This window comes from Rhinatrema bivittatum, chromosome 6 (genome assembly GCF_901001135.1).
Source record: "Rhinatrema bivittatum chromosome 6, aRhiBiv1.1, whole genome shotgun sequence".
Lineage (NCBI taxonomy): Eukaryota > Metazoa > Chordata > Amphibia > Gymnophiona > Rhinatrematidae > Rhinatrema > Rhinatrema bivittatum.
In genome coordinates, this window is record NC_042620.1 from 327,423,418 (window position 1) to 327,680,917 (window position 257,500).

The 257,500-nt window shown below is 45.7% G+C and overlaps 3 protein-coding genes across 6 annotated transcripts in view; all 3 read right to left on the reverse strand.

Moving 5' to 3' along the window:
* Window positions 1-30,013: 30,013 nt before the first annotated feature.
* AMOT (angiomotin) lies at window positions 30,014-148,894 on the reverse strand. Of its 3 annotated transcripts, XM_029607640.1 has the most exons (13): window positions 148,604-148,893; window positions 127,529-127,631; window positions 119,307-120,211; window positions 101,029-101,479; window positions 98,464-98,608; window positions 85,454-85,546; window positions 70,328-70,473; window positions 56,998-57,147; window positions 45,677-45,867; window positions 41,255-41,377; window positions 40,488-40,720; window positions 37,627-37,854; window positions 30,014-31,348 (listed from the first exon to the last, which is right to left on the reverse strand). In XM_029607640.1, exons 3-13 carry the CDS (start codon window positions 120,155-120,157, stop codon window positions 31,248-31,250), a joined length of 2,712 nt encoding a protein of 903 aa, XP_029463500.1. In that variant the 5' UTR covers window positions 120,158-120,211; window positions 127,529-127,631; window positions 148,604-148,893; the 3' UTR covers window positions 30,014-31,247. The 3 variants fall into 3 exon arrangements, with proteins under 3 accessions (XP_029463500.1, XP_029463501.1, XP_029463499.1); XM_029607641.1 differs by lacking the exon at window positions 127,529-127,631 and having other exon boundaries at window positions 148,600-148,894; XM_029607639.1 differs by lacking the exon at window positions 127,529-127,631.
* A 21,878-nt stretch (window positions 148,895-170,772) lies between these two features.
* PGK1 (phosphoglycerate kinase 1) lies at window positions 170,773-214,486 on the reverse strand. The gene is made up of 11 exons (XM_029607642.1): window positions 214,334-214,486; window positions 196,133-196,183; window positions 194,344-194,499; window positions 194,103-194,247; window positions 191,070-191,173; window positions 189,095-189,214; window positions 186,206-186,320; window positions 183,278-183,457; window positions 182,538-182,715; window positions 173,191-173,289; window positions 170,773-171,247 (listed from the first exon to the last, which is right to left on the reverse strand). Exons 1-11 carry the CDS (start codon window positions 214,396-214,398, stop codon window positions 171,207-171,209), a joined length of 1,254 nt encoding a protein of 417 aa, XP_029463502.1. The 5' UTR covers window positions 214,399-214,486; the 3' UTR covers window positions 170,773-171,206.
* A 16,988-nt stretch (window positions 214,487-231,474) lies between these two features.
* ATP7A (ATPase copper transporting alpha) overlaps window positions 231,475-257,500 on the reverse strand; it is an 88,577-nt gene continuing 62,551 nt past the window's right edge. Inside the window, exons 15-24 of one of the 2 annotated variants that reach the window (XM_029607643.1) lie at window positions 257,180-257,314; window positions 256,223-256,417; window positions 252,957-253,139; window positions 248,755-248,968; window positions 246,952-247,098; window positions 240,728-240,870; window positions 239,675-239,878; window positions 237,480-237,597; window positions 237,063-237,165; window positions 231,475-231,905 (exon numbers count right to left, since the gene is read on the reverse strand). In XM_029607643.1, coding sequence (XP_029463503.1) covers window positions 231,629-231,905; window positions 237,063-237,165; window positions 237,480-237,597; window positions 239,675-239,878; window positions 240,728-240,870; window positions 246,952-247,098; window positions 248,755-248,968; window positions 252,957-253,139; window positions 256,223-256,417; window positions 257,180-257,314 — 1,719 coding nt within the window. In that variant the 3' untranslated portion in view covers window positions 231,475-231,628. The remainder of the gene's footprint in view (window positions 231,906-237,062; window positions 237,166-237,479; window positions 237,598-239,674; window positions 239,879-240,727; window positions 240,871-246,951; window positions 247,099-248,754; window positions 248,969-252,956; window positions 253,140-256,222; window positions 256,418-257,179; window positions 257,315-257,500) is intronic. The other variant, XM_029607644.1, reaches the window with a different exon arrangement.

A 257,500-nucleotide genomic window follows, 5' to 3' on the forward strand; every position in this document is an offset into this window, starting at 1 on the left:
AGCGCCCTGCCCCCGCCCCGAATTAAATGAGCCCCTCTTATAACGCTCCCTTCTCTCTCTCTCCCCCTCTAGCGAGCGCCACTTCTGTCAGCCCTCCTTTCACATTCTGCCCTCTCCCGCCTAGCGATCGTGCCGGCCCTGGGTAAGGGGGGTGCCACAGAAGGTGATTTACCCTCCCCAATCAGTGCACCCACCCCTCACTTTCACTCCAAGTCACGGCAGCAGCTCCAGATAAGGAATATTCCATGGGGGGGCCTCCTGCGGTGCATGCGTGCTGACGGGCCCCACGGGGTCCCACCCCCTGCACACACTGTGCTGAAAGAGGGGGCAAGGGCGCCGCAGGGCCCGTCAGCACGCAAGGGCTGCAGGAAGCTTTGTGCCGAATTGTTTGATTCTGGAGCTGCTGCTGCTGCCTGGAGCCAGTGCCACCCTCCTAGGTGCAGGCGTGGGAACGGTGACGGCAATGCTCCGGCACCAGTGGCAGCTGCCTAAATCCAGGCCTGGTTATGCACAGTGTGTGTGGCGCCAGCCCCGAGTCAGAGAAGTACTCAGAAAGCACAGGCCCCTCCATGGGACCAATTAGAGAGGTACTCTGGAAGCCCGAGCCCCGAGATCAAATCCAGCCCCAGGAAATATTACCACCATGAAGGAAAAACAGCATTTCTGAACAGACCACTCTTAGAAGTAGGAACAAGTGGAAACTTTACAAAAATGTATTTTAAAAAATTTCACAAGATGTATTTTTATTTCACCTTTACAGTGATTCCTCTCTCTCCTCCTGAGGCCTAGGGGAGGTGATTTCTCTGACCCACAATCACTCTCTTTCTGCTCCTGGGGAAGGGGGTCTTGGCGGTCTCATCTGCCTGCACTCTCTCTCTCTGCTCTTCTAGGAGTGCAACAGAGATACCTAAAACACTTATCTCTCCAGTCAACCCCGCTGGAAACCTAGGAATAGCCATAGACAAAGAACTATCATACAAAATCCACGTAACAAACAAAATCAAAGAAGGATACTACAAACTACTCACACTCAGACAGCTCAAACCTTTCCTTACAAAGGAAGATTTCAGAACAGTCCTACAACTACTCATTTTTTCCAACCTAGACTACTGCAACGCCTTACTCCTCGGCCTACCTATTTCTACCATCCGTCCGCTCCAAATACTACAGAACACAGCCGCAAGAATTCTTACAGGAACAAAGAAACACGAGCACATCACACCAACCCTCACCTCTCTACACTGGCTCCCAATAAAATACGAATAGAATATAAAGCCCTAACAATCCTCTACAAAATAATCACAGGACAGCAAAGACTACTGGTTGAGCAAATACATGGAACCCCATGCTCCAAAAAAAGAACCTACAATCAACGAACAAAGTCCTCCTCAAAATCCCTCAAGTAAGATCCACTCATCTGAACACAACTCGTGAAAGAGCTATATCCATCGCCAGCCCCCGCCCTATGGAACTCATACCAATCGAAATAACGCAACCTGACATCAAAACCTCTAAAAAAAGATTTGAAAACCTGGCTTTTCACCAAAGCATATGCAAATGACATCATCCATCAACACAACCAGACTCCACGCAACCAACCTCCACGAAAATCTGCAACACAATAACCTCTAAGACAACACTAGAACACCTATGACTTCGTTCAACGCCACTTATAAGCATTGACACATAAATTTATTCTTAAACTAAGATACAAACTATAGTCTCCATGAAGTCATCTCTGTTCAACTATTATGACGCAAAGATGTTTAGCTAATATAAACCAATCATTGTTTAACTAATATGATGTGAACCGTTCTGATGGTGAAACCGAAGGACGGTATACAAAACATGTTAAATAAATAAAAATAAATAAAAAGATCCCTATCTCTGGAAAAAAAAAAAGATTTAAGAACATAAGAAATTGCCATGCTGGGTCAGACCAAGGGTCCATCAAGCCCAGCTTCCTGTTTCCAACAGAGGCCAAACCAGGCCACAAGAACCTGGCAATTACCCAAACACTAAGAAAGATCCCATGCTACTGATGCCAGGTAATAGCAGTGGCTATTCCCTAAATAAACTTGATTAATAGCAGTTAATGGACTTCTCCTCCAATAACTTATCCAAACCTTTTTAAACCCAGGCTACACTAACTGCACTAACCACATCCTCTGGCAACAAATTCCAGAGCTTAATTGTGCGTTGAATGAAAAAGAATTTTCTCTGATTAGTCTTAAATGTGGCTACTTGCTAACTTCATAGAATGCCCCCTAGTCCTTCTATTATCCGAAAGTGTAAATAACCAATTCACATCTACTCGTCAAGACCTCTCATGATCTTAAAGACCTTCTATCATATCCATCCTCAGCCGTCTCTTCTCCAAGCTGAACAACCCTAACCTCTCATCCTTTCCTCATAGGGGAGCTGTTCCATCCCCTTTATCAATTTTGGTTGCCCTTCTCTGTACCTTCTCCATCGCAACTATATCTTTTTGAGATGTGGTGACCAGAATTGTACACAGTATTCAAGGTGCGGTCCACCATGGAGCGATATAGAGGCATTATGACATTTTCTGTTTATTAACCATTCCCTTCCTAATAATTCCTAACATTCTGTTTGCTTTTTGACTGCTGCAGCACACTGAGCCGACGATTTTAAAGTATTATCCACTATGATATCTAGATCTTTTTCCTGGGATGTAGCTCCTAATATGGAACCTAACATCATGTAACTACAGCAAGGTTTATTTTTCCCTATATGCAAACACCTTGCACTTGTCCACATTAAATTTAATCTGCCATTTGGATGCCCAGTCTTCCAGTCTTGCAAGGTCCTCCTGTAATATATCACAATCTGCTTGTGTTTTAACTATTCTGAATAATTTTGTATCGCCGCAATTTTGATAACCTCACTCGTCGTATTCCTTTCCAGATCATTTATAAATATATTGAAAAGCACTGGTCCAAGTACAGATCCCTGAGGCACTCCACTGTTTACCCTTTTCCACTGAGAAAATTGTCCATTTAGTCCTCTCTCTGTTTCCTGTCTTTTAGCCAGTTTGTAATCCACGAAAGGACATCGCCTCCTATCCCATGACTTTTTAGTTTTCTTAGAAGCCTCTCATGAGGAACTTTGTCAAAGCGCCTTCTGAAAATCCAAACACACTACATCTACCAGTTCACCTTTATCCACATGTTTATTAACCCCTTCAAAAAAAGTGAAGCAGATTTGTAAGGCCAAGACTTCCCTTGGGTAAATCCATGCTGACTGTGTCCCATTAAATCGTGTCTTCTATATGCTCTTACAATTTTGATCTTGAGAATAGTTTTCCACTAGTTTTTCCCGGCACTGAAGTCAGGCTCACTGGTCTATAGTTACTGCCTCAAAGAATGACATTTTTTCAGGTGGTGGATCTGAGAGTATACACTTGCTTTGGCAAATGAAAGGAGCAATACAAAATTATATTTAGCTTTCCTTACTTTTATTTAAATTTAGCATTCTTATTGCTATATAAATAAAAAAAGATGGGAAGGGTGAACTCCACAGACACTGCCATCATTGGTATGCAGATCTATCTCATGCCTATTCATTGTGATATCCTAAAAACCCATCTGGCTAAGGGGTACTGGAGGACCAGTGTGAGAAATAATTGATTGATCGCAGCGGTAGCAATGGCTTTAGCCAGAACTGAATTTTTTTGGGCATGGGCACCAAGTTACCATGGGTGGGCAGTAGAGATGCAGACCTTGGTCCTACTAGTTGTAGCTCTTAATGATAAATAATGCCTTAGCATGCACCCTACAATGGATTTCTGAGCAGTCTGCAACAGCAATCATGCATGTGTGACATTTTAAAGTAATTTTAATTCTAATTACTTCAAGCACTTCCAGCATAAAAAATGTCTTATTAATCTGATTCATTTGATATTATTGCAGTTTATAAAATACACCATATCGTGTAAATAGTAAACAAAGAACAGAAACATCAGATCCAATCATGTGATAAAGATATCAGTATATTCTTTTATGAATCCTCGTTCCAAAAATGCATAAACCACAACAAAACAGCAATAATCATAATAATCATCATAAAGAGATTTTGCAATAGGTGCAGAACAGAACTAGACATGGAAAAAAAATTGTTCAGTTTTCCGGAGCCACATCAGTTGACAGCAAAACAAATTCCCTTCGCTGCCAAACATTTTTGTGAAATAATCCAAACCCCTGCAAAAAAAAATTAAAAAAAATACCTAGAACCTTACATACCATAACAACATTAATTCTCAGGACTCAAACAGCATCAGCCTTATCTATGAAAAGGCAAGAAGGCAAACATTACACAGGCCTCTAGAACACTAATACACCACCTAGTGGGCAAACAGAACCAGACTGCTTAAATTCCTACAGAGAAACAAAATGCTAGTCAAAATACCACATCTCTGTCACACATGCACAACACAGACATATATAGAAACATAGAAGTGACAGCAGAAGAAGACCAAACGGCCCATCCATCTGCTCAGCAAGCTTTCACACTTATTTTTTTCATACTCTTGGCCCTTATAAATAACTTTTTGGTTCTATTTCCCTTCCACCCCCTCCATCGATGCAGATAGCAGTTGCTGGAGCTGCATCTAAGTGAAGTATCTAGCTAATTGTTTGGGGTAGTAACCACCGTAATAATCAGCTACTCCCACTCTTGTTTACCCTGGCCTGTGCAATTCAGTCCTTGTTGGTTGTCCTGAATATAAATCCTCTTTGCTTCATTCCCCCTGCTGTTGAAGCAGTGAGCTGCGCTGGATATGTATTCCAAGTGAAGTATCAGGCTTAATTGATTCGGGGTAGTAACCTCCGTAACAAGCAAGCTACTTCCATGTTTGTTTACCCAGACTATGTAATTCAGTCCTTGTTGGTTGTCTGAATATAAATCATCTTTTCTTCATTCCCCCTGCCATTGAAGCAGAGAGCTATGCTGGATATGCATTGAAAGTGAAGTATCAGGCTTATTTGGTTGGAGTAGTAACCGCCGCAACAAGCAAGCTACTCCCCTGCTTTTTGTGGATGCAAATCTTTTTTTCCACATTTCCTCTTGCTGTTGAAGCATAGAGCAATCTTGGAGTCTCATTAATCGTGTGTATGTTTATTTTTTTTTTTTTTTTTTTAGAATTTGTATTTATTCATTTTTTCAACCAAGAAATAATAACAAACACGAATAACATTCCCTATGTTAACTCCCCCTCCCCCCCCCCCCACCAATCCCGCCCCGCTCATGCAATCCATAAGGGGGTGTCCAGAATGTAGGAGGGAGAGCGAGCCACACTCCCCTCCAAAGTGGTCGACTATGAATCCTGACAAGCAGTCTCAGTGTCCGTGGGTTCTGCAGCATCCAGGTCTGGGGTCCGGTCCGGACTCCAAGGATCATAATAGGGTCCAATGTGTGGAGCGAGAGAAAGACGTGAACCCCGCCACACCTGGGGCGTTGTAATAGATTTCCGTAGTACAGTGTCCTTAGCAACAGCATATTCCATAGAGCAGAGCCACATCATTTTGTGAAACCAGTGATCATGACTGGGAGGATGAGGATTGAGCCAATGTGCCAGTATCACTTGTTTCCCCACAAGCCCCGCTTTCTTAAGAAAAAGTTCAGTCGCCGGTGTGAGGGATAGGTAAGGAGGCGTGTCCCCGGCCAAAAGCCATAGATTAGGGTAAGCGGCAGCTTGGTATGAAGAAAGGTCGAGCAGGCCTCTACACACCTGTCCTCCAAAAATTGGTAATAGGCAGACAGTCCCAGAAACAGTGGAAATAATCACTATCCTCCTCTCCACATTTAGGGCAGCACGAGGACTGGCTTTATATTCATGTGCTTGGCTCGGAGTGGAGTGATGTGGCTTCTGCCAAGAAATTTATAATAGTCTCACGAAGCGTACATTTTCCAAGAACATTAGGTATTTCATCGAAACATTTTTTGAAATTCCGCCAGGGTTAAGGAAAATAACGGCCATGTCACCATCTGGCTATAAAAGATCCAAATTCTGTAGGGTTGCTAAACCCACCATCTCTTTGTAGTAGTATGATATGGAAGCTTTAGTATTTTTCCTCCCATAAACCAGGTCTCTGAGGGTTGTAAACCGCAGGGTGATTGGTGATGTGCGGTCGCATAGTCTGTAAAAAATGTACAATCTGTATGTAAGCATACTGATCCGAATCTTGGAGTGCGACAGTTCTGTTTAAGGGCGGCAAAAGAAAGCAGAGTCCCAGTCCCCCTATCATACAGATCAGAAAGAAAACAAAGCCCCGTTCGTGTGTATGTTTATTGTATAAGGATATTAATCTCCACGTAGTAGCTGTCATTCCCACAAGCCACCCCCCATGCCTCTTCTCTTCATTCACATCCTCTAGACTTTATGGATTCAGTGTTTTTCCCACGCCCCTTTGAAATCCTTCACAGTTTGGTCTTCACCACTTCCTCTGGAAGGGTGTTACAGGCATCCACCACCATCTCCGTGAAGAATTCCTGACATTGGTTCTGAAGTCTTCCTTCCTGGAGTTTTAAATCGTGACCTCTGGTTCTGTTGATATTTTTGCAAAGGAAAAGGTTTGTCATTGTCTTTGGATCATTAAAACCTTTCAAGTATCTGAAAGTCTGTATCATATCACCCCTGCTCCTCCTTTCCTCCAGGGTGTACATATTTAGATTCTTCAATCTCTCCTCATAAGTCATTCGATGAAGACCATCCACCTTTTTGGTCGCCCTTCTCTGGACCGCCTCCATCCTGTCTCTGTCCCTTTTGAGATACGATCTCCAGAACTGAGCGTAGTACTCCAGGTGAGGCCTAACCAAGGACCTGTACAAGAGGATCATCACTTCCCTTTTCTTACTCGATATTCTCTCTCTATGCAGCCCAGCATTCTTCTGGCTTTAAGCTATCGCCTTGTCACATTGTTTCGCCGACTTCAGATCAGTAGACACTATCACCCCCAGGTTTCTCTCCTATTCCGTGCACATCAGCCCTTCTCCCCCCACTGAATACAGTTCTTTCGGATTTCCACACCCCAGATGAAGGACTCTGCACTTCTTGGCATTGAATCCCAGCTGCCATATCTTCGACCACTCTTCCAGCTTCCTTAAATCCCATCTCATTCTCTCCACTCCTTCCAGCGTGTCACCTTACCTAAAACAGAATAAGGGACTACAAATCAGAAACATGCAGACAAAACTGAAATGGAAAGCCTGAGACACAAGACTCAGTAAACACTGTACAAATATATAAGAAATGCACATTCCAAAAATGGCATATTCCAGTCACTGAAAGGCAAATAATTGTGTTTACCTTTGTTGTCTGATGTTATTTTTCTTATCGGTTGGTCCCAGTCTCTTTTTTCCCCTTGTCTGTCTTTCCTTATACCTTTTTTCAGGATCTCTTTTATCTGTTACTTCTCTCTCTTCCTGTCTTCTTTCCTTCCTCCTTCATACACACACACACAGACTCTCACATGTTCTCTCACACACACTCACTTTCTCTCACACAGGATCCTACTCTTCCATTCTCTCTCTCACATACACACAGGCTCTCATTCTCACATGCTCTTACACATATGCTCCCATTCCCACAAACAGAACACACAGGTTCTCACTCTCACATGCTGTCTCTCACACACAGGCTCCCATTCCCCACTACAGAGATACACAGGCTCTCATTCTTACATGCTCTCTCACACACAAACACAAAGGTTCTCACATGCTCTCTCACATATGCAGGCTTCCACTCCTATACATATGTACACACAGGCTATCACTCTCACATGCTTACACACAAACAGGCTCTCACATGATGCCTCCCATTCTTCCCCTCACAGACACACACACAGCCTCTTGCTCTCACATGAAGGTTCCCACTCACACAGACTCTCACTCTCACATGCAGGTTCCTACTCCCACATGCTCTCTCTCACACACAAAACACACTCCAGATAGGCTCCCATTCACACTTCCCCCCCTCCCCCCGCCTAAGTAGTCTTCCAGTCACACACACACATGCACAGGCAGGCTCCCATTCAATACCCCTGCAGCTCCTCAGGCAAAGCTCCCAATTCACACCCCTCCCACCCCTCCTAGACAGGCTACCATTCAGGACACCCATCCCCAGGCAGGCTTCCATTCACACACACACACAGCCAGGCAGGCTTACCATTCACATACACCCTCACCCCCAACCCGGCTTCCATTCATACACACACACACACACACACAAACCAAATCACAGACAAAAGGGGGAGCCTGTTCTGCTGCTGTTCCTCATGTGCCCTTGCTGTGGCATTCAAAACTCGCGGGGCTAGCACTTTCCTCTATGCTGATCTCTCAATACATGAAATCAGCATAAAGCACTTACCTGTCGCACGTGTTTTGTATTCCGCAGGGCCGGCACACGTGAAGGAGCAGGAGAATGGACACCTTCCGCTGAGGGTTTTTTTTTTTGTTCGTCTGCAGCCTCCCGGTCCTACTTCTCTCCTCTTCTCGCCACTGATGGGATGGTATAACAGGTGGCCTCACGGGCCTGCTCTACTTCTCAACCGCTGGGCCCCTCCTCTTCTTGACCATTGATAAGACAGGGTCCATCGGCAGCCTCGCAGGCCTGCTCCACTCCTCGGCTGCCCGGCCTCTTCCTCCTCTCAGCAGGCATGGCCGCTGCTGTCCTGTGACAGGGCTTCTTCTTGGGCCACCAGGCAACGCTGATTGGGTTGGTCTGAGCCCAAAGTGGGTGGATCACGGCCCACCCAGGCCCACCTGAGGCTACACCACTGAGTGGTAGGTTCTGTATAAATGTGATCCTTTACTGGAATGGGATTGGAACCTGTTCTGAGCCTCTGGAGGTGGAATGTGTAATAAAATCCAGTGATCCTACTAAATAAATCAGAGATCCACAAACAGATCTTGTTTTCACGTAATCCAGAATGAGGAGGCATTAAAGAGAGTTTCATAACAGGGAGGTAGGGCACCCAAACATCTCATGGTCTGCTCTCATTGTGGAAATCCTGAAGGAGCAGCCTGAGAAGCAGTGCTGTAGGTGAGAGTCCTGTCAAGGAGGAAAGGGTGATCGGAAATGAAAAGCCGAGGCAACTAGAAATGCTCCAGAGGGTTTCCCCATCATTGGGTTCATTACCAGTAGTGTCCTTATAACTCCATTTAGCTGAGGATAGAGAAGGACAGGTTGGTAATTAGAGGGGGGAGAAACCATTCATATACAGTCCCTCCCTTTGAGGGTGCTGGGAATGGCCGTTCCCTGGCGAGGAAATACAGGCAGCTCTCTCCTGAGACAGCTCGGGGGGCAGTGTAGTTTGGTTTTGGAAGTTAGAGGAGGTTGGGCCTTCATTTATTTTGGGCCTACCCTGGCCTCAGGTACCACTGTGCCTGTAGTTCCTGGGGCATGGTCAAGGGATCTGTCCTTCCAGTCCACTAACGGGCTGGCTGGGTCTGTATCCTGGGTTATTTCGGGATTTTTGAAGATTTTTCTTTGTAAGAAGCCTGCGACTCTGCTGGGTGCTGCTTGGGAGGAGGTCGCGGGGAGCCCTCTCTCATAGGGAAGACCCAGGATAGGGAAGACCTGCCCCGCTGTAAAACTCCCAAGAAAGCAGAGGAGCCGCTGCAGCATCTTCTGGTCTTTTGAACTAAGTTCTTGGGACAGAGACTAATTTTGATGCGAGGAAGAGTTTACCTGTCCCTTCTTCCTGCCCTGAGAAGGGACATCGAGAGCTGCGTGGTCCGGGGGACCCCTTTCCAACTTGGGATTCAAGAGATATCCGTGAGATTGAGGAGACCTGCGAGTAGCTCCAAATCGAGTTACATCTGAGGACCCCCCCCCCCCCCCTTGGGGTCTCCACGCCTGGGAGAGAGACAGCTGGGATTTTTTTGGCCAACTGGAGGGGGTTTATCTGTCCCAGCAAGGTGGCCCTTCTCCCCTTGGGAACGTCATTCATTCAAGCCCTGGAGAGTGAGGGTCTCCCTTGCTGCCCCTGGATCAAGATAAAGAGACCCTTGCTCAGATAAAGAGAAAGCAAGAACCATAACAGCCACCCATGGAGAAAGGGTTTCATTGCCTTTGTGCTATAATTTTGGAAGTCTTCCTATCCACAGCGTTGGGGAAGGAGCTCAGTAAAGTCACCTCTGTCACACCCGGGCTATAAAAAGGTTTCTTCTTACAAAGAATCCAAACCCTGGGGCAAAGGGCAATAACAGAGCCAGCCAGGGGGGCGGGGGGGGGGGGGCTCAGCCTCAGAGACTTTAAATCTTTTATGGCCCGGGGATGTAAAATTCCATCTTCCAGGAGCTCCGCCCCGTGGCTCCCCCCCCCCAGCGAGCGTGCACATGGCTGGGGGGGGAGGGGGCGTTTGTGAGCTCCACGCCGCGGAGGCAAACCACTGGAATCAGGGCTAAAGCCAAACACCAGGCCCCTCGTGTGTTGTGTTTGTTGTTTTTAATGTGAGCTTTAGCTGAAATGCCAATGCCTTGTGGTTTGCTCCGTCCCCTCCTTCAGGAAACTTAACAGGAAAAGGGAGACTGAGGAGGAGGGGGAAGTTAAACCTGGTGTGGGGTAGACCGGATACTGCCCCTGCTTGAAAGCCGTGCCAGGCCTGGACCCAGACACAGCGAATCCTGGGCCCTCCACCCCTCTCTCTGCCCAAGCGAGGGATGAAAGGTGCCCATAAAATGTTCCTCCTTAGCTCAAGGCGAAGGCTCCTGCACCCTCCTTCCTCAGCAGATGGTTTCACTTTTCCCTGAAAAGATAAAAAACAAAAACCACAGAGAGTTATGCATGTGGTTTCAATAGAAACCGTTTATATTCTGCAGGAATGTCAATGAGGCCTAGAACTGGGCTGAAGGCTTGGAAGCAGCACATGAAACGGATGGATGGATGCCAGTGATTAATCGTTCTCCGCTCTCTTCAGGTACCCAGGCTGTAAATTAAGCTGGTTCTGAAATCAGAGGGGCACAGCCGGGTCCCGTGCGCACTCGTCGTGGCGAGCCAGGAGGACGAGAGCAGCCGAAAATGGCACCGGCGGCAGGGTCGGCCGAACGTCCGGGGGCTTCCCCATCAGGGCACATGGGAGCTAGAGATGAGCTTCCCTTTTCCCGGTCAGCGGGAGCTGCTGGAACTGATTGATCACGCAGAGACTTGCTCTGGTTATTCCCCATAGAGCGGTGATTCTCAAACCCAGTCCTCGGGAGGTTTCCAGACTAAGCTAAGCATGCACGGTTCCTGGGCAACGTATGCAAATACAGCTCAGGAATATTCATAGCGGACGTCCTCAGAACTGGACAAGGGGGGCCCTGGGACTGAGCTTGGGAGAGACGTCCAGAAGTCACTTGCCAGCGCCCACTCTTTATGGAGTGGTCTGTGTGTGTCCCCGTCGTCTCACATTTGACCTCATCGTGCAGACTGAACAAACGCATGCAGCGGATTCAGCCCCGGAGTGTATGGATGCAGCAGACACTCATTCAGCGTTTATCCGTTCCCACTGCGGCTGCTAAACGTACCTGGGGGCCTTCTCTTTACAAGAAGAATCTTTCATAATCATTCTTCTTCTTTTTTATAGGAGTAAATAAACATGAGCCAGCCTGATGACTCAGTGGCCATAGCCAGCACCACCATGCCCAAGACCGCCGTCTGCGTCTCAGTTGTCCGAGAATATCACGAGGAAGGAATCGCAGCCCGTTACACAATGGTGACACCTAGTGTCCAGGCTCAGATGCTCGGGCTTTAGAAGGAGCTGCGGCCCGTGCTCCAAGAATTGTGGCTGGGATGGTTGGGCCTAGACGAGAGGAGGGAGAGGATAACAAATTCAGAAAACTCTCAGGTACATGCGAATGAATGCTCATGGTGCTGTAGCCCCAGAAGGGGCTGGTTCCTACTGAGCCTGAAGCCCTCAGCAGCAGGAGGAAAGCGCTGGCCGTAAAATAACTCCCCCACCCCCAAACATCAACCTCATAGATGACAATTATCTTAAAGGGGATACAAAGCTTAACATTTGAATAAAATCTTCAAAGTAAGAAATGTACATACAATAAACCCATCTTGTAAAATGTATATACTATAAATGTTACAAACGTAATTTTTAATGTCTTAAAACTGCTTTTTACTTATTTAAAGAGTGCACAGAGAAAAACGTTAACAAATAAAAGTGATTCCTCTCTACTGGACTAACTTAATGCATTTCTTGACCAGCAGAATTCTGACCCGAGGAAGGACTCGTTAGGCCCTTTCAGCTCATCAAGGAATGTATTACGTTACTCCAATAAAAAGGGATTACCTTATCTGTATTTTTGTGCATTCAATGTGGAGGAGCCAGGCATCAGCGTTTACATCATGGAAGGACCTGGCCTGTACTCAGAGGGAGGACTACAGGAATACCAGCTGGGGAAGCCGGCCAGATTCATAGATGTGAGTCCTGGTCAATTGTATATGTAAAAAAAACAAAAATTTAAAAAGATTTAGACTGCAAGTGATTTATCCCAAGTTTGATTTTGCTTTTCATCTGACCTTGGCAGCCTGACAGAGTTCTATACATTATTTGAAATTCGTTACTAACCCAAAGTGCTTAAAGATAAATAAAATAAAACGGAGGAACTTCAAAAGCTCCTTACCCTGACGTGCCGACGCTGTCTTCTGTTAGCCATCTCACATTGTCACTTTCTGTAGCTCCAGGGCTGTGCTCTGCAGTTGAAGGTTCGGCCCATGTCCCATCACATCCGCCAAGCATTTTTCCCAGGTAAGTCCCCGGGGGGGGGCTAAACCTTGCCCTCCCCCTCAGCGCCGAAACAGGGGAGTTTGTGGGGGCAAGGGAGCGACAGTAAGTGTGGGGGGGCTTGATTTTCAAATCCTCACACATGAAGGGGCCACAGTACCGGGGGCCTTGCCAAAGCTTGAGATGGAAAGGGAAACATTGGAGTAAACTTCCCTTTCAGAAACCTGCTTGAGGATCCGTGGGTATCTCTGTGGGACCTTCAGACTGCACGGGCTTCTGAAATTTGCCCCCGGACTGAGCAAAGTTCATGCATCCAGCCCTTGGTGTGTGCTTGGAGAACAGCGAGCCCTCATTCTCACGTGCGGCTGCGGCTTTCCTTCCAGCAGTCTGCACTCTGCGAGCTCCCTCGGTGCATTTATTTACTGAGGCGTTTTATAGACCCTCGTTCCAAAAGGAGATGGAAGAGTCCTTAAAATACCCACCTCAGGAGCCTGCGCCACACCACTGCAGCTTAAATACCACTTCCTCGCACGCCTGAATTACTCCAGCAGGAGGATGCGTTTGCAGAAATTGGTTTATGAGAGAAATAAAAAATTGTTCAGCGGGTCCAGTCCTTCTGGCAGCTGGAACATCTATGAAAGGAGAATTTCTATTCCCAGAGCTCCCCCCCAGTCAGATCCGAGGCCTGCACATCTCTCGCCAGACACTCGGCATCTATTTCACTTTCATATGAGCCATGGCTTGGAAGGTTTTAGGGAGAACTCCAGCACATCTGGAATTTTTTTTCTCTTTGAGCCTCGGCTAGCTGCCATTAATTATTCCTCCCCCTCGCAGACCGGTTCGAGGGTCAACCGAACTGTGCCAAGCAGAAAGTATGTTTTTCTTATCTATATATTTTTTTTTAAAAGCCCCAGATTTACCAAATAGTTGTCCGTGACAGTAGCAGGAATGCCTCGTGTGTTTCTGCTGCTCGTTTCCCCCTCCTTACCTTGCCAGGAAGATAAGCTGGAGCCATGGCACAACCTTACAGATCGCCCTGCAGTGGGGCTGGCAAGTTTTCCTATGGAGTTTAGGCCTCTGCTACTGCATCGTGTCGTGACCCTTTTTTTTACTGTAATGCACAGAATCTAGCTTTTGCCTCTGGATATAAGGCAGCAGAGGAGCAGCATTCACAGCTCCCAGGGGAGAAACAGAACCAGAGGCCTATCTGGCATGACACCTTCTAGCCAGCCTCAAGGGGTATTAACTGATTTGAAGAAGGTAAGACATGAGAATGGGTAATGGGGGTAAAATGCTCATCTATAAGCCCTGCCTCACTGATGCTCATCAATAGCAGTACTCCAGCAAACGCCTTGATTCCCCAGAAGTACCAGTCACAAGGGTGCCCTGTGCACATATCTTGGAAAGGTTGAGATGTTGTTGCGTGATCTGATATTTCTCCGAAAAAAAAAAAAAAGAGCTTTAAAAACACTATTTTTACAATATAATTAAAATATACTTATCTGTGATGCAGAAGTCTAATATTATATTGACCATTAGACCTTGTAAAAGTAATGGTCGTTTTCTATACCTGAACTGGAGAAGGTAACAGAGAAAGGCAACCAAAATGATAAAGTGGATGGAACAGCTCCCCTATGAGGAAAGGCTGAAGAGGTTAGGGCTGTTCAGCCTGGAGAAGAGACGGCTGAGAGGTCCGGGGCGGATTCGCCTATCAGGGGATTCAGCTTCCCCCAGCGGGCCCATAAAGTTGTTCACGTGATGCTAGGCACCAGCATTTCCTCTGCTGTATTATGTCCCCCGTGCATTTGTGTGCAGAGAGAATTGCCCGGAGGAGCTGTTGGCACCTGGAGAAGATGCTGTGGGCCGGCAGTGGAGTCCAGGCCACCGGCAGCTGTAGAGAGGCTGTGGATCACAACCGGAGGCCAGGCCAGCGGTGGCTGAAGACTAGAGAGGCTGTGGGCCTCCACTCCCATAGTTTTCAAGCCCTCCCTTTACCCACCGTCACCGTGGCTATGGCTCTCTGGGCTGCTCTCTGGGGCCCTTCCTCCACCCACCATTGCCCCCAGTGGTGGGAAGTTCTCCTGCTGCCTCTGCTTATATCCTGCGGGGTGAGGCAGCCAGCAGACCTCCCTCCGCTGCCTCTCATTGCAGCTTGCCGCTCTTGCATCAGATCTGCCTCTCCCTGCGGCAGGAGGCAGCCAGCAGAACACCCATGTCTGCTTCACTGCTGGCTCAAGCCTCCCATTGCGCTCTGCTGATTGCTCTCTGCTGCTGGCTCCACTCGTGCTCCAGCCAGCAAACAATAGTAAGAAAAAAAAGAAAAAAAAAAGAAGCAGCATCCTGGACTGAGCTGGAGCATCTTCCCTCACCAAAAGACCTCCAAAAGAATCAAAAGGCAGCCCTGCTGGATTCCTCCTGAGCACTAATGTAAGAAAAAATACCTTATTTACAGGCAAGCATGAGAGAAAGTGCAAGTGAGTCAGTGAACCTGTATGACAGAATGTGAGAGTTGGCATGTCAGCCATGAACATGTGTGGGAGTGTAAGAAACCAAGTGCGCCACTGAGCATGTGTGTGTGAGTATAAGCCACTGAGCATGTGTGTGAGCAACAGCAAGAGATATCATGTGAGCCAGTTGAGCATGTGAGTGAGAGCGTGAGAGAGCATGTGAACCTGTGAACAAGAGCATAAGAGAAAATGAGTGAGCCAGTAAGAGAGAGCATGAGAGAATGCGAGTGAGCTAGTGAGCATGGGTGTGAGTGAATGCGTGAAAGAGCAAGTGAAATGAGCATGTGTGAGAGAGCATGTGAGCCAGTGAGCATGTGTATGTATATGAGAGTGAGAGTGAGCATGTGTGAGTGTGATACTGCTGCTATTAACTCGTATTATATTATATAGGTATAGAGGATGACCATCATAAATGTCTTGTCACTGGCTATATTAATAAAGCCTCTAATGACACCAAGACCTGGTATTTATGGTGCAGCAGGGTAGAATGGTATAGCCTTAATGCACCCAATCCAGATTAATCATCGGTCATTCCTCACCTTTTTGTACAGGTATTGAAATTGTTTATGCTATGATGAACGTAAGAAAGTGCACAAATCAGCATTTAGTGTGCACTTATCTGAGCCCTGAAGTTGGTCCTCCAACTAGAACTAATATGGGAGTTTCATTTAGCAGGCAATAGAAGGCAATGAGAATCTGAACATGGCATAGATCCTTATTCTTGCTGGGGTTGGGCAAGGTGAACTGATTACCTGTAATTAGAGCGATGGCTTTGCATAATGCGAGGTGCAGAACAGGAGAGTTTCCGCAGACTTCAAACAGTTGCAGACTAGGTGACAACATAAATTGAATGTTGTGTTCCGCGGCCGTGGCAGGCCACGACCTTGGTCCCCTACCTTGCCCGTGGTGGTTCCCCGCTGCGGGAGCCCCGGGGGAGGGCACAGACTTCAGGCCATCGCTTCGCCACTGCCCTCGGAGCTGCTCGCTGCTCCCCCCTCGCAGCGTCCAGCAGCGTCTTTCCTCTGCGGGGGAAATCAAAGATGGCCACCGCCATCCTTAGGCACGAGGCCACACCTTCTTCACAGATTTAAAGGGATCTGATCCCTTTAACCAACTTCACCTGTTCCTGATCAGTCTAAGCAGGGGAAGTATAAAGGGAGACTTCCTCTGCTCATTCAGTGACTTGGCAACCTTCTCCAGCACTGTCTAGTCTGCTTGCTTCCGTGAGTTCCTTGTGCTTCGGACCCTTGTTCCTGTTTCGTCTTGGTGTCCTGGTTCCTGACTTCGGATTGGCTTACGGTGATTCTCTGGTGTGTGACTTCGGACTGGCAAGTGGTGATCACTCAGTGCTTGAATTCGGACTGGTGAGCGACGACCCTCTGGCACTGCCCTTGGACTTCTTCCGGACTACCATCTCCAAGGGCCCGCCTAAGTCCCAGCGGTCCGGGTCCCTATGGGCTCCTCCTGGGGGGACCGCGGGCTTCCAGGGCGAAGCTCCAGTCAGCCTTTGCATTGATTCCTTGACCTCTCAAAGGTCCACCTAAGTCCCAGCAGTCTGGGTCCCTATGGGCTCCTCTTGGGGGGATCGCAGACTTCCAGTGGCAAAGACACACTTCCTTTCTTCAACTCACCACTCTTTGTCTGCCTTCACAGTCGCCTCTGTCTCCTGTGCCGAGGGTCAGCTGGTCACATCTTCTGTTCCTGCCTCACCACCTGACGGGAGAACCTAATGCCCATCATCCCAAGGTATTCCATCCTCCCATCGGCCCAAGGGTCAACAAACCTGAGCATAACATTGAAAGCTTGGAAAAAGACAAATGGCTTGGCATACAGCAGACTTGGACCTAAGCTGAAGGCTCAGGCCTAGATGGAGCGAGATGAAGGCTGAAGCTGGAACAGCTGAAGAAGTTGAACAAAATCTGAGTGCAGGCGCCTCCTGCAGGTCATGAGAGCAAAAAATAAAATTCCAGAAAGACTGCAGATGCCTCCTGTGGATCATAAAAGGAACAGCAAAGGTGACAAGAGAACCAGAAGATTTGGATGCTTAAAAATGTGAGTAAACCTGAGTGCAGGTGCCTCCTGAAGGTTGTAAGGAATCCCAGGAACAAACTTGGATGAGGTGAAGCCTTGAACAAAGAACCGACGAGAGACCAGGAACAGGGAACAGGAACAAGAAGGCCAAGAAGAAAGGACTTGGAGACAAGGGCCGGAACATCAGGAACTCAATTGAAGACTTGACATCAGGAAGAACAAGGAGAAGACATCAGGAACCGAAGACAAAGAACGTCAAGAGACCAGGAACATGGAACGTAGAACATGGAGGAGCTCCCACGAAGAACGAAGAAACAGAAGACCTTGACGAAGCATGGATGATGAGCAGGAACTCCAGGAGTGAAGACCAAGAACCCCAGGAGCAAACAACTCTTTGTGAAGGCAAGGAACAACAGACTGAAGAGCCCTTTTAAAGGGAAAGCAGGCTAACGTCATCAGAAAGGGTCGCGGGGCTTTTCCCACTGCAAACCCTTTAAATTAGAACAGAGACACACCTGCACACCTAAGGAAGTCGGCAGCAGCGGTAGCGGCACGCCAGCCGCAAAGGAGAAGTGGCGGCATCGACAGACGGCGGCGTTCAAAGCCACAGGGTGACAGGCAGTCGCTTGGCAGTTGGAAGAACGCAGCCTCTTGGGTCGTGCCGGCAAGCAGAGGCATCAGGGCAAGTGAACCACTCGTGGGCCGCATCAGGCACTCTCACTCTGTGATACATACGCAGTCTGTCACACATACACAGGCTCTGTTGTACTTTCATACACATGCAGGCTCTCTTGCACACACACACACACATATATATGCAGGCTGTCTCATACATACATGCAGGCTCTCTCTCATAAGCACATGCATATAAAACATATAGCTTTCAGGCCTCCCCTTTGCCCATTGTGGGATGGCAGCAGTGTTCCTCAATACTATATTTTTTTTTTTAATATATGTTCACATTCAATTTTAGTTATGTGAGTGTTGTTCTTATGGACAGTGCAATTCATTAGTTGCCTCAGCTGGTTTTCAGAAAACGGCGCGAAAAGGAAGCTTTAAGATGCTTGTCTAGTGCGTTTCCCGGCATTTCCGGTTGAAACGCTGAGCGTTTGTAAGGTTTGTTTTTTTTACATTCGTGAGTACTTCTAGATAGACTTTTATCCGGCTGAAATCGCCTTGAGAGTCTAGTGGAGTGCAGCTTTTGGTATCAACTTCGATGGTGAGTGCTTTGCAAATAATATGATTTTTAAAGAATCGGGCGTATGGTTTAAATACAATCATGAATTACACTCCTTCAGATAAAAAGTGCAGTCACAGTTTCCCCCCTTTTTTTAAAATGGCTGTTAGCTTTTTATAGTGTTTACAGTAGTGAGCGCTGTTTTTAAAAACAATATATTTTTTAAGAATTGAATTATAGAATTTGTCATTTAGTTTTATAACTGACTGCATTAGTTTGATTTTTTATACAGGGCAGACAGAGTTGACAACCAGTGGAAATTATGACAAATGTCACTTTAGTTAAGTAATTATATTGTTTTACGTTAATCTACATTTGGAATTTGGTTGTCAAATAGCAAAGTTGTAATGTTTTTTTCAAACTGTAGATGGATTATAGAGACGATAGTTTTTTTGCAATCTAATAGCTGTACAGTGCTGCCAATAATTTAAATTTAATTTTCTGCTGTGTCAATTTTTGTGCTCTTAGGAGTTTCTTTCAGTCAGACTGCTAAAAACCTTTCAACGCACAGCTGTGCTGTGGTTACTTTCTTGTGTTTAAATGTTTGTCTTGAGTCAGACTTTGTATGGATACTTTGTTTCAATGATGTGATACTTTGTTGCACATAGAGGCTCTGATACTTAGTTATGTTTGGCTTTTCAGCTCATTGGAAAAGCTCACCTGCTTATGAAGATTAATCATCTGCAAGAACTGAAATAGGTATCCAAAATGATTTCATTCAAAGTTCTTTAAAGTTTTTTAATAACAGACTGCACCAATTAATTCATCTTTTATTAAAAAATTTTAGTATCTAATAGTATAGCACTGATTAATAATTTTAAGAACATAAGAACATAAGAAATTGCCATGCTGGGTCAGACCAAGGGTCCATCAAGCCCAGCATCCTGTTTCCAACAGTGGCCAAAACCAGGCCACAAGAACCTGACAATTACCCAAACACTAAGAAGATCCCATGCTACTGATGCAATTAATAGCAGTGGCTGTTCCCTAAGTCAACTTAATTAATAGCAGGTAATGGACTTCTCCTCCAAGAACTTATCCAAACCTTTTTTAAACCCAGCTACACTAACTGCACTAACCACATCCTCTGGCAATAAATTCCAGAGCTTTATTGTGCGTTGAGTGAAAAATAATTTTCTTCGATTAGTCTTAAAATGTGCTACTTGCTAACTTCATGGAGTGCCCCCTAGTCCTTCTATTATTCGAAAGTGTAAATAACAGAGTCACATCTACTCGTTCAAGACCTCTCATGATCTTAAAGACCTCTATCATATCCCCCCTCAGCCGTCTCTTCTCCAAGCTGAACAGACCTAACCTCTTCAGCCTTTCCTCATAGGGGAGCTGTTCCATCCCCTTTATCATTTTGGTTGCTCTTCTCTGTACCTTCTCCATCACAATTATATCTTTTTTGAGATACGGCGACCAGAATTGTACACAGTATTCAAGGTGCGGTCTCACCATGGAGCGATACAGAGGCATTATGACATTTTCCGTTCTATTAACCATTCCCTTCCTAATAATTCCTAACATTCTATTTGCTTTTTTGACTGCTGCAGGACACTGAGCCGACGATTTTAAAGTATAATCCACTATGATGCCTAGATCTTTTTCCTGGGTGGTAGCTCCTAATATGGAAACTAACATCGTGTAACTACAGCAAGGGTTATTTTTCCCTATATGCAGCACCTTGCACTTGTCCACATTAAATTTCATCTGCCATTTGGATGCCCAATCTTCCAGTCTCACAAGATCCTCCTGTAATGTATCACAATCCGCTTGTGATTTAACTACTCTGAATAATTTTGTATCATCCGCAAATTTGATAACCTCACTCATTGTATTCCTTTCCAGATCATTTCTATATATATTGAAAAGCACCAGTCCAAGAACAGATCCCTGAGGCACTCCACTGTTTACCCTTTTCCACTGAGAAAATTGACCATTTAATCCTACTGTTTCCTGTCTTTTAACCAATTTGTAATCCACGAAAGGACATCGCCTCCTATCCCATGACTTTTTAGTTTTCATAGAAGCCTCTCATGAGGGACTTTGTCAAACACCTTCGGAAAATCCAAATACACTACATCTACCGGTTCACCTTTATCCACATGTTTATTAACCCCTTCAAAAAAGTGAAGCAGATTTATTAGGACATATATGAACTCTATAGGATATGCTTGAATAACATTTTGTATGTTGTGATTAAGTGTGTCATGGATCAGTTTTAATTTATTTTTTATATGATTTTATTATTTGTGTATGGTGTAAATGTTTTTATTCGTATTTATATGTTTCTATATATGTTTTATTTTATTGGCCCCTGAAGCAGCTCAACGAGCGAAACTCGGCCTGAGACGGGCTTTTATCACACTCTGTGCTAAATAAAGAGCTCAATAAAGAATTCCTGGTGTTTATTGATCCTTTTTCCTTCTGGTTGCTACTGCAATATTGGATCAATTTCCGGTTTGTTTTTTTGGACTCTCTCACACACACACACACATGCAGTCTCTCTCTCATAAGCACAAGCATACAAAACATAAAGCTTTCAGGCCTCCCCTTTGCCCATTGTGGGATGGCAGCAGTGCTCCTCAATACTAGAAGGGAGGAAGAAGGCCACTGCTACCCACAGCTCCTGCAAGGTGGGGGGGGGGGGGGGGGGGAGGACCTCGGCTGCGGCCACGCAGGCCTCTCTTCGGGCCGCAGAATGATGGGCACGCAGGCCTCTCTTCGGGCCGCAGAATGATGGGCACGCAGGCCTCTCTTCGGGCCGCAGAATGATGGGCACGCAGGCCTCTCTTCGGGTCGTGGCCATATGGGTTCTGCCACGGCTGTGCAGGCCTCTTTTCAGGGCAGGAAGCTGGAAGAACCACGTGATCGGAGTGACCGGCTCACTGGGGGATCCTCAGTCCCCCGGTGAGCCAATCTGCCCCTGGAGGCGTGGCTGACTATGCAACCAATGAGTGTCCTGGGAAAGAGAGGGGGTTGCTGAGGATGGGAAAGGGTTGGGAGCAAGCAAGACCTTTACACGGTGATGTGGTAGTGCTGGGGTGGGGACGGGGACTCATTGTGTGAGTACATAAACAGCAGCACAACAGTAGTGTGTCTGAGACAGAGAAAAACGCCCGTACACACACTTTGCCTGTCTGAGAGTATGTGTGTGTGTGGATGGCTGTCTCTCTCTGACACAAACACACTTTCTCTCTCTTTGATGTCGGAGAGAGAGAGAATATGCAAGTGTGTGTGTGTGTCTGACATTTGCAACTGGTTCTAGAGCTGATTGGTTGGCCAAATCAGGAATCCAATAGATAGATAGAAAGATAGAAATAAAGAGATATTAGTAGACATGTGGGAGGCCCAACCAATTTGCATGGATAGAACGGGGGCGGCAGCTCTGTTTACTCATCATCCTTGGGCTATAGTGCTCTCTACTTCTTAGTTATTTAGGGAAAATGTGAAGTTTATTTTGGAGATATTTTGTCTTAATTCTACTAGGTTCCAGAGTCAACTTGGTAGGCCTTTTAGGAGCTGTTGACACTTGTGCTGCAGTGCAGATTATCCTGAGGTCCAGTTTTGAAAAATTTCCCTGAAATCCATCCCTGTAGAGGTTTCTAAAATAATGAGTGGAATAGAATAGGTAATTCTTTCAAATAATGCAAAAAGATAGGGGACACTCCATGAAGTTCAGAAGTAGCACATTTAAAACAAATTGGAGAAAATTCTTTTTCACTCAACATACAAATAAGCTCTGGCATTCATTGCCAGAGGATGTGGTAAAGGCAGTTAGTGAGCTAGATTTTAAAAAGTTTGGAAAAGTTCTTGGAAGAGAAGTCCATAAACTATTAACAACCAGATAGTTTTGGGAAAAGCCACTATTTATCCCTGAGTGTTAGCAGCATGGGATGTCTACTGTTTAGGATCCTGCCAAGTACTTTTGACCTGGATTGGCCACTGTTGGAAACAGGATGCTGGGCTTGATGGACCCTCGGTCTGACCCAGTATGGCAAATCTTATGTTCTTAAATGTTGTACGTCCCCCATTCTCAATGTGTTCACTTTAACTTGGGGTGCTACAAGTCTGCGCTCAGTCAGGATGGGGAGGAACAATAATCTTCTTGGGCCCTTGGTGTTTCTATCCACCCTTCACTCTTAATACTCACGCTGGAGGCAGAGGACCTCCAATAGGTGCCAAACAGTTCATAGAGAAGTAAGGAAGCCAATAAATCAGCAAGGATATATAAATGGATTCACATCAAGGTCCAGCCATACAATTCAGCCAATGACTAGGGTAGGAAAGTCCAGAAAAATTACTCACTGGAGTCTAAGGGTGGTGTTCAAATAAAATAGACTTTACTGTAATTTAAAAATAATAATCCAGGCTACAATGCCAAAAATCAAAAACAGCATCAGAAATATAATAGCAATGAATATTATGGTCAGTTTATCCATCTTAGGTGTCACTCCCTTCTCACTTCCCTTGCACCATGATCCATGGAGAAGAAATTCTCCCCTTGTAATGCCGGATAACTGGAATGGGATTCCAGCATAAACGTAAATCAACAGGTAGAAAAATATCCCCAAAACAAGAAAATTGTAGGGGGAACTGTTCCAAAAACACACAATATCCAAAAACTCCACCTTGCTCAGCTCTTCAGCTCACATTGCCAACATCTTATTTTCTTCTTACCCCTTGCTTCTTCAGATCACTCAGGCAACAAAGATCCTGGCCCCAATCCTCAGGGATGCCAGGGGGGGGAACACCCCTCCCCCTAGACTGGTCCAGATCAAAAATAGTAAACTGCAAAAAGTGCTGCGCAAAGGCCCATCCAGAAAGCACGAATCAACTCATCTCCTGAGACCCTGAGTGACAAGACTTCTCAAGAACAGCTGAAAGCCTCGGGAACATAAGAGCATGTCATACTGGGTCAGACCAAGGGTCCATCAAGCCCAGCATCCTGTTTCCAACAGAGGCCAATCCAGGCCATAAGAACCTGGTAAGTACCCAAAATTAAGTCTATTCCATGTAACCATTGCTAATGGCAGTGGCTATTCTCTAAGTGAACTTAATAGCAGGTAATGGACTTCTCCTCCAAGAACTTATCCAGTCCTTTTTTAAACCCAGCTACACTAACTGCACTAACCACATCCTCTGGCAACAAATTCCAGAGTTTAATTGTGCGTTGAGTAAAAAAGAACTTTCTCCGATTAGTTTTAAATGTGCCCCATGCTAACTTCATGGAGTGCCCCCTAGTCTTTCTACTATCCGAAAGAGTAAATAACCGATTCACATCTACCCGTTCTAGACCTCTCATGATTTTAAACACCTCTATCATATCACCCCTCAGCCGTCTCTTCTCCAAGCTGAACAGCCCTAACCTCTTTAGTCTTTCCTCATAGGGGAGTTGTTCCATTCCCCTTATTTTGGTTGCCCTTCTCTGTACCTTCTCCATCGCAATTATATCTTTTTTGAGATGCGGCGACCAGAATTGTACACAGTATTCAAGGTGCGGTCTCACCATGGAGCAATACAGAGGCATTATGACATTTTCCATTTTATTCACCATTCCCTTTCTAATAATTCGTAATATTCTGTTTGCTTTTTTGACTGCCGCAGCACACTGAACCGACGATTTCAATGTGTTATCCACTATGAATCCTAGATCTTTTTCCTGGGTGGTAGCTCCTAATATGGAACCCAACATTGTGTAATTATAGCATGGGTTATTTTTCCCTATATGCAACACCTTGCACTTGTCCACATTAATTTTCATCTGCCATTTGGATGCCCAATTTTCCAGTCTCACAAGGTCTTCCTGCAATTTATCACAAATTGTTAGCTTGGTATGTTTAGGGAGATCTATTCCACCTGCAGTTTCTTTGAAACTCCAGCTCCTTCATCCTTATCCATGCTTCTCTCCTACTCACTGCCCCACATGCTCTGAAGCACAGAACATGCTCCTGCATGTGATCTACCCCCAAACAGGTGGGCTCAAAAACCACCAAACCCATCCTTTTTCAAATCTCATTTAAGGGTAACTTAGTGACTGGCACAGCCCTGTCACATAAGAAAATAAAAAAAAAAGATATCAGGTCAGGTGCAGTGGTAGCTTCCACCTTCCAATTTTCCTGAGTGAGGAGAAGGAAGCAAGCTCAAAACGATTCCAGGCTGCTGACCTGGCATTAAATCACCACGGCTTATTAGAGGGTCTAAGTCCCAAAAGTACCAGCCCACCTTCCTTAGGACAGGACTCCTGGAAATAGAAATTTGCTGACTCAGGCTAAACAGGAAGGGAGAATGGTGCCTTCCCTGCACAGCAGACTGGGAGGGCAGTAAGCAAGCAAAGGGACCAGGGTCCAGCCTACCAGTGTTGGACTGGACACATCCTCCCAGGGTCAAAAAGGTTCATAGAGGGTGTGGGGAGCCCAGCACCTAGCAGCCTTCTGAAAAAGGGGAGGGCGGAATTTCACAGAGAGAGAGAGATTGAACGTATTCTGAAGTGATCTGGGAATATGTATAATTTTAAGGCACCCCTGTGAAGGAAACAAGGAATTAAAGAGCTGGAACATCAAACTGAGTGTGGTTCTTTGTATCCCGATGATGCCTGAAGAAGTTTATCATCATTAAATTGTTAGCTTGGTATGTTTAGGCAGAAGCACTTTGTTTATGTATCCCATTTATTGTCTAATGTCTTTAGTATTAAGTCTGTATTTAGGGTATTATTAGTTCTGTTTTAAATTCTTTTTATGTTTTTACATATTTTATAATTTTATGGATTTTTTTATTTTTACTTTTATCTCTGTATGTAACCTTTGTAAGCTGCCAAAAACTTGGAATGGTGCATCCTAAAAATATTTAAAATAAATTAAATAGTAGAATAGCATCAGAAAACAGTGGACTCCTCAGAGGGGGAGACCATTACAGGCCTGAATGTAATCTACCACCTTCATTTAGTATTTTTTGATCCTAAACAAAACATGAATGGATTTGATTAACATTTGCAGTGTTCCTCCTGGCTTTCGGATTAATTTCAAATGTAAAAGCCAGGAAAATTGCCACCTTGGTGCCTGGGCAGCCGCACTCTATGGTGTGCGGAGCCCAAATCCAGGTTTCTCTTCCAACTGAAATGAGGAAGCCCTGAGACACTCGAAGAGACTGGCACAAATAGGATGCTGGCAGACCCTAAGGAATCTAATGCAAAGAAGTGAGGACAATAATATTATTAAACTGAAGTATTCTCTCTTGTCTTTCATAACATGATGTCATTGTTGTGTCCGGTCACCGATGGCTGCGACCGCTCTGCCTTACCTATTTTCTTCTTAATGGACCAAGGGTCCATTAAGCCAGGCATCCTGGTTTCAACAGTGGCCCAACCAGGCCACAAGAACCTGGCAATTACTCAAACACCAAGAAGATCCCATGCTACTGATGCAATTAATAGCAGTGGCTATTCCCTAAGTCAACTTAATTAATAGCCGTTAATGGACTTCTCCTCCAAGAACTTATCCAAACCTTTTTAAAACCCAGCTACACTAACTGCACTAACCACATCCTCTGGCAAAAAAATTCCAGAGCTTAATTGTGCGTTGTGTGAAAAAGAAATTTCTCTGATTAGTCTTAAATGTGCTACTTGCTAACTTCATGGAGTGCCCCCTAGTCCTTCTATTATCCGAAAGTGTAAATAACCGATTCACATCTACTTGTTCAAGACCTCTCATGATCTTAAAGACCTCTATCATATCCCCCCTCAGCCATCTCTTCTCCAAGCTGAACAGCCCTAACCTCTTCAGCCTTTCCTCTTAGGGGAGCTGTTCCATCCCCTTTATCAAATTGTTCGCTCTTCTCTGTATCCATCGCAACTATATCTTTTTTGAGATGCGGCGACCAGAATTTTACACAGTATTCAAGGTGCAGTCTCACCATGGAGCGATACAGAGGCATTATGACATTTTCCGTTTTATTAACCATTCCCTGCCTAATAATTCCTAACATTCTGTTTGCTTTTTTGACTGCTGCAGCACACTGAGCCGACGATTTTAAAGTATTATCCTCTATGATGCCTAGATCTGTTTCCACATAGCATTCAGTATTAACTCACTTTAAACCAGCCGTAACACCACTTTTTTCAGCGTTGCCTCTTTCACGCTTATTTTTTTCTTTTTTTGTGTGTGTTTTTGCCATCAAGCAATGGGTTAAGCAACATGGCCTAACCCTTAATCTTGCCAAAACCTAGGCCCTATGACTGAGTAGACATCCACTGCCAGCTAATTTGCTAGATATTGTGGAATAGACACCACTCACATTCTCTCCTATAATTCGAGATTTGGGCTTCCTAATAGGTTCCCACTCCCCCCAAAATCTATAGGCATTTGTAATATAGTTATTGTTCACTCTCTTATTAATGCCTTTCCAAGGTCATCCATTCCTGACCCTTTTATTTTTTTACTTGAGCAGATCTTAAGCTTTTTCGGTGAATTCAAGTCTCCTGTTTATTTTGCCATCTTGTTTTTGAATTGTTGATGCGACTGCGTTACTCGTCTACGATGGTTACTTGCTCTGCCTTGGGAAGTGAGTTTTAACGCTTGCATGGAGTGAGCTCAGTATTCTTGCAGAGGGACAATGCCCTCACTACCTGCGTGGGAAAGGCAGATTTCAGTACAACTTGTACAATGTAATATATGGATAATTATAATGTAAGAACTTGCTGCATCACTAACGAGTTTATGTATATTTTTTTTAAATGCAATCAGAATGCAACAGCATTTCCCCTCCAGCATTTCCAGAGTGGATTGATTACTGCTCATTTCAGGAAAATATTCAAAGGTGAAATCATTAGCCAGCCTTTGGAAAAGACACAGAAAAAGCAAACATCATTACAGATCAGATCAGATTTTTTATTTTCCAGTTCTAGAGCACAGCAACAGAAAAAAAAATAGAACAGTGCAAAAATAATTTTTCTGTTACAAAACAACTTGGTGTAAAAATTTACCATGAACCCCCATCCCCCTCAAATGGAACCACGTTTGCCCAGCAAATGCTTAGGGTATAGTTAGAGTTAGATACTACACATATATCTTCCCTGGACCAGCTAATAGGGACCCAAATGGGGGTGGCTTTAAATCTTCTGAAAATGAGAATTTGCAGAAAATGAAGGCAGCTCCTTGGATTTTGCTGGGTTTCATTGGCCTTCCTGGATAATTTGGTGCACACATCTAGTGCCTCCCTGTTGAATCTGTAGCTGAAGAGTCTTCTGCCCACACTAAATGCCCCAAAAGGACCTTCAAGAGTCCAATAGGGCAGTGGCATAGCCTGGAGACTCACTAAAGGTTAATTTACAGAAACACCAGCAAATGCATCATTTGTAAACAAAGGCGGCCAGTCCTGGATTGCTACTGTAGATACATTTCTTGGTGAATGCTGCATGCGCTGAGAGACCCCTCCAATGCATTCTGAAATCTTGCATCAAGTAATGCAGTCTATCATGGCCGGTCACATTTGTCCCTTCTGTACACATCACAAAAAGCTCTCGTGTACCAGACGGGGACATTCGCATGAGGGAAAATCCCAACTAGAAGAGAGTCAACTTTTCCTCTTACCCTCCCCTTCCTCAAAACAAAACAAAAATGGCTAAGCAAGGACTACATCATAATTCAATTATGCAGAGCTGGAAAAAAAAGATCAGCCCAGAGCTTTCCCGTACAGAAGCAGGTGCATGCTACATGTATGAAATGAGCATAGCGTGTGCTCCTGCTGCAGCATACATATTCTGTTAGGGAACTTGCACAAAGGTTCAGCAGAGATGATATATCTTCACAGGTACTGTAACAAACAATAGTAATATAAATGTATAAAGTCTCATTCCTTCGTAATATGGATCCACTTTCTTCATTTAAAATTAAAAAAAAAGTTACAATACACAGCTTAACTTTTTTATGTAAGAATTTAAACTCCCAAGGTTACTCCTGCTAGAAAACTCAGGAAGAACACTCCAGTATGCCCAAATATTACAGCACAGCCACAGACGCCTACATCTCTTTATCTGGTCCCAACTGGATAGTTGTCTATATACGTGTATATGTAATAGTAATTTTGGATTTATATAGTGCTTTGTATCAGAGGACTTTACAATTTTATCAGTCACAATATTACTACTACTGACTGGAGCAGGATGAACTGATACATAGAGGGGACCCATGACTTGTCTGGGATAAAATTGAGAGCGAACAACCTGGTAAAGATTCTGACCAAAAGGTTCCCGACTCCTCAGTACTAGATGACCTCTCCTTGTCCCTTTCATCACTACACAACATTAAATTTGGCAAAAATGATCATGTCTGCCCAGGAACAGTGCTGTCAGGCTGTTGTGGTCTGGTCTGAGGAATGCTGGCATTACAGGTAACCGCATCATGCCTGCCTGCATTATGGCCAGCTCCACTCAGAGGCTCTCGGGTCTTCCAGCTTCAGGAGCTCTCAAAATAAAAGAAGTTAAAAAAAATAAAATAAAAGCACACGGGACAGGAGAATGAATGAACCCCCTGCTCACACAAAGAAAACCAAAATATTCCAGAGCCCGGCAGATAATATTTCACAGGGCAGAGATGGTGGGAGGGGAGGGTCTGCTTAGGGAACCACCATTACGGATGCAGTTTCCCTGAACTGTAACTTCTAACCAGTTTACAGTCCTCTTTTACAAAGCTATCAGAAAGAACAGGAAGGAAAGCAGGGACAAGTGCATTTAACATGTGGATCTGGAAAGGAATCTTCCTCTGACAGTTAAAAACTTACAAAGAGTCGGAGGCCCCTGGCTATCTGAAAGAATTGTTGGCCTCCCATCCCAACAATATGCAAAACCATCACTCTACAAATTAATATTTTAAGAACACACAAAAGGAAAATAATAATTACAAAAATAACAAACATAAGAAACTCAGCTGCATCCAACTACTGTTCAAATGTCACAAACACGAACAAAACAAAAACCAGTATCTCAATACTGACAAAAATCTGTGTTCCTTCTTTTCACGCAAACAAAAACGAAGTTTGCATTTAAATTAAACCAAATACTGTACATTCACGGGATTAATTCCAGCATTCCTGGCCCCAGCACTCTCAAATCCACACATTCATTCCCAGCTCAGGATGATCACCTCCATGCAAGCGACTTAAATAGGACCCACCCTCCCCTCACCACAGGGACATTTACCACCAAAGAGTATGTCCCCCTCCCCTCTTAATTAAAAAACACCCCCCCCCCCCCCCCCCATCATCCATTCTAGAAAATGAAGGAGTAAACACAGGAAAGACAAATATCCATCATTACTCCCTGTAAACTAGCAGCATGAGGGAAAAATGCTGCGGACTGAATTTCTGTAAGTGTTCATAGCAAGGTGGCATAAGGATTTTGCAGGGGAGAGGCCTTAGACAGCCCCATGACACAGTTTGAAACCCTAGCTGCACTGTAATACCACTTTTTTTTTTTAAATGGCGAGAAAACGTTAGCAGTAATATGTATTTAAAAATAAATGTATTTCAACAAAAAATCCACAATTGGGAAAAAAAATTATGGAAGACAATTTATGACCAACTGTAGATATGACAATACAATTTACAATAAGTTTAGTGCATATTTACAGACATTAAGTATGAAAGCTGCCATGTCCATTAGATATTAGTTATTTCAACAATTTGTTTAGTAAACAACTCAAATGTTACTGAAGTCTATTAAAATAGATATATTCTTCTAGAAAAGATATGTTTTTACTAATTTTCATGAGTTATTTATTCTTAAATGCCGTCTGAAACCGTATCTGGGATTGGACACCAGGAATGACTTTATTAAAGTGTTACCATCTCATCTCACATTCACCACAAATGCATCTGAAACCAGTTTCAAACTGGACTGCAAAGCATCCTGAAGATAACTGACATCTTTCACACTTCTAACACCACCTGTACCTGCATCAAACTGCTCAATGGGCTGATACACCCCCTCACCACACTGTTCTAAAATAATCTTCCCCACCCACCCACCCCCCCTGAACACGCTAGGAAGTGCCCATCAATGCAAAATGCACAGGAGTTTTATAATAGGCTTCAGTGTGCTAGGGCAACTGCATCTTACCATACACGAGTGCTACTGCTTGCACACTTGTCTTCCACTCAGCAAACCTGTGCATAGCTTCCTCCTTATATTAGCGAGGGACAACAGCCATAACCCAGATTAACAATATTAGCAGCATTTGGTCACACTGGTAGCGGGAGGTTACAAACATGTTTTTCATTCAGCAGGGAATGGATACCTCACAGAGGGTACATGCCCCTGTGGGGCAGGGGATGGAGAAGGACGACTGCTCCTGCAGTCCACCACACAGAAGCGTTCCCTTCTAGCCCTTGACCAGCAGAGGGGGGGAGAAGGCTGAGCAAATCACTCTGTCCAGATAGGCTAATTTTAAATATTCAGCTGGCCTCCTTTCTTCTAAACTATTAATTAATAATTTCCTCCAGGTAAGTACTGTGCTGTAAGCACAGCAAGGCTGACTCCTTCTCAGTTCCAGTATTAAACCTTCAAAACTAAGACAGAAAATATGTTATTGGTGACATCATTTACCAGTATAAAATTGTTTTTTTTCATGCATATCTAAGAGGCAGTCTCTGTCTTTTTCTTACTACTTTCTGTTTCTGTAACAGAAAACATTCTCACAAAAAAATAGAACATGTAATAACCAATGCAACAGGATGTTTTCAGATGAGATATTCCACCATTTCTGCATCAGTGAGGTCCTGCCCCAGAGCAGGGAGCGGAAGTTTTCTGTCCAGAGTACTGCACTGAAATCCAGTGCTGTCTGTTGAAGAAGAGAGAGACAAGCAAGAAAACAATCAAACTTCGGTCTAAGCCAAGTGAGGACACTTTGTATGTAGAGACTCCCTTAAGATCAACACTAGAGTGAGCAGCAGCCTGGTGATTACAGCAGTGGGCAGCAAACTAGGGGGAGCCAAGGATGGTAGTTCAAATTCCACTCTGTGACCTTGCGCAAGTCACTTCACCCTCAATTGCCTCAGGTGAAAACTTAGGGGCCGATGCAAAAAGCTGAGCGTTAAAACTCTAGATGCAGTAAGCTAATGGTACGCTAATGCATCAGGAGCTAAAAAATGCACACAAACCAAAAAATGCGCGCACAAAAAAAAGGTTTACGCGCAGAAAATGTTTTTGTGCACAAATCACGTTTTCCACACACAAAACATTTATGCACACGAGAATGTTCTTTGAAGTAATTTTGTGTGTGCATAAATCACATTTTGTGCACAAATCACGTTTTCCACACGAGAATGTTCTTTGTGCAGAAAGTAATTTTTGTGTGCATAAATCACATTTTGTGCACAAAGCACGTTCTCTTATGTATAAAACCCCAGCTACAGGTCCCAGCATCGGAAGTCTGGCTTCTACCCTAGGGGGTCATTTATCAAAGTGCTAAATGGCTCTTTCGCATGCAAAAAACACCTTTAACGCATGAGAAAGAGCCATTACGTTTGGTGCGATGCAAATGAGAAAAAGGGGAGGACATTAGGGCTGGGCTCACAGTTTTGCGAAGCCGTATCGCACGGCTTTAATGTGAATTTTAACTACACCTTTTTCATTTGCATAAAGCCATGCGATAGGGCTTTATCGCGGTTGCAATGTTTTTCGCACATGGTGTTTTAACGGGGCCCGGGGGAGGGGGGGGAGAAGAGAGAGAGAGAGTGCAAGACTAGTCATAACGCCCTCACACTAGACAGGTATTTATACCTGTATGGTAGGCCCACCTAGTCACTCGAGGTGAGGGTTAGGTATTAGAGTAGGGGTTAGGGGCCACTTTTGACATTCAGAGTGAGACGTATGAACAGAACAGTGCTCTCTTGTGAAGATTTGATGACCTTTGGAGTGAGAAACTCACCCAAAGATGAGATTTGTGCAATGTTCTCTCAACCTAGCTTGATGTTACCCAGGTAGAGAGTCCATCAAGCTAGGTTGAGAGAACACTGCACAAATCTCATCTTTGGGTGAGTTTCCTCACTCCAAAGGTCATCAAATCTTCACAAGAGAGCACTGTTCTGTTCATACGTCGCACTCTGAATGTCAAAGTGGCCCCTAACCCCTACACTAATACCCTAAACCTCACCTCGAGTTATTAGGTGGGCCTCCCATACAGGTATAAATACCTATCTAGTGTGAGGGCATTATGGCTAGGCGCTCTCTCTCTCTCCCCCCAGGGCCCCGATAGCTTGGCTGGCTCTCCAGGAGCTTAAAACTACTAAACATGGTCCCCCCCCCACTGGTTGTACGTACAGTGCTTCGCATAGGTATTAGTGCAAATTGCAATAAACTGCCTATTACCATAAAACACACCCCTTTTCCTATCGCATGCGATATTTAGTGCATTTTGATAAATCCAGACCCTAGATTGATACTAGTGCTGGAAACTTTATTCCACTTCAGAGTAGGAGTTTCCAGTGCTAAGAAAACTGGAGGTAAGCCAGTGCACCCTTCTGCATTGGGCAGTAATACCTAAAACCATCATTAGCATGGAATTTCCAAGCAAGGGCACATTTGTGTACAAAACTCCTTGCTATATAGGTAGTAGAGTTCATGCATAAAAAAATGATGCAACTATGCGTGATGCTGAATGCACTTTTTTTTTTTTTTTTTGATGGGCCCTTAGATTGTAAGCCCTCTGACGATAAGGAAATATCTATTGTACCTGAATGCAATCTGCTTTGAAGTGTCACAAAAGGTGGAACAGAAATAACAAAAAAATAAAACAGAAATTGGCTGTGAGAGAAGTAAAAGATAGAGCATACCGCTCTGCCATAGAACCCCTTGTGAGGCTGCTTCAGTGGTGGGCTCCTGCCTAGAACATAAGAAATGCCATACTGGGTCAGACCAAGGGTCCATCAAACCCAGCATCCTGTTTCCAACAGTGGCCAATCCAGGCCACAAGAACCTGGCAAGTACCCAAATATTAAATAAATCTCAAGCTACTATTGATCTTAATTAATAGCAGTTTATTTTCCTCTAGGAACTTATCCAAACCCAGTTACACTAACTGCTATAACCACATCCTCTGGCAGTGAATTCCAGAGTTTAACTATGTGCTGAGTGAAAAAGAATTCTTAGATTTGTTTTAAATGAGCTACTTGCTAACTTCATGGCAAGTCCCCTAGTCCTACTATCATCTGAGAGAGTAAATAATCAATTTACTTAACTTTTTCAAGTCCTTTCATGATTTTATAGACCTCTTTCATATCTCCTCCCTCAGTTGTCTTTTCTCCAAACTGAACAGCCCTAACTTCCTTAGCCTTTCCTCATAGGGGAGCTGTTCCATGCCCTTTATCATTTTGGTAGCCCTTCTCTGTACCTTCTCCATCGCAACTATATCTTTTTTGAGATGCAGCGACCAGAATTGCACACAGTATTCAAGGTGCGGTCTCACCATGGAGCGATACAGAAGCATGACGACAGCCATCATTTTATTTGCCATTCCCTTCTTAATTCCTAACATTGTTTGTTTTTGATCACCAAAGCACACTGAGCCAACGATTTCAATGTATTATCCACTATGACACCGAGATCTTTTCTGGGTGGTAACTCCTAAGAAAGAATCTAACATTGAGTAACTACAGCAAAGGTTATTTTTCTCTATAAGCATCACTTAGCACTTGTCCACGTTAAATTTCATCAGTTATAAAGTACTTTATAGGTGGTACATTACTCCATAGAAGTTGTTCAAGATGGGTAAGGTAACGAGTGATAAGTGCTGGCGGAAATGTGGACTGGAGGGGGATTGTTTTCATATGTGGTGGTGGTGCCCTGATTTTCCTAATCTGTGGTCCCAGGTGTGCAACTGGTTGACTGAGCTGCTCAATGAGACTATATTCTTGGACCCTACGGTTTTCTTATTGAATTTCCCAATGGCTAATTTATCAGTCGGGGGAAATTATTACGGGCTGTTGCTCATGCCACCAGAGGCGAAATAGCGAAGAGTTGGAAAAACAACAGGGCACCTCGACTTCCTGCTGTAATTCAAAGATTGAAGTGGATTCACTATATGGAAAAAACTTACTGCACTACGGCGGGACTCTATGAAGACTTTAAGAAACTTGGCAGCCTTTTCAACAATGGTTAGTAATCTGGGGTAGTTATTTCTGTGCTGGGGAGCATGTCAAGGGATGTGATCTTAAGATGATTAGGAATATTTGACCTATTACTTGTGTGTTAATTTCTAAAAGTCTTTACTTCTCTCTCTGCTTATTTAACAGAGGGTCGTGGTCTTTTTGTCCTCATATGTGGGTGGTGGTATTTGCAGGGGGGAACATAAGAACATAGTGCTTATATATTATACAATATATTATATTATATATAATAATTAAAATATTGCTGGGTGGAAGGATGATTTAAAAATGTTGAAATGCTGGAGGCAATGTGGTTGTACTTGTAATTAGCTACCTGGCTCTTTGGTAAATTTGTCTTGTGTAAGTTGCATATACTAGCATTTCTGAATGTTGTTTTTTTCTTGAATACAATGTTAATTTAAAAAAATAAATACATTTCATCTGCCATTTGGACACCCAATCTTCCAGTCTTGCAAGGTCCTCCTGCAATTTATAACAATCCAGTTGATATTTAACTACTCTGAACAATTTTGTGTCATCTGCAAATCTGATTATCTCACTCGTCATATTTCTTTCCAGATCATTTATAAATATATTGAAAAGTAAGGGTCCCAATACAGATCCCTGAGGCACTCCACTGTTTACCCTTTTCCACTGAGAAAATTGACCATTTAATCCTACTCTCTGTTTCCTGACTTTTAGCCAGTTTGCAATCCACGAAAGGACATCGCCTCCTATCCCATGACTTTTTATTTTTCTTAGAAGCCTCTCATGAGGGACTTTATTGAACGCCTTCTGCTCATGAACAGGTGGCACTTGCAATTAGTATGGGTTTTCTGTTGTAGTTTTTTGTTCCCCTATTCATATATCAGCATGGCCTCTCATCCTTGGCTGCACAGCATAGGACAGCAAGCACTTTGCTCATCCATATCCTAGTTAGTGAGAACTCACAAAGTGTTTGAATGGGTTTAAGGATTTCTGTACTTTTATTCTAATCTTTCCTAGCTCCCCTAGTCCTAATTCAGGGAGGGAAATATCCTCCCTGCTCTAGAAAGGTTGGGAAGATGCAAGTTTACTTAGGGAATAGTCGCTGCTATTAATTGCAACAGTAGCATGGGATCTTCTTAGTGTTTGGGTAATTGCCAGGTTCTTGTGGCCTGGTTTGGCCTCTGTTGGAAACAGGATGCTGGGCTTGATGGACCCTTGTTCTGACCCAGTATGGCATGTTCTTATGTTCTTATGCAGAAACTGCCTTTTTGGGAAGCTTCTGGAGATTTGAGGATTCTGTCTTTTGGTTGAGGGAGGAAGTTTTGTCCATGCTTCCTAACCAGGAGTAAAGAGAAGTTTTTCCCTAGCTGTGCTGATTTTTGAGGAGAGAGTTGGGGAAGTGCAAAGGATTTCATTTGATGACCCCCCCCCCCCCCCAATAGAAGTCTTTACCACTCAAAGAATAAAGAGCTAGGAGAATTGGAGTCTTTGGAGAATCATTTTGGACCTCAGATTTTTTTTTTTTTGAAAGGGAAAACCAATTTCAGGTACGGGACCCTTACCTACATACCCTGGAAGGGAGGATATCTCTAAGCCTGCAACACGTGGGTAAAATTACACAGATTGAATTAAATTTGAATTTTGTAGTGGAACCTGAAAGTAACAGGCAACGTGTCTTGTGCTAGCTTATAACAATTGATAAAGTCACATAGTAAACTCTTATTTGGAATTCTGAGTGTCCCATATGATTTTTGGCACTCACAACCATCAAATACCCATTGAGAATATCCACAGAAGACTTTCACCCTCCGCTTTGCGTCCTGGAGGATTACCCTCCTCGCTCCCACATCAAAGAATGCACACCAGCATTTTTGTAGGAATTTGTCTGAACTTAACCCTAGGAGCAAGACTTCACTTTCATAGTACAGCTTAGAAGAGGGGCTATATTTATTTTTATATTTTACACTTCTATTTTGCTTTTCCAAAAAAAAAAAAAAAAAAAAGCTTAAAGTGGCTCACCAATTTACTAGATATGGGAAAACAATGTGCCACAGTCTCTAATTTACATCTACAAATGTGCAGGTCATAGAGCGAGAGAGGCAAGAAAGGAAGTGAGGAGGATATGTAAAACAGAGGGGAATTTCCATTCTTCCAGTTGTTTCCTTCAAATATCACAATTTATGAAGAACTAAATGTCTTGCTGAAGTAAGCACAAAATGCTAAATCTCCCCAGTTATAGTGGCACACCCCTGAGCTGCAGATACAGCGTCTCTCTCAGACTGAGGAAGCAGAAGGCATACCTGTTCTGTCAGTGCAGCAGACAGTGGGGTTTGTAGTGGTTAGTAAGCACAACATGCTAAATCTCCCCAGTTATAGTGGCACACCCCTGAGCTGCAGATACAGCGTCTCTCTCAGACTGAGGAAGCAGAAGGCATACCTGTTCTGTCAGTGCAGCACACAGTGGGGTTTGTAGTGGTTAGTAAGCACAACATGCTAAATCTCCCCCAGTTATAGTGGCACACCCCTGAGCTGCAGATACAGCGTCTCTCTCAGACTGAGGAAGCAGAAGGCATACCTGTTCTGTCAGTGCAGCACACAGTGGGGTTTGTAGTGGTTAGTAAGCACAACATGCTAAATCTCCCCAGTTATAGTGGCACACCCCTGAGCTGCAGATACAGCGTCTCTCTCAGACTGAGGAAGCAGAAGGCATACCTGTTCTGTCAGTGCAGCACACAGTGGGGTTTGTAGTGGTTAGTAAGCACAACATGCTAAATCTCCCCAGTTATAGTGGCACACCCCTGAGCTGCAGATACAGCGTCTCTCTCAGACTGAGGAAGCAGAAGGCATACCTGTTCTGTCAGTGCAGCACACAGTGGGGTTTGTAGTGGTTAGTAAGCACAACATGCTAAATCTCCCCAGTTATAGTGGCACACCCCTGAGCTGCAGATACAGCGTCTCTCTCAGACTGAGGAAGCAGAAGGCATACCTGTTCTGTCAGTGCAGCACACAGTGGGGTTTGTAGTGGTTAGCCGCACAGGTGCTGGAGACACGCTAGAGGGAGGAGCTTTATTCTGCTCTGTCCCTCGGTCCGTCTGAGTGCTGCAGTCTCGGCTGCCAGTTTTTGAGTGTGCGGACAGCAGTGGCGTGGAAGGAAGCACTGGAGAGGGTGTGGAAGGAATGGACTCTGATCGATATTCTGTACCCAGGAGAACACCTTCAGTGACACAGAAAATGTTCCAAATTAGGCACAGCCTGAAAAGTGCATCACTAGGCAGGTACCATACTAGCACTAGCTCAAAGGAATCAATACAAATGTAAAGAATCTGTTTAGTAATATAAGCAGGACATGTTATATTTGGACACACTGATTTAAATTGTGAAGAACTACTATTAAGCAAGGTTTTTCCATTTCAAAAAAACTCTTTGGGGACCTCAAAAGAATGTGCATACATCCAGAAAATGTTTAATAAAAAAAACAAACATTTCTACTTAATACACCATCAATTTGTAATTAAGACTCATCTATTTCTGTTTTGAAAAAGGGACACACAGTAAGGAAATATTAGAATCGTGGAAAGATAGCACTGAAAGGGACTGCAAACAAATGTAATCCTCGAAAGGGACTGCAAACAAATGTAATCCTCGAAAAAACTTAGACTGTAAGCCCTCTGGGAATAGAGAAATACCTACAGTACCTGCATGTAAACCGGTGTGATATCTCGATTGAGATTGAATGTCGGTATATAAAAATATAATAAAAAAAAATAAAATATCCCATACAGGTCTTGTTTTCAATGAATATTCATGAGGTATCTTTACATATATTTGATCTAAGAACCATTAACTTTGCACAAAAAAAAAAAAAAATCATCCCATGCAATTAACCCAGCAAACCATTCCAGAGAGGCTCATCTCACCTGCTTGTAGAAAACCTCACATGAAAGAGATCCCAGTGTTAGACATTTTGAAGACTTTCTAACTGAGGAAGTCCAACCCAAACCTCCCCTGCTGCAGTTTAAACCGATTGCTTCTTACCCTGCACTTAGTGGACATGAAGAGCCCATCACCATCTGTTGCAAATAAACCCAACTCCTCAGGTCCTCAAGTCCTCCAATCACTTTTATTGCTTTCCTCTGAACTTTCTCCACATCGGTCTTGGCTGGACAACATGGCACACCAACAAAGGCTCTACCCATACTGAGCAGAGTGGGAGAAGGCCACATTACTAGTCTACAGTGGACTTGAAGGACCCAAGATGTGCATCATTGTCCGATCCCGTTGTGCAGAGAAATGTTGACATTTAAAGTCCAAACTCCTCTCCTTGAAAACAAGCTGCAGTATTGTCAAGTGCTGCAACCACTGTGGTACTCTTATAACTCCTCTCTCTCTCTTGTGGTCACACCTACCCAAAATACCATTAGAAACCCCCCCCCCCCACCCCTCTAAAAACCTCCTTGCAATAAAGCTCCAGGTCAGCTTTTTAGCTGCCCCTCTTCCTCCTTCCATGTAACCCCATCTCAAAATCCTTCTATCTTCCACTGCTTTCTCCAACTCAACACCAATCTCTTTTTTCACCGTCTCCTTTACACCAATGGTTTTCAACCCAGTCCTTGGGACACACCCAGCCAGTTTGGTTTGAGAACCCTGACTCATGCTTCTGCCCTGCTTGCATGTCTATTCATCCTCTTGAAAGCTGCTTTAAAGCTATTGGGATAAAAGATATTACATACATCCTGCACATAATCACAGAGCAGAAGAAACCTGTTAAAATTTAACTTATCTGTGTAGAAGAAACCAATTATTTCATGTCAAGTTTGTTATAAAATCCAAGCCAACATGTCCAACTTGGTAGCAGCTCCTGCTAACAGACTGTCCCCAAAGCTGCCATCTGGAGCTGGCAGCAGCACAAAATAGATAAAGCAATGAACACTGCAAACATTAAACATACCCGTTGTCTCTCTCTTCCCCTTATACTAAGGTGGCCTGGATTTGTCAATAGGCGCACCTCTGCTGTCTTATCCAGGCAGCATGCAGAGAACAGGTGAGGCGGGGGAATGGAGCCTGAGGCAAAGGGGGATCAGTTTGGGAGATTAGGACAGGCTGAGTAGAGATCATTGGAGGGCGGGAAGAGAAGATATGCTTTGTGTGAAAGCAAGAGGAACAAGGGTAGGGGAGTGTGAGAGTGTGTGCGTGTTTATTGGGTGAGATGTTAGACAAGGAATGAAAGGAGCATGGTAGGGACCCCTCCCTCATCTCCTCCCCACCAATTGCAATTCAAATCCTTCCTCCCTCCCTTGATCTTGTATACCCAAGATGCTAGACTCTCCCCCCCCCTTCATCTCCCAGGATCCTGGAATCCACTAGCCAACCCTTTTCTATTCCCTCCTCTTCTTCCTCAGTCCATGAACCTCCCCCCATCTCTCTCCCTTTGTTTTCCCATCCCAGATCCCTAATCTTACCCATTTCCCATCCTCCCATCTCTAGTTCTCTTTCCTTCCCACACTCTCAACTCATTCCTGATCTCCCCTCCCTTCCTCTTCCCATCCCTGAGGTCTCCTCTGCCTGTTCTACTTGAGATCACTTTTCTTCACCCAATAAAAGAATATGGTAATTACACAAATAATTATACTGTGAAACTACTTTATTTGTATGTTGCCAATTGTTTCAGAATTTTGCCACAGAATCTACCCCTGAGCTGCTCCGGAAACTAGGGGACTGTGCCTTACAGTTTCTGCTCCCTGCTGTACTACCTCAGGGGGAGGGGGGTAACAACAATGCCTAGGGATGCCAAAATCTGAAATCTAATCACCAATACTAAGGAGTGATAAGGCGCAAGCTGCTTAATACCTAAGCTGCCTTTCCAGCTCTTGTCCTCCCTTTTATCCTCCACGATGGGGGTGCTGCTCAAGGTGGATGAATGGGACAGCAATCCAGAGCCAGCATTGGATATGGACATTAAAGACTTGCACGGTCTCATGGTTGAGGGCTGGTCGGTCTTGTTGGTTTCTTTCCGGGATCGCTGTTGGAGGACCTTAATCATGGCGTCTTTTTCGATGATCTGGGCATGAAGCGTCTTTATCCTGGGAAGCAGGTTAGAGGGAGACAGATTAGGCATATTTGACCTTTGCGAACATGAAAAATCTGACACTAGGCAGATACAGATATACACGTGCAAGCAGAGAAATGAGATTGTTTCACCAACATTTCCTCCCCTTCATTTTATATAATACTTTGCCATGATGGAATAGTTAGTGGCTTGGCCTGTCCTGCTTTCCCTGACAGTGCTAGGATAAAGTAGTAGGATTTGTGTGACAGCATCCCCCCTCCTGTCTTCTCTGATCAATGGAATTCTCTCTCTTATCTTCACTTCTATGCTGGTGATCTGTTCCATGCACACTGTTACAATTATTGTGATGACTTGGGACTAAAACTGAAGCTTCAGAACTGCTGAAATACTAATTCTGAAGAGCCGTGCCTGACTGCACCCTGTAACACTTTTTTTTACTAGAATAACCTAACACACAGAACTCTTAGGTTGGTCTAAATAAGCCAGCTTTCTCCAGGAGGTAATGCAGCTACTAATATGTGCTGCCAAGTGCGAATGAATACATTACCTGCCCTCCATATCCATGCATCTTCTATTGGCCACGAGAATCTCCTCCTCTTCCTTCTGGATGCGGGCTTCCAGGGAGGCATCATAGCTATTATTGGGAGAGTGGCTTATGACAGTGGTATCCCTAACAAGCAAAAACACCAAGGGCAGGTTAATGGCCATCCTGTCAGGCAGAGGAAGTTACTGAGCTTTGCTTGCTGTTCACATTTATTACATTTAAAGGAACAGCCAATGTAAACATTCTATTGATGTGTCTTTTTCTTAGGATATTCATTCATACACAAGTAAATGGCACTTGTTTCCTCCTGGGGGAGGGAAGGCATTGAAAAAAAAAATTTTCTTCCAACATTATAGGTAGGGACCTTCATTTTCAGCTTTTATTTTACTTTGCCTGGGATTTTCAATGTGAAAAAAAGTCAGTGGAAAGTCATTGATTTTTTTGAAATCCCCAGGAAAAATAAAAAGAAAACTGGAAAAAAAAAAATCCTTACAGGACCTAACACCACCCCTACTTTGAAAGTTGTATCTAAAAATATAGCTGCTAAATATAGAGGCGATTTCCCCAGAGGCTGGTGAACCCTAACAAGGAACAATGCAGAACTGTTCATCCAGTTTCAGAAATCACTCCATAGTCCGGTTCCAGAGCAAATGCTGCTGCAAAGTTATCCATGAAAACCGTCCTTTATTCTGAATGGGGAAAAAAAATGTCCCTGCCAAAAGTTACAGCAAGGTTTGTACTGGGAATAAACTAAATCTCCCAAGATTTCTGGAACAATGTAAAGCTCAAAGGAAACTTTACCAAGATTTGTTTTCCATTTTACAACAAAAATCTGGTCCTGCATCTACTGTTTTTGGAGAAGCCAAAAATCCCGCTGTATGGACCTCAGTTTCAAGATTCACTGGCAACTCAGCTTTTGACCCTCAGCGATGTCACTTCCTATCAGGGAAATGCTTCACAAAATTGGGGGCATGCAGTGTTTTCAAGACAGCAGAAATATAAGAAAACATTGTTTTAAAAAGACAGACATGCGAATGAACTGTTTAAGTCAATGAAATAATTAGAGCATAATTACTTATGTTCATGAGTCTATTCTTCCTAAAGCTCAAATACAGTCAACGCCCCATTCAAATCCCTCCCTTATATCAGTCCAAGCTCTTTTGCTGGTTTTTAACCCCGCAGTTTCCTCCTGCTCCTTTGGCCCTCCCATTTAATCGGAACCAGCATGAGTCTTTCTTCACAGTTACCCAGGGATTTTTTTCTCCTATTCTATATCCACTCTTGACGAGGGGCCATGCACCAGGGTTCCCTTCCAGAAGCCTGCAATCATGGGCCCTATATATGGCCATTAGGTGTTGCTATTATGCACGGACTTTTTTCTCCCAGCTGACCCAGGAATCAAACCCAGGTCCCTCCAGGCTGGCTTGCAGAGCCACACAGTGCCTTATTTCCTAAAGACCTACTGAGCCAGCTCTGCTTGTCACGTGTGCAACCCAATGCATTGCAGTATCTGTAATCCTGTTTCTTCCCTCTGAAATCAGCACTACAGCTCCCAAAATGCAACAGAAGCACAGTGTCAAAGCCAGGACTTGCCTAAAGTCTCATTCCAAGAACTAGGTCACTTTTAATCCTTTGAGAGTCCCTGTGTCTCCTCATGTAGATAATAGTAAATGTATTCCTGCCAGCAGCAAAATTCCTGCCTGCTCAAAATTTAGATGTGAATGACCATATGGTCAGTGACATGGACTGAAAGCCACAAGAGCTCCTATAACTCTGGGTTCAAGTCCCGGTTCTGTCCTTAGTGCTTCGTGTGCCTCTGGGCATCTCTCCCACTTTCCTGTCTGTGCCTTAGCTCACCCAGAATGATGGTAATTTTGCTTATCAGCTCGGTAGGCAGAGAGCTAATTGGATAATCTCCATGCAGAACGGAGTGCGCCATCAATGCTGTTAATCACATTATTACTGGATTTCCAAAGGTTTCGTCATAGGGGCTCTTGGGTACATCCAGTGCATATTTTGGAATGTTAAACCTGCAAAAGCAGTCCAGAGCCCTCACTCTTCCCAACTCATCCGTCCGATGCACTGCAGGAGACTAGAAGCAGCAAGGAACCCTAATGTTAGCTTGTTTACTTCATTTACACTCAGCACTTAGGATACCTACAAGCAAAGTTATCTGAACAGGGCGATAATCATGAAAGATCTGAGCAAGCTGCACAAAAGCATCCTTTCCTTAGGGCAGCGTACCAGAAAAACAAAATGTATAAAGGTTAAAGGAGGGAAATGCTGGAATGAACACCACACTTTCTGATACAGAGAAAGAACAGAGGAATTTGCAAGAGAAAATGCCTCATTTTCAGCTGGGTCCTCTGAGGGGGGATATGATAGAGGTGTTTAAAATCATGAGAGGTCTAGAACGGGTAGATGTGAATCGGTTATTTACGCTTTCGGATAATAGAAGGACTAGGGGGCACACCATGAAGTTAGCATGGGGCACATTTAAAACTAATCGGAGAAAGTTCTTTTTCACTCAACGCACAATTAAACTCTGGAATTTGTTGCCAGAGGATGTGGTTAGTGCAGTTAGTATAGCTGTGTTTAAAAAAGGATTGGATAAGTTCTTGGAGGAGAAGTCCATTACCTGCTATTAATTAAGTTGACTTTGAAAATAGTCACTGCTATTACTAGCATCAGTAGCATGGGATAGACTTGTTGATGAGGCTATTAGCTAGTCTCCCCAGATCTCCCCCCAAAAATGTGCTCCCGACCCACACATTTTTACACTCAAATGAAAGCCTGCCCAGAACAGGTGTTAATTTCTCAGCAGCCCAAAAAAGTGTACAGAAAAGCAGAAAATGTTCTTATTTCATGTCACCAGCATCAGAGAAGCTCAACAAGTTAACGCAACACCACCACTGGCTAATAAGGATACTGTCTGTGATCGCAAAGAAGCTTATAAAAATCAAGTGAAAAGATTAGATTATACCTCGCTCATAAGGCTTGCTATATTATATGAATCTCCAGACCTGTCCATATCAATCACTTGTGCTAGTTCACAAATCATGTCTACAAGTTATTTCTAAAATAGAGTTCCTCAAACAAGATTTGTTAGCAGGGAGGGCTACAGGATGTATAATCCAGTGCCAACAGTTACCTTGCAGAGGTGCTGTTACTTTCCACAAGGCTGCCCCCGTGTCTCCTACCACTGCAGATTAGCGACTGGCACTAACCACAGAATGCATTAAGCTAGCAACAAAATTACCCTGCAAAAGCAAGTCAGTGGTACATGAACTGGTGCACCTCTACCTCTAATTATGTTAGAGGCTCTCCCATCTTTTTAAAACAAGTTATATTTCCAAGCAGAAGGTTTGTGAAAGTCAGCAAGTACGGTTCAAGGGGACCCCCACAGTACTCTAGAGAATGAAATGTCTGGGCCTGTTTTGCTTTTATTTCCTATCTCAAAGCATGTTGTGATGCCTAATCCAGTAAAGAGAGAGGTATCAAAGTAAACACTAAACGCTTTGGGATGAGAATTGTTTCTTGTCTTAATGTAACCAATTACAGCAGGCTTCCAGTTTATAGGGTAAATCTTTCACACAATTGTACTGCTATTTTTATTTTACTTCATTTAGATTTAGCTCATGCCTTTTCATTGGTAGCTGAAAGAGTTAAAGTCAAGAACAGTAAGTATTTCCCTGTCCCCAGAGGCTGATGTAGAAAGGGGGCATTCAGCCAAATGCATCTTTCTGCCTGCACTTGAATGCGCATCTTCTGTGCACAAAACATAGCAGTAAGGAGTTCTGCCTGCAGAAAACATGCATTTCTAAACAGGAGCGCTGCTTAGTGCCCTCCTACGGAAATCCCTTGCAAATGAGGGCACTAAGCAGTGCTCCCTGAGGCAGAGACCCTGCATCTGGGCACCTTTCTTTGTGCTGAAAACTTAACCCCCGGGAGTTAGGTTTTCAGTGCTACTGCTTTGATACAAAGAAAAGAGGTGGGAGGGGAAGTAAAAAATAAATAAATAAATAAAAAGTTCAGCACATTATCTGGGTAAGCAGCGGGGCCAGCCACCTCTTATTCAGATAAGTCTACATTTATCCAGGTACATAGTGGCAGCTGACATGGAAGCCTCCACCACCTTCCCAAGTTAAAATGTGCACACGGACTGAACGCACATTTTACCACAGGACACACTTTAACTCCCAATACATTAGCACAGCATTAGCTTGCTGTATCACGAGTTAAAAAAAAAAATCTGAGCATTAAAAACGTGTGCTGAAAACCAGTACATAGTTTCTTAATGCCCAGATTGCTGCACTGGCCTGTTCCTTTGTACCCAAGGCAACGAAATACGAAATGACTTGCCCAAGGTCACAAGGAGTGTCAGAGGGATTTGAACTCTGGTTTCCAATAGGCCACTGCACTGACCTCTGGGTGGCTACAGTGGCTGCAGCATCCAAAGCGAACTGCCTCATCACACTCTCCTCCAGGTACTTCTGTTCCCACTTGGTCATGTCAGCTTCCAGAGCCAGGATCCGCTCTTCCTTCTCCCGCAGGAGCTCCATCAGCGCTGTGGCATTGTACTCAGGTGCACTGGATGTCTGAGAGGTGCCCTGACGCTGTTTCATGGGGAAAGAAAGAAAATACATTGCATGCCTCAGCTGTTTTCCAGCTTGCCAGCCTCTCTCAGACACAAAGATGAAAGATACAGGGGAAGTCATTATACTAACAGTAATGTCACTGAAGTCCAGGAACAATAGGACATTGAGATCAAGCAACATTTCAGTTCCACTGTGGAATCCTTCAGCTCTGAAAAGGACCACTTGAACTGAGAATGATGTCTAGACAGCCTCATAGTATTGCTTTACACTTTCTGACCTTAATACTCTACAGGGTAACAGTAAATAGACTGGCTTCAAGCTGGGACTGTTTTATCCACAGTGGAACTTTATTTTTTTTTTTTAATTTATTTAAAATTTATTTATTTATTTAAAATTTTTATATACCGACATTCATCCAGGATATCATATCGGTTCACATTGTAACGCAAAAACAAACGCACGGCATGGCGCTTTACATTGAACAGTAAAAACATGATAACAAGGCATTAACGAAAGTATCACTAAAAAGGACTTCCTCTTCTAGGCCTCTGTTCTTCCTCATTTCCATATGGCTTTCAGAATCTAGCTACAGAAAAACTAACCAATCAACCTAGCTGCCGAAAACTGCTGTGCTCCTCTCCATATACATCACCACTAAACAGACCTTGAGCAATCTGAATAGTGATTTCCATTTACTTGATGATGCAGAGAGAAACTGGTCATGCAGAGTTCAACAAGAACAGGCTTGATAAAGGGGCAGTGTCAATCCAATTTTGCATCTCCCCAAAATTCTCTCCTTTTGTATGTCTTGCACCAGCAGACTTAAAATGTAAGAGCCAGCCCTGCAGGTTTGCATTGACATCACATACTGCCGCATAGAAAGACCTGGCTCTTGTTTCCTGTCGGGGAACAGAAGGGTTTGGTTGTGTGCAAGCAAGGTAGGGCTCAGGCCTAGCAGAGAGGATATCGTCCCTGGAGTGATGCTTTTCCTCTGCAAAAAAGCTTCCTTTCCAGAGCCAGGAGGAGATATCAAATGCAACTAATGTGAAAGGCCATGTCCTATACATTTTAAGATATATTTCTTCTGCTTTTCTATTTCCACTGTTAAAGCCCTACACATATATCCCACGTGATTTATTTCTCCAGCAGTTCCCCAGGAATCTCAATGTTGGAGCCGAATCTAACACACATGAAAATGCTGTCATCGTTATTCTGCATGTACAAACAGGGAATAGTTTGAATTGTCCCCCAAGGAAAAAAAAAAAAAAGGCCCACCAAATTGGGGAATCCATGATCATTTTTTGCATTATGTTAAAATAAAAAAAAAAAAAAATTAAGTCTGCTTCCTTGTTAACTGACAAAGAAAAAATGGTATTAAAACCATCCCTTTAATAGACTGAGCATGTAAGCCCAAGGCAGCTTATTTTAGGACATGTCATTGCATACCATCACCACTACCAGTTTCCAGAGCAAGCAATATCATGTTACTCTGAGGAGCAGCTGTTTATCGCAGCAAAGAATTCAACAGACTTGATTGCTTTTGCTAATCTGCACATTGTGCTATACATTAGAAGAATGTTGCCAAGTTAACTTGTTTCTCATGTTCGTGTTCTCAAAGATGCCTGTAATGTTTTGCTTTTAATAGAAAATACTGCAGTATTGTTAAAAGATACGTTTTAAAATCCCACCGGTGACTATCATGTTTAGTGCACAAACGTTCTCTAAATGTTCAGGTCTTTCAAGGAAAATCATATCTACACAGATTACCGCGTTACTCCATAAAGAAGAAGGGGGGAGAAATCATGCAATGTCTCCAGTATTTGCCTTGTTTAATGTACATTTCTAGTATACATATTGGTCCAGGACAGAACTGAATTCTTTGCAGGGTGTGACACTTGTCTTTGGATAATTTTTCAGCCTAACAACGCTGTATATGAGCTTTCAAATCACAGAGGTCCCTTCAAGTGACAACGTGAATCCCATAACCACCTGATACCTCCTGAAGACCCTTAGAATGGGAATTTCCACCACATACACTTTCTTCCTTCTGTCTTGCAGCCACATGGGAAGAAGAAACCTGAACATTCTCAACCATTCCTGTAAATATCCATGGAAACTTATGTTTGGCCGGTAACAGGTTTCTCAGCAGTTTTCCTCCATATCAAAGTCCAGCATGGCAACTTCAGAGGGGATGTTGGTACCTTCAGAGTGGTTTCTGTAGCCACCACTGTAAGAGCAGTGCTTGACTATTTTCCCTTTAGGGGTGTGACTGGCTTCCTTAGTGCTTCTATTATTGGCTGCATTTCTCCAAAAGAAAAGCTGATTCATTGCACATAGTTATATTTCTTATTTGATCAATATAAGATTTATACAAAGAGCTCTTATAAGAACTTCCTAGTAATTCCAAACGATGATGTATGATCTCAAAATTTCATATACTGAATGGTTGTCCACCTTGTAACACTCATTATAATTATGAATGTTTTACCTGTAAACCGTTATGAGCTAGCGATTCTCACGTGGAATGACGGTATATAAAACATTTAAACAAATAGATTATTTGATTTGATTTATATTCCGCTTGGTGGCACTTTAAAGCAGATTACATTCAGATACTGGGGCCGATGCAATAAGATGCGCCTTGAAAATGGGTGCTCGAATTGAGGGCCCTTCTTCCTAATGCACATGCAGCCACATTCCCTCGGCACCCAATGCAGTATTTAGATGAGGTGCTAAGTGAAAAAAAGGACGCGCTAGGGGAGAATTGTGCACCCCGAGTGCTCAAATGCATTGGGTGCCCACAATTGTAATGGGTGCTCAATAGGACCATCCGTTTTTATCCCGCTTCTTCTGACCGATTTTGCTGAGGTTGCTGAAGATGCCCATAGCTAAGTGGGAGAACGGGTTCCTTCCTTTTCTCGGCCTCTGGCGGCCTTCCGGACTGATGGGGAGCCTGCCTGTCTTTTGTCTGTGTGTGCGTGTGAATGGGAGCCTGCCTGGGAGTGTGTGTATATGAGAGCATGTAATAGCGAGAGCTTGCATGTATGTGAGGGAATGGGAGCTTGCATGTGAGACCATGTGAGATCAAGAGCCTTCATAGAAACATAGAAATGATGGCAGAAGATGGCCAATAGGCCCATCCAGTCTGCCCAGCAAGCTTTTACATTTATTTTCTCATACTTATCTGTTACTCCGACCGCTGAGTTCAGGGCCCTTATTGGTAGCTTTTTGATTCTAATTTCCTTCCACCCCCACCACTGATGCAGAAAGCAGTGTTGGAGCTGTATCAAAAGTGAAATATAAGGCTTAATATGTTTGTGGGTAATAGCCATCGTATCGAGCAAGTTACCTGATGTTTGTATACTCATACTGCTCAGATCAATGCCTTGTTAGATGTTATCTGAATATAAATCCTCTTTTCTTCATTCCCCTGCCGTTGAAGCAGTGAGCTGCGCTGGATATGCTTTCCAAGTGAAGTAACAGGCTTAAATTGGTTCGGGGTAGTAACTGCCGCAATAAGCAAGCTACTCCCACGCTTATTTGCTTACCCAGACTGTGCTACCTTGTTGGTTGTTGCCTGAATGAAATCCTCTATTCCACATTTCCTCTTGCCGTCGAAGCATAGAGCAATGTTAGTTGTTGACGCAGAGAGCAATTTTGGTTGCTGCCTGAATGCAAATCCTCTTTTCCACATTTCCTCTTGCCCTTGAAGCATAGAGCAATGTTGGAGTCTCATTAACCATATGAATGTTTATTGAATAAGGGTATTAATCACTAGGTAGTAGCAGTCATTCCCGCAAGCCACCCCCATACCTCTTCTCTTCATTCCCATCCTCCAGGCTTTATGGAGCCACAGTGTTTATCCCACGCCCCTTTGAAATCCTTCACAGTTTTGGTCTTCACCACTTCCTCCAGAAGGGTGTTCCAGGCATCCACCACCCTCTCTGTGAAGAAATACTTCCTGACATTGGTTCTGAGTCTTCCTCCCTGGAGTTTTAAATCGTGACCCCTGGTTCTGCTGATTTTTTTCTAATGGAAAAGGTTTGTCGTTGACTTTGGATCATTAAAACCTTTCAAGTATCTGAATGTCTGTATCATATCACCTCTGCTCCTCATTTCCTCCAGGGTATATATATTTAGATTCTTCAGTCTCTCCTCATAAGTCATTCGATGCAGATCATCCACCTTTTTGGTCACCCTTCTCTGGACCGCCTCCATCCTGTCTCTGTCTCTTCGGATTTATGGTCTCCAGAACTGAGCACAGTACTCCAGGTGAGGCCTCACCAAGGACCTGTACAAGGGGATAATTTCTTCCCTTTTTTTTTTTTTTTTACTTGCAATTCCTTTCTCTATGCAGTCCAGCATTCTTCTGGCTTTAGCTATCGTCTTGTGACACTGTTTCGCTGACTTCAGATGGTTAAGACACTATCACCCCCAGGTCTCTCCTGCTCCGTGCACATCAGCCTTTCACCTCCCATTGAATACAATTCTTTCGGATTTCCTCAGCCCATATGCATGACTGCACTTCTTGGCATTGAATCTCAGCTGCCATAACTTTGACCAGTCTTCGAGCTTTCTTAAATCCAGTCTTATTCTCTCCACTCCTTCCAGCGTGTCCACTCTGTTGCAGATCTTAGTATCATCTGCAAATAGACAAACCTTACCTTCTACCCGCGATGTCGCTCACGAAGATATTAAACAGGACCGGTCCCAACACCGACCCCTGCGGCACTCCGCTCATCACCGCTCTCTCTTTAGAGTAAGTTCCATTTACCATAACACATTGTCTTCTGTCCTTCAACCAGTTTGCTATCCAGGCCACCACCGTGGCGCACACACCCAAGCTTCTCGTTTTATTCACAAGCTTCCTCTGTGGGACAGTATCAAAAGCTTTGCTGAAATCCAAGTAGATGACATTGAGCGCTCTTCCTCGATCCAATTCCTTAGTCACCTGTCAGATTTGTCTGACAGGACCTTCCCTTGTTGAAATCATGCTGCCTCTGGTCCATCAATTCTGCTGCGTGTAGATAGTTCACTATTCTTTCCTTCAGCAGCGATTCCAATACTTTTCCCACCACCAAAGTGAGGCCAACCGCTCTTCTCCAATCCCTCGGCACCACTCCCGTTTCCAGGGAGCTATTGAACAGATCACACAGAGGAGCCGCCAGCACATCTCTGAACTCCCTCAGTATCCTGGGATGAACCTCATCAGGCCCCATTGTCTTTGTCCATCTTCAGGTTTTCCTAGCTCTTCCCCATACATTCTCTTCTGTAAACTGAGTTTCATCCATTCTGCTTCCCTCCAGTTTCTTGTTAACTAGTGTCTGTCCTTCCCTGGGGTCTTTAGTGAATACCGAACTGAAGTATTCGTTTAATATTTCTTCCATTTCTTCATCTGTCTCTACCCATTGATCATTTTCACCTTTCAATTTCAGTATACCACTTTGGACTTTTCTCCTTTCACTGATGTATCTGAAAAATGTTTTGTCATCTTGCTTTACCCTCTTTGGCAATCCTTTCTTCCGCTTGAATTTTCGCTTTCTTGATTGCTTTCTTCGTCTCCCTCGGTTCCACCAGATATTCTTCCTTGTGCCCCTCTCTTTGGGATTCTTTATATTTCTTGAACGCTGTTCTTTTAAGCTTTTATTTTGTCTGCCACCTCCTTTGAGAACCAGATAGAAAAGTAAAGAAAAGCAAGAGAAAAATGAAACCTAACATATAGATTAGTTGCCTTGGTAATTGCTCCTTTTAGTTTGGTCCACTGTTCCACATCTCTCTCATTCTCCCAGTCTTCTAGTTCTTCCTCCAGGTACTTACCCATTTCATCAAAGTCCGTGTTTTTGAACTGCAAAACTCGGGTCTTCGAGCTACTTCTCCGTATCCTATTTGTGATATGAAACCGTACCGTATGATCACTGGTGCTGAGATGGGCACCTTCCTGGACATTAGAAACTATCTCCATTAGTGAGTATAGCTCCCTCCCTTGTGGGTTCCATTACCATTTGTTTGAACAGAGCTCCTTGCAGGGCATCCACTATCTCTCTACTACTGTTAGATTCTGCAGAAGGGATTCTCCAGTCTACATCTGGCAGATTAAAATCTCCAACAATCACCACTTCTCCCTTCTTTCGGATGTCTTCAACCAGATCTTTATCAAACTTTTCCATTTGATTTGGAGGCCTGTAAACCACTCCAATAAAAACAGAAGCCCCATCACCTTTTCTTAGGTCGGCCCATAGTGCTTCTTCTTTGCCCCATCTTCCTTGCAGCTCAGATGGTTGGATATTGTTTCTGACAAAGAGCCACTCCTCCCCCTTTCCTGTCCTCTCTGTCCTTCCTTAATAAGTAATAGCCTGATATTGCCGTATCCCAATCATGAGATTCCGTGAACCACGTCTCCATGACAGCAACAACTTCCAAGTCTGCCTCCACCATTAGGGCTTGCAGATCTGGGATTTTATTGCCCAAACTACGAGCATTTGTGCTCATAGTTTTCCAGCTTTTCTCGTTCAGGTTACTGCTTTTCTTGGACTCCTTTCCTGACTTATTTAGTTGAGTTTTGTTATCCACTTCACCCTTTTCCATTGCGTTTGTATTTGTATTTGGGGGGTGACATTCTAATTTCTTTCTGCCACTCCCAGCTTCTAGTTTAAATGCCTTATGACATAAGATTTGAATTTATCTCTTAGGATCCTTTTTCCTGCTACAGAGAGATGTAAGCCATCTTTGAACAAGTAGATGTGACTCGGTTATTTACACTTTCGAATAATAGAAGGACTAGGGGGCATTCCATGAAGTTAGCAAGTAGCACATTTAAGACTAATCGGAGAAAATTCTTTCACTCAACGCAGTTAGGCTCTGGAATTTGTTGCCAGAGGATGTGGTTAGTGCAGTTGGTATGGCTGGGTTTGAAAGGGTTTAGATGAGTTCTTGGAGAAGTCCATTAACGGCTATTAATCAAGTTTACTTAGAGAATAGCCATTGCTATTAATTGCATCAGTAGCATGGGATCTTCTTAGTGTTTGGGTAATTGCCAGGTTTGGCCTCTGTTGGAAACAGGATGTTAGGCTTGTTGGTCTGACCCAGCATGGCAATTTCTTATGTTTTTATTTGACATATAGCTTTTTGTTGTTCGATACAAGACCCCAGCCCCCAATAAATCCAAAACCTTGTTCCTTACACCAGGATTTGAGCCATACATCGAAGTTATCAATATGGCTTAGTCTCTCCTTCCCCTTTCCCTGAACAGGTAACACTTCTGAAAAGGCGATGGTTGTGGCCATGTGATTAATCTGCTTCGCTAGAGACTGGAAATCTCTCGTACCACTTGGATGCTGTTACTTGCAAGGTCGTTGGTTCCCAGATGGATGATAAAATCAACTTTAGAGTCTTTACTTTCTTCTTGGATCGTTTTGACTATCTGAAAGGCATTTCTGCCGGCCGATGATTCTGGGAGGCATTTAACTGTAGTGTTACCCTCTAGAAGAAAGTTCCCAAATTAGTGCCTCTGATGACAGAGTCACCCAGCACAATGAGCTTTCTTCTTTGGTTATTGATTGTATTTTGGAATTTCTGTATGCATTGGATTTCTTCTTTCTTTTCAGATACCACGTCAATCTCTTTCACCAAAGCTTTATACTTATGTGATACAGATAAGGCGTTTTGTACTTGTATCACTTGAGAGAGTGTGTGTTTCTGCATCACCAGTTTTACTCTACTAGAGCCCACCGTAATCATGTTGATTTTTGGGTTCCTTGTCACCCTGTGTAAGTGTGTGTGGGGGGTGGGAGGAGACATGTGGGCTGCACAATTGTGTAGAATGGGTGTATGTGGGTCACAGGTCTTATTCTACCTGAGAGTTTTGTTTTTTTTTGTGGTAATGAGGAATTTATTTTGGAATACTGTGAAGTGGGTGAAACTTTCTTTATTGCAGCTAATTCTGCTTTAGCCAGCTCCTTTTTGAGGGAAGAGAGTTCTAAACAAATGGGGCAAGCCCTAAGCTTCCATATGATTTCCCTCAAAATAAAGGCTCCACAATAGTTACACTGGATAGACCTCATTTTGGTAGATTTATTTGATGGATAACACCTGAGGAATGACCACATTTTCAAATTATCTAATTCCCAATTATGTATTCAGGCAGCCTATATCAGAAAGACAACCCCAGGGGTCGGTGGGTGGGAGGGAGTTAAACAGTTAACACTTGGCCAGGGCTGTTCATGTGAGAGCATATGAAAGCAGTAGCATGTGCGCACATATGAGAGCGCATGCAAGAGTGGGATCCTGTGTGAGAGAAAGCTTGTGTGAAAGAGCATGCATGTGAGAGCCTGTGTGTGTATGGAAGAAGGAAAGAAGACACGAGGAGAGAGAAGAAAAAAAAAAAGAGACCCTGAAAAAGGAATAAGAAAAAGACAGAAGGGAAAAAGACTGGGACCAAATGATTAGAAAAATAAGATCAAACAAAAAAGGTTAAAAAAAAGTTATTTTGCATTTCAGCAATTGGAATATGCCATCTTTGGGAATGTGCATTTCGCTTTTTCTTCAGTATTCCAGAGTGCACAGAGTCTGGTTTTGCCTACAAATTTTCTGTTTCTAATTTACAGTCCCTTATTCTGTGTTAGGAAAGTGTCTGTGATGTTAATATGTGAGAGGTGCAGTATTTTGTCTAGCATATAGTTTCTCTGTAGTGATTTGTAGCAGTCTGACTTGTTCTGTTTGCCTAGTAGGTGATGTGTTAGTATTCTAGGGCCTGATGCATCACAGGCTCTAACACAGGCCAATATAGAACGGTGTGCTTGGCCGCACTATTATTACCCGTGGAAAACGCGCGGCCAACCACCCCAAAACTAATAGCGATCGTCACATGCAAATGCATGTTGATGAGCCTATTAGTTATTACCCCGGAATACTGAAAGTAATGCCTGCCCAACCTTAGAAAACACCAGGAAAGTGTACAGAAAAGCAGAAAAAAAAACTGCGTTTCTGTACACCCTCCAACTTAATATCATAGCAATATTAAATCGGAGTCACCAAAAATAAAAAAATTAAAAAAAAAGATCTGCCCACTGGTTGGCGGGTTCGAAAACGGACGCTCAATTTTGCCGGCATCCATTTTCCGAACCCATGGCTGTCAGCGGGTTTGAAAACAGACGCTGGTAAAATTAAGCGTCGGTTGTCAAACCTGCTGACAGCCGCCACTTCCACTAATAAGGAGGCGCTAGGGACGCACTATTGTCCTTAGCACCTCCTTATTAGCATGACACCTAATTTAAACAGAGAATCACGTGCCCAGGAGAAGTACCTGTGCGTGTATTGGGAGAGCGGGCATTCAACTTGGAGCACCAGCTCCCCCGCATGTTTTACTGAATCGGTCTGATAGGCAGGCGCAAAGGAGACAGAGCCTGTGTGAGAGAGGGAATGTGTGTGAGAACATTGGCATGTATATGAGAGAGAGAGAGTGTGTGTGTGTGTGTGTGTGTGTGTGTGTGTGTGTGTGTGTGTGTGTGTGTGTGTGTGAAAGAATGAATGTGTTAGTATTAGTGTATGAAAGAGAGCAGAGAGAGTGTGTGTGACCCTACCTCCCCCAATCTGTGATAATCTCAGGGCGAGTGGAAATCAAAAGGTCCCAGGTATGGAGATCAGGAAATTTTTTAATCCTTATTTTTAATTATTGGGTGTAATTTGATGTTTCTTTTGTTTTGAAACATTCAATAGTTTTTTGGGGGAAATATGAGAACATTTTTTAATTATTGGATGTTTTATTCATCAGATGTTTTGAAAATCTGTATTGATGTTTCGCAAATAGAACAAGTATATGCAACTTTTTTTAAATTATTGGATGTTCACTGCCTGTGTTGACATTTATTCTTTTGTATCATCTGGGTTTTAATATTATGAATGATGTTTATATCTCGATTTTATTGCTTGATGTTTTGCGAGGAATACTGTCGGGCTTCTGTTTTCCAATACAGTTTTTTAAGGCACTTTTCTATTTTGTACTTGGTGAGGGTTCTTGCATAACTTGAATTTTTGCTGTGAAAATTATGGTACTTATCACTGGCTTTTATGGCATTATGGTCCTCTCTTTCTCATTTCTATTTTAAAAATAAGTTTGCTCTTAATTTCATTTGCATGCAGAAAATTGGTTTTAAATGTTCTTGCAGAAAATATTGTTTTCATTCCCATATTTTATTTTAACTGATGTCAGTAGATTAGGTGGAATCTGGAATTAAACTCTGGAATTTGTTGCCAGAGGATGTGGTTAGTGCAGTTAGTATAGCTGTGTTTAAAAAAGGATTGGATAAGTTCTTGGAGGAGAAGTCCATTACCTGCTATTAAGTTCACTTAGAGAATAGCCACTGCCATTAGCAATGGTTACATGGAATAGACTTAGTTTTTGGGTACTTGCCAGGTTCTTATGGCCTGGATTGGCCTCTGTTGGAAACAGGATGCTGGGCTTGATGGACCCTTGGTCTGACCCAGTATGGCATGTTCTTATGACTATTTTAAGGATGGCTTTAGCTAATTTTCCCCTATAAGGACTGGGTTGCTGTGAGAATAAAATTGATAGGCTTTTTGTATCAAAGAAAGTAGTGGTCACAAGGTAATGTAGGAGGGTGGACTGTGTTCCAGGGCAACTGAAAGCAGCAAATTTTCTGGTGTACCACCAACTTCAGCAGTCACCCTACGTCCCTGGCGCACTTTACTGCATTGGTCCCATTGTAGGTACCAAAATGGAGCAAGGAGCAGGAAGCTAAATAACGAGGGCCATGACAAATGAGATCTGATGCACTATTTGTCCTATGCAGTTTTGCCAACTGCTGCTAGATTTCTCTTTTTGTGGCTTGTTGTCCACAGTTTGGTGGGGTGGGAGGTATCAATTCCTCTTGTACTTCTTTTTGGGTTAATCCACTGAATACAGAAGTAAATGAATTCCTAGAATCATTTGCTTACATTCACACTGTGCTGAACAGATGGGGGCTCCACAGGGAACATGGTGGCAGTTATCCCAAATACTAGGAGGTGCAGAGGTTCTATGTAAAGTCCAAGCTTTTCTACTGATACATTGGAGGAAATTTAAAAAAACAAAAAATCCCCTCAAGCTATCACTCTGAAGAGGGAGCAAAGCTACCATCTCACCACTCCTACCTGCTGCATGCGAAGAGACTCCAGCTCTCGCTCCAGGCGGGTTCGGAGCCGGTGTTCCAGCTGCTCGCGCTTCTCACATGCAGCCTGGAGCTGGGCCAGTGACTGCTGCATCTTCTCCACTTTGTCCACATAAACTTGCTTCTTCTTCAGCTAGAAGACAAGAGAAAGAATTGGCAAGGTTGCAGGTATTCTTGCTGCAAGGAGAGTCGTGCAGCCCCACTGACCCAGTGCCATACAAACCTCAATGATCCCATCCTGCCTTGCAACCCACTACAATTAAAAAGCAAAGGTGGCCAAAGGTCCAGTGCATCTGGAAACAGGGCACAGGAAATTATAGAGCCCTATACTGCAGACAAATTATTATATTAGGAAAGCCCAACTCGTCTACAGTGACTGCAAACAGAGCCGGGTTTTCCAGGCAACCAAAATAAATAAAGCAGAGTGAACAATAAAGTGAAATGACAGTAGAACTAGTATTCGTATTTACTGTAGTGTTGACCTAGAAAATGTATGAATATGAATTTGTTGCAGTGCTGAATGAATGTCGAACCAGAATGCAAATGTTGGTCATGAATACGAATGCTGATTTTGTAAACCGTTTGTGATCGTCTGTTGGAACGACAGCATATAACACACCTAAATAAATTAAATAAAACAGACCATTTGCAAATAAGAGTCAGAGATGGCATCTCCGGTCCACACGACACTAAGCATCAGCTGAGAACACACAATGCAAAGATATAAAACTTAAGAAACTGAGGCACCTAACAAAAGTGGGAACGAAGCCATGAATAAGAATAGAAGTATTAACAATTCCCTGTTCTAAAGAGTTTATAATGCAAGGGAAGAAATAGGAGTTAGCAGGTAGAAGGGGTGTGCAGATCATAGAAAGGAGGCCAAGGGGAGGGATTTGTCAGTAGAGAAGAGGATTCATGGTGCATGGCAAAGTGATAGCAGAAGCTCCAGACCCCCACTTTAAAACAGCTCCTCCTTACACTGTGCTGCCTCTCTCTACCTTACATCAATCCCCCTCCCACCCCCCCAGCAAAGAAAGTGCAAAGGGCTACCATCAAGGGGGCATCCCAAAAAGCTGCACATCCAACAGTTCTTTCAAAAAAAGGCACGAGGCCAAGCATGGAAGCTGAAGCGAACCACTGTAAAACAAACAATCCCGAAACTTAAAAAATACAATCGTAACAAAAAGTCACATGATCCCCTGGCAAAACAAAGAAATGAGCCAGACGACAACCGACACTGTGGTGAAAATAAAAAAAAAAAAAGCCCAGCGAACCATACAGCAAATACCAGCCCAGAGTCGAATACGGCATTGCCCAGCCACAAAACACAAGCTAAAGCTGGGAAGCGGTCCAAGAAGTGCTTCGGGACCTTCCATTTGCACCCCACCCTGATGAGCGCACACGACAGGCCGAGCCTGTTTGGTAGCATTTCAGACTACAGGATTTCTTTGTTCCTCCCCCCCCCCCCATGGCCTACATACTGTACAATCTTTACATCTTTGCTTTCTTGTCAAAAATGATTAAAGTTCTGGTTTAAAAAAAGAAGTGAAGTCAGAAATGCCTGCGTGGATTCTGAACTTTTGCATTGGCAGATCTCCACTGATGTAGCTTTATTTATTTTTTTTAAATCCGACCGCAATAACTTATGCTCGGTAATTAAAAGCATTTGCTTTTTGGTTTTGGTAGTGTTACAAAAACTCATGGAAAATAGAAAGTATGAGTAACACTGTACTGGATTTGGCACTTAAAGGACTTTTTTTTCTTAATTAAACTTGAGTTATGAGGCTGTAACCAGAGCCCCGCACACTCGTGCCAGCACAGTTTTAACGCCAGGCTGGGGTGTGTTGTTTCTAGGCTCTCTGGAGAAAAATCAAGAAGTTCAGAAAAGCAGGGAGCATCTTTTTTTTCCTGTAAATCGGTCACAGTATCTATTTCTACACTGCCAGTATCCCATAGATGTAAAAATTAAAAAAAAACAAAACACAAAATCTTGTGTCATAGCCCTAGATAGGGCTAAACAAGTCCATGGGGGACATTTGCTAGCTAAGCTCCCTTGTCGCTGAAGACTCTGCTCAGCCCTGCCTTTCCAGCTACTGACACTATGGACCAATGCTATATGAAGGAGGAGGACTGTCATGAGTGGCAAAAGGGTGACCCTTTGGGAAACCCTTACATAGTAACATCATAATGATGGCAGAAAGAGATCAAAATGGTCCATCTAGTCTGTCCAGCAAGCTTCCCAAGGGAGTAACTGCCACTCCCTGCAGGTTACCCCCCCATATTTCTCTTAAGGGTAGTAACTGCCGCTCTGTGCACATTACCCCCAATTGGCAGCACTGGGGTGTAGGATGATTTTGTTGGGGTTAATCTGAGGGAAGAGGATTAAATATAAATCATTTTATTGTATTTTTAAATGTTAATGTATTTTGCTATTATGCATTGGTGTATTATGATGCTTATTGTATATTGATTGATTGCTATTTGTTTTAGCACTCTGACAGGCCAATGCAATAATCTGGACAGTAAGTAAATATGCACTGGCTTTCAGCGCACATTTTTAACATCCACATTATTATTTTTTGTTTAACGCCCGATGCAGTAAGCTAAACTTTAAAAATGTGCATTCGGCACTGGCTGAACACACATCTGAATTCAGGAAGGGAAGAGGCATCCCTGACAGTCTACCGCCACTGCTTACCTGGATGAATACTGATTAGCAGCCAGATCGCTGCATAAGTCAGTACTTATCTGGCCAAATGGTACAGGTCACCACTACTTAACTGGAGAAGTACTTTCTCTGGCTAAGTAGCAGCAAACTTTGCCAGATAGCCAGTAAGTACTGACTTATGTGGCTACCTGGCAGCTGCCTCCTGATGCCAGACAGTCAGGTTTAAAATATTTATCCAGCTGTTACCATTTATCCAGATAAGTCAGTAAATATCGGGTAAATATCCGGTTAAGTGACGGTGGCTGCTGGCACTTACCCAGAGTTCCTTTTTTTTTTTCACAGCGCTGGAAACTTAAATTCCAGCCCTGACCCAAGAATTAAGTTTTCCACGCTAAAAAAGGTGCACTTCCCAGATGCAGTCTCTCTGCATTGGGAAGTGCTGTTTAATGCTCTCATTTGCATAGGATTTTCTACACACAACTCCTTCCTACATCAACAGGAAGGTTTGCACCCAGAAAATGCACATTCAAAATGCAGGCAGAAAGTGCGTTCGACTGAACACACTTTTCTACATCGGCCTATGAGATTTTTGTTTAAAAAAGAAACTAAATCAAAGAATAGAATCCTAAACCAGCAGCTGAAGGGCCCTGTGTGATCTCAAACACTGGCGGCATCTTTCTATTGGGCTAATGAAAAGCATTAGAACCTACAAAGAAAAATCAACAGCTAGAGACTAACAACCAAAATTGTATTTTTATTTATTTAAAAGTTTTTCTATACCGTCATTAAGTTATTTACCATCATAACGGTTTACAATAGGGCACGTATAGCAAAGAATAGATCGTACTTTACAGAAAGCGTGCCAATAGTATCCGGGAACAAATAAACATTAAGTACTATGTGGTTTATGACATGGAATTTTCAGTGATGAAATTCTCATGGGAGAGTATATGCGTTGATTTTCAACATTTCGGATTATTGATTATAATTATCTATGGGTAAAAAATAATTTCCAGGTAGTATCTGGGTGCTCTATGCCTGCTCTTCCTTATTTATTTGCTTGCGCCGTTCTCTTTGTAAAAGGCTTGTTTGAAGAGCCAGGTTTTGAGGTTTGTTTTGAAAAGTTTATAATTTCTCTGGATCGAGGGGCAGGGTGTTCCATAATATGGGACCGGCCAGGGACAGTGCACGTTCCCTCACCTGGGTTAGTCTTGCTGTTTTCACAGATGGGACGGTTAAGAGAGCTTTGTTTGCTGATCTTAAATTTCTATGTGGGACGTGTACTCAAAGCGCTGTGTTCAGCCATTCCGCTTTTTCATCGTGGATTAGTTTGTGTATTGTGCAAAGTGCTTTGAAATGAACTCTTTGTTCGATGAGTAGCCAATGCAGTTCGGCTAGTGCATCTGTTATATGATCTTTTTGGCTTTTTCCAGTGAGAATTCTAGCTGCGGAGCTTTGTAATATTTGCAGTGGTCTTATCGTAGTGTAAGGTAAACCGAGCAGTAGTCAGTGCTTGCAAATATTAGTGATTGAAGCACGGTGCGAAAGTTTGGCAGAGACAGTAATGGTTTTAGTTTTCTAAGTACCACAAGTTTAGCATACCCTTCTTTAACCTTTAGTGATATGTGCTGTTTGAGGTTTAGCTCTCTATCAATTATGACGCTGAGGTTGCGTGCCTTCTCGGCTAAATCCATTTTTTGGTTGCTGTTGAGTATTACTGGAGTTTGCGTAATGTACACAGGACTGCTACTCAACCCTAAGGGGAAGGGGTGCCCTTCCACTGCCATTTTGCAGCCACAAAAACCCCTCTGGAAGCACATCTCTTATCACTTCAGACTGAGCGCCAGAGTCTCTGGGTTTACATTTGCTTGGCACTGCCTAAGTTCACAAATCCATGCCCAGGAGCCCTCTTTAATGAAGGATCTGGGAAATGCAGAATGCAGAGCAAAGCTGCAGATGACCAATTTCTTCCTGTGCCATCCACGGAGTTGAGGACGGTGCCATCCTTCTGTATTGCTAGGCTGCACTATTTCCCCAAGTTAGAAGGCGAAAAAGGGATGGATACATTATACTTCTTTTCCAGAACATGCTGCATCCACCTTCTCCTTACTTACTCAGTTTTCCAAACCATATTTCCAGTATCCTGTTACAGCAAATCACTAGCCCATCTTTATTTTTGACTGTTTTCATTTGACATTTTTCTTGTTAATATTTCTTTAAAATATTCATTACCAACAGTAACAAAAACAGGATCACCAGTTATTTTTTTCCCTCAATTTCATGAAATGTGTGTCTCACAGACACTGCGCAATCTTAGAAAGCAGGCCTTTCACTCTGCCTGGGAATTTCTACTACTGTTGCTCATCTGGGATTAGTGACCAGACCCCCATGCTTAGGTTTGGTGCTGCTTAGGACTCCTGTGACCACCAGCTTCATTTAAATTTGGCTCTAAACAAAAAAGGGTCCCTGACCGCTGTCCCCCGCCGAAGCTGCCGGGTAACACTAGGCTCGCAGCGAGGTGAGCGGGGTGCATGGAGATGGAAAAATGCAGTCTTGCACTTCGTTTATGGTAAAAGAAAAAAACTGGCACTCTCTAAGCCAGCTTTGGAAAATTACGACCGGCTTCAAACTCTACTTGGAAAGCCGGCAATAAAGAGAGGTCAGTTTTGTTTCAAGCACACTAGGGAAGTCGGGAGAAAACAAGTGCTTTGCTCAGAGAGACGTATTTCCAGAGAAACCTTGAAAGATCTTTAAAGCAGTCCTAAAGTGGCCAATTTTTTTTTTAGGCCAAGTGAAGCTCTGCCAGGGTCTGTGTGTATATTACTAAGTGCTGTGAGACTATTCAGCCTTATTTCTTAGAAGCTAAACAGAATATTCAGTTTGATTCCAAACAACCTGTGGGACTAAGGCCCAGGAGCGTTCATTCCCCTGGCTGCCTCCTCCTCTGAACACACTGTCCTGCTGCTTCCTGTAATAAAACTAATCACTGGAAAATAAATCCCTAAAACAAAGTTTAATTTGGAATAGTGATAGTTCCACACTAGGATAGAACCTTACAGTGCACCAAGGAAAGAGATGGGAGACAGCGGGAAAACTTAACAGAAACATTGGAACACAATCTACTTTGAAATCTGACATCCAACCTGCAATTACTATACCTATATGTACATCATCACAATTTTGTGACAACTTAAAGTAGCATGGCCTGTCTGAGTGGGTTACAGTTGCTCTAGGGATGGAGAAGCACACACCTGAAAATTAAATGGAAGCACAAGAACATTTTCCATCATTAAAAAGGGTAAGGAAGATTTAGATTGGGGTATGATGCAGATTTACCCCCGCCATGTCTTAAGCTGCAGGGGTTACGCCACTGTCCTTGCGATCTAGAGCTCTCCTCATATGGCCAGCCAGTGCTGCTCAGCTCAGGCCCTAGCCCACAGGAAACTTTGGGAGGCTTACATACGAGCAGAGGATTTGGGGCCAGGATTGGGCTACATAGATTACCCTACGAGCATGCTCACAAGTTTACATTGTGAGCTCATCATCAGGTGACAGAGCCCGGGGAACTCCATCAGCCTCTGGCGCTTCTGCCACTAGCACACATTTTCACTTTAGTGTGGTCATCACAGCAATCAGTGAATGCTGTGAAGACTGATTTGTGCACCTCTCACCCATGCCCACCTGTGATAGTGTCATAGATGCCCATCACATCTGCCCACTTTGCTTCCTTTTGCAGCACCATTAACCCCAGTTGGCTTTCCCTTCCTCCTTATCCCACTCCATGTTACTACTGAGTCCACCTAATTTGAGCTTCAAAAGAGGTAGACACTGCCATTACATACAAAATAAAAAAAGGTCTTATCAAAACACATATGTACTCATCTCTTCTGCAGTTGAAAATGTTTGTCTTTCGACATTTTTTTTTAGAACTTCCATTAAAATATTTTATATTGTATTGAAAATGCCATTAGAGAAGTGTATAAAAAGGAGAGAGACTTCAGCTAAGAGGGCTTCTCATGCAAAAAGCTACAGACAGTGCCAAGGTTCATTCTCTTCCCACGGCAGCTCTATCTGTTGGAACAGGAATTTCCTTCCTCGCCACTCCCACCTTCTCTTCCTGCCTCAGCCTGTGCCAAAGACACATTCCATGTTTGTACGTCGCCAGGGTAGATTCCAATGTCACCAGCTCTGCATCTCAACTTCACAGCAAGAGGGTGAAAGGTGCATAAGTCACCAACTGGCGCCAAGTCAAGTTCATCCAGTCCTGGTTTCAGCCCACTCTATAAGCATAGGACTTATAGTTTGGATTTCCCTAAGTATAGCAGTCCCGGCATGCGGTGGGATAAGAAATGAATCAATCAGTCGTTAAAAAAAAAAGCCAACACATGCCTGAAAATCCAAGTATAAATACAAAATCATCTTTCATTAAAGGATTAAGGACAAATTAGATTTAGGATTTTAGCATTGACAGCTTTGAAAGTTCATTCCCCCTTTAGACTACACTAGAGACACTGTTTTCCATTCTTAACTATACATTTATTTTGAAATTGTTCACCCTCCTCGCCTTATAGGGCTATAAAATCCTATTCTAATTTCAAAAATTTAAACTGCACCACACTCTGATTTCCTAGAGTGGAGGCACATGGTCTTCTGACAACTGTACAGTAGAGGATAGCAGAAAAAGGTCAATTGACCCATCCAGCCTGGATGGACACATCCCAACTGCCAGCCACAGACATCTGATCGCTCACACACTCTATCCAAGTTTGTTTTTGCTTCCTCTCTGTTCTCCACTATCTTGGGTAGATGTTGCCTAAATTGGTCTCCTATGGCACTGTGGTCTTGCTGGACAGTAGTGGCTACCACTGATCCAGTTGATTTCTAGTGAACTCTAGCAAATTCTAGTTTGCTACAATCAATCCAGCAACTTCCACAACCTGCTGTTTCACTAGGCTGAGCTTCCTTTCTGTCAGTCACTTCTTCCCTTGCCTCTGCTCTTAAGGGAGTGAAGGACTGGTTGTTTGCAATACTGCAACCTCCCAACCCTATTCCTACTACCGTTATTGAATTCAGATGTGGACCATTAGTCCCATCTTATCTGCCCAATTTCACTCCCTGTGCACCACCACAGACCCCAGCCAATCTACAGCTTTCCTCTCACCACCCCTAGGAATCATCTATGCTTATTTCATACTATAAATTCTATCCCTATTTTTGTTGCCACAGTCTCCATTGAGAATCTTTTCAGTAAAGAACTATTTTCTGATATTGCTTCTGAGTCTACTAGAGGGTGCCTCGTCCATCTCCAAATGCATCCCTTTAAACATTTTTGTATAAAGGCTATAGTAGATCTAAGCGGTGTACAGTTTAAAACATACATAATTTATAAAAAGCAAATAAAAAGTATAAAACAATACAAATACAATGGAGACTATGACTTATAAATGAGAAGGGAATTGGAAGCGATGATATATCACCAGGGAGTTGAGAAGGGAGGTTTATATTTGTGAGTCCAGAAAGCCTAATGAGAATAGGCTTTTTTAAATTCATGTTTGGTGGTATATTGACGGATGAAGTTGGGTAGTGAGTTCCATAATCTGGGAAAAGGCACAATTGCGGGTCAAGTCTAATCTAGCAGTTTTAACAGTTGGAGTTTGAAGGTAGTTTTTATCTGCTGAGCGAAGGTGGCGAGGAGGTTTGAAGAAGCACTGAGTATTAGAGGGTGAATTAGAATTAGAGAGTAAATGGTCATTAGAATTTTATATTGAATGCGTTGACGAATGGGCAGCCAATGTAGTTTTAAAATTGGGGTAATATGAGCTTTGTAAGGAGTGTTGGTGAGAAGTCGAGCTGTACAATTTTGGATCAAATTGAAGAGGCTGTATAGAGTAATCAGATAAGCCTAAATATAGCGAGTCAAGGCCAGTCAGGATTAAGGCTTGGAGAACAGATTGAAAGTCATTAGGGAAAAGGAGGGGTTTGAGTTTTTTGAGCAAGTGAATTTTATAGAACAAAGTTTTTGTAACATCTGAGATATTGGCAGACATGGATAATTTGGAGTCAATGATAATGCCTAGATTGCGAGCTTGTGTACGTATGGGAATGGAGCAGTTTTCAAATAAGAATTATTTTGGGGGAGAACAGGAAGAGTTTAGAATAGTAGATAGATGTTTAATTTTGGTTTTAGTAGCATTAAGGGTGAGATGGTTATGTGTTAACTAGGTGTTTATTGTTTTTAAGTAGAGGGTTGCTAAAGATAATGTGCGATTCCATGAAGTGTCATATGGGAGGATAAATTGGATATCAGCATATATTTTGAAGTTTTTGCTAAGACCAGATAAGAGATGGCATAGAAGTAACAGGTATATGTTAAATAAAACTGTGGAAAGGACCGAGCCTTGTGGGACTCCAGAAACACCAATTTGAGTGATAATGTCCAAGGTTAATCTGTTGTGGTCTATGGAATAGAAAGGACTTAAACCAGTCAAGAACTTTGCCACTGATACCAATATTTAGAAGGTTTGAGCATAGGATATTGTGATCTAAGGTATCAAAGGCCGCAGAAATGTCAAGAAGAATATAGTCTACATTAGAATCAAATCCACAGATTATGGAGTCGAAGGATGAAAGAAGAAGGGATTCAGTACTGTGACCCTTACGGAAATAGTGTTGATTAGGATGCAAAATATTTTCTTCAAAGTAGTCGTTTAGTTGATGTAAGACCATAAATTCTATTATTTTGGCAGGGCTGGTTAAAGAAGCGATCGGATGATAATTAGGCAAAGAGGCTGGATCTATTGTTTTCTTTTCTTAGGAATGGGGAGAATGGAAGTTTGTTTGAGAGAGCTAGGAAAGGAACTAGAGGTCAGGGATAGATTGACTAGAGTCAGAGAAGATGAAATAATCTCACAGGTTTCTGTTAGTAATCTACCTGGACATGGATTGAAAGGGCTGTTAGAAATTTTTATTTTTGAAAGGTTGTGAGTTATGGTATCAATAGTGACTGGAGAAACTTCAGATCAAGTGTAGGCAGGTAAAGATTGATTGTTTATAGGTATAGGGAGGTGAGTGAATTTTGTAGATAGATTTAGAATTTTATCTTTGAAGTGATTAGCATTGTCATTACAGAAGGAATTAGAAATATGGACTGAAAGGTTGTTTTTTTGTTGTGGTTAATGATATTAAATAAAACATTGCTGTTACCATTAGCAGCATGTATTCTGTGTGCATAGTATGTTTTTTTTTGGGTGAAGTTAATTTGTTTTTTGTATTGGTGTAGATATGAGAAATAAGCATTTTTTTCGTTCAGTTAGGGAGGGTTTTCGCCAACATCGTTCTAATCTGACTCTTGGCAAGAGCATAAGGAATAGTGTTGTCTTTCAGAACTGCACAAACATATAATGGCCTTCTTTTGAGAAAATAATCAAACAGCAACCAGTTCTAGGGCACGAACAGCCTCCATCCAACGGATAGCTCCTACTTGCAGGAAGCCCGTACCCCCAGCTGTGGACAGACGTAGGATAATTCTGACATGTATTCTCCTCTTCCTAATTTGCAGTTAATCACATCGTCTGGCTTCCTGGTTCATTGCATTGAATGGTACTGTCTTTCTGTTTTATTTTCCATTTACAAAAATTAGGTATAAAAGGAAAACAGTTAAAACAAACAGATGTTGACAACTGTACCCTAATAGATTTATATGGAGAAGAACAAAGTTTATTTATATTCTACTTTTCAGGCACCTCAAAGGGGATTACATTCAGGTACTGTAGGTTGCTGGTAGTCTCTTCTGCTGATGTTCATTTGGTCGAACCCACAGCAAGCACTCTCTGTAATTGGGCCAATTCTATGGAATGCTGTACCCATTGCTATTCATGAGATTGCTAATTACCATGTTTTTAAAAAGCAGCTTAAAGCATTTTATTTTTCCCAAGCCCTTGGAGGCTGAGAAATCCATTTTGTTTTATAGATTACAGGGTTATTCATTTTAGTTTATGGCCTATGTTTTTGTCTGTTATACATGTTAAAAGTTTATTATGTTTAAATTGAAATCCACCCTGCACTACTTGTCTGGGTAGCATGGAATATAAATGCGTTTAAATAAATAAAAAATGAGCCAGTATTATAGCTGAGTTAAAAAAAAAAAAGTTGGACAAGTTTGTAGAGGACAGGCCTATTAATGACAAACTATTAATCTATTAAGCTTGGGGAATGCCCCATTTGGATCTATTGAGTATTTCTTCCAAGTAACTCAGATTGGCCCAGACAGGATGCTAGGCTCAATGGACCATTAGTCTTACCCAGTATAACATTACCCATAGTTTACAACTGGTAGTTACAGTCTCCAAGGTAATGAATCACAGAGAGAGAGAGAGAGAGAGAGAGAATCAATGCTTGGTGCTAGGAACAGTTCTCTAACTTCCCCACAAGAATATATACAATCTCTACCAGTAGTATTATCTATTTAGTACAGGGGGGTAGGGGACATGGCTAGGTTAGAGTGGGTTTGTACCTCGCCCATGACAGAGTGAAAATGGTGTACTCCCTTGCTATACAAGTCCTTGCCAACATTTGTGTGGAATTATGAGTTGACCCTCTGTGGCACAGCATGTCCTTGTATTGTTTTCTTTCGGTTACCTTCTCCAGAGAAGGCCCCTTGATTGAGATCTGGGTGCAGTAAAAAAAGTGGGAATCTTTTTTGGTTTCTGAGAAGGAAGTTTTCCATCCTTCCTACTTCTGTTTTTGATTTTCCCCTTTTGAGTAATCATTTCTCCTTTGTGTAAGCTGAGTACGCTAGGGTCCAGGGACTCGGGCACTGTAACAAAGGAGGTGGTTTCTTTCACAGAGAAAGGCCCAAGGAGGAATTAATTCCTATTCATTCCCTGGGAGAAGGAGGAGGTATACTGAAGACCCACTTAGGGGACCACGACCATCTCAAAGAGATCAATGGAGGAAAAAAAAGAAAAAGTCTGGAGAGTACCTGACTGGTACTGTAAGATGGAAGAGAGAAAGATGTGGAATAACAGGACTGAGAGACATGAAATGAAAACATGACACTAACATCTAAACTGGGACTTATTCTGTCCATCCATTAAATAGGAGGGCAGCAGAACTCTACTTCATCTTAAGAAATGAAAGATCCAAAAGATGACAAATTGATTACATTATTTATGCAAATAATTTAGAAGCAAAGTCACAAATTTATTTAAAAAACCCAAAAAACATGAATCTGGACATTGCAACTAATTTAAGCTGTTAAAAGGACTTTGGCAAATTTCATCAACCAGTAGTAAAATTGAAACCCCAGCAGTGCACTTCTTACTGCTGTTACACCTATGACATCAGTAGTGCTGTTTACAATGGATTTAACTGCATGGTTATTAGTTAACACAGAGGGCCTAGATGTTTAATCCTGGACATCCCGATTAGATTTACATCAGGACAGACTAATATCCATAACTGTGTTTGAAGTGCTTTTCCTGGCACCCTCTCCGGGACTTTTTAGCCCAGGGGTTCCACAAATTTGAAATGCATTCCATCCAAGATTTCAAAAAGGTGCTGACTCAAAATATAATTGAAACACAAATTGGCTGCATCTGAAACTCACTGGAGAGAACTGTTCTATGCAAGTCTGCTGTCCGGATGATAAATCAACTGCTGAAAGTTTAAAAGCATGCAATGTCCAGCCTGACAGTAAGCTGGCACCATGAGAGCTGGAAAAAAAAAAAAAAAAAAGTTACATGGGCTTTGAGATTCTGCCCAGTCTGAGCAAAGCGTACAGGATGCAGCCTCGCAGAGCAGGAAACTCAGGCACTGTACCATGTTCCCAGGCGTCACACCCTCCCTTCCCCTCTGCAACACTAAACCGGAATTCCAGGCAATTATGGGCACTCGCCACTTGGAACGAGAGGAGCCATTGAGAAATTGTTTCAATGCTGCCACTAAATCATAAGCTGACATTGTACAAAGTCCCTGCTCTGAAACTGTCATTTAAAAAGCCTCCAAGTGCAGTGAAATGCCATAACTCAAGATAGGGGGTCCATTTTAAACTAAGAAAACTGAGTCTGGTGAACTCAATTTAAAGCAGCAGTTTAAAAAAAAAACACTAACTACAATTAAGATTCCTCATTTTTCTTGACTTTTCTTATTGCTAATGACAACTCTGAGGCCTCAGTGCCTTAATCAGAAGCCTGTATTCAGACATAGGCATTTTAAGAACTTGAGGCTCCTAAACTTAGACAACGTATTGATCCCTAAAGTTTAGATGTCCAGCACTAAACATTGACTTCATAAATTTGTGCCCCCACCAGACAACTCCCCCTTTTAAGGCACCTAAACTTAGGAGCCTTATTATTCATGGCTTCTAAATTTCAGCTCTGAGCCCAGTAAAGCTTTTAAAGTCAAAGGTCTAGGCCCTTCTCTCAGAGTTAAGCACCCAAGGCTTTTGAATATCAAGTTCAAAGCATCCAAAAGCTCTCTCTGTTCCCACCCTTGTGGAGCAAAATGAACCAGGGCACTGCTGTGTGATCCCTGCTCCAGTTATCAAGAAGCTATCAGTCAAACATAAGAGAGTCTCTGAGTGCAAGGTCCCAAGAAAAGATTTCTGAAAAGAAAACCTGTGAATTCCAGATGCAAGAAATATCACCTCTTCTTCCAGCTTCACCACCTTGGCCTGCGCGTTGGTCAGGGCCTGGTCCCGGATCTCGATGTGCCTTCGTTGGTCATCACTAGTGGAACGGAGAGCAGACAGCTCCATCTCCAACTTCTCCTTCTCACGCTGACATTCTTTGTCTGATCAAACAAAACCACACAGATTTATGCTTATAATTCTGAGTACCAAAATGAGAGAATGTGTGAAGCACATTGGGCGCATTTATGTACAGATGAGGCCAGATCATACTCAGTCACATGATTGGTGCATTAAAGGATGGGGGGGGGGGGGAATCAGGAGCAGCAGCACATGGCTACACGTGAGCTGCTCTGTTTGGGGGATGAATGCATTTTGTCACGATCCCTGGCATGCAGGAGAGGGGGCTTTAATACTGATGTGACACAGGGAGGGAAAGGGTGCAAGTGCTTGAGGTCCATGGTTAACTGTTTGGGGGATGAATGCATTTTGTCACAATCCCTGGCATGCAGGAGAGGGGGCTTTAATACTGATGTGACACAGGGAGGGAAAGGGTGCAAGTGCTTGAGGTCCATGGTTAACTGTTTGGGGGATGAATGCATTTTGTCACGATCCCTGGCATGCAGGAGAGGGGGCTTTAATACTGATGTGACACAGGGAGGGAGAGGGTGCAAGTGCTTAAGGTCCATGGTTAACTGTCAGTTTTAGAACTAGAGGGAAAAACAGTTCCAGTCCCTCAGGAAGTCATTTTTAAATGTCAAACCTTTGGCATGGGTATGCACAGTCAGAGCATAGTTATACGTTTGTATATGTAACACAATATTTACTTGTGACCCATATTAACCACTGTCTAAGACGTCCTTTCACTTTTCTGTTTAAAGACTTCGACTGGTTACTCATGGAGAAGGTGTGGGAAGGGGCTCATCTTTAGCCTTTCCTCAGATGCTGATTTCAGTCCACAACTGCACTCAAACAAATTCAGGAACCCCATACATTAGACTCAACTTTTCCAGTCGGGTCTCTTTCAACAGAATAATCTATTATGATCTGGAGAAAACCCTCAAGAAGATGATTCATTTAAAGTTATATAATAAGCGAGGGAGGAGGGCAGGCCCACTTTTCCAAACTAGATGGTCCTTAGGGGGTGCCAAAATCTCACCAGCGCCAGGTCTCTGGCTGCCAGAAGAGCCCATCTGGCCAGCGGTCAAAATGCCACCAGCAGCCAAAAAGAAATTGAAATTGCTCACATGTAATGAATGTTCTCCATAGACAGGACAACATCAGCCACAAAACGGGGCAAAATCATCCGACCGTGCGCTCTTTTCAGAGCTCAGAAATTAAAGACTTTCTCAGCATGCACAGGAGATCCTGGGAACTGGCCCATTGTGAGTCTCCTCCGTCTTTTCTCCAGCTAAACTTCAACTCTAAAGAGAGGTGGCTAGGACTGTGTGGCTGATTTGTCTGGTGGAGAACACTTTTTACAGATGAGCAACTTCACCGTCTCCATGGACAGCCACACAAGTGGGGACTCGAGGGGTTGCTCGATACATGTTCTGTTAAATTTACCTGCAACCAGAGATAAAAATAAGCAAGAAAGCTGAAGCTACTAATTGAATACGTTTTTGAGATTTGCTTGGCCGAAGGCACTATCATTTGTTAAGTCTTGTTCTAGACAATGTTTAACGAAGGTGTGACTAGAGGACCAAGTTGCTGTTTTACAAATGTCTTGCATTGAGAGTGATCTCTGAAAAGCTATCAAAGCTTCAGTGACTCAGATTTGAAGCCCTTTTGACCATAGAGAGATTTATTCTTGTTTTCTAACAGAACAAGATGACAGAGTGGTAACAAGGTGGCCTTGCTTGTTTGGATTATCCAAAATGAAGAGAGATGTTTTCCTGAAGGGATCTTCTCCTTTCCAAATAAAGTATGGCCTTTCAGCTATACTAACATGAGACGTTTTCCCTAAAGTAAGAAGAACTATTGATTGATTCAAGTGAAACTTTGGGCAAGTTCTGATAAATGTATTTTTAAATATTTGCAAAAAAGGAGAATCAAGAAATAATGCTTGGAGTTCAGTTATATCCTTTCATGCTGACGTTATACTAATTTGGGGAGGGGGGCTCACAAGACAGTTAAGATCACGTTGTGTTGGAGGATCTTTAATGGATGGGCAGAGTCAGCTAAGGCCTTTTATAAGCTTTCCTTAGGCAAGATATTGGTAATCCATCTGTTAAGAGACGAAACAACTGATTGAATTAGATTTTAATCCTGAAGGAGGTGCTGTAGAAAGAGGTATTGTAGTAGTGTGAAGGTGCCATATTTTTGTGTTTTGTACCAAGTTGAAAACCTTTTCCACTTGAAACCATAGGATCTTCTGGCAGATGCAGTCTTGCTAGCAGCAAGAAAGCTTTTAGATTTCTTCTGAGAATAGCATACTTTCTACGATTCGGTGCTTAACATGCAGGCTGTTTAGGTTGGGGTGAGAAAGGATCCATCGTTGTTCAGAATGAATGGAAAGATTGGCAGGTGAGCAGGCTGAGCGACAATCTTTGACGCCAAGGAAACCATGCTTGATGTGGCCAGGATGGAGCATTAAAATCTTTGGCTATCAGAAGTATCGGGAAACACACATTTTAGGCCTTCTGACTAAGGGATTGCGAGAGCATCAGATGCCAGGGCTTTTGGATCCGATCTTTTGGAGCAATAGAAGGAAGTCTGTGGTTTAAGGACGTGCAAAAAATTTCAGTTGAGGAACTCCCCATATCTGAAAAATTCTTTGTTCTATCGAGAGACCATTCATGTGGTTGCATGTGTCAGCTTAATAAATCTTCCAGACATTTGCCTTCCCTGGTATATGTTTAGCTACCACTCACTTCCACATTTTTAGGGCTTCTTGACAAATTACTTGAAATCCCATTCCTCCTTGTTTGTTATGTAGTAGATTACTACTATGTTGTCTGTCTGAAATTGAAGAATTCTTTATGAAAGCAAAAGCTAAAAGGGCTGTGTAAATAGCACTTACCTCTAAAATATTTAATTTGATGGGATTGCTCCTATGCTTAACTGGATGCATCTATTGTCAACACAAGGGGAATGGAAAGTTTGAGTAAACTATGAGGTTGATTCCACCGCTCTAAAGAGTTGCACAGTTGCAGGATACGTGGTATTTTTAAAGACTGATGTTGTAAATGCTGATTCCAGTGGGATTTTAGGTGCCATTGTGGTATCCTCGTGTGGAAACATGCATATGGAATTACATGCATTGTGGCTGCCATGTGACAGTATTTCTATGAATTTCCTTGTAGTAATAGACATCTGTTTATTGTAGTTATGCAGGAAGAAGTTTTGGAAAAGTGAGCATCTAGTCACGTCCTATGAACTCTAGATGAGAAGGTGACAGATGCAGTTTCGCGTAGTTGAGAAGAAAACCCAGTGCAGGTGATTTTGAAACGTTAAAACTCTTGGCTTTTTTGAAGGATCTGCTTGATACTAGCCAATCATCTACGTATGGAAAAACTAAAATATTGTTTTAACTCAGGTAAGCTGCAACTACTGAGACATTTTGTGAAAACTCTTGGAGCTGCTGAGAGAAGGGCTTTGTATTAATAATGGTCTTTTCCCAATGAGAATCAGATATTTCCTGTAGGCTGGATGAATGGAAATATATATATATTCCCAAGGATATATTGGTTTTGTGTAATCAACCAATTGCAAGGGAAGGATTGTCTCTAGCGGGTTCATTTTGGAGTTCTCATTTGTTTAATTTTCTTAAATTCAGAATGGGATGAAAGCTCCTGATTTATTGGGTATTAGGAGGTATCTTGAGTAAAATCATTTGTTTCTTTTTGCTACAGGAACCAGTTCTATTGCATGAGACAAAATAATGATGCTTTTTCCTTTGCTGTTATGCCTAACTGATCTTTTGAAGTGTGATGGGACAGCTGTTAAGTTTTTGGAGGAAGTTTTTGAACTTTAGTCTGTATTTTTTTGGATTTTGCTGAGAACTCATTTTTTGGTGGTGATAAAGGCCCACTGTTGATAAATTAATTGAAGCCTTCCCCCACTGGATGACTGGTTTAGTAAAAAACAAACAAACAAACCCAAACAAAAAAAAACACACCTCTGCATTTGATTCTGAGAAAGTTGTTAGACTAACTGAGGTCAGTCTATTCCATTGTCTGGATGGCAGCTGAATGCCTTCCTGAATAATAATGTCTTCTATAGGGTTGGTATTTTGACTGGAAATCGGATCTGTATTTATTATAGTCAAAGTTTGAAGGGTTGTGCACTGTTCTGATGTTCACAGTTTCTTACAATTTATTTTCAAAGAAATTGTCTCCCGCACATGGAACATCCGCCAATTTTTCAGGATCATCCTAGGTCTGGAGGCATTGAGCTGCGTTAGCCTTCTGGTAGCTATTTCTATAGCTGATGCCCTAGCAGACATGTCAAAGTTGTGATAAATTGATTAAAAAGGTTGTTTTGAGCATTCGTCTGCTTCTGAAACCTTGCTGGCAAATCAAAAGACATGGAGGGAGTCATCCTTGATGTTTTGCAAAATATTGTACAAATATTGTTATATTTAAAATAGATAAACCTTAATCCTGCTCTAGAGCATGGCTAATTGATACATTTTTTCCCCTCTACATTTTTATGAGAGGAGCTTTTGAACATATTTTTTTCCATTTCTTAGCTTTTTACAGTGCTGACTCAACTATTACCAAATTACATGGCAGCTGTACTCTACACTGGCCTGGGCATTTCTTAAACTTGTATTTGAGGTCTATTCTTCTGGCTATTGGTCCAACGGACACAGGAAAATTCCATATAATCGGTTTTTCAGGTCCCTCAAGGGTTGGTGTACTGGTACAGCTCAAGGTCATTTCAACACCCCTGTGAACTCCTCTGTTGGTTCTGGTTCATCTTGTCCCATGAAGGGTACTGAATTAGCAGTATTCTGTATAAATACCAGATAAGAAGTGCTCTGAAGGAGTGCTTCTCTCCTATTCTGGGTACGTATCCTCCAGAATTCCATAAGATTCTAGAATGGTATGAGTCGGTATAGAGAGAGTCTATATTCGAAACAAGGATATGGGCTGCAGAACACAAGGGAGGAAGAGGGGGTTGAAGTTTCCCTTCCTCATCTCTGGAATAGATGAATTTGTGATGATGAATCCAATTGCTTTGAAAGCCTTTCAAGAATTGGCAAAAATTCTTGTGAAGAAAAAAAGCATCTCCTTCATATAGTGCATTGTAAAGTCATGCCGCATTCTTTGAACAAATACATGACTGGACTTGTCTGGCGAGAAAGATGAGGATGTATTGGATTCTGGTACTAGAAGGGATGACAAATGTTTTCTCTGCACTGAAGACTATAATGCTGATCTTTTCCGGTGCCATCAGAATTGGCGCTGGCATGGTATCAAGATGGACTGCACCAACTTTGGTGCTAACTTAGCCAGTACTAACCTGGGTGCCTACGCTGAGATGTTTGATGGTGCCAACTTTCAGGATCATAAGAGAACCCTCTGAATTTTTTTTTTTTTTTAACATTTATCTGGCTTCTTTCTTTTCTGATAGGGACCTCTTCTTATCAGCAGGAGAGAGAGGAAGATGAGGAGAGAGGGAGCCATTTTAGATTTAATTCTTAGTGGAACGCAGGATTTGGTGAGAGAAGTAACGGTGATGGAGCCACTTGGCAATAGTAATCATAACATGAACAAATTTGAACCAATGACTGGAAGGGGGACAATATGTAAATCTATAGCTTTAACATAAAATTTTCAAAAAGAAACTTTGATAAAATGAGGAAAATAGAAAAAAAATGAAAAGTAAGAACATAAGAACTTGCCATGCTGGGTCAGACCAAGGGTCCATCAAGCCCAGCATCCTGTTTCCAACAGAGGTCAAACCAGGCCACAAGAAGAACCTGGCAATTATCCAAACACCAAGAAGATCCCATGCTATTGATGCAATTAATAGCAGTGGCTATTCCCTAAGTAAACTTGATTAATAGCAGTTAATAGACTTCTCCTCATAGAACTTATCCAAACATTTTTTGAACTCAACTACACTAACTGCACTAACCACATCCTCTGGCACAAATTCCAGAGCTTAATTGTGTGTTGCGTGAAAAAGAATTCTCTCAGATTAGTCTTAAATGTGCTACTTGCTAACTTCATGGAATGCCCCCTAGTCCTACTATTATCCGAAAGTGTAAATAACCGATTCACATCTATTAGTTCACGACCTTTCATGATCTTAAAGATCTCTATCATATTCCCCTCTCAGCCATCTCTTCTCCAAGCTGAATAGCCCTAACCTCTTCAGCCTTTCCACATAGGGGAGCTGTTCCATCCCCTTTATCATTTTGGTAGCCCTTCTCTGTACCTTCTCCATCGCAACTATATCTTTTTTGAGATGCGGTGACCAGAATTGTACACAGTATTCAAGGTGTGGTCTCAAATGGAGCGATAGAGGCATTATGACATTTTCTGTTTTATCAACCATTCCCTTCCTAATAATTCCAGGTACAGGTGCAAAGGTTAAAAGTGTTCAACAGGCATGGACATTGTTTAAAAATACAACCTTAAAAGCGCAGTCCAGGTGTATTCCATGCATTAAGAAAGGTGGAAGGAAGGCAAAATTATTACTGGCATGGTTAAAAGGTGAGGTGAAAGACTATTTTAGCCAAAACAACATCCTTCAAAAATATGAAGAAGGATCCATCTGAAGAAAAAAAGGAAAAAGCATAAGCATTGTCAAGTTAAGTGTAAAACAGTGATAAGGCAGGCTAAGAGAATTTGAAATGAAGGTGGCCATAGAGGCAAAAACTCAAAAACTTTTAAAAATATATCCAAAGCAAGAAACCTGTGAGGGAGTTTGTTGAACCGTTAGATGAACGAGAGCTTAAAGGGGCTCTCTTAAGGGAAGTTAAGGTCATTGCAAAAAGACTAAATGAATTCTTTGCTTCTGTGTTTACTAATGAGGATGTTGGGGAGATACTGGTTCCAGAGATGCTTTTCTAATAGTCCCAGACATTTTGTGGAGATCTGTTGTGGCCATCTTATGACTACATTTCTTGAATGGCAGTCTCCCTGATATGACTAAATTACTCTAACTCAAATTGCTATGGCGATCTTGGTGTAATCTGGTATTGAGCTATTTGATTATACATTTTTTATTTCCTGGACTGCCTAGTAGAGAGAAAAGTTCACCTTTTTATAATACCTCCCTGGATAGGTTATTTCACTTTCATTCTGACCTCGTTACCAAGCTGAGTAATTTCTCATCCCATCTGGAGTTCCTTCTTGAATTTTTTTTTTTTAGAGTGGGTCATTTTGGTGTGAGCAATTTTAATTTAAATGAACTATCCTGCCCCTGAGATCACCAGTATGTATGAAATAAGAATTCTAGGTGGTGAAAAGACCCATATATAGGATGAACATTAGTGAGTCAATGGAGATTCATTCAAATATGGACAAGTAGATTTGCAAGTAGTGTACACAGATGATTGCAACACAGGTAGATAGCTGGCTGGCTGCCCGCCCAGGGTTAGTGCCTTCTTCATTTTCTGTCCACGCCTTGTCCTCATTCCTTTGTCATTATGGGATATTAGTCTTTGGAATGCAGATCTTTGCTGTCATTGTTGCTGGGTGTAAATCTCTTCTAGGACATTTGTGTTTATTGTGCTGGTATTAGCCTTGTTCTTGACTGCCTCTGCAGAGGAAGAAAGTCATCCTAGGAGTGTATACATGTGGAGTTCTGCAAATTATTTTTCCATACTTTGTTTTCTAGTTTGCTTTGTTTCCTACATTTGTTGATGGCTCAGATTTTTTTACCCTATCTATTTTGTGAAGGGGGAAATACTCAGTTGTGTGAATAGGCCATCCACTGTGATTTGTGGATTTTTCTTAAAAAGAGTGGCACTGCAGAGCCCACTTCCAAGATGCTAGATTATCCCATGTGCAGTGGGGTAACTTGCTGGTACAGTGGTTACTACCAGAAGGCATGGAGATTACTACCCTTAATCAATATGCTTTGAAGCTTTTAATGCAACTGCAACATTGTTTCCCCACTTAGTTGGCAGGGGAAAAAGAGGAACTGGATTCATACAACAACCAAGGGCCCTGACTTCCATGGTCTGGGATACCGAACTGCAGACATAAGAGAAAAAGCACAGGACTGCTTCTAAAGCCCGGCTTGTATTTTACTTTTAAACATGATGCTCATAAAATGGCATTTTATATATGGTATGAACTGGGGGTGCAGCAAGGAAGATCTAGATAGGGAAGCGCAGCAGCCCTACTGCAGGAATTTAATGCATGCCATAAAACTTGAAATCAAGTTCCTGCTACTGCAGCACTATATTAAAGATATAAAAAAGGCTTTAGATACATTTCATAAAGAATCAAACATGGCTATTGCTTTCACTGTGCCCTGTGCATGTATACATGTGGGCCCGCGCTAATATGCAACCTGTACAGGTGAAAAGATTTACCCTTTAAGCAGCTTCCAGGTACTTCCACTGGATCTGCATTAGCATCCATTTTATGGAACAGCATCCGAAACTATTTGCAAGATCTGTTTATTACATTATAGCCACTAGGGATCAAACAGCATAAACCAATCAGAAAGCATTAGGGCCAGTGTAAGCTCTTTGGCTGCCCTATGCGAACAATTACTGTGCTGCCCCCTCCCCGTTTATTCATTGTCTGTCCCAGGTCCACCCAAAAAAAGCCCAGCTCTCTCCAATGATACAAATTTTAAAAACTGACACCACACCACCCCTCCTCCCCCCAGAATCCACAGTGGTGCAATGGTATTAGGTGCCCTAGGCAAAACGTATAACCTTGCATAATGCCCCTCCCCCCACCTCTAACCTCCCCCCCAGCCTGCTCCACACACACAAGAGTTATGCATTTATAACATTTTACACAAAATATATCAAAGTACATTATTCTGAGGTAAAAATATCACTTTACATTTACATGCACTGCTGTGATGCTAACTAGAAATCCCTTCACACACACACTTGGAACTCATATGGAATTATTAGGCCTATTGTGATATATGTGTTGGGTGTGGGCTTGACCCTCCAGAAGCCCTAAAACACTTCCTATTAGGAGGACAGCTCAACTCAGTCACACATGCAGGAAAATAAAACAGACCCTCCCCAAATACAGAATAGAGCAGCCATAAAGTAGAAATACAATCATACCAAAACCTACACTAGAAACCACAAGAAGCCAGACTCTATGAAGGGCAACAATAAATAACCAGAACTACCTCCATTCCTCAAACAAAATCAAGAAATATAATACATAATCATAATAGTAAAAACATGACAAATAAAAAAAAAAAAGACTGAATAATTAAAAACTTGCATACAAATTTTTAAAAAATGTCCCAAACACCAATAGTTCAAAATAGCAGACATTAAATAACACCTGAAAAATAAAACTAACGGAGAAATTACTTACCTGATAATTTCGTTTTCCTTAGTGGAGTCAGATGGACTAGGACCAATGGGTTTATGCTCCTCTGCCAGCAGATGGAGACAGAGTCAGGTTTCAAAGCTGACGTCATCCTAGATACACCCCTGCAGTGATCTCAGCCCTTCAGTATTCTCTTCAAAAGTCATTGTGGACATACTACTGAAAAACTTGATTAAAACCAACTTGACTAAACAGATAACCATAACTGATTCAACCGAAACAAAACGTAGATCCCCACGCAAGATTAAAGATGCCCTGATCTAAGGACTGGGCGATGGCTTACCCATAATCTCCTGGAATTGATATTCATGTCACAGGCAATTTCTTGGCACCATTCTTAGGTAGCCATGGGTGGAATGCTGAGTCCATCTGTCTACACAAAGGAAAACAAAATTATCAGGTAAGTAATTTCTCCATTTTCTAGCAGGTAGCCAGATGGACTCAGGACCAACGGGATGTACAAAAGCTACTCCTGATCAGGGCGGGAGACTGCCCGCGGTCCGGTTAACACCGCCCTTTTAAGGCCGCGTCCTCTCAGGCCTGTACATCCAGGCGATAGAACCCAGAGAAAGTGTGTACGGAGGACCATGTTGCCACTCAGCAGATGTTGACGGGAGACAGCAGTCCAGCCCCCGCCCAGGAGATTGTCTGAGCCCTAGTGGAATCTGCTTTAACCTGAAAGGGCAGAGGCTTTTCTTCCTCTACCTAAGAACCTGTGACCACCTCCTTGATCCAGCGGGCTACGGAGGCCCGCCTCCTTCCACCGTGAAGAACAAACAAGCGGTCCATCTTGCGGACCAGTTCTTAAACTTCCAGATACCACACCAAAAGCCTACTGACGTTTAAATGGTGGAGGAGGTGGTATTCTTCAGCGTCCTTGTGCCTATCCTAGGGATGGCAACGAATGGACTAAATTCAAATGAAACTCCAAGACTACCTCGGGCAAGAAGGATGGAACGGTACGAAGTTGTAATGGTCTTGGTGTCATCCGGAGGAACGGTTCCCAACACAGCAATGTGTGCACTTTCAGAGTTGTGTGTGTAAGTACGCGTTGACATTAAGTGCACAGCCAACGCACTCCCCTTTCAGACAAACCCGCAGATGTCTCCAGCTTTTCTTTGGTTGGGATCTGCCAGCAAACCCGGGCTCTTCTCTTCATTGCAGCAGCTGGCAGGTTGGGATCCACCTGCAGTCCCATTCTCTCTCACACACACCCACCCCAGGCAGGCTCCTAGTCACATCCACCCAAATCCCAGGTAAGTCCCCATTCTCACACCCTGCCCATCCCAGGAAGGCTCCCCCATGCATGCATGCATGCATACATACAAACACACCCCCATCCCACGCAGGTTCCCATTCACACAAACATGCAGACCAGGCAGTCAGGGTCCACAGGTCATTCCTCTTCTGTTGCTGCCGCCGCCAGCCTGTACCACCTTCTTTAAGAAAGTAGCCATTCTGCAGCTCCTTCTGCATGCTGGCCCTGTGGTAATTAGACTCTCGCAGTGCTAGCACTTCCTGTATTCTCATCTCGTGCTAGCATCACGCGAGTGTTGAATTACCGTAGGGCCAGCACATGAGGAAGAGCTGTAGGATGGGCTTCATCTTCTCTGGCCACCTGCTTCTTCAGTCGCCAGTTGGATGGGGTCCACCAAAGGCTGCATAGGCTTCCTGCTTCTTCCACTGACAATGGGATCGGTCCACCGGCGGTAGCATGGGCCTTTTCCTACTCCCGACGCTGCCCTCCCGGGTGTGCCACCCTGTGCAATTGCACGGTTTGCACACCCGGTGGCATCGGGCCTGGAAAGCATTGCAAATAAGGCAATTATGACAGCGGTCTAACATGGGGTACTGTAAAAGAACGCATGGGGGCAACCTTAATGGTGTGGTAGTTACTACCATGGGCCACTTGCTGGGAAGACTGGATGGACCATTTGGTCTTTGTCTGCTATCATTACCATGTTACTATGTAAATAGGTTTCAGTATCATCTAAAACACATTTTCAAGCAACTTATGCTGTCAGTCATGTCTCCCAGGTGCATTTCTGAAAAACTATGCATGTTTCATGGTAGAAGAATGTGTGACTATGGGAAAAATGCTTAGTATATCTGGCTTAAAGCTTTTCTCTATTTATAACATAACAAATGCCATACTGGGTCAGTCCAAAGGTCCATCGAGCCCAGCATCCTGTCCCCGACAGTGGCCAATCCAGGTCACAGGTACCTGGCAGGACTCCAAAGAACAAGTCCAAACCTTCCTGCTCATATTAATCAGGATAAGCAGTGGCTTTCCTAAGTCTACTTAACTAATAATGGTTTATTATTTATTTAAACATTTTTATATACCAGCATTAGTTGTGGACATCATACCGGTTTACAATGAACGGATTAAGCTTGGAAATTACATTTTAACAGGGAAAACGAACTGAGAGAAGGGTAACAAGACATAGCTAAGAAAAGACAGGATAACAAAAACGAGGTTTATGGACATTTCCCCCAGGAACTTGTCCAAACTTTTTTTTTTTTTTTTTTTTTTTTTTTTTTTTAAAGCCAGCTACACTTTCACCTCTTTCTGAGGCAACAGATTCTACTGTTTAACTGTATGCCGAGTGAAAAAATACTCTCTCTGATTTTGTTTTAAAAGTGCTATCCATTACGTGTGTGTGTGTGTATTATTTAAGTGCTAGGCATTCCTGCTCAAAATAACCACTGAGAGGTCAAAATAACCAAGATATTTAGCTCTTATGACATTCCTTGTACAGAGTACAGTACATGAGTTATAAAAGCCAGGGAAACTTATTTTCCATCACAGAGCATTCAGGACACCAGACTGCAGCTAAAACAACATTCACTCACTTAATTCAGTTCTCAGTGGGAACTGTTTTTCACCCTGTGAACTGACATGTCAATAGGAATTGTGTGCTGGAGTTCCCTTTGCCCTGGTAGCGGCTGATTCTTTTGATATTTTGTGTTTGCTAATCATGCCATGGCTATCCTTACATTCGCAGTGTGCCCCATCAGAATCTGTTGCCTTTATTGCATATTAGGGCAAAAAAATCCACATTAAAAATGAAAATATGAGAAGAGAAACAAAGAGATAACAGAGAAAAGAACTAGCCAAGATGATCATAAAGCAATCCAGGTAGCATTTCTGCTTTATAGAGTCACATAGACTGGTTTTATATAACCTCTACAGAAGCCACTTTTGTCAGAGAATCGGAAACAAGAAACAAAACTAAATTAAATACAAGGGTGCTGACTTAGTGCTGCACTAAGGGCAGCACTAAAGACAGGATGGTCTTGACTGGGTTTTGGTTTATTCCACATTATCCTGTGCCACTCTCTCCTAGGTGATCCCTCCTGACTGTGCCCCTGGTCTGATAACTATCGGCTCTGCTTCCTCTAGAACTGGAAGTAAAGTGCTTTCTTGCCAGCAAAAGAGCAAGAGGCAGACTGGGAAGGAAGGAACCAATTCTCTTACCACTATGCTGAACAGTGAAACACATGCTGGAGAAAGTGCCAGTGGTTGTCTATCCCATCTTTTCTAGATCTGCATTTTAGAAAAATCTTTGTTTCATGCCATGGCCAATGTAGAATCCTACCCAACTGCTAAACTAAGCAGCCACATGCCACAGATTATGCACCTATGGATTGGGGTGGGAGAAACATAGTCAAAACATTGGAAGATGGTATCAGGATCTAATTCAAGGGTCCCCCAAACTATGGCCCACTGGCCGGATGCAGCCCTTAGTTGAATTTTATCTGGTCCCTGACAATGACAGCAGAAAGAGCCTGATCCAGATTGTAGTGGCGGCAGTGGAGTGTGTTCCACAACTGCCACCACCTCAGACATTTGAAGTGCTGATGCAAGGGCCACCACTGTGCTATATATCATCAGAGTTAGCACCGCTTGTGTACCAGTAGAACCACTTGGCTGAAAATAGAGAGACAGGCTGTAGTGTTGCCATGAGGAGTTTTCTGCCATTCCGTAGGCCATGAGGAAGAAGGAGCCATGGGCTCTATGGAGCTGCTAGGTAAGGATGTGGCTCCTGGAGCTTGCATGCATGTCACCATCTCTTTGGAGCTGTGGTGGAGGGGGAATGTATATCATCCCCTAAGGATACAGGCTATGAAGGTGTAGAGTATAGAAATCCTGGTTGTTCAACCAAGCTTTCTCTTAACCCACTCATGTATCCACTCATGTATAGACAAGACATATGTATATAAATTGTGCTCTCCCAGTTCATTATTAGTTTTTTCCAAGTTAAATCACCCTGTTCTATGTAAGACATTATAAACTATTCTTTATATTGTCATTGTAATTGTAGAAATGTGAACCGAAGTGATTAGTAACTTTGTTACCTGAACTGCGGTATATAAAACTGTTAAATAAATAAATAAATACATACTATAACCCAGATACTGAGTCCAAGTGCTTCTTGCCTGGATAGTGTCTCCAGAAGGGATCGCTTTCCTCATACCACTAACTTGGCACGTTACAAGAGAGGCCATGAAAAGGAAGGGGAGGAGATAGAGAGGAGGAAAAAGAGAAGGGAGGAAAAAGGGGAAAGTAGAGAGATAGCAAGAATGCCTAGGAGTGCACCACAAACACCTGAACCCATCATCTATCCACCCACCACCCCTCTCTCCACTAGAGGCAAGTATAGGGAAGGCAGGAGGCAAGGAATGGAGTAGCTGCCTAGAGCAGCAGACTAAGAACCAGGGATGCTAGAGCTCAAATCCTGCTGATACTGTGTGTGACTTTGGGCAAGTTACTTCATTCTTTAATGCCCCAGGCACAAACTTAGGACCAGATTCATTAAGGCTTTTCTCCCATTTTGTGTCTATGAGAAAAACACTTAATGAATCAGGTAGGTTGTAAGCCCTCTGGGAGACAGGGAAATATCTACTGTACCTAAATGTAATTTGCTTTGAGCTACCACTGAAAAGGTGTGCACTAAATATAAATAAAGATTGTTGGGTGTGGCAGGGTTACCAACTTTGGAGAAACCTAGAAATCTTACAGACACTATAGGCCACACCCCTGAATCCCTGGGACCCCTACCCATGCCTCCCCTCCAACATTTCAAATCACTGAAACGACTAGATATGGTCTCCCCTCGAGCCATTCTCAGCATACGATTCTGAGATGATCTCCCCCCTCCATGGCCCTCTTGGGGATTTGAGATGTCTTATGTGGCCTTTCCCTTGAAATTTTGAGGGCTCCTGGACTGATTGCTCAAACACCCTTTGTATGCAGGACATTAGTGGCCCGAGAATGCCCAACTGTCCTTATCAAGTCATGATTTTGCAAGATGCAAAACAAAGAACTAAGAATGTTGAATTTTAATTTGACCATTCAAAACAGTAATAATGATTGCTAAGCAAAGTGCTGCTTGTTAATTAGTGCCCTGACAGTTTAATTGCCAGGCAATGCCCTGTCACCCATTCCTATGTAATTAACCTTTAGGCATTTTGGTATTTGCTTTGTTTTCAACACAGCCCTGATATAGGGTTGAATATGGTATTTTGATGCTGTGGAAAATCTCGCTGATATGGTCTTAAATTGACTTAATGAAGCAACACAAAAAACATTTCAGCATTTCTGTAACACCTCTTCCCTTTCTCCCATCACTTGTTGACTCACTCTGTGCCATCAGCTGAGAGATGGTTTTCCTATTGTCCTCCGATCCTTCTAGTTCTTTTGTAGCAAGTTCTCGGTTAGCAGTCTCCATGCGCTCTGCAGAATTTTGAACACAGAAGAAAAAAATAATTTATTTCTCATTTCTTATATACCACTCAACAGATACCAGATCTGGCCAAAGCGGTTCACAACAAAATCCAATAAAAATACAATCAATCAATGTATACAAATTCTAACACAAATAAAAACAAGTAAAAATGCATAATATTAAAATAAGGCAGAACAAGGTACTTCAGCCCCAACTATCAAATCAACCCCAAGCTAAGATGGAAGCTGCCAGGTCTTTACTTTTTTTCTGAAGTTGAGGAAAGTCTGTACCAGTCTCACCTCCAATGGAGACTAATTCCACAACTCCGAGCCACCAACTGAGAACATCCGTTTCCTAATTGAAACTTTATATACATCTTGTCTTGATGGAACTAACACAACGCTGCTGATTTTGAACAAAGATTGCGGGTAGGAACATAACCCTTAACCTTATCTTGTAGATAACCTGCACCCCTTCATTCAATGCCTTGTACATCAAAGTCATGCGTTTAAAATTAACTCAATTTTCAATAGGCAGCCAATGAAGATGTCTTAATAAAGTTGTTGCACTCACCCTACGTGGAAAACAAAGATCAAACATGCTGCAATATTCTGTACCACCTGTAAGCGTTGTAAATACTTTTTAGGAAGACCCACTGGTACCACATTACAATAATATAGTACTGAACAAACCAACACCTGGACCACCATTTGAGAACCGAAACCTCTAGGAAAGTTCGGAGTCTTAATTGTCTAAGTCAAAGCCAAGCTTTTTGAGCCAAACTAATAGAAGACTCCATAGTCAAAGTGTCATCAATTAAGACACCTAAATTCCTTACTTTCTGGCTTCTCTCAATAATAGCCTCCCCTATCCTCAAACTATTTAATTCCTTAAGTATTACCACATTCCCTACATACAGCCATTCTGTTTTGCTTACATTCACTAAAAACTTTTGAGAAGCAAACTAATCCAAGATTTTCTTTAACCCACCCGTAATTTTATTCAAGGAACCGGTAAATCATCCTGAACTGGAAACAATCATTGCATATCATCAGCATAGATGTTACCCTCAAACCCCGCTTTCCGAATAAATGATCCCAATGGCTGCAAAAAAAATATTAAACAATGGGGACAAAGGGGATCCTCGTGAAACCCCACAATCTAACCTATAAGGGACGTCCTGCCAAGAAAGAGGATAACCAATCTCAAACCTTATCCCCTAAACCTAATCTACACCTTGCCAAAAGCAAATTGTGATCAACCAAATCATAAGCACTGGACAAATCCAACAGGATCACCACAGATATTCCCTTATCTCTATATTTCAATAACTCATCTTGTATAGATGCCATCACTGTTTGGGTACTATAACCCTTTCTAAACCCTGACTGACATCTATTTAAGCTTTTCACCTCTTCCAGGTAACAAGACAACTGGGAATATACAACCTTTTCCAGCAGTTTAGCCAAAAAAAAGGACAATTAGAGATGGGATGATAACTAGCACAATTCAAATTGTTCAACTAAACCCATTTTAAAATCAGGGTGACCACAGACTGCTTCAGAACTCCCAGCAAGTAACCTTCTTCCAGGGATTCACGGACTATCAACTGCAATCTAAGCAATAAATCTTCTTGTATCGATTTAATCAGGAACGACGGGCATGGGGCTAACTCACATGTAGTAACCTTACAATTTCGCAACATATTCTGTAACTCAAGAATGCCCACCCTTTCAAATTGCAACAGTTCCCTTCTGTCCCTATTACCATCTACCTCAATCGTGACCAAGTCCTCAGCTTCGCTTCTGTCCCTGTTGCCATCTAATTCAGACAATCATATCCTCAACTCCCAACCTTTGCCCAATCAGTCCTAGACTCTCCTGAATTTTATTATACCAGAAATTAATGAAACTATTTCCATCTATCGTACCAGGATTCTCAGACCTAGGAAACCAATTCCCCCACAACAAGGATCGAGTAATCCTAACTATGTCTTGTGGATTATAACCTGCTTTTCCTATCTTATAAAAACACTTTTTTTTTGCAAGTCTAATTTTAAACGTACATCTATTAGCAGATTTACGTCAATTCATTTTATCATCCTATGAATGGGATTTTAACCAAATCCTTTCCAATTTCCATACCTCTTGTCTATTTAACTCAGGGGTAAACCAAGGCACAGAAACCACCCTATTGTGTGACCTCACTTTCTCTGAGGCAATCCTATCTAGAACTTTCACAATGGAAGAATTCCATTGTCCAACCAATTCCTCCACCTTTTTATTCTCCAATAATACATTTTCCCTACTTCATTCATGAGTAAAACATATTCACATCAATTTTTCCTCAGACTATTTTTCTGCCCTCAACTGCTGACCCTGGCCAATTCCAAGGACCTCGAGGGAAAAACAAAATCAGATGATCAGACCATGGCACCTCTCTCTCATACAAGATTCTCAATTTCTCATCTTCTACTATTCCCATGTGGGCAACTACTAAATCTAAAGTGTGTCCCTGTTGATACGTCAGGAAGTCCACCAATTGAAACAACCCAAAAAGAGGCTAACAAATTGGGCTACCCTACAGGATTCATCTTCAACATGGAGATTAAAATCTCCCCCTATGAAACTTTGAAAAACGAAGTGTCATAGCCCCAATAAGTTCTGATACTTCCTGTACCTTGCCTGAATTTGTTCCTGTGGGTAGATATAGCAACATCAATCTCAGCCAATATTTCCCCTTAAAACTAATCAATAAGTATTCACAGTAATCAATGGGTTGAAAAAATACCTGTTCAGACAACCAACTCTCTCTAAAAAATCACAATCACCCCACCTACCAGTCCCACCCTTCTATGATCAAATAAAACATTAAACCCTTATTTAGGCAGAAGAGCGGAAAAAGGGCAGCAGAATCCTCACTTAACCACGTTTCTGTAAAAAAGTCAAAATCTATCCCCTCAGTCACTATTAAATCATATACTAAGATAGACTTACTTCCTATCAACCGGGTATTTAACAAACACTTTGCCTCCCTCATATCTTCCCTCCTATCCACCAAACCCTCAGAATGTGTACATGCCACATTCATTAACCAAGCACCCTCCCTTTCATTTCTCACCTTATAGCAGAGTTGCTTACCTGTAACAGTCCCTCCATATAGCAGAGTTGCTTACCTGTAATAGGTGTTCTCCAAGGATAGCAGGATGTTAGTCTTCACACATGGGTGACATCATCATCAGGAGCCCAGCATGCTGCTAACCACACGTGGTCCCTCTTCAGTCTTATAACAAAGTTCGCGAGACAACCCAACTCTGTGGGGTGGAGGGCGGGTTTTGTGAGGACTAACATCCTGCTGTCCTTGGAGAGCACCTGTTACAGGTAAGCAATTCTGCTTTCTTCAAGAACAAGCAAGATAGTAGTCCTCACATATGGGTGACTATGTAGCTCCAGGCGGCTCCAAATATGTACAGTAGAGAACCAGTAGAGAACCAGTGCCAACGTGCACAACTAGAGCTGCCACAACCATAGGAGCAGGCCTGCACCCAAGAAAAGGGCCCATGAAGGGAGAATTGGATTTTCATGGCTGGAAGAGATTACGGAGGGTGGATTGTCCAAATCAACTGTCCTGCCAGCCATCCTTGTCCAGGCAATAATATGAGGCGAACGTGTGGAGGGAACTCCAGGTTCGTGAATGGGGACTGCACGCAAATGAGCCACCGAGACTGACATGGCTCGCACTGAGTGAGCCCTGACGTCACAGTTAAGCTGCAGGCCCACCTGTGCATAGCAGAAGACAATGCAGTCCGCAATCCAATGGGATAAAGTTTACTTGGAGACGGCTGCCCCTAGTCTGTTCTTGTCAAAGGAGACAGAGTTGAGTGGAGAGGCGGTGAGGTGCCATCCGCTCTAAGTAAAAAGCCAGCGCTCTCTTACAGTCTACAGTGTGGAGAGCCCTTTCACCTTGGTGAGCATGAGGCCTTGGGGAAAAAAGCAACATGATGGACTGATTGAAATGGAACTCTGAAACCACCTTGGGCAGGAACTTCGGGTGTGTCCAGAAGACCACTCTGTCATGACAGAATTTCGTATAAGGTGGGTACGAAACTAGGGCTTGCAGTTCACTGACCCTGCGAGCAGATGTCACCGCAACCCAGAAGATAACCTTCCAAGAGAGGTAATTCAGGTCACAGAAATGTAATGGTTCAAACGGAGGTTTCATGAGTTGCGACATGATTATGTTGAGATCCCAGGAAGCCACTGGAGGGTGAATGAGGGGTTTCAGCTGCAATAAGCCCTTCATGAACCGCCCCTATGGCACCGAGATGAACCCTCACAGACATGGTCTGAAGACCAGATTCAGAGAGGGAAAGCAGATAGTTCAAGAGCGCAGGAGGGGAACAGGAAGGAAGACCACATCCTTCACACCAAGTGGAAAACCTCTTCCATTTCATATTGCAAGATTTTCTGGTGAAAGGTTTTCTGGACTCCAGAATAACTCTCGATACACCTTCTGAGAGACCATAAGCCTGCTCAGTAACCCAGTCTACACCCAAGCCGTGAGAGCCAGGGCTTGCAGGTTGGGGTGACTGAGCCTGCCCTGGTCCTGGGTGATTAGGTCTGGGACCATCCCCAGCCGGATCGGGGGGCGTGAGACCACATCCCGCAGGGCCAGAAACCAGACCTGACTGGGCCAAAAGCGGACGATCAGGATCATGGAAGCCTGATCCTGCTGAAGCTTCTGGAGTATTTTTGACATCAGGGGAAGGGCGTGTAAGCATACAGCAGCCTGGTGCCCCAGTGAATCGAGAATGTGTCCACCAGCAATCCCCTGCTCCTCCGGCCTAGGGAACAGAAGCGGTTCACCTTCCTGTTGTCCAAAGAGACAAACAGATATATATACGGGGTCCCCCACAAGCAAAAGATCTTGTTTGCCACCTCTTGATTGACGCACCATTTGTGGGATCGAAAGGCACGGCTCAGGAAGCCCAACAGGGTGTTGTTCACCCCTGGGATATACACCACCCTGAGGACACCGCCATTGTTGATGGCCAACAACCAAATGTGGACTGCCTCCTGACAGAGAGGGAAGGATCCCGTTCCCTCCTATTTGTTCAAATACCACATAGCTACCTGATTGTCAGTCTGCCCAAGAACTACCTTGTTCAGGAGCCACTTTCTGAATGCTTTGAGTGCACAGCGAATCTCGCACAGCTCCAGGAAACTGGTTTAAGACTGCGAGCAGACCAAAGACCCTGGGTGTGGAGACCCGCCAGGTGTGCACCCCACCCCGTCTGAGATGCGTCCATGGTGAGGGTGACCTGGGGTTGTGGGTTCCAGAAGGGGATTCCCTTTTCTAGGTTGAGAGAGTTGCAACCATTGAAGGGACTGACGTAGCAGTGTGGCAATTAGAACACACGCATGCAGGTCTTGCAAAGTCTGGCACCACTGGGAACAGTGTCCGTTGTGCCCTGTGCATGTGGAGGCGAGCAAAGGGGGTGACAAGCATCGTCGCTCACATGTGGCCCAGCAACCAGAGGAACCAGTGCGCAGAGGGACGAGAGTATGCAGCAACCGTTTGAGCAAGGGCCACAAGGGTCTCTGCCCTGTCCCAAGGCAACAAAGCCTTTGCCTGGGCAGTGTCCAGCTGAGCCTAATAAAGTTCAGTTGCAAGGATGGTTGGAGATGAGATTTGGGATAGTTAAGAAATCCCAGGGTCTCCAAAATTTGGATCGAAGTATGCATGGTACTCTGTGCCCCCTATCCTGAAATGTTTTTGAGGAGCCAGTTGTTGAGGTACAGGAAGACATGGTTTCCGAAGATACACATCTACAACTGCCAGATACTTACTAAAGACATGGGGCACAGATGCCAGGCCAAAGGGTAGAACGCGATACTAGTAATGATTCATCGACCAGGAATTGAAGGTATTGTCAATCCGCCGAAAAGATGGGGATATGGGCCTATGCGTCTTTTAGATATAGGAAGCAGAACCAGTACCCTGCCTTCAGGAGGGGAGTCAAGGTGCCCAGCGAGACCATTTTGAACTTCTCCTTTACCAAGAAACAGTTTAGGGCCCTCAGGTCCAAAATGTGCTGGAGTCCCCCATCTTCTTGGAGATTAGAAAATACCTGGAGGACAACCCTTCGCATGCTGACTAGGTGGAATGGGTTTGACAGCCCGAGCCAGTAGAGAATGGAGAGCTCCACTCGAAGGATTTGTGGATCCTCCGACAGTCCCCACTGAGGACACAGAGGCGAACAGGGTGTTACTCGCTAGAAGTGCAACCTGTAGCCCTGATGGACGATGGGCAGGACCCAGAGATTCGATGTTATGGAGGGCCATTGTTCTGCAAAGAGCTGGAGCTGACCCCCAATTCGGGGGGGGGGGGGGGGGGGGGGGGCCTGCGGTAAAGGCTGGCTCATGCTTCCTGGCCACCAGTCAAAACCCCGTAGAGGGGTTCTGTGGCGGAACTGTGGTAGCTCAAGGTGTTTGGGGCTGCCTAGGCCTCGCCCTGGGAGGAGGCCGTTGAGGTCTAGCCCTCTGAGCCGGCAGGTAGTATATGTTCGTGGCCAGTAGAAGAGCCTCTTCGGATTTTGCAGAGGGGGCTTCTTGATTGGTTGGGTGTCAGAGGTACTAGCTGACAACTGCTGGAGAGTCTCCTGAAAGTCCTTCAGTTGTGCTGCCGCCTCCTTGATTCTGTCCCCAAACTGATTATCCCCCATTCATAGCAAGCCAGCCAGGTGTCTCGGACCTCTGGGCACAAGTCCGCTGAGTTCTTCTGCCCGCTGCAGCAGTCCTAATGGCTGTTTCGAACACGTCATAAGCAGAGCAAACTTCGTTCTTATCGCACTCCAGGCCCTGCTGGACAATTTTCTGAAACGCCTCCTGGAATTGGGGTAGGTGCTCACTGAATTCCACAGCCTGTTTCCAGAGGTTCCTGGAGTACTGCCCTATGTACAATTAGTAGCAAGCAATCCGGGCAGTTAACATAGTGCCCTGAAACACCCGGTGTCCAAGGACATCGAGAGCCCTTGCTCCCACCCTGGGGGAGCAGAGGCATGGGTGCGGATCCTCTTTGCCTTCAAGGCTGACTCTACCACCACCAATTGGTGGGGGAGCTGATGGCGTTCGTACCCGGTGGATGCCTGGACCAGGTACACTGCATCCGTCTTACAGTTAACTGGTGGTACCAAGATGAGGTGTTCCCAAAGACGGGCTACCAGCTCTTTGACAATGTCATAGACTGGCACCGCTACCACCTCCTTTGGAGCATCCATAAATTGCAGAATCTCAAGCATCTTGGTGCCTGGTGTCCTGCTCCATTAAAAGCTAGGAGGACACAGATTCTGTCATGGCTTTTACGAATCCCGCGAAGGAAAGATCCTCTGTGGGAGATTTTTGCCGTTCCTCCAGTGGAGAGGGTTCAGAAGGCAAATCCTCTGTGGAGGACATGGAAGCCTCACCTTCCCAGGGGTCATATGGGACCTCCCCCTCATTACAACCCTCCAAGGAAGCGGCGGGTTGAAGATCCAACGGTAGACAAGACATAGGCCTCGAGGATGTAGGAGCGACAATGGGTCCAACGGCATCAGCGAGATCAGTGGCACTGAAGGCACCAGTGGAACTGATCCCGAAGGCCCTGGGAGAGCTGGGAGGTGATGGAGCACTGTGCGTCTCTGAACCGCCATCGAACCCGATGGCCCTTCCGCCTGAGGAGTTGGTCACTGGTATGGGGGCTGGTGGCGGCGGCAGCAGTGCTCCCTTTAGTTGTGAAGCACCCAGAGCCAGCTGCGTCGGTAGGACACCAAGCAGCATATCGAGCCCCTCCAGTAAGGGCGCAAGCACCAGTGGCGTAGACTCTTGCGGCGGTGGCAATCCCAGTGGAACCGGAAGCTTGAAACCCTGCAGGGCCTGGCTGACTGCCAACCGCACACACCTTTCTAGTTCCTCCTCAAAGGCAGCCGATGACAAAACGGCTTGAGGAGGAGGAGGCGGAATTGGAACATCAGTAGACACCGATCCTTCCACTGGTGTTGGTGGAGGCCACGAGAGGCTTCTAAGGGGGTTGGAAGGATTCACTTCCTCTGCCTAAGACTGCTTTGGAGGATGCACTGATACCGATGCCTATGCCTGTCTGTGGCCTGGCTTTGATAACAAGGACCAATGACTATGTTTCTTTGACTGCTCTCAATGATCCACATGGTCCTTCCCTGGGACCGAGGGAGATGGCGAGGAATGTGACCGGACGACAGAGACCGCGGTTGGTCCCCAGCTCCAGCATTGGATCCTGGGAGCAGATGTGGGGGTGACCCAGGAGTCAAAACTTGAGCCTCCTTACCGAGAGGGGGGAGGTTCCCGATGCAGACAACGGATCCAGTCTTTTGAAGCCAAATTTTTCCATCTTGTCTAGACTTGCCCGAAGGCCCTTCAGGGTCATCTGGGCACAGAGGTCACAACCACAGACATCATGGGATGCCCCAGGCAGAGGCCATAGACCTCATGGGGGGTCTGTGATGGAAATAGTCCAGGGGCACCAGCAAAAACTAGTCAATGCTGTTTGAAAAAGTACGTCGGCACGGTGGATGGTCAGCAGTCACCGGGAGATGAAACAGCGGTGATCAACTGTGAAGCAACGAGAAAAAAAAACCAAAAAACACAAAACTTACCAGGTCACAGAAAGTGGAACCGACAAAAGATGAGAAACCCTACACGATGCAGGAAGCAAATTTTCTGAAAAGACTGAAAAAAGCACGAGCTCACGACCGTGAGGCAGCAGCTTTGCGGAAAGAAGGAGTCTGAAGAGGGACCCCGCATGGATGCGTGGCTAGTGGCATGCTGGGCATGCTCAGTGTGCCACTGAAAGTTTCTAGAAACTTTGACAAAAGTTTTCCTTGCTAGGCTCCATCGGATGATGTCACCCATATGTGAGGACTACCATCCTGCTTGTTCTTGGAGAATTCCCCTTCCTGCTAACCCAAGGAATAAAAGGCGGTCCCAAACACATAATAAAATGAAGTACCCCCTCACAATAAAATAAAAAATGTACAAAAATATATAAAACTCCCAAAGAAACTCACTAAGGGGCATGCCGCAAACGGCGGCAGAGCGCTCCTAAAAAGCCCTCCCAGTTGGTTTGGGAGACGGGGGCACTGATGTCACAGCAGGGGGAGGGACAAACAGCCCAGTGGTAAGTGGCCTTTCCCGGACTCCGATGGGCAGCCCGGATTCAGTCTGCATGTGCACCTATATGAGAGGATGACGCCATGTAAGACACTATAAGATTCTCTTAAACAGTGTTTGCTATGGTGCCCAGCCAGTAAGATATAAAACTCTTGATTAGCATTTAGCTTCAGTCACTAATTAGAACCTATCTACCACCCTATTTGTAGATTTGATAGGCTGCAATCCACAATTCACCTGAAAGCTCACACTGAACTGCCAGCAATTACTGGATAAAGCAAATAAACCAATTTCAAAAAGAGCTGGCTGCATCTTCCAACTAAATTGCTGTGAATTCCTACATTGGGCAAAACGCAAAGCAGTTTCAGAATAGAATTCACAGCTTTGCCATGTCACTTGCCCTCTCTCTTTCTTTTCACTAGGATTCAGCATGCTCATAGCAAGATGCCTCCTTGCTGTACAGTCAACTAAACCCCACCTTCCTTAATCTTGATAAACTACTATGTCATATGTCTGTGTCACAAGACACAGACATATGAGCTCAGCACACAGACACTTCAGACTCAAGCTCAACACCATTCAATATTCTCTCCTGGGGAATAGGTAGCATGGAGCATGTTGAGCACTGTATGTGCAGATTACAATATGCTTTATGGCCAGATCTGGCACCTCTCTCATGCTGAAATGAATTTCTACTACCATTGGTAAGTAAGCTTTCCTCTTAGCCTCTGAAATCTTGCCCATACCAAGACAAGTTTCCAAGGCCCCAAAGCACTTTGGAAAATGCCCAAGACAGAAACACTTGTTCTCATGGACAGGAACAGTAGTTCCTGGTAAAGTGTGTATAAAACAAGGATGATGGGTAAACAGAAGAGTTAAACATTTCCTTGGAAATAAACATATGATGATAATAATTATCAAAAGTTTGTGTTATGTTACACCATTCTTGCTGTTTCATTTCTCAAAATCTCCAGAGATGAGAGCATGCTCCTGGAACTCTGAACTAGTGAGGCTGCAGGATTTATTACTCAAAAAAAAAAAAAAAGTGGAGTACAAAGCTGTGGCTTCATTCTCTCCCCCATAGCTGGCAGCTGTTTACATTCACTGGTTCAGGGCTCAAATCAGATCAGCTAATTAGAGCAGAACACCACACAAGAGGCCACAACAAAGGTCTATTAAAATTAATCTGAAAACGTATTGGGGAAAAGATCACCTATTTGATTGCATTTAAAATAAAAAAAAGTGTATTGCCTATAAAGTTGGTTTCATGTGCATTCAGAATCCCACATCTTAAGAAGAAATATAAAGTATGTCAATGCTGTCCCCTAGATTGTGAATTCTTGTTGGGCCATTTAAGAATTCTCATGCGATGAGATAAGGCTTACTACACAGTCACATGATCACTCCAAGGGTGCAAAGAATCATGTGAAATATTTTGCAGCCATCTTGCATATAATGTTCTCTTTCAGACCCGATTGTAATGAAAGCTCAGTGGCAGAGCTGCACACTAGCATGGGTTCATTTCCCAAGTCTAGCTTCTGCACCTCACCCTGGCCAGGGCCAGAGGAAGCGTTTCATTCATCATACGATGGTAACACCAAGTGGCCAGACGTAAGAAATGCCACATTGTCCATAGAGCCCATCATCCTGTTTCCAACAGTGGCCAATCCAAGTCACAAGTACCTGGCAAGTATTCAAACATTAAATAGATCTCAAGCTACTATTGCTTATTACTTAATAGCAGTTTATGGATTTTTCCTCTAGGAACTTATCCAAACCTTTCTTAAACTCAGTTACACTAAATACTGTAACCACAACCACTGGCAATGAATTCCAAAGCCTAACTAGGCACTGAGTGAAAAAATTTTCTTCAAATTGTTTTAAATGAGCTACTTGCTAACTTCATGGAGTGCCTAGTCCTATTATTTCAGCGAGTAAATAACGATTTACATTAACCTGTTCAAGTCCTTTCATGATTTTGTAGACCTCTATCATATCCCCCTCAGCCGTCTCTTCTCCAAGCTGAACAGCCCTAACCTCTTCAGCCTTTCCTCATAGGGGAGCTGATCCACCCCCTTTATCATTTTGGTTGCCCTTCTCTGTACCTTCTCCATCACAATTATATCTTTTTTGAGATGCGGCGACCAGAATTGTACACAGTATTCAAGGTGCGGTCTCACCATGGAGCGATACAGAGGCATGACGACATTTTCTGTTCTATTAACCATTCCTTTCCTAATAATTCCTAACATTCTATTTGCTTTTTTGACTGCTGCAGCACACTGAGCCGACGATTTCAATGTGTTATCCACTATGACACCTAGATCTCTTTCCTGAGTTCTGGAGGGAAATGCCGTCTGTGACCTCTGGCTGCGGATTGTTACTGCAACAGCTGAACTGGAGGAGAGGCAAATTATATTGAACCCTCTCCCCCCCCAGGTAGTTGCTAATGAAAGCTCATGGCACAGTGGTCCCAGTACAGGTGGGTTCCAACTGAACTGGAAATGGCTCGGCCAAAAAAGGCTAGAGAGACGAGTATTTGTTTATTACTTGAGTGTATTTGTTAATTACTTGAGTGTATTTGTTGCGGTTGTTGTTATCCTATTTATTTTAAAATTTTTCAATATTAAAAATATATAAATGACCAGCTGAGGACTGACATGGCACAGGCTGGACTAAGGTAAATTAGGAGGGGAGTAAATAGGGGAGAAAAAGTCCCCATGTTGTTATGGTGCTAAACCCCAACCTGCTTCCCCGCAAGCTGGAATCCCAAAGGAAGGGGAAGAAACCAGCAGGTAAAGTGATCACAGCCTGCGAGACCATGGGGATTTCCTGGCAGCTGTTCAGATTACTAAAACGTCTGGCGGGAACGGCAGGCCATCGGGTTCTGGGGACAGCGAGAGGCTCAGAACTGATGAACCAGATTACATTTTATTGTAACATTAGGGACTGGAACAAAATTAACACGGAGAATCAATTTTAAAAAGTAGTCTCTTGTACATAGGGAGGGCAAATTTCAAAAGCCATTCAACTGCATAAATAGCTGTTTACCCAGATAAGACGACTTCCTGAAGACTGCCCAACATGTTTGCACTTTTACTTGCAGACAGATTTCAACACAGTACTAGCAGGAGTTTTGGGGTGGGGGCAGCAATGCACAGAGTTTTGCATTTTCAAAACTGCATGGGTTTAGTGGAAATATATTCTGGTTTTCATTATGGCAGTAATTGCCCATATTTTCTTCCCCCCACCCCCATTTTTCCAGGCCTCCTCCTATCTATATGGCGGTATCTGTTAGCAATCGACCTTTAATTTGTTCTTTTCATTGGTGGTTTTCATCATAATGTATATTTATTGCTTGGTTATTTGCCTTTTCCTTTGCAAGCGTATACTTGTATAAATAAAACGTTAAAAAAAAACTCCACAGTGTTTTGGCCACAAAAAAGTATTCACAGGAAGGAGTTACAAATCTCTGCAGGTACTTTTTCCATGGGCAAACGTGCGTGCTTTCCTTCAGTTTGTTTTCAATTTAGTGCGCACTAAAAACAAACCCACACAAATAAAATTAATGCGCATCCCTATTAAAACAAACCACCCTTAAGTTTGGAGAACTGCTCCGGTCTTTATCAGCTGCCACCTGTTACAATATAACCCAATATTCTCTGGTCCAATATAATTCTGTGTTCCATGCCAGTCAGATACTTTGGGCAGTACCCTGGGCCATTCCTGCTTTCTAGTTTTACCTCGCAAGTCCCTGTTGAAGTCATGCAGTCTCCGAATCTCTCCCTCCAGTTTGTTCCTCATGGTTTTCTCCAAGGTCTCTCGCTTCGAAGATGATTTTACCAGGTTTTCATACGCCTCTGAAACTTGTTGGATTTCCGTTTCCAGCTGCAGTGAAAAAATAGGAATCTGTTTTCTTTCCTCATTTAAGTGCCATTCATTCTTTAGAACCCAACTCAGATCTAAGGAAAACCTGCAAGACTCATGCCGTAGCAGTTTGAGCTATTCCTGCTATACCTCATTGCTCATGACACTTCCTGTAGCCTAGACCAGGGGCTCTCAACCAAGTCCTTGGGACACACCCAGTCACTTGAGTCTTCAGAATATACCCAATGAATATGTAGGAGAAATCTACAGGATACCCATCCAGACTCACTGTGGGTATCCTGAAAACCCAACTGGTTAGGTTTGTTCCATGAACGGGGATGATAACCACTGCTTAGAATCCCCTCTCCTGCATCTGTTCTGATCAGTTTTACATCCAAGCCTTTTCATTTTCAACCCCCTACCTCGGTATCCTGCTCTCTATCACAAAATGCCTTGCCTCCTTTGTCTCCACCCTTTAGTCCTAACTAAAGTTGTAACTCATTAGGGAAATGTTCCATTAGACTCAAAAGACTCCAGTTCTAATCTATGACCCCCAGAGCCCATTCAGACTACCTGTCTTCTCTATCTAGCACCTACCCTGACCCTTATTCCAGTGACTTAGTTTCCAACAGCACCAGTCTTCCATCCAAGCATCTCCTACATAGCACGGCTTACCTTCCACACCTCCAGTTGTGAGATGGGCAGTCTCTCACCTGCTGTCACTATCACGTTAATCATGTGCCATACCTCTTATGAAAGTTTCACAGAGAAGGGTCAGTGATTATATATACACACACAACTGTACTGGCATGTGAATGAGGGATGGAGGATATCTTCAGAAGAGATTTTGTTATATGGGTATTTCATTTTGGCCAACTCAAAATTCAGATAGGTTTGAATGGATCCCCAAATTGTGTATAGCACAATATATATATCTTTAAATACAGAAAAAGTTATTTTATCAGTACACAGCCTCCTATTTGCTGTATAATGCTTTCCTTTGAATGGGCCTATCAGAGATCTGCATTCTTATGGGCCTATTCACTGTTGTAGCTGGGGTCAGGAAAGTTTTAGTGCAGATCAATCCCCAAATAATGGTGAAAATATTACATATTATACCCTATGAACTCCAGAAGGAAGTCCTCTTTGGCACAATGCAAGTATTAAGAAGAGCACTAGCAGTAAATTTGAGATACTGATATAGCCAACATGCCCTGGCTTACAAATTAGGTTCATTCTTGTTTTGGTATGTGCAAAACTTAACTCATTTAGGGACACTATCCCATAAAAATAAACTGCAATTACGATTATTTTCTAGTTTTAGAACTATAGAAATATATTAGCACTACAAAACTGCCGAGGATAATGAAAGCAGAATACAATGACAGACATTAAACCTATCTACACACACAACACCCAGCCCTCTCCTCCAGAACTCTTCCAATATACCCTGCTACCATGTCTCCCATTCAGAGTACGGTTGCACCACTCTTTGTATTGTAGCTAAGCTGCTTACAAACACCACACGTGATGCTGTCGTAACTGAATGAGTGCTCAGGGGAGGAGCAGGAGGGTGGCTCACATCATTAAGTTGGCTATAAAATCTTTGGCAACATTAAAACCAAAAGCTGCCAGGGGCAGAGGAGGGAGAGGAAAAAAAAAAAAAAACCCACACACATAAGGCAGGCATACAGCTCCCCGATTATGAGGGAGTTGACAGACTCCATCTAAATGCCTCTGATGGAAGCCAGAAGGTAATCTGCCAAAGGAGAAACAAAGCTTAAATGCATGCTGACAGATTGCAGATAGGAGGGAGAATTACATTGCAACATGGAAACAAGAAAAAATAAAAATAAAAATCCATGATGGAAAAGAAGCTGCCCATGGCAGAAAAAATAGCTATTAAACCGTTATTATAGCAACAATTATATATAAATTCCATTCTAAACCTTATTTTAATTTTTGTAAAAATAGTGGTAAAACAGGATATTTTTTCTCATATTAATGATATCACTTTATTTTAATTTGACATTCAGGAAAACTAAAATTTAGTTTCAAGGCCTGGATGGGGAGGGGAGACACTATTTTAATGTAATGCAAAAAAAATGCAATGGTGGGCATAAACCCATTATAAAGCTGCTTGCAAACAGAGACCCATCTGAATCTGCCAATAAAATCCAGCGATGCTGGGAAATCTTAAAAAAGCTGGGCTTAGCTGCTGGCACAAGGGTGCCAATGCATCTCAACATCTGGCCAAACTACAACCTAAGCACCTGCATGATGTCTAGGTGCTATTTTCTCAGTGCAACTGTTATGCAGGCTGAAACAGGATCAGAGCTCTCTCAAGTCCAGCCTTCTTCTGACTGCCTAACAGGAAGAAAGAAATTGAGATGGACAACAGGTTGTAAGTTTCTAGGTTTGGCTTTGTCAGCACATTTTACCTTCTGTAACCTTGTGACTTTCTCGTAGCAACCATCCAGTTCCTGCCGCAGGGATCTGTTCTCCTCAGACAAGATTTCCACCATCTGCTGGGCCCTGGACACAATAGCAAAGGTGTCGCCTTGCATCTGCTGATAAGGAGAAGGAAGCTGCTGAGGCCTTGGCATGATGAAATAGGAATCTCCCGACTGCTGCTGCTGGGTAAGGAAAGGCTGGGGCAGGCGGTAGAGGTCTCCCTGATGGACCTGGTTGGACAGACAAAGCTGCTGGGACCGTTGGGGCCCGGGGAAAAAGTCTCCCTGGCTTGGAGACAGGAGCGGGTGATGCTGGGAAGACGACCCCGCAGAAGGTGGTGGAGATTGGAGAAAGGTCAGAGAGCCCAAAGAAGTGAGAGAAGAAGTGGGGCTGTGATGATGAGGGAGCCTCTGTTGCTGTGTCACATCCTGACACTGCCTGTAAAACAGCAAACACAAACACAAACTCAGCAGAAGGTTTCCCAATGAAAGCCCCAGTAAAACCATCCAGCGTGGAGAAAGCCATACTTGTGTAACTGCTAAACCAGACTGTGGGTCTCAAAAAGCTTGTGCACATCATTAAATTGCTAGGTAATTGATATCGATCCCACAAGAGATACCACAACCTGAAAGAATCCTAGCTGCCAGCATGCCACAGAGCTGTAAAACCTGGAGATGCAGGTTCTAATCCCACCACCACAATACCTGACCAGATCACTTGCCCTTCTGGCACTCAGACCTTGGACAGCTTTCTGGAACAGAGGATCTTTCTTACAGGAGATGCTAACAGCACAGCACAAATACTACACCATTTTCATTATCCAAAAGGCCATTTGCTCTGACACAAAAGCCTCACACTGTCCCTCAAGCAAAGAACATGCAGATAGATATATTTAAAACCCAACCGTAATTTATTTATTTAAAGGTTTTTCTATACCGACGTTTGCAAAGCATCACATTGGTTTACAAGTAACGTGGGGAAACAGTATATCAAAATCGTAACTGTGCAGTACATATAAAGAAGAACATGTATACAGAGCTAAAAGGATATAATATAATAAGAAATAACACAAAAATATAGCTTATAATATAACAGAGCAATATGATGTAATAAAAAGCAACATATGGAAAATAATTTAATATGATATAACAAAGCAATATAACATTGGAGGGGTGGAGAAGGGGGTATTGAAGCATACGAGTGCAAGGCAGGGTTGGATTATGCCAAGGCTTGTTCGAAGAGCCAGGTTTTTAGTTTTGTTTTTTTAATTTGTGGTGGCAGGGTTCGAGTAATAAAAACAAATAAAAAAAAAAAACCAGCAGAGAAATAAAAGAATCCACACGAGCTCATGTGAGTGGGCCACTGCACAGCTTACCTCACGAGAGGGAAGTTAGAAATATTTATAAGAGTGTCAGTCCCATTACCTATCAAGATAACTGCACTGCCCCAAGTCACAAAGCATCCAATTGGCAAATTCATAATTTTAAGATTTTTGTCTTTTCTTTTTTTTTTTTTTTTTTAAGGATGGCTCATTTTAAAGTATAATTCACATTCCACAGGACACTTATTTAGTGTCATAGAAACGCACATAAAGTGCAAAACCTGAACAATATAGATGAGTTTCACAGCCAGCAGCTCCCTTTATTTTATGTATCAAAGAAGTGGATAGCAAATGAGGAGTATAAAGTCTCTGCAGAGCCATTTTTCACCAATTACAGGAAAAGAAAGCACGCTTTAAGTATTTCATCTCCTGCCTTCAGCAAACTCCACCCTACCCCAGGACCAAAGTTACCAAACTCCATTTCCCTAGCGTACTCCAGTAACTTCACCTTCTCTACATCTCACGCGTCTCGCACCGCTGCCATTCTCTGTTCTTTCAAGGCTTCTCCCATTTATTTACCACACTCCATTGTGCCGTCTTTCCTGGTAAGTTTGCCCAGCTCAGAGCCCTCTGTGCCCGCATAATTATGCTCAGCTCAGCACACCAGCTCTCACCTGCAGATGAGGAGTAATGTTTCCTGGCATTTACATCTGAAACCTGCATGCTCCCATTTCCCAGGAATACAGGTCACTATTCTTACACACTCCCATTTCCAAAGAACCTGTAATTTAAAGAATACAAACACCTCACCTAACTACACTACACCGCCCATCAAGGCATCTGCCTGCTGATAAAAGCCACTCTGTAAAAAAGGACCGCCTTGCTTTTTGAGGATAGGGGGCCAATCTAAGATTACCAGCACCTCTTGATGATTATAGAATCAAGCTAGCAGCAGGGTCTGTACGGCAGATTGCAAGCTCTACTACTACTAATTACTTCTATAGCACGGCTTGATGTATGCAGCTCTGTACAAAAACAGAAGATGTTAAGTTCTATTGAGCAGGGACTAGCTAATGAAGACAAACATACATGGCAAATGAGACTTTGGGAAGGGCAAGTTTGCTTACCGTAAATGGTGTTTTCCGTAGATAGCAGAATGAATTAGCCATACTATTTGGATGATGTCACTGACTGCGCTCTCGTGGACGTTCTGTTCTCCAAGTCAAAGTTTAGATTCTGCCGCGCCTGCGCAGCACTTCCCAGGCGAAGTGCTGCGCAGGCGTATCGGTCTCTTCAGTTAGTAATAAAGCTAGAAGGCAATGCTCTAATTAGATAAAGGAGAGAGAGAGAAACATGTCCAGGGAGGAGGGAGGGTATGAATGGCTACTTCATTCTGCTATCTACGGAAAACACTGTTTATGGTAAGCAAACTTTTCTCCGTCGATAAGCAGGCTGAATTAGCCATGCTATTTGGGAGTCCCAAGCTTAAGGGAAAATAAAATATAAGGTATGGAACAGAGCTGGCGACCTCATTGTTCTTGCTATATCAGAATTTATTTTTTTTTACCTTAATCCCCCATGGACATGGTTTTCTGGTTAAGCACACTTGATAATAGCAGTTTGGGACAAGCAGTATCTGAAGCGGTTAGCTGGTCCAGGTAGTAATGTGAGGTAAAGGTGTGGACTGATGACCAAGTAGCAACTTTACAGATGTACCCATAGAGGACATTTCGTAGATGTGCAATGGAGGACAAGTGGCTCGCAAAAGATGAGCAGAAACTGTACTCGATAAGGGCACCTCTGCTGAACTGCGACAGGAATGAATACAATTTGTGATCCAGTTGGATATTGTTCTTTTGGAGACTGCTACTCCTAGCGAGTTAGGGTTGAAAGAGATGAATAATTGCAAGGATTGCCAATGAGGCTGAGTCCTCTGTTTACAGTAAGCTAAAGCTCGTTTGGAATCCAAGGAATACAATAGAGATTCCCTTTTATTCCTGTGTGGTTTGGGAAAGAAGATGGGAAGTGAAATATCCTGATTGATGTGAAAGGCAGAAACCACTTTAGGTAGGAATTTGGGATGAGTCCTGAGTATTACCTTGTCATGAAAAAACTGCAAGTAAGAAGAGAAAAACTAAGGCTTGCAGCTTACTCACTCTTCGGGCAGAGGTGATTGCTATGAGAAAAATCACTCTGCAAGGAGACTTCATTACAGCTGATAAGACCACGTTCAGACCCTAGGGCACCAGAGGTTTGCAGATTGGAGGATGGAGATTAAAGAGTCTTCTCATGAAACGAGAAATCTTTAAAGGATACTAATGATGCATTAGAATTAGGGCATCCCGACAGTGAGGTTCCAATAATTAGAAAAGTAGTCCAAGTGCCTGTAACTAAAAACTCACCTGAGCTAAAAAATTCGAACTTATCCCTATCAATTAAAAAGCAGAACGAAAATACAAACAAAAAACAAACTTTGAAATGTTTGTATGCCAATGCCAGAAGTCTAAGAAGTAAGATGGGAGAATTAGAATGTATAGCAGTAAATGATGACATAGACTTAATTGGCATCTCAGAGACATGGTGGAAAGAGGATAACCAATGGGACAGTGCTATACCGGGGTACAAATTATATCACAATGACAGAGAGGAGCAGTCGGGAGGAGGTGTGGCGCTTTATGTCCGGGATGGCATAGAGTCCAACAGGATAAACATCCTGCATGAGACTAAATACAAAATTGAATCTTTATGGGTAGAAATCCCTTGTGTGTCGGGGAAGACTACAGTGATAGGGGTATACTACCGTCCACCTGGTCAAGATGGTGAGATGGACAGTGAAATGCTAAGAGAAATTAGGGAAGCTAACCAAATTGGTAGTGCAGTAATAATGGGAGACTTCAATTACCCCAATATAGACTGGGTAAATGTATCATCGGGTCACGCTAGAGAGATAACGTTCCTGGATGGAATAAATGATAGCTTTATGGAGCAATTGGTTCAGGAACCGACGAGAGAGGGAGCAATTTTAGATCTAATTCTCAGTGGAGCACAGGACTTGGTGAGAGAGGTAACGGTGGTGGGGCCACTTGGCAATAGTGATCATAATATGATCAAATTTGATTTAATGACTGGAAAAGGAACAGTGTGCAAATCCAAGGCTCTCGTGCTAAACTTTCAAAAGGGAAACTTTGATAAAATGAGAAAAATTGTTAGAAAAAAACTGAAAGGAGCAGCTACAAAAGTAAAAAATGTCCAAGAGGCGTGGTCATTGTTAAAAAATACCATTCTAGAAGCACAGTCCAGATGTATTCCACACATTAAGAAAGGTGGAAAGAAGGCAAAACGATTACCGGCATGGTTAAAAGGGGAGGTGAAAGAAGCTATTTTAGCCAAAAGATCTTCATTCAAAAATTGGAAGAAGGATCCAACAGAAGAAAATAGGATAAAGCATAAACATTGGCAAGTTAAATGTAAGACATTGATAAGACAGGCTAAGAGAGAATTTGAAAAGAAGTTGGCTGTAGAGGCAAAAACTCACAGTAAAAACTTTTTTAAATATATCCAAAGCAGAAAGCCTGTGAGGGAGTCAGTTGGACCGTTAGATGATCGAGGGGTTAAAGGGGCACTTAGAGAAGATAAGGCCATCGCGGAAAGATTAAATGATTTCTTTGCTTCGGTGTTTACTGAAGAGGATGTTGGGGAGGTACCCGTAATGGAGAAGGTTTTCATGGGTAATGATTCAGATGGACTGAATCAAATCACGGTGAACCTAGAAGATGTGGTAGGCCTGATTGACAAACTGAAGAGTAGTAAATCACCTGGACCGGATGGTATACACCCCAGAGTTCTGAAGGAACTAAAAAATGAAATTTCAGACCTATTAGTAAAAATTTGTAACTTATCATTAAAATCATCCATTGTACCTGAAGACTGGAGGATAGCAAATGTAACCCCAATATTTAGAAAGGGCTCCAGGGGCGATCCGGGAAACTACAGACTGGTTAGCCTGACTTCAGTGCCAGGAAAAATAGTGGAAAGTGTTCTAAACATCAAAATCACAGAACATATAGAAAGACATGGTTTAATGGAACAAAGTCAGCATGGCTTTACCCAGGGCAAGTCTTGCCTCACAAATCTGCTTCACTTTTTTGAAGGAGTTAATAAACATGTGGATAAAGGTGAACCGGTAGATATAGTACACTTGGATTTTCAGAAGGTGTTTGACAAAGTTCCTCATGAGAGGCTTCTAGGAAAAGTAAAAAGTCATGGGATAGGTGGCGATGTCCTTTCGTGGATTGCAAACTGGCTAAAAGACAGGAAACAGAGAGTAGGATTAAATGGGCAATTTTCTCAGTGGAAGGGAGTGGACAGTGGAGTGCCTCAGGGATCTATATTGGGACCCTTACTGTTCAATATATTTATAAATGATCTGGAAAGAAATACGACGAGTGAGATAATCAAATTTGCAGATGACAAAATTGTGCAGAGTAGTTAAATCACAAGCAGATTGTGATAAATTGCAGGAAGACCTTGTGAGACTGGAAAATTGGGCATCCAAATGGCAGATGAAATTTAATGTGGATAAGTGCAAGGTGATGCATATAGGGAAAAATAACCCATGCTATAATTACACGATGTTGGGTTCCATATTAGGTGCTACAACCCAAGAAAGAGATCTAGGTGTCATAGTGGATAACACATTGAAATCGTCAGTTCAGTGTGCTGCGGCAGTCAAAAAAGCAAACAGAATGTTGGGAATTATTAGAAAAGGAATGATGAATAAAACGGAAAATGTCATAATGCCTCTGTATCGCTCCATGGTGAGACCGCACCTTGAATACTGTGTACAATTCTGGTCGCCGCATCTCAAAAAAGATATAATTGCGATGGAGAAGGTACAGAGAAGGGCTACCAAAATGATAAGGGGAATGGAACAACTCCCCTATGAGGAAAGACTAAAGAGGTTAGGACTTTTCAGCTTGGAGAAGAGACGACTGAGGGGGGATATGATAGAGGTGTTTAAAATCATGAGAGGTCTAGAACGGGTAGATGTGAATCGGTTATTTACTCTTTCGGATAGTAGAAGGACTAGGGGACACTCCATGAAGTTAGCATGGGGCACATTTAAAACTAATCGGAGAAAGTTCTTTTTTACTCAACGCACAATTAAACTCTGGAATTTGTTGCCAGAGAATGTGGTTCGTGCAGTTAGTATAGCTGTGTTTAAAAAAGGATTGGATAAGTTCTTGGAGGAGAAGTCCATTACCTGCTATTAAGTTCACTTAGAGAATAGCCACTGCCATTAGCAATGGTTACATGGAATAGACTTAGTTTTTGGGTACTTGCCAGGTTCTTATGGCCTGGATTGGCCACTGTTGGAAACAGGATGCTGGGCTTGATGGACCCTTGGTCTGACCCAGTATGGCATTTTCTTATGTTCTTATGTTCTTAAATTAAGGGGTGAGAAGCCACAAGAGAGAGAGTGTGTCTCTCTCGTGATAAGCAGCTATAGCACTTAGGTGGAATGACTGATGCTGCTGCTAAGCGCGACTGGGAAAGATGTAATAGGTAATTGAGGCTATCTTTGGGTGCCAAAGAGAATGGACTAATGTTTCAAAGTCAACACCATCCGCATATCTCTTCCACTTGAAGGAATAGTTACGTCTGGTCGATGGTTTTCTCGCTGCTATGATTTATTTATTTTTTGTTTTTATATACCGGAAGTTCCTGTATACAATACATATCACTCCAGTTCACAGGTAACCGAGATAACTATCGCCGGGATGGCGGTTTACATGGAACATATCAAACGATTAATCTATTATAGAGTAACAATACAAACTAAGATCAACTTAGAACATATAAATAAAGCAAATGAACTTTACATTATTGTTGTAATAACAGGAAGGTTGTTGCTCTTCTTGCTCTTAGCTCTCAGGGAAAGCTTGAAGGAAGAGCCAGGTTTTGAGTTTCACTTTGAAAGTAGTATGGCACGGCTCAAGGCGGAGGTCTGGTGGTAGAGAGAATCTGGTCGTAGAGAGGTCTGGTGGTAGAGAGAAAGAATGATAATTCTTTGAATATCTGCTGAAAGAGTTAAGCCTTGTAAGATCTCATGTTCAACATCCAGGCTCTTAGGTAGAGGGAGAAGTGTAGAGGATGAAGAAGGGAACCCTCCTCCTGGGTCTTGACAGAGATCTATCAGATTGCTTTCAAAGTATTGCACCAGATAAACCAGGGTTTTCTCGGCCATGCTGGAGCTATAAGAATCATGGCGAGCTTTGTTCCTATCATTTTTTGAACTGTTCATGAGATGAGAAGAATCTGAGGAAACACACAAAGGAGACCTCGTGACAATGACATTAGGAAGGCATAGTGTGTCTTTCTGTATGGGCTTAAATGGAGCAGAACAGAGGTACTTTATTTTACTCTGTGGCAAAGAGATCTATACAAGGTTGACCCCATCACCAGAAGATTTGGTTTGATGTAGATGGGTTGTGAGACCGTGAGGATGAAATACTCTGTTGAGACGGTCAACTAGTGTATTCGCTATCCCCAGTAAATATGTGGCTCTCAAGGTGATCGTGTTGAGGACCCATTCCAAAATCCAAACTGCCTCCCTGCAAAGGAGCCAGGATCCCGATCCACCCTGCTTGTTCACAGTAAACATGACTAAATTGTCCGTATGAATCATGTAGCAGATGTGTGAAGGACATTATCACGTATCTCATGGCTCTGAGTTCCAAGAGGTTTATCTGGTAATGAAGTTAGTTTTGTGACCACTGATCTTGAGTTTTGTAACAGAGTAGATGAGCCCCTCAATCCTGGGTGGAGGCATCTGTAGTGAGGACTAATGTGTGGGCTGGGTCCCAAAAAGGTGTACCTATGGATAGGACTTCCCGACCCAACCCACCAATTTATGTCCCTCTGCATGGAATTTGATAAAGTTGCAATAGTGGACATCAGCTGAAGATACTGGGTCCATTGTGACATCAAGCCCCATTGGAGATGCCGCATGTGAAGGCGAGTGTGGCGTACTACGTGGATGGCTGCCACCATGGGACCCTGTAGTCCTAGGATCTGGCAGGCAGTGACTCTTGATACGAGGAGTAATTCTGTACACAACTGATGAATTTACTCAAACCTCTCCTGAGGAAGGAATGCTTGAGACTGGGTTGAGTCTATTCTCACCCCTATGAACTGTAAAATCTGTGTCTGAGTAGTCTTCTCGTAGTTGATGAGGAATCCCAGGTATTCTCAACAAATTATTGTGGATTCTGGATGCCAACATAGGGATCTCTGGTCAGGGGGAAACTATCAGCCAATCATCCAGATGAGGAACAAGGCGGATTCCCTGACATCTGAGGTGAGCCACAGCCATTTGGTAAACACTCTGGGAGCCGAGGATAGACCAAAGGGTAGAACCTACTTTTGGTAGTGTTTCAAATTCAGGAACCACCTACATGAGGGATTTATCGGAATGTGGGTGTAGGCATCTTTGAGATCCAATGAACACATCCAGTTGTTCTCTTAGATGAAAGGGAGTACTAATTTGAGGGATGCCATCTTGAATTTTTCTCTCAAAGTATTTGTTAGGGAGCGCAAATCCAGAATAGGACGGAGACCTCCTAAACGTTTAGGAATGAGAAAGTATTGGGAATAGTATCCTGTGCTGATCTGGTGCTTGGGCACCAATTGAATGGTCCATTGTTGGATTAGGGCATGGATCTCCTATTTTAGAAGAGGCAATTGAGAAGCATCCTTCAATTGAACTGTATGGATGTGGAAGCAGAGGTTGAGAGGAAATTCAAATGATAACCTTCATAGACAATTCGTAGAACCCTTGGATCCGAAGTGATTCAGTTCCACTGTGAGGCAAAAGTTATCAACCTGTCCCCTACCAGAAGGTGAAGTTATGGCCGGGCATCTCTCAAAAAGATGGTGGGGGCTTTTGCTGTTTTCTGTCCCTTTGGCGTCCCCTAGGTGGAGCCGATTGAGTTTGCAAACATGGCTGCTGAAACAACTGGAACTGTTGAGGTCCATAAGGTGGAAAACATTTATATATATGTTTTCCTCTGGTTATAATATGATCTTCTATACAGTTGATAGGTACATCTCAATGATGGCTGGGGATTTGAAACTGCCGACAGCGATTGATCTGCCATGTTCTGCTCTTTTAACTGGGTCACTGTATCCTTCAGTTTCTCGCTGAATAGATTAACACCCAAGCAGGGAAGATTGGCTAGCTTTTCATGTACATCTTCTCTGATGGAACTAGAGTGGAGCCAGGCTTTTTGAGAAGCATAGCAGTTACCAAGGTCCATGAGGATGTTTCAAAAGATTCATACACCGCCCTGAGCAAATGCTGTAGACCCTCTTGCATGACATAGAATGGTTTAGGCATAACTTCCTCTCCCGATTTGGTACGCAGAAATGGTTTTAGTAGTTGTACAGTTTTCTACAGATACTGCACCATATAAAATTGGTGCTGCTGTATTTGTGACGTTAACACTCTGGAATGTTTTCTTAGCATATTAGTCCAGAATCCTATCCTCATTGAGAGGAGGAGGAGTGGACATATGTAGTTTAGATTTCTTTGCTTGTTTCGCCAACTCATCCACCACTGACGTATGAAGGAGCTGAACGACTCCGTACATGGCAGACTTTTGCAATCTGAATTTTAAGTCCAGTTTTCTCAAAACAGGAAGTATTGATTGAGGGGACTCCCATATCATAGACAATAGAGCATCAAGTAGCTTACGTGACGGCAGCGGCAGAGCCGATGACTCAGCTAGTACATCAAGTATTTTCAGTATTCCAAATATTTCCTTGGTCGCAGAAAAATAAAACTGAAGAGACCAATACACGCTTTGCGCAGGAAGTGCCAAGCAGGAATTAAAACTGACTCCGTGAACAGAACATCCACGAGAGTGCCGGTGATATCACCCAAATAGCATGCCTAATTCAGCCTGCTTATAGATGGAAAATTTAATTTATTAACAAAATGATGAAAATCAATAAGGTTGTAAATGGAATAATCAGGGGTTAAGATTTAAAAAGCAGCCTCAAAAAGGCGGATTTTTAGACTAGATTTAAATAAGGAAAGAGAGAGCGTGATGCACCAGCTCAGGAAGTCTATTCCAAGTATATGGTACAGTCAGGTGGAAAGCATGGATTTGGGAGTTTGCTGAAGAGAAGGGCATAAATAGGTGTGAGCTGCCTGATGATCAGAGTTCACAAGAAGAGGTGTAGGGAGAGGAGAGGTAGTGAGGAGCTGCAGAGTGAAGGCTCTTGTAGGCGAGTAAGAGGAGTTTGAACTTCAGAAGAGGGGTTTTTATAGGTGTCGTGACTTTAGTGAAAGATAAGTTGCACAGCTGAATTTGGGATAGATTGTAGTAGAGAGATGGTTCACTGGAAGGTTTAAGTGGGAGGTGATGAGAGAGAATGGATAAGGGTTCTGGTAACATGTTCAAAAAAGAAGGAAGGGACAGGTTTGGTGATGTTATAGAGAAGGAAATGACACTTTAACAGATAGGCATAGAGGAGAAAGTGAAGGCAAAGATTACCCTGAAAGTTACAGGCTGAGAGGAACTAGGACGATGATGCCAATGTTATTCACAAAAACAGAGGAAGGGGATTTGATGGAAAAATATAAGGAGTTCTGTCTTGGACATGAGGTGGTGGGACGTACAGGCAGCAATGTCAAACAAGCAGGCTGAGATCTAGAACTGGATTCCTGATTCTGTAAATAAACGGAAGTCCTAGAAGAGACACCGGCACTCATATACGGGCTGATACAGTACAGTGTGTGCCGGTGGAGTGCACTGTTAGCCTGGGTTTGGACAAGTGTTTTGACGTGCTAGCTTTACCTCTTATACAGTAAGGGCTAATAGCATGTCGAAAACGCGCGGCCAACCCCCCTCCCTCCTCAAAACTAATGGTGCCCGCAGCATGCAGATGCATGTTGATGGGCCTATTAGACATTCCCACACGATACAGAAAGCAAAATGTGCAGCCAAGCCGCACATTTTACTTTCAGAAATTAACGCCTGCCCAAAGGCAGGTGCTAATTTCAGCCGGCACCGGGGAAGTGTACAGAAAAGCAGAAAAAACTGCTTTTCTGTACACCTTCCGACTTAATATCATAGCGATATTAAGTCGGAGGCCCCAAAAATAAAAGAAAATTAAAAATTAAAACACAAAATTTTTAAAGTGTGCCCGCGGGTCAGAAGACGGACGCTCAATTATGCCGGCATCCATTTTCCGAACCCGTGGCTGTCAGCAGGCTAGAGAACGGACGCCGGTAAAATTGAGCGTCGGCCGTCAAAACCAGAAGCCGCCGCTCCTGTCAAAAAGGAGGCGCTAGAGACGCGCTAGTGTCCCGATACTAAATCGCACGCACAGGAGAGTGGCCTGTGCGCGCGTCGGGAAAGCGGGTGCTGGCCGGCCCCCCCCGCACTTTTTTCTGTATCGGCCCGATAGCTAGATGTAGCTGGCAGTCTATGCAGGGGACCTAAGGGGCTACATGACAGGGCAATAGCCACACTAGTATTGCTGGCTATTTAGTTTACAGAGCACCGTGACATAGAAAAGGTAGATGCTGGAGAGAACCAAGTTGGGTTCTTGAATGCTTTTCTAACTAATCAAGACAGAGTTCAAAGGAGGGAAAAAAAAAAAAAAAAAAAAAAAGATTGCCCTGGATGAGGAGACATCTTGTAGGAGGTCACTTTCTGGCTGGCAGCTGGGATGTATCCTTAGAAGTATGGATAGAAAACTGGAAGAGATAGGCCAGGTAGTCTTTTTCTGCCTTCGTTCATTATTTGCTTCATTTCCTATTTTTTAAGAACAGCGCCTTACACTCCTAAATCAAGCTACAATAGTTTTCCTCAGGCTTCCATCAACAGGAGCAGAAAGAAGACAGTGTGCTGCCCAAATTAACGCTGCATTCACATGTAGCACCTTTAAAAAAAAAAAAGGCACCCAACGCACTTCACAGGCATAGTCCACTAATGTTGCTGCGGCCACTTTGGAAGCCAGATATGTACAACAGCATGCAAAAAGGTGAAGGGCACATAGGTAGAAGCAGTGACCTAACCTTGCTGAGGTCCCAATGCACCAAGGTGTGGAATGTTATTCTTCATGTATAAGATCTGGCACATAAAATGTGGGCACAACTTAGTGTTCCACCATGAAAATCCCATGATAATGAAGGTATTAGCGGTTATTCCCCAATGCAAAGAGGGGCATAGGCTTAACTCATGTTTTCTTAACTCCTGGTCAGAAGAGGAGAAACGTTTCTGGGGCTATATTGTCAGTCTATGAGCTGAATGGAGTTCATGGTGCTAGGTTTCCTGTGCACAACCTGAGCACAAATGTTAAGTTTTTAACTTTGTGTGCACAGCTTTTAGAATTGCAACTTTTATACACAAAAAACATGGTTATGCTCCAACATGTTCTGTGTGCAGAAACCATGTTTTGTACTCCTAAATCTTGGCTTTGCATAAAAGTCATGTTTCTGAAGCATAAACCATGGTGTGTGTGCACATTAAATGTGATTTATGCGCACTATTTTACTTTAACTCCCGATGCATTCATATACTTATCTTATTGCATTGGGAATTAACTTTTCTGTTTAACCAGCCTGTTAACAAAATGTGGCATGTATTGTTTACGCCTGTCTTATAACAGAGTCCAGATCAAATGGAAAAATATAATTTGAATTCACAAGTCCCCAGGTTTCTCCTGACTTGCTGTTTACTGTGCTAACCACACACTCAAATCCTGGGATTCCCAATTAAACCCTGTGTCACACTTAACCAATCGGGTTTTCTCAATAGCCATGATTATACATGAAATACAATTTGCATACACTGAGTCACTAATGTATGAAAATTTAATCTCATGCAGATTCATTACAAACATCCTCAAAACCAGACAAGTGCTCCTCCAGGTCATAGTTCCCACCACCACCCACCCCACATGAAGGGGCAGATTGCAGGTCTTTTTTTTTTACATTCAAGTCAACTACATAACCTTGCCCTTCCCACTTCCATCTCTGCAGTAACTATTTATTTTCATGCACTTCAAATTAACACAACAATTCTTGTTACAGAAATAAAAGGTGGACAAGAAAATATGTAAATGTCAAATAATCTAACCAGCCTAATTCACATTAAGATATCTCACAAGACATTTGCAAGGGTAATGCAAAATGAATTGACCCCCCCCCCCCCTTAGATACCACCTGAAAATGCATAGAGAGAAATGTTTTCCAGCGTAATTGGGTTGTTTTAGTGAAGTCAGGATAAACCCATACTTTTTGCTGAAAAAGAATTTAAGACATTATTCCTATCAGACTGAAAAGCAAACGTCACCAAGAGAGTTCCTCTCTGTGAAATCCCCATAGTTTGAGATGTTTCAGAGATGTTGAAAGATCCAATGTAGATGCCCGAGACTGATTTCCAACCACTGCTTCTATGGGTTATGACAAATAATATGCTTTAGTTATTACCGGCATTCCAGCTGAAGGAATCTTCAAAACTTGAGAGATGTGATGTCTAAAAAGGTCTACAGGAAACACCAATCTTATAAAAGGAAAATTCAAAACTCTGAGTTACCATATTTACCAACTTCTTGGAGTGTATTTGTTCAGATTGAACTAAAGCTTGCAGAGCTTTCTCAAGCGTGGTAACACAAGTATCTAGCCTTGATCCAAAAGTAGAAACTAAACTAGCATTAGCTAATACACGATTATTAGTATCCAAAGTGGCTTCAGTCAGAAATGATTAGAGAGGCTTCGAGAGTCACTAGGGCATTCCACACCACATCTAACGTAATTTCAGGAGGATTGGAAAGTCCAAATTTAACAACTGGAGCGTTCAACGCACCGCCTCCACTGCAAACACATTCTCCACTACCATCACCAGGTAGGGCAGATATCGGGGCCGAGGCTAGGGAGGCTGCCATTCCAATCACCTCCAAAATAGGGTGGTTATCTCCTGCAGTATCAGAATCCGCCGTCAAGGCAGCGTTAGTAAAAGCCCCAGTCTCCTCCGCGGCTGCTTGTATCAGACTGAACCCCCCGATTTACCTCATAGGGGGCCGAAGAAGGATCCAATGGCAACAGCGAACCATGGAGAGGAGGAGATGGTGTAGTCGGCACACTCAGCCAGCAGGGACTGTGTTCGCTCACCATCTGTCCCCACAGTGGCTATCACACCCAGGCTCACTCCTGGCGTAACGGCAAAAAAACTCTCGATCCCGGGTTGATGGAAGCCCAGCGAGGGAGAGTTGGTAATACTCTCCCTCAGCTTGGCCTCCTGCTTAGTATGAGGCATTATTTGTTAAAATAGAGTCCAGAAACAGGGAAATGGGAGGGAGCACACTCTTGCCGATCCTCCCAGTTGGCGGTCATCTTGTCTTCCCCCCTCTGCAGTAACTTAAATGGTAAAACAAAGTTTATTTTGACTGGTCATGTTTACAGACAGAGCTGGGAATTTCTACACAGCAGACAAAAAGATCTACAGTGAAAGAAGTCCATCAAGCCCGATCAAGCAGAAGAGGATTGGAAATCCATCCAAGCAATGGAGAAATAATTCAGACAAGCAAGCTAGCTCTGTGAGAATGGTGATCCAGAAGGCGGCAAAACCCACATGTTAACTAGAAAGGGTAAGCGTAAGCTCACCCACATGATGGGAGTCTCTACTGCCAGAGTTTCAGAAGTTTGGAAGCCTGCAGAAGGCAGCAGACATCCTTTCTGTTCACGTTTCATCAGCAACATGAGGAAGGTTTTCCTTTCAGTTAAGTCCATGGTGGCAGAAAACAGTAAGCCAGGTTACAGGAGCTCATGTGTGGGGTACCTTCCTCCAAACTCATGGGATCATTATACAGTCTTCCAGAGGGAATAGAGGAGACTATTACACAGGTATACAAAGACCTACATTAATGGATGCTAAAAAATAAATCAAAGCTTACTCCTTTAGGAGTCCTAGACAACTGTGATTGGCCAAAGGCTCTTTTTACAACAGTGTGAACCTCAACGCTCACCTTATCCAAGTAAGTTCTCAATTACTTGATGAATAAAATGTGCGCGCTCTCTCATTAAAGCAGCAATTTAAACTCGCAGCCTTCAAAGACAGCCAGGCTAGTACATTCCTGGAAGCTGGAGAACAGAGCATAACACGATTCACTCTTAGGAGAAAAATAATTTCGCAGAGAAAACCTTCTCCTGTCCTTTTAGCTTCAAGGAATTGCTTTGTGATCTGAAGGACTGGGTGGAATATACTCTCTATTTCTTTGCCCAAGCCATCATGGTCACCTTGCAAAACAAATTTCCCCAAAGCTCACACCACCCAAATGCAGGTGAAATAGGAAGAATCAGAAATAATTTTGGCAAGCAAGTTCTACCCATCCCTATCCCCACCCCCCAACACCACAAGACTGCTGCAAATTCCCAACAGCTTACCATCATGTGCAAGATGTGTTTTCAACAGCTCTGCTTTTAAAATGGGAAAGCCTCCTAACAGGAGAACGTAGGTTTCAAAAGAAGAGCATGGCTTCCTTGGTTCTTTTATACGGAACATGCAAATTTCTTACAATGGCACACAGACTGCATAAAGAGTGTCAGACAGAAGTAGGATTTTCATGCCTGGTTTGGAGACATGGCTCCTCTCCCAGGTCGTTGCAGTTATGGCCTTCCCTCGTCACCTATGTTATCCTAATTAATAGTTTTGTTTAAGGAAACTTGGGTTTCAGTATGGATCTGCAGCTAATAATTTAGTCCTGATCGTTCTGTGTGATCAGTTGCTGATGAGAAAGTTTGGGCCCAATAAACCACCTCCACCCCCCCACCCCTCAAAAAAGAAAAGAAAAAGAAAAAATAGTTTTAAGAACTCCACTTTTTTGGGCTTCAGGAATCAATCTCTGACCTTGGAAGCTGATTCCTAAGCTGGTCCTGCTGCCAGAATCCAACCACATATTCACGATTAATTCTCCAAAGGAGAAGGCTGCTTACTGGATCCACTTCTATTCCTTTTGCATATCTAGCAGAATCCAACCACATACGATTAATTCTCCAAAGGAGAAGGCTGCTTACTGGATCCACTTCTATTCCTTTTGCACATCTAGCAGAATCCAACCCCATACTCACGATTAATTCTCCAAAGGAGAAGGCTGCTTACTGGATCCACTTCTATTCCTTTTGCACATCTAGCAGACCGATATTACCTCTGGACTGCTCTAAAATCCAAGTTGCCTACTCATGGCTCATTCCTTTTATGGTCTTACTCTTAAGGCTCCTTTCTTCTTTTCCCTTTGCACCAATTTACGTTGGTTTTTCCTTTTAAGACCGGTTTGCAGATCTGTCAATTAGTGGAAACATTATTCCCAAGAACTGAGCAGATCTTTTGCTAAACATTTCTGCAGTTATGAGCTGTTTTTTTTAGTTTAATAAAAAAAAAAAAAAAATTACCGTTTTGTCACTGCCTTTTATTATTTAACTAGATCTAGAAGCCTCCCCCAGTTAAATATTGCACACAGGAACCAATTCTGAACAATAATTTTCCAGTGCAGCCCACAGACACAACTCAAATGGTAGTGCAAATACCACTGAGCCCCCTCGCACTTTTTATAACACCCAGCCCTCCCCCCCATCACTTTCTCCTCCACAACATAATGAAAATGTCACAAAAGCATTGGTAAAGAGCTGTTCACTGCAGATCCAACTCTGAACATGGGCTGCCAGTTTAGATCATGAGAATGTGTAAGTGTGAGAAGGGGGGGGGGGGATGGCAGAAGGAATTAGGGTCACGTTTCCGTTCGGGACTGATTTACTCAGCCACTCGCCGAGACACTTCCTCTCTGAGCAGCTCAGTTCCCAGCTCTCAGCACATACAGTGCTGGACACAGAACAGGGTGAAGTGAACTGGGAAGCCATCCAAGGCAACAGAGCAATAATATTTTACACATGAACAAGCTGACGAGATCCCTTATGTAAGTCAGCCACAGGAGAGGTTTAGCGTGCTTTACACTACAGATCTTTATTACTGGCAGCAAACCTGCAACATCACATTCGCACCAAACTTTGGAGCATATAAAGCGATTCAGGTAGCAAGCTTTAGAGTGAAATATTCAGATTTGCATTCTGATGCATTCCTGCAACCAGTACCGTATGTCCTTAGCAGGAGTCTAAGCATGCCCAAGCTAAAAGGTTTAGGAGGTTATCACAGCCACAAAAATACAATAAAAAGGTGGAAATGCAAATGTCTAAAAATCACATACACCAAGCCCTTAGCCTTAGTCCAAAGATCTGATCACAAACATGTATCCCCTCCATAATCCTTGCAGAGACAGTATCCTTGGCAGTTGCTAATTTTACAAATACACAATTGGATTGTTAAGTAGTGCATGGCCAAGTAACCCTCAGCCTCTGCTAGCTGCACTTTTATCCTTTAGTTCCCAATACTAATTGGCTGATAACCAAGAGAGCAAAACTACTTTATCCTGTCCAGAGCATTCAGATGCCTACCATAATAAGATCTAACTCTGTCCTGTGCCTTCCTCTGCTAAAGATAAGCGATTCTCAAAGCTCAGTCCCTTAACGTTCCTTGAAGATACCTCTTAATAGCGACCTTTACCCCTGTGCAGAACCTAAACATGTCAGGAATATTCTCCAAGAACTAGCAACTAAAACATATATCCGAGGTTCAGAAAAATCAGACAAACTACATCCTCCCTTCATAAAACTTACTTTTTTTTTTTTTTAATCCAGATAAAACAAATTCCAGTATCTTACTGGATAAATCTGATGGATATAGTACCTTGCGATTTCTTTTTCTAACCAACCCAGCAAGTCCAAAACCTGCAGCTGCTGGCGACAAGGCGTTGAATTTTGAAGCATAGAGCAGAGATGAAGAGAAAGGGGAGGGGGGAGTGGGGAATGCACATGCTTACCTGGGTGCTCCGTATTCTGGAGGAGGCTGGTACCGGACAGCGGGTCCATCCGCGCGAGCTTGCTGGCTCATTCGGTAGTCTCCATAGAAATGCCCAGGGTCCTGAGGTTTTGATGCCATGGGCAGAGTGGACACGTTCTTGAAGGGGTAATCTGGTGGGGGGCCCCGATGCTCCATGCCTTTCAGGCTTGGCTGGGACGGCATCTGCCCAGGACCTTTATAAAACTCGCTGGAGCCTGAGCTTTTGTAGAAGTCACCGGGCTGCGGGGACAGGGGAGCGCTAGTGACAGGGGCATGGGCCTTCACCCCACTCGTGGCCAGCGACAGCTGCATCAACCTCTCGCTCAGAGACCGAACGTGACCTTGCTTGAGATCCTTCAGCCCGTCATCTTGGTGGACTTTCCCAGTGCTGACCCTCTGAACTGTTGGCCTGCCTTCAGTCCTCATCTTTTGATTGGTTACCCCAGTTACGTAAAAAGCAGCCCCAACGCTGGCGTGTTGCTGGCCCCGGAAGTACTGGGACTGCACTTTTGCTTCCTCGTAGGTCGGAAGGTCCTCGCTGTTCTGACCTCTTGGGGGGAGATGCTTCTCCATGATACTGTTGTCCACCTGAATCTCCTGGCCCTGGGGCTCTTGGCGTGCAACATGAGGTAGAAGCAGATGGTCCTGGGAGGTCAGCCCCTCGTTCTGAGACGCTGGACTCCCACTGCTGCCAAAAGGAGGCGCATTTCCCGTGGCTTGTTGGTGCAGGGCCAGGAGGTTCCGGCTCTCATTTGGATTCCCGTATCGGAGCTGCTCCTGCAGCAGACGCTGTAAAACTGTCGTAGCCGCTTGTTCATCTGAATTCCTCATCTCAAAAGATGGTGCCCAGTGGCTGGAATGCAAAAGCAGGTGTCCGGGCAGTCCCTGAAAAAAAAAAAAAGAAAAGAATAAAGTCATTAGCCTTAAAGTAGATAGGGTTTTATTGTATTTATTGTTTATTTATTTATTTCTTTAGCTGTAAACCGCCTAGAAATGGTGATAGCTGGTTAAATTGTTTAAATAAATAAATATTGCAAATCAAATTACTATGAGAAGCTAGGGACTTATGTACAATGATATACTTTAGTGGCTTAATACAAATATTAAAATGATTCAGGTTTTTCAAAATGTTATTAAACAATCCCACAGACATCTGACACTGGTATAGAGAGCTATCTGCTTACCACTAATTTAACTGACATACTGTGAGGGAGTCCATAGGAAACTCCCTCAGACCACCTTAAGGTGGTCTGAGGGACACAGGTGTCACATCCAGTCTTCCTTAAGATCCAGACCCACAAGAAATCCTAGGTGAAGGGAGGAGCCCCTCCCAGGGTCCAAGAATTCAGGGCTTAGAAGAGTTAGAGAGGCCCCATTCTATGCAAAGATCTGCTATGTGTGATGTCTGAACTTAAGGTAAGCTGCATTTGTTTAACTTTTCTTTTACTATAAATAAATTGCACATAAAGAAAACAGCCAGTCTGCCTCATTCTTTCAGGCTGTTTCCCAAGCCATTATCGCCAAGTTACCACATATGGTGGCAGGAGTGGGATCTCTTACTTAAGCAGGAAGCACAGGCAAGAGCCCACAGCCACAGCAGCAGAAAAAAAAAAAACCCTGCAGTTTTTTTTCTTTTTCTTGAGGCTTCCCAGTTCTACTCACCCAGCCTTCACACAACAGGCCAAGAGGGTTAGCCCTGCCTGAGTAGTCAGGAGTCAAGCAGTGAGGGCCAGAGAGGCCAACAGGTTTTTTTTTTGTTTTCCCCTCCTCCTCCTTTCCTCGGAGAGGTACATAGTTTGGAGGCAGCTTGGTATGCAGGGAAGATGGAGCAGGAGATCCAGGTCCTTGCTACAGGGAAGCAACAATTACAGAACGTCCTTCAAATGCAAACTGATCAGCAGCAGGCATTGCAAGAGCAGGTGAATCAGCATACGGTGCTAAAACAGATAGCACAAGCTATGCAAACTGCTGTAACCAGTCCACCTCCTGTGTCACCAATACTACTTAAGAAGATCCCAGGAAAAGACCCGAATAGTTTCCTGAAAAATTGTGAATGCACAGCTCACTGACAAGCTGATCAGAGGAGAGGTGGGCTACCTATCTGGGGACTCTACTCACCGAGTAGAAAAGATGCCTTCCAACCCAACTATCCGAAAGAGAGGGACACATACTAGGAAGTCAAGGTCGCCATTCTAGAGAGAGCGGGACTCACCCCGGAAGCCTACCAACAGCAATTTCAGTGGGGAGTTCTATAGGCTGGAGAAAACTCAAGGAACCTATTTCACAGACTTAAAAGATGCCACTTGGAAGTGGCTGCACCCAGAAGGGAAAACCCGGGTGGAGGTAGCCAAAGTGGTTCTGCTGGAACAATTCCTAGAACAGCCTATGCAGCAGTGGGTCTGCCAACACCCAAACCTTACAGTTAAAAAGGTGCTAGAAGTAGCAGAGGTCTATTATCAGGACCAGATTATGCCTGAGTCACCATGGTTTCCAGAGAAGCCCTCGACCCAGGTAGAGGACAATTGAGTCCTAACAACCAGAGACCCTAACAACCAGTAGCACTGGTCGGGCCACACTTTTCACTTCAACTGCAACCTTCAGACGGATCACCAATTTTCAGCTGTGGAGAAAGGGGCCATTTTTCCAGAGACTGTTCCTGTGGAGAAGATTAACCCATGTATATTAATGCTGTGGCCCCATATTTTTGTAATTTCAGGGATGTCCCCAGCCAGGACTTCTCTACTTTTGTGATTATGACTGAGCTAGATGGCATTCCAACCCAAGCATTAGTAGACTGGGAGTGTGAAAACGTTTGTTCAAAGACAGTTAGTGAAGCGAGTCCAGATTAACTATGACAAAGTAATGACCCTACCATGCATATAAGGGGACCAACAGCAGTATCCAACAAGCCGGTTACAACTGAAAACCCCAGTCGGGCAAGACAAAATTGAGGTGGGAGTTCTTCCTTGGCTACTCTACCTAGTGGTCAGAGGATGGGACTGTCCAAACTTTAAGAGCCTCTGGAACCAGCTCACAACAGATTCATCCAATCACATCAATGAAGAATTGGACTTTCCAGAACTCTTTCCCTTGGATGATCCAGATCTCTATCATAAAGACTCCAAGACTCTTAAGTCCCAGAGGCAGCAGTGACAGGACAAATACACTTATGCTGTTTATTTAGAGGCAGCCAGGTAGGAGGGATTGGAGTCAGGGGAAGAACAGCCACCCACCCATAATGTTTCACCTGGGAAAAGGGGGAGGGGGGACCTGGGAAGCTTCAGGCAGGCCCAGAGAGAGGATGAGTCCTTTAAGTGGGCCCAGGAGCATATACAGAGGGTAGATAGAAAGGCAGTCCCTGGAGCACATCTTACAGACCCTATTCCTCCTTATTTTGTGATGAAAAGGATCTATTTTACCGAGTCACAAAGGGAAGTGTAGAGGGGGAATTGAAAGAACAACTCCTAGTTCCCAAACCATATTATCATGTGGTCATGCAACTAGCATACAGCCACCTTTCTAGGGGGTCACCTGGGGGAGGAAAAAACCCAGGAGATAATATTGGCACAATTCGATTGGCTAGGTCTACATAAACAGGTCCAGTTGTTTTGCCAATCCTGCCCTACTTGCCAATTCACAAAGCCTGCCGGCGTACGGGCGGCACCTCTCATACCATTGCCCATAATAGAGACCCCTTTTGAAAGGTTGGGCATGAATCTTGTGGGGCCACTAGAGAGATCTACTCAAGGAAATAAGTACATCCTTGTCATTCTGGACTATGCCACAAGATATCCAGAAATAGTACTGCTATGGAACATGAAGACCCTGATGGTGGTGATAGCCCTAATGGAAGTTTTTTCACATTCGTGTCCAAGGTAATGAAACAACTCTGCACCTTGCTTAAAGGTAATGACTCTGCGTACTCAGTATATCACTTACAGACCAATGGCCTCGTTGAGTGCTTCAACCAGATGCTCAAGCAAATGTTGAGGAAATATGTGAATCAAGACAAGAACTGGGACTCTTTGTTGCCCTACCTGCTGTTCACAATCCATGAAGTGCCCCAGAGCTCGATGGGATTTTCCCCTTTTGAATTACTGTATAGGAGCAGTCCGAGGGGAACTTTGGACATAGCTCGGGAAACTTGGGAAGACGAAGGAAATCTCGTGGACTAAGTTCTCCAAGTGCAGGATCCCCTGGAGAGTTGGTCCGCCTGTGCCTAGAAAAAGCTCAGGCTACCCAAGCCCAAGCTTACACTCTGGGAAGATAGCTGATCAGCAATGAATGATAAAGAGTGGAGGATCACATATTGCTCCTTTGTCTCTAATCATGAGACATCTGCCAGTTTATCATGGACATCTTTTTGTAGGGCCCTTTGGTTGCAATGGGATCAGCTATGGCAACCATCGTCACATCCTATCAAGGTGATGACAAAATTGAAAATGTCCCTCTGTTAGTAGAAGTCCACCATCTGGATTTCTGACTGATGTCCCTGTGGTAGGGTTGGTGAAGACAGATCCTCTTCAGAAACTAGGATAGGATCATCACTCTGGGAGATTTCCCTAGAGGAACTCCTGAATGAAGCAGATGGGAGCCACGAGAGGTAGAATGAAGCAGATGGGAGCTGTGGTTTCCAGACACATATTCAGGGCTGTGAGCCCTTCCACAAAGCCAGCAAAGCAGTTTCCATAGGCCTAGGATCTGAGTAAAAGATGTGAGGAAGCATGGATAACTTCTTAGCCAAAAAAGATGAGGGGACCAATATTGTGGATTCAGCTGCTTCAAAATACAGCAGCTAGAATAGTGTTTAGGCCTCCGTATTTAATCATGTTTTGCCACTCTTGCAAAATTTGCATTAGTTGCCTATTTGATGCAGAGTATTTTTTTAAACTATTTTGTCTAACATGTAAGGCTCCTTCTGGCAAGCCTGACTGTCTTGTTAGTTTAATAATTCCTAACAAACCTGCAAAAACTTTAAGATAATCTCAAATGAAGCTACTAAGATTATTTATTTGTACATTTTTATATACCGACATTAGATCAGAGATGTCGCATCGGTTTACAAAACGTAAAGGAAATAAGCGGGGGATACTTATTACTTACAGTGAAACATTTTTAACGATGTAAAATAACGAAACTTGGATTCTTGTGTATTTCCTACGAGTCAACTTAATTAACAAGAACTAAAGTTAGAAATTATAAATTAAAAGTTAAAAATATAAATTCATATGAAAAAACCTCAAGGTAACTTTGTGAGACTTAAGAGCATAAGAAATTGCCATGCTGGGTCAGACCAAGGGTCCATCAAGCCCAACATCCTGTTTCCAACAGTGCCACACCAGGCCACAAGAACCTGACAATTACCCAAACACCAAGAAGATCCCAAGCTACTGATGCAATTAATAGCAGTGGCTATTACCTAAGTAAATTTGATTAATAGCCGTTAATGGACTTCTTCTCCAAGAACTTATCTAAACCTTTTTTGAACCCAGCTACACTAACTGCACTAACCACATCCTCTGGCAACAAATTCCAGAGCTTTATTGTGTGTTGAGTGAAAAGAATTTTCTCCAATTAGTCTTAAATGTGCTACTTGCTAACTTCATGGAATGCCCCCTAGTCCTTCTATTATTTGAAAGTGTAAATAACCGAGTCACATCTACTCATTCAAGACCTCTCATGATCTTAAAGACCTCTATCATATCCCCCCCTCAGCTGTCTCTTCTCCAAGCTGAACAGCCCTAACCTCTTCAGCCTTTCCTCATAGGGAAGCTGTTCCATCCCCTTTATCATTTTGGTTGCCCTTCTCTGTACCTTTTCCATCGTAACTATATCTTTTTTGAGATGCGGCGACCAGAATTGTACACAGTATTCAAGGTGCGGTCTCACCATGGATCGATATAGAGGCATTATGACATTTTCCATTTTATTAACCATTCCCTTCCTAATAATTCCTAACATTCTGTTTGCTTTTTTGACTGCTGCAGCACACTGAGCCGACAATTTTAAAGTATTACCCACTATGATGCCTAGATCTTTTTCCTGGGTGGTAGTTCCTAATATGGAACCTAACATCATGTAACTACAGCAAGGGTCATTTTTCCCTATATGCATCACCTTGCACTTGTCCACATTAAATTTCATCTGCCATTTGGATGCCCAGTCTTCCAGTCTTGCAAGGTCCTCCTGTAATGTATCACAATCCGCATGTGATTTAACTACACTGAATAATTTTGTATCATCTGCAAATTTGATAACCTCACTTGTCTTATTCCTTTCCAGATCATTTATATATATATTGAAAAGCACTGGTGGGGATGTGGAGAAGACCAGTGTTAGAGGATCGGAGGTTTCATTTCGGTGTGTGGTATCGTAGGGGAGTACTACTGTCACCTTGCAAAATTTTATTAGAAGGAACAAGAGAGGATACTTTTCAATCAGGCACTTCTCATTTGGAATTCTCTGCCTTTGGATTTTCTAAATGAAAATAACTTTATGAAGTTCAGAAAATTGATAAAGTCCTGGTTTTATATACAAGTTAATTGTGGGTTTTTCCCCCATAAGATTTTTAGTACAGATTTTAGGATCTTTATTTTTTTTTTTTATTATTAATATCCGGTTTGTTTGTAAGTTTTCACTATACACCATTTTGAAAATCTATATAGTAAAACAAACATTACCATATTGTATCATTCCCTGGCTCTGCTCCTGCTGAGGGCAATCGCTCCTCTAAAGCCTGGTGCTTTGGCGTTGATAGCGCCACTGAATTCAGATGCAATGGGCCAGAAAGTCCAGATGTGTTGATGGTGCTACATGTGGCACCAATGCCAGGGTCTTCTGTGCTAATGGCACCAACCCCTTGTGCTTCAGCAGAGCAGACTACACAGTCCTGATGTTTAGATGATGCCAACTGCACAGTTCATCAACTTCAATGGTGCTGGCTGCACCAAACCCAAATGTGCCACCAGTGCTGAGAACTGTGTTTGGCGAGAAAGGTTTCTGCATGGATGGACCATTAAGATCCAGCACCGATAGAGTCTCGCACTCACTTCTTGGGCTCTAGCTTGATGCTTCCATGAGCCGCTTGACCCCAATGCTGTGCCGGCAGGCCGGCCCTGGACCCAGAGCCCCTGCTACACTCACCCCTGGTGGAGTCCAAAGATGAAGAGAAGCTTCAACAGCCCCAGAGCTCAGCAGTCTTGTAATCCCTAATAAGAATTTTTGGTGGGGGCGGGGCGGGAAGACACTCAGCCACAATCGTAACAATTGGAGGAGTCATGATATGGCCTCAGGCACCTTTAACACAGGTCATGTACATCAGTCTTAGACATTTTGCACCCGCATATGCAGTCCTTGAATCCGCTGATGGTGGGCATCTTTCTTCCTTTTTGTTTTGTTTTTTTTTATAGCATTGAAAAGTGCTGTTGAGGCAACAGTAAGAGAGAAAAAGAACTCCACAAAACAAATCTATCCAAAAGGAAACACCCAACTGGTAGTGTGGACAAAAAGGACTACAAATGGAGTGAGGGGCTCATCAGGCAGCACGCGCAATGGAACTCCCACACATGCTTAATACAGCAAAAGCTCTACTGAGCGCGGAGAGAGGATAACATCACCCATGCCTCATGGCTAATTCAGCCCTGCTTGTTGATGACAGAGAACCGTAACTACTACTGCTAGCAAAACATTCCATAATTTCCTTTGGAGGTGGTGAAATTGTTTTCTCTTAACCTTAGAAGGATACCCTTTGACCCACCCACCACCTATCATAATTACCACCAGTATTATATTGGAGTGGAATAAATGAAGGCTCGAGGTTACAAAGTCACCATGACTGCAGCAGGTTTAGAAATGTTAGAGAGATCGTGGCAGAACACAAGATGCAAGACTCTAGGGTTCTTCCGATTTGCAGTTCCAGCCACCTGTCTCACCTGGCTAGGTCACAGTAGATGATGGATATAGTTTGTAAGGCAGGTGTATTGCATAAAGAAAGCATGACAGCCTCTCTTTGGATTGCAGTCAGTAATGGGTCAAAGCTCTATCTAGACTTTCTTGACATGCCCCAATTCAGTGTTTTAGTGTTATCTCGTTAGGGGAGACAGTGTGGAATTCTCCTCATCACAACTCTTCCCCTTCCTTTTCTGCCATCTCCTGCATTTCTATATCATCTCCACTACTAACAGGAAAAGTAAAGCAAAATACCTATTTCTGCTTTATTCCTAGGGCTGTCTTCCTTCAGGTCTCATGAAGGATGCCTGCTTGTGAATATTCTGTTAATCCCCAACATGCAGTGCCCTTCTTCAATCTGTAAAGAAAAGCAATCAGCAATTGGAGAACTTGTTTTGGGTCTATTTTGTTTTCACTCCCGATGTTTTGTAGTTAACAGGACTCATTCCTCCTTGGCTTCTCTTTCATTACCTGTTAGTGTTGGCCATTGTTAGGTTGATATTTTTCTTATATGTTATTCTTAATAGCACGAAAACAATCAACAGCCTACAATGAATGTTTAATAATACGGTGATTGGGAACCTTTTTGAGCTCCTATGCCACAAAGACCCAAAGAATGAATTTCCAAGCTGGTGGATGCTAAGGCCAAAAAGACCTCGAATCTTGAATGCCAGGCAGACTAGACCAGGAGTGCCACGTTACCACTCATGCAGCGGGTCACTATTTTATATCAAGTGTTTTGAACTAAATTATGAAATTCTTCATTTCTTGAATATGACCTGATCTTGTCTGTCATCTCCTGGTATTATGGCATGGTTGATGGACCTCTTAAGACTGTACTATTGGAAATTTAAAAAAAAAAAAAAAGTTTGGAACACGAAAGTATAAAAGGAAACTCCTGCAGGGACTCAACAATTTTGCCCTCAACCCACATGGTAGTTGACTTCCATAGTAACCAGGAAGACAAACCATAAATAGCATTACAATTTTAGCAACATAATAACTCCATATTTTTTCCTGTACTACCACAAACTGTGAGCACTACAAGACAAAATTACCCATCTGCGTGACTAATGTAACAATTTCCTGGAATGATATAAAAATAAAACAAATGCAGCTAAAGAACACACACCGTGGGCAGGGGGAGGATGCAAGCCTCTGCGTCTTTGAAACATACAGAATTAAACAGTTTAAAAGTATATGACGAGCATTCAAAGATGTCAAAGTGAGTGATGCGGAAGCAGATCCTGAACAGAAGGAAAAATATTTTTTTTAAAAAAAAGTCTCCCCACGTTTTAAGAGGCAGGGAAGCTCACAGATGATAGACAATAAATAATTAGGAAGCAAAGTGCACTTTTAATGCTAAATTCTTCAGCATAAGTACATATTTCAAAACTCCCCCTCACTGCGAGGGTGACAAGCTGTCAATCTCAGTCACTCTGCACAAATGGCCAAATGATCCTCCTGTGGAAGGTTTGAAACAGCAAGTGAAAAGCCTTGGGGCTCCGACTGGCCAACAGATACAATCAGCTTTCATCAAAAAAAATTAAACAAAATTTAAAAAAAACTTGGCTTTTCAGACAAGCCTATACATAATGACCAGCCTCTCACTAAAACTGCTGTCCCCACTTCCCCTCTCCTTCACACAATTTAACTCTAAGATCCTCTCACCCTGGTAATAATCAATTGAATACACAATGTTCTTCATCATTTTCTTGCCCCACTCCAAATACATCCCATTCCTTACTCCTCTTACTGCATTTGCTTGATTGTATCTAATTATGAATAGTTTCTACTAGGAGATTAGGCCGGATTCAATTGTAATATATGTTGATTTACTGCTATGTTCTTTTACCTCATGCAATATATGCTCGTTCTTTCTAAATTGATTGTAAAGCTTGTTGCTAAATTATGTTTATTGTAAACCGAGGTGATGTTTGGAACGTGCCGCGGTATATAAAAACCTTTAAATAAATAAATAAATAGACCATTATCCCACTAGGACAGTCCTGTGACATAAGTAGGTGCCATGCTATTTGCTGTAGAGAAGGATTGTGCACAACAGTGGTAGCAACGCCATCTCCACAAAATAATGTGCTTTTAGCAATATTTAAAAAAATGCCAAAAAGATTTATATAAAATGTTTAATGTGACCCATGCTGAGATTGTTAAGAATCTGGTAGGATACCTGGTAGTCACTATCCAAGCTCGTCCTGCCCCTGTAACTCTTTAATTCACAGATGAACAAGTCGTTCAGCTGGAGATGCAGGTTTCCATGATAACTCCAAGGACTAGCAACCAAATTGCAATGTAGTGTGCCACTGTGATGGTAAAATCTCCTGGCAAAAACAGAGGACATGGATGGCAGAGAGCAGGCCCTTCTCACCATACTCTATCCACTTAGTTTACAAGCTAAAACTCCCTTTTCACACAATTTTATTGCCTAGTAAAAGTATACTGCAACAGTTATTGCCAGATTCACATCATTAGACAGTCTATTGGCTGATAATGTAAGAAAAAAAATGTATTTGGAAACGTGAAATTTGTTGCCTAAGATGTGGTCAAGGCCAATAGTACAGATGAGTTTAAAAAAAAAAAAAAAAGGTTTGGATGAGTTTCTGGAGGACAGGTCTCTCAATCAGTAGCCAGGCAGGGCTGGGGAACACAGTGAACATGGGATGAATCTTCCCATTAGGATCTGTTGTGTATTTCTTCCAAGTGAGCAGAGTTGGTCATTATCAAAGACAGGATGCTGACAACATCCAGAGCCCATTATGATCAGGATGCAGGGATGATGAGGAAAGCCTCAGCCACTTCACATAGGGAACCATGGTCTGGGAGTGTTGCTACAATGGCTGGGTGAGATGGGGTGGGTGAGGGTTAAAATAAGGAAAACCCCCTCCCCCCCTGCAAAGGAAGATTCATGGCACTATAGTAGAGGCTAATTTCAATCAAACAGGAGAAGAGCTGGGCTGAAAACAAATGGAGGTTTCATTCATACTTTACTACTATCCAAAATCTCTGTGTTCATGTTCACCCATTCAAACTGCTGATGGGCAGGTTTCTTTTAACTTTATTCAATTTTCCTCATACAACAAGAAAAACACTTATACAGAAAATAAAGTTGTATTGGGAAAAAAAAAAAAAAGGGAAAACAATTTCATAACTGAAGAAAATCTTTTCCATCTGTCTAGAAAAGATAGGGGGAACCAAAGACAAAAGGTTAGCAAGAAAGCAAGCAAGAGAGACTACCCAGCTATAAATTAAGTGGGTTAGCAGAGTTTAAATCACCCTTCCCATATCTAAGAGGGAGAAGAAAGCAAATCTTCCCAGAAAGACCTCTCCATAGCACAGGTAGTCTCCCAAACTAACTGGTATCAAAGGATTGACCATCATCTCCACGACGTGCCTTTTTGTTGTAGGAAAACCTCCAGTGTAGCTGCTCCTAAGCCTGCGAGCTGAGCACAACTCCAAGCAGAAGGGCTGAAAGCCACACCACCCACCAGAGCACATGGAACCTTCCGACTCTCGGCCAAAGCCACACCAATGGCTCCCTCTGCTTCTGCAGATCTTTGAGGCAGCCAGCTCACTGGTTGCCTACTCAGGAACACACAGCTCTGGGCGCAAAGTGATATCAAAGCCTATAGCTTCCTTCCTTCATCAGATATCCAAGGACACTGCACCACAAGACTCTGCTGTGGAGCAAAGTCAAATGACAATGGCAACAATCAGCCCTCGAAAAGTCTTCTCAAGTTCAAATGGAAAGACATGCCGGCGGGCTTTCCTTTTAACCATCATCAGGTATGAAAACCAAGACCATTTAAAGAGAGAACAAAGGAGCAAAAGCCAGCAGACCTTGTACATTTTTTGCCTCTACCATCTTGCCCTGCTGGGCTGATTTTATAGCACACCCCTCAGAGATCATGTAATATCCAGATGATGTCTGCCTCTAGAGGTGTGACTCAATCTTTATTTCCTTAAAATAAGCAAAACAAAAAGCAAACGGTATGCCCCCAATAGTAGATTAATAGTACATCATTTCCCTTGTTCAAATTACAAACACATAACATGTTTCTCAATTAAAATTAAAAAAATATATACTGTACCATCACAGCCCAACTACTACTACAGTATTTCAATAAGAAGTAACTTAAGGGTGCTATTGTTATGATTATGTGTCCTAGCAATAACTATCCATCTCTCAACACAACCTTTTTTTTTGGACTAGCATCTTATGCACAGTTTTGGGGTTTCCAGAACATGGCACACAACACAGCTTGCCATTTGGTTATTATTATTCTTATCTTGCTTCAGGGTGAATTGAGTGACTAAAGACCTCTGATTGTATTTTGCTCACCTCACATTCACTGTGATGACATGTATGCTTTCTGTATTATAAACTATGTTGTACCTCGACAAATAAAAGTGCTTAAAATAAAAAAAAATAAAAAATTATGGTGAGCATGATCCTAAAAGGCATATCATGTCCAAAAGTACCGAGACCATGTCCTAGGGGGGAAAAAAAACACACAAAACTTGTGAACATATCACATTCTATGAGTTTGGACTCTCTTCCCAAACAGATGTCAGGGTTATACCAACCTGGATTCTGGGGGCAGTGGCCAAGACTTCCCACCATGGAGTGACAGGCGAGTCTTATAAGGTCACTGGCTTTGTTCAAGATTTCTTAGACCAGAGTAGGCAGGAATGTGGGATATGACTCATGATTCGCACCCACAGACAAATGCAAAGAACGGCACTCACCAAAGAACTTTTCCAGGGTGCTGCCTCTAACCATGCACCCAACTCACAGATTACTCATTGAACAAGATCAGACCAGTTTTGCATTCTCTCGCCAGTCACTAGGGCTCCTACAGGCCTGAAGACCTAGCAGCAAGTGCCCAAGGTATTTTCAGGTCTAGGTTTCAGTGAGGGGGAAGTACTACTCAGATGAGAGGTATGTGAGAGTCAGCAAGCGCCAGAGAAAGCACCAGCAGAGCCGTCTGACAAGCCTGTGAGTAAATAAATTGTGTATTAGGTCACAGGAGACAAATGTACCGTCAACTAGCAACAGCAACCACCACCCATGTTTCATTAGCGGCAAACTTTCATTGATTATTCCTAGACTGGATGCTTTCTGGAACATTCCGGTCACCGATTTACATGCTGTGGTGAAACAACCCACAACAAGCAGCAGCTGCAAGCGCAGTTCCTCACAGCATGAACCCTATTCCTTATTGACATAAAACAAACTCCCACGGTCTGACACATGTTGTGTTCATGCTTCCAGCGCCATCACAGGTGCAAGCACAAGATGACGTCCCTAGGAGCCAGCGACTGTAACTGAACAGAAAAGGAGCTAAAATCGAATCACCAATTACACAGGAAACGGAATATGTAAAAGGCGAGTGGCATTTTGCACCACAGACCCAAGATCCACTACATACAGATGCTCAGCTAGGAGTATGACAAGTCACCCATATATAACATGATGTCTGTATCAGGCAGTCACAACTCCTCCCATAACTTTAGAATTGCAACTGAATAGGTCGTTGGTCTTTTCCTGTCATTTACTATGGAATGTTAGGGAGATTTTTTTTAAATCTTGCAGTTTACACCTGCTCCAGCAGGCTTTCAGCTCAATCAAAATCAGTGCCGGAACCATTGTACCAGCAGCCTTCTTTTGCAACTACCTCACCCCCAACGCTCATCCCCCTCAATGCACCTAATCTGGTTATTGTATGTCCTGAACCAGGAGTCATGCATAAAGCATCCTTCTGGAACCCTGCAATCGTGTGTCTGGACAGCAGCTCTTACCCACAGCTCCCTCCTCAAAACACCCTCCCCACAAGGGGGCTGGGAACACTGCCTCCACAGTAGCCCAAGAACTGACCCAGGGACTACCACAGAGCCAGCATGCCACTTTCCAAAAACAGACTGCCATTTCCTAAACCTTCAGCCCAGCTGCATACCCCAGAAGATAAATATTTTAATGTTTTGTATGCTGTTTGCTCACCAGACTATGCTGGGCTTTAGTTCATCTACTTGATCTATGATCCTCCATTAACACTCTGAAGCCAAAACCTACATATGCCGGGGAAAGGCTAATCAATGTAAAAGAATAAAATATTCAACAGTTTCCTGAGCTGACAGTGGTCTCGGGAAACATTTTTAAAAGCAGAGTGTGGCCATAAAAATGCGTGCACTTAAATTAAGAAACACATTGGCACATAAAGGACATAGAGAGAAGGCACTGCAGCATGAGGATATTTGGAAGAATCTCATTAGTGTGCCAGGAACTAATATTTTCCTTCTCGGTACCTTTTGGACCTGGCCTTGAAGGCTGTGCTCCTTATACTGTTTCCAGCGAGAGTCAATGTCAGCCCAGATAAGTACATCATGCAGATTGTTGCCTCAAACACTACCAAGTTAAATTACTTGACATATTTTCAGCTCCTGAGAATGCACGGGGCTATGCCGCACTGTAGTAGTGCACTATGTAATACTTTTAACACCATATACTCAGCAATTCACCACCAATTTTTGGGTCAGCTACTGTTAGGTATTCTCAGAAAGCTGAAGGTATCCTATTGCCATATTTCAAAGGAGGGGTACTTGTTAGGCTGATCTAATAAGGCAGCGATTCTCAACCAGTGTGTCGCGGCTTCCCGGTGTCACGCTGCCCCGGTTGCGCTTCCCCTCCCGCTCCTTCATCGCAGCAAGTTGTGGGAGGGAGGTTCTGGAAGCCAAATTTAGGCTCTTAGGTAGAAAGCTAAAATCCAGAAACTTTAGGGTTTCATTCTGTGAAATGCTTCCTGTTCCACGTGCAGGTCCCCAGAGGCAGGCAGAGCTCCAGAGTTTCAATGCGTGGATGAGACGATGGTGCAGGGAAGAGGAATTCAGTTTTGTAAGGAACTGGGGAAACTTTTGGGGAAGGGGGAGACTTTTCCGAAAGGATGGGCTCCACCTTAACCAGAGTGGAACCAAGCTGCTGGCACAAACTTTTAAAAAGGAGATAGAGCAGCTTTTAAACTAGAACAAGGAGGAAAGCCGACAGTCACTCAGCAGTGCATGGTTTGGAGAAATGTATCCTTGAAGGATACTAATGAAACAGGAAAGTTAGGGCATCCCAACAGAGAGGTTCCATTAAATGCAAACGGAGTCCATGTGCCTATATGTAAAAAAAAATCACCAAAGCTAATGAGTGCCGAATTATCCCTAACAACTGAAAAGCAGGTTGTTAATACAAACAAAAAACACACTTTGAAATGTCTGTATGCCAATGCCAGAAGTCTAAGAAGTAAGATGGGAGAGTTAGAGTTAGAGGAAAGGCTGAAGAGGTTAGGGCTGTTCAGCTTGGAGAAGAGATGGCTGAGGGGGTATATGAGAGAGGTCTTTAACGAGTAGATGTGAATCGGTTATTTACACTTTTGAATAATAGACGGACTAGGGGGCATTCCATGAAGTTAGCAAGTAGCACATTTAAGACTAATCTGAGAAAATTATTTCACTCAACACACAATAAAGCTCTGGAATTTGTTGTCAGAGGATGTGGTTAGTGCAGTTAGTGTAGCTGGGTTCCGAAAAGGTTTGGATAAGTTCTTGGAGGAGAAGTCCATTAACTGCTATTAATCAAATTTACTTAGGGAATAGCCACTGCTATTAATTGCATCAGTGGCATGGGATCTTCTTAGTGTTTTGGTAATTGTCAGGTTCTTGTGGCCTGGTTTTGGCCTCTGTTGGAAATAGGATGCTGGGCTTGATGGACCCTTGGTCTGACCCAGCAAGGCAATTTTTTATGTTCTTATATATTCTTCCACTAATTCTGCTACCGTTCCGGCAGGAACAGCAGCAGTGTTAGTGGAAGCCAGTGGCGTTCTAAAGGGGAGGGGGAGTGAGAGTGAGGGAAGGGGGTTTGAGTGACTGGGGGTGAGGGATGGAAGACGAGTGGGAAGGAAAGGAGGTGAGAGTGGGGGGGAGAGGGTTGAGTGACTGAGAAGTGAGATGAGGGGAAGGGGGAGTGAAGGAGAAGAAGAGTGTAGAAGTGACAATATAAAGAGAGCGGAGAAAGTTTGTGCGCGCCCTCCACTAATCCATGACAATCTCAGGGTTACTGGAAATCAAACGCTCTCAGGTATGTTGTGGGGGAACATTTTTATCCTTATTACTTTTAATTATTGGTTATTATTTGATATGTCTGCTGTTTTGAAATATGTTATCAATGTTTAGGAGCTCTAATTATTGATTTTAGAGGTTAAACATGTGCACAAATTTTCAAGTTAGCTTGGGGTTTATTATTTAGCTCCCAATTCATTGCATCAGAAATTTATAGCATGTCAGTTTATTATATTTTATTATTTTTGAATTTTTGTATTTTGTCTGTCTTTATTAATTGTAATGTTTTCATGTATTCTATATTTTATTTTTAATAATTTGTTTTCCTGTTATGTCCATGTTGTTACCTGCCATGAACAACTGGATATGTGCAGAATATGCATTTTAAGATAAATATGAGTAAAGAAAATGTGTACTGACGTTCGGCACATTTTTTTTTTTACTCATGTCTTACTAAATGGAGGTCTGTGTGAATTAAGAGCTTCCTAGGACACAGACTACAACATTCCTGAAATGTCCCAAAATGGTACTTGACTGGTCAAGAGAAAAAAAGGTATTTTCCTGGAAGCCTTTCACATTTGCCATTTAGAAGACATTATGACAATTAATTCAAGCACTTCAGATCTTACTGATGTTGACCGAGCCAACTAGGATTTTCCCACACCCAAGACACACCAGGTGACTTTGGATCTTCTATTGCAAAAATAGCAGCCTCCCTATCAACTAAGCCTGTACATACTTGCAATAAATTACTCCTAATTGAGGCATTAATTAGCAAGGTATCAAGCAGGTGAGAGCATGTTTAATAACTGCAATATCATATATGGAAACAAATAAAACTGCACTCTCTTCTTGGTACATTTAGATCACCAACAAGCCCTGGCTATGCAAACCACTTCAAGATCAACTGGCAAGCCAGGTGCAAAGCATTGATAAGGCAAAGAGAAAATTTGAAAAGAAGCTTGCCATGGAAGCAAACACTCATAATAACTTTTTCAGGTACATTTGAGGTAAAAAGCCTGCGGAGGAGTCAGTTGGACCATTAGATCAAAGGGTAAAAGGGACACTTAGAGATTGACAAAGTCATAGCAGAGAGACTAACTGAATTATTTGCTTCAGTATTCACTGAGGAAAATGTAAGAGATATGCCCTTCACAACAAGAAGATGTGCGGCATACAATGTACTGAACAATAATAATATAGCAACCAAACAATTATTTATTTTACATTTGCACACTGAAAAATGTGCAAGGTATTTAATATATGAATACTATATGAATTCATGTATTATGTATAAAATACACAATACATGAATATATATGAATCCTTCCTCAGCAACAGAAGCTTCAAGGTCAAAATTAACAATAAAGAATCTCCCAGCGTCAATTCTTCGTTAGGTGTACCCCAAGGCTCCTCACTGTCACCTACCCTCTTCAATATTTACCTTCTTCCCCTCTGCCAACTAACCTAAAATTAACACTATCTCTACGCGGACGATGCTTGCTTGCTTCGGTCCCTTCTAGCTCTTTAACAAAAAGGGCCACAGAGGAAAGGCATAAAGCAACTCGTCTTCCGGCCAGACCGGAACAAGAACATCTATGCCCAGGGACTATGGATCTCTCTTGCAACCAAAGAATCAAGGACCCTTTGCACTGTGAGAAGACGCCAGCAGGTCTAAGAACGGGTGGCCCCAGCAAACTACTATCAGCTGAAATGCCTCGACCGACAACATCCCTTTCCTGGGTTCAGACTCTCCCTGCTGAGAAAGTCTGCTCATACATGACATGGTTTTTTCCTACAATATGAGTGGCCAAGATCACTTGTAGATGACCTTCTGCTCATTCCATAAGTTGGTCTATTTCCTGCGACACTTGTTGGCTCTTGGTTCCTCCCTGGCGGTTGACTTAGGCCACCATCGTTGCGTTGTCCAACATCATGTGGGCCGCTCAACCCAAGCAGGCTGCCAACCGGACCACCTGGGCTTCCAGGCGGTTGATGTTCCTGAGGGACTCTTCAGCAAGTGGAACCGAACCGAATAGTCCTGAGACTGTGGGTTCCAATGAGACAGCAGTGAGTGCTGAAGAGGACACACATGCGCCCTCGCCCAGGGCACCACTTCCAGGGTTGCAGTCAAGCTAAGCACCTGCAGATGGCACAACACTGACAGGCGTATCATGTTCACAAACTGACGCACCTATGGCATCAATTTCTGAATCTGAACTTCTGGCAGGAAAACCATACCCTGTCTGGTGTCAAACCAATCCCCAGATACTCCAACAACTGGTATAGCTGAAGACTGCGCTTGGCCAGGTTAACCACCCAACCAAGCTCCTGCAACAAGGAGATTAACTTGCTGGTCACCATGTGGCTCTCTTCCTGAAATCTGGCTCAAATCAGCCAGTCGTCCAAGTAGGGTGCACCTGGATCCCATCTCTTCGCAAAGCCGCCCCTACTACGACCATAACCTTGGAAAACATTTTGGGGGCGATGGCTAGACCAAAGGGCAGTGCCCGAAACCAATAATGGCACCCCAACACCACAAAACACAGAAAACATTGGTGTTCCAAACGAATGGGAATATGAAGGTAGGTCTCAGACAGATCCAGAGTTCAGAAATTCCCCTGACTGCAAGGCCATTATCACAGCGGTTTCCATGCGAAAATGCGCCACCCTCAAATGGCGATTGTCACCTTTGAGATCCAGGATGGGATGAAGGAACCCTCCTTCTTGGGCACAACAAAATATATGGAATGTCGCCCCCATACTTTCTTAAGACAGACACAGGAACCACAGCTCTCAGACTGAGGAGCCTTAGAAGCGTAGACTCTACTGCCTGCTTCTTCTGCGGGGAGTAGAAACATAAGAACATAAGAAAATGCCATACTGGGTCAGACCAAGGGTCCATCAAGCCCAGCATCCTGTTTCCAACAGTGGCCAATCCAGGCCATAAGAACCTGGCAAGTACCAAAAAACTAAGTCTATTCCATGTAACCATTGCTAATGGCAGTGGCTATTCTCTAAGTGAACTTAATAGCAGGTAATGGACTTCTCCTCCAAGAACTTATCCAATCCTTTTTTAAACACAGCTATACTAACTGCACGAACCACATTCTCTGGCAACAAATTCCAGAGTTTAATTGTGCGTTGAGTAAAAAACAACTTTCTCCGATTAGTTTTAAATGTGCCCCATGCTAACTTCATGGAGTGTCCCCTAGTCTTTCTACTATCCGAAAGAGTAAATAACCGATTCACATCTACCCATTCTAGACCTCTCATGATTTTAAACACCTCTATCATATCCCCCCTCAGCCGTCTCTTCTCCAAGCTGAAAAGTCCTAACCTCTTTAGTCTTACCTCATAGGGGAGTTGTTCCATTCCCCTTATCATTTTGGTAGCCCTTCTCTGTACCTTCTCCATCGCAATTATATCTTTTTTGTGATGCGGCGACCAGAATTGTACACAGTATTCAAGGTGCGGTCTCACCATGGAGCGATACAGAGGCATTATGACATTTTCCGTTTTATTCATCATTCCTTTTCTAATAATTCCCAACATTCTGTTTGCTTTTTTGACTGCCGCAGCACACTGAACCGACGATTTCAATGTGTTATCCACTATGACACCTAGATCTCTTTCTTGGGTTGTAGCACCTAATATGGAACCCAACATCGTGTAATTATAGCATGGGTTATTTTTCCCTATATGCATCACCTTGCACTTATCCACATTAAATTTCATCTGCCATTTGGATGCCCAATTTTCCAGTCTCACAAGGTCTTCCTGCAATTTATCACAATCTGCTTGTGATTTAACTACTCTGAACAATTTTGTGTCATCTGCAAATTTGATTATCTCACTCGTCATTTCTTTCCAGATCATTTATAAATATATTGAACAGTAAGGGTCCCAATACAGATCCCTGAGGCACTCCACTGTCCACTCCCTTCCACTGAGAAAATTGCCCATTTAATCCTACTCTCTGTTTCCTGTCTTTTAGCCAGTTTGCAATCCACGAAAGGACATCGCCACCTATCCCATGACTTTTTACTTTTCCTAGAAGCCTCTCATGAGGAACTTTGTCAAACGCCTTCTGAAAATCCAAGTATACTATATCTACCGGTTCACCTTTATCCACATGTTTATTAACTCCTTCAAAAAAGTGAAGCAGATTTGTGAGGCAAGACTTGCCCTGGGTAAAGCCATGCTGACTTTGTTCCATTAAACCATGTCTTTCTATATGTTCTGTGATTTTGATGTTTAGAACACTTTCCACTATTTTTCCTGGCACTGAAGTCAGGCTAACCGGTCTGTAGTTTCCCGGATCGCCCCTGGAGCCCTTTTTAAATATTGGGGTTACATTTGCTATCCTCCAGTCTTCAGGTACAATGGATGATTTTAATGATAAGTTACAAATTTTTACTAATAGGTCTGAAATTTCATTTTTTAGTTCCTTCAGAACTCTAGGGTGTATACCATCCGGTCCAGGTGATTTACTACTCTTCAGTTTGTCAATCAGGCCTACCACATCTTCTAGGTTCACCGTGATTTGATTCAGTCCATCTGAATCATTACCCATGAAAACCTTCTCCATTACGGGTACCTCCCCAACATCCTCTTCAGTAAACACCAAAGCAAAGAAATCATTTAATCTTTCCGCGATGGCCTTATCTTCTCTAAGTGCCCCTTTAACCCCTCGATCATCTAACGGTCCAACTGACTCCCTCACAGGCTTTCTGCTTTGGATATATTTAAAAAAGTTTTTACTGTGAGTTTTTGCCTCTACAGCCAACTTCTTTTCAAATTCTCTCTTAGCCTGTCTTATATTTAACTTGCCAATGTTTATGCTTTATCCTATTTTCTTCTGTTGGATCCTTCTTCCAATTTTTGAATGAAGATCTTTTGGCTAAAATAGCTTCTTTCACCTCCCCTTTTAACCATGCCGGTAATCGTTTTGCCTTCTTTCCACCTTTCTTAATGTGTGGAATACATCTGGACTGTGCTTCTAGAATGGTATTTTTTAACAATGACCATGCCTCTTGGACATTTTTTACTTTTGTAGCTGCTCCTTTCAGTTTTTTTCTAACAATTTTTCTCATTTTATCAAAGTTTCCCTTTTGAAAGTTTAGCACGAGAGCCTTGGATTTGCACACTGTTCCTTTTCCAGTCATTAAATCAAATTTGATCATATTATGATCACTATTGCCAAGCAGCCCCACCACCGTTACCTCTCTCACCAAGTCCTGTGCTCCACTGAGAATTAGATCTAAAATTGCTCCCTCTCTCGTCGGTTCCTGAACCAATTGCTCCATAAAGCTATCATTTATTCCATCCAGGAACGTTATCTCTCTAGCGTGACCCGATGATACATTTACCCAGTCTATATTGGGGTAATTGAAGTCTCCCATTATTACTGCACTACCAATTTGGTTAGCTTCCCTAATTTCTCTTAGCATTTCACTATCCATCTCACCATCTTGACCAGGTGGACGGTAGTATACCCCTATCACTGTAGTCTTCCCTGATACATCCAGGAGAAAGGAGACTGTAGACTGTAGTCTTCCCTGATACATCCAGGAGAAAGGAGACACCATGAACACATCCAGAGGAATACTGAGAAATTCCAGCCCTTATCCCTCTCATATCAACTCCAAGACTCACTGATCCGATGTGATTTCGATCCACTTCTGGAAAAAAATAAAAAAATAAAAAAATAAAGAGGCATCCTCTCTCTCTCTTCTTCCTAAGGGTGGGTCAGCAAACCTTCATTGGGAAGCTAGGAAGATCCACCACCCGAGCCTGCTCCTCTCAGGGCTGTCTGGGACAAAAGGACTGAGACCTACTGAAAGGCAGAGTCCTCTGAAAGGTCGACCCTCTGTAGGGACAAAACCACTGTGAGCCCCACAGTGCACTGCAATTGCTTCTTACCCTCCGGCAACTGGAGATTCACCCCACTTACTGGCTTCTCCAACTTGTTCCCAAACAAGAGCGAGCCTTTAAAAGGCATTTTCGTAATATTAGCTTTGGAGACCACTTCAGCTGACCAATTTCACAACCATGGTTGATGCCTGACCGCTACCATCAAAGCCACTCCTCTAGCAGAGGTATGGACCAAATCACAGCCTGCATCTGCCAAAAAGGCAGCAGCGGGTTCCATAACTGCTCTGGAATTCACCCCAGAATCAAGTTCCTGAGAGAGAAGCAGACAAGAACGGGCCACAAAGGTGCAACAAGAAGCAATCTTGTTTAGGAATAGACTCAATCTGTCTATCATGGACATCCTTCAAGGCCACTCCTCCCTCCACAGGGATAATCATCCGCTTAGAGACGGCACAGACCAGCGCATCCACTTTGGTAAGAAGCAAACGCTCTCTCACAGCTGGATCCAGGGGGTATTGGCCTTCCAATGTCCAACCCCCTTTGAAATTTGCCTCAGGGGTGTTTCATTCAAGATCAAATTCCTGAATACCATCCATAACTGGGGGGGGGGGGGGGCCGAGGCGTTATGCAAGGAAACCAAAATGGGATTCTTCTTCAGTTTCCACATGGAATCTGGAACAATCAGCTTCAGCTAAGTCTGGGAAATCAGAGCCAGCAGTTCATCTCTATGAAAGAACCGTAAACGTGGTCTGATACGGTTCCAGTCCCTGAGGAATTTCCCCATCCTCCAGGGAATCAGGATCAGCCTTCTCATCAGTGCCATCCAGGTTCCTGTTGGGAAGACCCACAGCAAACAGAGACGTGCCCCGGCGTTGAACCATAGGATTGGAAGAGGGAGGGGCCCACTGGCTGAGGGTCCAACCTGACCAGATTGGGCGAAGCGAAGGACTGTGCCTGAAGAAAGGATTGTAAACCTGAGAAAACTCCACCCAAGAAAAAGCATCCGTATCCAGGCCAAACACCAGAAGGAACCGTATTAGAGCCCACTGAACTGCCATCTCCTGCAGAGGAGCCAGTCAAGGGAGTAACAAGGTCTGGCAAACCTCTGGACAAAGCCGTAACCACTGTTCAAAAGTGTAAATAAGTGATTGCAATTGGCAAGTGAAACTGATATCACAAAGACAGAACAAAAGAAGGTCTCTAGCAGCTCAGGAATGCTTAAGATGCAATGCTGCTGTACATTGCAAAACCGTAACATACTTGTATTCATGCACAAATAGTCCAGTGTAGCGTACAAAAGCATGCAATATAAATGAATTTTGTGGTTCGTGCTGTGGCTCAGGGAGGACCCTGGCTTAGCAAAAATCAGAGGAAGACAGCTCTCTCTGAATATCCAAACAGCAGCATGGGATCTACTTAGCGTTTAGGTACTTGCCAGGAACTTGAACCTGGATTGGCCACTGTTGGAAACAGGATTCTGGGCTTGGTGGACCCTTGGTCTGACCCAGTATAGTAATTTCTTATGTTTTTAACATGCTATAAGGATTAAGGCCCACGTTACAAGGCAAAATGAACATCTGGTTCAGATGCTTCTGTATATATTGCAGATATACACACAATGAGTCTTGCAGAGTTCCTGTCATTGCCAACTCTGATGCAAATGAGTTCATGGGTGTGGCACCAAACAGGTGCACAAAAAAAAAAAAATATCACCACTGTACATCTTCATACCAGAGAGACTGAGTCACTTCACAATCAGAAGAAAAGGCATAAGCATGCGTTCCTCTATAAAAGAAAAAACAAAACAAAGCAATGTGCCCTGTATTTATTGACACTAGAGAATCTTGTGAAAATCATCATCCAATCCCGAAAACCACAAGAACTCGCATATTTATTTGGTTTCTTAGTTTCATTTCTACAATGGTTACAATTAGCAAACAGTAAAGTCCAGGTGTCACCCAGATTGTGGGACAGCATACTACGTGTCCCCCCCCCCCCCCCCATGTATTGGGTAGCTCCTCCTACCCAATACATCCCAGTGAGAAGAGAAACTGGGAAGGACAGGAAGGGAAAATTCTGGCAGTCCAGAACAAACAAAGGGCTAGTGAAAGTTCAACAATGGCACCTAGACCGGTTAGGTAACCTGAGTCACTGCCTGGCACATACTTACAATGGGGAAATCAGTCAAAGAACAACTGTTCCTCTGATCACTGGGCCACCCTTCCGAAAGGTGATCTGTAGGCAAACATCCTAGCAGCAAGAAGTTTACCATATGCTGCTCCTCAAACCTTACCACCTAACCCAGGCTTCTGCTTCAAGATGTGCAGACCAGCTCAACGCCAAATGCTCGTCTAAGACATTAGCTTTGAATTCCTTATCCCCACTCATCTGCTTTCTGTTCTACCTTCCTCACACTGACTCCCGTCAGAAAACAGTACTTGGTCTCAGAGTACGTAGACAGAACACAAAGGATCAAGGACGACTTCTGTACGAGGCAGCATTATGCTGCTGAAAGCACCTTTGGACTGTCGTAAGCTCTGAGATTGGCAGGTTGCTCCTGCTCAGTTATCTAGGCAGGAGAACTTATTGACCCTGCTCCTAAGAGATGAATTATGAAGATTGAGCTGTGCTTGCCATGCATGTCAACAAAGCTAAAAATCACCAGGAGGAGGAACACAGCCCAGGATGAACAATCCATTTTCACTGTTGAAAAAAGTGTAAATAAATGATTGCAATTGGCAAGTGAAACTGATATCACAAAGACAGAACAAAAGAAGGTCTCTAGCAGCACAGGAATGCTTAAGATGCAATGCTGCTGTACATTGCAAAGCTGTATCATACTTGTATTCATGCACAAATAGTCCACCGTAGCGTACAAAAGCATGCAATATAAATGAATTTTGTGGTTCGTGCTGTGGCTCAGCACTATCATCTTTGAGTCTCCTGTCCAAAAGGGGCAAAAATAGTTTCTTCTATTGCTGCGACGACCCCCCCCCCCCCCCTGCTAGCTATAGGGTCAGTGCTGAGGTAAGTGTTGGATAGGACTTCCTTCCTTCCAGCCCTCCTTGCTGGCTAGGGAACATGCATCTTCCAGCCATGCCATCTGAGGTGTGCAATGCATGGAAGGGGGACAAAAATATTTTTAAAAACTCATTTTGTGAAAAACAAAATTTAGAAAACAGCCAGCAAAAAAAGGTACAGAAAATGTTCTTGCAACACAGTACAATATACTGTGTGCACAGCACCACACACATCTGGATACACAGTTTTAGCTAAGTGGAAAAAAACACCCTGAAAAGATAATCACAAAACCCATCACCTCGCCACCCTGAAATGCAGACTCGGGAAGGAAGGGAAAGAGGCTGCTCCTAGCCGGCGCCTTCAACGCACCGCTACCCTGTGACAGTGTCAGTCTGCATGAATGGGGAGCAGCATCCTTCTCCAAAACTCACTTTCATTACTGCTCAGATCCCTGACCTCACCAATCCAGCAGGCTACAAAATATTTCAAGTATGTGACAGCAGCACCATCCCCCACTCATCCTAATTTATGGTTTCTCCTTTTATTTTTTGCTGGTTTAGTCCCTCTATACCACTCTTTGTGATAGAAAGCTGATAAAAAAAAAAAGACAGGCTCTTGGTAGGGAACATGTTTGAAAGAAATAAAGGCATTTGCATATAATGAGAAAGGGGATGGGGGAAAACAGAATCAAGACCACTGCATGCACAACAGCACTGAACAATTATGTTAAAATTAGCATTCCTAAACTAGCTACATCAACCCCTAGCTGCTAATTTTAGGCCAGGACTAAACTACCTGCCTGTATTGGTGTAATTTATTTGAATTTGACAGTATCCTGTAACACACAGTTGATTGGAATGGCCTAAAATCATCTTTGCAGAGACCTTTTAAAACTCATTCTCTCTCTCAATGACCGGCCTTTTTCAAAATATCCTCAGGATGTTTTACATAAAACAACTGTCTAAGTTATATCAGTCTGCAGAACGTAGGCTTCCAAAGGATCACAAACTCCAAGACTAACCCTGGAAGTGGATTTATCTAGTGACTGTGCGCACATTTCTAAGACTTATGCAGTATACAATATTTACTAATACAAGCTGCGGGTAGAATATAGACAACTTTACTATAACCAGTTACATTCTGAATTTCATTAGAGCTCACAGGTGAAATTTTTAATGCAGATTCAAATGAGGAGAGCTATAGAGTTTTCATTAACACCCAAGACCTTCAAAAACAGGAACAAAGTGGTCAGGAATGCAGATAACATGGCTGCAGAGTTTCCTGCCCTCAAAGGATTCTTGTTCACCAGGGACTGCCAGTTTGGGGCTAAGTGAGGCCAGGGGTCCCATGCTGTCCTGGAATAAAGGACATGGCAGGAAGTTCCCAACAAAACAGTTATAGAGGCATGCAGAGAAAGTCTGCAACAACAAATTCCAGGGAACAGGAAGTTTTGTCAGCTCACCCAAACTGACCTTATCCATTTCAATTAAAGGTGTTTCTGAAATTCAACAGAAACCATGCAACACTTAGGTCCCTGTTTTCCAGGGGGGGGGGGGGGGGCATCCCCTTCTCAACCTATACCCTCCCCTCTTTTCATCCTTCTCCTTGCCCCAAAACTAAGATTTTATGGAATGTGTGAAAGTCTGAAAAAAATAAAAAAAAGATTTCCCTTCTGAAGCAGGAAGTTTCCATGGAGATCTGAATGCACAATGGGAAATCTTTCAATCAAGGACCTGAATGCGGCCTGCCCTGAGAAAGAAGAGGAAGATATCAAAAAAATGAGGAAAAAAAAAAAAAGGGAGGGAGGGTGGAAAAAGAACCTACTGAATAGCGAGATGCTCAAAGGAGGAATGTCCTCGGGAAAGGGATAAATAGCAAACGCCAGAAATGGATGCAGAGCCTGGGGCCAGGAATAACGTTCCCTTCCAAAAATTAGAACCTGGAATTCTAAGCATCTGAAAAGAAATAGCTGAGGCCCAGATTTCAAACATAATTAGCCCCACTAATGTCCCGGCCAGCATCTGCAGGAGCATGTTTGCTGAATATAGAGAGCAGTTTTATTATCGGTGAATGAGAGTAAGTGAAGTTGGTCAGGCCTGGTGCAGTCTCTAAGGTGCACAGCTTACACGGAAATCTGTCAAAATGCTAACATTTAAAAAAAAAGAGACTGGAAACGTTCAGCACTAAACTGGACAAAGCAAAGACATGCTAATTTATACTTTTAATGCCAAATGCGTATGGGCATTAAGAGGTGCAGAGGGGCAGGCAGGAAAGAGAAATTCTACAATATTTATGTAAACACAAAAACGTCCCCAATCTTCAGTAACATATAAGCTGGAAAAAAAAAATCATACAGATCCCACCAAACCATGCAATTCTACACCAGAAAGGTACTCCCCCTTTGTCCAAAGAGAGGGATTTGGCCGGTTTTGCTCTTTGGAGATACAGACTAATCATGTTTTCCATTTACAAGAAGAAAGCCTGGCAGCTTCTCCCAATCTCTGGTAGCCAGGCCCTGGCTCAGGGATCTGCAGAACAGTCCCCATGTCAGGGGCTGCCACAGGAACCTCACAAGCCCTGGGCACCAGGCAGGGTGACAGCCAGCCCTGATCCTCAGGAAAGGGAAAGATAGGCCCAGCTTTTATTCCAGGCCTCCTCACCTCACAGCCCCCTCGCCCCACCTCAGGCCCTCCCCCCACATTCCCCATGCCAGCCCACCCAAAAAGCTCTGCCCCCCACCTCCAGCCCCCTCCACACTCCCCATTTCTCACAAACTCAACTCTCCCTCATGAACTCTACTCTTCACCTCCAACCCCCCCACCACTCCCCATCTCTTACCAAATTCCTCTCCTCGCTTACCTCCAACCAAAGAATTTCACTCCCCTTATGAAATCCCCCCTACGAACTCCACTCATCACCCTCCAGCCCCCCACCACACCAACCCCACTCTTCACCTCCAACCTCCACCACAAATCCCTTTCCCCACCTCAAGCCCTCCCAAGCCTACGGCACACTGATGAATTTCACTCCCTACCTCAAATCCTACACACTAACTCCCCCCCACACCCCAACCCCCTCGCTTCCAACTCCCCCCCACACCCCGACCCCCCCTCGCTTCCAACTCCCCCCCACACCCCGACCCCCCTCGCTTCCAACTCCCCCGCACCCCGACCCCCCTCGCTTCCAACTCCCCCGCACCCCGACCCCCCTCGCTTCCAACTCCCCCGCACCCCGACCCCCCTCGCTTCCAACTCCCCTCCTCCCCCTCACACCCCAACCCCCCTCACCCCACGTGCCCTCCTCCCCCCTTGCTTCCAACTCCCCCGCACACCCCAACCCCCAACTCCCTCCACACCCCCCCCCCCCTCACCTCCAACTCTCCCGCACCCCGCCCCCCCTCGCTTCCAACTCCCCCGCACCCCGACCCCCCTCGCTTCCAACTCCCCCGCACCCCGACCCCCCCTCGCTTCCAACTCCCCCGCACCCCGACCCCCCTCGCTTCCAACTCCCCCGCACCCCGACCCCCCTCGCTTCCAACTCCCCTCCTCCCCCTCACACCCCAACCCCCCTCACCCCAAGTGCCCTCCTCCCCCCTTGCTTCCAACTCTCCCGCACACCCCAACCCCCAACTCCCTCCACACCCCTCCCCCCCTCACCTCCAACTCTCCCGCACCCCGACCCCCCTCGCTTCCAACTCCCCTCCTCCCCCTCACACCCCAACCCCCCTCCTCACTTCCAACTCCACCGCACCCCAATCCCCCCCGCTTCCAACTCCCCCACACCCTTCCTCCCCTCACACCCCGACCCCCCGCTTCCAACTCCCCTCCTCCCCCTCACACCCCAACCCCATCGCTTTCAACTCCCCTTCTCCCCCATCGCTTTCAACTCCCCTCCTCCCCCATCGCTTTCAACTCCCCTCCTCCCCTCGCACCCTGACCCCCCCGCTTCCAATTCCCCCCGCACCCCAACTGCCCTCCTCCAACCCCCTCGAACCCCAACTCCCCAATCCCCTCGCACCCCGACCCCCTCACTTCCAACTCCCCCTCCCCCAACTGCCCTCCTCCAACTCCCCCCCCACACCCCTCCTGCCCTCACACCCCAAACCCCTCGCTTCCGACTTCCCCGCACCCCAACTTCCTTGCACTCCGACCCCCCCTCGCTTCCAACTCCCCACGCACCCCAACTCCCCTCCTACCACCCCCCTCGCCTCACCTTTACCCTCTCCTTCCACGAACTGCACGCTCCACCTCCAGCCCCGTACTCTCCTCCCCAATCCCGCACAGCCCCCCTTCCCACCACCGCCACCCACTTACTTACTTTCCGGCGCTTTACGCGGGTCCCATCCGTAGCCGGAGAGTAAAGCCGAGTCGCTCCCGACCGTCCCCCGGGCAGCAGTGCAGCAAGGAGGGCGAGCGCGGAATAAGCGGGAGCCCGGGGGAGGGGAAGGGAAACCAGCACGGGCGCTCTCCCCCTCGCCTATTCCTATCCCGACAGCCGCCCTCCTCCTCTTCCCCAAATCCGGGGCTGACTTTCCTTTCTTTAGGTTATGAGAAGAATGCAGGAAGCGGCTCGGCCTCCGTCCTCCCCCCAGCGGCCGAGAGCCCTCCCTCCCCTCTCCTCCCCCCTCGGAAACCTGCGGCCGCCACCGCCGATGGATTTGCAGGGCTGGCAGCAGAGCCCCGCCCCTCGCCGGCGAGGATTGGAGGGGGGCCCGGTCCGGGTGTGCGCCTCCCATTGGTCGGCGGTCGCGTCCATCATCCGGCAAGGCGGGGCAGCCCGCTTCCGGCGTGTTTCGGTTGCGGCGCGCGGTGCGCGCGAGGTGTCAGTTCTCCGGGCCCGCCTGGGCTCAGCTGTCACTTGCAAGAAATGCGCGCAACCTTCCAAAAAAAAAGAGAAAAGGAAGCGGAGAGGGGATTCACTTTTAAACTATGAGATATAAGTGCTCAGTGTGCAGACTGACCGCCTTCTCTTTCCTTGTTTTCTTCCAATACATTTGTATTTCCTATGATTGAGCGCTCTTATTGTTTTTGCTGATTTTAGCCGCCCGAGGTCACTCTTCGGCCGTTTACACATATTTAGGGTCCTCCTCCAAGGACAGGCTCGTGCTGATAGCACCTTGATGCACTATGAGCCAGAGAGCTGGGAGCGGCTTTCAAAATGTAAACGATAATATTATCCGAGGAACGAAATAGGCACCATAAATAAAAGGGGGATAGTGATTAACACATAACTGTTTGCCTGCTTACTAACAAAAATGGTTTGGACTGTAACCAAATTTAAAAAGTGTGATCTTGTTATTGTTGGCTTAAAAAACAAACAAACAAACATGAAGTTACCTTTAGGTATAAACACATACAGGGGTAGATTTTTTAAAAAGTACTCCCGCACATACTTTTGTTCACGCACCAGGCTCAAACAAGAGTACGCCGCGCGAATCCTTTAAAATCCGGGATCGGCGCGTGCAAGGCTGTGCAAAATCGGCAGCCTGCGCACGCCGAGCCGCACAGCCTGCCTCCGTTCCATCAGAGGCCTCGGAGGGAACTTTCCTTCCACCCCTTGCATCTTCCCCTCCCTTCCCCTACCTAACCCACCCCCCAGCCCTATCTAAACCTCCCCTACCTTTGTTTGACAAGTTACGCCTGCCCGAGGCAGGTGTAACTCGCGCGCGCCAGCCGCACGATTCCCCGACCCAGGAGCAGTTTCGGAGGCCTCGGCCATGCCACCGAAACACCCCCGGGCCGGAACCACGCCCGCAGCCCCGCCCCCGGATGACGCACCGCCACGACACGCCCCCCCCCCGGAAAGCCCCTGGACTTACGCGCATCCCGGGGGTTGCACGCACCGCCGAGCCTATTCAACATAGGCTCGGTGCACGCAGGGGGAACTTGGGGCAGGTTTTCAGGGGGTACGCGCGTATCTTACGCACGTACCCCTTTGAAAATCTGCCTCACAGATTTGGGGTCTTTAACTGTAAAAGGATGCTATCTGCAGAAAAGAATAGGTCATTATCCCTGTTGATAAATACATGTCACTATAGCAACAAAAATATTACTGAGGAGTCACAGTGGTTTATTTTATTGCAGTCTTTTAAAGATGATAGCTCACTACATCCCATTCCTACTCCTCACATCTTACTGATTTCCACGCCCTCAGGACTCAGAGTCTGGGCTAAATTTTCCAGAGTTTGCCCTGCAACGAGGAGTCCAAAACTCATTGGCTTCCAGCTTTTTCCCCTAGCAACAGCGCGGACTGAAGAGCTTTCAGTCTGAAGGTATTGCTGGGGTGGCAGGGAGGGAGAGCCTGAAGGCTACTCTTTCTCAAGAAAGAGATCATTTCCATATCTGAACCATGAAATGAATGTACATGCTCTGTTATCTAATCAACGGCTCTCTGCTCTCTGTTACTGCTTTTACCTATCCCTCTTTTCCAATGACCAAGTTCTTCATTCCCTGTTTTTTTGTAACTTTTTACGCCTGCTGTGTTAATTGGTTCTCCCCTAGTTCATTGTAAACCGGTACGGTAAGACTTGTCTTGAGCATCGGTATATTGAAAGAAATTAAATAAATAAATAAACTGGTTCGGCGAGAGGCGGGAGACGGGCACAGTTTTATTTTTTAATTATCCAAAGATGTATTTATTTATTTTATTGTTTTTGTATACCGACATTCGATCGAGATATATCACGTCGGTTCACATACAACTGAACAGTAAATAAGACATGGGCTGCTTATTTTTACAGTATAAAACTTAGACACAGACAAACGAGCATCAACCAGCATTCAACATACTATAGTATCACAACAAATGCTGGATCAAGGTGATACAGTCCCAGATTCGAAAGAGTTTGTACATCCAAAGGTTCTTTATTCAGAAAACGGCAGCTCCACAGTGTACAATCAACATGGTCTCAAAAAACACAAGGGGTCCCCCGACACGGACCCGTGTTTCGCCAAAGGCTGCGTCGGGAGGGATGCCCAAGAGAGATTTTTTCAGGAATTCTATAAACAATAACAAAGGACTGTATTAGAAAAATTGGTGCCAGTACAGAGTAATGCATTTATACAAAGCACGCATATGCAATTTTACCTGTATAGGAGTTCACAGTTTCAGGGCAGGGAGCGCGCTAGAACGATACCAGAAACAGACTTAAAAGCTATCAAAAACCGCGCCAAACAGTTTTCACGGGCCAGTCAGAGAGAAGAACCTACAGCCAATCACAAGTTAGGGAACGGGAAACCTGCAACCTATCAAAATCAAGTAAAGTGAAACCATTCGATTTCTTTGTTAAGGCCATTCAGGATAACGGTGTTTAAATGGTGTATCCATCTCTGCTCACAGCGTGTAAGTAAAGTGTCAAAATCACCACCTCGCAAAGAGGGGGGAACGAGCTCTAAAAGAAAGAAAAACAAGTCAGATTCCGTATGTGCATGCAAAATCCAGTGGTCAACCAATGGGGCCAGGTTCCGAAAGTGTTTAACATTAGACCTGTGTTCTATAATCCGGGTACGGACCTGTCTCTTAGTTTTACCCACATATAGCTTATCACAGGGACAGCGTATAATATAAACAGCTCCTTCAGAGCCACAGTCAGAATCATGATGTAAATAAAAGCATTTGCCAGTATTAGGCTCAATAAATTGAGACAGTACAGATGTACATTTACATACTGAGCAATTCCCGCAAGGTTTATCTAATCGTTTCGAGGAGAAGTCTGAATCGGTCAGAATGTCCCGCAGGTTTCTGCCTCTACGATACGTGAATCTCAGGGAGCCTTGAAACATATCTGAAAGAGATAGGGCGGACCAGTGTTTTCGGAGAATATTAGAAATCTCATGGCTAGACGGTGAAAAAGGCAGGATGCAATTCAAAGTTTTGTCATCATCTTTCCATGATGGGAGAAATAACAAGTCCCTATTGACATAAAGGGCCCTCTTAAACGCTGACTTCAAAACTTTATACGGGTACCCTCTCTCTGCCTAAACCGGGAGAGCTTTCTCAACATAGTCAGATTTAGATGAGCACAGCCTACGTAATCTCAGGAATTGTCCCGTAGGGATGTTCTTCTTAAGTATTTTGGGGACGGCAGCTATCAAATTTCAAAATAGTGTTACGATCAGTCTCTTTACGATATAAAGTGGTGGAAAAACAGGGACCTTCATTAGAGGTCAGCAAATCCAGAAAGGCTATTTGTGAGTGCAACTCACAGTTATATTCTAATGAAGGTGCCTGTTTTTCCACCACTTTATATCGTAAAGAGTCGACCACAATGCAAGGCAAAGATCTTCAGTCAGACACCGGGTTTAAATCCCTGCCGGCGTCTCCCTCGTGGCGGCGCCGCCGCGGAGAGGCCCGAGTAGGCCCAACAGATCCCGGAGCCCGCTGCTGACTCCCCGGGAAGGAAGAGGTAAGGACCCGGTCGAGAACAGTAAGGAACTGTCGTTCCTTTTTGGTGAGGAATGGTGTCTTGGCCTCAACCAAAATGGCTTGAATCTGATCTTGTAATAATTTTGTAGGATCTTCCTCCAACACTCGGTAATATTTACCATCATTCAGCTGATTCTGAAGTCTCTGAGTGTATTGTGTTCTATCCTGGATAACTGTGCTGCCACCCTCATCTGCCGGTGTAATTATTATTTCTCGGTTTGCAGACAAAGATTTTAAGGCTGATTTCATTTGAGAAGAAAAATTAATGAAGTCGTTGTGAGGTAAAGATTCCAACATTTCCAAATCATGCAATATAAGGTCCCGAAATGTGGCTATATAAGGGTCCAAGGGACCGGAGGGAGTCCATTTCGATTTCGGACAAACGATGGAAACATCATCTTGAAAAATGTTGTTATCTGTACAGAACAGCTTAATTTGGAGTTTCCTGATAAAACGGTACAAGGAAATCCAGCTGTTGAACAGATCCTCACCAAAAAGGAACGACAATTCCTTACTGTACTCCATCCACACAAACCACTTCTGTATGGTGCCCCTAAAGTCCATAAAAAGCTTAACAATCCACCCTTAAGACCTATCATCTCTAGCAATGGTTTGCTACTTGAACCATTAGCCATTTTTTGGATAAGTTTCTCCAGCCTTATGTCAAAGCTACACATTCCTTTGTTCAAGACACCACCCACGTTCTGAGAAGACTTCGTGAGGTTAATTTACCATCAGATCAAATCCAATTAGTTTCCATGGATGTAATCTCACTTTATACGAACGTATCCCACATAATAGCTATTGACGTGGTGCAAGAAACCTTGTCTACATTGGTTCATCGTAGTCCAACTTCATTTTTATTAAAACTAACACAGTTAGTTTTAAAACATAACTTTTTCTTTTTGTGACAAGTTCTACCTTCAAAACATGGAATAGCGATGGGGTCTTCAGTTGCTCCCACGGTTGCTAACCTGGTTATGAACCGGTTAGAGACACAGATAATTTACAAATCTCTTTTCTTTCAAGATGTTTGCTTTTGGGTACACTATATTGATGACCTTCTCTTTTTTTGGCATTCGGATAAATCACATTTACAACGATTTCTCACATGGCTAAACACAATAGACAATGACCTAAAATTTACATCCAAAGTCGATGACCAACAATTTCCTTTTTTGGACATCATGATAATCAAAGTCGGCAAACAGATAAAGACCACATTATATCAAAAGGAGATTGACAAGAACAACTTCTTGAGATATCAAAGCTTCCATCCCAGGGCCTTTAAAAATGGCCTCTCAGTGGGCCAGTTCTTTCGATTACGCCGTCTATGCTCTTCGTTAAAAGATTTCAAGTATCAAGCTTACGATCTAGCTAAACGATTTTTTGAAAAAGGTTATCCTTTTAAAGTTATTAGATCAGCCTATAAAAGGACATTGTATTCACCGAGAGAATCGCTGTTAATGTACCAAAGCAGGAAACCTGTTTCCCAGGATGTTTATGTCAGAGGTGTCCAGGTGTAGAGGCCGGCGCTGATCAGGCAGCGTCCAGTACCAGGCAAGGAGTCAGAACAGAGAAAGCAATCCAAGGGATGAGGAGCAAGGCAAGGACCGGAGGCAAGGAACAGGAACGCTGGAGCCGGGGATCAGGAGCAAAGTGAGGCTGAGTCAGGAATGCAGGAATCAGGAGAGCAGGACCCGTCGCTGAGGCGAATTGGGAGCAGAGAGGCAGGAACGTTCCTGCCGCTGCCCCTTTAAATCCTGTGACGCCTAGAGGGGAGACCATGAGGAGCTGAAGTCGGCGGCGTTTGGGGCGCCACAAGAACAGGCCGCGGGCGGAGTCAGTGGCCGGGAGCGCCGGAGGCAGAGCCGGGCCTCCAGCTGGCACGGGCGAGGGGACCGGGTCGCGGGCCAGTGCAGCCGAGGTTCCTAACACTCAGTGACCCATGTCTCTGAAACAGCAGTGATGTCCAGGTCCGCTTCCACCATTAGAGCCAGCAGGTCTGGGATTTTATTGCCCAGGCTACGAGCATTCGTGTTCACAGCTTTCCAGATTCTCTCCTTCAATTACTGCTCTTCTTGGACTTCTTTTCTGTCCTTATTCAGCTGACTTTTATTTTCTTCACCCATTTCTTGGAGCTAATGGGGGTGACATTTCAATTTCCTTCTGCCTCCCCCGTCATCTATATTTAAATGCCTTATGGCTTTATCGCTTAGCATCCTTTTTCCTGCCACAGACAGACGTAAGTCATCTTTGACACGGAGCCTTTTACTGTTCCATACATGGTCCCAGCCCTCCCAATATATCCAAAACTTTCTTCTTTACACCGAGTTTTCAGCCATGCATCGAAGCTTTCCCTTAGCTAACGCTTCTGAAAAGGCAATAGGCTTTGCCATGTGACTAATCTGCTTCCCCCGAGTCTGGAAATCTCTCTCTGTACCCCTTGGATGTTGTTTCTAGCAAGGTCATTGGTTCCCAGCGTGGATGATAAGGTCAACTTCAGAGTCCTTACTGTCTTCATTGATTGCACTGACTGTCTGATTAGCATTTCTACCGGCTGAGGATCCTGCAAGGCTTTTAACCATAGCGTTTCATTCGAAAAGAGTTCCCAAATTAGTCCTCTGATGACAGAGTCGCCCGGCACAATGAGCTTTTTCTTATGGCTTTCGGTTGTATTATGGAAATTCTGCGTGCCTTGGGTTTCTGCTTTCCTTTCAGAGACCTCTTCAATCTCCATCGCTAGAGCTTTTTTATTATCTAATACAGAGAAGGCATTTTGTACTGGTGTCACTTGAGAGAGTGGATGTCTCCGCATCACAGTTCTTAGTCTATCAGAGCCCACTGTAATCCATTTGTTCTTGAGTTCCTGTACGCTCTGTGTAAGTGGTCTTTCTGTACTTGGTGAAGGTCAGTTCTGTGTGTGTGACCGAGGTGAGATATCTAACTTGCATGTAGGCACATAAAATACCTCACCTCATTTGTTGTGTTTTCTCAATAGGAAATGCATTAGTGGTGAACTGCTCTCTTTTCATAAGCAGGGCTATTGCGCCTGGTAGTAGAGGGAGCTTGTTGCTGTTATTGAGATAACACCAGAATATCTTTTTTGTATGGTGAGTTGCACGGGGAACGTCCTAATTCTGCTCTGCACTCATTGTTGGGGGTCGGGAGAAGGGTCCTGTATGTTTACATTTAGCCCAGTGATGGTCACATGTTCAGTGTGTCATGCATGTGTCAGGTGTGTCCCACCGGAAAACAAGTTGAGAACCACTGCTCTAGAGGAAAGGCGAGTTAGGGGAGATATGATAGTGTTAGGATTTGTAGGTACGTGGGCCCTGGGCAGAGGTGAGAGATGGTACCGCCCACACGGAGGGGAGCCCTGTGAGCCTCACCCGTCGGGAGGCGAGGTCTCAGCGGACGTCAGACACGGCTGTGGAATTAGAGTCTTTATTAGAGAGATAGAAAGGCACTGCCCGAGAGCGGGGCGGGCAGGAGAAAGACACAGAGTCTGTGCGGTGGGGTATACCCAGAGGGAATACCTCCGTAGTAGAGATCCAGTAATGGTCCGCAGAGCGGGGTACACCGATGAGATCTCTTTGTAGTGATGACTCGGTAGTGGCCCGCAGCGCAGGGTACAAGGAAGGGGTTCCTCACTTAAAGATGGTACGATAGTGACCCGCAGCACAGGGTACAAGGAAGGGGTTCCTCACTTAAAGATGGTACGATAGTGACCCGCAGCACAGGGTACACCAGAGAGGATTGCACACTAGAGATGGTACAGTAGTGGTCTCCTACTCGAGATGGTACAGTAGTGGTCTCCTACTCGAGATGGTACGGCAGTGGCCCACAGCGCGGGATACACCGGAGAGGATTCCACACTAGAGATGGTACAGTAGTGGTCCGTAGAGTCAAGGTACTCACAGTAAGGAGTGTTCCACACTAGAGATGGTACAGTAGTGGTCTCCTACTAGAGATGGTACAGTAGTGGTCTCCTACTCGAGATGGTACGGCAGTGGCCCGCAGCGCGGGGTACACCGGAGAGGATTCCTCACTAGAGATGGTACAGTAGTGGTCCGTAGAGTCAAGGTACTCACAGTAAGGAGTGTTCCAGCGGAAGCCCCGGGACACAGGGATAGGCAGCAGTCCAAGGCGAGAAGGCCCTCCGAGGAGTGGATAGCCAGAGACGAGGAAGGGCCCCCAAGGAGCGGGTACCCAGAGCGTCTCGCGCCAAATATGCAGGAAACTGGAAGCAGGAAGTCCGTAGGTGAGGCGAAGCGGATTCAGCACAAAGGGAACTTGTCGCCAAGTCCTCAGTAGTCAGGACCAGCCGGCGTAAGTATCGTGGCGTGAAGGCGTCATCCTGGAGGGGACGCTCCTCGAGGTTCCCACCATGATGTGCTCAAGACTGGCCCGTGCGCGCGCCTAAGTAATCCCGAAGGCAAGATGGCGGTCGGCAGCGCCCACGCTGTCCCGGGAAACGCCAGGCAGGTCGGCGCTAGCTGGCGGAGGCCGCCACTTTCCCCAATGGTGTCAGTGCAGCAAAGAAAGAGGTGAGCATTAGTGGGTCGCAGCCGTCTGCGACCGACGGGCGTAACAGACAGAGACATTCAGATATCTCAAAGGTTTCCATGCGCAGGAGGTGAGGCTTTTTCAATGGAAAGGAGGCTCTAGAATGTGAGGGGTCATGGGATAAGGTTGAAAGGGGGTAGAGGACGCAGAGTAATCTTAGGAAATATTTCTTACAGAGAGGGTGGTGAATCATGGACAGGCCTCCCAGTGTAATGGTGGAGACAAAACAGTATCTGAAGTCAAGAAAAACATGGGATAAGTACAGGGGATCTCTAAGGAAGCGATAAGAATTATGATGCTAAATTGATTGGACAGATGGGCAGACTGGATACACCATACACAGTCTTTTTCTGTAATTACTGTAATGACACATGCAGACAGCCTAAGCCTTAGATGACTCTGTACTATGTATTCCAAGTCTAACCGTGCTGTTTCTTCAACTGATCTGAGGAAGGTAAGGAGATCTCGTCACAGATGTATTAAATTAGTCAATAAAAAATATACAACCTACAGCTCCATCTGTTGATGCTGAATTCCCTTCATGGAGGTATTTTACAAAGCCATTTACATGCATAAAACCCACCTAACGTAAATGGCTGTACTCAGCCTGGGGCTCCGTGCGCATAAAACTTAGCAGGCTGAACCTGTTACGTGCCTACTGTTATGCAAACTGCACAGAGGTGTTCCGGGAGGGCAGAGCTGGCAAAGAATTGGAACATAACCTGCATACAGATATTGTGGATCACTAATTACTAGATGTACAGAATAGCAGTTACTTCCCTTCAAAGAAGGCTTGGGGGTTACCTGCAGGGAGCAGGCACTCAACTTCCCTTAACAGAAGCATGGGGGTAATCTGCAGAGCAGCAATACTACCCTTACAGAAGGCATGGGGGTAACCCTGCATTGGAGATGGCAGTACTTGCCCTTAACAAAATCATGGGGGTAACCTGCACAGAGCAGCAGTTACTACCCTTAACAGAAGGCATGGGGGTAACCTGCACAGAGCAGCAGTTACTACCCTTAACAGAAGGCTTGGGGGTAACCTGCAGGGAGCGGCAGTTACTGCCCTTAACGGAAACATGGGGGTAACCTGCACAGAGCAGCAGTTACTACCCTTAACAGAAGGCATGGGGGCAGAGAGCGGCAGTTACTATCCTTAAGAGAAGGCTTGGGGGTAACCTGCATGGAGCAACAGTTACTACACTTAACAGAAACACATGGGGGTAACCTGCATGGAGCAACAGTTACTACACTTAACAGAAACACATGGGGTAACCTGCATGGAGCAGCAGTTACTACCCTTAACAGAAACACATGGGGGTAACCTGCATGGAGCAGCAGTTACTACCCTTAACAGAAGGCATGGGGGTAACCCTGCATGGAGCGGCAGTTATTGCCCTTAACAGAAGACATTGGGGTAACCTGCATGGAGCGGCACTTACTACCCTTAACAGAAGGCATGGGGGTAACCTGCATGGAGCGGCAGTTACTACCCTTAACAGAAGGCATGGGGGTAACCTGCATGGAGCGGCAGTTACTGCCCTTAACAGAAGGCTTGGGGTAACCTGCATGGAGCGGCAGTTACTGCCCTTAACAGAAGGCTTGGGGTAACCTGCATGGAGCGGCAGTTACTGCCCTTAACAGAAGGCTTGGGGTAACCTGCACAGAGCAGCAGTTACTACCCTTAACAGAAACATGGGGGTAACCTGCATGGAGCGGCAGTTACTGCCCTTAACAGAAACATGGGGGTAACCTGCACAGAGCAGCAGTTACTACCCTTAACAGAAACATGGGGGTAACCTGCATGGAGCAGCAGTTACTACCCTTAAGAGAAACGTGGGGTAACCTGCATGGAGCGGCAGTTACTACCCTTAACAGAAACATGGGGGTAACCTGCATGGAGCGGCAGTTACTGCCCTTAACAGAAGGCTTGGGGTAACCTGCATGGAACGGCAGTTACTACCCTTAACAGAAGGCATGGGGGTAACCTGCATGGAGCGGCAGTTACTGCCCTTAACAGAAGGCTGGGGTAACCTGCACAGAGCAGCAGTTACTACCCTTAACAGAAACATGGGGGTAACCTGCATGGAGCAGCAGTTACTACCCTTAAGAGAAACGTGGGGGTAACCTGCATGGAGCGGCAGTTACGACCCTTAACAGAAACATGGGGCTAACCTGCATGGAGCAGCAGTTACTACCCTAAGAGAAACGTGGGGGTAACCTGCACGGAGCGGCAGTTACTACCCTTAACAGAAACATGGGGGTAACCTGCATGGAGCAGCAGTTACTACCCTTAAGAGAAACGTGGGGGTAACCTGCATGGAGCAGCAGTTACTGCCCTTAACAGAAACATGGGGTAACCTGCATGGAGCAGCAGTTACTACCCTTAAGAGAAACATGGGGGTAACCTGCATGGAGCAGCAGTTACTACCCTTAAGAGAAACGGGGGGTAACCTGCATGGAGCGGCAGTTATACCCTTAACAGAAACATGGGGGTAACCTGCATGGAGCAGCAGTTACTACCCTTAAGAGAAACGTGGGGGTAACCTGCATGGAGCGGCATTACTACCCTTAACAGAAACATGGGGGTAACTGCATGGAGCAGCAGTTACTACCCTTAAGAGAAACGTGGGGGTAACCTGCACGGAGCAGCAGTTACTACCCTTAACAGAAATGTGCGGGTAACCTGCACGGAGCGGCAGTTTCTACCCATAAGAGAAATGGGGTAACCTGTATGGAGCGACAGTTACTACCTTAAGAGAAACATGGGGGTAACCTGCACAGAGCAGCAGTCACTACCCTTAACAGAGACATGGGGGTAACCTGCAAGGAGCGGCAGTTTCTGCCCTTAACAGAAACATGGGGTAACCTGCATGGAGAGGCAGTTACTACCCTTAACAGAAACATGGGGGTAACCTGCATGGAGAGGCAGTTACTACCCTTAACAGAAACATGGGGTAACCTGCACGGAGCAGCAGTTACTCTTCTCTTAACAGAAGGCATGGGGTAACCTGCATGGAGCGGCAATTACTACCCTTAACAAGGGCTTGGGTAACCTGCACGGAGCGGCAGTTACTACCATGAGCAGCTTGCTGGGAGGACTGGATAGACCATTTGGTCTTTATCTGCCATCTTTACTACGTTACTATATTTTTTGATTTAAGAATATGCACATAAGCTAAAGCCTCCGAAGAGGAATTGCATCCTTAGGCAAGGTCATTTGTGCTCATACTGGACCGATTAGCTAAGAATTTTCAAAGTAAACGTCTGCTATGGAGGGAGTTATAAAATTTCCCACTACAGGTGTAAAAAGGGGATTGCTTGCAGGCAGAAAGTGCATGTGTGTAAAATGTGACGTCATTGTGAACGAGAGGGCAAAAAAGGTGAATCTAATGAGAATGAGCCCTAGAATAGTGCAGAAGGGATGTGGGAGCGCTGTATAGGGGCAGTGCAGGTCATTTGCAAGGTGAGTGCTGTGACCTCTGCAGGAATAAGCAGGCACTGGCCCTTTTAAAAGCAGCTTTTAGCAATAGGGGATGATTGTCAATCTTTGCTGATGTTACCTGAAAGAATAATAAAAGGTTATTTAGCGTTCCAAGTGTAAAAAAATACGTTGTTTTTTTGTTTTTTTTAAAGTGTCATCATTTTATCCTGTGAGCAGCAATGATAGATGTGAGGCTGCAGCAGCTCCAGCCTGGTCTGGGAATTGCAAGGCATGGGGGCATTTGGGTGAATGGGTGTTTGTGCACATTTCTGGGGTGATTACTTCTCCCCTATGCTCCGGATACAGAAGCCCGTTCTTCCCTTATCATCGGGCAGACCAGGCAACCGCCTAGAGAGGAAGCGAGCACCAGGGCAGCTGCCCCACCCCTCAGGAGGCAGGGAACAGTCCCCCTGCCTCCTGCTTTCAAGCCCTTCCCCTCCCAGACAGCCTGCAGGGAACAGGGGGAGAGGGGGTGAGCCTGGAGTGACAAAGTCCAGCCGAAGGCCAAGAAGAGCCACCCAGCTCCCCTAATCCAAATCCTCCCCCTCCTGTCATTCAGGGGTGGGAAGTGCAAGACTCAGCCACTCTGCTCCCAGATCTGGCCCTTCCCCTCCTATCTGCAGGGAGCAGGAGGGGAGGGGGTCAGGCTGCCTGAGGGTGAGGCGTTCTGCTGATTTGTTGGTTACGGTGCAGGAATCTGTCCTGGTTTCCCAGTAGGAGATGAGGAGGTATCGGTGTTCAGGGGCCCCAGGTGGTATTTCATAGTTAGGGCTGAGCTCTGGGACTTGGGGCAGTTTTGGCGGGGCAGGTTTGCTGCATAACTTATGGATGACCTTTTTTTTGTTTTGTTTTTTGCAGGATTTTGTGTTACTTCACCAGATAAATGGAGGACGTTTGTGTCACTGTTACAGCATTTTAATGGTTTGGTGGGTGTAATAAAAGAGGAAGTGTCTTACTTCAGGGTCAGCCAGCAGTTTTAGAGATGATCTTCAGCCATAGCTGGGTGGTTTCTTTTACAGGCACTTCTTGATTTTATTTTTTTTGCAGGCTATCCCTAAAAATGACAGATGATGCTCTCATCAGAGAGTCTGACATGATTCCTAAACTTATTTGTATTCTGTTTTTACAGGGCTGGCTGGTGGAGGTCGTCACCACTGTTAAATTTATCAAAATCTCGGGAGGTGGGGGATCCATGGGTCTGAAAGTTAATAGCTGGGAGAGAGGGCAGAGCTGAACGTTTTCCCAGTTTGCCTAATATCTCTGCACCAGCCCTTTCTAAATATATGATTCCCCCCGATCTACGTTTTTGGGACCTGTTGGGCACTCGTGAGCCAGCGTGGCCTTTCCTCTGCTCCTCTCAGTTTTTGTAAAGGTGGCTGTGTGAGATTTTCGCTCTGTGTGCCCTGCCCAGGCAGGCAATCATGTGGATGAATTTGGCAGTGAGTGGGAAGGTAAGGAGCCAGTGTGGGCTGGAGTGGGGAGAGCTCCAGGACACGAGTTCAAATCCATTCCTCCCTGGCAGATGACTTTATTCAGTTGTGCCTGGGTAATAATAATAATAATAATATTATTTCCTCACCCCCTCAAACACTTTCACGCTCCTCAATTACCATAAATGTGACGCTGGGCCATCAGCACCGGGAGTGCCTGTCCCTTTGTTTCGGAGGCGACGTGGGATCTCAGGAAGTGAAGCTTTCTTCACCAGCCGGGGGTTCTCTGAATTTTAATGTGTGACCCTGTAAAGCAAAGGGCCTGAGCCGAAGGCAAGCTCGGGTGCAATTCTGGTCGCCGCATCTCAAAAAAGATATAATTGTGATGGAGAAGGTACAGAGAAGGGCTACCAAAATGATAAAGGGAATGGAACAGCTCCCCTATGAGGAAAGGCTGAAGAGGTTAGGACTTTTCAGCTTGGAGAAGAGACAGCTGAGGGGGGATATGATAGAGGTGTTTAAAATCATGAGAGGTCTAGAACGGGTAGATGTGACTCGGTTATTTACTCTTTCGGATAGTAGAAAGACTAGGGGACACTCCATGAAGTTAGCATGTGGCACATTTAAAACTAATCGGAGAAAGTTCTTTTTTACTCAACGCACAATTAAGCTCTGGAATTTGTTGCCAGAGGATGTGGTTAGTGCAGTTAGTATAGCTGTGTTTAAAAAAGGATTGGATAAGTTCTTGGAGGAGAAGTCCATTACCTGCTATTAATTAAGTTGACTTAGTTTTTGGGTACTTGCCAGGTTCTTGTGGCCTGGTTTTGGCCTCTGTTGGAAACAGGATGCTGGGCTTGATGGACCCTTGGTCTGACCCAGTATGGCATCTTCTTAGGTTTCTTACCATGAGAAACCTCATCCACTGTGGCCTAGGGGAACCTTTATTTTCAGCTTCCATCTTATTTTCCCCAAGGCTTCATTTAGTGTTTATTATAACCAACAAAACCAGGAGAAATCACTGGGGGGGGGGGGGGGAAGGCAGTCTTTTCCCATTGATTTTCTGCCATTTGATAAATTCCCAGGGGAAATAAAAAGCTTGGTCTATTACATCTTTGGATAATTCTTACGTTGGCCCAAGGAGCAGCTTTTCCCAGATTCCATCCTCGCCTGATCCTTAACCTTTGACCCTGGGAACATGCAGCTCTGACCCAGGTGAGTTTGGCGTGGCTGGGGAGGGTGTGCGGGAACTCTTCTCACTTACACACATCTTCTCTCTCCCCCCCGTCAGGGACGACTCCGGCACTCTCCCCTCCCAGTCCCCCAGGCCGCACTCCATCCTCCTCTCCCTTCGTGCTCCTAGGCCAATCTCACCCCTCTCTCTTTACCCCTTCCCCCCACCAGCCCAGCTCCAATACAGCCTTGGCCACAGGAAGCACTTTCTGAAGGCTGCTCTGACACTGCTGCTCCCTACAGGTCAGAGGGAGAAAACCAGGGACATCTCCATTAGGGAGCAGAGCAGCTCTTCTTTGCTCTGTTCTCTGTCCACTCCAAGACAGGAGGGGAGGGGCTGGATTAAGTTGCAGAGGTGGCTCTTTTCTCCTCTGCTTCACCCGGCCCTCTTCCCCCCCCCTCCTCCCCTCTCCTGCAGGCTGCCTGGCAGGGGGAAGAGCTGAAGCAGGAATCAGAGGCCTGTTCTCTGCCGAGTGAGATTCCTCGCACAAGCCGCGTGTGCCTACTGCTAGGGAAGGGCAGAGTCCTAGGGTCGGTCCTGGGGAGGGGAGGAAGGGGGGGAGAGTGCTGGGGCAGGGCTTAGAGAGAGAATATGTGGGTGAGAAATGGCGGCGGGATGAGGGGTGGAAGAGAAAGAACTGATGCAGGAACCCCTTCCTCCAGTCTCAGAGAGATCACAACTCAAAAGTTCCCAGGTAGAGCATTTGTAGAGAGGCGAGTGGGGACGGGGGAAGAGGTCGGAGGGATGGCTTCTGTTTCACACCTCCTGTAAACACCGTGCACTGGAAAAGTAATTAGGGTCATCAGAAGTGCTGAGGACACTTGTAAAAAAAAAAGCAAAAAGAACAAGCTAAGGTTAGGAAGCTTACAGCTCGCAGCTGACAAAACAGGCTGGGGGCTTGTGGCAAACAGAGAAACCCAGGGAGGGGGGACTGGTCCCTGAAACGTGTTTAGAAAGAGGATGAGTGGAGCAGCCAGGTGTGTGGGGGGAGAGGAGGCTGCTGTGCACAGGCCTGGCAGGGAGGCTGGCGCTGGGCGTGAGGGGGAGAGGAGGCTGCTGTGCACAGGCCTGGCAGGGAGGCTGTCGCTGGGCGTGGGGGGGAGAGGAGGCTGCTGTGCACAGGCCTGGCAGGGAGGCTGTCGCTGGGCGTGGGGGGAGAGGAGGCTGCTGTGCACAGGCCTGGCAGAGAGGCTGTCGCTGGGCGCGGGGGGGAGAGGAGGCTGCTGTGCACAGGCCTGGCAGGGAGGCTGTCGCTGGGCGTGAGGGGAGAGGAGGCTGCTGTGCACAGGCCTGGCAGAGAGGCTGTCGCTGGGCGCGGGGGGAGAGGAGGCTGCTGTGCACAGGCCTGGCAGGGAGGCTGTCGCTGGGCGTGGGGGGGAGAGGGGGCTGCTGTGCACAGGCCTGGCAGGGAGGCTGTCGCTGGGCGTGGGGGGGGGGAGGAGGCTGCTGTGCACAGGCCTGGCAGGGAGGCTGTCGCTGGGCGTGGGGGGGAGAGTGGGGCTGCTGTGCACAGGCCTGGCAGGGAGGCTGTCGCTGGGCGCGGGGGAGAGGAGGCTGCTGTGCACAGGCCTGGCAGGGAGGCTGTCGCTGGGCGCGGGGGGAGAGGGGGCTGCTGTGCACAGGCCTGGGCAGGGAGGCTGGCCGCTGTGCGTGAGGGGGAGAGGAGGAGGCTGCTGTGCACAGGCCTGGCAGAGAGGCTGTCGCTGGGGCGCGGGGGGGGAGAGGAGGCTGCTGTGCACAGGCCTGGCAGGGAGGCTGTCGCTGGGCGTGGGGGGGGGAGAGGAGGCTGCTGTGCACAGGCCTGGCAGGGAGGCGGTCGCTGGGCGTGAGGGGGTGAGAAGGCTGCTGTGCACAGGCCTGGCAGGGAGGCTGGCGCTGGGCGCGGGGGTGAGAGGGGCTGCTGTGCACAGGCCTGGCAGGGAGGCTGTCGCTGTGCGCGGGGGGAGAGGAGGCTGCAGTGCACAGGCCCGGCAGGGAGGCTGTCGCTGGGCGTGGGGGGGGAGAGGAGGCTGCTGTGCACAGGCCTGGCAGGGAGGCTGTCGCTGGGCGTGAGGGGGTGAGAAGGGCTCTGTGCACAGGCCTGGCAGGGAGGCTGGCGCTGGGCGTGAGGGGGAGGGGAGGCTGCTGTGCACAGGCCTGGCAGGGAGGCTGTCGCTGGGCGTGAGGGGGTGAGAAGGCTGCTGTGCACAGGCCTGGCAGGGAGGCTGGCGCTGGGCGTGAGGGGGAGGGGAGGCTGCTGTGCACAGGCCTGGCAGGGAGGCTGTCGCTGGGCGGGGGGGGGAGAGGAGGCTGCTGTGCACAGGCCCTGGCAGGGAGGCTGTCGCTGGGCGTGAGGGGAGAGGAGGCTGCTGTGCACAGGCCTGGCAGGGAGGCTGTCGCTGGGTGTGAGGGGGTGAGGAGGCTGCTGTGCACAGGCCTGGCAGGGAGGCTGTCGCTGGGCGTGAGGGGGTGAGGAGGCTGCTGTGCACAGGCCTGGCAGGGAGGCTGTCGCTGGGTGTGAGGGGGTGAGGAGGCTGCTGTGCACAGGCGTGGCAGGGAGGCTGTCGCTGGGTGTGAGGGGGTGAGGAGGCTGCTGTGCACAGGCCTGGCAGGGAGGCTGTCGCTGGGTGTGAGGGGGTGAGGAGGCTGCTGTGCACAGGCCTGGCAGGGAGGCTGTCGCTGGGCGTGAGGGGAGAGGAGGCTGCTGTGCACAGGCCGGGCAGGGAGGCTGTCGCTGGGCGTGAGGGGAGAGGAGGCTGCTGTGCACAGGCCTGGCAGGGAGGCTGTCGCTGGGCGTGCGGGGGAGAGGAGGCTGCAGTGCACAGGCCTGGCAGGGAGGCTGTCGCTGGGCGTGCGGGGAGAGGAGGCTGCAGTGCACAGGCCCGGCAGGGAGGCTGTCGCTGGTTGAGCCCTGCCTGATGGTGCTGTGGTGGGAGTGTTTCTCTGTCAGGTTTTGTGGTGCATCACAGTGTGCTGGTAAGAGGAAGGAGCTTGCGTGGTTGTTAATTTAGTTTAATATAATAAAATATTATATAACTCAATAGCAGCAAAATAAAGGCACAACATCATGGCTTAAAGGCGCACACCCACTCTTTTCAGCCGGCACTGCTTATTAAGCAGGTCAAGGTTACTAATCAGCTGGCTGAAGCTTAAGGGTCAGTTCTGGTAGAAGTTTAAGGATTACATCCCTGCAGACCTAGAGATCACGCTTGGGTCTATGTATAAGTTACAAATAATAATACTGTTTTTAAATTTAAAAAAACAAACAGAACAGTTTTCCTAGCTCGTGGTGTCATGTACAAGGTTTGGGCCCGTTTTTCATTCGGCCCTGGCTGCAGCTCTACCCTCCAGCCCGCATTTGCATGTTGTGGGCGCTATTAGTTTCGGGGGCTTTACCCCTTATTCAGTAAGGGGTAATAGCGCGTGGAAAACGCGCGTCCAAACACGGTTAGGGGAGCGCACTGTACTGTATCTGCCCGCTAGAGATTTCCGGCGCGTCTCCAGAGATTTGGCAATTTCTGTAAAATCCCGCAGGGCGTTCCCGGACCCTCTTACAGAAGAAACCCTTGGCGATACCGATTGGAGCACCCGGGTCCTCGCCGGCGAGTCCCGCAACGCATCCCCCGTCCAGGCCCGCTGGAATAAGTCTGAGTGCAAGGTAAAGAGGGAGCATTGCGTGTCACTGGCACGGTCACTGCTAAGCTTGGCCGGGAATCACAGCCCCGGCGCTTCCTGCATCTGCACATCCTGCCCGCGAACAATATCCAGGGGCTGAGAACAGGAAGCACCTGAGACGTTGCTGCTCCCCAGGAGAGTGGGAAGGGAAGGCCCGAGCAGCCGCAGGCCTGGGCTGAGACCGCGGGGGGGAGAGACAGGCTCGGAGTCCTGGCGGGACATCAAAAGGTGACGTTTGCAGGCACGTAAAAATCAGCCGCAAGCAAAATATGCAAATAAACGTCATGAATATTCACGGAGGACAGCCTGAAGAGCAGAGGTTTGATAGTCCTGACTTACGGGCCGACACAGTGAAAAACGCTCTCCCAGCGCGCGCACAGGGCACCTCTCCTGTGCGCGCGATACAGTAAAATAAATGAATTTTAAATTAGGCCCGGTGGTAAAAAGAGGCGCTAGGGTCACTAGCGCGTCCCTAGCGCTTCTTTTCAGACAGGAGCGGCGGCTGTCAGCGGGCATATTTCAAAAAAAATTTTTTTTTAAACTTTCGGGACCTCCGACTTAATATCGCCATGATTTTTTACTGCTTTTCTGTGCACTTTCCCGGTGCCTTTGGGTAGGTGCTAATTTCTGAAAGTAAAATGGTGCGGCTTGGCTGCACATTTTACTTACTGTGTAGCACGGGAATAACTAATAGCGCCCGCAACATTGCATTCGCATGTTGCGGGCCGCTATTAGATTTCGGGGGGTTTGGACGTGCGTTTTGGACGCGCTATTACCCCTTACTGAATAAGGGGTAAAGCTAGCGCGTTGAAAACGCGCGTCCAAATGCCGGCTAATAGTGCGCGCCGTCGGAGCGCACTGTACTGTATCGGCCTGTTAGAAGGAAGTCGGATTTGTCCCGAGATGCGATGATGCGTTTGAGGCGCAGGCTCACGCAGCACTCGCTCCTCAGAAGGGCCTGGAGCCTCGGGCATCGAATGGGTGAACATTACAACCATGGGAACGTCTCTGTGTGCAGGACACCAGAGAAAAGGCTTCCCTTCAAAAGCTGGGGAAACTCATCTTATAGCACTTTCACCCTTAAGAATAATTGAATTGCTCGGGAACCTCCCCAAAAGAGTTTTGCGGTCTCAGGCAGCGCATTGTTAATCTTGGGCAGGTTACAGTCAGCCCGGCTGAGGGCTTTTCCTCGTGCTTCTCCGGCAATATTGAATGCCTTGCTATCTGAACTTAAGAGTATTAACAGATATTAAACAGGTCAAGGCACTGGAATTAGATTAGAAATAGGTTCAATTCTTGCTTTAGCTTAGTTTCAGCGCATTGTAAATAGAGTTTGTAACCTCCAGGCTTGGATGCCTCAGGGGTTGGGCACAGTGACAGAGAAGCTGTCAGAGTCACCTTCAGGAGCGGCGTAGCCTGAATCCAATGCCAAGAGCAACGTCGACTTTTACCATTGCTGCAAGAAACATCCCCAGTTCAGCAACAAAGGGAAAAGCCCCCCCAAAATGGTACGAGAGGCCTGTAACCTCCAACGGCAAAATGGAGGGAGGCCTGAAGGCCGGTGGCAGATACTCTAACGGGCAGGATTCACAAGCTCTTATCAGAGGGGGGTGACTGTAATGTGCCTTATGATGCTAAAGTAAAATAATAGTGAACTGCACCCCAAAGCAGAAACAGGACCGTACGGCGTCTATCTCAGCCACCTCCTATCCATCTTCACCTGGCCTGGGAGAGAAAACCACCTCTGCAACAAACCTTAGTAAATGTTGGACAGTGTCACGTGCAGCCAACGTAAGAATTAAAATGATAGTTAGAAAAGAGCCGATCACAAGAGCTGCGAATGTGATACCGAAATGGACAAAACATTATTCCCCAGGAAAGAAAGCTGAACAGAAGGAGAGAAAAAAAAAAATAGACCAAGAGAAAGACCTGAGGCAGGAGTCAGGAGTGGGGGAAGATGGGCGTCAGGCTGGCCCTCAACCTCCTATCTGCTGCCACATGGAAGACAGACTTGGGAGAGGTGGATTAATTACTGCTTTTCAGCTCAGAAAGCCTTTTCCTGGATTTGAATATGCAGAATACGGTTGTTGTTGTTTTATATATTATATATAATGCTCTGGGAGCACTCAGCTAGTATTGGGATGAAACGTCCCAGAGACCCAGGAAGAGGAGCAGCTCCGCTCACACCTGCCAGGCCGGGCTGGGGTGGAGAGGTCACTGCCTTACCGCTGGACTCTAGCCCTCTCCCACCATGCAGCGCAGTCGGCTCCAAACCAGAGTTTGGCTAGCAAAAGAATCATCAGAAGGCTTTCTCTGCACCGAAGGGTGCCCTCTGTGGTAAGGGTTATAAAATTATGCCACCATCATGCAGCACATTTGCCTAAATTTAAATGTATTTGCACACTGCCCTAGATTTAAATGTATTTGCATATACATTTGTGGATATTTGTTGGTTTTACTTTATAAAAATGGTCATTTTCTGACGTTTGTGTCAAGTTCAGTTATTTGTTCCTTTTAGGGGCAGATTTCCATTGCATATCCGGAGACTGCGGGTTCCAACGAGATAGCAGAGAGCACTGAAGAGGACGCATATGCACCCTCGCCCACGGCACCACTTTCAGGATAGCTGCCTTCAAGCTTTCCTGTGGGTAAGACCACACAGTCATGCGTATGGCGTTCATCAACCAACGCACTTGAGACATCAATCACTGGATCCGAACTTCCAGTAGGAACAACACTGTCCTGTCCTTGCCAAACCAGATCTTCAGTCCTGAAACCCCCTCTGTCCTCAGATTCAGGGTAAAACTTTATTTTTTAAACCTTACCTGACCTCAGCGCTTACCGGCTGAGTACAGAGACTACCCAGCTGCTGGGGGAGAGGGCATCTGCCGTCACCCACCGCGCCCGGCCTCTCACCGCTGCCTTTCAGCTGAACTAGCAGCTAAATCCACACTGGGAAACCCAGCTAAATGACCAAGGCACACCTCTGAGGGACCATGGAAATCGCCTCAGGAATTCTCATCTGGGGGGGAAGGACCTTTAGGTATCACTGCAACGAGAGCGGGGCTTTCTTCTCCTGAATTTAGAATTTCTCCTTCCAAAAAGCTCGAAGCAATCCCCATAGGTAGATGCAACGTCCACCATCTGCTGAGACGGAGAATACTGGCAAGGCTGGGGTCACTGCCAGGGCCTGTATATACTGTGACATCAGCTTGCTCCGTCTCCATCTGCTGGCAGGGGAGCATAAACCCACTGGTCCTGAGTCCACCTGTCTACAAACGCTAGGAAAAATGAGTTTTTGAACTGGATTTGAATATAGTCAGACAGGGAGTGTGACACAGACTCGGGAAGCCCAGTCCAGGCATATGGCCCAGCAGGGTGGAAAGCGTGGAGTCGGAAGATGGCGAGTGGTGGTGGTAGTGAAGGGCGCAGAGAATGGCGACTTGCTTAATAACAGAGCTCACGAGGAAGGGTATAGTGGGGAGACCGGCAGTGGGGAGCTGTGGAGTGAATGTAGTGGTGGCTGATAATACTGAACTGCATGCAGAGGCAGACAGGGAGCCACTGTAGTGACCTGAGGAGAAGGGGTGAACGTGGTCAGAGATGAATCCCTCTGCTCATTTGGTGAAACAGTACTTTGAAACCCATGAATCCAGCTAGGGAAGGCAAAATTAAAAAAACAAACACACACCACTAGATTCTTTTAAGATTTTATTGTGTTGCTCTTGCAGTTGACATCCAAACTAAAATGTTAGGGAGAGCCTTTTGTCTGTAAACAGTTCACAGAAACAGCAGCTGAAAGGGTGACCGAAAGCCAGAGGGAGCAGTTTACCCACGTGAGCCAGGGGTGCAGGTAAGACTCTCGCCTCTCCAGGGTTAAATATATAACATTATACAGATCTATATATGCTCTGAAGGGACAACAAGATACTGAATACACCACAGGACTCAACTGAAATGAGAGAGGGAGTAAGTGAGGGACAGGGTCCCATGAAATGTAAAACAGAACCAAATCCATCCGGTAACCGTCTTGTCCCGGCTTGCACTGGGGAATTTGTCTATCGCACGGATGGAAGCACTGCAGAGTCACCACACAGCGGTGCCGGCCGAGGGAGGCACTCTTATCCGCTAAATGCTGCTGAGGGCATCCACACCAGGAAGAACTTTACCTATTAAAAGAAGAAGAAAAAAAAAACCCAAGTCAGATCGTGGAGGGAGCTGTGGTCGTCGCACTGCAGCGACACCTGGTGGCCGGATTCAGGCGAGGATCCTGGCCAAGGAAGGTCACAGCAGCGGCCGGGCTCGGTGAATCGGGAGGGGGAAATAATCCCCAGAGAGTTGCAAACAAAGGCTCCTCGTGCCGGATCCCATCCCGAGTTCTGGCTGATCCGTAAAAATCCAAAGCAGGAGGAAGAAACTTCCCTCTCCTACCTTGCCCCTCCCCCACAACCAAAGCCCCTACACAGTCAGATTTACAGATTTCTCCATTTGCGAGTACTGGGTCTCGTTTCACCTCACGCCGCAGATGGGGGTGTCCCAATCCACATCCGGCAGATTAGAAAACACCTACCAGCAACACCGTTCCTTCCGCTACAGGTCTTGCAGGCACCGGTGGTTCTCACCCTGCTCCCCCAGGGACCACCTGACCAATCTGGTTTATCAGGTGAAACATGCACGAGATATTTGCCTACTAAGGAGGCAGTGCCTGCGGATCTCTCTCTCAAGTATATTCCTGGTGCACATCCTGAAAACCCACCTGCCAGGCAGTCCCTGAAGAGGCAGGATTGGGAGCCACAGATATCAGGGCTCGCCAAACCCGTCCCGGTGACCGCGAGTGTGCATGGAATCCACACACACAACGGCAGTCGGTCACATGCGACCTGCGACTGTGAGCGAAGAAGCTGCAGGCGTCCACACACATCACAGACCGCAGCAGTAATTCACAGATTAACTTTCTAAACGCTGCGTCTCGCCCTTGACCAGCGAGGGGGCGGGAAATGGACTTCTTTACAAGAGAGGAGCATTTCTGTCTCTCTTAACCCAAGGCTGTCAGTGCAGTAAGCACAAATGACCACTAGGTGGCCTCCTGTGATCAGGGAATATTAATCCAATCCTTACAGGAAAGGTAGCACCGAGTTATTTGAGTGAAGACTAATCTGCGTCCGTAGCACCCACCCGAATCTACCGCGAAGCTTGGCAAGGTGGCCAAGGGAGAGACGGTGAAAAGAAGTCCAAATTTATGAGGCTTTTTTTTTTTTTTTGGTTACCCAGTAGTGTTTTCCTTCTCTTTCTGCCCCCAGATCTCCTACACACACTGCTCCTGGTTTTACGGAGGCCTTGCCACCCTGCGCATACACTCATGCCGGAAGTATTATTTTGTGGGAATTGCTCTGTTGGGTCTAGGAGGATATCATTTTTTTTTTTTTTTTTTTGGAGTTTTGATATAAGATGGATGGAAAAGGTCACAGTTCCACAGACATCTTTAAGCTTCACACTGCTGGGCATCTCTCAGTGCCTCAGCTCCTCCTCCTCAGCCCACGTCTGCAGCCACGTGAGCTGCAGGAACGGAGCACAGAGCCTACTGGAGCAGAGAAAGAGTGAACCCTTCCCGCAAGAGGAGTCTCCCTGATGATGATGCACTGGCAGAGGCCCACGTATGTCTGCCCCAGTGCACGAGAGCCTCGCTGTGTGGTCCTAGAACGTCCCCTGTGCAGACAGGCACAGCCCCATGCATGCAGGATTAACAAAATCCCCCCCAGTCAGCAGAGCTGCATCAGCCCTGTGCTGCCTCACAGAAGGAAATGTGGACTGGGAGAGACTTATAACAGTAAACAATGCAAAGTCACACACACAAATATTGAAGAAAAAAAAAAAAGGGACAAGCTCAGCTCTCCTCCACACTAAGAGATCTGAGAGCCAGGGAGCAACCTCCGACTGATACCAGATACCCCGGCTTAGGTCCTGCCCTGTCACTGTCCAAGATCCTAGCCAAGTCACTTCCTCACACATTAAACTGCTTAGACAAAATGAGCCATACATTGTCAGGGACTTAGGATTGGGTTTCTGGGACTCCTCGCTCCTGTACGAGTTTAACAGGGGAACATGAGGTTACCTTCCAGCAGTTCCAAGCTGGCCCCTCCGCCGGTGCTGACGTGGCTGACTTTATCCTCCGTGTCCCACTTAGCGCAGCACGTAGCTGTGTCCCCGCCACCTGTCAAGAGAAACACGAGGAATAGTGTGACCTGCTGGTGTGCTGACTGCCTCCAGTGCAGCTACTGTACAGAGACATTACTTCTTACCTGATAATTTCACTTTCCTTAATATAGACAGATGGACTCAGGAGCAGTGGGGTTATGCACCTCTACCAGCAGGTGGAGACAGAGCAAGCTGACGTCACAGTATATATTGTCCTGCCGTGACATCAGCCCACCAGTACGCTCTTCAAAAGTAACTGAGGACAGACTAGCAAAAAAAACCACCTGATTAAAAAATGGATAACCAATTCTGTACTCAACCAACAAGAGGCGAGAATGTATGAATACTAGTCTAGGGACTGGATGAACACTTACTAGTAATCCCTGGAACACATAGCCACGTAGGAGGTCCATCACACAATCATTTGGCAGCCAAGGGAGGGAAGCTGAGTCTGTCTGTCTACATTAAGGAAAACGAAATTATCCGGTAAGTAGTAATTTCTGCTTTCCTAGCGTGTAGATAGACGCAGCACCAGTGGGATGTACCCAAGCTACTCCCCCAACAGGGTGGGAGGCTGCCCGCGGTCCAGTCGACACCGCACTTGCAAAGGCTGAGTCTTCCCAGGCCTGCACATCAAGACGATAACACCAGGAAAAGGTGTGTAAGGAAGACCACGTCACAGCTCTGCAAATGTCGATGGGAGACAACAATCTAACCTCTGCCCAATGCACTGCCTGAGCCCTGGTGGCATGAGCACAGAGTAGGCAACGGCTTTTCAGCAGACACATAAGCGGCTGTGACCACCTTGTAATCCAGCGTGCTATTGTAGCCCCCCGAAGCTGGCTCGCCCTGTTTTCCCCCAGAACGAAGGACAAACAGATGATCCATCTTTTGGAAAGGTTTAGAAACCTCCAGATTCCTTCACGACAAGTCTCTTGACATCCAGGGGACGCACAAGGGGATATTCCTCCACATCCCTTTCCTTATCCAAGGATGGCAAGGAAACAGTTTGATTCAAATGAAAACCTGAGACCACCTTAAGCAAGAACGAAAGATCAGTAAGCAGCTGTATTGCTCTCTGAGTCACCCGCAGGGATCTGTACTTGGACCGGTGCTTTTCAATATATATATAAATGATCTGGAAAGGAATACGATGAGTGAGGTGATCAAATTTGCGGATGATACAAAATTATTCAGAGTAGTTAAATCACAAGCAGATTGTGATACATTACAGGAGGACCTTGCAAGACTGGAAGATTGGGCATCCAAATGGCAGATGAAATTTAATGTGGATAAGTGCAAGGTGTTGCATATAGGGAAAAATAACCCTGGCTGTAGTTACACGATGTTAAGTTTCATATTAGGAGCTACCACCCAGGAAAAAGATCTAGGCATCATAGTGGATAATACTTTAAAATCGTCGGCTCAGTGTGCTGCAGCAGTCAAAAAAGCAAACTGAATGTTAGGAATTATTAGGAAGGGAATGGTTAATAGAACGGAAAATGTCATAATGCCTCTGTATCGCTCCATGGTGAGACCACACCTTGAATACTGTGTACAGTTCTGGTCGCCGTATCTCAAAAAAGATATAGTTGCGATGGAGAAGGTACAGAGAAGGGCAACCAAAATGATAAAGGGGATGTGACTCTCTTAAAAAGTTAAAAGGTCTTCTCAAGACCTATTTGTTTAAATCTGCCTATTTTTGAGTTTTGATTTGAAAGTATTTTAATTCTCTATTCTTTTATGCTTTTTATTGTAATTTTATGTCTTTTTATTTTCAATTATTTTATGCGTGTTTCATTGTTAACCGCCTAGACCTTCTGTGTTAGGCAGTCTATGAACCTAATAAATGGAAATGGAACAGCTCCCCTATGAGGAAAGGCTAAAGAGGTTAGGACTGTTCAGAGAGAAGAGACGACTGAGGGGGGATATGATAGAGGTCTTTAAAGATCATGAGAGGTCTAGAACGGGTAAAGGACTAAGGGGCATACCATGAAGTTAGCAAGTAGCACATTTAAGACTAATCGGAGAAAATTCTTTTTCACTCAACGCACAATAAAGCTCTGGGATTTGTTGCCAGAGGATGTGGTTAGTGCAGTTAGTGTAGTTGGGTTCAAAAAAGGTTTGGATAAGTTCTTGGAGGAGAAGTCCATTAATGGCTATTAATCAAGTTTACTTAGGGAATAGCCACTGCTATTAATTGCATCAGTAGCATGGGATCTTCTTAATGTTTGGGTAATTGCCAGGTTCTTTTGGTCTGGTTTGGCCTCTGTTGGAAACAGGATGCTGGGCTTGATGGACCCTTGGTCTGACCCAGCATGGCATGTTCTTATGTTCTTATAGGACTAATGGAGGTACACCTCGGACAGATCCAAGGGAGTCAAAAATTCCACCGACCTTATGGCCATTATCATGAGCGCAATGTTTCCAATGCGAAAATGAGTCACCCACAGATGACAGTTGAACCCTTTTGAGATCCAGAATGGGACGAAAGGAACCTTCCCTTCTTGGGCACAATGAAGTAAATGGAATATCGCCCCGTATTTTCTTCAGATATGGGTAGTGGAACCATAGCCCTTAGACTGAGGAGCCTTGACAGCGTACGCTCCTCCGCCTGCTTCTTTTGCGAGGAGTGGCAAGGAGACACCATGAACACATCCCGAGGAACAGAGTGGAATTCCAGCGCATATCCTTCTCATATCACTTCCAGACCCATCTCTGATAAAAGAGAGAAAGGCGTCCCCCTATTTCCTGTTCCTTCATTGGGAGGATTGGGAGGATAAACTACCCGATTCCCCGCCCCACTTGGACTGTCTGGGACCTGCCAAAAGGCAGATTCCTCTGAAAGGTGGCTCCTACGTCGGGACGAAAACCCTTGGAGCCCCCGAGATAACCCCTCCTGCCAAAGGGGCGCAGTAACTGCTTCTTATCTTCTGGAAACGGAGAATTTGGGCTCTTGCCAGGAGCTACCCGGGATGGTTGAATCACAAAAATCTGCCGCATTGGCAGATGAGTCGCAAGTTATAACCGTCCATTCAGGCCACTTTGCATGCACTAAGTGTGATTTTTGTAGCTCCTGGCAAGAGCCCAATACAGGCTGTGTGATCACACACAAATATAATTCAAAGCTGTATGCGTTGATTTGTCCCGGTCAGAAGCTTTACATTGGACGGACATCACGGAGGATAAAAATGCGCCTTATAGAACACCAGAGTCGCGTTTCCACCAAAGACGGAAAAGCTCCAATTCTCCCGCATCGTAGATTGAAAGGACATTCCTTCTGTGATTTTCAGTGGATCATTTTAGAACGTATTCCCCCGTTTCCCAAGGGGGAGATCGTGTTGCCAGACTTAATTTTCGGGAAAGTTTTTGGATTCACAAATTGAATACAGTAGAACCATATGGATTAAATGAAAAAAAAAAACCGATTGGTATACGCTTTTGTGACATTTAGTGTTTCACACTCAATATGCCTTCGTTGAGGACATTTAAATTCAACTTCCGGTGTTTGATTGACACTTGGACTCTGTGGGTCTTCCGGTTTAAAATGTCGTCACCCACGTTTGAACGTTCACACGCTGAGAAAGTCTGTCAAACGCAGAGGCGACAATGCATTTTGAAACATGGAATACAAGCACCTGAGGGAGTAATTACTTTTTCCCAATTATGCTTGCGCTGCAGAAATGAGGTTTCTTTGAATAATAACCGTTTGATGCAAACTTTTTAATAAAGATGTGATATTATTTTTCAGGATGAATATACATGGTTTGAAGCTTTGTAATCACTGGGAGCTTTTCACTGACTACAACCCCTAACGAAGGAGTTTTCCTCCAAAACACTGCAGTGATGGGCGTTTAAAAGTTTGGAACATTCAGCAAGCTCTGAGCTCCAGTTTTAGCCTTGGCTCCTCGATGCCCTGCCTTCAAGCTTCAACTCCTTGCATGTTATTTACTCCTGATACTTTTAAGATAAGTATTTTATCTCTCCCTTCTAATAATTTTGCAAGTGTCAATCTCTAAATAGCTTCCCTCACAGTATAATTATCACTCCTTTATCTACACAATGTTACTACGGTATCTATACTTAATCGGTATGTAATTTGTATTTGTAACTCAATTTTAACAATATTTCTATATATTTTAGTCATTTAATCTGTTTGAAAACACTGTGTTTATATATTTGCAATTTATTTAATCTGTTTTGAAAACATTTAATCTGTTTGAAAACACTGTGTTTATATTTGCAATTTATTTGAAACAATTTTTATATGTTCTATTCGTTTTAATGTGAAAGCCTCGGGTTCATTCCAAAACCCTTAGAGAGTTACCTCATTATTGTTTTATGGAATCGCTTTGTTTAAACTGTTCTATGTAAGCCAGGGCATTTTTATTCGCTCGTTGGCATTTCTGTTTCATGTAAACCGGATTGATTTGTATCCCTACAAGAATTTCGGTATAGAAAAATTCTAAATAAATAAATAAAGTAAATTAAAATAATTTAAACACAGAAAAATCGGATGGTGTTGGCACTCAGGGATCTAAATCCTGCACGCAATATCTTTATGTGACCGATGATTAAATCTTTTTAAGCACGAGAAGTTGGGTTTGAAATACAAGTTTCTATGCAAACCCAGTGCTTTATGATGGTCACAATAAAAGATTATATATAAGTTTGGCAGTAACAGTTTTTTCTCGTTCCATGATAAGTGAAATATTTTGGTAGGTTATAATATTATTCTTGCACATTTTGGGTTCCTTTAATTTATTTTCCAATATGACAGGCGGCACACAGGACAAGGCGCTTAGGTTTCTTAGCAGCTATAAGTGCCATTCTTTTTTTTGTGCATTCAAAATTTTAGGCGCCCCAACCTAAGCACACAAACACAGTCCAGTTTGTACACTCAGGATAAGTGCACGTCCAAGCCGGTCATCGCTATAACCTGGATGCTCAACTAAGCTTCCAAAACCTGGACGCACAACAGGGCCAGAAACCTCGGCTGAATCGATGTTCAGTAAAGGGCAACCGAACACGCAGGCAAAACACGCAAAAACACAGTCACGGCCTCCCACGCAGCAGAAAAGCCTCAGAGCGAGGCCAAGCCAAAGAGGCTGCCCTCTTCCCTGAACCTCCCTCGGGATGGAGCGAACGTCGGAACGGCGCAACCAGCCCGGAGACCGCAGAAGGGAAATTCCTGAACCAAACCACCTCCACTGTCTCTGCAATGTCTCTTACGTGAGCTCAGTCCTTTCCAGCTGAATACAGAGACGGTCTCCGGCTGTGGGGGAAAAGGTCATATGCTGTCACCGCCGCGCTCGGCCTCCTGCCTTTAAGCTGTACAATCAGCTAAATCCATGCCAGCTGAAAAACCAGCTTACGGACCAAGGCATACATCTGAGGGAACATAGAAATCACCTCAGGAATTCTCAACTGGGGAAGGGACCATTTGTATCACCGCAGGAGAGTGGGGCAATTAATTTTCTTTTTCAAATTCTCCTTCTAAAAACTGAAGCAGTCCCCAGTAGGGAGATGCACGTCCACCATCTGCTGGAGACGGAGAATTCTGGCGGGCTGATATCACTGCAGGACTATATATACTGCGTTGTCAACTTGCTCCATCTCCATCTGCTGGTAGAGGTGCATAACCCTCTGGTCCTGAGTCCATCCGTCTACATGCTAGGAAACTATTTACAAATTACAGCCCCACCTCATCCCAGATACCACACAGGGTCCCCTTCAGTATGGCCCCTAATCAGGCAGAGCATTCAGAGCCAGCCTACATAATGCAAACTTCTCTCTTCCCAGAGAAATCCCACCTGCCCTCAAATCCTGCAGGAGATCCTCTCTCCAAGCTATGGAAGGCCAGAAATGAAGAATTACAAGAGATCAGCACCTGCCAATCACCCCAAGTTCAGCGGCAACTTCAAAAATGCAGAGTACCAAGAGCAAGACACAGCAGACGTCAGGACAGTGTGCACAGAAAGCAAAGAATAGGGTGAGGGGGCAGATGATGATGCTCTGTCTCAGTTCATGTGCTCACAGATGATTTTTTATCAGACTTCAGCAACTGGACAGCAGATTTCAAGAAGCTCCTGCAGGGAGGAGTTGGATGGTGGATGCTAACAGAGCTTTAACCCGTGGCGAGTTACTTCCACCTCTGAAATCTGGCTATCACTATACAATAAATGCAGACACAACAGTATCTGTGGCACTCTGATCTGCTGGAGATACTATTCCATTACCATAGGGAAGAGATGTTTTGCCAGTCTGCGATGTCCAAGCAGCAAAAACTTCACTTCGCCTTTCACCAGCAGGGATAAGCCACTCGCAGCTAAAGGCAGCGTGCTACAGACTCATCCGCTCGCCAGTAAGAACAGCAAGCCACAGAGTCAGCAGGGATAAGCCACTTGCCACTAAGAGCAGAGAGCCAGCAGGGATAAGCTGCTCACCACTAAGAACAGCGAGCCACAGAGTCAGCAGGGATAAGCTGCTCGCCACTAAGAACAGTGAGCCACAGAGTCAGCAGGGATAAGCTGCTCGCCACTAAGAACAGTGAGCCACAGAGTCAGCAGGGATAAGCTGCTCGCCACTAAGAACAGTGAGCCACAGAGTCAGCAGGGATAAGTCGCTCGCCACTAAGAACAGTGAGCCACAGAGTCAGCAGGGATAAGCTGCTCGCCACTAAGAACAGTGAGCCACAGAGTCAGCAGGGATAAGCTGCTCGCCACTAAGAACAGTGAGCCACAGAGTCAGCAGGGATAAGTCGCTCGCCACTAAGAACAGTGAGCCACAGAGTCAGCAGGGATAAGCTGCTCGCCACAGAGTCAGGAGGGATAAGTCGCTCACCACTAAGAACAGCGAGCCACAGAGTCAGGAGGGATAAGTCGCTCGCCACTAAGAACAGCGAGCCACAGAGTCAGCAGGGATAAGCTGCTCACCACTAAGAACAGCGAGCCACAGAGTCAGGAGGGATAAGCTGCTCACCACTAAGAACAGCGAGCCACAGAGTCAGGAGGGATAAGCTGCTCACCAGTAAGAACAGCGACCCACAGAGTCAGGAGGGATAAGCCGCTCGCCACTAAGAACAGCGACCCACAGAGTCAGGAGGGATAAGCCACTCGCCACTAAGAACAGCGAGCCACAGAGTCAGGAGGGATAAGTCGCGAGCCACTAAGAACAGCGAGCCACAGAGTCAGGAGGGATACGCCACTCGCCACTAAGAACAGCGAGCCACAGAGTCAGGAGGGATAAGCCACTCGCCACTAAGAACAGCGACCCACAGAGTCAGGAGGGATAAGCCGCTCGCCACTAAGAACAGCGAGCCACAGAGTCAGGAGGGATAAGCCGCTCGCCACAGAGTCAGCAGGGATAAGCTGCTCACCACTAAGAACAGCGAGCCACAGAGTCAGCAGGGATAAGCCGCTCACCACTAAGAACAGCGAGCCACAGAGTCAGCAGGGATAAGCCGCTCGCCACTAAGAACAGCGAGCCACAGAGTCAGCAGGGATAAGCTGCTCGCCACTAAGAACAGTGAGCCACAGAGTCAGCAGGGATAAGCTGCTCGCCACTAAGAACAGTGAGCCACAGAGTCAGCAGGGATAAGCTGCTCGCCACTAAGAACAGCGAGCCACAGAGTCAGCAGGGATAAGCTGCTCGCCACTAAGAACAGTGAGCCACAGAGTCAGCAGGGATAAGCTGCTCGCCACTAAGAACAGTGAGCCACAGAGTCAGGAGGGATAAGCCACTCGCCACAGTCAGCAGGGATAAGCCGCTCACCACTAAGAACAGCGAGCCACAGAGTCAGGAGGGATAAGCCGCTCGCCACTAAGAGCAGAGAGCCACAGAGTCAGGAGGGATAAGTCGCTTGCCACTAAGAACAGCGACCCACAGAGTCAGGAGGGATAAGCCGCTCGCCACTAAGAACTGCGAGCCACAGAGTCAGGAGGGATAAGCCGCTCGCCACTAAGAACTGCGAGCCACAGAGTCAGGAGGGATAAGCAACTCGCCACTAAGAACAGCGAGCCACAGAGTCAGCAGGGATAAGCCGCTCGCCACTAAGAACAGCGAGCCACAGAGTCAGGAGGGATAAGCCGCTCGCCACAGAGTCAGCAGGGATAAGCCGCTCGCCACTAAGAACAGCGAGCCACAGAGTCAGGAGGTATAAGTCGCTCGCCACTAAGGACAGCGAGCCACAGAGTCAGGAGGGATAAGCCGCTCGCCACTAAGAGCAGAGAGCCACAGAGTCAGGAGGGATAAGTCGCTTGCCACTAAGAACAGCGACCCACAGAGTCAGGAGGGAGAAGCCGCTCGCCACTAAGAACTGCGAGCCACAGAGTCAGGAGGGATAAGCCGCTCGCCACTAAGAACAGCGAGCCACAGAGTCAGGAGGGATAAGTCGCTTGCCACTAAGAACAGCGAGCCACAGAGTCAGCAGGGATAAGCTGCTCACCACTAAGAACAGCGAGCCTGAGAGTCAGCAGGGATAAGCCACTCGCCACAGAGTCAGCAGGGATAAGTCGCTCGCCACTAAGAACAGCGAGCCACAGAGTCAGGAGGGATAAGCCACTCGCCACAGAGTCAGCAGGGATAAGCCGCTCGCCACTAAGAGCAGAGAGCCACAGAGTCAGGAGGGATAAGTCGCTCGCCACTAAGGACAGCGAGCCACAGAGTCAGGAGGGATAAGCCACTCGCCACTAAGAGCAGAGAGCCACAGAGTCAGCAGGGATAAGTCGCTCGCCACTAAGAACAGCGAGCCACAGAGTCAGGAGGGATAAGCCACTCACCACAGAGTCAGCAGGGATAAGCTGCTCACCACTAAGAACAGTGAGCCACAGAGTCAGGAGGGATAAGCCACTCGCCACAGAGTCAGCAGGGATAAGCCGCTCGCCACTAAGAACAGCGAGCCACAGAGTCAGCAGGGATAAGCCGCTCGCCACTAAGAAGAGGGTGCCACAGAGTCAGGAGGGATAGGCTGCTCACCACTAAGAACAGTGAGCCACAGAGTCAGGAGGGATAAGCCACTCACCACAGAGTCAGCAGGGATAAGCCGCTCGCCACTAAGAACAGCGAGCCACAGAGTCAGCAGGGATAAGCCGCTCGCCACTAAGAAGAGGGTGCCACAGAGTCAGGAGGGATAAGCCACTCACCACAGAGTCAGCAGGGATAAGCCGCTCGCCACTAAGAGCAGAGAGCCACAGAGTCAGCAGGGATAAGCCGCTCGCCACTAAGAAGAGGGTGCCACAGATTCAACAAGAATAAGCCACTCACCTATGATGGTGATACATCCCTTGTGAGTGACTTCAACCACTTTGTCCATGACGGCTTTAGTTCCTTTGGCGAATTTATCCATTTCAAACACGCCGACCGGCCCATTCCACACGATCTGCTTGGCTCGGCCCACGGCATCCACAAACTTCTTTACACTTTCTGGGCCACAGTCCAAACCCTTAGAAGAGAATGAGATGGGAAATGAAACAGAACATGGGCTTTCCTTTCTCCCAAGTCCAACTGGAAGAGAAGAGTCAGAACCATTTCTATTCAATGCACCACAGGAGACCCCCCCTCCCCCCCAACGTCAGGGCCCCAGGTCCCACGCGGCAGGCATGCATCCCCGTGGCAAGTCTGCAGGCTTGACGTAAGCGGACCCTGGACTGTCCGATGGGGCACTCCTGCCTTTTTTTTGGGAAAAAATGCGTGCAGGATAAGGTACATGGGATGGGGGGGGTGTCAGTTTCCTGCTCCATATGGCGTGAGTGTTTCAAGGAGGTACTGCACATGGATCAGGCGGGGGTGGGTGGGAGATTTTCCTCTTGGGACCCCTCCCACCTCTCAACCGGCAAGGGGACCTGAAATCCCCTGTCTTGGGGAGGCTGAAGAGTACACATGCACATAAATAACCTTCCAAACAAAAAAGATTTAAAAACAATTTGCTGTACGTCTTTCCTAGCAGTTGCATCACTGTCTCCAGGAGTGGCTCAGATGCCCTCGCTCTTGGTCACGGGACTCACCAACCAGCCGGCAGGGATGCCCGTTGCCACGCTGGCTTCTCTAGTGCTGGCACCCTCGTCAAACTTGTCCGCGATGGTGAAGTCCACGGGCAGCGTAATCACCACCTTGTTCTTCTCTGCCTTGGCCATCAGATCCTTCACGATCTTCGCCCCTTCCTCGTCATACAGGGACGAACCAATCTGCAGGGGGGGGATAGGCATGTGCTCATCGTACCCATCCTCTCTCTCTCTCTCTCTCCCCCTCCCCAACCCCCACCCGGGGTACCAAGTCTCTCTTCAATTTCAAAGCCCCTGGGACTTGGTCAACAAAACCCAGAAACCTCTGGTACTATCTGATCCATAACTGAATGTGACAGAACAGAGCACATGACACATATACTAAATCAAACTCTCCATGTGACGAAACCAGAGTTAAATAAAGGCTGGGGTCAAGACATATGCACACAAGACAGAAGTGATGGGTAAAAACACTTGAGTTACTTCTAAGAAAGCCGAATCAATCTCGCGCATTTTTTTTGCAGAAAAACAGATTGGCAGGTGCGCCCTGTACCTGGATAGCTCCTGTCTGCTCCCCCCAAAGAGAGAGAAAGCAGCCTTACAGGCCAGGCCGATGCAGATAGGTGCATTCAGGCGAATGCACAGGTTTACCTGCTCTGGAACGCGCATCTTGTGTGTGCAAGGCTTACTGCCCATGCAGCAAGGAATTTTTGCTCATGGAAAATGTGCAATCAACTTAGCGCCCTTGCATGGAAATAAATCCCTTGCATTTTCTTAGCAATGGAAACTTGGTGGAGTAAAGTTTCTAGTGAGTGTGTTGACAGTGGCAAGAGGAAATATCCATGAACCGCTATTAATTAATAAGCAACAGTAGCTTGAGATCTATTTAATGTTTGGGATCCTGCCAGGTACCTGTGACTTGGACTGGCCACTGTTGGGCCTGATGGACCCTTGGTCTGACCCAGCATGGCAGCTGCTTATGTTCCTATGAGTGGGAGAGGCCTCGGGAGCACACAGTGAGTTCCCATTGCTGAGTTTTAGGATTCTGTCTCTATTCCCTCCCTGTAACTGCCTCGCAGCAGCCCCCCAGCACCAGCCCACCCCCCCCCCATGCCTCTCATCTCTGGCACTGCTGTGATTTTTTTTTCTTTCACTCTCCTCTCAGGGACCCAACACTGAGTTCTGCGGTCCCTCCTCCTTCCCCACCAGCGCTTTCTCCCACCTGCCCCCCCCTTCTGCTCTAACAGCAATCAGGTTTAAAACGCGCCTTCAGCCCGTGCTGGCCGCACATTTTGCTCCCTCGCCCCGTTTGCTTTTCTTTTTTTTTTTTTAAACTCCCGATTCGTTAGCATCTCATTAGTTTACTGCACTTGGAATTAAAAAGAAAAAAAAAAATTTCAATCTGTGCATTAAAAGCGTTCGCTGGATTTCCGATGATTGCATTGGCCCGTTAATGAGATCTCTGTATAACGATGCCCCCTATCGATCCACGGTGCGACCACACCTCGGGTACTGCACGCAGGACTGGTCATCCCCTCTCAGAAGATGCAGCAGAACCAGGAAAGGTGCGGAGCAGGGCAACCAAAATGATAAAGGGGGACTGGAACGGTCCCCTACGAGGTTCCTGGAGGCCAGGTCCATTAACACGGACTCTGCCGCTCCCTAAATCCGGGAACGAGCAGCAGGTTTATATTTTGTTTGTTTGTTTGTTGGTTGCCTGGTGCCAGGCTCTAGGCGATGCACAGAGCACGTTCATCTATAATGAAATCAGAAACATAAACCCGCAGTACAGCAGAGCACACTACATGGCCGAGAAACTTAATGGTGAACAAAAGCCCTCGAATTATAAACCAGAAGGGCAAGGCAGAAGCAAGCGGCACAGAAAGCTAAGCCTTAAGCAGGGACCGAAACGCTTTGATACAGGGTCCGCGGTGAAGACGCTCGGGCCCGGAATTCCAGAAACCCGAGGCGCCCACAGAATACACGGCCTTTCCCGAGTTTCTGCCAGGCACGCCGTGCGCACCGAGGGAACGCTCAGGGAGTCCCCCTTCCAGAAGCCGGGGCGAGAAACGCCAAGCACTGCACGAGCCCACAGAACAGAAATCTGTGGCACCAGCATCGCCCTCCTGGATTCGGACTCGCTGGATTACAGGAGGCCGGGGAAGGTCAGCAAGGACCAAAGCAAAAAGTGACACCTCTAACGCCACAGCTGGAAACCGGATCGGCCTAGTCAGAGACAGGATACGCTGGGCCCAATGGCCTTATGTTCCTGAATATTTAAATCGGAAACCTCGATTGCTGGGGCTCTCTCAAAGTCCTTACCGGGCACACGGACCCTGCAAAAAGATGCAGAGGGCACTCAGCATTCGGGCAAGAGGTGGATGATACATGTAACAAGTTATTTACGGTCTGAATGAAGAAACGAGAAGAGGATCGGGCAGCTGCTGGGGTCAGGGAGACAGGGCGGAAACATCTGACAGCTCCAGAACAGTAGGATTTTCATCTGAATTTTATCTGTAAAGTCCCAGGGCTTGTGTCTTACTGGTTATTTCCAACACGAAGAGCCACTCCAAGCACACGATGCTCCCGGCAGCAGGGAGTCACTTAAAAACAGAGGAAGAGGCAAGCAAAGCCCAGCGGTTTTGTCCTTCTCTTTCGGATTTTTCACTCAAATCGGAACCAGGGCTGGGAACGGACACCACGAGCCTTTGCTCATAACTGCCCTGGAAAGTTTCCCCTTATTTTACATCCCCAGTCATCGCGGTGCCGCTCCTTTGCTCAGGAGCCATGAGAGCGGGGACCTTTCCAGAACCCTGCAGTAATGGGTCCTAAACCCTGCCCCATTGCACCGTCACTGCATCCCCAGGAAACAAATCCAGATCCCTCCCCGCGTGAGCCTCCAGGCTGGCCCCACACACACCCCCCTCCTACCTCCATGTTATTGAGCACTTTGAGGAATGTGAAGGCCATGCCACCACCGATGATCATCTCGTTGACTTGATCCAACATATTGTTGATCAACTGGATCTTGTCCTTGACTTTTGCACTGGGAAGACATGAAACAGAGCAGACAGGTATAAACAGGGACTCCCTACAGCCTCAGCGTTCACCGAGACAGTCAGTTACACCAACCCATCGCTCTGATGCTCCCCCCTCAGCCTCACAGTGCAGGGCTCACTCCAGTTCTGGCTGGAAAGAGGGCACCTGCCTCCCTGATGTAAATAGCTGGTGTTTGTGTGTGTGAATCTGTACCGTGCTGCGTATTGTCCAGTAGCGCTTTAGAAATTACGAACAGTAGCAGAAATCAACCACACGGAAGTTATGCTGCGCAATATAGAGATGAAGGAACTCAACGAAAGTTACAGGCCTGAGCTGGATCCAGTCATGCCTCCTCCTCTACAGAAGACCTTGCTCCAGGCACAGCATGGGAGAAAGTCTGTGAGAGGCGTGGGCCTCTATTTTATGAAGAAACTCTACTAGGGGCCCGGTTTAATAAGGTGCGCTGAGCTGCCAAGTGCATGTGCTTCTTCTGTGCACAAATTCTGCTCCCGATACAGCAGGGAGCTTTGCATGCAAAAAACGTGTGCGCACAAACCAGCGCAAAACCGTGCACACAAATTAGTGCTCCTCCGATTAAGTGTCATGTTAATGAAGGCATTTGCTAATTACCCCACCGTGCAGAGAGGTGCGTTGGGATACTGCATGGATTCTCAACCCTGGAAATGTAACTACTGGCAAAGGTGGAGTATGGTTACTCTATGGGGCTCAACCTGGTATCGGGGTACCGGGGTGTCCTGTACTCTGGATTCATGCACTTCACACACAGTTTATGTGCAAATCAAGGGGTTTTTTTGGACACAAAGCATCTTATGCACAGAGAAAAATGCTTTATGCAAGGCGACACTGTGTGTGTGCAGAAAATGTTTTATGCACCCATTTTTTGGGTTAGTGGGCTATTTTCAACTCCCGATGCATCAGCATACTGTTAGCTTACTGCAACGGGAGCTAAATATTTTTTAGCACATGCATTAAACCGTGCACTGAATTTCAGCGGCAGTTTTAACACGCAGCTTATTACATTGGCTCTTGATGTTTGCAAACACTAAAGGGGCTTTCACTTGTGCAGGTTTTTTTTTACTGTGCTGCTCCGGGTCCAGTTTATGCACATCCCCCCAGCTGCATCTTATTTATTAGGGTCCTTTTGTTTTCACTTTTTATACCAACTTTCTGCAAAAGGTTTCTGGGTTTTAGCAAATGTGAAAAATCTGTTTAAACTGATTTTTCCACCCTAATTTTAAAAACATGGCTGCAGGCCCAGATTCTTTCCCTGAGAAGGCAGGCGGTGGGGGGGGGGGAGTGCATAAACTGGGCCCGGAGCAGCCCAGTAAAAATAAAACCTGCACAAGTGAAGGCCCCTTTAGTGCTTGCAAACATCAAGAGCCAATGTAATAAGCTACGTGTTAAAACTGCCGCCGAAATTCAGTGCATGGTTTAATGCATGTGCTAAAAGATATTTAGCTCCCTTTGCAGTAAGCTAACAGTACGCTGATGCATCAGGAGTTGAAAATAGCCCACTAACCCAAAAAATGGGCGCATAAAACAATTTTCTGCACACACACAGTGTCCTCTGTGCAGAAGATGCTGTGTGTGCAATACCCCAGCATGCCACTAGGGTGCGCTCACAGCGCACAGCCCAGCCAGCAGTACATTAGTGCACTGACCCAGAGGCTAAAAGCTTCTGCTGGACCCTGGGGACAGCCCATCCACAAACGGGGGGCATGGGGGAGAGCCGTAGACATGAGCACAGCACCGCCCTCTAAATGAAGCCCAGGAACCGGACACTAAAGCAAAAATGCAAAATTCACAGAAAGCTGGTGCACGGTGGCTGTCTGTCCATCCCCCGCAGCAAGGGAAAACCTAAATCTGTTCAAACCAAATCGAGAAAGGGAGGGTGGGGGGAGGGGGCCTGCACACACAATTTCACCAAATGCTGCCAACCTGCACAGAACAAAACAGGTACAGCCAGGCCAAGACCTCCCCCAATGGAGCTCCAGCAGGAGCACAAGCACAGAGGAGGTGGGAGGATACATCGGCCGGGGATTTCTTTTTGGTTTTTTTGTGGAGGAATGGGCAGTGCTGCACTGGGCAGGACGGAGGAATCGCACTTTTCTGTCACAAGTGTTGACTTCTGCGATTCTCCCCCCCCCTCCCGAGATCAGCCATGCTGGGAATACGGTCATGCATGACCTCACGTGGAACGATATCATAGGGGCTCATGCTGTGTGTGTGTGACGTCATCATGTGTGGCATCACAGCCAACACAGACCAATCAGATCGCAAGTCAGCCTGAGCAGTTTGGGACCACTGCTGCCCTCCAGGAATTTAGGGGAAAATTACACTGCAGCAATTTTAATGAATTTCTGAAGACCACGGCTCACTGGGCTGTTTGACCGAACACGTGTGCATTTCTGGACAGGATAGCGTGCTCTAGCACAAAGGGGTGGGGGTCATGACGTGACGCCGCAAGGGAGGCGGAGCGCGGGAGTAACGTCAGAAAATGTTACTGGGTGGAGAGGACGGAAAACGCATGGAAGTCTTCCGGGGCAGATAAATAGTAACAGAATTCAGGGCAGCACGGGATAAGCACAGAGGAGGAATTCAGGGGGAAACCAAGGCAAGGCAACAGGCAGCGGCTCGGGCAGCCTGGAGGGGGCCTCGCAGCCCTGGCCTGCCCTCCGTTACAGCGCAGGAGGGAGGGAGGGCTTGCGATCCAGTGACAAAACGTTCTGGGATAGGACGCGACGTGTGGACGGCTCTTACCCTCCCAGGATGGCCAGGAACGGTCGTTCTGGGCTCTCCAGGGCCCTGGCAAAGTAGTCCAGCTCCTTCTTCATCAGGAAGCCGGCAGCTCTCTGGGGAAGGTGGACGCCCACCATGGAACTGAGGAGGGGGACGGACACACACACAAAGTGGATTAAAAAAAGTGGAGAGAAAGCGTTAGTAAAAATGGTTAAATCTGCCATGAGACTCGAGCGAGAGCCGCCAGAGCAGGAAAGGAAAACGCACAGGCGAAACGAGACTTGCAGGCTTCACCCGCCGTCATAGTCAGGACTGGTGCAAGGGTGACGGACGCCCTAGGCAAAACCTCAGCCGTCGCACCCACCCTCACCAGCATTCCTCTGCCCCTGCCCCTCTTACCCCCCCCCCCCCAGCTCCAGGACCCACGGCAGGCTAGGGGGGCACTGGGAAGCATTTTCCCAGCTTCCTGCACTGCAGGCGAGATCCAGGGAGCGCAGCGGGCGCTCTCGGCACTGCCGTGGATCAGGAAGCTGAAAGCTGTTGCCACAGGAGACGCTCAGCAGAGCGAAGGAGGAAGGGGAGGTGGCAGCGAGGACACTGGCAGGGTCTCATCACCAGGGCAAGGTTACAGCCCCAAATGATGCAGGCAGGCCTGGTCCAGTCCTACCGCTGCCACCACCACCGGCCCAGGTCATGGTCCCTGCTTCAGTAAACTCCGGCAGGAAGCTCAGAGAGCGCGTGGTAAATGCATCGGTCGTCTGCCGGCAGAGCCTCCCGTGCAGGGTTTCCCAAATGCTCACATCTACCACTAATGCCTCCAGAAACTGCCCCCCCAAAACAAAAACAAAAAAAACCCCAACCATGAACGGTGCCGTTCAAACGGAGAACCCAACAGTCTGGATAAAATGGACCGGCCTGCCGACGACGGGATGCAAGGAAGTTACCATCACATCAGAGCGAACCCTCGCGTTCTGTGTTCACCTTCCCTAAAACCCACAAACCAGTGCCGGAGAAATCCAGCGGCACAAGTCAGCACCAGAACCTGAAGAGACATTTAAAGTGTGACAGTGAGGACCCGCGCTCCTGGGCTGGAATAACCCACACCCCCCTCTCTCTTGCTTTTTAAAATATTTATCCAGTAACCACGAACACATAAGAGAACAAACGACGGCGTGCAAGGACAGGAGATTACTTCAAGTCACAGAAGCAAGAGTCCAGTTTCTTTCTGCTCCTTTGGGTTCACGGGTCCCGCGAGACATCCCTTGCATAGGTTTCTTCCCTCCCCACCACCGTTTCCACATCCCCTCCCAACTCAGCCAAATGCCAGCCCCAGGTTACACAGCAGGGCTCCCCTGCAATCACAGGGGCCTAAATCCAACCCCTTGGTATCACCATCGGACGGATTCCTTACCCCCCCCCCTCCCCCCCCCCCCCCCCCAAGTGCTGTGAATGCTGCCGCCACAGCCCTGCCAACTCTGGGGAGGAGAATCCCGGTCCCTCCTCCTCCTCCTCACTGCCACCAAACTGGCCCTGCTCCCCTCGGGCCTCCACCCTGCTGAGGGCAGCGGTCAGTTCAGGATGACCGCCTGCTATGACCGGGCGCACAGCTCATCCTATCAGCCAAGGGTGCAGAGAAGGGACTTCACCCCCTTCCCCCCCCCCCCCCCCAGCCTATCTACTGCTGCTCAGTTACTGCTGGCACAGGCCGGAAAGTATTTTAATCAGGGACAGGTAAACGAGCCCCCACGGCACAGGCCTAGGGCTTCGTCAGCCGGTAATGAGGTGCGCCACGGCTGCTGAAGTGCCGGCCCGGGTAGGAGCCGCGCCCCCGAGCTCCCACCAGGCACAGTTGCTCATATCATGGAGATCCCCTGTGCGGCTGAGACACGGCGCAAATTAAGAGAGGTACAGGGTCCGGAGGGAACTCAAGACAAGGCCGCCACAGGCTTAACACCGCCTGCTCGCGTGGCTCTCTCTCCTGAACATCCCCAAGTACCTGTGCGCACGGTGAGCCGTCCCGAAGGCGTCGTTGACGTACACGTCTCCCAGCTTGGAGAGGGACGCTCGGAAAGCCTCCACGTGCGCAGCATCAGCCTTGATCTGAAACAAAAAAAAACAACACACAACGGGCAGCATCTCATCCATGAAAGCCGGACATGAGCACCTCGTAAGCAGGACGGGGCTGGTCTCTGCAGCAAAGGACAAACTGTTACACCCAGGCAATCGTTTCGATCTAAAATCTTCCCAGAAAGGGTAGTATATGCTCTTCTCGAAAAGATTCCCCCATTCTGCCCTTAAAGGAAGAGGCAAAAGGGCTCAAACAAAGCAGCAAGGCCCAATCTTTTTCATCCACTATGTTTAAGGAGCTTCCTCACATTGTGCCTATAATCTGCCACTAGACGCAGGCAGCTCAGGGCAGCGTCTGCTTTGGGGTAATTTGCCAGGGACTGCCAACATTCCTGGCCGTCTTGGGGGGCAAGAGAAGCCCAGAAACCACCACTCGACGCCTTGAGATTTTCCTGTCATAGCCTCTGCCCTTCCCAATGGTCAGGGCCTCCTGCAGCGGCCTCCCGGGGGGCAGGCCAGAACCCTACTCTTCATCCCATGCCCACATCAACCTCAACGCAGCTTCTGACATCCCTGCCCCGACCTCCCCCCCCCTCCCCCTCTGCCAAGGCTGTGAGCTTTGCATCCCACCGCTGGCACAAGGAGCATCAACCCAAGCAAGCGATCGGACTTCGAGGCTGGACACCAGCGCACGCAGGGGATGCTGGCGCACGGCCCCGGCGCTGGGGCCTATCCGAGCGGCCCAAATCAGAACCACCGGCGATGTTTAGAGCTGAATCCGCAAAGGAATGGCAAAGAAGAAACATTTTCCCCCAAACTGAGCAGACAAGTTTGCTCGAGTTCACCAACCCAGCTAAATATGTAATTCCAACCAGCATAAGGCAAACACTGGGAGCTGTGCGGCACTCGCAGGCCCGTGCTGGTGGTGCGAGAGTATCCGAACGCTATGGCAACAGTAAACACCCGCGCCAGGACAAGAATGAAAGCGCCGGCCCAGCACTCGTGTGTTTGGATTTGCAGAGCTGGTCTCATGAACGAGGTGATTAATGCAGCTCTCGTTAGTCCACTTAAATACACAGAAACGAAGAGCAGGAAGAAAGAAAAAAAAGTCATTTGCCGCCCCAACCGGAGGAGGAGGAGGAGGCAGGTTGTACTGGACTAACCTGCAGTAGGCCTTTCCTACAGGACGGAAAACAGCTGATAAAAAGGTCAGAGTCAGATGTGCAAGGTCACTCGCACAAAACACCGACGGCCCATTATTGTAATCAAACAGCAGCAGACGTGGGGTAGAGACACAAAAAAAGGCTGCAGGTTTCTGTGATTCACCTGCAGGGAACTTCACGTCAGACACCGCTCCCCCTCTGAAATGCTGGGACGTTATTATCTGGCACCGTCTGCCTTCTGACCTTCCTGCCCTGGCACAGGGCCAACCTCTCCTCGTAGAAACCTCAGCAAGTTGGAGCTTCAAGCCAGAAAAAGATTTTCAGGCCGCCCGCACAGCAAGGGCCGCACCGCCACCTTTTAAAATCAGGCAGCTAAAAACCCCAGCAGACCATCGAAGAGCACGCCAGCACCGCGGACACTATTAATGCACACTCTGCCCTCAGATGGCCCGGCAGCGTAACCCCCGGCTCAGAGAGTGTCCTGTGTCCGTCTCAAAAAGGTCAGCTCCCTTCATGTCAGCGTTTAGCTCCACTAATTATACAAAGCTGTCCAAGGACTGCAGATTAGGTGGGGGTCAGCAAGGCTAAGAAAAGCAACTGCCTAGGAGCCGACGCTTCCCTGACCTTCAAGAAAATGTCAGAGGTAGGCAAGAGCAAGGGAGTCAAAGCTCCCGATTTAAAGCTGATCTATAATTAAAATTAGTTCACATCAAGTCCTTCCCTTTAGAAGTACAGGAGCGTATGTAACATCTCCCAATCATTAAAGCAGCACAAAGGAAAAAGAAAGCTTTTTCCATCAATAAGCAGGTTGACTTAGCCATTGCATACAAGTGATGTCATCCAGCGGCACTAAAAGGACTTGTCTCTCCTAGCCGGAAGAGTTCTGAGCTCTACCGAGCATGTGCAGAAATCCCTGTACAGGCTGTGCCTCGTGAACCTCCTCAGGCATCTTGTCTCCAAGTACCAGAACGGACACGTACTGCGTCGCTCCGTACATTTCTTTTTAACATAAAACTTTAAATTTGATATTTTCTCTTACTAATCCTTATATCTAGTTGCCTCGCTGCCTTATGCGGCACCCCCAGCAGCACTTTTCAGTACTACTCAAAAAAAAAAAAAGATGAAAGAAAGAGACTCTTTCAAAAGACGTTACCTCCTCAGAACATGTTGGGGAAGAATAAAAAAAAACCTGAGTGGATTCAAAAACTGCATTTTCAGCAAGGTACGATCCGTCACAGACAAGAGCTCTGCTATCAATGCCCTGGGCCGAAACACACCACTGTGGACAGAAGCTACTTAAAGCTGAGTTACAGATCCTCCTCCCACAGTGCAGCACTGTCTGCCTCGCCAGCAAAGGGAGTTTTGCAGGAACTCCTCAAAGACCCCCCTCCACTGGGTCAGGACCCAGCCCCAGGGAAAAAGCAAGTTTACTTCCTGTAAACTGTGTTTTCCGTAGACAGCAGGAATAATTGGCCATACTAAATACGCCCCCCCCCCCCCAACTGCCCTGGAAAGTCAATTACTCAGCTAGCATTAGCTCTGCTATAGACTGAGGAGCTCAGGAGGCAACGCCCATGTGGGAACTTCTACACACGCTCTGTACAGCTAAAACATCTACTAGCTTGGAGAGTCCTCTCGCCCAGATCTAATGGCTAATTCAGCCCGCTATCTCGCTGGATTGTATCTGACCATTTAAGCAACTCTGCACAACCGCTCGGTGCTGAGGAAAAAGACAATCGCGCGTTACGGGCAAGGATAGGCTTGGTACTAATGAAAAGCTAAAAAGGAGGAAGGCTGACCTTGTTTCCAGAGGCATCTTTTCCCTTCCCTTCCTCCTCAACGTGGAAGCGGAGGTTTTCCAGCAGAATGATGGAGCCGGAGGCAGGGTCTGCACAGGTCTTCTCTACCTCTGGACCCGCACAGTCTTTCAGAAAGGTGATGTCCCTGAGGGGACCGAGAATTGCTTCATCAACCGGCTACAGAGCGCTCCCTCGCCCACCTCATCCTCCCTCCCGCAAACCCCGGAGTGGCCCCACTCACCTTTTCAGCAGAGTCTTCAGTTCCGCCGCCACTGGCGCCAGGGAGTATTTGTCAGGCATGGGGACCCCGTCGGGTCGGCCCAGGTGGCTCATCAGAACCACGGACTTGGCGCCATGGTCCAAACAGTACTGGATGCTAGGGAGAGCTGCCTTGATCCTGTCGGATGCAGTCAGAGGAACAAAAAAGAAAAAATGTCATTCCTGATGCACCGAGCAAAGCAAAACGGGGAGGGTTGGGGGCTTGTCCCCGGCTCACCTCTTCCCAGCAGCTTCTCCGGGTCGGTCCTGCTAATGCTTCCCGGCGTGGGGCACGGGTCCGAGCGCCAGGAGCGGCACTAAAAGGAAGCATTGCAAGCTCCATCCCCTGAACCCCCCGACACCTGCCTCACGCAACAATTCTGAAGCTCGAACAGCGGCCCTCGCAGTGCAAGAAGCAGGGGCGCAAGCCAAGGATTGTTACCTGTCATAGAAATGATTTCATACGGCAGAAACGCTGTTTGCTCAGAGAGGAGCAGGACGTGGTTTGGCATGAGCCCGCTCTTATTTAGAAACCCGCGGATCAAGGTTCTCCATATAAAGGAGGGGAGTGTCTTGATTTACGTGGCCATTTGTTACAAAAACATTTAAAACCACCATTGTGAATTTGCCCCGAGATGGTCCCTCTCTTATAATAAAAAAAAAAAGAAAAGAAAAAACCACCCCACAAGATGCTAAAAAGATGGACACGCAGGCTCCAGAGAAAGCTCGGCGAGGCTCCCTCGTCTGAACCAAAGGAATGCAAGAGACAAGCCACGCTGGGTCAGACCAAGGTTCCCGTCCTGCCATGGGTTTCCCTCACCACTAAGCTGGCGTCCAACACGGCCTGGGACTCTTCACCGAAAGGATGCATTCAGCCATCACATGTCAAGCCCGCCCGCCCCCCAGAAGCTCCAGCTCGTGCTTTGTAGTCACAAAACGTGATCAAGCAGATTTTGTTTTACTCTTTTAAGGGCGTTTATAGTTGATTTGTATTTATTGTTGAACTTTTTATTATTTTTCTTGTTGATATTGTATTTGTATTGTTTTATAAATAATGTTACATTCCCATGTTTATTTGGCCTGATATTTTAAGTAACTTTAAATGATCGTTACTACAAGTAGTTATATTAAGTTTAATCTGTTTTATTTTATCAGTGAATGTCTGAATTGTAAACAGCTGTGACTGCTGGAACAGTGCTAAATAAACATAGCAAATAACTAAATAAAGCAGCAACCTCCACGCCACCCTCCCCCAAAAAAATGCCAAATACCTTTGCATTCCTACAAGATTTATGCGAGACCCCAAGATAAACCCAGAAACCATACCCCACTGCTCAACTCAGAAAAGCAGACTGGGCGCACCCAAACTCGCCGAAGGATTCCTGCTTCGCTAAGGGGGTTACCTTCTACCCAAGGTCCAGGCTGGACATCTACCCCAGGCAATGCTGGAACCCCGTTAGGTTTTCACTATAAGCAGAGCCAGTGGGTCAGACTGGACCTGGATGGACGGAGCTCTGAATGTGCGCTGGGTACCCCGAGGTTCTGCCCGAGCCCAGACACCAGCAGAGGACTAGAGGGGCCTCTTCAGCATGATGTTATTGCATCTGAAACCGGAAGAGTCACACTCTCCTTGCGTTTTCTCTTCCGTTTCTTTACCGAACGCCGCGTTTCCCCCAGTTTGGAAGGCTCGGGCTGTCACGCCGCCGCTCTTAAAAGACAGAAAGATGCCCCGTGCACTGCCCTTACACAGCAGCCTCGCAATGCTCACTCACCTTTGGTTGTTCGTGATCTGGTTGTTCTTCATTGGAACGTTAAAGTCAACCCTGTAAAATAAAAACATAACACACACTAAATGTGGTTAAAGTGCACGAGCTTTACCTGTCTTCAAACGGCAGTGGTGAACCTGGGGATCAGAAGTGTTTATTACAGTTTAGAACTGAAAGAAGAATCTGAGCTCATCTCCTGCAATTTAAAATGCAATTTATTTATTTTTTAATTATTAATTGACCTTTCGTAATGAAAAAAATAAAATCTGCTTTGGGGAAACCAAAACAACCCAAACCAGCTGGGATTTCTGTACTCGCGTGTCTCGCGAGCGAGGCTTTTTTTCATGGGTTAGGCTCGGTTTGGGGATTTTCGATCCGTCAGCAGGTGACCCATGCCCACAGAACTGGCCTTGCCACAGGGTAGGCAAGTGACCAGCCCATGACTGACCACACAGCATAGAGAGAGACACAAAACTCAGACTCTGTCCTTAATGCCTGCTGGAAATCTCTGCGATGACTCCAACACGCAGCCGAGGTTTGACGCTCTCGCCCCCACCTGCAAAATGATCTCACTACACCGACACAAATGTAATTTAATTTTTCACTGTGTCAGTGGGCAAATGCTCAATTAATATAATTTGCCCAACAGCACAATTATGCTTTACACACACACACTCACCGCCCCCTCCTCTAGGATTGTCTATCATGAGGATAAGACTGATATAAACTTCTGAGGCTGCCATGCAGGGAATCAGATCAATGCATGGAATAAACATAGAAAATGTGCAGAGTGACGTCTGAATCCTTAGGGTGAGTACCTACAAGGCTGGTATCCTAAGAGAGACCCGTGCATCCTACCATGGATGCACCACTCCTGACCCAACACAAGCCCCGTTCAGACAGAGGGAGGGGTGGGCCAGGTAATGAGTGTGAGCTCACCTGGAAGGAAATAGGGGGATAAAACTCCGGAAAAAAAGAATCTCGGTTACACCCTGCAAAACCGGCTCCCAGCAGCGACAGCGGATCTCCAGCTTAAAACTGGAAGAGGGGCCACCCGGACGCACGTCCCAAGCACTGTGCGCAAGCCACACACAAGAAGCAAACCCTCCCCTCCACATTTTAGGCTGGGCAGAACCAGAAAACAACAAGGACCAAGGTCAAGGCCATCAACTAAGCCGGCAGCGTGCAGAAGCAATCAGCCTGCCCGACGCCGTCACCAACCGGGGAACGGGGGAGAGCGGGGAGCTGGGCCTAGGGAGGCTTTTATTCAGCCATCGGTGCAGCAGAACCTGCCGGGCTGACGAGTGGATGGCAAACGCTGGAGGCTCTCCCAAAATCGGTTTATCTGAGCTCCGGGCATAGGATGACCCCCTAATTCTCCCACCCCCGGCCATAAAGTCGTTGGCGGCTTCCCCTGTGCCTTTTGTAGCCCACAGTGGCTACGACTTCAGCGCTGCCGTGGGTGGAATAAGCAGCAGCAAAGCCACGGGCCTGGTGTGACCGTGGCAGGAAGCGAGCGAGAGGCTCAGCAGGCAGCTGAGGCCGAGGCGCTTCCAAATTTTATGGGGGGGGGGAGACTGTGGACAGAGAACACACCAGTTCCTGGCACCAGCTGGGGTTACCCATAGGACTTTCACTGGAGGAAATCCGGCAGGTCTTCACCCGTGCAGAGGGAATTTTGTCCAAACACACAAAGTCTGTGAGGTTAGTAAGGAGTCAGCATCCAAAATCTTGAACCAGGACAGGAGTCTCAGCGATCATGACTCTCTTAGCTGGGGGTCTAGAGTTTTACTTTACAGGCATCTAACGTGGAGGTCACTGAAGGCAACTTGATTCTCCATGGCCAAGCAGAGCTTCTGGAGAATAACATACGGAATCAGAACTTACATTTTGAAAACTTCCTGAAATCAACGCTTTTCACTCCCCAGGAAATATTTAAGAAATATACAGGAGGCATAGACTGAAGGGCCCTTGAGACTGTGACAGGCAGCTGAAAGCCCAGATGTCTCGCCTGTATTAGAGGCCTCACGGGAAGAAGTTACGAAACGAATTGGTACCTTGTGCTCAAATAAAGAACGAATGGATGCATGGAGAGAGAGAGAGAGAGAGAGAGAGATTTGTTTCAGTGACAAAACAGTTCCCCGGTGTTTAATGCTTTACTTAAGGAGCAGAGTTTCCTTACAATTTCATCAGAGTGCATCGTCTATCAGGGCAGAATATTTCCTAAAAGGTTTCTTGGGGGGGGTTCTCAACTCCCTCAGAGGATTTCCTGAGACACAAATCTCCCGGAGGTGACGGACCCTGCTGCCAGGTGACACCTGCCTTGGAGAGTTTATTATGTCTTTGGGTCCCGATACTGTAAAGCGGGAGAGCTTTGGAGCAGCTCTGGGTTTCCATGTTCTTGATACAATATCTTTATTTTCCTGTTTCTTCTGAGCTGGATAACAAGCTTTAGCTGCTCTCTTTTCCATTCAATGCCTATGATATGCTATTTCCCATTTCAATAGCTGCGTTTGAATAAGTTAAAGAACTGTTTAAAAAAAACAAAAAAAAAAAACCCCACAAAATTTGTATTGAGATACCAGTAAAGGAAAAGAAAGCCAAAACCATGCGGGATGAGTTAATCTTAGCAAAAAGTTTGGTTTCCACTGGATTTAAGTCCCGAAAGAATCAAATACGCTCGCCAACACAGGGCAATGGCGGGGAGCATGGAGTGCGACCAGAGTAAAGCAGGTCCAGAAAACAGTGCAGGGGACACCCAAGGAAGGGAAGCAGAGGCCGGCCTGAAGGTTTAACCTTTCCTACTGGGAACCCGTGCAACTGCACAGCGTGGAAAAGCAGGAGCATAAGGAGCTGCTCCCCGCAGATTAAACAGACATCAGCCTGCTCCACCTCCCTGCCCCAGTCACTTAATACAGTGAATGGGAACAACAAGGGAGGGGATCGATAAATTCGCCAATGACGCTAAATTATTCAAAGCTGTCAAAACACAAGAGGATGGTGAGAAATTGCAAGAGGACATTGCAAAACTGGGAGACTGGGCATGCAAACGGCAAATGAAATTTAATAAAGGACAAGTGCAGAGTGATGCACTTAGGGAAGAGAAACCCAAACTATAGCTACACAATGCAAGGTTCCACATTAGGAGTCACCATTCAGGAAAAGGATCCAGCTGTCATCATTGAAAATACATTGAAATCTTCTGCTCTGAGTGCCAAGAAAGCAAATAGAAAGCTCAGTATTATTAGGAAAGGAATGGAGAATAAAACAGAGAATATCATAATGCCTCTATCACTCCATGGTGCATCCTCATCTTGTGTTCATATATCATACACAAACAGAATGCTGGGGATTATTAGGAAAGGAATGGAGAATAAAACAGAGAATATCATAATGTCTCTGTATCACTCCATGGTGCATCCTCATCTTGTGTTCATATATCATACACAAACAGAATGCTGGGGATTATTAGGAAAGGAATGGAGAATAAAACAGAGAATATCATAATGTCTCTGTATCACTCCATGGTGCATCCTCATCTTGTGTTCATATATCATACACAAACAGAATGCTGGGGATTATTAGGAAAGGAATGGAGAATAAAACAGAGAATATCATAATGCCTCTGTATCACTCCATGGTGCATCCTCATCTTGTGTTCATATATCATACACACACAGAATGCTGGGGATTATTAGGAAAGGAATGGAGAATAAAACAGAGAATATCCTAATGCCTCTGTATCACTCCATGGTGCATCCTCATCTTGTGTTCATATATCATACACAAACAGAATGCTAGGGATTATTAGGAAAGGAATGGAGAATAAAACAGAGAATATCATAATGCCTCTGTATCACTCCATGGTGCATCCTCATCTTGTGTTCATATATCATACACAAACAGAATGCTGGGGATTATTAGGAAAGGAATGGAGAATAAAACAGAGAATATCATAATGTCTCTGTATCACTCCATGGTGCATCCTCATCTTGTGTTCATATATCATACACAAACAGAATGCTGGGGATTATTAGGAAAGGAATGGAGAATAAAACAGAGAATATCATAATGTCTCTGTATCACTCCATGGTGCATCCTCATCTTGTGTTCATATATCATACACAAACAGAATGCTGGGGATTATTAGGAAAGGAATGGAGAATAAAACAGAGAATATCATAATGCCTCTGTATCTCTCCATGGTGCATCCTCATCTTGTGTTCATATATCATACACAAACAGAATGCTGGGGATTATTAGGAAAGGAATGGAGAATAAAACAGAGAATATCATAATGCCTCTGTATCGCTCCATGGTGCATCCTCATCTTGTGTTCATATATCATACACAAACAGAATGCTGGGGATTATTAGGAAAGGAATGGAGAATAAAACAGAGAATATCATAATGCCTCTGTATCACTCCATGGTGCATCCTCATCTTGTGTTCATATATCATACACAAACAGAATGCTGGGGATTATTAGGAAAGGAATGGAGAATAAAACAGAGAATATCATAATGCCTCTGTATCACTCCATGGTGAGACCTCATCTTGTGTTCATATATCATACACAAACAGAATGCTGGGGATTATTAGGAAAGGAATGGAGAATAAAACAGAGAATATCATAATGCCTCTGTATCACTCCATGGTGCATCCTCATCTTGTGTTCATATATCATACACACACAGAATGCTGGGGATTATTAGGAAAGGAATGGAGAATAAAACAGAGAATATCATAATGTCTCTGTATCACTCCATGGTGAGACCTCATCTTGTGTTCATATATCATACACAAACAGAATGCTGGGGATTATTAGGAAAGGAATGGAGAATAAAACAGAGAATATCATAATACCTCTGTATCACTCCATGGTGCATCCTCATCTTGTGTTCATATATCATACACAAACAGAATGCTGGGGATTATTAGGAAAGGAATGGAGAATAAAACAGAGAATATCATAATGTCTCTGTATCACTCCATGGTGCATCCTCATCTTGTGTTCATATATCATACACAAACAGAATGCTGGGGATTATTAGGAAAGGAATGGAGAATAAAACAGAGAATATCATAATGCCTCTATCACTCCATGGTGCATCCTCATCTTGTGTTCATATATCATACACAAACAGAATGCTGGGGATTATTAGGAAAGGAATGGAGAATAAAACAGAGAATATCATAATGCCTCTGTATCACTCCATGGTGCATCCTCATCTTGTGTTCATATATCATACACAAACAGAATGCTGGGGATTATTAGGAAAGGAATGGAGAATAAAACAGAATATCATAATGCCTCTGTATCACTCCATGGTGCGACCTCATCTTGTGTTCATATATCATACACAAACAGAATGCTGGGGATTATTAGGAAAGGAATGGAGAATAAAACAGAGAATATCATAATGTCTCTGTATCACTCCATGGTGCATCCTCATCTTGTGTTCATATATCATACACAAACAGAATGCTGGGGATTATTAGGAAAGGAATGGAGAATAAAACAGAGAATATCATAATGTCTCTGTATCACTCCATGGTGCATCCTCATCTTGTGTTCATATATCATACACAAACAGAATGCTGGGGATTATTAGGAAAGGAATGGAGAATAAAACAGAGAATATCATAATGCCTCTGTATCACTCCATGGTGCATCCTCATCTTGTGTTCATATATCATACACAAACAGAATGCTGGGGATTATTAGGAAAGGAATGGAGAATAAAACAGAGAATATCATAATGTCTCTATATCACTCCATGGTGCGACCACATCTTGTGTTCATATATCATACACAAACAGAATGCTGGGGATTATTAGGAAAGGAATGGAGAATAAAACAGAATATCATAATGCCTCTGTATCACTCCATGGTGCGACCTCATCTTGTGTTCATATATCATACACAAACAGAATGCTGGGGATTATTAGGAAAGGAATGGAGAATAAAACAGAGAATATCATAATGTCTCTGTATCACTCCATGGTGCATCCTCATCTTGTGTTCATATATCATACACAAACAGAATGCTGGGGATTATTAGGAAAGGAATGGAGAATAAAACAGAGAATATCATAATGCCTCTGTATCACTCCATGGTGCATCCTCATCTTGTGTTCATATATCATACACAAACAGAATGCTGGGGATTATTAGGAAAGGAATGGAGAATAAAACAGAGAATATCATAATGCCTCTGTATCACTCCATGGTGCATCCTCATCTTGTGTTCATATATCATACACAAACAGAATGCTGGGGATTATTAGGAAAGGAATGGAGAATAAAACAGAGAATATCATAATGTCTCTGTATCACTCCATGGTGCATCCTCATCTTGTGTTCATATATCATACACAAACAGAATGCTGGGGATTATTAGGAAAGGACTGGAGAATAAAACAGAGAATATCATAATGTCTCTGTATCACTCCATGGTGCATCCTCATCTTGTGTTCATATATCATACACAAACAGAATGCTGGGGATTATTAGGAAAGGAATGGAGACTAAAACAGAGAATATCATAATGCCTCTGTATCACTCCATGGTGCATCCTCATCTTGTGTTCATATATCATACACACACAGAATGCTGGGGATTATTAGGAAAGGAATGGAGAATAAAACAGAGAATATCTTAATGTCTCTGTATCACTCCATGGTGCATCCTCATCTTGTGTTCATATATCATACACAAACAGAATGCTGGGGATTATTAGGAAAGGAATGGAGAATAAAACAGAGAATATCATAATGTCTCTGTATCACTCCATGGTGCATCCTCATCTTGTGTTCATATATCATACACAAACAGAATGCTGGGGATTATTAGGAAAGGAATGGAGAGTAAAACAGAGAATATCATAATGTCTCTGTATCACTCCATGGTGTGACCTCATCTTGTGTTCATATATCATACACAAACAGAATGCTGGGGATTATTAGGAAAGGAATGGAGAATAAAACAGAGAATATCATAATGCCTCTGTGTCACTGCATGGTGCATCCTCATCTTGTGTTCATATATCATACACAAACAGAATGCAGGGATTATTAGGAAAGGAATGGAGAATAAAACAGAGAATATCATAATGTCTCTGTATCACTCCATGGTGCATCCTCATCTTGTGTTCATATATCATACACAAACAGAATGCTGGGGATTATTAGGAAAGGAATGGAGAATAAAACAGAGAATATCATAATGCCTCTGTATCACTCCATGGTGCATCCTCATCTTGTGTTCATATATCATACACAAACAGAATGCTGGGGATTATTAGGAAAGGAATGGAGAATAAAACAGAGAATATCCTAATGCCTCTGTATCACTCCATGGTGCATCCTCATCTTGTGTTCATATATCATACACAAACAGAATGCTGGGGATTATTAGGAAAGGAATGGAGAATAAAACAGAGAATATCATAATGTCTCTGTATCACTCCATGGTGCATCCTCATCTTGTGTTCATATATCATACACAAACAGAATGCTGGGGATTATTAGGGAAGGAATGGAGAATAAAACAGAGAATATCATAATGTCTCTGTATCACTCCATGGTGCATCCTCATCTTGTGTTCATATATCATACACAAACAGAATGCTGGGGATTATTAGGAAAGGAATGGAGAATAAAACAGAGAATATCATAATGCCTCTGTATCACTCCATGGTGCATCCTCATCTTGTGTTCATATATCATACACAAACAGAATGCTGGGGATTATTAGGAAAGGAATGGAGAATAAAACAGAGAATATCATAATGTCTCTGTATCACTCCATGGTGAGACCTCATCTTGTGTTCATATATCATACACAAACAGAATGCTGGGGATTATTAGGAAAGGAATGGAGAATAAAACAGAGAATATCATAATGCCTCCGTATCACTCCATGGTGAGACCTCATCTTGTGTTCATATATCATACACACACAGAATGCTGGGGATTATTAGGAAAGGAATGGAGAATAAAACAGAGAATATCATAATGCCTCTGTATCACTCCATGGTGCATCCTCATCTTGTGTTCATATATCATACACAAACAGAATGCTGGGGATTATTAGGGAAGGAATGGAGAATAAAACAGAGAATATCATAATGTCTCTGTATCACTCCTTGGTGCATCCTCATCTTGTGTTCATATATCATACACAAATAGAATGCTGGGGATTATTAGGAAAGGAATGGAGAATAAAACAGAGAATATCATAATGCCTCTGTATCACTCCATGGTGCATCCTCATCTTGTGTTCATATATCATACACACACAGAATGCTGGGGATTATTAGGAAAGGAATGGAGAATAAAACAGAGAATATCATAATGTCTCTGTATCACTCCATGGTGCATCCTCATCTTGTGTTCATATATCATACACAAACAGAATGCTGGGGATTATTAGGAAAGGACTGGAGAATAAAACAGAGAATATCCTAATGCCTCTGTATCACTCCATGGTGCATCCTCATCTTGTGTTCATATATCATACACAAACAGAATGCTGGGGATTATTAGGAAAGGAATGGAGAATAAAACAGAGAATATCATAATGCCTCTGTATCACTCCATGGTGCATCCTCATCTTGTGTTCATATATCATACACAAACAGAATGCAGGGTATTATTAGGAAAGGAATGGAGAATAAAACAGAGAATATCATAATGTCTCCATATCACTCCATGGTGTGACCTCATCTTGAGTACTGTGTGCAGTTCTGGTCACCACATCTCAAGAAAGATATAGCAGAATTAGAAAAGGTACAGAGAAGGGTGACCAAGATGATAAAGGGGAATGGAACAGCTCCCCTATGAAGAAAGGCTAAAGAGGTTAGGACTCTTCAGCTTGGAGAAGAGACGGCTGAGGGGGGATATGATAGAGGTTTATAAAATAATGAGTGGAATGGAACGAGTAAACGTTAATCAGTTGTTTACTCTTTCAAAAAGTACAAAGAACAGAGGACACACAATGAAGTTATTGGGAAATGCATTTAAAATAAAAGAAACTCTGGAATTTGTTGCCAGAGGATGTGGTGAAAGCTATTAGTGTAGCTGTGTTTAAAAAAGGTTTGCACAAGCTCCTGGAGGAAAAATCCATTAACCATTATTAAGGTTGAGTTGCAGAAATCCCCTGCTTATCCCTGGGATCAGCAGCTTGGAATCTTATCTACCCCTGGGGATCCTGCCAAGTACTTGTGATTTGTATTGGAAACAGGATACTGGGTTTGATGGATCCTCTGTCTGACCCAGTATGGCAGTTCTTATGTTCTGTGGATAGACCATTTGACACATCCAGGCTTCCCAGCCATTGCTGATTTTAGTAAACCAGGTAGAGGTAAACAGGACAAGGGATCCACCCCCCTCTCTGAAAAAGCTACGTGTGATGTCACTGACTCTCCTGGCGCTGGCTGTATCCACTCCTTAGTGTCTGTGCTGGGGCCCACTCCCAGTTACTCCTGCTCTGCTCATCCCCTTCCCATCGCCCTCTGCTGCCACAGTACATCACTCTCCCTTCCTTCTGTTAACTGCTGAACAGTAAACATCCATGTTAGCTGACCTGCCCCCCCCCCCCCCCTCCTATTCTATCAAAGCCCTACCCCCGGGGGCCTGAATCAGTCAGCTCGTCCTTGCAAGCCGGCCTGGACACTGGACTTTTACTGCTGCGGGCAGCTGGGCAGCCACCTAAACCGAGACCCAGGACCCCCATCCCAATTTCCTCCCGGCCCCCGCTGAACTATCGCAATCTGGAGGGCTGCTGTGTTTAATAACAGCGGTCCTGACCCACATCTCCTCACCTCCTGATATTCAGAGACCTGCGGCCTGCGCTGCAAGCACACACAGACTATCACAAGCATCTCCTCACCTCCTGATATTCAGAGACCTGCGGCCTGCGCTGCAAGCACACACAGACTATCACAAGCATCTCCTCACCTCCTGATATTCAGAGACCTGCGGCCTGCGCTGCAAGCACACACAGACTATCACAAGCATCTCCTCACCTCCTGATATTCAGAGACCTGCGGCCTGCGCTGCAAGCACACACAGACCATCACAAGCATCTCCTCACCTCCTGATATTCAGAGACCTGCGGCCTGCGCTGCAAGCACACACAGACCATCACAAGCATCTCCTCACCTCCTGATATTCAGAGACCTGCGGCCTGCGCTGCAAGCACACACAGACTATCACAAGCATCTCCTCACCTCCTGATATTCAGAGACCTGCGGCCTGCGCTGCAAGCACACACAGACTATCACAAGCATCTCCTCACCTCCTGATATTCAGAGACCTGCGGCCTGCGCTGCAAGCACACACAGACCATCACAAGCATCTCCTCACCTCCTGATATTCAGAGACCTGCAAGCCTGCACTGCAAGCACACACAGACTATCACAAGCATCTCCTCACCTCCTGATATTCAGAGACCTGCGGCCTGCGCTGCAAGCACACACAGACCATCACAAGCATCTCCTCACCTCCTGATATTCAGAGACCTGCAAGCCTGCGCTGCAAGCACACACAGACCATCACAAGCATCTCCTCACCTCCTGATATTCAGAGACCTGCAAGCCTGCGCTGCAAGCACACACAGACCATCACAAGCATCTCCTCACCTCCTGATATTCAGAGACCTGCAAGCCTGCGCTGCAAGCACACACAGACTATCACAAGCATCTCCTCACCTCCTGATATTCAGAGACCTGCGGCCTGCGCTGAAAGCACACACAGACTATCACAAGCATCTCATCACCTCCTGATATTCAGAGACCTGCGGCCTGCGCTGCAAGCACACACAGACTATCACAAGCATCTCCTCACCTCCTGATATTCAGAGACCTGCGGCCTGCGCTGCAAGCACACACAGACCATCACAAGCATCTCCTCACCTCCTGATATTCAGAGACCTGCGGCCTGCGCTGCAAGCACACACAGACTATCACAAGCATCTCCTCACCTCCTGATATTCAGAGACCTGCAAGCCTGCGCTGCAAGCACACACAGACTATCACAAGCATCTCCTCACCTCCTGATATTCAGAGACCTGCGGCCTGCGCTGCAAGCACACACAGACTATCACAAGCATCCCCTCACCTCCTGATATTCAGAGACCTGCAAGCCTGCGCTGCAAGCACACACAGACTATCACAAGCATCTCCTCACCTCCTGATATTCAGAGACCTGCAAGCCTGCGCTGCAAGCACACACAGACTATCACAAGCATCTCCTCACCTCCTGATATTCAGAGACCTGCAAGCCTGCGCTGCAAGCACACACAGACCATCACAAGCATCTCCTCACCTCCTGATATTCAGAGACCTGCAAGCCTGCGCTGCAAGCACACACAGACTATCACAAGCATCTCCTCACCTCCTGATATTCAGAGACCTGCAAGCCTGCGCTGCAAGCACACACAGACTATCACAAGCATCTCCTCACCTCCTGATATTCAGAGACCTGCGGCCTGCGCTGCAAGCACACACAGACTATCACAAGCATCTCCTCACCTCCTGATATTCAGAGACCTGCGGCCTGCGCTGCAAGCACACACAGACTATCACAAGCATCTCCTCACCTCCTGATATTCAGAGACCTGCAAGCCTGCGCTGCAAGCACACACAGACTATCACAAGCATCTCCTCACCTCCTGATATTCAGAGACCTGCAAGCCTGCGCTGCAAGCACACACAGACTATCACAAGCATCTCCTCACCTCCTGATATTCAGAGACCTGCGGCCTGTGCTGCAAGCACACACAGACTATCACAAGCATCTCCTCACCTCCTGATATTCAGAGACCTGCGGCCTGCGCTGCAAGCACACACAGACTATCACAAGCATCCCCTCACCTCCTGATATTCAGAGACCTGCGGCCTGCGCTGCAAGCACACACAGACTATCACAAGCATCTCCTCACCTCCTGATATTCAGAGACCTGCGGCCTGCGCTGCAAGCACACACAGACTATCACAAGCATCTCCTCACCTCCTGATATTCAGAGACCTGCGCTGCAAGCACACACAGACTATCACAAGCATCTCCTCACCTCCTGATATTCAGAGACCTGCGGCCTGCGCTGCAAGCACACACAGACTATCACAAGCATCTCCTCACCTCCTGATATTCAGAGACCTGCGGCCTGCGCTGCAAGCACACACAGACCATCACAAGCATCTCCTCACCTCCTGATATTCAGAGACCTGCAAGCCTGCGCTGCAAGCACACACAGACTATCACAAGCATCTCCTCACCTCCTGATATTCAGAGACCTGCGGCCTGCGCTGCAAGCACACACAGACCATCACAAGCATCTCCTCACCTCCTGATATTCAGAGACCTGCGGCCTGCGCTGCAAGCACACACAGACCATCACAAGCATCTCACCTCCTGATATTCAGAGACCTGCGGCCTGCGCTGCAAGCACACACAGACTATCACAAGCATCTCCTCACCTCCTGATATTCAGAGACCTGCGGCCTGCGCTGCAAGCACACACAGACTATCACAAGCATCTCCTCACCTCCTGATATTCAGAGACCTGCGGCCTGCGCTGCAAGCACACACAGACTATCACAAGCATCTCCTCACCTCCTGATATTCAGAGACCTGCAAGCCTGCGCTGCAAGCACACACAGACTATCACAAGCATCTCCTCACCTCCTGATATTCAGAGACCTGCAAGCCTGCGCTGCAAGCACACACAGACTATCACAAGCATCTCCTCACCTCCTGATATTCAGAGACCTGCAAGCCTGCGCTGCAAGCACACACAGACCATCACAAGCATCTCCTCACCTCCTGATATTCAGAGACCTGCAAGCCTGCGCTGCAAGCACACACAGACCATCACAAGCATCTCCTCACCTCCTGATATTCAGAGACCTGCAAGCCTGCGCTGCAAGCACACACAGACTATCACAAGCATCTCCTCACCTCCTGATATTCAGAGACCTGCGGCCTGCGCTGCAAGCACACACAGACTATCAAAAGCATCTCCTCACCTCCTGATATTCAGAGACCTGCGCTGCAAGCACACACAGACTATCACAAGCATCTCCTCACCTCCTGATATTCAGAGACCTGCAAGCCTGCGCTGCAAGCACACACAGACTATCACAAGCATCTCCTCACCTCCTGATATTCAGAGACCTGCAAGCCTGCGCTGCAAGCACACACAGACTATCACAAGCATCTCCTCACCTCCTGATATTCAGAGACCTGCGGCCTGCGCTGCAAGCACACACAGACTATCACAAGCATCCCCTCACCTCCTGATATTCAGAGACCTGCGGCCTGCGCTGCAAGCACACACAGACTATCACAAGCATCTCCTCACCTCCTGATATTCAGAGACCTGCGGCCTGCGCTGCAAGCACACACAGACTATCACAAGCATCTCCTCACCTCCTGATATTCAGAGACCTGCGCTGCAAGCACACACAGACTATCACAAGCATCTCCTCACCTCCTGATATTCAGAGACCTGCGGCCTGCGCTGCAAGCACACACAGACTATCACAAGCATCTCCTCACCTCCTGATATTCAGAGACCTGCGGCCTGCGCTGCAAGCACACACAGACCATCACAAGCATCTCCTCACCTCCTGATATTCAGAGACCTGCAAGCCTGCGCTGCAAGCACACACAGACTATCACAAGCATCTCCTCACCTCCTGATATTCAGAGACCTGCGGCCTGCGCTGCAAGCACACACAGACCATCACAAGCATCTCCTCACCTCCTGATATTCAGAGACCTGCGGCCTGCGCTGCAAGCACACACAGACCATCACAAGCATCTCCTCACCTCCTGATATTCAGAGACCTGCGGCCTGCGCTGCAAGCACACACAGACTATCACAAGCATCTCCTCACCTCCTGATATTCAGAGACCTGCGGCCTGCGCTGCAAGCACACACAGACTATCACAAGCATCTCCTCACCTCCTGATATTCAGAGACCTGCGGCCTGCGCTGCAAGCACACACAGACTATCACAAGCATCTCCTCACCTCCTGATATTCAGAGACCTGCAAGCCTGCGCTGCAAGCACACACAGACTATCACAAGCATCTCCTCACCTCCTGATATTCAGAGACCTGCAAGCCTGCGCTGCAAGCACACACAGACTATCACAAGCATCTCCTCACCTCCTGATATTCAGAGACCTGCAAGCCTGCGCTGCACGCACACACAGACTATCACAAGCATCTCCTCACCTCCTGATATTCAGAGACCTGCAAGCCTGCGCTGCAAGCACACACAGACCATCACAAGCATCTCCTCACCTCCTGATATTCAGAGACCTGCGGCCTGTGCTGCAAGCACACACAGACTATCACAAGCATCTCCTCACCTCCTGATATTCAGAGACCTGCGGCCTGCGCTGCAAGCACACACAGACTATCACAAGCATCCCCTCACCTCCTGATATTCAGAGACCTGCGGCCTGCGCTGCAAGCACACACAGACTATCACAAGCATCTCCTCACCTCCTGATATTCAGAGACCTGCAAGCCTGCGCTGCAAGCACACACAGACTATCACAAGCATCTCACCTCCTGATATTCAGAGACCTGCAGCCTGCGCTGCAAGCACACACAGACCATCACAAGCATCTGCGTCTGAGTAAAATGCATGCATGCCAATGGGAGCCTGGGGGGCGGGGACGGGATCACACCCAGCTTCTCACCTGGGGGTGCTGGCCCCCCAACGCCTGCACAGTGAGAGAGGACAGCCATTGCGTTTCACATCTGAAACGTGCTCAGCAAACACTTCTAAACTGCCCTTTATTAAAAAGCATTTCCATTTTTAATGTCTGTAATTTATTTCTTTCACCCACCCCCCCTTTACAGCCATCCTCTCTCTGCCTGCCAAGTCTCTAGACTGAGATGTTCAGGATCCAAGTCCCAGCCCCCAGGAGAGCCAGCGGGTCCTCACCACGCAGCTGTGGCCCGTGCTCACTCCTAAGGAAACTGCCTTTCTCAATACCAGACAAAGTTTAGTGACAGGAAGCCAGAGCGGCAAGAGAAGAAAAAAAAAAAGAGAAGCAAGATCCTTTAATTTCAGAAATGCTTTTAATGACTGTAGACAAATGTAACGTAAAAGAGAGTCATAGAAACATAGCGGCAGAGACAGACCATGTGGCCCATCCGTCTAACTTAGTATTATAATATAATATCATCACCTCCTTAGAGATCCCCTGTACCTATCCCCATGCTCTCTTGAAATATTTCCTAAGATTTCTCCCGAAACCATCCCCTTTCAACTTCATCCCATGACCCCTCATTCTAGTGCCTCCTTTCCATTGGGAACCTGGAGGTATTTAAATGTCTCTATCATATCTCCTGTAGTGTTTACATGCTCAGATCTTTGTCTATCCCCGTATGCTTCAGAATGAAGACCACTGACCACTTTAGTAGCCTCCCCCTGTTTCTATCCTTCTGAAGGTGGGGTCTCCAGATCTGTACTCAGTATCCCATGTGAGGTCTCACCAGGGACCTATACAGGGGCAATATCACCTCCCTTTTTCTGCTGACCATTCCTCTCCCCATGCACCCAAGCATCGTTCTGGCTTTTACTGTCACTTTATCCACCTGGTTGTATCTGCTTAAGATGCTCAATCACCCCCAGATTCTGCTTTTCTTTGTGCTTAGAAGAATTTCACCTCCTATGCTGCAGCTTTCCCTTGGGATATTGCATCCTAAATGCCTTACTCTGCAATTTTTTAGCATTAAATCTTAGCTGCCAGACCTCAGACCATTCCTCGAGCTTCGCTAGATCCCTTCTATTGTTTCCATTCCTTTGTAGCTGTCCATCCTATTAGATTTTGGTATAACCTTCCCCGAACAATCCTTCTGTTATGTCATTCTCTGGTTACAGATTCCAGGAATGGAACTCCGTGCATCCTACTTTTTTATCATCTTACTTTCCAACTGCACTGAAATAACTTCATTAACAATTACGAGGTCATTCCTAGCAAAGTGAAATCTTTGAAAGCAGCAGAGCAGCAACAGGTAGCGTGCATCATGCAGATTAGGTTTTAACATCTGTAACAGCGCGTGCTAAAGCAGAGCTGATCTCTTAAAGCGGACACAGATCAAAAGTTACATGGACCGCACAATCAAAGGCTGGGGCCACACATCTCTCAGTGTGGTTTTGTTATCCTCAAGGACAAGCAGCCTTATCTTCACTACATATCACACGTACATGCTACACATCCAGACATTTCCTCAAGTCTCCCACAATCTAGTTAGTAAAACACAAACAGCAGGCAGAACCCGTCACCTGGACAAATGCACCATGCAGGAGTACAAAATGCAGACTAAAGGCCAGGGAGCAAGGATCAATGCACCTAAAGAGTTCAGAGGCAAAATTAAGGGTAGACATGGAGACCCTTCAGCTCATTAATACTGTCCCTAAGATATGGAAATCAGTTTTTTCAGAAAGACATCTTTTGGAATCTGGGCACACTGGTTTGCAGGGCTAAAAGCAGAATAACTTTCCTTTCCCATTTCATAAAGAAAGGGGTGAGAGCATTTTCTGAAGGTGGGAATGGCTGCTCTGGGAACGTGAAGGAGTCTCATCTTACGCTGGCCCAGATTTAGGTACAGGCACCAAATACCCAGGCAAAGACAAGCCAGCTTCTGCTTGCTCAAGTGCCATAGGCCGGCACCGCTTCAAAGGAGCAACCATCGCTGTGGCGCTGCCTAAGGGCACCACAATCTTAAATCCAGCCCTGATTTTAGGTACTCGGAGACCCTAAATCAGCAGCTAAGAGACTCTGAGCATGGTCATGGCCTAGCATGGGCCCCGATGTAATGAGGGGAGCTAGGCTGGGTGCACAATCTTAAATCCAGCTCTGATTTTAGGTACACTCCAAGACCCTAAATCAGCAGGTAAGAGACTCTGAGCATGGTCATGGCCTAGCATGGGCCCCGATGTAATGAGGGGAGCTAGGCTGGGTGCACAATCTTAAATCCAGCCCTGATTTTAGGTACACTCCAAGACCCTAAATCAGCAGGTAAGAGACTCTGAGCATGGTCATGGGCCCAGATGTAATGAGGGGAGCTAGGCTGGGTGCACAATCTTAAATCCAGCCCTGATTTTAGGTACACTCCAAGACCCTAAATCAGCAGGTAAGAGACTCTGAGCATGGTCATGGGCCCAGATGTAATGAGGGGAGCTAGGCTGGGCGCACAAAGCTGCTTGCATAATTCTACTCCAGATTTAACGAGGAGCTGGGCAGATAAAAACCGTGCACACCTTAGCACATCTTCAAGCAAATCCCATGTCAGTGAGGGCATTCGCGCTTTGTCCCCAAAGCAGGAAGGCACATTAAGGCCCTGACGGCTTAAGGCTGGAAATTTAACTCTTGCTCAGAGATGGAATAAAGTGACCATTTTTGGGGGGCTAGTGTTGGGCTATAGCGCTGTGCCCAGTGTGCTCTGACTTGGGTTTTGCGTGCACGCTAAGCATCTGACGTTAAGGTACGGAGTTTCCTTTAGCGTGGGAGTAACGGAAATGTGTGCACATTTTTAATTCACGTCCCATATCGGGACCGCGCCCACCCATGACTCAAACTCCGCCATAAAAGGAGCCGCAGCCGGGCCCGGGCGTTATTTACATACTGCAAGCCGATTGGTCAGGAAGCGCTCGCGCGCGGTGGGGGGGGGGGGGGGAGAGGGGTTACAGTAGACGCAGCCCCGTGTAACCGGAGCTCCTCCGCGGGCATTCCGGCCAGGTCAGGGCTTGCAGAGGTGCTGGCGGATGCACAGGAGCGCGAGCTCGCGCGTGCACGTCCCACTCTCCATGCACGAGGGCGGTGGTGGTGGTGGAGGATAGGGAACCGCCTCCGTCCTGCAGTGCGAGCCCCGAGGCTCTGAGCAGCCCTGGGCTTCACGGTGCAATGACACGAGAGGCTTTCCGCCTTGCAAGCCCGGAGGGATCTCCGCCTGCCTTAATGCAATGTCATTAATACTCCACTGCGGTGCAGTAGTTAAATGCCCCCGGGAGGGGGTGGGGGGCTTTGCACAGTGCTATGCCTAATTGCCCGGAAGGTCCGTGCTGCAGTGCAGTAATTAAACGCACAGGAGGGCCTGGGGGAACCCCGCGCCTTGCGGGGTTCGTAATGAAATAACCGAGTGTCACGCCGTGCATCAAAGGTCGCCGTTCCTCACCTCATTATCACCCTCTTGCCCTTCACGTCCACCTTGTCCAGCGTGAGCTTGGTAGAGAGAGACATGGCTGCGGCTCTGCTGCCTCCGGGACGCTCCGCGCGGCACAGGTCACCTTAGCGCTGCAGCGAAGCCCAGCCCGGCAAGCCCCGCCCCCGCCTCCCCGGCCCAGGCAGTGGGAGGGGACCGGGAGGCAGAGAGGCGAGGGCCATTGGCTCGCGGAGCTGTCAACCACTCCGCGAGGCGGGGCTGGCCGTGACGTCAGAGGGAGTCGGTCACGTTCCTCACGTAGCTGCCGGTGCTGAGGGATGTGGAAGAGCTGAGGGCTGGGAGGTTTCCTCTTTTTACGTTTAATGCTTTATTTAAACTGTATCTGCACACAGAATAAGACCTAGAGCAAATTAAAAACATAAATGCAAAAGCTTTTTGTAACAAAGCTCTGGGTAAAATAAACAGGAAGTAAACCTCACTCTAAATCCTGGAACTGCAATTGCCCATCTGCTTCTTAATACTGTGTGGCACTAGTAGCTGCATTATAGAGTAAAGCCAATTTTTAGAACCAAATGATGGCATCTGGTGTAAGTACATTAATGAATCAAAACTATATTCCCAAACTAAAGCTCATGAGTGGATACATAAACAACATATACAATTGGTCCACCTCATCATTAGATTCAATTTGAATGAATTAGACGTCACCAGAGTAAATATAATTAAATATTTTATCATTCATCTTCCTTCTATATAATCATTGGTCTATAAAAATGTCCCAAATATTTTTCATTTATTTTATATTGCAGATAAAATATGTTTTTAATTGTCTCTAGTTTATAAATGAAGATAACGAATTAATGCCAACTTGATGTAGTGTTTCAACAAACACCTTTTTTTCATCTCAGCCTGACAAGGGACCGTATTTTGTTCTTCATCAGGGTGCAATTTTAAGATCTACATATAAATGGGCAAAATCCACACAATGCTGAACCCTCAGAAATTGTAGCTTCCTGGTAGACATGCAACTGCACAGTTCAATGAATCGCTTTCGACCAGGTGAGATGTTCTGCCCATGTATTTTTTGCCACAAGGGCAAATCAGTGTAGCATTGTGTCCCATACGTTCTGCCCGCAGTGTCATCACACCGAGAAGAGAAGGGGAGTAGGGATTCCACCCCCCGTCTCAGCGCGCAATCTGATGATTGTTCCTGCCTCTGGTGGAGTTCAGGGGACCGGGGCAACCTGGCAGGTTAAGCAGCCCTTGCAGCTAGGCCGCACTCCAAGGCTTGTGTGGTTCGCTGTGTGGTAATCCGTGGTGGCATTTTCACACTTTTTTAATGCACTGCAGCCAGGGCCGGCGGAAGAACTAGGCGGTCGCCTAGGGCGCCAGCTTCCCGGGGGCGGCACTGCCCCGGCAAAATTAAGAGAGCCGTAGCCTGCCCCAGTAAAAATAAAAGAGATGCATTAAGCCGCCGCCCCCCCGATAAAAATAAAAGAGCCGCTGCCGGCAGCCCGCCCCTACCCCGCGGTGCAAAAAAAAAAAAAAGCTGTTGCATCCGCAGCTGCCCTTTTCTTCTTCCCGCCCCCCCCCCCCCGACCCGGAACAGGAAGTGATGCGCGGGAAGCAGTGGCGTAGCCACGGGTGGGCCTGGGTGGGCAGGTGCCCACCCAACTTAGAGCCAGGCCCACCCAACTGGCACCGGAACTGCAAGGCTGTCGCGGGATCCCATCCCCGCGACAGCGAACAAGAGAACCCACGCCTCACGCACCATCACGGCACACGGGGGGAAGCGCTGCTGCGGCCGTATGGCCAACCGGTCTTCCTGTTGGGGGGGGGGGGGGGGGGAGCGGAAGCGCCGCGTGCAGCTTCCGCTTCCTCCCCCCAATGCAGGAAGATCAGCTGCCTCTCCTGCTGCCACCCGTTCTCCTGCTATCTTCGGGTCAAACGGCCCGCCGAACTTCCTGTTTGGGGGAGCGGAAGCGCCGCGCACAGCTTCCACTCCCCCAATGCAGGAAGATCAGCTGCCTCTCCTGCTGCCACCCGTTCTCCTGCTATCTTCGGGTCAAACGGCCCGCCGAACTTCCTGTTTGGGGGTGGAGGAGTGGAAGCGCCGCGCACAGCTTCCGCTTTCTCCCCCAGAGCAGGAAGATCAGCTGCCTCTCCTGCTGCCACCGGCCTCCTGCTATCTTCGGGCGTCGGGCCGTACTGCCCGCCGATCTTCCTGCTTGGGGGGGGAGGGAGGAAGCGGACGTTGTGCGCTGCGCTTCCGCCCCCCCCCCCCCCCGACAGGAAGTTCGGCGGGCAGTACGGCCCGACGCCCGAAGATAGCAGGAGGCCGGTGGCAGCAGGAGAGGCAGCTGATCTTCCTGCTTTGGGGGGAGGAAGCGGAAGCTATGCACGTGCTTGAATGTGTATGTGTGGATGAGAATGGGAGTGTGTGTGGGTGAAAACTGGAGCCTGGGTGTGTATGTGGGTGAGAATGGAAGCTTGAATATGTGGGTGAATGGGAGCTCGAATGTGTGTATGTGTGGTTGAGAATGGGAGCCTGGGTTTGTGGGTGGGTGAGAATGGGAGCTTGAATGTGTGTATATATGGGTGAGAATGAGAGCCTGGGTTTGTGTGGGTGGGTGAGAATGGAAGCTTGAATATGTGGATAAGAATGGGTGCTTGGATGTGTGTATGTGTGGGTGAGAATAGTACCTTAAATGTGTATATGTATGGATGAGAATGGGAGCTTGAATATGTGTGGGTGAGACTGGGAGCATGGGTTTGTGGGTGAGAATGGGTGCCCGGATGTGGATCTGTGTGTGCATAAGAATATAAGCCTGGGGAGGGGTGAGAAAGTGAGAACTTGAATGTGAGCTTATGGGGGGGTGGGGGGGGAGAGCATATGAGAGTGACAGCTTGAGTGTGTGAGAGGGAGTCTGTGAGAGAAAGCGTGTATGTGTGTGTAAGGGAAGAAGACAGTAATAGAAGAAAGACACTGAAAAGGAATTAGGAAATGAGCTATAAGGGAAAAAAAATGGGAAAAAGAGACCAGGACCAACTGATTAGAAAAATACAAAGATCAGACAACAAAGGTAAAAATATATATCTATATTTTGAGATGTTAGCAATTTAAATATAAGCAACACAACCGCTCTCTCAAAATTTATGGACAGGTAGGAGCCGTGTATAAAATCGTAATAATAAGAAGGCTAAAGTACCACAAATCACCGTGAATTATGTTTGTGTCATTAAGTAAACCTCATACTTAGGCGTAGATGTGAATGCTATGCTGCATAATTTGGCATTATTTATCAGTAAAAAAACTAATAGACCTGCATGCCTACAGCCCACCCATGTTAACCTTGTGCCCACCCAAAAAATCAATTCTGGCTACGCCACTGGCGGGAAGGAGAAAGAGCCGTGCCGCATGAAAAAAATAGCGGCGACAGCAGCATCGGCCCCTGAGCAATTGAAGCAAGCCGGTAATCGGGAAAGGAGTCAGCAGCACGAGCCTCCTGCGGCCAATGGGATTCTTCCTTCTTGGCCTGTGGGGGCTGGAGGAGGCTGCGGCAGCTACCATTTGTTCTCGGGGGGGGGGGGGGGGGGGGGGAAGTGAGTGAGAGAAAGAGAGAGAAGCAGCCAGCTAGCCTGTGTGTGATTGAGAGCCTGTGTGTAAGTGAGAGAATGTATTTGATCGAGAGCATGTGTGTGTGATTGAGAGAAACTGGTCAGAGAGCTGATGTATGTGTATATGTGAGAGACAATGAAAGTGACTGCTCAGAGAGATGACTGATGTGTGAGAGTGTGAGACAGTCAGGGATGTGACTGATGTGTGTGTGTGTGTGTGTGTGTGTGAAAGAGAGAAAAAGCATGGAAGTGAGAACTCTGGGTATGTGTGTGAGAAAGAGAAAGTGATTATGGGAATGAGAAGCCTGTGCATGTGGAGAGAACAAGCATGGGAGTGAGAGACTGGTGAGTGTGTGTGAGAAAGAGAAAGTGATTATGAGAGTGAGAAGCCCATATATGTAAGTGAAACACGGGCGTGGGAAGCCTGTGTGTGTATGGCATGAGAGAAACTGTTCAGGAAGGTGACTGGTGTGTGTGTGTGCCAAAGACTGTTTGGGAGGTGATTGGTGTGTGAGAGACAGAAACTGGTCATGGGGGCATGACTGGTATGGTGTGTGTGTGTGAGAGACATGGGCACTAAGGAAGAGGACCATGAGTATAGAGCTTAGCCTCTACTGCTGCTTCTGGTGTGTGCTACGGCCTGCATGGAAGAGGAGTAGGAGAGCTGCTGGAGGGGGTAAGTAAAGGTGGCTTTTTAAGTTTATTTTTCTTGATTGACCGCCATTTTAATTATTTAATATTATGTGATGTGTCTGCTTTTTTTGTTTGAGCAACAAGTATAGCTTTGGTTTATGTTTATTTTATTTTTTTTTATTTATTTATTTATAAAAGAGTTTCTATACCGTCGATAAGACAAATCATCTCAATGGTTTACATGGCATAAAAATGTCAAATAAGTGTTCTGTTATAAATACAGACTTCGTTATTTTCATTAATGCACAATGTAAGTTAATTGTGTGTGGAGGCGGGGGGGGGGGGGGGGGGGGGCGGCATAGCTGACGTTTCGCCTAGGGCGCCTAATACCCTTGAACCAGCCCTGACTGCAGCCTGCCCTCTTCAGTTTGCACCGGATCGTGCTTGGGCGCCCGACTGTCTGGCCCATTGTGCGTTTGGTTGGGCGCCTGGTTGGGCACATAGGAGCTCCTACCAGGTCGCCAGTTTGTACGCACGCACTTTTTTTACGCAAACAAGCACACGCACCCGCTTTTTTGTGCGCTTTATCTGAGCATCCTGGGGGAGCTCAGTTTGGGCACTTATATAGGCTCAGTGTTGTGCGTCTTATTTGTGAGCACCTTTTTTTTCAGGTGCCTGTTAGGACGTATTGGCAGACTAATGGCGTCCATAGCAAAAAAGCCTAAGCGCCTTGCCCTACGCGTTGCTTGTCATATTCGGGCATCTCAACCTGGCATTCCCTCTAATTTGTGTCAGCGCTGTTTGGAGGCTCAGGGAGAATTACCTCCTGCTGATTTTACCAAGCCTGGTTCTTTCCCCGCCTGGTGCGGGAATGGAAAAAGAGCTGCCAGAAGAGTCACTTGACTTTGGAGCTCTCCTGACTGGTTTCTCAGCGGGGGGAAGGTCATTCAGTAGGCACAGGACAGTTGCCCCCTGGTTTTGGCATGGATCCTTCTGCTTTTCCTTGGGTAGAATTTTTTCAAGGGCTGCAGTCCTTCCTTCAGGTGCAGACCCAGGCCCGGCCAGTTTTAATAAGTCAGGATAGCAAGCAGTGAAATCCCGCACGCCTGGTGCCGTGGATAAGCATCAGGGTAGGCCTGGAGCCGGTCTTCCCGATAGGGACCCAGATAGCATGGATGATGAGACTGATCCTTTCTCCCTGGAGGATGGGGAAATAACTCCGGGATTAGAGCTGTGTAGAATTATCTTGACTTTCTTTCACAGAGATGCATTACGGGCTCTGATTTCCTACACATTGAAAATTCTGGGGCCGAATCCATCTCTGAGCCCAAAAAAAGATCCCATTTTCATTTTCTTGCGTAAAGCCTCATGCTTCTTCCCTATTATGGAGGCCATTCAAGAATTAATTGACCTTGAATGGGGCTCCCTGGAAGCTCATTTTAAAGGGGGATGAGTCTTGGAAGGGCTGTACCCCCCTGGATCCAGTTGCGAGAGAGCAATTGCGTTTTACGAAGGTGGATGCGTTTCTGAGTGAGATTTGGTCTGCACTTTGGCCAGAGGGGGTGGCTGCAGTAGTTGCAGCTAGGCGTCAGCTGTGGATGAGGAATTGGTCAGCCGATACCACCTCGAAGTCTAACCTTACGAAGTTGCCCTTTAAAGGCTCGCTCTTATTTGAGAAAATGGCCAATAAGTGGGCCAATTGGTTCCTCGATTAACAGAGGAGAAGAAACAGGCACTGCGCTCCTTCAGTACGCGAGGTCACAATAGAGGATTCAGACGTTTTTGACCCTTCAGAGGAGCAGCGTTTCAGAGGTCTCTGCCTTTGGGTAGATTTCAGTCCTTTTGTCCCAGGCAGCCCAGACAGGGCACAGGCTCAGGGAGTGGAGCACCCTGAGCCTCCCCATGAAGGTGTGACGACCCACCTCCGGGATCAGGAGATAGGAGGTCACCTCTCTCTTTTTTATCAGAGGTGGGTAGAGATCATGACAGACCAGTGGGTGCTGGAGATGATAAGGGATGCCATGTACTGGAGTGTTGCCGTGATCCTCGGGATGTGTTCATGGTGTCTCCCTGCAAATCTCCACAGAAGAAACAGGCAGTAGAAGTTATGTTGTCAAGAGTCCTCGGCCTGCCCAAGAAGGAGGGCTTTTTTCGTCCCATCCTGGATCTTAATGTTAGGGATAAGGACCCAGCTCAGCTGGAGAACCCCCACGGAAACAGTCTAGGACTCCAGGGACAGACTAGACTAGGGGATCTTCGGCCTAGACCAGCCACCTTCCCTGCTGGTTAATCCCTTGGGTTCTGGTGGCTGGCAGGACTTGATCAAGGGAGGAAACCTAAGGCTAAAGCTGGACTGGAATCCAGAGTGGAGAGGAACGAATTCAGGTGAAGCTGAATAGGCCTGGGGATGCAGGCTGCAGTACTGAAGAAGCAGGCTGTAGGCTGATGTCATACAGGACTGGAGACAAAAGCCAGAGCAGACTTGGGGCAAGCTGGAAGCTGATGTCTGGTGGGTCTGGAGCTCAGGCAGGAACCAAGGTCCAGAGGTGGAACAGTGGAACAAAACAGAGGTTACTAATATCTGGCAAGCTTGGGACAGGAGGCTTGGGAGCCAGGGAGCAAGGCTTGAGACAGGAAGGGATTGGAAAGACACAAGGCAAGCTTAGAATCAGGAAGGCTTAGAGAAGCCACAAGGCAAGTTTGGAAATGAGAAGGCTTAGGAAAGCCACAAGGCAGAAGGCTAAAGAGAGCCACAAGGTATACAGAGACGGGGGCCAAGCAAGGAGCTGAGCAGACTCAATGACAAGGCCCTGAGTGTAGATGAAGGCAGGGCTAAATATGCAGGGATGTGCAGAGTCATGAGGTCACCGAGACTAAAGCTGAAATGAGGGTAGGCACAGCTCCCAGAAGACCTCTGGTGGTTGGGAGGCTGCATGACAAGCAGAATCGCAACACTTAAGAGAGTCAACTGTTATTTGCGTGTGACTCATTTTCGCATGGAAACCTTGCACTCAGTGATAATGGCAGTACAGTTGGGGGACTTCCTGACATCGCTGGATCCTTCTGAGGTGTCCCTGCATATTCCCATCCGACTGGAGTATGAACAATTTTTGCATTTTGTGGTTTTGGGTTGTCATTAACAGTTTTGAATGCTACCTTTTGGTTTGGCCACCGCGCTCAGAACTTTTTCCAAGGTTATGTTGGTGGTGGCGGCGGAGATGAGAAAAGATGGTATCTTGGTACACCCGTACTTGGATGACTGGCTGAATCAGGCCAAGAGTCTGGAAGAGAGCCTCCGGGTCTCGTGCAAAGTGATCTCCTTGTTGCAGGAGCTAGGTTGAGTCATGAACCTGGCCAAGAGCAATCTTCAGTCATCTCAGTCACTAGAGTATCTTGGTGTTCAGTTCGACACAAAATAGGGCAGGATGTTCCTGCCAGAGGGCCATTTTCAGAAGCTGATGGCACAGATGCGTCTATTGATGAGCACCCAACAAGGTGGTTCTATCTTCAGTTGCTTGGATTGCTAGCAACCCTGAAGGTGGTGCCGTGGGCAAGGGCGCATATGCATCCTCTTCAGCACATTCTGCTGTCTCGGAGCCTGCAGTCTCAGGACTATTCGATTCAGCTCCACTTGCCAATGGAGGTCTGCTCTCAACTACCGTTGTGGTTAAAAGCGGATCATCTAAGAAAGGGGGTTTCCCTAAAATCTCTGGACTGGCTAGTTCTCATGACAGATGTGAGCCTCCAGGGTTGGGGACTCACTGTCAGGAGTTGACAGTACAAGGGCGCTGGAGTGCAGAAGTTTCTCTCTGGAACATCAATCAGCAGGAAGCCTGGGTGGTCTGGTTGGTATGCAAGTGGTCTGGATAATGTCAGACAATGCAACAACAGTAGCTTTCATCAATTGGCAGGGAGGAACCAAGAGTCAGCAAATATTGCAGGAAGAAGCCCAACTTATGGAATGGGCAGAAGTGCATCGTCAGGAGATCTCAGCCTTGCACATTGCAGGAAAAGACAATTAAAAGCAGACCTTTTTAGCAGACAGAGTCTGGATCCAGGAGAATGGGTATTGTCGGACAAGGCATTTCAGCTGATAGTGGATCTCTGGGGCCTTCCATTTCTGGACCTCCTGGTGACCTCTTGCAAATTGAAGGTTCCTCGATTCTTCAGTCGCAGGAAAGATCCAAAATCCTTGGGCATTGAAGCCCTCATGCAGGAGTGGCCGGAGGGCAAACTGATGTATGCTTTTACCCCATGGCCCATGTTGGACAGAATGATTCAGAGGGTCAAGAAGGACAGGGGAATGGTGCTTCTGGTGGCACCAGATTGGCCTAGGAGACTGTGGTATGCAAATCTGTGAAAGTTTCTGGTGCATAGGGATCTGCTATGGCAGGGCCCTGTTCTTCACGAAGATCCAAATCAATTTTGTCTTACGATATGGACCTTGAGAGGGCTCGGTTGCTGAAGCATAAATATTCTACTGTGGTGATTGCCATCTTGCTACTAGTGAGAAAGTTCTCCACGTCCTTAGCGGGTTTGGCGAGTGTTTGAGGCTTGGTGTGAAGTTCGAGGGGTTCTCCCTTGTTCAGTTAAAATCCTACTCATTTTAGCATTTTTGCAGGATGGACTGAGTAACTGGTTGGCCCATAATTCCTTAAAGGTTTAGGTGGTGGCTCTTGCCTGTTTCAGAAGTCAGATGAATGGTGGTTCCTTATCAGCTCATCCAGATGTGGCCCGTTTCTTGAAAGGAGTGAAGCATCATCATCCTCCTTTGTGGTTACTGGTGCCCTTGTGGAGTCTTAATCTAGTTTTGGATTTGTTAGCAGGCCCTATTTTTCGACCGACTCGTAACCTTTCCCTGAGGTTACTGACCTTAAAAACGGTGTTTCTTGTGGCAATTTGTTCTGCGTATCAAGTATCCAAAACACAGGCCTTGTCCTTCTGGGAGCCATTTCTACGAGTGACTCCAGAGGTGATACAGCTGCGTACTGTTCCTTCCTTTTTGCCAAAAGTGGTCTTGGATTTTCACTTGAATCATTCTATTTCCCTGCCGTCTCTGGACAGGGCAAGAGATGCAGAGGAATAATGCCTTTTATGGCCTTGGATGTCAGGAGGCGTATCTTGAGATATTTAAAGGTTTCTAAAACCTCTCAAAGACAGACTGGCTGTTTATACTCCTTGGTGGGAGCAAATAGGGTGAGCCGGCGTCGTGGGCTACAGTAGCCCGCTGGATTAAGGAGGCGGTCACGGCCGCGTATGTGGATGCTGAGCAGCTGTTGTCTAGTCAGGTTAGGGCTCATCGCACTCGGGCTCAGGCAGTGACAAGGGCGGAGGTAGATTGTTGTCTTCGGTCGACATTTGCCAAGCTGCGACTTGGTCCTCCTTACACACCTTTTCCAGGCCTGGAGATGCAAACCCGGGAGGATGCAGCCTTCGCATGTGTGGTTTTGAACGGACCACAGGCAGCCTCCCACCCTATTTGGGAGTAACTTTGGTACATCCCACTGGTTTTGGATTCACCTGTCCGGATGCCAAGAAAAGAGAAGTTACTACTTACCTGATAAATTTCCTTTATTTAATAAGGACGAGTGGATCCACCTTCCCGTCCTTGGCTGCTGGATGGTGATGCTATTGTCCTCCTGCATGGCTGCGTGTTCCGGGGAGCACTGGTAAGCGTCAAACAAGTCCCTAGACTAGTGTTGTTTCATTCTTTGAGCTCAGTGTTTTTCTGTTGGCTGAGTGCTGGAATGGTTATCTGTTAATAATCAAGTTTTGTTAGTTTGTCCGCAGTTGGCTTTTGCTGAGAATACTGACGGGCTGAAGTCACTGCAGGGGTGCATATACTGTGATGTCAGCTTTGCTCAGTCTCCATCTGCTGGTAGAGGTGCATAACCCACTGGTTTTGGAGTCGCCTGTCCTTATTAAAGAAAAGGACATTATCAGGCAAGTAGTAATTTCTCCTTAGAAATGTATATGTGATCAAAATTGGAAATAAAAATCAGTGCTTGCAGATATAAGGGTCTAGAATTTAGAAGGCAGTTCCTTCAACCGTGCAGCTCCTTGCAGGTTCTGCTGGGGGTTGTAACTGTGTTTGGGAAAGATAAAATGTATGATGACAGCGCTCCGGTATTCTGCTAATTAATAAGCCTCTGTAAAGTTGGAGACTGCAGGTTAACAGCTGAATAAGTTTTCACAAAACAATGCCAGCAAAAATCAAACACAAAGAAGGGATGCTAAATGTACGGAGCTACAGAATTAATGGTACCAAGTGACGTGCTTACGACAGGGTCCCTCCCAGGACGTAGGGTGCCACTGGCTTGAACGCAAACGTTCAGTGCAGCAAGAGGAATCAGGTCCCCTGATGCGCCTGCAACGAACCAACACGGCAGGGCCAGGCCCCCAGTGGATCACCTAGGATTACATTGCAAGCATAGGGGGGGATCCAGGTCCACACGACAACCAGGGTAACGTTTTATGTGGAAAGAGGGGGTCGGGGCGGGCCACTGGACCACCAGGACCATTTTTTCCCAAAAGGGGGTCCGGGAATGGAATTTCTTGTGAAGGGACAGGATGTCACTGTATCTTCAAAGTTAAAAACAAATTAAAAAACTTTACAAAGATGGACTGCTTGCAAGGGTGGTGGGACAGGGGCGCTAAGCAGACCCCTGCAGGTTTTGACATTACTGTGGGGTGCGGGGCATTCTTAGGGCCGAGAGACCCCTTTAAGGCTAGGGCCATGGGTGCATCAGGATATTAATGCATGTCCCCATGCAACCACAATAAATTAGTTACAACTCCCGAGTTGTGGCCAACGTTTAGTCAAATAACATGGTTTGCAAATGTTTCAGCAAGCTGCATTATTTGATTAGCATAGTTTAAGGTAATAATGAGCTTATGAGCATGTATGCATGCTAATGAGCTAATTTAAATACACATGCTGTTGGGGTGTGAGGTATTTCAAATATCTTGCATTATCCCCATGTTGGGCCATTTAGCTTTTCACAGGATAAATTGCTTTACGAGGCTTAGGGATTGAGGCCATAAGTTTGTATCTAAGTGCAACGGAGGGGGAAGTGACTTGCCCGTCACAAGGAGCAGCAATGGGATTTGAACTCTGGTTTTTCTGGCTCTTAGATCTGTATATCATTAGGTAATGCAGACCACTGGGACCAAAATGTGCCCCAAATCAAGTCAGATTTTAGGTAGAAGAGGAGTTTAGTGCAGTGCTTATCCAACCCAGTCCTTGGCGCATACCTACCCAGTCAAGTTTTCAGGACATCCATAATGAATATGCATGAGATTTGCACACACTGCTTCCACTGTATGCAAATCTCTCATATGCATATTCATTGGGGATAGCCTGAAAACCTGGGTCCTTAGGTGTACCCCAAGGACTGGGTTGAGAAGCCCTGCACTAAACTCCTCTTCTGCTTAAAATATGCCTTGATTTGGGGCACATTTTGGTTGCAGTGGTCTCCATTACATTTATTTATTTAACACTTTTTTATACCGACCTTCATAGTAATAACCATATCGGATCAGTTTACGTAGAACAGGGTATAACTGAAGCAATAACTAAAGTAATTAACAATAGAGTGAATAAGGCAAAGTTACATTTAACAAGGAGTAAAAAACTTGGAAGCTTAAATAGCTGGAAAGAAGGTAAAGGCAGGAAGTAATTGTAACATAATACAATAGAGAATATGGGTTAAAGCTTAAGGTGCTTGAACCTGGAAGTGCCAGAGTCCATCGTTCGAGAGGGTAAAAGACCATTCGTCCAGGTGAGAATAATGGCGACTAGTGATTGTCTGGAGGATCGGAGAAGGCTTGGTGAAAGAGCCACGTCTTGAGTTTTTTCCTGAAAGTTAGGAGGCAGGGTTCCAATCTGAGGCTTGAGGGGATGTTATTCCAAATAGATGGTCCTGCTATTGAAAACGCTCGGGCTTTGGTTGAGGAAAGGCGTGTGGCTTTAGTAGGGGGAAATTTCAGAGTGCCTTTGTGAATATCTCTAGTTGGTCTGTTGGAGGAGTGTAGTTTAAAGGGGATTTCGAGGTCGAGTTGATGATGGATGGATTTGTGTATTAGGGTGATTGATTTGTAAAGGTTTCTAAAATTCACTGGTAACCAATGTAGGTTTCTGAGGATGGGTGAAATGTGTCCTCCACGGCTGGTGTTGGTCAGTAATCTCGCTGCGGCATTTTGTATCATCTGCAGTGGTTTGCTGGTAGATTTGGGGAGGCCTAGGAAGAGGGCACTGCAGTAGTCTATCTTGGCAAATAGTACACAGACTATTGAAATGAGTTTTGATTTCTGCTGCTCGGATATTACTCTCCATAAGGTAAAAAAAAACCAAAACATACATGTACTCAAAGGATTTTTTTATTTTATGCAAGAAACAGAAGACAAGAGAAAAATACGTACTGGCTTTATTGGCATTCATACAGTACAGCCGGTCAGTATGGCCCTGCCATAGCATCAGTGGAACAGGGCAGGACAGAAGGCTCTATTACAGGGGGTCTTCGCTCTGACAAAAGGGTGAACAGCACCGTCTTGCAGGAAACCATCGCGGGAATGTGTTACCAGGTGTCCACAGAACAATTTGGTAATAACAGCAGTGCCTGAATCCAGCAAGGGAGTGCGATGGGGACCATCAGAAGCAGACACGAGGACGTGTCTTCAGGACAGAGATAGGGAGCAGATAAAAGCTGTCCTACCTGCCTCTGGCCTCTTCTCACAGCATCCAAGCACTGCTGAACCAAGGCGTAGACGGAGGGAAAAGGGACAATCAGAAAACAGGATAAAAGTATACAATACAGGCAGCTGGACCGGGTCAAGATCACGCAACGTGCAACGACAGGAGGAATCCCAACAACGGAAGCCTTCTATATAATGCAAGGACATTATGAAGCAGTCAAATAAATAGCATGAAATGTGTTAGCTCTGTGTATCAGTCCTGTTAAAATGGGATTAAAAAAATAGTTTATATCAAATAAGGTGATTCTAAACCATGAGGTCTACAAAAACGTCCCAATAGACATTCTGGATCTGTACATCTTTGGAAACAGTTTTAGCATTTAGTCCTATGATATATTCAGAGTTACAAACCAAATTTGGTTTGCACATTTTTAAGCAAACACACAGTATATGATCTTCATGAGGCATCAAGAGGAGAATTTTAATGGCATACGCAAACCACATCACACGCAGGAAGAAATCCGATAATTTACAGCAATGGAAAAAACGGAATCCCCCCAATTTTTTGGAAAAAAAAACCTGTAGCTTTTTTGCCATCCAATCAGCTGTGACATTCAGCAGACGTTATCCACTGGACCTCACAGCTGAAGAGGTGCTTCAAAAAATATTTTGCAATCCCATTTGAATAATGCGCTTAATTTCTCCTTCCATTTTCTCTAGTGAGACAGCAGCCTACCTCTCTCACAGGATTTCTAACCTGAATTAAATGGCAGACGGATCTGCTATCACTTGTGATAAAGATAAACCACTGCTCTTTGTGGTGCCAACTGATTTCTGGTTTACAGGGGGAGGGTGGAATGACCAGAAAAAAAGATTTAGCAAACACAAAAGGGAACGAGGTAATTTCAGAACTCAATACACAGTGGGGTACATTTTCAAAGGCTGAGTCTGCCATGTCCAGCTCAGGGGATTTTTAGCCTCCAGGAAGCACAGAGGTGCTTTTATAGCACTCACACTTTTGGCCATACAGAAAGCAGGTGTTCTGGACGGCATTTCAGAAGCGTCAATTAATTAATTCATCATTTTTCTTCCACGCCCTTTTATAATAATGTGCAAGGCAAGTGAATGTGAGCAAAAATAGTAAATGCAACATATAATATTCATAATCAACATAAAACAGTAATCAAAAAATAAAATCAAATTCAGTCAATCAAAATTCAAAACCAGCAAAAGAACCAAACATTATAAATAAAAGGATAAAAGCATTACAATTCCATGTTTGGAAACTATGCATATACACTTCAATTTTCAAACCTGCCTACATGTTTGTAGGCATGCTGTTAACGTACAAACGTTACACCAACATTTTACAACATACAAAGGTAGGTGCACACTTTTAGCTACATTAACAACCTGATATTCAATTTTGCAAGTACTTTTGTATTTGAAAATGGGCTTGTTTTGTGCAGGCTTGCTGTTAGGTGTCATCTTAGAAAATTACTCCAATATGATACTAATATTATGTTTTTACACAGAGGGCACCTGTGATTTTAGACTATGAGCTTCTGCAGCATGTCATCCTCAAACAAATTGTATCATAGCTCAGCTCACCGAACTATAAATTGCAAAGTGTTGCTATCTTGGTAGTAACTTTTCCTGCTTTATAGCTCTGTTCTATTTGTTTGTACTTGCACTGTATTTGGCAAAAGATGGGGGCAGGCGAGTTAAGGATCCCCTTCTAATACTCTATCCCAAAGGATTGGGTCTCTTTCTTTGGTACACGCATATCTGCTGATAAAAAGATTTATAAAACAAGCAAAGATTTAGAAAGGAGAATGGAAGAACGTCTAGGCTTTCATAGACCCTTGGTGGGGCAATCTGTGTGTTTTAAGGTAAAATAAGTAACTCACTGCTATTCCACAGCATTTGCTTTAGCCAATGAGCATGAGCAGAGGCCGAGTAGTTTTTTGGGGGCGAAGAGTGCTAGCTCTCAAGCCAAAAAAGTTACGCAGACACCGTTCTCCGTGTTACTGAGCACCAGACCGTTCTAGAAAGCCAAGCGGACACGGATTGAGCACGCCCTGGTGTCTGCATTTCTATCTGGGGGGGGGGGAGAGGACCTTTTTATTTATTTATTTTTATATACCGATGTTCCTGTATAGAGTACATATCGCACCGGTTTACAGAGACCTGAACTGTCGCCCCAGGGGCGGATACATTGGAAAAAGTGTTTAGTGTTTTAAAAATCCGATGGGCTGGATATTTTTGTAACTTTAAATCCTCAATAACTGAAATACATTTTGATAGCTATGATGATCATCATACAAGGGCTACTCTTTTCTACCTTTTATGTCATGAGAGCAAAGTTCAGTAATCTGACTGGTTTAGCACCTAAAACCCAGCTCTGGTGCAAGTCTGAGCAGTGGCTTTTAGGCAGTGCTGTGGCTTAACATGATAACAATATCAGCTCTCCGTGGTCCCCCCGCGAGATGGGACAAGTTATCTCAGTGGCCCGGGGGGAAGGGATTTTGGTTTCAGTCTGAGAGGTCTCTTTTCCATGCTGAAATGAGATTGCTTAGAAAGGTAGCTTAATGTCATTTCTTCATCGGTTTGTTTTTCCCCCAGCGCTGGTCTGTGCATTAGCAGCTTTCCTTACTCAGGTGTAACAGGCAGGCCTGCAGCACTGTCGCACAGCAGCACCGCAACTTAAAAGGACATTCTGCTGGCCAAAAATCTCAGGCCAAAGCTGCAAATGTACAGCAATAAAGCAGTCACCACTGAGCTTCATTCTGACCTTTTCCTGGTCAGTGTACAGGGTCACCGACGAGAAACGCAAACCTTCCAGGGTCAATCCCAGAAGCTACCTGTGTCTGTGAGAATTGTTAGCACACATTATTCCTGTATTAAAGTAGCACTATCACCTGGGCACCAAAGACTTGCTCAATGCACGATTAAACTCTGGAATTTGTTGCCAGAGGAGGTGGTCAGTGCAGTTAATGTAGCTGGGTTTAAAAAAGGTTTGGATAAGTTCTTGGAGGAGAAGTCCATTAATGGCTATTAATCAAGATTACTTAGGGAATAGCCACTGCTATTAATTGCATCAGTAGCATGGGATCTTCTTAGTGTTTGGGTAATTGCCAGGTTCTTATGGCCTGGTTTGGCCTCTGTTGGAAACAGGATGCTGGGCTTGATGGACCCTTGTTCTGACCCAGTATGGCATGCTCTTATATCTCTCGGCACAGGAATTCTGGCCCTGCAATGTGCCTCACTACGTCAGGTGGGAGAGGATCTGAAGGGTCTGACTGCTTTCAGGGCCGGCAAATGGAGAGAGAGAGTGCACTCTGCTGATAATATTTCTGGTCTCTGGTGCACCTCCATGTACCTGATTCTCAGCAGCATGACAGTACAGTGGCAGGAGGTCAGGAAGGACGTGGAAGTAAACAGAGTTAAAGCTATCCATTCAAAAGTCAGGGTGGGGGAACCTGCACCCTCTGTCTCACCTCCCTTTCCTTATTACTAATGGATTTTGTTTAGATGGTGCCTTCAGGGTACCTACGTCTGGTACAAGACAATTCACATAATTATAATGTTTCTCTCCTTGAGACTTCACAATTTACCATGAGTGATTTGCTGTAGGTCACGTGCTGGGGTCTCCATTTACTCTGCTAGCCTGGACCTAACCGATTGTCTTGCTTGCAAGTGACCACTGAAATGACTTCATCCCACCGAGGATATTCTGGCGGGTGGGTCCCCTGAATGTGCTATCACAGAGAAATTGTGACTGGAAAGCTACATTTCCATCCAACTAAGAGGCTACCTCTTTCTCCATAGATCCTTTCTAAACTAATTAGATCCTTCCAAAGAGATGACAAGAAGCATTTTGTTGTTGTTCACTTTGATTGATTCTGCCTTCTCAGCCAAGCACGGAGCTGCGGAATTCAGTCTTGAGTCATTTGAAAGCTTAATTGTCCTAATTATCATTAATCAAAACTTCGTTGGAATGCAAAAGCAACTCTCCCCCAGGTTCGGGTGCTCCCCAGGTATTCGTAGTGCTGGCTCCCCCTCTGAACGTGCACATGACGCGATTTTTAAAAGAATCTGATCAGCTGTTTCCGCAGTAATGAGCTACTTTCCCCCATAGCTGCTTGCACGGTTACGCATTCATTGTGAGATTCCCTTTCCCACCTCTCTCTCTCACACACAAACACTCGTTTTGGCTGCCTTTATTACAACACTGGAAGGCTATGTTTCCATTACAGGCAAACCCACTTCTCCCTTTAAACATAAATCAGAGGACGTGGTAAGAATAAAGCTTTTAAAAACTCGTCTGTCTGTCTAACAGTGCACTGGTTCCTGCAAGCGTCATACCATGGTATCCTGCTCGGCACTGTACTTCCCCATGAGCAGCGAGTGCTTATCGGGTTCGCTCAGGGCAATGCTGTTCAGAGAGCGCCTGTCCGAGAGCAGGGAGTTTATGGAGGCCTGGCTGTAATTGACCAGGCGATCCAGCAGGCTCAGCTTGGGGGAGCTCCGCACGGTTTCACTAATTCCGACGTGCACGCTGATTTCCGAGGGAGCCTTCTGTCTCATGTGACCGCGGGCACGGAGCTCTAACTCCTCACGCGTAGGTTTCTTGTAGCTAAAATTAAAAAAGAAAAAAAAAAGAAATCCATTTTAGTTTTAAGTATCAACACAGCACTGAATGTCAAATTTCATGTTGGATTTTTTTAAAAATCCACAGTAATTCTTAACATTTTCAGCAGATCATGACCAAGATAATCTCTGCTGTGAGATAAACATTGCTTGCATTTTAGATAATGTGAGCCACTAATGCTGATAAATGAATCAGACAGTATGTTAGGGATATGCATACTACGCTCCGCCTTTACCCTTCTCTAGAAGAATGTCCTTACATTTCCAGTGTAAAGATCAGATCTGATGTATTCTCACAATTTCAAGCTTGTTCCTTCAGCCTTCACCGACAAACTTTAGTCTAGTATTACTATGCATCTAGCATTACCATCCCACCACAAGTCCCGGGTTTGCTTTCTTGCTGTGGCCCTCCCTGTCCACTGCATTGGGCCTCTCATTAACTCACTGCTCCCCCCTAAGGCCCTACCTGTCCCAACTTCATCTATTTTCAACTTCCAGATTCACCACATGAAATCAACTTTCTCCATCTGCAGGGAGACATCATTCTTTTTCTTAGACACCTCAATACCCACTTCCTTAATCTCCCCCTCTCCACACTACATGCTATTTGCCATTGATAGACATGTACAACCCTAAAAAACTGAAAGGTACTTTGATCCAACAGCACTGTCGGAACAATAATTTAACACGTGGCTATCCATTATTTCTTCTGGCTAGTTTTTATGCTTGGGATTTCAATTTGGATACAGGCTGCACCTGCTCTCAGAAGTTATGCTGGGCTGGGCCTAGCACGTGCACAAAGCCTGTGAGGAAAAGAACCAGAAGGCTCATCTGCATACTGTTCCCAGCATCCCTTGGGAGAGGACTCCAGGGGTCACAGCGAGCGGTCCAGGCTTCAAACTCAATAGGCCCAGCTGCCAGAGCCCCCGCACCATTTGCAGTAGAAGAGGATCGGAAGTGGCGCACGAATCTCAAACCTCTCAATCCTTTGAGTGAAGATCAACTTAATGGTGGTTGAAGAGGATTGGTAAGTATAGCTTTGGAAAATCTTAGGACTTTAAACAGTTTGGAGAGAGGTGAAATAGTGGGAAATATTCTTTAGAGTTTGTGTGTGTTTGAGATAATAAGCAAGCCAGAGGGAGTTAATTCTAGTGCCTGTCTTTCAATCAGGCTCTTATCTAAATCATATTATTACATTAGCCCTTATTGAGAGTTTAATCATCCCCTTGTAGGTCACTAACGGATTAATTAGTGAATACACCTATATATTTAAAGTACTCTAATTCCAACTCCCTTAGCAACCTAAATTTAACTATTAACTCAACAAAATTAAGATGAAGGTAGATGTCCAGCAGCAAGAGGAGGGCTTTCCAGTCTTTTGCATCAAGTGTCACATGCATGATTTTTTTACCCACCGGTGAGATTGTGTGTGCGCACATGATGCAAAAAGCTCCTGGCTCTCAGAGAACGAGTCCAATCTCTGGAGGCTAGAGTGGCAGACCTGGAGGAGCTGAGGCAGACGGAGAGGTACATTGATGAGACCTTCAGGGACAGAGCAGCCAAGTGCCAAATCCAGTCTGGCAGCCCCGGTGCTGTCTTGGATCAGAAAGGTCTCCTGGTTGGAGAACATCACCCTGGTGTAGCAGGAAGTGATCCTGTAGCAAGGACCTGCTCTCCAGGTGATACATTGTCCTTTCGCACTGAGGACAAAACTCCCAGGGCTACCACACAGGTAGGAAGAGTTAAGTTGGCCATCATAGTTGGTGATTGGCTGGTAGACACAAGGACTGCCTGGTAACCTGCTTGCCTGGTGCAAAGGTGGCAGACCTTACGTGTCACCTAGATAGGAATGAGAGGCCAGCTCCCATAGAAGAGGGAACCAGACCTGGCAAGGCCAAAAAGGTGCAACCAGGATCATGGTGCCTTGGTCCTGTTGGAGCTTTTGGAGTGTTTGAGATTAGAGGAAGGGGAGGATAAGCATACAGCAGACTGGTGCCCCAGTGACCTGAAAAGTCATCCGACACCGATCCCCTGTCCGCCCGTCCCAGAGAGCAGAATTGGTCTACCTTCTTGTTCTCCAGGGAAGCAAACAAATCTATGTCCGGGCTCCCCCCACAGGCAAAAGATGTGGTTCGCTACCTCTTGATTCAGGGATGGAAGGCCTGACTCAAATAGTCTGCCATGACGTTGTCTGACCTGGGGAGATTCACGGCCCAAAGGAAGATGCAGTTCTCGAGGGCCCATGACCAGATATGGACTGCCTCTTGGCAGAGGAGGTATGACCCTGTTCTTTCTTGCTTGTTCAGATACCACATTGCCACCTGACTGTGGGTCTGAACCAGAACCACTTTGTTGTGTAGGTGCTCCCTGAATGCCTTCAAGGCGTAACAGATCGCTCAAAATTCTGGAAAATTTATCTGAGAATACCTCTCCTGCAAGGACCAGAGACCTAGAGTGTGTAGATCTGCAACATGGGCTCCCCAACCTGTGCGAGACGCATCTGTGGTGAGGATGATCTGTGGCTGTGGGCCCTAGAAGGGCATCCCTCACTTCAGATTGGATATGGTTTCCCACCAGACAAGGGACTGCTGGAGGGAAGTGGTGATTAGGACATAAACCCGAAGATCCTGGGTGGCTTGACACCACTGGGAATGTAACGTCCATTGCACTCTGCGCATGTGCAGCAGAGCGAATGGAGTGACATGCACTGATGCCGCCATATGTCCCAGAAACCTCAGAAACTGGTGCGCTGAGACACGGGAGCACCCGGAGACAACTCGAGCAAGGGCAGCAAGGGTCTCTGCCTTGCCTCGAGGCAGAAAGGCCTTCTTCTGGCAGTGTGCAGTCTAGCTCCGATGAAGTCCAGTTGCAATGATGGTTGGAGATGTGATTTTGGATAGTTGATAAGAAATCCCAGATTTTCCAAGGTGCGTATGGTGGACTGTAGGGAACATAGCGCTCTCTGCCTGGAGTTGCTCTTGATAAGCCAATCGTCAAGGTAAGGGAAGATATGAACTCCTTGCCTCTGAAGATAGGCTCCTACTACCGCCAAGCATTTGGTGAAGACGTGGGGCGCCGATGCTAGGCCGAAAGGCAGTATGTAATTCTGGTAGTGCTCTTCCTTCTACTAGGAACCATAGATACCTCTGATCCGCCAGAGAAATGGGGATATGGGCGTTAGTGTTTTTGAGATCGAGGGAGCAGAGCCAGTCCCCAGCTTTGAGGAGAGGGGATCAAAGTGCCCAATAAGACCATCTTGAACTCTGACAAGAAACTGGTTTAATGTCCTCAGATCCAAAATGGGGCGAAGGCCACCAGTTTTCTTGGGAATCAGGAAATACCTGGAGTAGAGCATGTTCTCCTGCTGGTCTGACTGGACTGGTTCGACTGCTCGAGCCATTAAAAGGGTGGAGAGCTCTACTCAGAGTATCTGCTGATTCTCTATACCTCTCCACTGGGAACACGAGGGAGAACGGGGAGGAGTTTGTTGGAAATGCAATCTGCCTATGATGGACAGGACCTAGTGATCTGAGGTAACTGACGTCCATCGTTCTGTAAATAGCTGTAGGTGGCCCCCCACTGGAGGGTTGGCACCATGAGGTAGGGTTGGTTGGCTTAAATCCCCTGGCCGCCAGTCAAAATCCCATGACAGGGTTTTGTGGTGGGGCAGGAGTCTGATGGGGTGTACAGAGTTGCCGTGCCCTCGGTCTTGCCGGTGCCTGTTCAGTCCTCGATCTAGAGGCCGACGGGTAGTACTTGCATGGCCGGTAAAAAGGCCGTCTTGGATACTGCTGAGGAGGCTTCTTGCTGGAGGGCTGAGTGTCCGAAGTGCTGGCCGACAACTGTTGAAGGGTTTCATGATAGTCCTTCAGCTGGGCAACTGCCTCTCTAATCTTGTCCCTGAACAGGTTCTCCCCTGTACAGGGCAGTTCTGCCAGCCGGTCCTGCATCTTGGGGCGCAGGTTGGAAGCGTGTAGCCAAGCCACACGACAAGCCCCAGTGCCTGCTGCGGCAACTCTCACAGCTGTCTCAAACATGCTGCACGCAGAATGGACCATGTTTATCACAGTCCAAGCCCTGCTGAACTATTTTCTTGAAGTCCTCCGGATTTTTGCGAGAGGCGTTCCCCCAACTCTTGGGCATGTTTCCAGAGGTTTCTGGAGTACTGCCCCATACAGAGTTGATAGCAAGCAATCCTAGCTGCCAACAGAGAGCATGGAACACCCGGCGTCCGAGAGCGTCCAGAGCTCTGCGCTCCCAGCCCGGGGGGAGGGGGCGAAGCATGAGTCTGAAGTCTATTTGACTTCTTTAAGGCCGATTCCACCACACTGACTGGTGAGGCAGCTGATGGCACTCAAACCCCCTGTGGAGAGCTGGACCAGATAGAAATGAAACATAGAAATGACGGCAGAAGACCAAACGACCCATCCGGTCTGCCCAGCAAGCTTCTCACTTTTTTTTTTCTTTTTTTCTCATACTTATCTGAGAAACTATCTGTTTCTCTTGGCTCTTAGTAACCTTTTGGTTCTATTTCCCTTCCACCCCCACCATTAATGTAGAGAGCAGTGTTGGAACTGCATCTAAGTGAAATTTCTAGCTTAATTAGTTAGGGGTAGTAACCGCCGCAATAAGCAAGCTGCAGAAGTTTGTATACAAAAAAAGAAATTTCCAAACATATTTCAATAAATATTATTTATTTATTTATTTATTTATTTATTTATTTATTTATTTAAAGGCTTTTATATACCGGAGTTCATGCACTAGTGCATACCACTTCGGTTTACACGGAACAAGGAACAGAAAATTACATCAAACAGATTGAACAATTAAACAAATATACAAATATACAAATATTAGTGGCAAGACCCCCTTCCTTTCATCCCAACCTGCCCACCCTTCTCTTACCCCTTTGCTGTGTGAGCGTCCTAGAGCCCATGGTCCCTGCTGGCCACCCGTAGCCTCCTCTATGCTCGTGCTACGGGTGGCCAGCACTGCCCTGCACACAGCCTCGTCCTCCTGCAGCCCCATTCCCGATGTACATTGCGGCATTAGCACGGAGCCTGCGCTCTTGCTACATGAGAGAGAAATACGACTGTTTTTATACAGAGTGGAGAGATAAGAAGCCAAAAAACAAACCACTTACAGTTTCAGCAGCAGGGAAGAAAGCACAACCGAAACGGACGAAGCAGCCATGGCTGCCGACCCCATCCAGGGCTGTAAAACCAATCCGACCGGCAGAAACACACCTGCAAAGAGGAGTCCAGTTACGCGGAGCAGCAGCCCGGTCACCCATGCATTCCCACTGTCAGACCCTGAGCACTCAAGGCAGGTTACTGTCGAGTCGCAATGCTCTGCAAATCTTGTGCAATATCTAAGACTTGGAGAGTGAACATTTCATAAGAAACGGCTGGCATTCGCCATGGAGCTTTCCGAAGGACGTGCAGAAATCTCCTGAGGAAGTCTGCTGCCCCTGATCCTTCATTACTACCACTTAGAGAGTCTGCAAACATTGAAATCAATGGATGCTGTAAGAAATGCAAACTTTTTTGTATTTACATACCAGCAGCTATGGGTACGCCAACCAGATTATAAATCAGAGCAAAGACAAAATTGATCCGGATTCTTCTGACCGTCTGCCTTGATAGATCTATGCTCGCCACCACATCCAATAGATCGTTCTGCGGAGAAGAACAGGGTCTATTTTATTCTCTTTACTACTCTCAGCCTATTCCCCACTGTGGGGCGGCCCGTGGAAGAGATGAACACAGAGGAAGAGGCACAAGGAACTCTTCCTCCAAGGTTTTGTGGCGCCAGTGAGCAGGGGGGGAGAAGAGCAGGAGGCCCCTCCTCACCATTGCCTGCCATTTTCCCAGGCCATACCACATACAAATTATATATTTAGAAAACTTACAAGTGACTAGAAAACTGAAAAGAACATTTCTCTTCTACCTCTGTGGTTTGCTTTGTTTTCTCTTACTGTGCTATTGTCAGTCTGCTCTGTGATCTTGTCTGTCTTCTCCTGCCTCCTTTCCCGGGTCTCCTTTCCATGGCGTCTTCTCCAGCTCTTTCCGCCTGTCTTCTTTGAAATTTAGCTTCCTTTCAAGTCACTTCTCGCCACCCTGTCAGAGCCCTCCAGTTTCCTTTTCATCTCCCTCTTTCCACATCTCCCCCTCTCCTCACCTGTTTTTCACCTCTCTCTGCCTCTTCCCATCTCCCCCCTCACAGTCCAGTTTCTCTCCATTTCATTTCAGCCTGTTTTCTTGCCCCCCTTTCATCCACACATTTCAGCTTTTCTTCCCTTGCCCCTCTCCATTTCTCCACCTGCCTCTCTGCCCCTCTCTCTCTTCCATCCCTTTTCCTCCCATCCCTCTCCTTCATCCCACTTTCCCCATTCCATTTTCTCTACCTTATCCATATCGCCCCGTTTCCACTGCTCACCCTCTCTCCAGTTATCTCCATCTCTCGCCTTCTGTCCTTGCTTCTCCCATCTCCTCTCTCCCCCTACTTCTTTCCTCTTGGCTTGGTCCTCTCACCCTCACCCCATTTCATCTCAGATCCTCCCTCCCTCCCTCCTCCACAAATTCTCTTTCTTCCTCTCTCCCAAGTCCACGCCACGCCCTCCTTGAACTTCTCTAACACTGTACCCTAGGGCTTCTGACTTCCTTACTCCTCTACCTCCTCCTTTCTCCCGGTCTCGCCCCTACCTCCCTCCTGCTGCTCCACCCTGGCTGAAGGAGTGTGGTGCTTTACTGCTTACAGCTTCTGCCAAAGCTCGATAATCCCAGCAGCCTCATGGGTTTTGAGCTGTGCAGGACTTCTTACATCTCATGTTAAGAGTAGCACCGAACTGAAGTGGTACAAAAACCACAAGGCTCTTAGAACTGCTTGGCAGAGACTACAAGTGGTAACCTCTGCTGGCCAGGGAAGCAGGCACGAGGATACCAGTTGGGACCAATGCATGGGACGTGCATGGATAAAGGGAAGGTGGGTGCATCTGAGCACAGAGAATCCTGTAATTCCTAGTGGTTAAGAGAACTAGGAGCCATTAGCAGGGCACAGGTTCATCCGTCCCCCCTCACCAAGGCTAAAAATATTGCTTTAAGATGCTTCCAGCCCAATCCCTGCCTGAGAAGTTGCCAATCCAAGGTTTATTTATGGAAAATTCCAGTCTGTTAGTCCTAAAAACTCTGCTCATAGCCCCTGAAGGTGGAACGCACTGCATCAAGCACTAGGTCACAGGGCCTGGTCCTTGCATTGTTTTCTCCCCGTCAGATGATTTACATTACATTTGTACTAACCCCACTGAGCCTCACACCTGAAGAAGCTCCCCACCCCCGTGCACTCAGGCGGTTCAGCACATGGGTAGTTAATTCTTCGGTGATAAGTTGTGGATGCCACAGTACTTTAAAAAAAATGCTCAGGAAAGAGGGATTTTTTTTTAACATAACAGCAAACTTTCAAAAGAGTTAAGCAACAGCAGTGTTCCCTTCCAAAAAGTGAGATATTGTGTACTTAGTGACAACATAACCTGCATTTATAAAGAGAGAGTGTGTGTGTGTGTGTGTGTGAGTATGAGAGTGTGAGTGTGAGTGAGTGTGTGAGTGTGTGTGTGAGTGAGTGTGTGTGAGAGTGTGTGTGTGTGTGTGAGTGAGTGTGTTTATTTTAGATGCAGAAATACAATGGATCACTATGTAACACCGATCAGTGCAGTGCAAGCTAAGCTCCCGTCCGTCCGCTCTGTTTTGGGACACCTACCCTAATTAATACGACATCTGCCGCTTCGATGGCTACATCGGTGCCGGTGCCGATGGCGATGCCGATGTTCGCCATGGCGAGAGCAGGGGAGTCGTTGATGCCATCGCCAACCATGGCCACCCGTTTCCCCTCCTCTTGCAGCTGCCTCACTTTGGCCACCTTATGGGATGGAAGGACTTCTGCAAACACTTTGCTGATACCAACCTAGGGAAGAAAACAGAGCAGACAGAGGCTCGGGTGAGAGTCCGTGCCACATCCCACGCCCGCTAACCCGGAGAATGCCGGCCAGAAAGCTGCAGCCATTCACCAATTCCTGCTGCATTACGGAAAGGCTCCCCCTTCCCTGTACAAATCTGCACGCACTTTACAACAACGTGCAGCAAAGAAGCAAACCTTGTAGTGATGTCCTTCATAAAACAAAACGATTTCCAGTCTTTGCTGCTTGCGTCTATCTTTTATTCTTTTTCATTATTGATTTTCGCCCCTTTTCTTTTTTTTTGACTCGGCAGTTTCCTCCTGCTCCTTTGTAGTTCTACTTTATCTGTAACCAGGGTTGGGATCTGGCACCAGGAAGCCTTCGTTCACAGCTACCTTTGCGGGTGATGGTAAGGGGGGGTCCCTCTCTTTTATTCCTCTCTCCCAATTTAATTCGCCCAGGCCTAACAGTGACAAGTCCTTGGCCGCTAGGTGTTGCCACCGTGCAGTGACCAACTCCCTTCTCGGCCTCCTTCCTCCCAGGGGCTGTCAATGTAACCTTCCCAGCATCTCCAGTCCAGGCCTAGCCCAGGTCCCTCCATATGGCAGGACACTGGGGCACCCCCCCCCCCGCTCTTTTCAGGTTTTACAGATTTTTCATTCCAGTTTTCTCCCATCTCCTCACCCCATTCACTTTTCTCTCATTTGATTACGCTTCCCCCACTCTCTGTTTCTCTGAGACTGCAGAGCAAAGGTCCAACTCTGCAGCAAGAGACCGCGGCATCGGGGAGAACCGGGGAGGAGGCCCCCCCCGCTAAGAGAGCTCCGCGGCAGCGTCTGCAGTAAAATAAACCTAACCTGGGATGCGATTGTTTTTGCGGTTTTGCTGTTGTCTCCGGTTATGAGAACCACTTCCAATCCCATGGAGCGCAGGGTGTGGACTGCCAGCGCCGCCTCGGGCTTCACGGTGTCAGCGACGGCGATCAGCCCGCAGAGTTCTCCTGGGAAAAAAGCGCACACACACACTCCCGTTACCAGAGCATGCTCCCCCCCTCTCTCTCTCACGTTCAGGAGCCAAACCGAACATGAGATCAGCGGAAGAAACCTGCGTTTAACTGAAACAGCAGGACCACACAGTCCTCCAACTCTAACACATTTTTATATATATATATAAAATAATTTCATTTTTAAATGTGGAAAGTTTTTTTTTACCATTTTGAAATTTGATCCCTCTAATACTCTCAAGCTTCCAAGGCCACAAAATGGTCTGGTTTGCCACCACCCTAATTATAGATTAAATTCACCTATGAGGGAGGCAAGATTTCATAGTAAACATGAAGAGCTCAATATTCAAAAGCCAATTTTGATGGATCTTAGATTTTAGCCGGATAAAAAAAAAAAAAAAAAGAGGTGTTCTGGGATAACCGAAAAGAACTACATATACAGCTAATTAAGCCAGGTAAGTAGTGATATTCAACTTATTCGATTAAATTATCTAGCTAACTTTGGACCGGCTATTGAGCCATGTCTGAATATTGGCATCGAAGTGAAAAGTAAATGTGACTGAGATTTCTGCATGAAAGTTAGACATATATTCATCTTCACAGTGTTTTCTGATCTAGCACTCAGAGTGGGCCTTGCCTTTAAAGATGAAAATGCTACTCAAGTTTTGAAAAACTCCCATTAAATTGCCTCAAGATAAATTGGAGAAATTACCTGATAATTTCTTTTCCTTAGTGTAGACAGATGGACTCAGGACCAATGGGTATAGTGTACTCCTGAGAGCAGTTGGAGACGGATCAGATTTCAATCTGACGTCAGCCCCTAGTACATATATCCCTGCAGGAAGTGCAGCTCTTCAGTATTCTCCTCGAAAAGCATTGTGGATGTATGCATGACTGAATTACTTGATTAACTTTATAACTTGGATAACGTGGTTAACTTTGTAACTTGGTTAACTTAATAAATTTGAACCAGTTGAATTGGTTCTAGCTGGAGACCGCCAGTGCCCTCAACCGAGAAACGTCGACACCCAGTAGGATGGGTGTCCTAGCTGAAGGAAAGCATGGCTTACCCATGAATCCCCCAAGAATTCCATGAGTAACAGCAGCTGTGGGTGGGATGCTGAGTCCATCTGTCTACACTAAGGAAAACAAAATTATCAGGTAAGTAATTTCTCCATTTTCTAGCGTGTAGCAGATGGACTCAGGACCAATGGGATGTATAAAAGCTACTCCTGAACCGGGTGGGAGGCTGCCCGTGACCCACTTAGTACTGCCCTTGCAAATGCTGTGCCCTCCCGAGCCTGGAGAAGGTGTGGATGGAGGACCATGTTGCCGCCCTGCAGATCTCGGCGGGAAACAGCATCTTGGTTTCCGCCCAGGATACTGCCTGGGCTCTAGTAGAATGGGCCTTAACTTGTAAAGACGGTGGCTTGCCTGCTTCTACGTAGGCCGCCTTGATAACTTCTTTGATCCAGCGGGCTATGGTTGCTCGCGAGGCCGCTTCCCCTTGCTTCTTCCCGTTGTGAAGGACGAATAGGTGGTCCGTCTTTCGTACAGATTCCGACCTTTCCAGGTATCGGACTAGGAGCCTGCCGACGTTGAGATGGCGTAGACTTCGAGCTTCTTCCGAATTCTTATGCTCATCCGGTGATGGTAGCGAGATGGAAGTGAGACACCACTTTGGGGAGGAACGACGGAACTGTGAGTAACTGAATGGTTACCGGGGTGAGTCTGAGGTACGGCTCTCGGCAGGACAGTGCTTGTAGCTCGGATATACGACGGGCCGAACAGACTGCCAGCAGGAAGGCTGTCTTCAGTGTTAATAGTCGGAGAGCAGGCCGCGGAGAGGTCTGAAGGAGATTCCTGCTAGGAAATCTAGGACCAGGTTGAGGTTCAACAGAGGCACCGGCCACGTCAGGGCTGGTCGGATCTGCTTGACTCCTTTCAGAAAGCGGGAGACATCCGGGTGAGAGGCTATGCTACCGCTTTCGCTCTTGGTTCCATAGCATGACAATGCGGCCACCTGTACCTTGATGGAGTTGAGAGATAATCCCTTCTGTAGGCCGTCTGCAGGAATTCCAAAATCGCAGGAATTTTGACCGAGTGTGGTATAATGTTGCGGTCCTCGCACCAGGCTTCAAATACTCTCCAAATCCTTATGTATGTTAGGGATGTGGAGAACTTGCGTGCTCGAAGTAGGGTGTCAATTACTGCTCCCGAGTATCTGCTCTTCCTTAGGCGAGTCCTTTCAATGGCCACACCATAAGAGAGAATAGAGTTGGATCCTCGTGGAGGATCGGTCCCTGTTGGAGCAGGTGTCTGTGTGGATGTAGCGGCAGGAGGCTCCCTGTCAGCATTCTTCGCATGTCTGCATACCACGGTCTTCTTGGGCAGTCCGGGGCCATTAGAAGTACTGGTCCCCTGTGGTGTTCTATCTTGTGGATGATTGCGCCCAATAGCGTCCACGGCGGGAAGGCATATAATAGAGTTTCCTGTGGCCAGGTCTGTACCAGGGTATCGATTCCCTGGGACTGGGGTTCCCGCCTGTGGCTGAAGAAACTGGGTACTTGGGCATTGGACCGGTTTGCCAGGAGGTCTATGGTTGGTGTACACCAACGGTTTACTATCAATTGGAATGCTGTGGTCGACAGCCTCCATTCTTCTGGATCTAGACTTTCTCTGCTTAGGTAGTCCGCAGCGATGCTGTCTTTCCCGGCAATGTGGACGGCCGAGATCTCTTGAAGATTCACTTCCGCCCATGACATTAGGAGGTCTATTTCCAGAGAAACCCGTTGGCTTCTGGTTGCTACCTGACTCTCTTCATTCCATTGCCCTTGGGCCGTTAGCTCCTGGCAGTGCGCTCCCCATCTCGTAGGCTGGCATCCGTGGTGAGTAGGATCCAGGTTGATGAGGATAGTCTTGTTCCCTGGCTCATATGGGCTTTTTGTAGCCATCATCGTAGTTGGGCCCGAACTCTGTCCGTGAGCTTAAGACATACGGTGTAGTTCTGGGACAGTGGATTCCATCGTGATAGTAGTGAGAGTTGTAGGGGTCTCATGTGAGCTCATGCCCATGGTTCTGCTTCCAGTGTGGATGCCATGAGGCCGAGGACTTGTAGGTAATCCGAGGACTTATAGGTATCCTAACTTGTAGGTAAGTTCGCTCAACAGGGTTCGTAACTGGGTCATCAGTTTTGATCTCCTTGTCGGTGTCAGGATGACCTTGTCTTGTTTGGTGTCGAACCAGACTCCCAAGTATTCTAGAGATTGGGAGGGCTGCAGGCAGCTCTTGTTTGTGTTGACCACCCACCCGAGGCTCTCCAGTAGAGTTTTGACTCTGTTGGTTGCCTGGTGGCTTTCCTCTGGGGATTTCGCTCTGATCAGCCAATCGTCTAGATAAGGGTGCACGCGGATTCCTTTCTTCCTCAGTGTTGCTGCCACCACTACTATGATCTTGGTGAATGTCCAGGGTGCAGTGGCTAACCCGAAAGGTAGTGACCAGAACTAGTAGTGACGGTCTAGGATCGAGAAGCATAGAAAAACGCTGATGCTCTTGATGGATCGGAATGTGTAAGTAGGCTTCTGACAAATCCAGGGATGTAAGGAACTCTCCCTTTTGTATCGCCCTTATTACAGAGCGTAGTTTTTCCCTGCGGAAGCGAGGAATGTTCAGGTGATGGTTGACAGCCTTGAGGTCCAGGATGGGTCTGAACGTTCCTTCTTTCTTGGGGACGATAAAATAGATGGAATAACGTCCAGTATTTATTTGTTGTGGAGGCACCGGTGTTATAGCCTCTAAGGCTAGCAATCTGGTCAGTGTAGCTTCCACTGCCAGCCTCTTGGAAGGGTCATGTCAGGGAGATTCCACAAACTTGTCCAGAGGAAGGTGGTGGAAATCCAGGTAATATCCCTCTCAAATGATGGGATAAGCCCCACTTGTCCGAAGTTATCTCAACCCATCTTTGGTAGAATAGGGCAAGCCTGCCCCCTATGGCTTCTTCCTTTGGACGGGTCCGCTGATTTTCATTGTGGGGTGCAGCTGGGGCCTGAGCCCGAGCTGGCTCCCCTTTTGTTGTGCTTGTTCCGAAAGGACTGGCTCCAGCCTGCGGGGCGGGCCGCTTGATATGTGCTTCTATATGGGTTGAAGCGCTGTGATCCTCTGCCCCTGGAGGTTCGGGGGAAGGATCGCTGGTTTCTCTTATTCCTGTCCTTCGGTAGCTGTGGCAGTGGGGACTTGCCCCATTTGTTGGCTAGTTTCTCTAGTTCGCTTCCGAACAGGAGTGTTCCCTTGAAAGGCATCCTTGTGAGTCTCGTTTTGGAGGATGCATCAGCCGACCAGTTTCGAAGCCAGATTTGTCTTCTGGCTGCCACGGCGGATGACACTCCTCTAGCTACTGTGCGTACCAGATCAGAAGCGGCCGCGATCTGTAAAGACATAGCAGAGACGTCAAAGGACTGTTTGAGGATAGATTCAAGACGTCTGTTTTGAGCATCCTTGAATGCTGCTCCTCCCTCCACCGGGATAGTAATGCGCTTCGAAACTGCGCAGACCATGGCATTCACTTTCAGACATGCAGGAGATCTTTGGCGGCTGGATCCAGAGGGTACATGGCTGCCAGAGCCCGGCCCCCTTTGAATGTAGTTTCTGGGGCATCCCATTCCAGGTCAATTAGTTGCTGGACGGCTTGTAACAGTGGGAAATGGCAGGAGGTCTGACGGAGTCCCTCTAATAGTGGGTTCATCTTAGGTTCCCCCGAGGCACTTGTGACCGGGATAGCAAGCTGTGTGTGACAAGGTCTGGAAGCTCGTCCTTGGTGAAGAAGCGCCTCATGGTTCGGTGGGGCTCTGTCCCCGGAGGGAGTTCCCCATCCTCCAGGGATTCTGAATCCTCATCTGAGTTGTCCGTGTCCCCGAAGGTGGGGCTTCTGGGCGGTGGGATCAATTCTCTGGGCATAGAGGGTCCCGGTATGTTGAGGTCCTCTGGTGGAGCCTGTGGCCGAATAATAGGAGGCCCCGGTTGCATGTGGACGAAGGTTATGCAGACCTTTGAAGAATTCCACCCAGGAGATAAGATGCTGGGTCTAGACTAAGGGGCGCTGTGTCCCCGGGGAGCCTCGTTTGAGGGGGGGGGTCCCGCTGTGCAATGCTAGGTCCGGCGTACTGTTCGAAGGCTGGAACCCGGTACTGGCTGGGGAGGGCCATGAGTTGGATCCCCTAGGGCCTCTTCGCACTAAATACACAGAGCAGTGGCCTCCTCATGCTGGGCAAAGGCCCTGAGCCTTGAGTTTCTTTTCCGATGGTGCCATGGGTTGTGCGCGTAAAATACAGTTGTGCGCGTGGGTTGGGTGCGTGCTCGGGGAGATGTGCGCGCTGTTGTGTGCACAGGTCAAAGTTATGCGTCCGGCACAGTAAGCGCGTGGCTATGCGCGTTGCTTGTGCGCCCGGTACTTGGGCGCGCGACGTTGTGTGCACAAGGTATTTGTGCACACAGCTCGTCTCTGTGCACACGGATCAGAACGGCGGACAGGGAAGTGAACACAAAATTCCACCAGGAATAAAACTGGGGCAGGTCATGGTTCAATAGTGTGTGTAAAAAGCAATGCAGCGAGCACGTCCTGGGCCCGATTTCTAAAGGTCCGACTCCCACTTGGTGCTGATGGGAAAAAGCTTTTCTGGATATCAGCCGGATGAAACAGCTTGCTGCACTGGGACGCTCTCCATCATTTCAGCAGCAGGAGACCGGGGACTGGGTTAAGCGATATACAGGAAGCAATTTCGTTTACAACTGCAAAAGTCAGCTGGGGACCGTTTGCCGGTAACAGAGGGGGCAACTTAAAAGTGACAAAGACTGTAAAGGCCAAGGCAATGCAGAAGTAACCGAGACCATGGAGCTTTCCGTGTTTATTAATGTGAAGGCAGAGCCAGAGGTATGTGAATCGCACCCTGTGCAAAGCACATGAAGGGTCTCTGAAGGTCAGAGTCAAGCTGCACAAACAGAAAAGCAAAAGGTTTGCAAAATACAAGCAGAGACTGTTCCCAGAACAGGGCCCCGTGTAGAGGACAGCTGCAGAGCCCTTACCATCCACAGCCACCAGGACGGCGGTGCGGCCTCTCTTCTCGTGTTCTGTCATGCTGACCTCAACTTCACTTTTCACCATGAGACCGTTTCTGCTCATCCACTCACGGTTCCCGATGAGGACCGAGTAGGTCTGAGAGCTGGAGGGGCCTAAACCAAAGATCAGAGAGTCACTTTGAGGGTTAAGCATCAAGAAAAATCAATGTTTACTGCCGTTTGCCCCTTACACTGCATGGAAAGCGAGTTTCGCCTCTTTCAGCACCAGGTTTTTACAACGAGGATTAATACGTATTTTCTTTGACGTTAGGCTCTATTGCGCCTACAGCGCTATTCCTCTCCCGAGCTCACGAGGAGAGGACTTGAATGCTTGGGAATAAGCCAGCAAACTGGTTCACAATGTGCTGTCCTTTAACATCTCTTCACCTTTATGTACAAACTCTTGCAAATTTCCAACAAGTTAGGCTATTTAGGGTTTCAAAATCCCACTCTCCTAGAGTGGGGGGGGAGATGGGAGTACAGTATATATATATATCTATCTATATATCTATATATCTATATATATATAGATATATCTATCTATATATCTATATATATATATCTCTATATATCTCTATATATCTCTATATATCTCTATATATCTCTATATATCTCTATATATCTATATATATATATAGATAGATAGATAGATAGATAGATAGATAGATAGATAGATAGATAGATATATAGGGACCTTTGTTCTTTTATTTTTCTTGGGAATTTCAGTTATAACAAAAAAAAAAAATCAGGGTAGAAATGACCTTTCCACTGATTTTCCTCCTATTTGTTATAACAAATTCATTTTTATGCCTTTTTTTTTTTTTTTTTTTTTTAATTACACTGAAAGTCCCATGAAAAATAAAATAAAATCTGGAAACAAAGGCTCCTAAGGATATGGCAAGCAAGCCATGGAGAAACTGTCAAATTTCTGGGGCTAATACAAAACTAACTTTGCCTATGATCAAGATTATTTCACCTACGACTCAATAAAAGCTTCAAACCATTCGCCCAGGTAAATCCATCCTCAGCATGCACACGTTTAGCTGGACCTCAGGGCGGCCTTCCCACAGGAGGTTGGATCCTCCAATCTAGACGCGCTGGCGTTGAACTTTCACCCACAGAGTCCCCAGGTACTGCGCCCCCCCTGGCATCTTCCCTTTGAAAATGAGGTAGAAAGTCTGGAGGACTTCCAGGGAATTTGAAAATGGCCAGCATTTTACACTGCACATTATATCAGATAAAAATCTTCTCCTCCCCAGCAGTCTTTGTTGCCTCTGTTAGACATGAATTTCACTTATAACGGGCACCCACAGGCCAAATGTTTCAAACGACAAATCCCCCTCCCCAAAAAACAATTCACTTACAGTATCTGATGCCCCAAGAAACAGAGAAGGCAATTTTCAAAAGCCATTTACCCCTGCAAGAGGACCATTTTCCCAAAGGAAAAGGGCTATTTGAGAATCGCCCATCTTGTGTGAGGGTGAATGCATGCATGTGGTGCCACAATGCCCTGCACTTGTATCCAGCTTTGCACGGCGACAATCCTGATGCAGGTCTGGATCAGGGGAGGCAATAACGCAGGCAGTTTTGCATTTTCAAAACCGTGGTTTGTTGATTTGCTCAGCAAAAGCCCCGTGCAAGTCTCTGCAGGTCATTTTTAAAGGATAAGTACCTGCATACCAGCAGACTTTTCCCCCTGCTTGCACAGTTCTGAGAACTGCCCATTAAATACAAAGGCGCGCTTTCCTTTCGAAACCGGGATCGACTTACTTGGGGACCAGGAGTCAATAATCATGGGATGATAGGCTGTGCTCTCTGGACTTCCATCCATCTGCACCAGCACTGCATTCCGGGCATTATTGTCCAGTGTCTTCTGGTTCCCCCCGCGCAGCAACGTCTCAATGCTGCTGACTTTGCAGCTGATGCCACAGCCTGGCACGGCCTGAAAATCGGAACACTTGCCAAGGGTCTCGGTGTCCAACTCCTAATGCAGGGATGACAAACCACAGAAAAAAGTTCAATTGCCCGCCTGCAACAAGCGTTCGCCAGCAGGAGAAATCGGACACCCATGTGGGTGATGCCCATCCAATGGTGCCGAGAAAGCTCTCTCAGAGGTGGCCTATCAGGGCATACCCAGGCTCTCCTCGGCCTTACTAGCAAGCCAAGCTCCAACTCTACTGGGAAACAGGTGGAACTGGGAGGTGAGCAACTTAGCTTTCTGTATGGACAAGCAGGATAAGGTCAGTCACAGAAGTGAGGACTCCCGAGCCGAGGGTTGCATGATTAGTTTGCTATTTTGCACATCAGGAGAAGGTCATTGTACCCACATCTACAGGCAGAGTATGGAGGGAGAGCTGAAGGAGTTCATTATACAAACTTTTGCAGCACTACCTATCCAAACCCTGCTGTCTTCCTGAGAAGCATTTTCTAGGCACTAATGAGCAGAGCAAGCATGGATGGAAGAGCAAATAGTCTTATAGATACCTACTATGGATGCAGAGCGAAGACATGGCAAGTAAGCTGCTTGTAAGCCCTGCGTTGTTTTGAACAAAAGTGGCGCAAGACTCCTGATCAGGTTAATAAGGCCTCTTATGCTGCTACCTTCGATTCTTACAGAACTGCTCTCGTTCATTGCAAGAGGAGTTACTTCTCTACCTGTATTGCCTCATCTCACACCGTCCTAAGGAGCTCTTTTGCACGTACATTTTCTGCTTGCCAATCTTAATAGAAGCAATTCTATTCAGCCTCCTTTTCTCTCGTGATGAATTTTCTTCCTTTTTTATTTTGTTTCTACGGTGAAGAAAATCTGTTTCGGGCTCCCCAACCCGTGTTTTCTTTCTGACAATGATGAATGGTGTGATATTCCGCCCGTCACTTCCAATGAGAAGCAGAGTGATCAGCTCTTTGAAAAAGATTCTACTTGTCCTATTAATCTTTGCCCAGCTGCTGTCATGAAATACATGTGCCTAGAAATTGCAGATACTCATTAATGCTTCGCTTTCTGCTGGTTTTGTTTCTTCTTAATTGCAATGTGCCAGTGATCGTCCAGTCCTTAAATCCTCTCTTAATACTGCTGATATTGCTATTCATCGCCCTACTTCCTCCCTGCTAAAATATTAGAGAAAATGTGTTTTGCTTTAATCAGAGGAATTCCTTGATCACTTTCAATTTGGTTTTCACTCTGAGCACGGCACTGAGAGCCTCCTCTCCGGCCTGGATGTTTTTCCTCGTGGTTTCACGTTCTGGTTGTCCTCAACATGGTTGGCTCATCATGTTCTCTTATCCAGGCTGGAACGTTTTGGGCTTTCTGGCACAGCTCTTGCTCACAATCTATCCAGGTTGGCTCTTCTCTTGCTGTTCCTCTCAGCCATTCTTTTCAATCCCGCACGTCGATTTCTTGCAAATCTGTATGCCGGTTACCACTTATACGCGGACGAGATTCAGTTTTTTGTCAGCGTTTCACCCCCCCTGACTCTGCACTTACTAAGGTTAGAAACGGTCTTTCTGCAATCCATACACAGACTTCCTCTAAATGTTACCAAATCAGACATCGCTATCCTGCGATGCTCCTGTTTCTTTTGATTTTCAAGGTCATAGGATTCCTATTGCTGGTCAAGTTCGTAACCTGGGTGTTCTTTATGACCAATCTTTACCCTTTTGATCCTAAATTAGGAATGTGGTCAAGACTGGGCTCTTCAAGCCGACAGGTAAGCAAACTGAAAGCCCTGCTTCTCTCCGCTGACTTCAGATCTGCAGTACAATCTTTAGTTTTAAATTATATTGACTATTCCAATTCAATTTGCTTTGGGCTACCATTTTCCAGTATCAAAGCTCTCCAAATGCTGCAAGAAAAGCCTGAAGACATCTATTCAGGCAGGTTTATGAATAATTCCCACAGCTAGGTAGTATTTCAGTTTGTTGACGTGTTTATTGTTGATTTGATACTCACGTTTCTATGCACTAATTACTGTGTTTTATTATCCCATATTATGTTTTGTGTTTTAACCTGTACATTGTGCACAGACCTTCGGATCTGTGGTTTATAGAATTAGTAAATAAAGAAATCCAAGTTGAGAGTCCTCTTTGTAACTGAAGCCACTGCTTAACTGGGTTAAAAGAAGAACAGCAGCCGTGAGCCCTTCCTGTGGGATCTTGTTCTTTCCAGTCTGCTCGCCCTTATGAACGTGTGGTCTTGAAAAAGGAATGCGAAACTGGGAAACTTACTTTTGGGAGAAATTTAGGATGAGTTTAAAAAAAACAAATCTCCATTAGAATATAACTGGAGACCAGGGGAATACGAGACCATGGCTATCAATTCACTTACTTTTTGGGCCGAAGTAACTGCTATTAAAAATAAAACATTCCAAAAAAGGGAACCCGAGGTCCGCTGTCACCAAAGGTTTGAATTGGGTCTTCATGCGCTGATCAAGAGCCACATTTGGATCCTTTATTAGAGGGCTTCGTACGTGTGAGGCCTCTCATGGTTTGCTCTTACAGCACGAAGGTGAACTCTGATAGAATCAGTCGTCAGTCCAGAGTCAGATACGTTTAGAAGATACTGGAGAGAAAATGGTGATAGCGCGGTTAAAGGGGTCCCGACCAAGGCCTCAGCACCAGCTAGGAAATCTTTTCCACTTAAAAAGTTGTAAAACCTTCTGGTGGCGTTTCTTCTTGCAGCTGAAAGAATTTCACTTTGTAAGGCCACTGCACAGAGGGTGCTCGCTGGATTTCAGCATCTGTACCATCAAAGCCAAAGACCGAAGGCTGGGATGGAGAAGCTTTCGCTTACACTGCAGGAGGAGGAATGGTAATTTCCATAATGTGGCTTCACCGCCTACTGCTGAACCAACAGGCGGTGAAGCCACGAAAACCAAGTCTGACAAGGCTGAAGGAGGTTATCCCTTTCTTCTTAGCTGTTGAATTGTTTGGGATAGAAATGGAATTTGGGGATAGAAATAACAAAGTCCTCAATCCCACGGAACTGAGAATGCACCCGCGCTCTCTTGCTGGTCTCCTGGAACAGTTTGTTGTTGTTAAGGGAAGTTGCAAAGGCGTCTATTTGCAGAGCGCTCCAAAGCTGGAAAGGTTCCTGCACGCGGTGCCTTCGTGCAATTGTAGTTTTCACACTTCGACATCTGCTATGTCATTCCGGTTTCCCGGAAGACAGACAGCTTGAAGAAAAATACCCTGGGGGAAATTGCCCATTTCCAAATCCCGGAGGCTTCTAGGCAGAGACTATAAGAGCCTGCTCCCCCTTGCCACTTATGTGAATCAACACTATCTTGTGACCAGGATCCCTGAGAGCAGAGGTTTTCAGATGAGCTCCCCAACCCTGGGTAGAAGAGTCCATTGTTAAGAGTCTCCTGAAAAATGACCTTTTAAAAGATGTGAACATGTCAGATTGGATGAAAGAGTTGGATATTTTCCCCTTGTATGGCAGAGAGATGGCTCTAGCCTTCCAGTAAGACAGGCGGGTCTTCTGAAGAAGGCAGGTCAGGGGACTGAGCACGGATCTGAGCTTGGATCTTCTCATTTCTGTAGATTGACTGTACAGCTTGGAAGAGTCAATGTACAGAACTGGAGACCTCTGATCCAATGGGAGGAGGAGGAGGCTGCTACTTGTTCACAAATTCCACCTGCACAAAGGAATTATGGTCTGCTCCTGTTGTAGAAACTACTGGGGAAGAACTTGATGAGTGCATCTGTTTGCATGGGCAGAAATAAAGACTAAGGTGGCTTGCATGGCGGCCATGCGGGAATGCACAGAAGGTTATTCTGAGCTCTGAGAGAGCATTTCCATTGTGGAAGACATTACCCCCTTGTGTGGCTGATTTTCTGTCCTGCTTATCCATGGAGAACACTTCTAAAAACCCAAATCTCTGAGTCCAGATGTTATTTCAGGAGTTACCCATCAAGACAAATCCAGAGCCCTTCTGAAATACACCTCGGGTAATGCAATATGAATCGGTCACCTGCTTGCAATACTTGGTTATGGCTGCACCTAGTGGATGTTCACTGTTGCTCTCCGCTGTCCCCACGATTGCCAGGATCTTGTTCAGCTTCAGGCCTTCCCTCTCTAGCAGGACCTTCATTTGCATCACAATTGGTGTTCCATGGGTAATGGTTCCAGTTTTGTCAAACATCACCGTTTTCACCTGGGAAAAGAAACGGCAAAGGACTTCAACATAAAAAAGCACTCATTTGACTATTAAGCTTTCTTAAACCAGTGGGGGATATCCTGAGAGGCAGCAATTGTAATGGATATAAACCTAGGAAGGAGGCTCTTCCCACAAAAGAAAGTAGTAAACTGTTCCAAGATTTCCTATCATCGCACAACGTGGCCAGCCTATTCGACCAGTTACTTTCACGCTGATCTACTGGAAAAAGCAAACCTATCTTACCTGGAATATGGCCTATAAATCCTTCCTACGGAAGCCCTTCTGGTACTGCACTCTGCTGATTTTACCTTCACATGACTTTGTGTCAAGGAAAAACCTGAATGTGTGGAAAGCATGAAATGCCGCTTTCATTTCTAAACAAACTCCTGTGGAGAGATTGGTCCTGTTGAGTCCCTAGAGCCTGGGAGTGATAATCTGCTAACACAGATGTTCATGACGGAGTGGCAAAAGGCCTTCTCTTTTCTACAAAATAGTCACTGCCATTAGCAATGGTAACATGGGATCTTCTTAGTGTTTGGGCACTTGCCAGGTTCTTATGGCCTGGATTGGCCACTGTTGGAAACAGGATGCTGGGCTTGATGGACCCTTGGTCTGACCCAGTATGACATGTTCTTATGTTCTTATGCTTTGCTTTATTTGCCCAGCAAGGTTGTAACTGAGTGCCCGAGGTGGCATTTGAAGAATAAGAGCCTGGTTTCAAATAGCACCAAGCGTTCAGATACACCCCTGACAGGCGCCTTTATTCAAAGAGCCCAGGAAAGTCCTGTTAGGTCTCAAACTGGATCAGAACCACTTCATTTCTTTGGGCCGATAAAGAAGTTTTTCTCTAGAAACCTTCCCTTTTGCTTGAAATTGCATGCAGTGTTACACCGATTCTAGCCTTATACTGAGGTTTTTGTGTTATCTGATGAAGGTTTGGACTGCAAGAAATAATTGAGAGAGATTTTGAAAAATTCTATCAGGTACCTCCTTTTTATTTTGTGATATTTAGAATACCACACATCTGAAGCAGACTTTTCCCCAGACATTTATTTATTTAGGGCTTTTTTTATACCGACACTCATGATACCAATCGTATCATATCGGTTTACAAGAAACAATGGTGCAAAAAACATTAACATCAACATGAACAATAGGCGAAGAGAGAACAAGTGAACAAAAGTTACAATAAAACAGGGGCACATGAACTGGGAGGAGGAAGAGCCAGAGACATGGCTAACTCAGAAATAAATAATATCTGGTCAAATAAATATTCAGGATTATAATAAAACATGTACTCAGGACTGGATTATTTCAAATATATAAATATCATATACTCAGGGCTGTAATAATATCATATGATCCTGACTAAATAGTGTCAGTTCATAAAAAAAACTCGGGACTAATTAATGTATAGTCAGAAGCCAAGTCAGGGGTGTGGTACGTCGACTGGAGAACCATGGCGAGTTGTTCTAGTTGGGGCGGTTATAGATCAGGGAAGGCTTGTAGAAATAGCCATGTCTTTCTGAACGTCAGTATGCAAGGTTCTTGTCTACACTTCTTGTCTAAACTTTCTAGCAGAGAACTGTTTTCCGTATGGACAAAAGGTCCTGGTTTGTCTTTTACTGAGCTCTCTCTGAAGAATTCCTTTTGCTAAGTCCTTGACTCTCTTTTCCAGCAGTTCTCCTCCCTATAATGTGCCAGCTCTACGTTAGCTGCTAGAGCTCCTCGAGTCTGCAGATAAATCAAGCAATTAGCAATAAAGATGGGGAAACAGGAGAGACGGACTCCGTTTCCTGTTCTAGGTTTTGTATCCATCTACATGTATTGGCAGTTGACGAAGCAGAAATTAGTGCCTACCTTTGGGTAGGCGCTAATTTCTGAAATCAAAATGTGCGGCTTGGCTGCACATTTTGTTTTCTGAATCGCGCGGGAATACCTAATAGGGCCATCAACATGCATTTGCATGTTGAGGGCGCTATTAGGTGCCGCGGGTTGGATGCGCGTTTTCGGCCCCTTACTGAATAAGGGGTAACGCGCGTCCAATGGCGGGTTAACAGCGCGATCCGGCAGAGCGCACTGTACTGTATCGGCCCGAGAGTTAGAGAACTGGAGGTGCAGGATTTATATTGACATTCTGTCCCTTCCTATATATCCCAGACTTCACTTTCATAGCCAAATAGAATTAGGTGAATGAGGCTATCAAATACTTTTATAGTGTGAAACTGGCCGGCTTTTTAAAATTACGCAGAAGACCCTTTGGACTTTCTTACTGAGACTTTTTTATAGCCAATTTTAAAGCAGGGGGCCATGCCCTGGAGGTGGGTGTGATATGAGGAGATGCCATTTTGGCTCCCCCCCTCCCCAGCCCCTCCCCCAATTCTGTCTCGAGACGCCACTGATTTTCTGTGACCTTAAGCATTAGTACAAGAAGGATGGGAGGGGGCGCTGGGGAGGTGCCGGAGACCCTCGTACACCACTCCCCGTGGAAGAAGTGTAGGCCCCAGCCCTGCGGGAGAATCCGCAGACTCGCCAGGCACCTCCGGGGGTTTTTCCCCTGCTCTGCCCCTGCACAGGCTTTCCACGTTCCAGCCCCTCACTGCCCGGCTCTGCTGCCTCCCTGCGTCACTTTATTTTCTGTTTCATAAACAAACAAAAAAAAACTCTCTCTGGGAAAGGACAACAGCAAATAAAAAGAGAGGGGAATACTTTCCCGAGGAGAAATCTTTGGAGAGGCAGCGCAAGGTTCCGAGGCAGCCAGCCAGCCCCGCCGGCTATCAGAAAACCCCCCCTAACCAGGCTCAAGCAAAGTAAAAGGACCCCTGACCCCCCCTGCTCGACCCAGCACCGCCCCTCCCCCGGGAGGAAATCTGCATCTGCACAGCCCGACTGCAGCTGGAGACAGAGAAACACTGAGGGACCGCAGGCGGCGCAGCGTCAGCAAAGCTTTTCCCTCTCCGTTTCCGTCTTCTGGCGGGGCAGCAAAGCCCACGGGGCACGGACGGGAAGCTGAAAGTTACTGGCACGAGCCCTTTTTCAATATATGGCCCTCTCCCAGTCCGAGACGCTTCTTAGCTTACCTTGTGTGCCATCTCCAGCGGCTCTCCTCCCTTGATCAGTATCCCATTCTGCGCGCCCACCCCTGTGCCCACCATTACTGCGGTCGGGGTGGCCAGGCCCAGCGAGCAGGGGCAGGCAATGCAGAGGACGGTGATGGAGGCTTGGAAGGCAAAGCGGACGATCACCTCTTCCCGAGAGATGCTCTTGTTGTAGCCCTTCAAACAAAGAGACGAACAGTCACTGCATTTCTCGCATCTTCGCACTTATATTACTCAGTCTCTCTTTACATTGGCTTCTCCCAAAGGGGATGGCTGTAATAACCGTCTCACTGATCCTATCTGGAGACAAATCGCAGGCTCTCTTTACTTTTGTTTAGCATTTCGCCTAATGTAGGATTTGTAAAAATAATTATAATAAATTTGCAGTACCACAAAGCTCCAAGAACTGTTCTCGCCTAACGGGAAAAGCACTCTCTACAGTCTTCCACTTAGTGCTCCCTGTCTGGTGTAAAGGGAATGGATTTTTCTCCAGTTTTACCCATAAAGCAGAAAAAAAGCTGTGGAGTGAGAATGAGAGCGCCTTACTGTATCTTCAAGGGAAAATGCACGATCCTACAAAGATACAGTTTCACTGGAGGCACATATATATTAAATAATGTCTGGATATATATTAGAAAATCTCCTTATATTCCAAACTTTCAATACCACACCCCTTCTACGAGCTGCATTTTCCCAAGACTGGGTATCGACGCCATCTGGTTCCAGCTATTTTTTTGATGGTACACCTCACCACCAGTGCTTCACGTGTGAAGATGGTGTCACACTCTGTACAAAAATCGCTAAACTGGGCATTTAAAATCTTCAGACATAGGCCAGTACCATCCACACTGTACTCGGTGGGAATAAAATGCCATCGATTCAGAACAGACTTGCAACTCTCACGTTCTTTCATTTTAAACAATTTAAAAGGTCACTCACGGGAAAATACTGCTCCACGATTTCAAAATTGACATGGCCTATCACGATCCAGGCAATCAGGGTAATGATTGAGATAGCCACAATAAAAGGTACAAAATAGCCACTGATTTTGTCTGCAAACTGCTGGATAGGAGCCTAGATAGGGAAAAAAAATGAAATCATTAGCGATGTGTCCTGCCCCTTCCTTGCATCATCTGCCACCTTCGCAGCTCTAAAATGAGCTTTCCCTTCCTTAGCCAGATTACTGCCCTCACATCACCAGAGTGTGAAGTGGGTTGCGAGAGCTTTTCCCGGACCAGAGAAAGAACAAGATGTGACAGA

What these genes read in the sequence shown, in the direction of transcription:
- AMOT (XM_029607641.1), bottom strand. Translation starts at nt 120,157, where the DNA reads ATGAGGAATTCAGATGAACAAGCGGCTACGACAGTTTTACAGCGTCTG. An exon ending in AAGTCACAAGGTTACAGAAG is followed by an intron (nt 98,609 to 101,028) that starts GTAAAATGTGCT and finishes TTTTCACTGCAG; the next exon opens with CTGGAAACGGAAATCCAACA. An exon ending in AGTCTCTTCGCATGCAGCAG is followed by an intron (nt 45,868 to 56,997) that starts GTAGGAGTGGTG and finishes CCCATGAAACAG; the next exon opens with CGTCAGGGCACCTCTCAGAC.
- PGK1 (XM_029607642.1), bottom strand. Translation starts at nt 214,398, where the DNA reads ATGTCTCTCTCTACCAAGCTCACGCTGGACAAGGTGGACGTGAAGGGC. An exon ending in CAGATCACGAACAACCAAAG is followed by an intron (nt 194,500 to 196,132) that starts GTGAGTGAGCAT and finishes TGCATCCGACAG; the next exon opens with GATCAAGGCAGCTCTCCCTA. An exon ending in AAGATGCCTCTGGAAACAAG is followed by an intron (nt 191,174 to 194,102) that starts GTCAGCCTTCCT and finishes TTTTTGTTTCAG; the next exon opens with ATCAAGGCTGATGCTGCGCA.